At 39.4% G+C, this 288358-nt stretch overlaps 1 protein-coding gene across 4 annotated transcripts; it reads right to left on the reverse strand.

The window, feature by feature from the left end:
• Window positions 1-56926: 56926 nt before the first annotated feature.
• LOC126356322 (serine/threonine-protein kinase 10) lies at window positions 56927-228559 on the reverse strand. 4 transcript variants are annotated; one of them, XM_050007313.1, is made up of 24 exons: window positions 228061-228557; window positions 224619-225040; window positions 185547-185711; window positions 176381-176579; window positions 176082-176212; window positions 169365-169583; window positions 166781-166885; window positions 118735-118819; window positions 118217-118404; window positions 115933-116452; window positions 108774-109289; window positions 107246-107430; window positions 106921-107066; window positions 103394-103532; window positions 98367-98542; window positions 98179-98275; window positions 95607-95762; window positions 95151-95294; window positions 93159-93278; window positions 88510-88623; window positions 83585-83800; window positions 80353-80488; window positions 71938-72041; window positions 56927-58643 (listed from the first exon to the last, which is right to left on the reverse strand). In XM_050007313.1, the coding sequence occupies exons 2-24, from the start codon at window positions 224778-224780 to the stop codon at window positions 58503-58505; spliced, it is 4164 nt and encodes a 1387-aa protein (XP_049863270.1). In that variant the 5' UTR covers window positions 224781-225040; window positions 228061-228557; the 3' UTR covers window positions 56927-58502. The 4 variants fall into 4 exon arrangements, with proteins under 4 accessions (XP_049863270.1, XP_049863253.1, XP_049863262.1 ...); XM_050007296.1 differs by lacking the exon at window positions 56927-58643 and adding an exon at window positions 66309-67733 and having other exon boundaries at window positions 228061-228559; XM_050007305.1 differs by lacking the exons at window positions 56927-58643; window positions 228061-228557 and adding exons at window positions 66309-67733; window positions 227328-227999.
• Between the last annotated feature and the right edge of the window lie 59799 nt (window positions 228560-288358).

The raw sequence follows: 288358 nt of genomic DNA on the forward strand, positions 1-288358 counted from the left end.
TTCTGACAACATGCGCTCTTGCCCATGGATGGCAAAAAAATATTTTTTATACATGTGTAGTGTGATATGTACACTTTTCTTTGCATTTCCCTTGCATTTATATCAAAAACTTTTCACACTGATAGTTGGAAACCATTTCCTCACATTCTGTAAATATTGTTTAGTTAGTTAACAATATTTTTTGCTTATACATACATACCATAATGACCTACTTGCATACTGCTGATGGTGTGATAATAAGAATGCAATTAAAGCTAGGCCAAATCATCATTTTATCAAAGATAATGACTGATAGTCAGACACACACATGGTTCACTTGTGTTGTTTGTGTAGAAGGGGGAAGAAGTGCGATCTATCTGAATTTGACTGAGGGCAGATTGTGATGGCCGGGAGGCTTGGCACGGGCATTTCGGAAATTACACGACTTGTCCAGCATTTGAGGAGTGCTGTGATGAGTACCTTCAGCACATATCGAAACCAATTTGACATCGTGGAGCTAGGGATCCACCTCTCATTGGAGACGTTGGACATTGTAGACTGGGCAGACTGGCGGCAAACTGTAGCGGAACTAACATCAGACTTTAAAACTGGGCAGACTACAAGGGCATCTGAACACACAGAGGATTGAATACTCCTAATGATGTGCCTTCACAGCTGATGACCCATGCTGTGCCAATGTTAACAACATGACATCAGCAACTACGATTGAAATAGGCATGCGACCATTGGCACTTGGTGTTGGCGCAGTGACACTGCATTGCATGGCTTCATGAATGGCAATACCTTCATCATTATGCTGACGGGAGGGTGTGAATTTTTCATCTTCCAAGGGACAGTTCTTCGACACTTGTCAAAATAGTAGTAGCGGCTCCATCACCTGCTGGGAAACTTCCTGGAGCTCGTGCAAAACACCATGATGGCCAAGGAGTACTATACACTGGTTACAGACCACGTACAACCCTTCATGACGGTAATGTTTCCCAATAATGCGCGATGTCACAAGGGCAGGAGAGTGATGGGGTGGTTCGAGGAACACAATGGCGAGTTCCAATTGACGTGCTGACTCCCAACTCAGCAGATCTGAACTCGATGGAACACATCTGGGATCTGATTGCATATGGTGTCAGAACTCATTGCCCCCCTCCCCGGAAATGACGGGAATTAGGTGACTTGTATGTGGAGTTGTGGTGCCAACATCCTCCAGCGACCTACCAAGGCCTCATTGCTTCGATGTCACGATGCGTAACCGTTGTTATCGGTGCCAGAGTTGGGAAAATTGGCTATTAAGTATGTGGTCATAAAGTTCTGGCTGATCAATGTATATCCTTCTGGATCTGCCTACTAAATTCATCTCTTGATCTCCCTCTACAATTTTCCTCCCCACACTTTCCTCCAATACTAACAGGTGTTTCCTTCATGTGTCAGAAAGTGTCCTATCAACCAATCCCTTCTTCAATCAGGTTGTGCCACAACTTTCTTTGCTCCTCAGTTCTATTCAGTACCTTCTCATTACTTACGTGATCTACCCATTTAATCTTCATCATTCTTCTGCAGCACCACATCTCAAAAGCTTCTAATCTCTTCTTGTCTAAACTGTTTATTGTCCATGTTTCATTTCCATACATTGCTACACTCCATAAATATACTTCCAGAAAACACTTCTTGACATTTAAAGCTATATTCCATGTTAACAAATTTCTCTTTTTCAGTAACGCTTTTCTTGCCATTGCTAGTCTACATTTTATATCCTCTCTGCTATGGCCGTTATCATTTATTTTGCTGCCCAAATAGCAAAACTTATCTGCTACTTTAAGTGTCTCGATGCCAAAACTAATTCCCTCAGCATCAGCTGATCTAATTCAGTTAAATTCCATTACCCTTGTTTTGTTTTTGTTGATGTTCATCTTATATCCTCCTTTCAAGACACTGACCATTCCATTCAACTGCTCTTCCAAAACCCTTGGTTGTCTCAGACAGAATTACAACATCAGCAAATCTCAAATTTTTTATTTCTTCTCCATGGACTTGAATTCCTAATCCAAATTTATCTTTTGTTTCCTTTACTGCTTGCTCAATATACAGATTCAATAACATTGGGGATAGGCTACAACACTGTCTCATTCTCTTCTCAATCACTGCTTCCCTTTCATACTCCTCGACTATCTTAACTGCCATATTGTTTCTATACAAGTTCTAAATAGCCTTTCACTCCCTGTATCTTATCTCAAGAATTCCTGTTAACGTAGTCGCAAGCTTTCAAGGTCTACAAATGCTATAAACCGAGATTTGCGTTTCTGTAACCTATCTTCTATGGGAAGTTGTAGAGTCAGTATTGCCACTCGTGTTCCTGCTGTTCTCTGGAATACAAAACGATCTTCACTGAGATTGGCTTCAACCAGTTTTTCCATTATTGTGTAGGGAATTCATGTTAGTATTTTGCAACCATGACTCATTAAACTGAGAGTTCGATAATATTCACACCTGTCAGCATCTGCTTTCTTTGGAATTGGAATTATTACATATTTGAATTCTGAGGTTATATCACCTGTCTCATACATCTTACATACCAGATAGACGTGTTTTGTCGTAACTAGCTCTTCCAAGGCTGTTAGTAGTTCTGGTGGAATGTCATCTATTCCTGGGACCTTGTTTCGACTTAAGTCTTTCAGTGCTCTGTCAAATTTTTCTCTCAGGATTATAGCTCGCTTCTTGTCTCCCATTATTTCCTGTTCCATTTTTATAATATTGCCTTCCAGTACATCTCCCTTGTATGGATCCACTACATGCTCCTTTCACCTTTCTGCTTTCTTTCTTTCGTTATGGCCGGTTTTGCATATGAGCCCTTGATATTTATGAAGCTGCTCCTCTTTTTTCCAAAGATCTCCTTAATTTCCCTGTAGGCAGTATCTATCTTTCCCCAAGTGACACATGCTTCTAAATACTTACATTTGTCCTCTAATCATTTGTGTTAGCCTGAGCTAAAAAGAAAAATGTATTTTCTTTTATATGATATTTAGTTATTTGGTAGGTGGCAGCATTTTATGTGCTATAAGACAGTTATGAGTAAAAGCCTGAAATACTGAGAAATTAGAGACCATAATGTTCAGATGAAAGCATATATTTCCCATACTTAGTGACCCCCAAAATTTATGCTCCTCAAATTTAGAAGATAATTATGAAGACCTCATGGGTCTATGCATGTGCACTGCAGTTATATACATGTAAATGTGAATTAATTTGACTGTAACTTCACTTGAAGCTGTTTGCGAAAACCTGAAACACACAATGAGAGCCGATAAAATAAATGTAAGTGAAAAGACTAATATGAAAAGGGACAGATTACTTCATCTAATTTTATGCTATAGCCAAAAGTGTCCATAATGTTACATCATAAGTCACCAGTCATAAAGAGTCACCTCTTTTTCATGTTAAACTATATTTCTCAATATACTGGATGACTCTCCTAAGAGTTGTCAGGTATATTTCCTCTGATCTTTCGGCAGATATTTGCAATTTAGTTTTCGCATTGTGTAGTTGGTGTCAGCCCACACAGTCACTGGTCACCTCTTCTTTCATGCGGCGCCCAGTGACATCAGAAAGAGCTTGTCTGTTTATCATTAAGAATAAAATTATTTTTTAAATGGAATTTTAAATACCCAGTCGACTGCCTACTCCCAAATTATTATAGTCAGATATTCGTTTTATCCATATGTGTTAACAGGGATAGTAAAACAAGAAGAATAAATAGCAATCCAGCAGTGATTCAGTAGTGCTGGACGCTCGGCAGTAGCAGTCAGTGTGTACCAGGGCAGTGCTGTTACTGCTGGAGTACCTGTTATTCTTCGTGTTTTACTGTCCCTTTTAATAGATATCGACAAAATGAATATCGGGCTAGACTAATCTGGGACCACTATGTCGAATGGTTATCGCATGAGAACGTAAAATTCCACTTTAAGAATAATATTTTTTGGAATGGTAAACAAATCGACGCTTCTGTTGACATTGGGCGTCACAGGATAGACGACATGATCACTATTTGTTTGGGCCAACTCCAGCTACATAATGCAACAAACGAAATTGCAAATATCTGCTGACACACAAGAGAAAATGCGCCTGACGATTCTTAGGAGAGATATCCTATATACAGAGTGTGTTCCAAGAGGAACAGTAAATATTTTAGGACGAGGTGATGTAGACTAATTCAATAAAACATTCCACATAAAAATGTGTCCAAATTTTATTGCTTACAAAATACAGCTATTAGAATGTAACACAAACTAATACTCATAGAAGATGTTGAGCAAAGGCAAATGATAAAGTTCGAAGTTGACTTCCATAAACTGCACTTCTGAGTTCCACATACTATCGAATCCTTGACAACCCTATGTGTAGCTATTCTGAAGCCATCTTGGTGTTTCTTTATGAGAGTAGTGTTGTTCATAATCCTAATGATCAGTTCGTCCCCGGTGTTTAATTTTCCTTTGTGACGTTAACTTTTAACCATCCCCATAGATTCAAATCTAAAGGGGGGAGGAGTCACGGACCTTGGTGGCCAATAATACGACCATTTCTGCTTATCTATCTTCTGGTGAATGTTAGACTTAGATAACATCACTTGACAAATAGAACGTGCAAGATCCCCATTATAGCGGGATAACATGAACATATCGATCCCAGTAGCTAGAGAAACGTCTTCCAGTAATGACGGAAGAATCGTTTTCAAGAAAGTCTTGAATAATGGGGAGCCTGTAAATGAAATGATCGTATTGCACTTATTGGCCAGGATAGCCCCTTCAGGGTTCGGCCGCCGTATTGCAATTCTTTCTAGTTGACGCCACTTAGGCGACTTACGTGTCAATGGTGGTGAAAATGATGATGTAGGTCACAACACGCAGGCCCCTTCCGGGAACCGAACCCGGGCCCCCTTGCGTGGTAAGTGGTAACGTTACCGCTACGCTACAGAGGCGAACGGAGAGCCTCTAAGACGATGAAATAACACAACAGCTCCAATCAACTGATCGTCTATCACATCACGCCACATATTTACAGAGAAACAGTCTTAAAGAAGTGTCTTAACAAAGGAATGTGGGTTTTCGTCAGATTACCGAACTATCAGTTTAATAAGTCACAGCTGCAAAATACTAACGCGAATTATTTACAGACGAATGGAAAAACTGGTAGATTCGGACCTCAGGGAGGATCAGCTTGGATTCCGTAGAAATGTTGGAACACGTGAGGCAATACTGACCTTACGACTTATTTAGAAGAAAGATTAAGAAAAGGGAAACCTACGTTTCCAGCATTTGTAGACTTGGAGAAAGCTTTTGACAATGTTGATTGGAATACTCTCTTTCAAATTCTGAAGGTGGCAGGGGTAAAGTACAGGGAGCGAAAGGCTATTTTCAATTTGTACAGAAACCAGATGGTACTCATAAGAGTCGAGGGGCATGAAAGGGAAGCAGTGGTTGGGAAAGGAGTGAGACAGGGTTGTAGCCTCTCCCCGATGTTATTCAATCTGTATATTGAGCAAGCAGTAAAGGAAACAATAGAAATAATCGGAGTAGGTATTAAAATTCATGGAGAAGAAGTAAAAACTTTGAGGTTCGCCGATGGCATTGTAATTCTGTCAGAGACAGCAAAGGACCTGGAAGAGCAGTTGAACGGATTGGACAGTGTCTTGAAAGGAGGATATAAGATGAACATCAACAAAAGCAAAACGAGGATAATGGGATGTAGTCAAATTAAATTGGGTGATGCTGAGGGAATTAGATTAGGAAATGAGAAACTTAAAGTAGTAAAGGAGTTTTGCTATTTAGGAAGTAAAATAACTGATGATGGTCGAAGTAGAGAGGATATAAAATGTAGACTGGCAATGGCAAGGAAAGCGTTTCTGAAGAAGAGAAATTTGTTTAACATCGAGTATAGATTTATGTATCAGGAAGTCTTTTCTGAAGGTATTTGTATGGAGTGTAGCCATGTATGGAAGTGAAATATGGACGATAACTAGTTTGGACAAGAAGAGAATAGAAGCTTTCGAAATGTGGTGTTACAGAAGAATGCTGAAGATAAGGTTGATAGATCACGTAACTAATGAGGAGGTATTAAATAGGATTCGGGAGAAGAGAAGTTTGTGGCACAATTTGACTAGAAGAAGGGATCAGTTGGTAGGACATGTTTTGAGGCATCAAGGGATCACAAATTTAGCATTGAAGGGCAGCGTGGAGGGTAAAAATCGTAGAGGGAGACCAAGAGATGAATACACTAAGCAGATTCAGAAGAATGTAGGTTGCAGTAGGTACTGGGAGATGAAGTAGCTTGCACAGGACAGAGTAGCATGGAGAGCTGCATCAAACCAGTCTCAGGACTGAAGACCACAACAACAACAATGTACTGAGCTACAATTCTTATTGAAATGTAACAAGGCAAATTGGGTTCTTCAGTGAATAAATTTAATGGGATTACGTGGCAGTTTGAAATTAGCCAGTACTCTATCTGCATTTCCTTCTTGAATAAACTGAATTCGTTGTTGCAAACGTATTGTCTGTCATATTCTTGTACACAGAACACCTATACATATATCTAGAAATTCTGCATTTACTTACTGAAGGACTGCATTCTGTCAATTGAATAATGTCTTCTACTTCATCCACTCTCTGTTCATTTGCCATTCAATTTAGTGAAAACAAAAGTCTGCGGTTAAGAAATCATCTACTATATCCTCTACAGGCAGTAGCAGCGATACCATTATAAAACTAGTGCACAAATACCATATCGTCATTCTAAGCATTTGCAACTACATTGGCACGCTTAATGATACGTTATAATGGACCAACAAATCACAATCATAATCCGAGTTGAAAAATTCAATTATGTAAGCTCAAGAACAACTTCACAACTTGGACTTCAAAACGAAACTGACAATTGATAAATAAACCTGTAGCAATGGGAGTACCAGCAAGCCAAATGATAGCTTGTGTCTGTAACCAATAACAACTGGACACTCATTACACTAAGGTGACCAAAGTCATGCGTTACCGATATGCACATATACAGATGGAGGTAATATCGCGTACACAAGGTTGAAAGGGCAGTGCACTGGCGAATCTGTCATTTGTACTCTGGTGATTCATGTGAAAAGCTTTCCGACGTGATTATGGCCGCACGGCGGTAATTAATAGACTCTGAACGCGGAAAGGTAGTTGGAACTAGACACATAGGACATTCAATTTCGGTAATCTTTAGGGAATTCAGGATTCCGAGATCCACAGTGTCAAGAGCGTGACGAGAATTACAAATTTCAGGCATTTCCTCTCACCACGAACAATGCAGTGGCCGACGGCTTTCGCTTAACGACCGAGAGCAGCGGCATTTGCTTAGAGTTGTCAGTGCTAACAGACAAGCAACACACTGTGATATAACTACAGAAATCAATGTGGGACATACGAGAAATGTATCCGTTAGGACAGTGTGGCGAAATTTGGCATTAACAGGCTACGGTAGCAGACGAAAGGCGCAAATGCCTTTGCTAACAGCAGAACAACTGCAGAGCCTCTCGCGGGCTCGTGACCATATTGTTTGGATCCTAGACGACTGGAAAACCGTGGCCTGGTGATATCAGTGATGATTTCATTTGCTAAGAGCTGATGGTACTGTTCGAGTGTGACGCAGACCCCATGAAGCCATGGACTGAAGCTGTCAACAAGGAACTTTGCAGGCTGCTGGTGGCTCCATATTGGTGAGGGCTTTATTATACATGGAATGGACCGGGTTACTGGTCCAACTGAACCGATCATTGACTGGAAATGGTTATGTTCTGCTACTTGGAGACCAATTGTAACTTCTAATGGACTTCATGCTCCCAAACAACGATGACACGTCACTGGGCCACATTTGTTTGTGACTGGTTTGAAGAACTTTCTGGACAATTGGAACGACACGAATCGCATCGAATATTTATGGGACATAATCGAGAGGTCAGTTCGTGCACAAAACCCTGCACTGGCAACACTTTCGCAATTATGCACGGCTATAGAGGCAGCATGGCTCTATACTTCTGTAGGGGATTTCTAGCGACTTGTTGAGTCCATGCCATGTCGAGCTGCTGCACATAGTGTCCTGGAATGTTTTTCTCTACATCTACATTTATACTCCGCAAGCCACCCAATGGTGTGTGGCGGAGGGCACTTTACGTGCCACTGTCATTACCTCCCTTTTCTGTTCCAGTCGCGTATGGTTCGCGGGAAGAACGACTGCCGGAAAGCCTCCGTGCGCGATCGAATCTCTCTAATTTTACATTCGTGATCTCCTCTGGAGGTATAAGTAGGGGGAAGCAATATATTCGATACCTCATCCAGAAACGCAACCTGGCGAGCAAGCTACACAGCGATGCAGAGCGTCTCTCTTGCAGAGTCTCCCACTTGAGTTTGCTAAACATCTCCGTAACGCTATCACGGTTGCCAAATAACCCTGTGACGAAACGCGCCGGTCTTCTTTGGATCTTCTCTATTTCCTCCGTCAACCCGACCTGGTACAGATGCCACACTGATGTGCAATACTCAAGTATAGGTCGAACGAGTGTTTTGTAAGCCACCTCCTAGTTGATGGACTACATTTTCTAAGGACTCTCCCAATGAATCTCAAACTGGTACCCACCTTACCAACTATTAGTTTTATATGATCACTCCACTTCAAATCGTCGCCCGCATCTCGTGGTCGTGCGGTAGCGTTCTCGCTTCCCGCGCCCGGGTTCCTGGGTTCGATTCCCGGCGGGGTCAGGGATTTTCTCTGCCTCGTGATGGCTGGGTGTTGTGTGTTATCCTTTGGTTAGTTAGGTTTAAGTAGTTCTAAGTTCTAGGGGACTGATGACCATAGATGTTAAGTCCCATAGTGCTCAAAGCCATTTGAACCATTTTTCAAATCGTCCCGCACGCATACTCCCAGATATTTTACAGAAGTAACTGTTACCAGTGTTTGTTCTGCTATCATATAATCATACAATAAAGAATCCTTCTTTCTATGTATTCGCAATAAATTACATTTGTCTATGTTAAGGGTCAGTTGCCACTCCCTGCACCAAGTGCCTATCTTCTGCAGATCTTCCTGCATTTCGCTACAATTTTCTAATGGTGCAACTTCTCTGAATACTACAGCATCATCTACGAAAAGCCGCATGGAACTTCCGACACTATCCACTAGGTCATTTATATATATTGTGAAAAGCAATGGTCCCATAACACTCCCCTGTGGCACGCCAGAGGTTACTTTAACGTCTGTAGACGTCTCTCCATTGATAACAACATGCTGTGTTCTGTTTGCTAAAAACTCTTCAATCCAGCCACACAGCTGGTCTGATATTCCGTAGGCTCTTACTTTATTTATCAGGCGACAGTGCGGAACTGTATCGAACGCCTTCCGGAAGTCAAGGAAAATAGCATCTAGCTGGGAGCCTGTATCTAATATTTTTTGGGTCTCGTGAACAAATAAAGCGAGTTGGGTCTCACACGATCGCTGTTTCCGGAATCCATGTTGATTCCTACAGAGTAGATTCTGGGTTTCCAAAAACGACATGATACTCGAGCAAAAAACATGTTCTAAAATTCTACAACAGATCGACGTCAGAGATATAGGTCTATAGTTTTGCGCATCTGCTCTACGACCCTTCTTGAAGACTGGGACTACCTGTGCTCTTTTCCAATCATTTGGAACCTTCCGTTCCTCTAGAGACTCGCGGTACACGGCTGTTAGAAGGGGGCAAGTTCTTTCGCCTACTCTGAGCAGAATCGAATTGATATCCCGTCAGGTCCAGTGGACTTTCCTCTGTTGAGCGATTCCAGTTGCTTTTCTATTCCTTGGACACTTATTTCGATGTCAGCATTTTTTTCGCTTGTGCGAGGATTTAGAGAAGGAACTGCAGTGCGGTCTTCCTCTGTGAAATAGCTTTGGAAAAAGATGTTTAGTATTTCATCTTTAATGCGTGTCATCATCTGTTTCAATGCCATCATCATTCCGGAGTGTCTGGATACTCTGTTTCGAACCACTTACTGATTTAACGTAAGACCAGAAATTCCTAGGATTTTCTGTCAAGTCGGTACATAGAATTTTGCTTTCGAATTCACTGAACGCTTCACGCATAGCCCTCCTTACGCTAACTTTGACATCGTTTAGCTTCTGTTTGTCTGAGAGGTTTTGACTGCGTTTAAACTTGGAGTGACGCTCTCTTTGCTTTCGCAGTAGTTTCCTAACTTTGTTGTTGAACCACGGTGGGTTTTTCCCGTCCCTCACAGTTTTACTCGGCACGTACCTGTCTAAAACGAATTTTATAGTTGCCTTAAACTTTTTCCATAAACACTCAACATTGTCAGGGTCGGAACAGAAATTTTCGTTTCGATCTGTTCGATAGTCTGAAATCTGCCTTCTATTACTCTTCCTAAACAGATAAACCTTCCTCCCTTTTTTTATATTCCTATTAACTTCCATATTCAGGGATGCTGCAACGGCCTTATGATCACTGATTCCCTGTTCTGCACTTACAGAGTCGAAAAGTTCGGGTCTGTTTGTTATCAGTAGGTCCAAGATGATATCTCCAAGAGTCGGTTCTCTGCTTAATTGCTCGAGGTAATTTTCGGATAGTGCACTCAATATAATGTCACTCGATGCTCTGTCCCTACCACCCATCCTATACTCGAATTAATCTATTCTACCAACTCTCAAGATATTTACCGTTCCTCTTGAAATAGGTCGTACATGTCATGTGTGGTTTAAAATTATGTGTTAAAAGGAGCAGCGATAACTAGTACTCCAGTTGTGACTGATTTCCGCTGGTGCGCGGCAATACAAGGCATACAGCAGACTGACATAAGAAATCTTTATTGGTCTTTGTGGGTCTGTGTGTCTGTTGTGATTATCAACCGTTTTGGAAACTGATCAAGATTAAGCCACATAGCCACACTACAAAGGCACCTTGGTACAGTATCACTTTCAAGACTTTTTCGCAAATTGATCGTTCATTTCATTTTTCGTGTGATACACTAGATGCAAGACCAGTTGCTGCACCATGAACTGCATGAGCCAACATTATTACGGGGGAATTCATAGGTGCCTTTCGGGTTTGAGAAGTTTACTACCCAGATATTACAAGACATACAGAAAATAGACACATAGCAGTGGATACATCGTCTCTCCAAACTTTTATTAGAAATGCTCTATGTAGGTACTGTTTATGACGTGGCGAACGTCAGTAGGGTAGTTAAACTCTCGCAATACATGTCTCACGACGTTATGGATGATACCAGCGACCACAGTAATTGTCTTTCCTTGCAAGAAATGCTCTATGTAGGTACTGTTTACGACGTGGCGAACGTCAGTAGGTTTGTCAAACTGTCACCATACATGTCTCACCACGCTATGGTCGATACCAGGGACCACAGTAATTATCTATCTTTGCAACTCCTCCAAATTAACTGGTAATGGAGGCAAGAATACACGGTCTTTGACGTAATCCTGTTAGAAGAAATCACAGTGAGTTACGTCAGGTGACTGTGAGGACTACTGAAGAAGAGGTGAGTCGTGAGAGGAAGCACGTTCAATCTAACGCTAAGGTAGTTCAGTACTGACCTAATAACGAACGTCTGCCAGACAGTTCGGTGGAGCACCTTTTTTTTGTTACAGAATGACGTTTCCACTGTCGTCCAGTAATTGTAGCATTAGCCGTTTGTATAGCAAGTCCAAGTACAGATTTCTCTGTAAAAAAGTGATCCATAAACTTTTTCAACCGACTGCAGTATCAGCAGTTGTCTGCTTACACATGTCATCGATTTATTGATTTTTTTTAAATTCCAGCACAAGTTCCATCATCGCTGCTGATGATCCTGGTGTACCATCCACGGATTTTTTGTCTGTTGCGGCTTTTATGCGATAACTTGTACGACGTCATCGCTGAACAGTCACAGTCGGCTCGCATTTAGCGAACTCAAGAACACAAAACATTCGTATTGCTCCATTATTCGCTATTTTCTGAAACGCCTGCCCCCTAATGGTGGGCTCTGTAACCATGTCACTGTACGTATTATCAATCAGAACTTGGAGAAATTCTCTTTTCACAGACTTAAGTTGTCCACACAGTCGTCTTCTGAAACCCTGAAAGTACTAATGAACAAAGCTGCATAGTGGTGTAAAGATAGGAAGGTGGGTGTTGGGAAAATGAGCAGCAGTAAGGCGTAATCTACAATTTGATGCTCCAGCCAATAAGTTTATTCCGCCACATTTTTTAGTAGCTTGTGCTTTTTGCTGCATGCAGAACATTCATCGTTGATAGAACAGGATTGGAGCGTTTATTTATCTGAACAAACAATGTGTCTTGAGATCGCTACTCCGTACACGCTGAGCGTTGCAGAGTCCAACATCGTAGTCGAAACTTTGGCCATGTGTATAGTAGGGTACGAACGTTTATTTATAGATTTTTAAACAGCTGTAGGGGATGTCAGCAGACCGCAAAATCCATCAATGTCCAGACGCTAGACCACCGCAATCGTCTGCCGAATGCTTTCACTTGCAGTGACGAGCTACGACCCCTCAGCTGGTGCACGAGAGACATGTAAACGTCAGATACATCTCTTCCATCCAGCGAACGAAATGCGCTCCATAATTACAATCCAGTGCCGTGACTGACATTTCGCGAAACCTGTCGGCGAACTCCAACACAGAAATAATTGTGTGCAGGACAGCAGTGTTTGACATTCGATCTTGAAACAATATGCTACAACAACGTCTAGGACAATAACAGAACTTTAGGTCACCACAATATATTTCTAACACACAGTACCTGTCATGCAAATGGCTCGAGAAACATATACACAGAGCTGTCAGAACCTCTCCAAAACTAGTTTACTTTGTACATAGACAGAAGATTCCTTGTGGTACTTTCATCTGAGTGTAAACGTTGAACCAATTTTGATGGAAGTCGAGGACTGGGTGTTAAATGCCGAGGCTGAATTGAATGGAATTCTTTACTTCTTTAAACAGTTCCAAATAATAAAGAGATCACGTTCTCCGGGGTGACCGGCGACCGACACCAGCTGGATTAGGGGAAGATGGAAGGCGCCCTTGAGATCCTGCTGACGGAATTCTGAACCTCGGACGAACCTTAGGAGGCATCCCGCAGGACCGGCCGAAACTCTACTACGCTGCAGCAAGACCCCTGAAACTACTTCCTCAATTGCTACTTTTGTCCTGCAAGTGATTTAGCACAGAAAAAAATATCTATTGCCAACAGTAACGACGACAATAATAACAAAACTTAAAGTTCCTTTAACATAAAGATAATGTCTTAAAGTTTAGTAAACAGATAAACATTATTCGACCTGCCCTTCTTTAAATACTACGAGTATGCCCCTCAAGGCTTCTGCTGTGCGATGCCAAGGCCAGGAATCCAACAACTTAACACTACTATGTGTTTATGGACCGCAGACCCCAAGGGCAGCAGGCATCTTAAATACCCGAGCTTCATTTTATCAATTTAAATGGTAGGAGAAGCAGAACTAAAGTTATAGCAACAAGACTTTGAAAACTTGCTATACTTCAGAAAAGGCTTAAGGCTGGCCAAGCTCATAACCACTCTGCTAAAATACGGATAGGTTACAACCACACAAAGGCTCCCCAATACGCCTTCAGAATGACAAAATCAGCTACAGATGTGCTTGTTGAGACGTCGATAGAGTACTAGTTGTTCTGCTGGGCAAGACACCAGATGTTGTTGGATTGGGGATGTTGTAATAATCAGAGTGTAATATTCGTCAATGTATATGAAGGTAAAGAAATTTTTTTATTTCAGTCCTAAATAACAATGCCTCTTGGCCACAGGTTCAGTCAACAAAGCATCTGGCTTGTGTTCATGTATTAGAGTGTAATTCTGGTTTCTATGTGCAATCATAGTATTTCTGTTTTTTTTTTTTTAATTACGTAGTGTAAATGGCGTTCAAAGCATCTTGTCGTATTGAGGAAGAACCGTGCCAGATGTGTACGTTGAACCACACTTCCACACACAGAACAGTTACATTTGTGCTTTGTTGTTTCGTAGCTTTTATAGTTGCTGGGGACTTAATGAATTGTGTTAACGGAAATTTCTTGTCATTCTTTGTTGTTATTCTCTGCAGTCTGATTGCGTACTAATATTATTCAGGGCCAACCGGTTAAGAGACAGCGTAATCGAACAGACAGCTACTAAAATTAAAATTATTTGCATTTTATTTAATTAAGCCCCCATACACGTGGCGACCGCTGCTTCGGATCGTCCCTTGGAATTCTTTTGATAGTAAAAAATAGCAGACAGTAGGATTGTTGTAGTAATTTGTGGTTTAGTAATTGTAGTGTATATTGCATGTGTAGATTTGGTAATTGAACATTTATAGTTGTCTTGTCATTCTTTTAATGGTATTTTGGCATAATTTAATTTTTGATGTCTTGTATACGGGTTTGACAATTTTGTGCAACTACGAAGATTTTAAGTAGGCGTGTTTGTCGGGAAGCATTTCGTGTGAATGGTATTGTCGGTGATGAAGTGTCATTTTGTGTGTAATTTTCGTATTGTGACGAGTTTTGTATGTTTTGTATATGATTACGCGATCGATGAAAAAGGCAAAAATGATGGATAGTGAGAATGACGAAATTGTTAACATGGCGAACTCACCAACACAGGAGAACAGTATGATGAATAATGAAGCAGAAAACAATATAACAAGTCGGGAAAATAGTCCTGAACCAGTTCAAAATTTTTCACAATCAAAAAATTTTCAGAATACGAGATTGATAGAAGATTCTGGAATAGTATCGAACACAGATAGCTTTACGGCTATGCCGAGGGAAGTTAGTTATACTTGAAATTTTAGGGGCGAAAAGAATTTTGAACCAGTTAATATGAAGCAGTTGATGGGTGCTATATTAAATTTGGGATCACAGATGGGAACTTTGGCAACACGGTTAGACTCACAAATAGGAACAATTAAAACCGAGATGTGAACAATGTAAACACGGTTAGACTCATTGGGATCACAGTTAGGATCTGAATTAAAAACAGAGATGGGAACATTGGCAACACGGTTAGAAACTGATATGGGATCACTGTAAACACGGTTAGGATCTGAATTACAAACAGTGGGATAACAAATAGGAACAATTAAAACTGATATGGGAACAATGGAAACACGGTTAGACTCACGAATAGTGATATGTTTTAAAAACATGAAAGATTAATTAAAGAAAGAAATTAGAGATGAAGTACAACCGATTTTGAATGCTCACAATAATAGATTAATTTCAATAGAAATCAGACAAAAGGAACAGGATAGAGAACAGGAAGAAAGAGATCGCGTGATAGTATAAAAATTTTCAGAGTTAAATTTACAACGCGCACACGATAAGGAAGAAATGTTTGAAAGAATTGAGGAATCTGTACCAAATGACAGAATAAATAACCTAACACATCAGTATGAACAGTTAACTACTAAATATATCAATACTGAAACCCGAGTGGCGACGCTTACGGAAGACGTAAATAAACAAAAAGAAAAAATAGGTGACTTATCGGAAAGAGTTGAGGAGATTTCAGATAAATTGACAAGTCTTAGTTTGAATGGGGACAGAGATTCAGACGATACAGCTCCATTGCCATTTGCAGAAACCGAAGAGTACCAGTACATAAATAAACGTGTTGAAAATCAGAGAAAAATTAATGAACCCGTTAAAAGGGAATTTGAGGCGTTACGAAAGCACGTCAAACAAATTGAAAGCGAAATCGTAGGAAAAGACAGCAGAAGAAATGTAGAATAACAGATAGCAGAGGGGTTTGAAGAAAATAATTTATTTCATTTACGTGATGCAACAAGAGAGCGCCAGGCGCGCGAACTTGACAATAATCGACATTGCGACGGGGACAGACGCGGTAGGTCTTTGTCGCCACGAGGCGAAAACTTTGACTATAAACACTTCTTAACTGTTCGGAAATTTAAGATCTTTCGCAATTCTAAGAATGACATACATCCATGTTCATGGTTAGATCAATTTATGTACGCACTCCCACCAAATTGGCCACTACGTCACAAACTGGAATTTATGTGCGGCTATTTAAGTCCTCAGGGGATTCACTACACTAAGTGAATATGTGCCGTAGCGTGCACAGGGCCCCGAGCTGTAGTGGTGCTATTTCCCTTTTAGTTTTCTGCACCGCTGCCTACTCTTTTACTATTCTTTGTATCTCTCTAAACAACTCTTGAACTATCAGTCTATCTAGAAAAGAGGTCGGTAAAAAATAACCGGATATGACTATTTTACCCAAAAGTGATTTCGGAAATTACTGTTTGGACTTACTGTATCTTCAGCAGCATTCATTCGCAGCTTAAATGAAATTTTACCTGTTTATCTTCGTGACAATATTACTTCATATGTTGACGATATTCTTATTGCTAAACGTTCTTGGAGTGAGCACAATAAAATTTTGGATTCATTATTACGTATTTTTACAAGAGTTGGCATTACAGTGAACTTGGAAAAATCTGAATTTGGTCTTTCTCAGGTGAAATTTCTTGGTCATATTATTTCTACAGAAGGTATTCTTCCTGATCCAGAGAAACTAGACGCTATTCGTAATTATGCTGTTCCTACTACAAAACGTGATGTTCGTAGTTTCCTTGGTGTCTGTAATTTTCTTAGACGCTTTGTTAGATTGGACGATTTGGCCACACCTCGTTTATGTGAACTATCTGGAAAGAATTCTAATTGGCGTTGGGATGAGGAAGCTCAATCAGGATTTGAACAACTTCGTGATGCTTTAGTTGCTGCTCCACTTCTTTCACATCCTGATTTATCTAAAGATTTTTGTTTGGCGACGGACTCATCATACAAAGGCCTAGTTGCACACTTATTTCAAGATATAGAAGAAAACTGCGTTGTAGTACAGAAAACTATTGCATTTGGAAGTAGTGTTCTCTCTAAATCAGAAAAGAATTATTCGATTACGGAACTTGAAGCCTTGGCTGTTGTTTGGGCTTTCACAAAATTTCGCATCTTTTTGTATGGCAAACAAACTAAGGTTTACACCGATCATCGAGCTGTGGAATTTCTTATGTCAGCAAAGTTAACACATGGAAGATTGTCACGATGGGCGCTGTATCTACAGGTATTTGATTTTAGTATTGTTTACATACAGGGTTCTTCAAATATTATTGCTGATGCTTTATCACGTGCACCTATGGGTTTGAAACAAAGTGGTGAGGAGGACTGCAAAGAAAACAATTATTGTTTGATGTATATTCAAAGTGTTAAACGTTTGAAAATTTTATTTCGTCTTCTCTCCAGGACATCGCTAAGGAGCAAAACAAGGATCCAATCTGGAAGGACATTAAGGAGAAGTGGAGGAGGAAGGAAAGCGTAGCGATTAGACAGTATTATTTAGTTCGCAATGATATTATTTTTAAACGAAAATCGGTCGACAACTCTGTTTGGTTAGTTTGCATTCCTGATGAGTGGGTTAATAAATTGTTTTGGTATACACATTTCAGTTATGCACACTTTGGTCCCAGAAAATGCCTTCATAAATTACGAGAAAATTGCTACTTCAGTAATATGGAAAAACGTATTCGATCTGTTCTTGCCAAATGCAAATTACGTCAAAAGGCTAAGCCGCCAACTATTTCTCACAAAGCACCGTTGTTTCCTACCATTCCAGCGAAATTAAAGGAGATGACTGCAGTCGATTTGTTCGGACCAGTGGTTCGTTCTACTAATGGTTTTGCGTGCATTTTGATAGCAGTGGAATTGACATCAAAGTATGTGTGTTTTACACCTTTACGCAAAGCAACAGCTCGCTCAGTATCTAATGCTTTCATCAAACATTTTCTTAAAGAAGTGGGTCATGTTGATAAAGTTATATCAGATAATGGATCACAGTTTCGCTCTGAAATTTGGCTTCGTACTCTACGGCGTCGTAAGATTTAACCAATTTTCATTTCACTTTTTCACCGCCAATCTAACGCTTCAGAGAGATGGAGGAAGGGAGTCAATAAATTGTGTCGACTTTATTGTCATCAGAATCACAAAACGTGGGATCAGTATCTTCATATTTTTCAAAACATTCAGAATGAACTCCCTAATGATTCAACTTCTTTACCGCCTATATTGATATTAAAAAATAAAGCACCGACAAATCGCATTTCTGAAATCGTTCCTTTTCCGCCTTCACGGAAACTGCGGCATTCTGAAGTTGTCAACCTGGCTCTACAAAATATTGCATCTGCGGCCGCTAGAAGAGAGAAATCAGCTAAACATCCTGGTCGTTTAAAAACCTTGTCAAAAGGTGTTGATTAAGTCTCATCGTTTGTGTCACAAAGGAAAGGGCTTGTGCCGCAAATTTTTTCTACATTATAACGGTTCACAAAATTATTCATGATAACACTGTCGAAGTAGAAACTCTTAAATCACGGCGCTCTAAGGGAATACATCATATATCGAACGTTAAAATTTTTGTGGAATGACATACTTTTGAGAAACTAAAAGTTATACGTGAACACACGGAGAGTACTAGGATACCGTGCCGTGTTCTGGCGGCGGCATATACTCAAAGCAACAGTCAAGTCTGCGCGCCGCACAAGGCAGTCGTTGACCGCAAACAATTACTTCCTACGTCACGCGTACCTACAGCTGATCGAGCGCTCAGTGCGAATGCACTGACAGCAGTAAACAAATACACAGTATAATTTCCCTGATTAAATTCAGTATAAAGCTATAGTGACTTGATAAATTATGTTATTAACGTTCAGTATTTTTCAGGATACAGTTGTATAAAATATGTAAGAACTTCAGGTAAATTCTGTGTGTCCGACGTTAAGAGGACTTGCTATCGAGAAAATTTCAGGAAGAATGTGATTTCGAAGAAGAAAGTAATAAACTAAAAAGGTAACTATTAATTTAGTTTATTTTTTTCAGGTAACATATTTCCGCTTAGGTACGTACTTTACACGTTTTTTCTGCTCGCGATTACGTGATTTATACTTTGTGTTAACTGATTTTGACAATGATTGATTAATGAACAGAGTTGTTACTTATATATATTATGCATCGCTTGGCTGCTATGCTTTTTCACTGATATCATATTTTTTTATTATCTGCCTGCTGTGCTTATTTATTTAAATTATAATTGTCACCTGATTAATTGTGCTTATATGGTTATATATTTAAGTTATACTTTGTGATTTATCTGCTTGCGCCTTCATGTTTACGTACTAAGATTACATATGAACATTTATTTGCTTATGCTGATATGATGTTAATGACCTGTTTATTATGTAAGATATATATTTGCTGCTTTGCGTTTGGATAGCATATTTACACATTTCTGTTTTGTTGACATAACTACTTTTTAATATGGTATATAGAAATACTGATGTACAGTGTACGAACATGGTTTTTAGGCCACAATATGGTATTAATTATAGATTGCTCGCTTGGCAGAGTCTCGCCTTAAGGATTGTGCTACATCCATTTGTGGACATTCTGCTCTCTACTGGTATATTTACTATTGCATGTTTTGCTTACGCTCAGTGCCTTATATTTTAAGATAAGAAAATGAACTGCTATAATTCTACGAACGACATTAGTACAAGAAACTTCATTGAAGTCACATGAGCTGGAGGTTTTATGGAAGCTGTATAAATATATGCTAACAGGAAGGAAGCTACTGACATGACATACCAACACTAGGTTTAGACCATTGACAGTTATTACACTGCATTCTTCGTGAGCAATTGAAATAGCAAGTGACACTTGACACAAGATATACTCCACATGTTTGCTTCTATTTGCCATTATTCTTGAAGTGGTGTACACACTATGTAATATTACGATCATTCACACTCGTGCTTACTTACTGAAAGTTATTCAAACTAAAGGCTGTTAGAGGTCATGTGTGCATTTCTTTTATTTAATGATGGACAAGGTAACCAAAATGTAACTTATAATTCGTAATGAGTAGATGATTTGGGTCAGGTGGATTACACTGAGGTTGTGTGTGGACATCATGTCTTCAGATTGTATGGGATAATGAATTAAAGTTTGCACTAGGATTTTATCTGTACTTGTTCGAGGAGACTGACTAGAGGAAAGAGTTGTTATGGAAGTGAAATGATATTGGTGATAAGGTTTATATGTATCGACGTGTTGAAGAGGTATTATTGAGGTATTGACATTATGTGAAGTTGATGATTATTGGAGTTTTGGTGGACAAGAGGTAAGGTAAATGGTATTGATGATAAGGTTTATATGTATCGATGGAAGAGGTGTTATTGAAGTATTAAGATTATGTGATGCTGAGATGCTGATGATTATTGGATAAGAGGTAAAGTAAGTGAGGAGCATTTTTGTTGTTGTTGTTGTTGTTGATTTATATGGAACAAGAAGGATAAAGATGGCAGACTAGAACACTAGAAGATTGTCTACACACACACACACACACACTTTGTTAAATCAATAAGCAGTACATACTTTTTTGGAGAGAGGAAGTAATTACATATCTTGGCACACTGACAGTTGTTCAGCAACCGTACATTTTGATTTGGCTTGCAAACATTGGGCTTGACATGATGAATATGACGTTGACTAATTATTATTGACTGTTATACACTACCACTAATTGATACACATATTGAGCATTAAATTTTGACAGAATTGCATTTACACCATTAACACTATACAATTACACAATAGTACTTAATGTGGATGAAAGATGAGTGAGTGTGTTTTCCTTTCCTAATCCCAAATAATTGGTACCGACCTACCTCCTAAATATTATTTTACTTGTTTGTTGTGGCTTGCACTGACACCCATAAATTTATAAGTTTACTGACATTTGTGTATTTGTAATAGTTAATATGACAATTTTCTGATATCATGTGTGTGCTTGCTATAATTTGTATGTTTAGTGTAAGAGCATTGATAATGATTTTGTAAAAGCAATTGTGAGTGCATTCAAACTGTTGTTCGTGCTTGCACCAATTATCATTGATAGGTGCAACTTGGAAATGTTTAATTACTGCTGATGAACTGTTTAATTAGTGACAGTGAATAGTATGGACTGTTAGCTGCACGTGTTCAACATGATGAGTGCCACTTGGAAATGTTTAATTTCTGCTGATGAACTCTGATGAACTGTCTAATTAGTGTTAGTGAGTATTATGGACTGTTACCTGCACCTGTTCAACATTACTGGGTGCCACTGATGGAAGTGCTCCTAATGAGATAATGTTAATTGTTGCTGTTTGCACCTGCTCAACATTACTGGGTGCCACTGATGGACTGCTTTTATGGGAATGATGTCACTTGTTGGTGTCTGCACCTGTTCAACATTGCTGGGTGTCACTAATGGAACTGCTTCTACTGAGATAATGCATCTTGTTGGTGTCTGCACCTGCTCAACATTACTGGATGCCACTGATGGACTGCTTCTACTGATGATGTCACTTGTTGGTGTCTGCATCTGCTCGACATTGCTGGGTGCCACTGATGGGACTACTTCTACTGAAATGATGTCACTTGTGCTGTCTGCACCTGTTCAGCATTGCTGGGTGTCATTGATGGAATTACTTCTACTGAAATGATGTCACTTGTTGTCTGAACCTGTTCACCATTATTGGGTGCCACTGATGGACTGCTTCTACTGGAGTGATGTCACTTGTTGGTGTCTGAACCTGTTCAACATTGCTGGGTGCCACTAATGGAACTGCTTCTACTGAGATAATGCAACTTGTTGGTGTCCGCACCTGCTCAACATTACTGGGTGCCACTGATGGACTGCTTCTACTGAAATGATGTTACTTGTTGCTGTCTGCACCTGTTCAACATTGCTGGGTGCCACTGATGGAACTGCTTCTACTGAAATGATGTCACTTGTTGGTGTCTGCACCTGTTCAGCATTGCTGGGTGCCACTGATGGAACTGCTTCTACTGAAATGATGTCACTTGTGCTGTCTGCACCTGTTCAGCATTGCTGGGTGCCACTGATGGAATTACTTGTACTGAAATGATGTCATTTGGTGTCTGCACCTGTTCAACAATGCTGGGTGCCACTAATGGAACTGCTTCTACTGAGATGATGTCACTTGTTGCTGTCTGCACCTGTTCAACATTGCTGGGTGCCACTGATGGAACTGCTTCTACTGAAATGATGTCACTTGTTGGTGTCTGCACCTGTTCAGCATTGGGGTGCCACTGATGGAACTGCTTCTACTGAAATGATGTCACTTGTGCTGTCTGCACCTGTTCAGCATTGCTGGGTGCCACTGATGGAATTACTTGTACTGAAATGATGTCATTTGGTGTCTGCACCTGTTCAACAATGCTGGGTGCCACTAATGGAACTGCTTCTACTGAGATGATGTCACTTGTTGCTGTCTGCACCTGCTCAACATTGGTGGGTGCCACTGATGGACTGCTTCTACTGAAATGATGTCACTTGTTGCTGTCTGCACCTGCTCAACATTGGTGGGTGCCACTGATGGACTGCTTCTACTGAAATGATGTCACTTGTTGGTGTCTGCGCCTGTTCAACATTGCTGGGTGCCACTGATGGACTGCTTCTACTGAGAGGATGTCAATTGTTGCTGTCTGCACCTGCTCAACATTGCTGGGTGCCACTGATGGAACTGCTTCTACTGAGATGATGTCACTTGTTGATGTCTGCACCTGCTCAACATTGCTGGGTGCTACTGACGGACTGGTTCTACTGAGATGATGTCACTTGTTGGTGTCTGCATCTGCTCAACATTACTGGGTGCCACTGATGGACTGCTTCTACTGGAATGATGTCACTTGTTGGTGTCTGCACCTGTTCAACGTTGCTGGGTGCTACTGTTGGAACTGTCAACTACTCTGAGGAGTCCTACTTGTTTTTTGAACTATTGAAAGGATTTTATGTGAATATTTGTATAAACTGATTTTTTTGTGTGTTTACTGTTTATGAAATGTTATGAGACTCTTACCTGCACCTATTCGTCATTGCTGTCGCTATTGATTGAATTGTTTGACCACATGATACTTGTGTGAACTATTATGTAAAATCATATGTATGCAAGCATTTGTATTCCTTACTGTATTTTATATATTAGGTTATTGAAGGGTCAGTGCAAAGCCAAAATTTATTTATTTACGTATTTAATATTATCTTTTATTTTTGTTTATATTTTTTTGGACGAATTTGGCGGTATTTTCACCATCAATGCTGGCAAAAATACCATCAAATTCTAGCCCGTGGAGGAGGGGCATATCAAAGGTGGCTACACTGAGTCACAGTGCCATAGATTGCGCCCAAGAGTGTTATTCAGCTTCCTCCACTGGCAGTAGCCGCTAAGAAGTTGGGAGTGCAGTAGTAGTTCTGAGGTAGGCGTGATCTGTGCTTGTTGAGACGTCGATAGAGTACTAGTTGTTCTGCTGGGCAAGACACCAGATGTTGTTGGATTGGGGATGTTGTAATGATCAGAGTGTAATTTTCGTCAATGTATATGAAGGTAAAGAAATTTGTTTATTTCAGTCATAAATAACAATGCCTCTTGATCACAGGTTCAGTCAACAAAGCATCTTGCTTGTGTTCATGTATTAGAGTGTAATTCTGGTTTCTATGTGCAATCATAGTATTTCTGTTTTTTTTTTTTAATTACTTCAGTGTAAATGGCGTTCAAAGCATCTTGTCGTATTGAGGAAGAACCGTGCCAGATGTGTACGTTGTCTCACATTCCACACACAGAACAGTTACATTTGTGCTTTGTTGTTTCGTAGCTTTTATAATTGCTGCGGACTTAATTAATTGTGTTAACGGAAATATCCTGTCATTCTTTGTTGTTATTCTCTGCAGTCAGATTGCGTACTAATATTATTCAGGGCCAACCGGTTACGAGACAGCGTAATCGAACAGACAGCTACTAAAATTAAAATTATTTGCATTTTATTTAATTAAGCCCCCATGCAACTGATGACCTCAGATCTTAAGTCCTATAGTGCTCAGAGCCATGTGAACCATTTTGATTTTTACCAAGACGGGAGCTCACCAGATCTTTCCTTTTTGATTAATCTGATAACAACAACAAGACAGAGAAAATCGACGCTTACATTCACCCTTGAGAGGTGACCATTGATTCAGTAACTGTCGTTTCCGTCACTTTACGATGGCAGGTACGCATTATAACACTCATTTGCAAATAACAGACTTAAAAAACCAACGTTGCTGTCATAGCCAGTCCTTACAGTAATCTACAATGGCAGCATGCTGTATCAGTGTTTCCTTCTCATAACTTTAAGTAAACGATTTCGAATCACCTGTCACCGCTTTAAGGCACCGTTAACCACCTATCTCACGATGATGAAGCTACATACAACAGAGAGCGATCGACCACTGAACAACCCCCACTCTTGACTACAAATTAAGCGAGACTGTACCCGATTGTGGCCAATGCAATAACCAGAAACAGTGAGCAACAACTTTAGGACTCCGCATACAACGACGTGCTTAGTAACAACAGACCGCAGGGATTATCACCAGACTACAGCCGAGCTATCGAAACCCACAACCCTGGCCACCAACAACTTTGCTTCGTTACCGTAGCGCCCTATTCAACACTGCGCTCGGGAACACGGGCGGTCAGGAACGGAAGGCCGGCCCAAGCGCGTACCACACCGCCACTACCGCAACAGAGTGTGCGCACATAGGACGTCAAACACTCCGTGGAGTACAGAGGAACTACATAAAGTGGCGTGATGGTGCGAATTCCAAAAAGACGGAGCAGAGACCAACCGCCACAACCTGTTGATGATGATTTAACTTCATCCAACAGTCGTTAGGACGATATCTTAAAGTAAAAGCAATAGAGCAGTACTGCTTTGGTCTGCAGGACACGCAAGACCTCTCCTATATACACCGAAGCGCCAAAGAAACTGGTATAGGCATACGTATTCAAATACAGAGATATGTAAACAGGCACAATACGGCTCTGCGATCGGCAACGCCTATATAAGACAGTAACTGTCTGGCGCAATCGTTAGATCAGTTACTGCTCTTACAATGGCAAGTTATCAAGATTTAAGTGAGTTTGAACGTGGCGCACAAGCGATGGGACATAGCATCTCCGAGGTAGTCATGAAGTGGGGATTTTCCTGTACGACCATTTCACGAATGTACTGTATCAGGAATCCAGTAAAACATCAAATCTCCGAAATTGCTGCGGCCGGGGAAAGATCCTGCAAGAATGAGACCAACGATGACTGAAGAGAATCGTTCAACGTGACGGAGGTGCAACCCTTCCGCCAATTTCAAAGCTGGGTCATCAACAAGTGCCAGTGAGGAAACCATTCAACTAAATATCATCGATATGGGCTTTCAGAGCTGAAGACCCACTCGTGTATCCTTCAGGACTGCACGACAAAACCAGCCGGGGTGGCCTAGCGGTTCTAGACCCTACAGTCTGGACCCGCGCGACCGCTACGGTCACAGGTTCGAATCCTGCCTCGGGAATTAGTGTGTGTGCTGTGCTTAGGTTAGTTAGATTTAAGTAGTTCTAAGTTCTAGGGGACTGATGACCTCAGAAGTTAAGTCTCATAGTGCTCAGATTGTATCGAGTAAATGGGGGTCTACGGGTATGCAGACTACCTCTTGAATCCATGGACCCTGCATGTCAGCAGGGGACTGTTTAAGCTGGTGGAGACCCTGTAATGGTGTGGGGCGTATGCAGTTGGAGTGATGTGGGACCCCTGATTCGTCTAGATGGGACTCTGACAGGTGACACGCACGTAAGCATTCTGTCAGATCACCTGCATCCATTCATGTTCATTGAGCATTCCGACAGATTTAGCAATTCTAACAGGACAATGCGACACCCCACACGTCCAGAATTGCTACAGAGTGGCTCCAGGCCCACTCTTCTGATTTAAAACACTTCCGCTGGCCACCAAACTCCCCAGACATGAACATTATTGAGCATATTTGGGATGCCTTGCAACGTGATGTTCAGAAGAGATCTCCACCCCTCGTACTCTTACGTATTTATGGACAGCCCTGTAGTATTCATGATGTCAATTTCCTCCAGCACTACTTCGGACAATAGTCGAGTCCATGCCATGTCATGTTGCGGCGCTTCTTTGTGCTCGCGGGGACTCTAGACTATATTATGCATGTGTACCAGTTTCTTTGGCTCTTCAGCGTAGTACACATGTGGTGTGCAGAAAACAGTTTAACTCCCACACATGTCGCATACAATACCCGGGCTGTATAGCGTGCGGTGAGAGAAGAAAGAAGCAATACCCGAATGCGGGGCAGACCAGTGTGGCACGGGGTACGCACTATACAAGTGTACAACGTGGAATCCGCTCGCGTTACCAGGTGCTTTGCGAAATAGGGTGGCACACACGAGTCGAGCAGCCTCCCTGCCACACACACATACGTAAATTTTTTGAGCAATCGCAATCCATACACGTTGTGCATGGACAACTATTCGCTTAAACTTTAGCTATAGATGTTCTACGTGGTAGATCTGGAAGTGAAAGATTTATGAAAGTGCCCAACTGCACATTTGCTCATTTCTGCTGTTTGTTTCTGCTTCAATAGTCATACATTCAGTTTTTTGTGTAAATCCACAACCTGCCTTATTACTCTGTGGCATCGATGTATTAGCCTATTATCCAAAATATGTTCACATTTTGGGGCGATTCCCGATATTCTAGTTGTGTATGACCCAACACCAGACGTAGATATAGTTCATGTGAGGTCAACAGTGCGTAGTGTCTTAGAGCGGGCACACACAGGAGACTTAACTGCCGCGCAGTCATTTCGTTTGCTTCAGTTTTTGAGAGCTTGCTCACGATGAGCAACTGTTTCCTGACAGCGGAGCCATTTTCAAGGATTTTTGTAGTGCAGTCGACCAGTACACAGAGATGAGTTGTTTTGAGACTGCAGTGGTTTGTGCTCTTATCATTCGACAAAGGACAAAACAATGGAAAAGGAAGTACTGGATTCATCAGCTTATGTCTGCAAGACTAAATAAAGGGAAATTCACTTTCATATTTCAAGAGCTAGAATGTTACCCAGGGAAATTCTTCAGCTGTTTCCCCTTGAGTGTAACGTCATTTGACGAGTTAGTCACAATTCTGGGACCTGCCGTTACCTACTAAAATACAAATATGCGTCTGGCGATTCCAACAGAAGAGAGGCTCGGTGTTATATTAAGGTAAGTTGCATGAAATTGCAATTTTTTCATTTAGTTTGATATTATTCGAGAAAAACAGTTAATAACAGTAATCGTTACATTTTGTATAAAATATGTCCAAAGCAACTCAGTGAAACGGCAGTAAATAAGTGCAGGTAAAAGCTTAAACACTGTTGCATGTAGTGACATCGTACATAGTTTCTGATGCATCTGACGCCACAGAAAAATTAGTCAGGTATGAGTTTACTCTGTTGCAATCATGAGAAGAACTATTTCCAGCGGAAGGTTGATTATGGTTCAAATGGCTCTGAGGCCTATGGGACTTAACATCAGAGGTCTTCAGTCCCCTAGAACTTAGAGCTACTTAAACCTAACTAACATAAGGACATCACACACATCCATTCCCGAGGCAGGATTCGAACCTGCGACAGTGCGGGCAAGCGGTTACAGACTGAAGCGCCTAGAACCGCTAGGCCACTCCGGCCGGCAGGTTATCAGACATAGATATTGCAGTAAATACTCGTGCAGGGTTGGAGAAGCTAGAATACCGAACGCCACCACTGAAACTATCAGTGTATCATTTGGTAGACACGTGTTCTGGAAACGTCTTATTACCTGAAGAATTTCAATTTGTGCATCGATAATTCGGTGTGTGGTTATTGCTTTCACCATAGGTACAAGAGACAACGCAAAATGTGTTGTAGGGTACTCCATTGATGAAGCAGTTTCTTTCTTCATAACTCTTCTTCTTCTTCTTATTTGGATTGGAAGAGGTATGCGAAGAACGAACAATAGGTGGCCTTCGAACGTCCTCTGTTTCCTCAGGTTCCTCATTGCTTTCTAGTGGTTCAGCATTTCCACTTGTTTCACATACTTCTATGGTTGGTAGAAGAAATAAAAGTTGATCGTAAAATTTGTACTTTCGGCGCTTTCCGGCTGGTTGTCCTGACTTGACCGATTTTTGCTCACTTACTTCCCTTGCAAAGCATGTCCTTAGATTTTTCCATCTTCGTTGTACCATCGTTCCTAGGAAACAAAGAAAATCAATTGAAACGTTTGACATTGTTGCAGATTTTAATTTATTTTCCTGAAATAAACATGAAAACTATTACAATTTAATCATTTTAAATCATTTATGGAACTTCGTAAATTATTATAGCTTCTTTTCAGGTATCTAGCAACTGGATCAATTTCAAAGATCTTTCATACAACTACTTTATTGGTGCTAGCACAATCCACAAAATAGTGAAAGCAACATGCAATGAAATATGGAAAGGTTTGCAACCTATGGTTATGCCAGAGAAATTAGTAGAAGAGTGATTGCACATTGCTGGAATGTTCTATAAAAATACCCATTTCCCCAACATAATAGGTGCTATAGACGGAAAACATATTTGAATAATACAATCTCAAAGTTCTGGCTCAGAATTTATTAATTATGAAAAATTCTTTTCTGTGGTGTTGATGGCATTGGTCCATGCAATTCATCTTTATAGATGTTGGTGCAAATGTAATAGCACACGATTCCTCAATTTTTAATAATTCAAATACGGGCAAAAAGCTGCAGTGTAATCCTCTGAACATACCGAACGAACGAACATTGCCTAACGATTCAGAAGGCAAACCAATGTCTTTTTGTTTGGTTGCTGATGAAGCTTTTGGTTTGTCGCAGCACATTTTGCGCTCATTTGCTAAAAAACGATAACTCCTTTAAAGAAAATTCTCAACTGTAGACATACAACTACTCGTCACATGGTTGAATGCACATTCGGCATATTGGTGAACAAATGGCGTATTTTCCATAGACTTCTTGATGTTACCATCGATTTCTGCGACAGAACAATCAAAGCATTTTGCGTGCCCCACGATTTTGTGCACAGAAGAGATGGAATCAACTTTACAGATATGGCTTATGAATGTCCGCTGCAGAGTATAGACATTGAACATTAGGCTAGAAGTATATCTGCTGTCAATAAATGCAATTATTATTCAACCTATTTTACGTCCCCTGCAGGATCTGCCGCCTGGACTCTGATTTCACTACGACTCAACAACATTGAAAAATTAACTTGTTCTATCCACAAAAACTTATTAAGAAGTGTAATATAATAACAAGGTTAAAAATATGTGAATAAAAGCAACTTTGTAAAATAAAAACTTACTTGCTTGTTTCTTTTTTTGTTCTTTAGAGTAGACCCCAAATCGTACTCCACATGTTAGTATTGGGACAACGGGGATTCTGCCCCACAGGGTGCCCCAAAAGTTCCATCTCGAAGACGTCATCCAAGATGGCGGCTATGACGTCACCCCCACCCCAGGGGGACACTATCTCACGGGGGCCCCCAAAAGTGACGTATTCCAAGATGGCGAATTTTGGCGGGAAGTTTGAATTTTGGTGGGAAGATACGGCAATTGGGCTACCTCCAATAATCTAACCCTCTCCCCCAGAAAATGGTGGGAAGTTCAAATTCCATCAGGATAATGCAGTCTCTTCTAACGTAAGAAAAATGGCGGTAACGAAAGGGCAGTTGGGCTACCTCCACTAACCCATGTCATCCGACTGCCACCTCTTCCTAGGGATTGGCGCAAAGTTTGAATTTTGGCAGTAAAGAAAGGTCACTTGGGCTATCTCTAATAAATTAAGAAAATGGCGAGAAAGAAAGGGCACTTGGGCTACCTCCACTAACCTAATTCACCCGACCACCACCTTGTCCTAGGAAATGGCAGGGAGAGGATCCAGCCTGTGCTGGACATAAGTCTTTATTTTACATGCACCAGTCTTCATTTACACAATTTGATGCAGTACAGCCATCCAGTGTGTTCACCATGAGGTCTGGACTCCAACTGACCTAGTACACAGTACTCCCACCAGAGGGTGCTCTCATCCATGACGTAATCCAAGATGGCGGTCATGACATCAGCTGATGATGCAAGTACCATTAACCAAGATGGCGGGAAACAGTGCATTCCCCATGAGGACCAGAGTCCAGATGACCTAGCACACAGTACTGCCACCAGAGGGCGCTGTCATCTGTTCTGTGATGTAATCCAAGATGGGGATGTCGGGTGGGAAAAAATGGTGGGAAACAGTGTGTTCTCCACCAAGTCTGGGCGTAGTACACAGTACTGCCACCAGAAGGCGCTGTCGTCTCTTCCATGACATAATCCAAGATGGCGGTCTGGTGGTCGAGAGGAAGGGCCTCATGACAGGAAATTCGAGGGTATATTGTTTGTTTCTAAAAGATCAGTTTGTGGGGGTTGGATTTCTCGTGCTCATCATTCTCTGCTGTTTGGAAACATGTAGGTATTGTAAGAAATAATTACATGGAGTAAACATGTTGCATAACCTAGTGTTCGGCACTGTACTCTGGGTCTCTTAACCTAAAGTTTGACCCTTTGTCGGCACTTAACCTATTGTTCTAATCTACTATCTATCTCTATGCTGATGGGAGTCGCAGAGTATTCTCTCAGTCTTGGGGTAAAATTAGAGACTGAAAGATCCCCCTCACACTGTCATAGACCAACCCACCCTGCAGCACTGTTACCGATTTAATCTGCAAACGACCAGAAGTAGGACGCTACATTCCACGTCTCGTGAATGACTGGAGCTTGCCGAGTCATCGCCCATCCAAGTGCGCAAGATTTCTTGAGATGCATCCATGTCAAGGAGGTAAGCACTTCTTATCAATGCACAGTGACAGATTTGAGAGTGTTGTGACGTAATAGCAGATGGTTAAGAAGAACAAGAAACAGGTGATTTTTATGCTTGATAAAGCTCCAGACGGATGGAGTTCGAAGCATTTTTACGTAAATCAACTAAGCTACCAATTTTAAAGTATTATTCCAGAGTCTAGGATCAGTACCTGGAAGCTATTGGTAAGAGAGAACATACACACGTGCACTCCTAAGGATACAACGTTCCACACTTAAAACAGGCTATAACGTTAGATCGCTTACGTTTCCGACCTTTTAGTCATGTGGCGCTGTTAATATTCCAATGTAAGAAATATATTTCAAGTGCAAGACATACACCCTTCTTCCTGGGTTCTTTACGATAAACTATGTTATCGAACTGTAAAACGAAAAAACTACTGCTTTAAAACGTCAACACAATATAGCTTTCTGGAGATGTATAGCATCCACATTCACATCCGATCACGGTTCAGAAATTATACTATGTCTGCCTCAGACCTATATAAAATGATAGTTAGTAACGAAGAGTACCTCTTACAAGGAAACAGATAAACACATACCAGCAGCGTCAGACAAATGAAAATTACAAGTCATTCTGCCACTAACTCTGTAAACAGCACATCTGTCAGGTAAAGGTATACAATGAGATTGCAGTGCCTCACAAGCACCTATCGCTAACTTAGGTATGAAGCTGAAGTCTTGATTTTACACCCAAGATGCGACAGGGGGATGGAATACATCCCATAAATCACAGTTTCGTTTAGAGTAATGTGTCACGATTCACCACACATGAGATGGAAGTCATCTGATGACCGACAGGTTTATCATTAACGATCGCAAGTAGACAGTGCATTAAACCACATACAGAACACGTGGCTGTATATGAGTAGAACGCAGGCTTTGTCATGCGACTGGTACCTCGTTACAGCTCCACCTCAATCGAGCACCCCGTCCATTCTCTGTTATCCTTTAATGCAGATGCTTGTAAGTTTAGAGGCGAATGGTTCTCTGCCTTCCTGAAAAGCCTCAAATACAGTAGTCACCACACAGAATGCAGACATTTACATTGGCGTCATTTCCAGGAAAATACAAATAGCCCAACTAGAAAAGACGGCAACTGGAGGCCGGTGATGCAGGCAGAACTCTGCAACAATTTCTGTTGATTTAACAAAGCGACAACTGATAAATTCCTATCACAGTATTTCACTCAACAAACGATTATGTAATATGGACTGTGCCACTGCTGCTGTTCGCTACGAATATGTGATCACCACCATAATTTACCACTGGCTCACCTGCTGGTCATAGTGTTACAACTTTAAATGTTTGATAATTTTGTTCTGCTGCTATTCGAATGAGCTATGCAAATGGATAAATTTGGGTTACGTCTTGCTCTGATTTACAAAACTACGCAGAATAATATGGACATTCTGGGTAATGAAGTGTATGGCACTCGATTTCGAATACATTTCGTAAGCCTTCTGGCAACTTTGACCCAATCCTTCATGGGAGCAGGCATGGTGGTCTGCTTCACTGGTACCAACCAACAAAAAACGAAAAAGCTGCTGGAAAGATTCGAAGGGACCACCAGTGACATGGATTTGGATTCGTTTCGTCATTTAGGGACCAAACAAAAAGGGAACATTACGAAAGCAATGAAAAAGCTATTTAGTATGCATTACATGGAAGCTGAAAAACATATACTAAGGCGCAGAATTTTTTCTGTGTTTATTAACATAATTTTCAGTTTCTTCTTTTCTGAATCATCAAATGAATTGATTACTGTGTGGCACTGAAGTATTAGTTAACTGCGTTTCTTCTTGCTTCCATTCCCACCAACATACTTCTCCGTTTTCTCCCTAGTAGTCATGAAGTTCTGTTTGTGTGTGGTACAAGTCTGCACAGTTGATCGAGGTGTCAAGTGTTTGAGACTAAAATACATGGTAGGGGGCATTGTTATTGTTATTATTATGAAGCTTTTTATTAGTTAAACAATTTTTTCTATGGTAGTGTATGGTCCCTGAAGAACATCAACTTCTTTCACCATCTTGGAGCGCACAGTTTTTTTCTGGGGAAGAAGCCCACACAGACCTGTAGTACGGAAAAACTTCCTACTAGTCATTTTAAACTCTTCTAATTGTATTAACAGGTTTTCTATTCTGGAAAGTTATGTTACAGCTCATTTATTTTTTTTTCAGTTGTTGGTGGCTTTCTTTCTGATGAAAGTCCTCCATTCTTGGTTATGGTAAATGGAATTGCCGTGGAACTGTTGGAATTCTCTTTACGTTTTCGGACGGAATTCCTGAAACTTTCAGCTGGCTTCATTAAAGATTCTCTCGAAATTTTCTGAAGCCAATTCTTTCCTGAAACAGTAACGTGATCAGTTCGTTTTCCATAGAAGTGTGCTAACTAGGATTGTGCGCGTTTAACTCTTTAAGTAAAATATCCTACAATCATGTCTAAGAGTGCAACGTCTTCCTCCATATCTGGAACATTTTCCTCTTCGCATTCAGTTCAATTCTCAAAAAATTATCCCACCTCTGAAACTTCCTTGTTGTCGCATTCACTTTCCTGTAGATAATGTGTCTTGCTTCTCAGAAGTTGACGGTTCTTCAGTTGTATCTCGACTTTCCACCTATTTTTTAGCACTTAAAGTAACAAATTATTTATTCTCTCATGTACTATGCGATGGAATGTCGTTCGCGTTCACAGCAGAGTTTGATTTCATGCTAAACGTTTTGTCTAGCAGTAATTCCTTCATTAGTTGGTAGTATATTTACCTGTAAAATATCTTATATTTCTTTATGGTGGCTTCGTTTTTGGGTCCAAATATTTCTCTCATTATTTGGCTCGTTACCACGCCATAAATCAGAGTCGGAGGTTGGTAGGGAACAGCAAGAGACCTCAGCTTGAATTTCGAGGATTATTCAACGGTTCACTTTTCAAATCCCTTGCATAATACGAATCAGTAAGCCATATTGCGGAGACACGAGCATTTTGAACTGAATACGAATCTGCACATTCACAAGCACTTATCTGTTTTAGTTTCGTCTGAGTTTTTAAGATATGAAACTTAACTTGGCTGCTGTGGTTAGCATACTGGTGATATTGCTGCAAACCATTATTTTTCACTTAAAACTTACTCTTAAAATCTCTCAGTACACTGATAATTATAGCGAAACTCTGTACTCAATTGCCAGTTACTAATGAAAGTTTACACTGCCGTAAACAACGAGCAGCGGCGAGGCTGGCTACTGTGCATGCACCTCGTGGTCCTTACTGGGTACTCTAGCATCCATTGTTTGAAATCTTACTGTTCTGTGACGTCTCAGGGAAGGTTGATTTCCAGTTACCTTTTCCATTGCAAATTATCAAAGAGGGTGTTGTATTCCTTTGTATTCTGAGAAAATTGTAATCATGATGGAAAACGATATACTTCAATATTTCACAAGCCGCATGCTGTATGGGTGGAAACTAATATCACTAGCTTTGCTATCTCTGCGTTGAAACGGTATAACAATTCCGATAACAGACCCCTTCCACACCAGAAAGCTTCAAAAATGAGGAATTGTACATTAAATCTAACTGAATACCTTAAATACAGATAGCTTGAAAGGCTATGCTGGAAAGTATCAGTAGATAACGCTGCATAGAAACCAAACACACTCGCGCCTCACTTCGCAAATGCCGTATAACAGGGCTGGACACGTCGTATCAAACTATGTTGGCCAAGGGTTGGCCAAGGCTCAGCCTGTTGCAGATGTGTTCATTCCTTCTGTGAAGTACTCGGTACAGCGTGATGTTTCAACTAGCATTGCTATACTGTATCGAACACTCTGCACGAAGAATACAAGCGCCAAAACCCATGTGGAAGGAGGCGTAGACAAGCACAAACAACACAACACGCCACATGGGAGAACACAAACACGACCACTACAGATTCCGAAACAGAGGAAGTAACACTAAGTGAATATGACTCAGAAGGAATCAACATGTGAGGGGCCAAACCAACAATGGAAGACACTGCATGCCAGAACAGTAACAAACAACACAACAATCAAAACAAATGAACACCCACACCACATACTGAGGCTGTAGTAATAAGGTAATGTCGCTTGGGAGGAGAAGGCTCGAAGAACTTTTATTCTGTGGCTCCTCCTCCCCAATGACATACTGCATAGTGTTTAAAGTGCACTGCACACAAGCAGGAACGTATTGCTCGACTTATTGTGTGCAGACAGAAGTATATTCTCTTCTCTATTCAAAGCTACAATCAATGAATTTTATATATCAGTAATGTATTAAGTTATTTAAGGAATAATGCATTCAAACAGCAATGAACTATATTCTATTTCTAGTAACAAATTACAAACATAAGTGTATTTCTCATGTACAGTTAAAATACATGTCTTCCTTGTATGAAGTGCTCAATCAGTATTTAATCTGCATAATCTGTGTAAACATACATTAGTACAAACCGTTTCAGATGAGAATAGCTCGAGGTTGTACTGAGACCTTCTCATCTGAAATAGGTAGAAACAGGCCATTGTCAACCCACATACGACATAGACTATATTACACATCCAAATACAGCATATCACTTCCATCTACGTACTGCAAATTATTTTCACCACACTCATTGTATTACATTTTTAAAAAAAATGTTTCTTTGAGATTTGTATTATATAAATTATAATCTCATCAACTAGATTGTAACAAATTATATGGAATCATTTTAACAATTGTTAAGCATTCAATTCTCTGTAATCTTAGAGAAATCATATATATAGTTCTTTATATTATTCAAAAAAACATTAACAATTGTATGCCAATAAGATTGTAACAATGAGAAGTCTTTGCTGTTATATTCAGAAGCATCCGACTCACCTTACATTTCAAGACACTGTACGAAATCAATAAATTGTGGTGCGCCATTTTTCGGCCAGTACGACTCCCTTCGATTCGGCAGAACCGTGATTTCAGCGCTGGGTGCCACTCGCTATTTGTTCGTGGAATGTCGGACATTCACAGGTCCAGTGGCAGTTTGCACAAAACGAGGCAGTCTAGCAGCCTGTCGCCATAAACCTTTACAAATGAACTCGGAAGACAGAAGAGAGGGAAATTCTCAGTATCACTACGCAGTTGCGTAATCGAAGTGTACTGCAAAACTGCTATGAAACGATAATACAGTACCGTGCAGAATAAAATAAAACAAATATTTTTCAACCATACAGCAAACAGTTACAATGACCAACGGACACGTTTCATTGCTCTGTACATCAAGAAGCACTTTCTTGCGAGCATTGAGCAAGCGAAGAAATTGAGCTGAATCTCTGAGTTGCACGAATTATTCCACTGTCTGATGCAACAGTTTCCGATGGAAGCGGACGAAGATTTGGACCAGACGTCCAGTATTTTACGGTATCGTCCCTTATTCAGCTCAAGTGTCCCGTTGCCCTGGCAGAATGACGTATGGGGCGCACATTGTCCCGTTTTTAATTTATCGTCCCGTGTATTTTGAAATAGCGTGCTTTGAAGTAACTTGTGGCACAACCAAATGAAGAGTAAAAGTGGTCATACCCAAAGATAAACGAAAATACATTCTTCGATTAAATCAAATTGACCGAGATCTACGAGGGTAAGTCAAGTATTATCCGCAAAGTAGTTATAATATTTTATTGTAATCAAATAGGAAACTTACAAGAACATCATCTTTCGACATAGTCTCCTTGTGTTTCAACACACATGGTCTATCATTGTACAAGCTTCCTGATGCCCTCATAAAAGAAGGTTCTCGATTGAGCTGCGAGCCAGGAATGCAACCGCTTCTTTCACTGCTTCGTCCGAGGCAAATCGACGGCCACTTCATGCCTGTTTGAGTGGACCAAACAAATGATATTCAGAAGGGGCAAGATCGGTACTATATGGAGGATGATCCAGCACTTCAAATTTGAGATTCTGGAGCGTTTCAGCAGTGTGGGCAGCAGTATGCGGACGGGCATTGTTGTGCAACACAGCTTTTGACAGCAATTCTCGGCGTTTGCTTCGAATTGCAGGCTTTAGCCTGGCAATAAGCATCTCACTGTAACGTACACTGTTTATTGTTGTGCCCCTTTCCCCATAATGTTCCAGTACTGGACCTTGTGCGTCCCAAAAATCCGTAAGCATCAGTTTTCCTGCGGACCGTTGGGTCTTGAACTTTTTTTGCACGGCGAATTTGGATGTTTCCATTTCATACTCTGCCGTTTAATCTCTGGCTCGTAATGATGGATCCATGTTTTGTCACCAGTAATGATCCTGTCTAAGAAGCTTTCCCCTTCGTTTCCATTGCGATCCAAATGTTTTTTTGCAGATGTCCAAGTGTGCTTGTTTATGCAACTGTGTAAGTTGTTTTGGGACCCATCTTGCACAAACTTTATGAAACCCAAGTGTGATGTGGATGATTTCGTAGGCAGAACCGTCACTAATTTGTAAGCGATGTGCCGCTTCGTCAATAGTTAATCATCTGTCTAAGAGAATAATTTCATGAACGCTCAATGATTTCTTCATTTGTAGCGGTAAACGGTCATCCGGCTCCTTCATCGTGTGTAACACTTGTGCGACCATTTCTGAATTTTTCAATCCATTCTTAGACGCTGCGTTGTGGTAAAACACTATTCCCGTACTGTACCTTAAGTCTTCGATAAATTTCGGTCCCTGTTACGCCTTCGGACAACAAAAAACGTATCACGGAACGTTGCTCATCTTTGGTGCAAATAGACTGCGAAGCAGCCATGATTAACTGCATGGCACCGATAACGAAACTAACCTAGCAGCTTGAAAATTGCAAAGATATAACAGCAAATAAATAAAGCATGCGTCATCAACCTAAAACGACAGTACTACCAAAATAAGCACAAATATAACTAAATTGCGGATAATAATTGACTAATCTTCGTATCATCATCAAATTCCTTACATGTCAAGATGTCCACTGCAAGAATCTGCAGCTTGTTACTGACCTTGTGCTAGCTCAACCTTGCACTAAAGCTAATGTAGAAAGTGTGCTCTGGATCACGTATGATTTATGATGGAAAGAAGAGATTTATTGTCATAGCCATTAATAAGATTCATTTTCAGGATACTTCATGTGTTGAGTTTCATAAAACTCCGTTTGAAAATGTCAGTCTCCTAAATAACATATATTCTTCAGCAAAATATAACAAAAAAAGATTTTTCCAGAAACTACCCACGGCGAAACTTCCAGGCCAGCTAAGAACGAAAAATAAGTAACTTATGTAAATAATATCATTTTCCTCACTAGTTAAAGACATCACTATACCCCCGCCGGCGAAACATTGCACTTGACAGTTCGCTTTTTGTCTAGTTAGGTTGGCTATACTGTAATAGCGATGTTGCAACAGCAGCCCCTATACACACAGCAGACGATACAGTTTTCCGTCCCGTCTCGTAAATGCAAGCGATTGAGCAATTACAATGTATATAAAAACTCGTTTTTAATTGTACTACAATGACAGGAAGTAAACAACCCTATAATAATGCATGTAAAAGCATAACAATGCGCACCCTTTCGTTAACGGAGCAAAGAAATACAAAAAACAAGCATCTGACGACTGGTACTTTAAAACCAATAATGTACGTAGTTTACAAAATAAATAATAACCGAGATTGCAATAAATAACCAATATTAGAATTTTTTCACTCACCAATTTACAGCGATAATGGCGCAATTCCATCCAGCTCGCCATCGTCACTGTTGTCCGATTCATCGCTAAAACCGTCTTCATCGTCGTCATCGGCAAGACAAATCATTAATTGTTCATGGCCACTGATAATGCCTTCTATTGTCTGTGCTGCTCGTATAAGCTTCTCGACGTGCTCTACTTTTTTTCTCCATGAGGCTGCATCCACAGTCACAAGAGCTTCACGCAACAGCTTTTCCACCTCTGTTTGTTGTTCCTTACATACATTTTTACGTCACTCCATACTAACTCAATAGGGTTGAAATGGAAGTGATACGGTGGCAGCCTTATTACAGTATGACCCTGCTCCTTGGCAATTTCGTCTACTACGTATGTAGGTTTCGTAGACTTATTTTCTTTAACAAGAGAATATAACAGAACGTTTGTCATACCCATATCCGCTGCAATATTTCGAGCCTGTAACCACTGCACCATAATTTCTTTCCGATCATTTGTAGTTGGGGCTTTGTTCTGTATCACCGAATGATATGGAGCATTGTCCATTACAATTGTTGTAGGGACGGGAAATTGTTTTAAAAGGTTCTTGAAACACTCAACAAATCGTGCGTGATCCATATCTTCATGGTAATCATCAGTCTTTTTGATCTAAAAACTGAAAGTGCGTCAGGGACAAAACCACTGCAGGAGCCTGCATGGACCACAATTAATCTAGCTCCTCTTCCCGTCGGCTGATGGCCGCTACTGCTGGGTGTGTTATCCGTCCAACATTTACTGACAGCTTCCCCGGCATTAACCCACGTTTCGTCTAGCCAAATTATGGAATGAATGTCTCCGCCCACAATTTTGTGCAAGAAAATGCTACGAGCGGTAACAATATGTGCCCTCTCTAACAGTACTTTGCGTCCGTCTAGCGTTTTGTAATGGAAACCCATATTTTTTAGCACAATTTTTAGTGATGTTTTACCACCCCTGAAGAGTTCACTTTCTTTTAAAGAGATTAATAACTTAGCTACAGTCGGATACTCTTTTCTGCTGTAGTAAGCATAAACATGCCTACGAACTGCATCAGTCTGGAAAGAATCTAAATCTGTGATAGGACTACGCCGCTTTTTCTTCTTTCCCGGGGTTGATAAAAATGTATTATTTGATCCAGACAGCTCGGAATCATTACGGCTCACTTCAGTATCTTCCAAGTTTTGTAGTAATACTCCCTTACTTACTACCGTTCTTGCACTAATACCAAGAGTTTTCGACGTACGTTCCACCACTTTGTCGGCAGGAATTGATGGCTGTCCATGAATGCTTACGTAGTTTTTCTCCTGCTCGTAAAACTCACGAGTTCTGCGTAGCAATTCCAGTGCCTGGCTGTTTAGCGGCACCCCTCGATGCAAAGGATTGTCACTAGGTGAACGAAGTCTTTTCGGTGGCATTTTCCAAGTACGTAAACTCACAACGTAACAAAAGTCACAACGATATAGCACACAGTACAACGAAAACACGCGGTAAACAACACACAACTCACGTTGTATACACATTCACTAAACAAAGCCGGCAACGCGGGAACTTTGACGTCACATCACGTGAGTAACAGCAGTGCTCACTGCGCTGTGATTGGCTGACGCCCCACGCTGAACGCCTAGCGCCTATCGTTCTTCACTTGTTACTCTGTTACGCTGCCAACTTCATACGCAAACGTCAAGTGCAATGTTTCAGCAGCCCGGGTATATATCTAAGTGATATCTTGAGTGTGCATATGAAGACAATTAAACAATAAAATACTTACTCGGTTAGTAATGCAAGTTATTTTGATAGTTTTTTCATGTCAATTACAAGATATTGGTATGATGATCTACTGTATGTACTTGTAGCACAAACCAAATAGTTTAGCACAAATCTACAATATAGAAATAGTATTAATAAAAGTTTCCACGAAGTATGAATTTATTTCAACTTCTAATTTGGGTCCCATATTTTGATTTCGCAAATCTGGCCACCTTACTATATGTATTACTGCGAATTACATAGCTTAAGTCAAGAGGGCATGCCTACCACTATTGTGTTTATTTAACGCTCGCTAACGTTGAATTTATCAAGGAAAAAGCGAGCAGGAACGAAAATTAGAACATCCAGAATGGAATGCACACGTGGCATTTTTAGTGGACTTGACTGCACACCACCCACAACAAGATAATGCAAGGTAAGAAACAACTTATTCTTGATTTGATGCGGAAGCATTTAAGAAGAAAATTGCATTGAAGAAGGCATGAATTCTGACAAAAAACACAGTCCATGTCCCTAACCAAATAGGCGTAAAGGGAATGTGAGGTTAGAAGAATCCATTGTAGCCTTGAAAGAATTACAAAGATGGTTTTCTAAACGATTCTGGGGACACTGTCAGTCTTACATATTTTTTCGAACTGTTTTCGAGACCGACTGTTCCGTTGAAAGGGCCCCTGAGCATATACATATGTAACGAATTGATCTGCAATGCAATTTCCCTTTTAAAGACAAACTGTTTTATTTTAAAATTGTCCAAGTTGTATACATTGTTTAGCTCAGGGAAGGCTTCCACAATGAATTTGCAAATCTGATAAAATATTTCGGCCAGAATATGTGTGTGAGAGGCATTTTTTCGATTATGAAACAAAATAAGTCAATATTATGTGGGAACCTGACTGCGAAAGTAAAATTGTCTCCGTTGGTCTGTATGCTGATAATTTGTACCACGTAAAAACTGTATTACATCTTCAGCGTGCCAAAAATAATTAAGTGATGCTGAACGTTTGTGATCTGTGTTGTTGAGAAATATGAAACCAAGACGTATGCAGTACGATTGCATTGCCACTTAAACACGGCGCGTTCGCTTTTAACCCCTCTTCTCTCTCTGACAACACGGCGTGGTGGTGGGGGAAATGTGCATTCTCACTGAGCGCTATGGAACGTGGGTTAAGGTTTGACAATATGGTTAAAAATATTTGGCAACCCTGTAACAGTGTGCTTTCTTTCCATGTGGACCTGAACTGTTCCGCTAAATTCGCTTGGCATTCTCTTTCTACTCTGATGAGTTATGCTATACAGTCCTTTCGTAAGATGAGACACAAGCACCGAAAATTTAATTTTTGGACACATTGAATGCCATATTTCACAAAAGTAAGAACTGTTCTTATCTTTAACGTTGTCTTAAGAGGCTCCCAGCAGTGGATCGTTAGCTCAGTGGTTCCACATATGTATTGTGATGCAAGTTCTCAGTTCTTATCGCAGTGCAGACAGTTGCACTCTTGGGTCTTATTTTCCGTTTAATAGACCTGCAAATTGTTAGAAGAAATTCTTTGACAAAATCTGAAGGAAACCTTTACATATTGAGTCTTCTCACAAGCTCGACGCAGTAAACTGTGTTCTTGGTCACAGGCGTCTGCTTTGTGAACACCAAACTTCTTCACTGCACAAACGTCTGTGAAGAACTTCGACTCGATCGTCAACGACATGAATTTAAGTTTTGTTCATCACATGGGACCCACACGTCAGGGGAATAGTTATGAAGCGAATATAGTTCCTCTGTGCTAAATCTGTGTAACAGCAGTTAAGCACCCCTGCAGACGTTTGCTAACAACGTTACTAATAACTTCCTTCACCCCTGGGCAGCTTCAGAAATTGAGTTTTGCTGATTTAAAACTAATTCAATACTTAAATATCACTACCCATCAGAGTTAAGTTCTGCATGACTCCATACAAGGACCTCAAAGTGTGCCTGCGTTGCTATAGAACATGCACCACAAGGTACTCACAAAGTTTATTGCGTATTTTTACCGCAAGAAATCAAACGACAGTAAAACTCATTACATCACAGTTACGATAAAGTAAGAATTCATGACGAAAAAATTGCACGTTTAATCGCTTCTAAAGGAAAAGGAAACAAGATACAAAGCATTAATCCTTCCGCCGCTAAAGAAGAGCTCTTTGCATTTCGCGCAGAAGCTGCTTTTTGTTGCAGCTACACTACTCGCCAGTTGTTGGGGACCTATACTGAGAGGCAGCGTTCCGGCCGATATGAAATACTTACCCGATTTTCGAAAACTATTAAGCGAAAATATTTGATTTTTGTACATCGTACAGTCTGATATATTCAATCGATAAAGAACTGAATTTCTTTGCTGGTCGTTGTGGTCGAGAGGTTCTAGGGGCTTCAGTCTGGAACTGTGCGACCACTACGGTCGCAGGTTCGAATCTTGCCTCGGGCATGGATGTGTTCAAATGGCGCTGAGCACTATGCGACTTAACATCTGAGGTCATCAGTTCCCTAGACTTAGAACTACTGAAACCTAACTAACCTAAGGACATCACACACATCCATGCCCGAGGCAGGATTCGAACCTGCGACCGTAGCGGTCGCGCAGTTTCAGACTCAAGCGCCTAGAACCGCTCGGCCACAGGGCCGGCCATGGATGTGTGTGAAAGTAATTCTGAGCTATAAGGGACTGATGACCTCGTATGTTAAATCCCATAGTGCTCAGAGCCATTTGAATTTCTTTTCGCTATCCATCATACTGCGTTGCATCAAGTTAAGTAAAACATTCCACGAAAATTTAAACAGTTCACAGAGGTAAAAACGCATTGCATAACCTTTGCTCATGGCTATTTGAACTCATACACAGTAGGGGATTCAGGGGGAAGGGCTCTAAGAGGCTCAAGACCCCCCCAACCCCAAACAAAAAGCATCTGGTTCCACCCGTGACAAATCTCAAATTAAACTTGATGTTATCCTACTGTCTTAGTACTATACTACCTACAGTACAATTTCCATCACTTGTTACGTAATCCATTTCATGGAGGTGTAGCATATTTTCAAAAGTTACATTTCTCTAAGAATGGTCTTATGTGACTAGTTTTTAAATCGCGAGCCACCCATTCGGAACGCTTCTACATGCACACACACACACACACCACTGCCACCCGCCCGCCCAATACGATTTGCGAGTGCGCGCGCCGCGCTGCTCTACACATATGGCATTGTCGTATGGTTTGTCGAATGACACGATAGAATGCCTGTAAAAGTGGTTTTTAATTGTAATCAAATAGTGCTTTTGTTTGTATGTGTCACATTTGAACCAGTATTACTTGGAAACAATGACGGTGACTTATCATTGACGACTCAACGTTCAGCAGGTACACCTATCTGATTATTTTGTAGGTACGTAGAGAAATTCGTACAAACACGATTAGTCGAGATGTGACTTTTTATTGGGTTGAGTTCATTGATATTTCGGTCGATGTGCTGTGGGAGGCTGTGGACTTGACTTTGGATCAGTATTGCGATGCTAATGATTTTTCCCACTAAATTTGGTGGTTTTGAGTAACCTGTTTATGGTGCAGATATTGCAGGTATTGGCTGGTGTGAATTATGGTGGATTTTAAAAAGATTTGGGTGGTTCATGGTAAAATTATTTTTTTAAATCTCTTGATCCATTCTACACACAACAAACAGCCCTATCTAATTTGTTAACGTCCAGTAGCTCTTAAATTTATTTCAGCTAAACATTTATAATACCACAAGGTATTTTGTCTTCGTTTCGGTGTTGTTTTGTGACCCTATTGTTCTGCACCCATTTTGTTATGTGCTCTAATAATAATAGACATGCAATTGCATGCACAGTGCATATCTGTAGCGCCGGTGGTAATGTGGCGTTTCTTAAATCACTTGCTGTTGTTTAAGTGCTAAACATATGTAAAGCAGAGGGACATTATATTCAGAAATTTCCTGCAGAATCGCTACATGACTGTAAATTTGCAGACTGGCTAGAAAGAATGCAAGGCAATGACACGGCGTATTGTACATTTTGCCTTAATATTTTGTTAACAGGTTCTGTTGCAATAAGCCACAGTGACGTAAAATTAAAAAAAAAAGACTCAAGACAGCGGCAGCACCATTGTCAACAAACAAAAGTACCTTTCAAAACTGTGAAAGAGTATTCAGAAGTGAAACAAACTGAGGGTTCCCTTGCATTATTTGTTTCCACCCATTGCCCGATTATGTCATGTCATCCACTTAACTGATTTGTGCAAGAGTAAATTCACAGATAGTAATATTGACAGAAAACTTAAAATACTTATGTAGAACAAAATGTAGTGCGCCTATAAAACATGTAATAAGGCGATATATTGTGGAAAATCTGCGGCAATATTTCAGTGACAGCATGTATGTCATTATAATTAATGAATCTACAGACATTAACACGACCAAATTTTTAGGAAGAACAATAATATATTACAGAGCTGCAACCAATGCGATCATTTCAACGTTTTTAAAAGTGGCCGCTCTTGAACATGATAATGAACAGTTCAAGATACTCACAAAAGTAAAGTGAAAAATACTGTTAGTATATTTCATCAAAATATTGGGGGATTGAAGAATAAAATTGATGAGCTTCTGCTTTGTTTAGAAAATATAGAAACCAAGAATGTAATAGATATACTATGCCTGTCTGAGCATCACATTGTCACTGATATGCAAAAGGTTAGCATCAATGGGTACAAATTAGCTGCACATGTAAGTAGAGATAATATGATGAGAGGAGGAGTTGCCATATATGTCAAAAGCTTCCACAGTGCAAAAAATTTAGAAACTAAAAAATTTTGTGTAGAGCAACATATGGAAGCATGTGCCACTGAACTTAAACTAAATGATGGTACTTTCATAATTGTAACAGTGTATAGGTCCCCCTCAGGGAATTTCCAGCTATTTCTAGAAAACTTGGATGCTTTGTTGTGCTATCTGTCAGACAGGGGGAAGCAAATTATCATTTGTGGGGATTTCAATGTCGATTCCCTGAAAGAGTGTAATAGGAAGAATGACCTTTTAGTATTACTCAGTTCTTTCAATTTGAGCTCCGTCATTGATTTTCCTACTCGGATAACAAAGAACAGCAGTACATTGATAGATAACTTTTTTATAGACCAAGATAAGTTTAAGGACATAAATGCTTATCCTGTTGAGAATGGTCTTTCAGATCATAGTGCACAGCTTGTTACAGTACATGACATAGCTCCATGCAGTATAATAAATCAGACTTTCAAAGCAGTGCATTCAATTAACAATATAAATATTGCAAACTTTAGGGAAAGCCTACAGCAGCTAGACTGGGATGAAGTGTATAAGGAACCCGATGCAAACTTGAAATATAACTTATTTCACAATACATTTTTAAGGGTATTTGAAAATTGTTTTCCCAAGAAAATAGTTAAACATAATTCCAAGAAAACATATAAAAAACCTTGGCTAACTAAAGGAATAAGAATATCTTGCAACCGCAAAAGAGAACTGTATCTAACAGCAAGAGGGAGTACTGACCCCGAAAGTGTTCAATATTATAAAAACTATTGTGCGGTACTAAGAAAAGTTATTAAAAAGTCCAGAAGCATGTGTATCATGGCTGAGATCAGTAACTCTGATAATAAAATTAAAGCAATTTGGAATATTATTGAAAGGGAAACAGGGCAACCAAGAGCACAGGAAGACTTTAGTGCAATAAAACTGAATGACAAGTGCACTAACAAACAATCAGAAATTGAAAATATTTTGAATAATCATTTTTTAAATGTTGTGGAGAAAATAGGATCTAGATCTTCACTAGAAGAGGCAAGGCTATTAATAGAAGAGGCCATACCTGCGCAGTTTGAAACAACTGTAATTCCACCAACCTCTCCCTCTGAAATCAGTAAAATAATAAACTCACTGAAAAGTAAAAGCTCTTACGGAATTGATGGCATTTCCAGCAAAGTACTTAAAGCTTGTTCCCCACTGATAAGTAGGATTCTCAGCCACGTATGTAATAGCTCTTTGGAGCAGGGTGTTTTCCCTGATAGACTGAAATATGCCATTGTAAAACCATTACATAAAAAGGAGGATACGTCGGATGTCAACAACTACCGCCCAATCTCTCTTCTGACAGCTCTATCAAAAATTTTTGAGAAAGTAAGGTATTCAAGAGTAGCCTCCCATATTTGTAAAAATAAAGTACTAACAAAATGTCAGTTTGGTTTTCAGAAAGGCTTTTCAACAGAAAATGCTATATATGCTTTCACTGATCAAATATTAAATGCTCTGAATAACCGGACATCACCCATTGGTATTTTTTGTGATCTCTCAAAGGCCTTTGATTGTGTAAATCATGGAATTCTTTTAGATAAGCTAAATCATTATGGTTTGAGTGGGGCAGTGCACAAATGGTTTAATTCATACTTTACTGGAAGAATGCAGAAAGTTGAAATAAGTGGTTCGTGTAATGTTAAAACAACAGCTGATTCCTCAAACTGGGGTGCTATCAAGCACGGGGTCCCACAGGGTTCGGTCTTAGGTCCTTTACTGTTCTTGATATACATTAATGACTTACCATTCCACATTGATGAAGATGCAAAGTTAGTTCTTTTTGCTGATGATACAAGTATAGTAATAACATCCAAAAACCAAGAACTGAGTGATGTAATTGTAAATGATGTTTTTCACAAAATTATTAAGTGGTTCTCAGCAAACGGACTCTCTTTAAATTTTGATAAAACACAGTATATACAGTTCCGTACAGTAAATGGCACAACTCCAGTAATAAATATAGAATTTGAACAGAAGTCTGTAGCTAAGGTAGAATTTTCCAAATTTTTAGGTGTGTCCATTGATGAGAGGTTAAACTGGAAGCAACACATTGATGGTCTGCTGAAACGTCTGAGTTCAGCTACGTATGCTATTAGGGTTATTGCAAATTTTGGTGATAAGAATCTCAGTAAATTAGCTTACTATGCCTACTTTCATTCACTGCTTTCGTATGGCATCATATTCTGGGGTAATTCATCGTTGAGTAGAAAAGTATTCATTGCACAAAAACGTGTAATCAGAATAATTGCTGGAGCCCACCCACGGTCATCCTGCAGACATCTATTTAAGGATCTAGGGATCCTCACAGTAACCTCACAGTATATATATTCCCTTATGAAATTTGTTGATAATAATCCAACCCAATTCAAAAGTAATAGCAGTGTGCATACCTATAACGCCAGGAGAAAGGATGATCTTCACTATGCAGGGTTAAATCTGACTTTGGCACAGAAAGGGGTAAATTATGCTGCCACAAAAGTCTTTGGGCACCTACCAAACAGCATCAAAAGCCTGACAGATAGCCAACTAACATTTAAAAATAAATTAAAAGAATTTCTAGATGACAACTCCTTCTACTCATTGGCTGAATTTTTAGATATAAACTAAGTAAAAAAAAAAAAAAAAACTTAATCATTAGTGTCATGCAATATTTTGTGTAATGTAATTTCTTGTACAGACATCTTTTATTAACCTGACACGTTCCACATCATTACGAAGTGTCGTATTCATGATCTATGGAACAAGTATTAATCTAATCTAATCTAATCTACTGTAAAAGCAACTAAAGACGCGCCTCAAGAATTGAAATTAGATCTAAACAAGCTGTAGGGTACAGGTACAGACAATAGGAATGTAATTGTGGGTGTTCACAAAGGCGTCAAGCAAATTTTGAAAAATGTAGTTCTTGATTTGATTGTTACAAATGTGTAAGCCATTCAGTTCAACTTGCTACTTATGCTGCAGGTGGGACGCTGGCAAGGGTACCATGTGGCTGGCTTATGTAACATGGCCACTAGTGCTCAGTGGAGTATCTGTTTCAGCACTGTGGGGCATGCACGCAGCCTGCTCACCAGGATTCAGTTTGGTGCCAGAATGTGGCGTCATCTTCACACAGCATGCTGGATCACATCCTAGTATCAACCTGTGGCAGTAAGTGATAAACCATTTGGTTATGTGTTGGAGGGGCAATAGACTTGGAAGTGAGGTGTGACTGTCATCATAATTTGGAGGTAATCTTGTTTAGCCCCTAGGAACCATGTGAATTAACTGAATTTAAAGGAAATTAAATACAGCACTATTTGGCTTTGGTGAGGAGTACACAATGTAAATTACTTGGGCATAACGTGCTGTGCACAGAGTCAATGCTTCTAACCTGTTATGCATGTCACGGATATGATGATGTTGCAAGGTAATGTAGAGAGTGTAGATGGCTCGTTATTTGAGACAAGGACAAGCTTGTGATGATCCCTTGAAGTTGTAATTTTTTTGTATTATTGTGTGTTAATGAAGAGTAAATTAAGCGCAATGGTAGTCAGAGACAGAAGGTGTGCCAGGGCTGGAAGCAGTACGGATATTGTTAGAAAAGATAGCACAGCTGACAGTGGATATTGTGCAGCTACATGGACAGTTGACAGCTAGGGATGAACAACTGGCAATCCTTTAAGTACCTCAGAATGAGGTGGATCTATGAGCCACAGGATTGATTGTCCCCTTTTCTTGATAATCATATGAGGATATGCAGTCATTCTTAAAGAACCTTCAGATGTCAGTGAAGATGGGTGGTTAGACTGACAGTCAATTGTTACACGATGCAAAATTATGACTAGTGGGGAAGGGAAAATGTACGTGAGATGTATGGAAGCATTAAAGAATGAAGCAATGAACAGTTGGAGAAGGGGCTGATGCTAAGATACAACAGAGTAGTGCGAGGTATTTAAGGGAGCAGTTAAGCATTGTTGTGAAGAGGCATTTAGCAATGGAGTGCAAAGAAATTGACAAATCAGTGGGGGTATGAGGTAGATGTGAGATATTTTCTGCAAACATTAAGTGTTGCGGGAGTGGACAGAAAGGGCACTTGCAGAGGCAGTGTCACCAGCCACAGGGAAACAGACGGAATGGAAGATATCAGCAGCAGAATTTTGGTAATCAACATAGAGGTGAATGAGGAGGTGGTAAGCAGCTATTTAACAGAAGGGGTAACACAATGTCCACTTAAAAGCATTCCAGCTAAAATTATATGCAACAAATATGCACACAGAGGTGGACTGTGCGGTAATACAGGGTGTCCCACTCAAATCTCCCTGATTTCAAGGACCCAGGAGTGAAAAACCACAGTAGATACGACAGTGAAAAATGCACCACATTGTAGAGCATCTCAAAGAATTTATATTCCCGCATCAGAAGTGCCAAGTATCATCGCCAGTGTGCAGCATGGTCGCATAAAGTGAATTTGGGACTCCGCGGCACTGTGCGCATGCAGTAGTGTGGTTTGCAGAAACAAAACCGCCGATTACTGTGCAAAGAAAGTATCGTCGTGTGTATGAATGTGATCCATCTGATGTCAAAACAATTAAGGAATGGTATAGGAAGTTTCTGGCAACAAGAAGTATTCTGAAACATGCTGGCAGTGCACGTTATGGAGTTTCAGAAGAGACAGTGGAGGACATCAGACAAATGTTTCACAGAAGCGCACGTATGTCAATTCGTCAAGCATCTACGCAACTTGATGTACCTCGATTAACATTGCATTGTGTAGTTCACCAGCATCTTCGTATGTGTGCTTACAGAGTGCAAATTCTGCAACATCTGACACCAAACAACAAACCACATCAACAACAATTTGCTGCGGATATGCTGCAGTGTATTGATATGGATGCCAAGTTCCTTGTAAGATGTTTATTCTCAGGTGAGATTGTTTTCACATCAGGTGTATCACGTTCACACACACGACAATAATTTCTTTGCACAGTAATTGGCAATTTTGTTTCTGCAAACCACAATATTGCTTGCTCAAGCTGCTGTCGAGTCACCATTTTCACGTCATGCGACCATGCTGCACTCTGGCAACGATAATTGGCAATTCTGACGCGTGAATATAAATTCATTGAGATGCTCTACAATGTGGTTCATTTTTCATTGTCGTATCTACTGTGGCTTTTCTCTCCTGGGTCCTTGAAATCAGGGAGGTTTTAGTGGGACACCCTGTATGTGTTGTAAGAAGTAAAGAGTATAGGGTTTTGCTGGAAACAGGAGCACATGGGTCAGTCACCAGTAAAGACTTAGCAATGGAACCTGCCGTGCTATAGGTTACATAAGGTCGGGAATAATGAGGTAAGGTCTTTGGGGTTGATATATGTAACTTTGCATAGAGGGGCTGTTCCATTTAAGTGGTGTGTAGAGGTAGTACCGTATGTAAGCAAGGGCTATGGCATGACCCTGTGGTTAAACATTTTGAACAACATTGTGCTGATGTGAAGTCCCATAATGATTAGAGCCATTTGAACATTGTGCTAAAACTGATCTTTGGCAATGTACAACAGAACTTAGTGGAGTGACATTCCAGCTAGGGGAAGAACTCTTGCAAGAAGTGTCTAGCACATTGGACAAACCAGTTGAACTCCATACAATAGCAATAAGGCTTGATTTGCATGACTGTGTGCCAGTTGGCAAAGGGAAGTTGGCTTTAGTGAATGTGGAGCCAGAGCTGCCTGAAGGTAAGTTATGTGTTGCAGAACCTCTGGAAGAGAACAATACACTGGATACAGCAAGGATTTTTCTTTTATTTTTTGGAAAAAAAGGGAAGTGTTGTATGGGTAGAAGAGAGAAATGTTAGAAGAGGTGTCAGAAAAATATAGACGATTTCGGCACTGAGGAAGGGAAGTTAAGGAAGGGAATGCTGACAGTGAGTTTGGACATGCCGGATGAAGATGAGTGGTGCACAGGGAGTGTGAACCACAAGCAGCCATCATTAAGACTGCATTACATAGGAAAGTGGAGCATAAAATGGAAAGGGAGGGAGGGAGGGGAGAGAGAGAGAGAGAGAGAGAGAGAGAGAGAGAGAGAGAGAGATTGGATGAATTGTTGTTCAAATTTAAGGATTTATTTGTTTCATTTTGGGTCTTTTGCCAGCAATGCCCATGACTCACAGTGAATACCAACAGGGAATAAAATACCAGTGTGTAGGAAATCATATCATATTCCTAGGTGTTTGCAACTGATTATGGTAGATTTAATAAGACCATTAGTTTGCTGATAGGATAATAGAAAAGTAGTAGTCCAAGGGGTGCAGGAATTGTGGTTGCACCAAAAAAGCCTATGGATCATTCTAGACAATACAGGTTCTGCTGTGATTATCGTCACCTGAACAGCAAGACTATTGATAATTTGGGACGATGTTGGTACTTTTCAGCCATGGATTTAAGGAATAGTTACCATCAATTGGAGGTTGTTCCCTATAATCGGCCAAAGACAGCATTTTTGAAACCGTGGGAACTCTATCAGTTCAAGAGAATGCTCTCTGGACTGAAAAACAAACCTGAAAAGTTTCAGAGGTTATTAGAAAGTGTGTTGAGAGACTGAAACTGTGTCAGGGTCCAGTTTAGATAGATTACATCATCTTATTCTATAAGGACATTGAGCTCCATTGACGCCTGATGGAAGTGATTAAGAGATTGAGAGCTGCAGGTCTGATGTTGAGCACAGAGAAGTGCCAATTTGTATTAGAAGAGGTTGAATTCATAGGCCATGTAATTAGTAAGATGGAGTAAGGACACACCTGAGGCTAGTACAAGCTGTACAGGAATTCCCAGTACCCAAGACAATTAAGGAACTGTAATCTTTTTACGAGGATCTAAAATTACTAGAGAAAATTCATGGAACAGTTTACTGACATAGCATGACTACTCACATAGCTGCTAAGGAAATGTGTCAAATCATATGAACAAAGGATTGTTAGGCTGCACCCGAAGGATTAAAGAGATTTCTGACATCCAGAGTTTCAGAAGGAGTGTGTCCTTTCATGTGCCACACCTAATAATGCTTTGGGATGTTTCAAGCCAGGAGATTAACAGTGAAGAGCATCCTATAGCATACACAAGACAGATGCATGTGACATAGAATAACTATTCAACAACAGTGGAAGAGATGTTGAGTCTCACCTTTGGTGTCACATATTTTGTATGTTATCTTTACAGAAAAAATTTTTAGTTATTGACCAACCTTGCTGCTTAACTGATTATTGAGACCGAAGGACCCGTCTCGCAGGCTGACATAATGGGCCCTGAAATTTAGTGAATTTGAATATGACGTAGTTCATAAGCCAGTGAAGAAGCATGGGAATGCACACACATTAAGCAGGAAGGTAGCAGTGGTGAAAATTCTGAGTCATGGTCTTGTGGAGTGGCAGCCAGTGCAGAGTGCTGACAGTGACTTAAAAAAGAACGGGATGCAACAAGCAGATATAGTTCTTTTTGCAGACAATACTGGTATTGTAGTCAGTTTACACATACATACAGAAATACCAGAAATGGTAAACAATGTTCTTGAAAGTATCGTTGAACGGTTTTCTGTTAATGGTCCCACCTTGAGTTTTAAAAAGACACAACACATTCAGTTCTATATATCTAGGGGTACTACACCATTGATAAGTATAACACATGGTGAGCAAATAATAAATAGAGTGAAACTTGAAATTCTTAGGTGTCCATACAGATGAGAATTTAAACTGGAAAATGCTTGTTTTGGGACTTCTAAAACAACTTAGTTTAGCCACATTTGCACTTAGAATCATTGCAAATCTTGGTGAAGACAAAGCAGTAAGTGAGCGTATTTTGCATAGACATCTATTTACAGAATATACTGCAACTGCCCCCCCCTCCCCCCCCTTCGCCCCATGAACCATGGACCTTGCTTGTGTGCCTCAGCGATACAGATAGCCACACCGTAGGTGCAACCACAATGGAGGGGTGTCTGTTGAGAGGCCAGACAAACGTGTGGTTCCTGAAGAGGGGCAGCATCCTTTTCAGTAGTTGCAGGATGATTGACTGATGTGGCCTTGTAACACTAACCTAAATGGGCTTGCTGTGGTGGTACTGCGAACGGCGGAAAGCAAGGGGAAACTACAGTCGTAATTTTTCCCGAGGGCATGCAGCTTTACTGTATGGTTAAATGATGATGGCATCCTCTTGGGTAAAATATTCCGGAGGTAAAATAGTCCCCCATTTGGATCTCCGGGTGGGGACTACTCAGGAGGACGTTGCTATCAGGAGAAAGAAAACTGGTGTTCTACGGGTCGGAGCGTGGAATGTCAGATCCCTTAATCGGGCAGATAGGTTAGAAAATTGGTCAGGTGAATACAGGGTTATAAATACAAAATCAATGAATACAAAAGTAGGAATGCGGGTAAGCTACTACAAACAGCATAGTGAACACATTATTGTGGCCAAGATAGATACGAAGCCCATGCCTACCACAGTAGTACAAGTTTATATGCCAACTAGCTCCGTAGCTGATGAAGAGAGTTGCTTTAGAAGTTTCAAAATGTGTTTTTCCAATTTAAATTCTCATCAATATGGACACCTAAGAATTTTGAAGTTTCCACTCTCTGTATTATTTGATCAATATGTGTTACACTTATCACTGGTGCAGAACTGAATATGATGTGTCTTTATGAAATTCATGACGAGACCATTTGCAGAAAACCAGTCAACGATACTTTTGAGAACTCTCTTCACCATTTCTGTATGTATACCGGCAGTGATTACAATACAGATGGCATATGCAAAAAGAACTAATTCTGCTTGTAGCACATTAGATGGTAGATCATTTACATATATGAAAAACAGTAGTGGACCTAAGTTTGAGCCTTAGGGGACCCCATACATGATTTCTCCCCAGTCAGAATTATGTCCCTGTATTCTGTTGATTGAATTACTACCAAGTACAGCTTTCTGCATTCTTTTGGTTACATATGACATGATCCACTGCTTGGCTCTACCATCAATCCCATAAAACTTCAATTTATCTAGGAGTATACTGTGATTCATACAATCAAATGCCTTGGATAGGTCACAGAAAATGCCTACCAGCTCTATTTTGTTATTTAATGCTCATAATATCTGGTGTATGAACATGTAAATGGCATTCTCGGTAGAGCAACCCTTCTGAAACCCAAACTGTGATTTGCTTAGGATATTATTGTTGCCAAGGTGAGATACTATTATAGAACACATCACCTTCTTAAAAATTTTGGAAACTGATGTCAGCAGTGAAATAGGTCAGTAGTCACAGACGTCTCTCTTATCACCTTTCTTAAAGAGGGGTTTAACAATGGCATATTTTAGTCTCTCTGGAAAAATGCCTTGAGTTAGTGATGCATTACATATTTTGGACAATACCAGACTTATTATATGGGAACAAATCTTCAATACTCTACTGGAAACACCATCAGAACCAAAAAGCTTGTATTCTTGTGAGAATGTATGACTCACTTAATTTCAGATGTAGAAGTAGCCAGTACATTCACATGATGTAATTTTATGAGAGTTACTTCTTCAACATATTGCTGTGATCTTTCTCTAAAATTGTTGGTCCCTATGCTTTTTACTATGTGTAAGAAATTTTTATTAAACACATTGCTACTTGTGACTTGTCATTTATAACCCTTCCATTCAATTCAATGCTAATGTTATCCTCTTCTGTGGTTGGTTGTCCCATCGCTTACTGCCTTAACTCTGTTGTCAGACGTGCTCAAATTTCACAGAAGGCAGCAACAAAGTAAAATATGACACCAATCTACCTGTAATTTTGAGAATGGGGAGGTTTTTCTGTGACACAGCCAGACAGAAACTATGCAAATGACTGACAAAATCCAAGACTGAAACTATGTATCAGTGGCCATAAACACAGTAGTGAGTGAATGTTATGACTGCAATTAATGTGCTCTCAAATCAGTACCAATGAATAAAGCCAAAATCATCTTAAACAGTAACACAAACACATAGATATCCAATCAAAGGACTTGTTCAAAAAGTGAGGGAACAGTTTTATTCAAGAATTGGTGTATAGGAGCTTCAGTAATACGGTATGAACTGCTGATCCACTTGCAGGGCTGAGGCTTTGTTTCCTGTAGAGCGCCATGGCAATCCCCATGTGACATGTTTGACATTATACTAGGAGTTGTGGCAGTTTAAAGTGAAATTATATGCCATACAAATAATGTCACCACCACTCTTCTCGTTGGCCTCCATGCTGCTGGAATGGGGGGATATTATATCCTTATTCCCTTGAACTGGATGACATTTCTTCTTTTGGTGGATATAGGGGCAGTGGTTTGATGTGTAGAAGCCCCCTCCCCCATTGTCCACGGTTTGTGGTTAAAGCCTAGTAGGCTTATTGGGGCAGGCAGAGGTCACATATCCATGCCTCACTGGGGGAGGGGGAGAGATCAGATGCAAAGGAATGTTAGCATGTAACACATGTAAATCTGGCAGGTGGTAGTTAGTTTGCACCTGGGCCAAGTGGGAGGTACAACTGACAAAAATGGTAGTCTTGGATGGTTACTTGGGCTCTGATGAGGCACTGTCGAGTATATAATATTGTTGAGTGGTCACAGCAGGAGGTGACCTTGTCCGGCAGTTACTCTGATACTTGATGGCCCCCTACTTTCAACCCCAATGTATGACTGTATACGCAAGTGTAGACTATAGCCTGATTCACGAACTACAGTGGTCTGTGCAGGTTGAGACATGGACAGGCTTTGCATTGTCATCGGTTCCAAGTGACAGTAGCGATACGTCCATAAGCTTGCTTTTCGCTTTAAGAAAGTGTGTATTCTGCAAATTATGTTTTCCACTTCTATTAAATTTGTCACTTACCACTATAATCAGGAATGATAACTCACTACAATAGGAATAAAACTTCACTAAGTATAACTCACATTTAATCGCAGCAGAGCACTCACCTTCCAAATGCTCCTTGGCTTTGGAGAATGGGTGATGTAGGTGCGCAGTACAAGCCTAAATTAAACTGCCATTGTTATGACTGAAACTATAGTGTACCTGTACATTAGTATGAGAGAGGTTGTGAGAACTGTGGGCTTTCCAGGTGTAGTAGATAAAGATGGGTGGGGTAAATGTGTATCCTGGTTGGGCAATAGGTGTGTGCAGGAGCTGCTCCGTAAGAGGTGAGAAAGCATGTCAGGGCTTCCTCATCACAATTTCGTTAATTTGAGCCCTGAAATTTTAGGCCAGACCTTCCACTTTATAGTTTGATACAGGATAAAAGGAGCAGTGGTCAGACCCTCTGACAAACGAATGGAATTCACCCAATGTAAAATGTGAACCATTGTTCAACATGTTCGGCACTGCTGTTCTGATTGTAGCCCATAATGCTCTGCAACAAGGAAAACTAGCAGCTTGTGATCATTGACCATAGACACCTTATTCCTCCTGAACACAAATCAGTGCATTAAACCCTGCGCCTAGTTACAGTCACAAAAATGTTGAGTAATATCTTGCAATTTATCTACAAACAAAATAGGCAAAAGAAATTTTTAATTTTCCCCAAGAAAGGAAGTAATTTATTTTCGGCAAAATAGTTCCTGAGTATGTCAAGATATTATCAGGGAAAATTTTTCAATAGGTTTAAGAGAATAAAAAACATTCCAGTAGAATATTTTATTTATGTACTGTGTTACACAATGTGTTCTCTGCATGTAACACAATAACAAATAATTTGTTATTGGCATAATTTGTACACCTAGCTTATTGCGCAGAGGTGAGAGTAAAATATTCCTTTTCAACACAAAATATGCCATTAAAGCTTTTTAATGCCAAAAAATTATAACTAAAACTGGATGTATCTCATTTGCAATACAACATGTTGAATAAACTTTCTTCATAAACGAAATTCTGAAGTTACTTGTTATCAACAGAATAGTGATGTTACTTGAGAGAAAAGATGGGAAGGGAGACTACATTATGCTATATCCAAGTTCCTGCTTTCTTGTAAATAATGAATGGAAAAAAAGTATGATTACTTACAATGCCAAACCGTTTCATACATTCCACTGTAGCTTTCAGTCAACAGAATCAAATTGCACACTAACAATACTGACCTTGTACTTACATATTAGTTTTAACGTACAGTGCAAAAATAGTTCATCTCAATAATAATAAGATACAGAACTATTAAGCATTCCAATTTAACTATTCCAGTTCTGAGCAATGTCTTAAGGAATACTTTTCCAGCTGTATTAACACATTTCCTTTCAGTTCAAACCAACTCCACTTCCTTAAAAATTAATTTAAAACTATAAAATATTTCCATGTCTTTTCTTTTATTTACAAATAATGCATATGCATGCAATAATCTATATTTACAATTTCACTTTGCAACAGTCTCTTCAATATTCATATACACACATTAGACAAGTGAGATACAAGTTATAACAATGAAGTAAATATAGATCTTTGTAACAAAAAACATATACAACAGTTTCAATCAGGAATACATTACACATGTATTAGCACACAATATAAATACCTGTACAACAGCATTTCAGTATATCTTCTTTTAATAATAAAAAAGCTGTTCACTTTATAAACTACACAACTGGCTTTTTGAGGACTGTCAATGAAGTGTATAAAGTACTTCATGATTTAAGTGCAATCACATCTGCGTTGAGAAAAACCAGCTCTTTGCTATTCACATATTAATGCCTACACTAATTAAGAACTCTTCAGTTGCAATGCACTTTCAGTGTCCACAATGAGGTTAACAATTTGATTTCAAAGCTAACAGAATGAAATTAAACACGTCTTTTCACCTGTTAGGCTGTGTAATCAATACAATTTCTACATAGATTTCTTGTAAATGCGTTCACATATACCAGTGTTCAAGCAAACAAGTGTGGAAACACACACACACACACACACACACACACACACACACACACACACACACTATGTACAAAGTAAGTGGTTTGAATTGGCTTCACATTTTTGTACACAAGACACCATGCAGCAAAACTCTTTCATTTTGCTGTCTCCCTGTGGTAAGTTTGTGCTAGAAATAAGACTTCTGAGGAAAGGTGAAAGCCTTTTTCTGTATCAACATGAAGATTAGCATGGACTATTGCTTACCCATTTAGAAAGTTATTAGTTCCACTAATTTCCAAAGTATACATACACGGACATGGAAACTTGTCTTCACTTTCACTGCAGTTCAATTTACATATCAGCCTTCTGAAACAGATGAAAGACTGCTTCGTGTTGAACCAATATTTGAAAGATCTGGAAGATCATTTGGCAGAGAAATGACAGGTCCATACAGCTGGCACTGTTCTTCAAGCTGCTGTGCAAATTGTTCCTCCAGTCGCTGAAAGCAATCAACACACACTGTGAACATGGCTAATATTTTCAGCATAAATAGGATTGAAGGTATCTGTCCCATTTATAAAGCCTGTATAGTCTCAAATAAAGCATAACTTGTATCAATAAATATTCAGCGAATTGGAAACCCGTAAAAATGGTGTACTATTTAAATGATAGAATAACGTTGTCTCAAATGTTACTAAAATTACTTTTATATTTTCTTAACAACTTTCTCACTGGAAGTTTCTACAAGGTCCAACAAAACGCAAATTCATTAGTGATGACATTTTTTGTTGTGCAAGAGGACTAGCGGAACAGTCACATGCATCGTAAGGCCTTTTATTTTTTTTTCATCTCTGCATACATTTATGTTTTCATGATAAAATATATATCACTTGCTTCTATAAACTTTCAGAATGATAACGTTTTTTCAGGCTAAATACGTTGGTGGTTTTTTCCTCACAGGTTGAAGTAAAAATATTATTTTTCTTCAAAATGTTACTTTTTATTTTATTTATTTTTTGTAGCAGCTCACAAGAATTTTCTTTCAAAAAGAACTCCAGCATACCGTAGACTAAAAATAGAGATGTCCTATTTTTTTCCCGAATTTTCACTAACATTTGCAATTACTGCTAAAAGGCAATGCAATGACCTTGTGTTGCCATTATAGTATGTTCTTTGGGTATACTGATACTAAGATGTTGTCTGATGAATTTTTAGAGGAGACAGAACATAAAATGAAAGAATATTTTGAGCTGAAAGTTGATGGTTCATTAAAAAATGTACCAATCAACATTATTTTATATTTAGGGAGCAAGATTTTTATAACTGATGAAGGCTCTTTGGAACATAATGATTTACTAAACACTTTACCTCAATTACCAACAACAGGATTAATAGTTACTGGCATTACAGGAACAACTGGCAAGTCTATTTAAATGGAATTATAAGTACAATGTAACACTGAAGCTTATACTTTTCAATACCCAATAAATTCTGGCGTTGGCTTAAATGTCCTAGTCCTGTTAGGCATGGACAGGTAGTTGTGGTGACACTGCACGTCTCAATGATCTCTGTCGGGAAAACTTTGCATTATGTTGTGTTTTTCAGGAAAATTACTTGAATGGTAAAAAAAACAACCAAAATTAAAATTTTCTGTTCTAAAAAGATGAGTTACTTCGTATGTCACAAACAGATCTCCAAACTCAGTTATCACAGACACAGTTATTTATCAAAGGAACCAATGATTAACCCTGTTTCCAGTCACTGACCTCTGACTCTTCTCTTACATTTTTTGCCTCCTCTACACTGCAGTTTGGAGAGGTTTTTCCCTCCACTTGTCATGTGCAGAGCTTTCTTTTATTTGTATCTATTTCCAATCTTCAGGAATCTTACAATCCAGCATGCTTGAAATTTAATATGTATGTTTTTCACCCACACATCTGGCAGCCCTGTTCAGGCTATTCCTTACTTTGACAATTAATAAATAGTAACTCATCTTCCTACTTTATTTCATGTTTTATTAAGTAAACCTTAGTCATCACAGGTAGTGACATTTCATCCCCAAAGAACTGCAGTATTTTATTTAGTGGTAAGGATAATAGACCAAGAACACAAAACATCTCTCTAAAGAATTGGCAGTAAGACAGGTCTTACAAACAAATTCATTGATGGAACTTCGTCAGAAATTAGTGCACAAACCTGCATAAAATTCACTACAGACTTTAATATTAAACTAGCATCCATGCAGTTTTAAATTATAATGACTTCATTGTTTGTCAATATTCCACTTTCCACCTCTCCTGAAATCCTTGGAGTTACTCATTCACTCACACCTAGTTGAATGGGCCTGCCGCGGTGGTCTCGCGGTTCTACGGTCGCAGGTTTGAATCCTTCCTCGGGCATGGATGTGTGTAATGTCCTTAGGTTAGTTAGGTTTAAGTAGTTCTAAGTTCTAGGGGACTGATGACCACAGCTGTTTAGTCCCATAGTGCTCGGAACCATTTGAACCTAGTTGAATGGCTCCACTCACTCGTACCTTCGGATTTGATATTCTTAGTATCTGCCCTCTTGCTCAAACCCACTGCCACCCAACCTCCTTTTTCATAATTATAATCTCAAAATTTTTAAAGGTTTTTAAGTTCACAACATTGAGAAAAACACAGTGTATCATTATCCACTTTCACCCCAACATGTTTCAGTCCAGAAATGGTATTTTTTAATTAATGCATCTATCATATGCAATTAAATTTGAAAAAAAAAAAAAAAAAAAAAAAGAAAACCACTGATGTTGCTACAATGCAACTGTTTTTTGCTGAAGGTGGTGACCTGGAATTACTTTACTGCTAAGCAGGCCAGGAATTAAGTACTGTCTTACAAAAACCAAGATGATTTTTTAAGCAAAAACAAACAGAGAGAGAGAACCTTTACTAAAGGCTCTTCCCTGATAAATCACATTTCTAACACTTCATCATTGTAGGGCTTCTTTGTTTTAGTTCCATTTGACAAACTGATGTTCCAAGAAGATTCTAAAAGCACTAACGATCATTCTGAATTTGGTGACAAGCTTTAGTCCATAGCACATCCACGAGCTACACATTTCTTCATTACTTGTCAGAGACCGTTCACTATGAACTTTAAACCACTAATATAACATAAAACAATGACAAGTCCAAGTTGAGACATCAGCAATATTATAATAAGGGCAGACTGCTACTCACTGTAAAGATGACACAGCGAGTTGCAAACAGGCACAATGAAAAGATATTAAACATTTAGCTTTCGGCCAAAGCCTTCTTCAGAAACGAAAACATACACACGTTCATACAAACAAGTGGTGTGTGTGTGTGTGTGTGTGTGTGTGTGTGTGTGTGTGTGTGTGTGTGTGTAACAGTCTTTTCATTTTGCCTGTCTGCAACCCTCTGCCATCTTTATGGTGAGCAGCAATCTATCATTTTCATTATATTGTTCATATTATAGTACCACTAACAAAGGTCCTAAGGTAGTGTAATTAGTACCAACACATTATCAATAGTTTCATATACACACTGACAGAAAAAATGGCAACACCAAAAAATTAATGTAGAGTAATGAAATTTTGGGAATTATTTGTCTAGCTAACATATTTAAGTGATTAACATCACAAAACCAAGATTAAGGTAAGCACGGTATAAGCCATTGCAAATATGAAATGCTGATACATTAATAGCCTGTGTAACTTCCAGAATGTTGATGCAAGCACCCAAACATGCATGTTTTGTGTTGCACAGGTGCCAGATGCCATTTTGTGGGAGTGGAGTTCCATGCCTTTTGCACTTTGTCTATCAGGACACTTATGGTTAACGCTGCTTGTGGATGGCACTGGAGTTGTCATCTGCTGATGTTTCCATATCTGCTCAATTGGAGACCGCTCTGGTGACTCAGCAGGCCAAAACAACATGTCGACACACCATAGAGCATGTTGGGTTAAAACAATGGTATGTGGGCGAATGTTAACCTGACAGAAAACCCCCCTTGGAATGCTGTTCATGAATGGCAGCACAACAGGCTGCAATACCAGACTGGCGCACAGTTTTGCAGTCAGGGTACATGGGATAACAAGAGTATTCCTGCTGCTATACAAAATTGCACCCCAGACCATAACCACAGCTGTAGGTCCAGTGTGCCAAGTAGGTTGTAGGCTCTCAAATGCTTCTTCCTTGCCAACACATGCTCACCATTGGCAATGTGACATAATTAGCTTTCATCAGAACACACAACAGACCTCCACCCTGCTCTCCAATGAGCACTTGCCTGACACCACTGAAGTCGCAAACGGCAGTGATTTGGCGTCAGTGAAATGCGCTTTACAAGGAGTCTGTCTCAGAGCTGTCTTTGAAGTAACAGATTTGTAACAGCTTGTTATGTCATATTGGAGCCAACTGCTGCTTGAATTGCTGCTGCAGATGCATTATGATGTGATAGAGCCATACACCAATTTCAATGGTCTTCCATCTCGATAGTGCCATGTGACCGTCCAAAGTCTGGTCATTTAACAACCATACATTCTCGGGCCACCACTGCTAGCAATCATGTACAGTGGCTCAATTCCCACCAAGTTTTTTCTGCAATATCACAGAAGGAACATTCAGCTTCTCATCGCTCTATTACATGACCACATTCAAACTCAGAGCCGTGTTGATAATGGCATCTTTGTCACTTTAAAGGCGCTATTGACTAACACTAATTCACTACATTCAATCTCATAGGTAACTAATACTCATGACCATTTCAGAGTGTATTTAAAGCAAACCTGATTTACATCCTTATAGTGGCACTACTAGTGTCACTCTTGTGTGGCCAGCATGAAATCTGAACAGACATCATCTTTAGTTGTAAAAAACATGCCAACCAACTTTCATTTTGTTGCACAACTCCTTTTTGGTATTGTGATATTTTTCTCATCAGTATATCTCTATTTAATATTATTCTGCAAAACTCATACTTAAATAAACCATCAGAATCATTTCAGATGTTAAACAATAATTACTTAGCTAAAATTTGAACTTTGGTGTTATTCTCTGCATTTCCTACATTAGGACAGGGTGTATACATGGACAAGGAAATAAAATTCCCGGATTTCCTGGTTGAAAATACACTTTCTCCTGGGGGGAAAATACTGTTTTTCCATGATAAGTGACAGTATACTTTTCCTCGGCACTGTAAAACTTATCAATCCTTTGAATGTTTATAGTTTTATACACCGATGTAGAATTTTCGAGCACTTTAGAAAACTAAACTCAGGGGGGGAGGACACGTCTTTGAAAGGTCTTTAATGTGTCGAGATTGTGATGCGATTTGTAAGCCAGTCATAGCTCATGCTAGCTGATGATAGCATAGTACACATGATGCAGTCAGCCAATACCAAGATCATTCTTAAGAAGTGCAAACACACAAATAAAAAAAGTTAATGGTTTAAATTAATATACATAGTGTTGCTACAAGAAAAACAAAGCTTCCACATATAATGTTGATCCTTTTTACGTGTTACACTTTAATATGCATCACACAAATGTGCCAGTAAAATTTTTAATAACAACGTAAATGTCTGATCTTCTGGGCTCGAAATTCTTCTAGATGGTCGTCCTCAAAGAGTTGATTTTTAAATGAATCAAATGCTCTGTGATTTAATAAATTCATCGTACATTCTCGCACTCAGTTCATCTTGTGTAAAAGGAAATTTACTTTGAAAGTATCGGTTTTCAAACCATCATTAGCAATGTTTTCCCGTGACCTGTTAGAAATAGGTTCATTTCAGCAGTTGCCACAGAGCATCAGGTAACAGACATCAATGCACTTATGCGGATGACGCAGAAAGCCCGCGCATGCTCGTACGTGTAGAACATTAAAAGATCTTGCATTATGTCATAAAAGAAACAAGACATCAGAGGATACTTCAAGAACAAATTTCGTGAACCATACTAAAATGCATAATTCGGCTTGAAGTGCACATTTGTATAACCAGAAGTGGATGCACATTTTCTTGAGTACCAGTACGGTATTATCTCATGTTTTCTTCTTTATTATGGCATAATGCCACATGAGCTAGAATATGGAAAACGTACACTTGAAATGCACAGTTGAAACAAACCAACAGTGTGAAATTAAACACTTCGTTTCAAATAAATTGACTGCCTCAGAGCAAAAGATTAATAAAAGCCTAGTCTCTTTAGCAAACCAACAAAAATAACTTCATTGTTCTGCAAGGCGATTAATGCTCGACTGTCAGAAAGGTGGAATTAAATCCTGAAACTAATAACATATTTTAGCCTTCCGTAATTATGCGAACGTATTTTAATTCATTTGATAGCTCCCGACCACAGAAATCCGTTTTGTTTTCATTTAATGTGAGAGCAATAAATGAAGAGGAAACCTCAAAATCACTAAACGTAAACACAGGTCACGTGGAGACCACCCACCTCAACTCAGACTGCTCTGTGTATCAGCCCCGGAGCTACGATATTTCCGAACGGCGGCAATACTAGATAGTGGCACCCAGCCACACATCTGTAGCCAGAAGCGGGAGAAGGTAGTAGTCATACACGACTCAACTGCGGCATGCGCATGAGCCCGCCCGCAACTGCTCAAACGAATCTAATACAAACAGCTGTCACGTCACACTCATCTGAGGCAATTTGTTGTTAGAAAGCATTGTATTCTTCTTAAAGCCTTTGACACACTTTGCTTTTGGCAGACACTTGTATGAGCACTTTATTTTATTGTTGTATATGGCATATTTCCTTTTTTTTCCTGTCGTTCATCTATTGTTGCTGCAGCATTATTCCGCAGTTGTGGGATACAGTAATATCCTTTGTTAGAGTACTGGTTCTTACCAGTCAAAATCACAAAAATTTAACTGAAAACTAAAACAATGAAAAATTCCCGGAATTCAAAAACAATTCCCGGGTTTTTCCCGGCTTTCCCCGGATGACAAAAATTCCCGGATTTTTCCCGGCTTTCTCCCGGGTGACAAAAATTCCCAGGTTTTTCCCGGAACTCCCGGTTGTCCCAGGTCGTATACACCCTGTAGGCGAACTGTGGACTATAATTAATAGTATTGTACAAATGAGAAATTGTTATCTTTCACCCTTGAACATCAGACATTCTGATAAGGTCCTGACATGACTTTTGTTCATCACCGAGTTATTCTGAAAGGTCACAACTCGGATAGTAACATTCTGCCAACCATAATAGCCAGTTATGCTCTACTGACTACAGTGTCAGCCAGTCAAAACTTGTCACCTACTGTTATAAACTTCAACACTAATCATTTCCTGTGTTGGGAGTGGTCATACTAAGCACCACACATTACTACCCACATTGGGGGGGGGGGGGGGGGAGATGCTAGCAATACTAAGGAATTTGTCAGTCATTACATGAGTAACTTTTTTTCAGCCATCCACAGTGACAAGTTTCATCAAAACTGACCAATGCAGTGGCGGAGGACAAACAGTCTGATAATGTCTTGTGTAATGCTGGAAGGGTCAAATGTGGAGCTCTTTGATGCTTCACTAAAAGCAGTATGCAGAAGGAACCACTGAAGATGTGTGAATTGAAATTGGCCATACTTTGAAGGCTAACACCACAAGGCTACACATCAGTTCATGAAGACACATTTCAAGGTTGAAAAAAAGTTGTACACTGATAGTCTGTGACAAATAAATCCTTAGTAACAAGAGGAACATCATTTCTTTTCTTAACAGACCTCATATTGGCAAAGCTTTAATACCTGTTAGTTTCTTTCCAGTATTCTTCCACGTACCTGGTAAGAACAATTTTCTCCATTTAATCTCTTTTTCAGGAGAGTGGACAGCAGGTAGATAAGGGAAAATGAATAGGGATGTATAATGAGAATAAACGGAAGATGAGGTTAATTCAACCAACACCAACAGATTAAAGAAAATACACCCTTCAGCCTTTTATGTGAATGTTTACACACCATTAATTGATTAAAATGCTCAAAATAATGACAACAAAGGCTCAAAGAATACATATGGTTAGGCAGTGAATCTTCCTATGACCACATTAGTTGCAATACAACAATTTTACACAGGTGTTAAAGAATGACAAATATAATTATTCTGATTAGTTAATTACCAAGTGAATCAGTGTGATCAGCAAAATGTCTGAATCTTTTTCTCCATTGCAAAGAGATACTGAAAACCCCAAAATATGTGTTGGATAACACACAGAAATCAGAGTGAGCACAAGGTTTCCTAATCAATAGCCACCTCTTACCTTTTAATCATCAAGGTGTATTCTGATCAGTGTTACACAAATTTTAAAAAATGTTTTGTAAATGCCTACTAAAAAAATTCATAGTGATTCCATTATACCACTGGAGAGCTCAAAAAACTTAAGAAGTGAACAGTATTGGGTAATTGAATCATCAGAAATCTTTAACATTCGTTTCCCCAAAATAAACTTTGTTCATAGTTCAAATCAGAAACAAATAATTCAATGCAGACTAACACAAAACTATGACCAAATAAGCTAGATGATACTAACTTGCTCCAGAATATTTACAGTATCAAATAGATTAAAATCTTTGGCAGCAATGCAATAATGTTTGGCAAGTCTGAATGAGGTAAGTGATGAAATTTAAAAATGTACCAACAGAGCTTACACTTCAGCACCAGCTATGGTGCTAGACAGTTGTAAAAATCCAGAAGTAACATTGATAAAACTTCTTACATCTCTTTATTTTATCACTCAATAAAGCAAAATAAATGTGAGACAAATTATTGAAAGATAAATAGGTTAATAGGAAGAAAGTAACTGGCACAAAAAATGTCTTGGCTAAGGACTTAAAATGTTCTAAAAATATATTTTTCATCACAAATATGGCACCTACAATATTACACGTTCTATGGAAGCTAACTATGCCAACAGCAAAAATATTGCAGAAAGCATATTTCAACAGGTCTTCCTGTCTACAGTAGCAGACTAATTACATGCTCTTGGCTATGACATATATACAGAGGAAGTGAAAATTGATGAATAATTATTTGACATCACTATGTCAAATGAACACTCACAAACTATGAATCCGAAGAGAGAGAGAGGGGGGGGGGAAAAATATAAATTGCAGAATACAATGGGGTGAAAATTGAATTTTAAGCTCAATAAAGCACATAGAAGAACACAACACCCCCCCCCCCCCCAACACACACAAACAACATGCACATACAAGGCAGTTTAAAAAGCAAAGGATAGAAGACACAAACAAGAAGGGAATTACACCTACATATGAGAAGCGTTAACACACATTGCATGATAAAAAGTGTAATTTGGGTACAATTTGAGATATGTTACTGAACTATATTTTGTGAAGCTGTGGGGTGCTAGCACTTAAAGATCGTAGAGATGCTGATGACGATCTACTAAGCATTGGGAACAAACGTGGAAGCAAAAAAGGGGATGATGGTGCAGACACAGGATCTTTTTGGTCAAATGTTGGTAAGGAAATAGGTGATAAGAGGGTGGTTGTGTTGCTGGTTGCACCGTACTTCAGCTCATGCTCGGCCATCGCATTAGCAAATTCTTGCTCCAGTTTCTATAACATGCAAGTACAAACACAAAACTTCAGTTGGTAATCTCACCACTGAGAAGAAAGAAAGTTCATGCAAGTTTATGTCTGGACAGGATGTTGTAAACTATAGAACATATCTACATTTACTACTTACTAACACTCTACAATCATTTTTACGTAAGTTATTTTGTATTTAGACAGAGCAACTGATACATTAAAAAATTAGTACTAGTACAATAGTTGTCTAGCAAGAGATCCCTCTAGTACAGGTCAACAAGGCAGTCAATATATATAAGACAGAATACATAGCTTAATAATATTTATGAATTTTAGTTTATGTGAATAAGTAAAACTTAGAATAAATATACATGTAAACATGCTTTCAGCAACTGATCACCAGGGCATGCTTTGGTCAATTATTAACAATTTATACAAGAAACATTAAAGGAAGGCAATATCTATTTCCAGATTTAGGACTCAGCTGCCATTCGGATATATTATTTCAATACACTTGCTGATAAGACGTAAGAAGACTCTCTTTAATAAGGAAAACGATTCTTTGATATTTGTATTGATACTGTTTTTGGTACATTTTTCTCTCTTTTGTTGCTTGTTTACTGACTATATTTTATCTCATTACGAATCAACCTAGATTCTGAAGTCCAACTGGAGAAACATTGCGACAGATTGTCTAGCAGTTCACTGAACCATTTACAAGTTAACGTATTGAGTAATATGAAATTGTCACTATAGTTAAAAGTTTAAAATTTTATCTTCTCTTTCTAAGTTCTGTCTGTCTATAAAATATTGTCTTCTTAGGGTGGAAACATACACTATGTCAATAAGCTCCTGTAGATCTTACAAATACGGAAGATGAGTGAAAATGTGAATAAATGACTGAAGGAAAAATGTTAAGTTTCTCAAAATTAAAAAAGCTGAATCTACACTTATGTAACAATATTTTTGTTCAGAATATAACATTCTGTTAAGTGTACTGTTATATTGTACAAGCAAATAACACAGAATACAAAGAGCATCATTTAAATAATGATCATGTGTGAATAATGTGTTTTATTACAAAACTCATAAAATTAAACATTTATCTCCAACATTTTCGCCTCCTTTGTCAACAGACTGTTGTATGTGTGTCTTCCACAGTTCGAAGCAATGTTACGGTTCAGTATCTGCCAACCACAGTGACAAAGCTGCCGCTTTTCAGTGCATTAGATGGCATTTAGTTTCCAGGTTGTAGTGAAATACCTATGTTTCATTAACTACATGAGCATCTTGCAGCAACTGCAAGCTTTCAGTTATAATTTGATGATATCAGTGGATATTTTTTTCTTTAGTTGACAATGCGAGGTAGTGATCACTCAGGTTTTTTCATTGTCACCGATTAATGGGGTGCTTTGGGTGTTCAGCAACGTTCTTATTTCCATTTTATGGACAATATGTCAACACCCAATTCAGTAATCATCTTCAGGTGAGTTGTTCTGTTACGTGAACTCGCTGCTTGGACTCACACCAAGCGTTAGTGTATATGAGTATATGATCATATGAGACACATGAAACACTCTACAACTTCAACAAAAATGCAGTACTCTCAATACCAAAGAATGAAGGAATTAACAGACGCCTCAGCGTCACCAAACCATCAGTTACGTAAAGTACGGTTACAAATATTAACACCAATATAGTAACAATGCCTAATCTCAATTTTGGCACCCAGGGGTACCTATGATGTACTGCACTCAGAAATAGGAGGTTAGGGTTTTATACTGCACACAAATCATTAGTGGTTGGGACAAGCTCAGTTAAACAAAATGAAAAATGAAACCAGCAAATATTTTGGACATGCGTTAAATAGAATGTGTGTATCTAGTGCCACATATTAGTCACTCGTATGTGATATTCGGTGTAGGTTATTTTGCAAAATTTGGTGTCGTTTATTTTGTCAAATTTAATGGTTTTTTTGTCAAACTTTGTAGTATTCTGCCAAATTTCATACTTTTTTGGTAATTTTGTTGCTATTTTTGTTGACATACTGAAGTTTGTTATATGGGAAATTAGTTGACAGTTTAAGATTATACACAAACATTAGCCCTGAGAAGATTAGAAGTCAAAAGACATTTTTAACATTCAGTAACTATCAGCTACACACACTAGTAAACTGCTGTCCTCAGATTTATAAAATTTTTATATGGGAAAATTAAAAATTTTACAATCTTATAAAAACTGCCAATTTCATGTTATTTCACCAAAACTACTAATTTTCATAGTTGTTTTAATGAAATTTTATTTGTCCTATGTGTGACGAAGTACAGCTTTGATGCAATTTTGTTTCTTAGTGTGATTTTTTCTTCCCCACGTTAGAGTGTTTCTAAGAACACCTACAATTTTTGAAAGAAAAAAAAAAACTATGGATTGAAACCTGTTTATTATTGCAAGTTTAATAGAGGTACACATTTCAGTGTAAAACAGCATAGTTCTCAAATGGGTAAAATAACACTTTCCTTTCAGAAAATATTGTGTTGGGAAGAAGTTAGCACCCAATCTAAAAGCATTGCAGCATGATTCTAAGTATTGAAATACACTCTGAAGATAACATTTAGTACTGTAAAGGAGAAATTAGTGTGTGCATTAGCTGATGAATCGGATTGTACATAATGTAGTAAAATAGGAGAGCTGGCATTTTGTTTGCATCACGTCAAACAATGGCCAAATATAATTAGGTTTCCAACACGTACAGCAGTTGAGTTTTAGAACAAGCGGGTAATTGCTCATCAGTTTATGCTATTAATAGGCAACAAGTCGTGGGCTGTGCTTAAATGTAACTTCTAGGTTATGAATGTATTTTACTAACAATACTCCATCTCCAATCACAACATTTACATTTTCTAATTACTATGCAATCCATTTCAGAGCTGTAACTTCATTTATAAGGACTGTATAGACATTATGGTTGTTGCATCTGCTTCAGTTTTGCACCTAACAGTAACAAAATAGCTGTGTGATTGCTAGGAGATGGCCTGGTGTGTCAAAACATTTTCATCTTTTATGTTGATGCTTTACTGTGACTGAAATTTAAGATGTGCAAGGCAACAGAAAAGAACCTTACATATTGTTCACTACTGTAGCTCCCAATTAAAATTTGTTAAGAGTAGTGAAAATGATACCACCCACAAAACTAAATTACAAATACTCCTACTCCCCCTCTCCCTTTATAAACACGTGTCTTCTGTGAAATGTATTCACTGTATACTTGTCATAAACATGACTCGGTGGCTCAGTAGTAAAGTGCAAGACTAGGGATCCGAAGGTCTTGGGGTCGATCCCTGGTTGGTCACTTTCTCTGTCACTTACCATTTCCTTCACCTCTGATGGTGCTAGTTAATAAGAAAATGACAGTTGTACCTCGATTCAGAGATCAAGTCCATGTTAAACTATACATCCCCTATAACTACCTAGCCAAGTCAATTTAGAAGTCACTGCCAATAGGACCATGCTTAGTAGAGCACTGAAGTGTTCAAACCAGCTATCTAGTTGATGACAGCTTTACTTGTCAGAAGTATGAAACAAGGTTTTTTATTTTGTTCCAAGTTATTTATACTTATTTCTGAGCAATTTTTGATAATTATGTCACTTCAGTGGTTTGTGCTGCCTGTGGAACTAATCTACCAGAAACAAGAAAATTAATGGCAACTGCTTTCTAACTTCACAGGTTTTGTGCTGGATCAGCCAACCACAGTGCTAACACAATGGTAAATTAAAATACAAATTGGAAAATGTAGCCTGACAACCAATCAGCAGGAGGAGAACAAGTAAACAACAAGCAGAATTATGGATACCATGATCATGAATGTTATACACATATTCCTGTCTGAAATAGAAAGACTTGAGCATGTACACTTGGTGGCTTGTGCACAGGAACTTAACATATGCATCACTCTGCATTGTTATGAGAACTGTATTGCCTCTGTGTGTAATGTGTGTATGCCTGTTGTGTGCATCAGGTGGAAAGCATCAAAAGGAATTCAGTGGCACCTCGTCCTCCTCTACTTTTCCATTATCACAACAATGGAGTCCCTTCTTGCAAGCCAGAAGAGCATATTAAAATAAATCATACCTGTGCAATGATCAGTATCTGCAAAAACCAGCAGAAATAGCTATCTATAAACAAAGATAAGAATAATATACAAGAGATGCCACAGGACAAAATTTTAATTACCCTCTTTCGTGGTTGCAGTTGACCTTTCCATTCTTTCAGTTCACGACTATGACCTTCTTCCTGTTCTTTCAATTTCATTGTCTCATGCTCCATCAACATTTTACCTGTTCACAGAAAAATATTAACATCTAGATTAATATGACACAAAGACAGTCATTCATTTATTTGAATATTGGTTTCACCCACTGATTTCATAAATAACTGACTGAAATAGTAATTAACAACAATATGTGGTACTAACGTTCGAAATAGATGGTGGCTTACACTAAGTTTACATAATTATGTTCTTACAAATAACACATACATACGCACAAAATAAAGTGTGTGTGTGTGTGTGTGTGTGTGTGTGTGTGTGTGTGTGTGTGTGTGTGTACAAAGCAGAAGAACTGACTGATTTCTGACATAGACTTCACCATGGCCATATACAATGAATAATTTCAGCATTTGCTTGGTTGAGAAAGTACTGCTTTTTTAAGTAACCTTCATAATTGGTGTAATCTTCTTAAAGGTGGAGATCCCAGTTGGGTATAGTGGTTCAATTACGTCACAAGGCAATTAACTTAGCAATCAGTACAATGTGACTGGTCACTTTTTGCACTGGTGTCATTATTACCAAACATGAAGTACAAATGAATAATTGCAATTATGTATTAAGTGTATTTTATGTTGAGTTAACAAGTGCACTAGAACACTACACCCAAAACAGTTTAATGAGCAAAATTCATAACCACAGGCCATTGGCTATAATTTCAGGAGTTCAATTTTGTGTTGTGAACACACACATTCAAGCTATTACTCTCCTTGTTTTTGCCATATATGCAAATGACTATCTCTTGAGTTCAGGCAGTGCCTGCTGTAGGCACTGAAGCTGTGGTGTGTCATTCTACCCTTCTGTTCAGCCTCCAGAAGAACCACAGGAGATATAGTCAAATTGCCATATTGTGAATGTGAGTCCAGCAATGAATCACATGCTTTCCTGTAGCCCTGTGACAAGTATTCTAATCACTATAGCCCATGTGGACTCTCCAGGCATACACACTGCTCACATCTGTGCAGAGGAGGCCTTGCAGTCTACCATTAATATCCTCATAACAACTTGAATTGGCATGTGGCTGTGTCAAGATATCTTGGTCTATAGCTATGAGAATATCCTCTATCACTGCCAGTGCTACTATCCAAGTAGTGCAATAATTCTCTGGAGGAATGATCCAGTCTCTCAAAGGCCCAAAATATGACTTCTCCTCTCCTACCCCAAAGTGTCCAGTCGGCTGAAAGAAGTTAATGTACACTGTCTGAACAAGATGCCTGTTCGCATCTTTACTGTCGCAAGGGCAGATCTCTTTGCAGTACGTGTTGACATTTAAAACTCATTTATAGATAGCATACTTCATTTCACTATCACCATACCATTGTGACAGCAGTGTCCTAACACTTTTGACACCATGCTTGTCCTGGTGTTCCCAACAGCACCTATCTCCCATTTAGGCGAATGTCTACTGGACACCTGAATGCAGTCTAAACATCCATCCTTTGTTCAGGCAATGTTACACAACACCAGTCAGCATCTGCAGGTACTTGGTTGTGTACAAGGAGAGTTTGATTATTCTCTAAGAAAGCTGAGTGAAATTTGTCAATGTTAGTTGCTGTCACAACTGCTGCCAATACTCCAATAAAAACCGGGTGTAGCTTTCAGTTTTCAGATGCCAATGAGAGTTCAATTATCTACATCTATACTTCGTAAGCCATCTTATAGTGTGTGATGGAGGGTCCTTTGTGAACCAGTGTCCTTCCACACTTCTCCTGTTCAAGTTGCTGGTAAGCTTCCGTGAGGAGTTGAATCTCTCTAATTTTATGTTGATCATCTTTCTGTGACATGTGTGTAAGAGGAAGCAACAGATTGGTTGACTCTTCTGGGAACGTACACTCTTAGAACTTTTAACAGTAGACCTTACGACAACCCTTTACACCTCTCTTGCAGTGTCTTCCACTGGGGTTGGCTGCGTATCTCTTTGTTATTTTTGTGCTTACTACATGAACCTATAATGAAACATGCTGCTCTCCATTGGATCTTTTTCCATTTCCTCTATAACCCCTATCTGATAAGTATCCCCTACTGTTTTGAGCAATATTCAAACAGTGATCAAACAAGTATTGTAACCCACATCCTTTGCTAATGTACATTTCCTGAGGATTCTTCCTGTGAATCTCAGTATGGCATCTGTCTTACGATTAATTTTATGCGGTCATTCCACTTCAAATAATTCTGTAAGTGTAATACTATATATTTTATGGAAGTAACTCCTTCCAGTGATTGTTCTGCAATTGTGGAATGATGTAATAAAGGATCTTTCTGTCTATGTTACATCTGTTGTGTTGAGGGTCAGGTGCCATTCCCTGCACCAAGTGTCTATTCTCTGCAGGTCTTTCTGCATTTTGCTACAATTTTCTGGTAATGCTGCTACTTCTCTGTATACAACAGCATCATCCACAAAAAGTCTCATAAAACTTCCAGCATTATCTACTACATCAATTATATACTTGTATACTGTGAAAAGTAATGTCGTGTAAAACTTCCCTGGGACACACCTGAAGCCACCTTACACCTGAAGATCTCTCTCCGTTCATAATGATATACTATGTTCTATTTGCTATAAACTCTTCAATCAAATTCACAGATGGTCTGATGTTCCGTATATTTGTACTTTGTTCATTAGGGATCAGTGGGTAACTATCACAGGACTTCCGAAAATCAAGAAACACAGCATCTACCTAGGCACCTGTATCTACTACTTTTTGGGTCTCGTGGATGAACAGAGCAAGCTGGGTTTCACACAGTCATTGTTTTTGGAACCCAGTTGGTTTACGCAGAGGAGTTTTTTTGTCTCCAAAAATGTCCTAATATGCAAGCATAAAACAATTCCAAAATTCTGGAATAAGCTGATGTCAGAAATATAGGCCTGTAGTTTTGTGCTTCTGTCTGATGACCCTTCTTGAAAACAGAAATGACTGTGCTGTTTTCCAATCATTAGGAAAGTGTCGCTCCTCTCGAGACCAATGACACACTGCTGCTAGATGAGAGGTAAGTCCTTTCACATGTTCTATGTAGAATCATCCTGTCAGGCACAGTCGGCTTTCTTCTGTTGAATGATTTCAGTTGTTTTTCTATCCTTTGGTAATTTATTTTGATATCTGTCATTCTGTCCTCTTCTGAAGATTTAAAGGAGGAACTACAGTGCACACTTCCTCTGTGTAACAGTTTTGGGGTGCTTACTATTTTGGCCTTCACTGTTTTTTCTTGGTTTCAGTGCCATTATCATCATTGGGTGTCTGGACAGATGGTTTTGAAACTTCTTAGGATTTTCTGTCAAGTTAGTATTTTATTCATTTCTTTGATGTCTGCATGATCTGACTCACCAAAAGTAAAATGATTCATAAGCTGGTAACACTACTGCAACAAAGAAAATTTGAAAATGAACTCTGTATGGCATAAATAGTTTGTGGTTAAGTTACACGAAAGTTACTGATTTTACAACATTATTTTGCATATGTGCCGCCTCATATTGCTAAAAATCAGTTATTATTAAGCAACACTGTCTTTTTTGCAGAGTCCTTGCGAAGAAATTGCTGGTTCATGATAGATTTTGAGCCATATTATCCAATGACCTATGCATTTCCAGTGCTTCCAGGATTACCATACCAAAACTAATTACATTTGAATTATATAAGATACTCTCAGTCACATGTACAGTGAGACCCCACGTTTTATGTTTTCATGTGGTCCAGACTTAAAAAACGCAAAACTGAGGAAACAGAATCGGGGAAAATGTTAGAACTACCCAAAATACTAGCAAAAATAGATGTAATTGCATACAGGATTAAAAATCGCAATCCTCTACAATACTTTGCATAATATCTCTCTACGTGTATGATATTAAACGTACAATACAATGTTTATACAGTAACTCGTGATAACGAATTTCATCAGTTCTTAAAAAATCACAATGTGTAACAGCAAGTAAAAACTCATGAAAAAATTGAAACTGGTCTCTGAGTACAAGGTAATCGAGCTATTTTGCTACATGCTATAACCACAAATTGTATGTTCAAAACAAGCATTTTTGAGAGATGATCCTTTGTGCTCACCCAGAAAATAGCAAAAATTGATGAACAAGTTGAATTAAACAAAAACATCACAGTGGCTTAAGTGGCCAAACCATAAGCATATCTGCTTAAAGACAAACTTTATCACCATTGCTGTTATTGTTTAATGCTTTTCTTACCAGCCGCACTTCATATGCTCACCACCATGACAGAAACAGAGACATGAAAAAAATGAGTTTATTTCCCCAGTTGGTGTTACAAGCTTATTAGAAGTTACCTCACTGAATTTCTGTACACTGTGTAAAATATAAATTTGAAAGATAGCTCAGCTGCTACTTTCACTTCATGGCCTCTATCACTGCTGCCAATCTTTATGACCTACAGTGTGTAGTGTGTGAGTGGTGCAAAGTATGTAACGGGAGTAGTGTGTGTACTTGTTGCAACTGTATTGTGTCAGATTTGAACACAAAGGTTCTTAAAATGTGCTATCACAAAATCCTTGTTCTATTTCCATGTGACATCTCTGTCATAGCATATCATCTGCATGCAAAGTATATTTTCGGCACTTCACAAAATGCTTTCACCCCCACTTGCACTCCCATCGTTGAAGGGCCACTCCCTGTCTCCACACATCCAGTGTGTGGTGTGGTGTGGTGGCTGCCCGGCTATTGGTTGACTTATTATGACCAAGTATATTCTTTGAGAGTTGTGTTTGACAACTGATATCGGAAATACAAGCACAAAGATGAGACTGTATTACAAGTGGCAGAAGAAAAGCTAGTGGCTGGGGCCCCTTTGTCAAGATTTTGCTCATTCCGGAACACTTCACGTCAACTGTCTTGTTTTCCCATTACTGCTACGATGTACCAGTAGCTGTATCATAATTGTGCGGTGGAGCTAAACGCTGCAAGCTTTGTTGGCAACACTGATCGTGGATTATGTCAGCATTTCCTCTCTCAGGTCTCCCCTATCCACAACAGCCTAAATTATTCCCCCACCACTCGTGATCTGTCTTTTTTGCCACTTATAACTCATTCAGTCACATCAAATTTCAAATAGGAAGGAAACAGGACGATGTCCAAGTACGAACTTCCAATCATGGCAAACCTTACTAGGAAGAAATGTAAAACCGGGGAATTTTTAGCATTGATCTTATGGATTTTTCACAGGGGTTATGAATTTATGGAGTAGAATGCAAGAAACGTAAAATTGGAGAATGTAAAACTTTTTTTCACAATTTTCATGTGTTTCTTATTCTAATTATATTGTCAATATGAATTGGGTATTATAAAATAAACTTATATTCCTATAATGTAAAGTGGAATCTCATTAGTGCCTCTCTCATTACTGCATTTTCCTGCAAAGTGCATCCAGTTTTGGAAGTCTCGGTCCTAATTGTGTAAAGCATATGTTACAATGACTCATTTATTTATACATTCTTGCCCACTGTTTAGCATGTTTAAATTTGGAGGATAGGTGATGTTTGGCTCATGACTTTTGCCACCAAGAGTTCTGGTAGTAGGACGTTTACGTCCATGGAGTGAGGAAATATGCAAGTAAACAGTGCTGTTCAGTGCCAAAACTTTTCGCCTTCTACCATCAAGTACAGATTCGAAGCAGGGAAGAAATTGAGCCAAACAATAAATCGAATATTTATCAGAGTGTAACTCAGTCTCTGATGTTCTGTGTGTTTATCATTTAACTGACTCTCTGTCCATGTTTATTTATTTATTTTGATGTCAAATGGGTTTACTGATACATCTTGGAGAAAAAGACAGTGAGACAGTTAACACATGAAGAAAAGTGGCCAAAAATTCACACATGAAGCCTGTTTAATATTACATGAGAATTGAACATTCCTCCATCAGCATTAAATGCAACAGTGAGCTAATGAAAAAATAATTAAAGCAGCATGTTTGGAAGGAGGAAATGGCAAAAGAAACAGAGCGTGCAACAGTTAGTTTCCACAACTGGAAAACATACTACCGAAGCATATAAAACCAGCTCATGCTTTGAAGATTTCAATTGATGGTACTGTGATTTGTGCTACAGCAACGTATTTAGCACGAAAAATGGGACTCTCGGATTTCAAAAGCAGCCAATGGTTGGAGCAAAAGGTTCAAGAAACATCATCATTTACTGTATAAATATGCTCAAAGTGAGGCCGGAAATATATACATTGACACCATTCAGTCACAGAAAAATACTCTTTCATCAATCATAAAAGATGCAGGCCCAATGATTTTTATTTTTTAATGGACATGAAAGCAGCTTATTTTTTCCACCTTAGGGCTGAAAAACTCTGAGTTTAGAGGAGAAATCCCACAGCAGAAAATTTAACAAAGAGAGGTTAACTGCCTTATTATGTTGTAATGAAAGTGAAACAGAAAAGGTAGTGCCACTAACAACTGGAAAGGCGAAATATTCACAAAATGTGCAGACATATCCTTGTAAAAATATGCCTAATATGAAGACATGGGTAACAACAACTATGTTCAAACAATTCATGTGCATCTGGGATTCAAGGCTAGTTTGTTAGAAACAGGAAAATCATCCTGTTTACCAATCAGTAAGCAGCACCCCACCCCCTCCCTCCCCCACCAAGATAAGTCATATCTATGTAATATAAATGTAATTTTTGTCCCTTGCAAACTGTACAATCCACCTTCAGCAACTTGACCAAGGCATTATAAAAATGGTTTCCTTCAAGTTAATTCAAAGAAGGTTGGCTTTCATTAAATACTTACAGAGAGCACCATTAAATACTTACAGAGAGCATCACACCAGAAAACAAAGGAACTGCAAGTAGGCATTGGCAGCAAATAATGGTGCAAGAAGAAAACACCTTAGTTTCAAAACATATACTGAATGTGACAAAGGCTGTCTGTCAGCCCACAACTATTGCTGAAGCCTTCTGGGAACAGATGGCAGAGAAACAAGAAGAAAATGAAGACGAGGATGACCCAGAACCTTTGCCAGTTCCTACAATATCAAAAGCTATTGAAGCACTGGGCACAGTTAAGCATTATGTTTTGAGTTTTGAAGTCGATGAAGAAATGATAAACATACGAACGAAAATGGACAATATAATATTACAATTAAGCCAAATGAAACAGCCAACTATTTCTATGCTTCTTCAATCTCTGGAGACATGACTACCTACTATATCTTATTGTATTATAGTGTAGTTCAGCTAAGACGTATGATAAACCAGTTAGCTTGCTGAAATGACAACCCCAACCCTATTCAATTACCTATTCACTAACAGAGAAGCGCTGAATGAGTAGAGTTTCATGAATGAATATAAAAACCTATCCGGTTTGTATTTTGGATGCTAGAGGCTGCATTCCTTCTGGCTGATGGAAGAAATGTACTTGCCTGGCATATTGGACTAGCCAGTATCACTGTATTCAAGAAGTATTTGCTTCTTGCATACTAACACACAATTCTGAGAGTTTCTGGGTGTGATATTCCAAATGCTTTCTTGAAATGCGCACTTCAAATTATAATTTATAGCGACAGCATGTGAGAAAGTATGGTGTACAGAGATAACATATTACCCCAAACTGCCAAATATGGTACCCTTAATTCTGCATTTCCAATGATGAAAAAAATCAAATTGTTACCAAAGTATATATACTTTAGTAATACATTTTCCTGCTTTCAATCTTTGTCCCTTCAAAAATGTGCTAACAAGATGCCACTATACTTACTTTTCTCTTTTAAATAGTGCTAGAATCTTTTCCTGCCACATGCACGTGTTTTCCAATGTTATTTGAAACTAACTCAAATTATGCTTGTTCACAACCATATACCAGGTGTGAAGAGGCAAGCGTTGAATGTGCTGGACATTTATTAGCCTGTTTACTCCTTTCAGCCAAACAAATCCTGCAGGCTGATCAAAATTAGTCTTGTCCTTCAAAGTATTGCACTGTAAGCACACTTCACAATATAGAATCTCATTAATATAAAAGCTTTTCTGCTTTAAATGCCTTTTCTGCCCAATTCTGTTCTTTTTCCAAACTGTTACTAAAATATAGTTTCTGAACATATTAGTCATCCAAACAATGGTCCATACTTCATATTAACTGTTATAATACTTTTCAGGTCTGTATATCCAATGCACATTTTTACATTTTACAAAGAACATAACGAAAAACATAGGTGACGTTACTTGGAATTATGTTATTGTTTTGTTATGTGAAAATACTACTAAAGTTTCATTTTGTTCTTGTTACTTCATAAAATAAATAGTTTTCTAGAGGCATCAACTATTATTTTTACATCAAAAAATCATGCAAAACAGATACTAACGTTTTTCATTTTGCAGTTGTTCCAGCTCACGAATTGTTGCTTCAGATGTAGCACGTAGCTCTTCCAACTGTCGCTGATGTTTAATCTCAGCTCTCTGCTGTTCAGCACGATATCTTTTTTTTTCATCTTCTTGGAACTGCAGAAAGATTAGTATAATTGTACGAGAAATAGTTTGTATCGAAGTTAACTTAAAATAGGGGGGGGGAATATCAATTGCAACTGGAGCTTTCATACTCATCATTAGTAGATTATGCTTGTGGATTAACTCTCTATTCTTATTGTGGAGGCACTGATTAAATCAAACATTTACTTATGTTTTATATGAATGCTGGAATTTAATAGGGTGATATATAAATATAAACTTGATCCTGCCCACACATAGATTTTTGCCAAACACTGTTCTGGCCGGTCAAAACAATAGTTTTTACCCCACACAATTTGGAACTGTGAACAGGGGCAGATTAGATTACAGTTTGCATATTCACATTCACATTTAACATATTGAAAACAATTTTTGAAACATAACATAGAGGGTTATTCTAAATGATGGACCCATTTTCAGAAATTCCTATGTATTCAAGCACAAATCCAAAATGAACAGGCTCAATACCAATGAGAAAAAGAAGTTTCAAAGTTTTTGGCAGGTGGTGGTGGGCAGGCGGTGATGGTTTCAGAAGCAGCTGGTGGAGTTCGTGCGGCAATAGGACTGTCATTCCATTTCACAGTCAGCTGTGAGTGAGATGGCGACTGTGGAACATAAGGTTTTCTGCATTCTTGAGTTTGCAAAAAGTGAGTTGCAAATTGCAGTGCAGCGGGCATTTCGTACCAAATTCAGTACTCAAATGCCAACTCGCAAAAGCATTAGCTGTTGGTTTAAGCAATTTAAACAGACTGCGGAGTGTGTCCAAAGGAAAAAGCACAGGCCAACTGTGTGCGTCAGAGCATGATGTCTGACGGATTCAAGAAAGTTTTGTGGGCAGTCCCAGTCAATCTACCAACAGAGCCACTCGAGAACTTTGAACACCCCAACCAACTATATGAAAAGTTCTGAGACGGCGTTTGCTGTACAAGGCCTACCGATTACAACTTGTGCAGGCTCTCACTCCCAATGACAAAGAGAAACGTTAAAATTATAAAGAATGTAGCAACCAGTCGCAAAAACATAATTTATTTATCTTGTTGCAAATCGGTTTCGACTGATATGTCATCATGTACTGTCCTTGGCACATTTCTATCTTGATAGAAATCTGCCTAGGACAGTACTCCTACTTATGCCTTGTATTGGTTATAAAAATGCACTAATGACGACATATCAGTCGAAATCGATTTGCAACTAGATAAATGAATTATGTTTCCGCGACTGGTTGCTACATTCTTTATAATTTTATATTCAATGGTCGCTGCACAGAAAGGGATGCATTTTTATAGCGTGCAATTTTCAGTGGTGAAGTGACATTCCACCTTAGTGGAAAAGTCTACAGACACAATGTTTGCATATGGGGTTTGGAAAATCCACATTCACCATTGCAACATGAAAGAGCCTCCCCAAAGATCAATCTGTGCTGTATACTGTACAAAGGTTTATAGACCAGTTTTCTTCGCGGAAAGAACTGTAACGGGAATCATGTACCCGGACATGATGGAACAATGGCTGATCCCTCAAGTTATGAAAGATTCCCAGGAGTTCATTTTCCAACAGGATGGAGCTCCGCCTCACTGGCACCTTGATGTAAGAAGCTTTTTCAATACTCCCTTCCTGAGCACTCAGTCGCAGGGGACTTGAGGACCTGGCTCTGCACTTTTGGCCACCTTGATCTCCTGATCTCACACCCTGCGACTATTTCTTATGGGGTTATGTGAAGGAAGCTGTTTAGTCCCACCTCTACCAATCTCTCTGAATGATATGCGCTACCAGATCACTGCTGCCATGCACTCAGTAACAGCAGATATGCTTTTGCATGAGCAGGACAAGTTTAGCTACCGCATCAATGTTTGCTGTGCAGCCAATGGTGGCCACATTTAACATTTATCACATTTCTTATTATTAAGTTAACTAATTAACTAGTTAATTACATATTATTTAATTTATTAAATTCATATCACACAGTATGAAAAAAAAAAACTTTGAAACTTCCTCTTTTCACTGGTACAAAGCTTGTTCATTTTGGATTTGTACTTGAATAAATATGAAGTTTTGAAAATGGGCCCATTTTTGAATAACCTTGTATAATGAACAAAATGATTATTGTATTACTTTTAAATCACTTTGGTGGAAATAATTGTATCTTATTTTCCATATTATTTTCCTATAGGCAAAAAGATCCCCTGTGTTGACACTTAAGAGGAAACAAGACCACTGGTCTATTAATGTGAAGCAAACACTTTTAAACAGTATACATGAACAACGGAATTAGTCTGCATACTGCTGGATATTGGACAAACCTTAAATATAATACCCAAGCTTCAGAAACACATGATGACAGCTGACATACATCTCACATTAAAAAATCACTTACAGCCTCAAGCTTTATGGGAAACAGATCATTCCAATAACTGTAACCCAAAACATATGGAGATAATGGGTTAAACGTTTTCTTGAGAATGGCTAAACAATCAAAATGTCTTAGAACACAAAATAAAAATAAAATGGAAATTAATAATGATGCATGAACCTCATTTCTTTCAAGAAGATAAATCTGTTCAAACTTTCATTATTCTTATAATGCACAATTAACTCTTTCTGTGGAGTCTGTTTCTGTAGTGGGGCTGTCAAATTATCTTTGAGTGCTGGAGGAACAGCAATCAATTACTCACTGTTCTCGGTACTCACCTTTCTATTTCCCATGGAATTCCTAAATTAATTTCTCTCCCATATAGTCCACCTTAATGTAACTGGTTTGGGAGAAACCTTACTGTAATTATAGTTACTGATTTTTTTACATGAAAATAAATTACATTTCTCTACATACTTGCATAGCTTCATTACCTTCAGTGTTAAATATGAATACTTTATCTAATACTGAGCAACTGATAGTTTAACCAACATTAAAAATGCAACATGGGAAAATAATCAACCAAACAAACATATTTAGAAACATAACACAAGTCAAATTCTTAAATAAAGCATACCAATGTCACAATATCTGTATAAAACACGTAACCCTCACAACCAGATTTAACAACATTGATTTATATAAACTTTTGAAGTATAACACTGAATGCTCACACTTACCTTCTTAAGCTTCTCTCTCTCATCTTCAGGGCTGGGCTGAATAGTCATACTAATGCGCATTGACTCACGGAACATCATTTCCCTGGCTTTCATCTCTGCTCGAATGCGTTTTGGTAATGCACGTTTCTCAATGGCTTGACGTTTTAACAGTTCCTCTTCTTTCCTCTGATTCATACGCTTTATTTGTTCCAATTCTTTTTCATGTCGAATCAGCATCTACAGAAAAAAATTGGCACACTGTAAATTGTAACCACACAAAAGACCAAATCCAAAAACAGAATGCTAGTATTTACATAAACATTGGATATTGGATATTCCACAAGATACAAAGCCTTACAAACATATTTCAAGAATCTTTCAGAAATGAAAAATGATAAACACTAAGTGACAGGTAATTGCTTGCTGCTGGGTTTGATCTGTTGACCCACAACTCATCAGCCAACAAAGCTAATCACTATGCCGATATCTTGTTTTTTAAAAAACTGCAATTAGTTTTGATCTTATCATAACTATTAGGTGGTAAATGACATCACCATCTGCAAACAATCTGAAACTTGGTTCCACCCATGTGAACCCAGTTTTTGTTTGAGATTTTTGATTATAAATGGAGATGATTTGCCTGAGATCATGTTATCTGCTCTCTCACAAACTACACAACAGAGTTTATCAAGTAGCCGGTGCAACATGTCAAACATCTATTTCACATTTCATTACTTTACTGCACCATACTTGCATGTCACTGCAGATATCAGAAATCATCCGAAACAAAACAATCACTAATATAAATGTCTCCAGTTGTTAATAACCAGCGGGTAGCCTTTCCTTAGGTTATGCAACATTCAGTCGTGCATTATCCTGCTGAATGTAGGGTTTCGCAGGGATTGAATGAAGGGTAGAGATGGGTTGTAACACATCTGAAATGTAACGTCCACTGTTAAAAGTGCCATCAATGCAAACAAGAGGTGACCGAGACGTGTAACCAATGGCACCCCATGCCATCACGCCGGGTGATACGCCAGTATGGCGATAACCAATACACGCTTCCAATGTGCGTTCACCGCTATGCCTCGCCAAACATGCATGCGACCATCATGATGCTGTAAACAGAACCTGGATTGAAAAAAAAAAAAAAGAAGAAGAAGAAGACATTTTGCCATTCATGCACCCAGGTTTGTTGTTGAGTACACCATCGCAGGCACTCCTGTCTGTGATGCAGCGTCAAGGGTAACCACACCCATGGTCTCCGAGCTGATAGTCCATGCTGCTGCAAATGTCGTCGAACTGTTCGTGCTGATGGTTGTTGTCTTACAAATGTCTCCATCTGTTGACTCAGGGATCGAGACATGGCTGCACAATCCGTTACAGCCATGCGGATAATAAGACTGTCATCTGGACTGCTAGTGATACGAGGACGTTGTGATCCAGCATGGCATTCCGTATTATCCTCCTGAACCCACCGATTCCATATTCTGCTAACAGTCATTGGATCTCAACCAACGCGAGAAGCAATGTTGCGATACGATAAACCGCAATTGCGACAGGCTACAATCTGACCTTTATCAAAGACGGAAACGTGATGGTATGCATTTCTCCTCCTTACATGAGGGCATCACAACAACGTTTCACCAGGCAACACTGATCAACTGCTGTTTGTGTACGAGAAATCGGTTGGAAACCTTCCTCATGTCAGCACGTTGTAAGTGTCGCCACCGGCGCCAACCTTGTGTGAATGCTCTGAAAAACTAATCATTTGCACATCACAGCATCACCTTCCTATTGGTTAAATTTCGCATCTGTAACACATCATGTTCTTGGTGTAGCAATTTTAATGGCCAGTAGTGTATGTGGACCATTTGGTGATAATACTAAGGAAAAGTGGAGCTGCAGCTGAATTTCATTTGTACTACCTCCAAGCTTTTCACACTTATGTACAAAATTCAGACATCTACCCACTTCTTTCCCTATGCGATTTTGCTTACTTCATCAGAAACAGTGTGCTTGTATGAAGAAAAATCCTCTCTGAATACTAAAATTGCACTTTGGCCCTAACTATATATTGTTATTTCCTGCGAGTCAAAAAACAATAATACAGCTTTCATAGGCTGTGTTCATTCTCTTTCATTGCTTCTAGTGTAGATGTTTGTTCACAGATGCAAGTGGAAGGTAGTGAACACTGACAAACTCTCTGCAAACGCTCGTTCTCTTGTGCTTGATTCCAGTTGGTCTAGTGTAAACTAGGCTTAAGAGGACTGCTCCAATTGTCTCATAAATTGTTGAATTACAGTAAGTTCCGCAGAGGGTCTATAAACTTCCAAGGAGAACCACAGTTGTCACTGCAGTTTCACCAGATGACTTCCCTTCAATTAATGTGTCTTTTCTGGCAGGAAATCATGTATCCAGTCACACAACTGAAATGATAATTCATATGGATGCAATTTGAGTAGGAGCTGCTTGTGGGGGATGGTACCAAAAGCCTTTTGGAAATATAGGAATATGGAATCAACTTGAAAATCCCTCTCAGCAGTACTCATTTATTTGTGCGAATAAAGAGCCAATTGTGTTTCACAAGAATATTTTCTGAACCCACACTGGTTTGTGTGAGCATATTGTTTCTTCAAGGTATTTCATAAGGATGGAACACAGAATATTTTCCAAAAACCTTCTACGAATTCATGTCAATGATATGGGTATATAATGCAGAAGACTACTACTATTTTCTTTTTTTTGTAATAATGTGACACAATATTAGGTGTTCCAATGATTTGGTTCATATTATGAGAACACACAAATTAGATACCAAAAAAAGATTCTCCATGTCGAAAATTCAATGACTGTCAAGAAATACATTTTTATACACTTTTCATTTGTTATTATAAATAAAAATACCATGAAAACATAGAGCAGCCCTTCCAGGAGACACTGATGCTAGTTCCATCTTTATACATCCAACAGTTTCCAAGTTTGAGTGAGTAAAAATGAAATGTGCTATCATGTCTGTGTTCTGTGCAGGACATGGCAAGTCTGTTTTGCACCACCAAGTGGCTCCTGCCAAAGTGTCAATCCTAAAGCAGTTTTGAAGAGATTTTAGTAATGGGAAGAATGGAGAGATTAACACGGGAGAGAAACGAATTGAGGAGAACACCAAACACTTGCGATACTATTTACAAGTATGACTAAAAGAGCAGGTACTGTTGATGATCTGCAGCTGTACGAGTTGAGATACTAATAATTGATACAAAAAGTATTGATTCTGTATTAATTCCTACTAATTTGCTAACTGAAAGAAAACTACTACAACCCATGTAAATGGATTTTCTGGGCATTATGAAACAGCATAAAGTTGAGAAGGAGAAATGTATAAACATTTTGTGTTTGGAACACGTTATTTTGATGTGGATGTGGTGACTTCCAAAATTGTTCCGTTCTATCAATTTTATAACATGAAATTTAGGATGACAGAAGCCCTTCTTGTCACTAATACAAGACAAAAGCATGAAGCAAACATTTGTACAGAGAGTGCACAATTTGGTCCTTAGCTAAAGTGGCAGATACGTAGTGTATCAAAAAGAAACAGCTGATTTGGCGTATATATTTCTGTAACTAATAAACATATACAATTAATTTTGGTTTTTGATGAATGGAGAATCTCAAAAAAGTTTTTTCATAGCTTTCCACAGGTGTTTAAAATGACCGCCCTTGAGATGTACAGCATATGTCAATGCAGTATTCAAATTGTTCCCACAATCCAGTGAGCTTGTCTTGAGTAACACAGTCCAGTGAGCTAAGCATGAGTAACAGCTTTCACCAAAGCTATTACGCTATGTCTCAGTTCATTCATTGTTGCTGGTAATGGAGTCACATAAACGCAGTCTTCTATACACTTCCACAAGAAATAATCACATACAATCATGTCCGGATACCTTGGAGGCCAGTAATGTAAGGCTGAATCATTTGGTCCGCTTTGCAACTGATCCATTGTCCAGTAATCCTTCGATATAAAAATTCCCGCACTTCCAGATGCCACTGTGGCAGTGCCCTATTTTGTTAGTAAATGAAGTAGTTCGAATCAGTCTCGAACTGTGGGAAAAGAAAACTCTCTAGCGAATCGAGATAGGTGCTTCCTGTAACATTATTCTCAGTAAAGAAAAAGGGACTATACACCTTTCCCCATGAAACTGCACATAACACATTAAATTTTGGAGAGTCCCTCTCATGTTGTACAACTTCATGTGGTTGCTCCGTACCCATATTCTCATATTATGACAGTTTACCTTTCCATTTAAATGGGATTTTGCCTCGCCACTAAATACTAAGTGTGGAAGAAAACTGTCATCCTCCATCTTGCCAAAACTGGAATTACAGAACTCCACATCATGTTTGTCACATTCATGGAGAGCTTGCAGTAGCTGAATTTTGTATGGTTTCATGTGTAAACGTCGATGCAACACACACCTGACAGACATCGGGGGCATATTGAGCTGCAAGGCAAATGGATTTCTGCAGACTCCTTGTGAAACTGTGGTGGATACGTTTGATGCTTGTGTCAGATACTCAAGGACGGCCCAGTGATTTGCCTTTACACAAACAACCTGTTTCCCGGAATTGTTCATGCCATCATCTAATGCTCTGTACTGTATGAGGATCCACACAATACCTAGTATGAAAGTCCAGCTGAACAGTTGTTACTGACCAGTAGTGCATAAAACATAGAACACAAAACACTTTCTGTTGTCCCAGCACCATTTTTACTAGAACTGAAGAGGGTGCACAGCGGGGACCCTGTAAAACTTGAGAGTTTGCTCCTTCAAACAGTATGTTGTTCATGCACATATTTCAAATAACATATTAGTTATGATTTTATTAAATCAGATGATTCTTTTTGATACACCATATTTTTTAAACTCTTGATATATGTGTGGTCATACCTGATGCCTCTGTAAGAAGAAAACATCCTTAAGTTGTCGTTTGGCAAGCTGCTGTTTCTCAAGTATTTGTCGCTCTTCCATGTCCCAAAGTGCTGATTCACGAGCACGCATTAACTGGAAAGAATTTTCACACACTTACAGCATGAGATACACAAGCCATTTTAAATATACTGTGAATTAATACATAACCTAGGATTATAAAACTTGATGCTGAATACAGAAGAAAGAAGATAGGGAGCAAATTTAATAATAGTCACCATTTTCACCCCATTTTTCTTTCTTTACCTCTGTCACGTTATCACAACCTGGAAACAGTTATACTGGGAATTTCATATTTTCAATGTTAATAGGATGCAAGTGAACAATTGTGTGTTAACTTGACTGTTGTGATTTGCAGAGTAACATTTGTCTCTCCTAGCCACACAGCAACTTTTAGTTCAGATCTAACATTCCAAATACCTTTAGCCAGTCACATGCATTTGAATGCTGTCATTTTGTTAATTAGAATGTGAAGACTGTCAGAGTGTGTGAAATATTTATGCAGCCAAACACATTTTAACACTAAGGACACGAAATTATAGTTTACTTTTCTCAGATGTCCATCTTGTATTGCATTAACTAACAGGGATTGACCCACTCTTCTCTCATTTGCAAGCATACTGGTAATTAAGTCGCAAAACGTGTTTGGAGAAGACACCATTCTTCATTGTTCAAACGAGGGCAGGCACCAGCATGAGTCTGCTAGATCTAACACCTCTCATACTTCCTGTATTTTTTCATATACAGGGTGGACCATTTTAATGCATAATGGAGAGTAATTCAGGATAGATATGAACATAGTAAAATGTTTTAGGTGAAAGTTGTATGTGCAAAGAAAGTCATGCATTGCTATAGATGGCCGTGACCTTGAACATGACTCTCATGATAATTTGGATGTTAAAGTGATTTTTAAAAATGTAAATCCTAATACTTGATTTATGATTTGGAAAGCATGGCAAATTTTACCTGCAGAATGATACATTATACATGGCAAGCCCCAACAGAGCTCAAATAAGCAAATCTGTTTTCAGTACTACTAGGGATTAACTCAGAATACAGGAGGCATACAGAAAATACAATGTTAGATACAAATTGGAAGGGGCAACACGAGTCACTTTTGACTGCCAATTACCATAATCTTAAAGTTAATTACAGAGGGTCATTCGAAGGCTGAGTCTTGTTTCACGAGAACCTCTATTTGCGACTTGGTTTTTAAAGGAGCGAAGATAGATTTAATTTTAAGTTTCAGTTAATGTACTTATTAGTAAAAATAATCACATTGCAATGTGTAAACATTATTTTGTCATTTGCAAGAAAAACAACGTAATAAAAATGTAGATCATTGATTTACGAGTCACACAACGAGTCCCCACACCACTCATTTCTTGAAATATCCCTTGCAATTTGTATCTAACATTGCATTTTATGGTATTCCTCCTCTATTCTGAGTTAATCCATACTAGAACTAAAAACATATTTGCTTATTTGACCTTCATTGAACCTTGCCATGACTTTAAATAATGTATCATTTTACAATAAAATTTGCTACTTTTTTTTTCAAACTTTAAATCAAATATTGGGATTCCTATTTTTTAAAATCATATTGATCTCCAAATCACCATGAGAGTCACGTTCAAGGTCATGGCAATGGCAATGGGTGACCCACTTTGCCTCATTCAAGATAAAACATTTTGCTGTATCTCACCTCTATCCCCAATTATTCCCCATTACTGGTTAAAATGGTCCACTTAATTTGGCTTGAAATATGGATTGTGACCAAACCAGATAATAACTTTCACATTTTTTACTGCGGAATTAATATTTTAAAAATTATGCATATTAGTGGGTGCTCACTCACGAACTGTTCTTCAATGACTGACACACACACACACACACACACACACACACACACACACACACACACACACACACGCCTGTTCCTAACAAACCAAAGATGATTGATGTCATAAGTTCTTGATAGTGAAATTAACAATTAATGAAAATCTGGCCCTCTGCTTTTTGACAAGGGAGAGAGCAGGATTCCTTGCAGTATTGAAACAAAAACCGCCATTACTACGTATAAGGATACTTGCTAATTTAATTTCAACAGTGACCTTAATAACACTATCACAATAACCACTAGTGCATGCCAGAATCTCCGTAGGATGACCAGTGTTGAGACAATGTTGTGCAATGGTGGATTTGCTTGTCTGTTGTAAGTACGTGTTCTGCTTATGCTCAGTACACCAGTCTTCCACAGTCCTGATAGTCTGACATGCCACAAGTGCAAGGAATACAATAGACTCCAGCCTTAAGCAAACCAAGATCATCCATTACTGAACCTAAAAGGACCCTATGGTGATTGAGAAACACACTTCACACAATATTTTTGCAAAATATGACCAACCCTGTTGAAAATGCTCCCTGCATATGGCATAAAGGCCAGAGAATTTGGTGCCACCTCGGTATTATCGTCACTCACCCGGTGCACAGTTGGTTGTTAGTGCAACATGCACCTGATCTGTCTTTCACTATAATCATTCTGACAAAAGATGACTTCAAGATGGGCTGGCTCAGCTGATGAACTCCAGGGTCCGAGATGACGTGTGCCCTGTGAATGAAGGTACAAAGTACCTTTTCACTTTGAGTCAGATGATGACAACTATCAGCCTCTATGTACAAGTCACTGGGAGTAGGCTTCCTATGAACGGCATGTCCTTATGTACCATCTGCCTCACCTTCCTCCTGACCATCACACCAGGGAATGGAATACAGACATCCTTTTCCACCTCCTTTGTGAAACAAATATTCAGGTGGATTGAATTTAGGTGTTCTAAAGAGTCTTTCAAATTCTTGCAAAAATAAACAAAAGCCACCATGCAGGTTTCAACGCAGCCAACTCTAAGGTGCTTCCTCAAAATCTCCCATAAACAAATTGGCAATCATAGGTGACAACAGGCTTCCCATCACAACTCCATCTGACTGCTCAGAGTGCTGGCCGTTGTTTATTCAATGTCCAGTACTATGAGCAGACAAATGGAATTGCGATGGGATGCTCACTGTCAACTACTATTATCTATTTATGGACAATTTCGAGGAATGTGCCTTGGACAATTTCGAGGAATGTGCCTTGGACAATTTCGAGGAATGTGCCTCGGAGTCTGTGGCTTTGAAACCTGTGTATCTTTCAGATGTTTAGATGATATGTTTTTTGTTTGGCCTCAAAGCAGTGAGAATTTGAAAGACTTTTAGAACACTTGAATTCAATCCACCCAAATATATATTTGACAATGGAAGTGAAGAAGGATGGCTGTATTACCCTCCTTGATGTGTTGGTCAGGAGGAAGGTGGATGGTACACTGGAGTATGCTGTTTTTATGAACCTTATACCTGAAACCTACTCCCAGTGACTTATAGCTGCAGGCTGTTAGTTGTTACCATCTGGATCAACATTAAGATGTACTTCATACCTTGGTTCACATGGTCCATGTCTTCTCTGACCCTGAGAGTTTGTCAGCTGAGTTATCTTGAAGTCACCTTTTGTCAGAAGGGTTATAGTGAAAGAGATATCAGATGTGCATTGTGCTATCAACCAAATGCACACAGGTTGAGTGCGGACAATATCACACAGATTGAGTGCAGACAATATCAAGGTGGCACCGAAGTCTATGGACTTTTGGCCTTACAAAGGGGAGCATTTTGGACAGGATTGGTTGTATTTTGTGGAAATATGATGTGAAGTGTGTTTTTTTCAATCACTGTCTAAGGTTAGAGTTCTTTTAGGTTCTGCAAAGGCTAATCTTGGCTTGTGTAAGGCAAGTACCTACCGTATTCCTTGCTCTTCTGGTACATTATACATTTATCAGACTATCAGGACTGTGGAGGATTGGTGTACTGGGTGTAAGTGGTACACACACATTTGCAACAGCCAAGCAAATTCACCACTGCAGAACATTGTCTTGGCACTGGTCATCCTATGGAATATAACAACACGAAGATTATGGACTTCCAGTTATTGGGATATTATTACCAAGGAACCTGTTTAAATTAAAACTTATACACAGAGATAGTAGTTTCTGTTTAAATTATGTATGGAATCCTGTTCTATTCTTTGTCAAATAAACAGAGGGCCAGATTTTATGCCACATCACCTGCTGATTATTTATTTCACTGTGACGTCGGTTATCTTTAGTTTGTGATGGTGCTAGTGTTTATAGTGGTGTGTGTGTGTGTGTGTGTGTGTGTGTGTGTGTGTGTGTGTGTGTGTGAGAGAGAGAGAGAGATAGAGTGAGAGTGAGAGTGAGAGAGAGAGAGAGAGATAGATCTATAAACTCCCTTGAACAGCACCTACTTGAAGCCAATGGCCCTTGAAAATGGCAGGGTGTCCTAATGTCGAAATATTGACAGTTATCGACAATGTCACCAAACTGCATTCCAGTATATTATTTGAATACTGCATATGCCACGAGAAACTTGGATATCACATAGCTACACTTAACTATTTGGTCAATATATATGGGGATAGAAAAGATTGTGAACACTGTACCACATTGTTTGCAGAATGTAAGTATTTACTTTTAGGCACAGCATTCAACTAAAACTATAATTACCTGTTGCTTCTGCTGCAGGAACTGTCTTTCCATTAATGCTATCTTTTCCCTATGGGTTTCACTCAGTCTTCTCAATGATGACTCATGATTTTCATTCAGTTTTTCAAGGAACAATTTCTCCTGTGGCACAGAAATTGCTTTCATAAACAAACCTGATATAAAATCTAGATAAAAATATACATAATTGTAATGAATTAGATTAGATTAGATTAATACTAGTTCCATGGATCATTAATACGATATTTCGTAATGATGTGGAACAAGTCAAATTTTCCAATACATGACATAATTTAGTTAATTTAACAACATAATTAAGTTAATATAATAACTTTTTTTTAAATTTTTTAATAATTTGTTTGTTTGTTTTTTCTTTTTTTCTTAATTTATATCCAAAAATTCCTCTATGGAGTAGAAAGAGTTGTCATTCAGAAATTCTTTTAATTTCTTCTCAAATACTTGTTAGTTATCTGTCAGACTTTTGATACTATTTGGTAAGTGACCAAAGACTTTAGTGGCAGTATAATTCACCCATTTCTGTGCCGAAGTTAGATTTAATCTTGACTAGTTAAGATTATTCTTTCTCCTAGTATTGTAGTTATGTACACTGCTATTACTTTTGAATTGGGTTTGGTTGTTGTTAACCAATTTCATAAGAGTGTATATATACTGAGAAGTACTGTGAATATCCCTAGATCCATAAATAAATGTCTGCAGGATAATCTTGGGTGGACTCCAGTTATTATTCTGATTACACGCTTTTGTGCAATAAATACTTTATTCCTCAGTGATGAATTACCCCAAAATATGATGCCATATGCAAGCAATGAGTGAAAATAGGCGTAGTAAGCTAATTTAGTAAGATGTTTATCACCAAAATTTGCAATGACCCTTATTGCATAAGTAGCTGAACTCAAACGTTTCAGCAGATCATCAATGTGTTTCTTCCAATTTAATCTCTCATCAATAGACACACCTAAAATTTTTGAATATTCTACCTTTGCTATATGCTTCTGATTAAGGTCTATATTTATTAATGGTGTCATACTATTTACTAAACGGAACTGTATGTACTGTGTCTTATCAAAATTCAGTGAGGGTCCGTTTACAAGGAACCACTTAGTAATTTTCTGAAATACATTATTGAAAATTTCATCAGTTAATTCTTGTTTGTCAGATGTGATTACTATACTTGTATCATCAGCAAAGAGAACTAACTTTGCCTCTTCATGAATATAGAATGGCAAGTCATTAATATATATTAAGAACAACAGAGGACCCAAGACCAACCCTTGTGGAACCCTATTCTTGATAGTTCCCCAGTTTGAGGAATGCGCTGATCTTTGCATATTATGAGAACTGCTTATTTCAACTTTCTGCACTCTTCCAGTTAGGTACGAATTAAACCATTCGTGCACTGTCCCACTCATGCCACAATACTTGAGCTTGTCTAGCAGAATTTCATGATTTACACAATCAAAAGCCTTTGAGAGATCACAAAAAATCCCAATGGGTGGTGTTCGGTTATTCAGATCATTCAAAATTTGATTGGTGAAAGCATATATGGCATTTTCTGTTGAAAAACCTTTCTGGAAACCAAACTGACATTTTGTTACTACTTCATTTTTACAGATATGTGAAGCTACTCTTGAATACATTACTTTCTCAAAAATTTTGGATAAGACTATGAATGAAAGACTATATTAATCATTTTGAGGACAACACAATAAGTGTATAAAAGTGGGCATTACAATAAAGTGTTTGAAATTTTATTTCTCTTTGTAGCAGAGAACTTGATATATAGAGGTAAATTACCCACACTACATGTGTGTATTATTATCAGATGAAACGTCTGGTGAAAAATCAGTAACTAGACATTTAAATACTTTAAAGTATTCAAAAGTATAGTTATGACAGATAAATATGTTATGAGGGAATGTGGAAAGGATTAACAGTAAAAAAAAGGTAGTATACTAAATGCAATGTATTGCTAACCTTTTCTTCCTGTTCTGCTTCAAGGCGTTCTTTTTTAACACGGAATGCATTCTTACGTTGTTCCTTAGGCATCAAGTCTACTTCTTGTTTCAACAGTCTCAGCTCTTGTTTCAGTCCCTCTCTAAACTGTTTCAGATCCCTTTCCTGAAAGCAACATTTTTAAATAATCATGTTCCTCCATTTCACATACTGATTTAAAAAAAAAAGAATAACATGGAAAGAGACAAAAAGGAGTAGTATGTAAAGTTACTCTTGAAAAGTTCCAGGTTTTTCTTCTAACAATAAACAAAAGCTTGCAAATTAAGTTTTGTATGATCATTCTAAAGACAAATGGAAGAAGATAAACAATTTGGAAATAATACACATACTTCTATTAGATCCTCTTGTTAGTATCTTACAACAACTTTCCCTCAAAGTGGTAGAAGAATATGAGTAATTAAAATTACAGCTATTAACCTGCTCAGCACGAATCTTCTTTGAAGCAATTCGAAGATCTGCCTCCTGCTGTGCTTCTGCTCTTTCTACTTGCTGTTTCTGTGCTCTCACCAATGCTTCATAGTCAGCTTCATAGTTCCGAACAAGTGTCAGCCGTTCTTGTTCAAAGCGTTTATCCTGTAACGGAATGTATAAGTTACAGAGTGATTCTACAGCCACTGCTGTCAAATCTGTCACCTCTTTCTATCAACAGTATGTACAGCTACAATTATTTTAGAGGTTTTCCATCTTCACAACTTTTATATGTGAGGCATTTTTCAGGTCTTGTGTTCAAAAGGTGCCAGTTACTTGTTAAACAAATATGAATATACAGTTCTCATCTCTGCCATTGGAACACACTGTGTAAATCTTGCAATATTTTATTAAAGCAACTGCCTGACATGCTGCTAGTGTCTAGGAACTGACATCATTGACCTAAAGATACTTGGCAGCTGCCTCAATGAAATATCATGGTGCACACACAATCTCACCTGACATCAAACCTGACGTACATATATCCTAAATAACTCCCAGAAAAGCCAGAAGTATCACATAAAGTAAACCCTACTGAGCATAGATTGTGGTAGTTTTGTTTTGGATGTAGAACACTGCCGTCAAATAAAAAGGGAGGATGGATTGTTCTGATGGAGGCGTATCAGAAGACCTGAGAGCGTTATGAGGAATCAAGAATTTTAAGTGTGAGCTCTTTCCCTTCTTCAGCCACTTGGGCCTGTATTTTACTGTCAAAGATATTTGATAAGTCTTATGAAAGCTACCACCACACTCCAACTTTCATAAAAGATGTCATACAACCAATGCAGCACACTGTCAGAGACTTTATATAACATCTTTCATCAAACATCTTTGACAAAGCTATTTCACACTGTAATACGGGCCTTGAGCTGCTCACTGAAATCATAATTTCTATAGCTGCTGGTCACAGGGATGTCTTAATGTTTAAAGTATGTTTCATGTAAAATGTAAGTACATAGTCTTTCCAGTACTCAATCATTTCAGTTTCTCCATTACTGCTTAATCTCTGATGATCATCTTACAGCTGGAATATGCTGGTAGCTCATCTTTACCCATCTAATAAGGTGATTACATGAATGAGCCACTGCTGATTTTTGTTTCTTTGGTTGATTATCGGGAGCAGATGGCAGACAGCTCAACTACTACATTTATGTAGTAGAGATGTTCTAATCTCTCAGGTTGTCTTTTGGATCAATGATGCAGAAGGTATCATGAAAGTTGTAAGTAATGGGATTTGGAAATAAATCTTCATATCAATTCAAACATCAGATAACAGCAACAAAAATGGGGCACAAAGGACATGAACACAATATAGAAGCATCAGTTTCCAGAATTAATTTTCTGTGCTTCCAAAATATTTAATTTCACTGTCTGCTTCATTGCGCCACTCCACTATTAGAGTTGGTACTATCAGACTGCAGCACTGTGTTATTCACTGCCCCAGGTTTTACTTTTCTGTTGGATCTAAAAATCAAACCAGCTACTTACCTAACAGTTATAATAAAAAACATGTGGTAGTTATAATCAAACATTTAATGGCTGTCAGGCTTGGGGATCTAGTGGTAAAGTGCATGTCTGGAAACTGAAAGGTAATGGGATCGAATCCTGGTTCGACCACAGAATATTTCAGTCTGCCTTTAAACACATCTTCACCTTTCAATTATGTGAAGATCCACCAAGAAAAAATGTGGTTCAGATTCCACATTAAACTGTCGGTGTCCTTTCCCAAATATGATTACCAAGGCCATGCAGGTTGCCAAAGTGATGTCCATTTGAATTGCTTGCACCAGGCTACTGAGCCATAAATAATAATAATAATAATAATAATAATAATAATAATAATAATTTAATATCTTTCATTTCTCAATAATATGAGGAGAAGAAACGGGTGGGGGGTGAGGGATGGAGAGGGGGGAAGAGAACAACAACCAGCTGTAATTCTGCAAAAGACTTCTGGTAATTGAAGCACGAGACAAAATTCTGGACGTTTCCACATTTACTGTAACTTTCAAATTATTCTGCTTGTGGGAAGGCACACCAAGTCTTGAGTTTTCTGACTTCAGCATACTGACAACAAATGCATCGCATAATGGGTATATTGTACTACAGAAAACCTAACATAAATACAAATGCCCAGTTATGACAACATTCACAGAGTTCAAATTTCCTTAGAGACCAGACTGAGAAGAAACCAATTGTTGTGAGGATGTCAGGAGAAAATGATCATCAACAATTATCTTAATAACAACAGGCAGATGCCTCTCACAAATTAACATTCTATTTTCTCTTCCTTGCAAAAGTTGAGTCTCTCTCAACTTGACTGCAAGCAGTGGGCCCCTCCTTTCAAACCTATTCCTTTTTTGACCATAATAGCTTCAAAAGCTAGTTACTGTACTGGTACTAGTACGAATTTTGTCTTTTGAAGGTAAGTACTGGTCAGCCATTCCTTATGATTTTAAAGATTTCTGAACTGAATTTTCCTTCTGATACATCAAATAGTAAGACAAAGTCAAATACCAACCTGCTGTTCCCTAGCAAATTGTGCCTTGAAGGATAGATCTTGAAACTGTTTCTGCTCCTGTTTTTGCAACATCTTCAGTTCACGCAATTCTTGCTTCCTTTAGAGTAACAAAACAATAATATTAATACACAAACATTACACAGATTCATATTAGTGTACTACTATCATGCCACTAGTAGAAAACAAACCTGAAAATGTGATCATCATAAACCCTTCCATTTTCTTCATCACCATATATAACTTTACTAGTTGTTGTTGTCACAACAACTCCATCAATCTCAAATTTGCGTGTTCTTTTTCTAGTCTTCTTTCGCAAATTCATTATTTGGATATCTTCTTTTGTTCGATTTGCCCGGTTCATTTCCTGGAATTACATGTACAACGTAATTGAATGCTCTGTATCAAAACACTTGAGCAAATAGTACTAATGTTTTTTTTTACAGGCATAATCAAAATTTAAAGTTTAACGTCTCTGAGATACTGTAGTAGTGCTCACCTGTTAAGTACGAAAATGGTGAAGGGAGTTAAAAACAACCAGGACAACACATCTCATCTTCAGTTCTTTAAAAAACTAAATGTTTAGGTTAAGATAATAAAGGTTGAAATGTGTCAGTATAGGAAAGGGATGAAAGAGGGGGGGGGGGGGGCAGGGAGAGGGAGAGAGGGGGAGAGGGAGAGGCGAGGGGGGGAGGGAGGGCAGGTGGGGGGGGGGGGGAGAGAGAGAGAGAGAGAGAGAGAGAGAGAGAGAGAGAGAGAGAGAGAGAGAGAGAGAGAGAGAGAGAGAGGGGGGGGGTGGCAGGGGGGGGGGGAGGTAGAGCTTCAGCAGCTCCTCCTCCTAACAATTATGCAATTTTTTCCCCACACGAACAAAAGATTTGTAATATTGTACAACGTCACTGATAAATACAACGTTATTAGAGGAAGTCAAAAGAATGATGATAAATTTCACTTCAGCACTCTATATTAGAAATTACAGTATCATCCTTTCCATACTACATAATGATGGCAAACAATTTGAGATAAGTTACGCAGTCAAGATGTAGATGGAACACTAAATTGAAATGAACTTGGGTGGAGAAAAAGTTTGTAAAGGAATCATCACAGCTTAACTGAAATTTCAACATACACATTTGTCATTTTAGGCAGCATGAAGTCATAAATGCACAGAAAAGGCTTATTTCTGATCTCTATATTGCCAATCAGATTAGGAATTTCAGATTAGGAAAGTTCTCACAACACAATGCATGGAAGTTTACTTTTGTCTTATTACAATTCGCCTATTTCTTGGAGCTAACTAGGGTTTTTGTATATGCGTTCATCAATCGTGTTTTAATTCCAGCAAATAAAACAGCAAGAAATGGATTTTTTTTAAAATTCTGGCCACAGCAGAAGAAAGCCATGCACAGCACAGCTTCTCAGTGTGTAGAACGTGTGTTACTTCTTTAATGGTGACAGCAGGTGTAATAGTGATGTTTTAAAAAGTTTGTCTGGAGTAATATGAAAGTTGTAATTTCTTAGACTTTCCCGGCGATTTGATGACATCTCGTGGAAATCGGGTTTTCTGCCGGATATCAGTGTCTTCCAAACATGATATCCGGCAGAAAACCCGATTTCCACGTGATGTCATCAAATCGCCGGGAAAGTCTAAGAAATTACATCACAAGACTCTACGGGGAGGAAATGTGCTGCAATATGAAGAAAATGGACAAGCTGCGACAACGCAAAGAGAGGATGGTGGGCTCACTCAACTTCCTCCTCAGGTGCAGAGATGGAGATGTGGTGCCTGTATTTGCCAAAATCAAACATCATATTACGTCTAGGGCGGCCAACAGGATCAAGCACCGAGCCAGCATCGCTCTGGTGAGAGAAAGAGTCCGTGACATCCGCCATAAACTTGATGTCACGTCCAGGGAGCTGTTACATCTACATCTGTACATGGCTGCCAAACTAGCGCAAGAGGGTTGGGACAGAATTGATGGAGTGTCTTGGTCACTAGCAGCATGCATTAAGAACAATGCTACAGCCCGACAATTGGCAAAATTTGAACGCCTGAACAGCAGAGTGCAACAAAATCATGACACGAGCAAGGTTGTAAATTTGAGTGACAGAACACTGGATGAAGCTACGCTGAAGGTTCTTGGCAGGGGCCTAAATTTTGCTGTCACTCCTAGAGATCTACCGGTAGCCAATTTCATCAGCGCTGTGGAACAAGTCGTCAACACACTACCCTCAAGTACGGCTGAAGAGATTTGGAGAGAGACGTGCAGAGCCCTTACCAGAGCCAGGCCGCCTAAGCCTAACATCTCAAGAGACGAGAGGATGGCCCTCAGGAGATTACGAGAAGATGATGACATAGTGGTGTTACCAGCAGACAAAGGGAACTCCACAGTCACACTGCAGAAAGGTGACTATGACCTGAAGATCCGGCGACTTCTGGAGGACCCGGCTTACAACCACTAAAACAGGATCCAACTGACAGGGTGGACAGAAAAACCAAGTCTCTGCTGAAGGAAACTGGCTGGCCTGAGAAAGTTATCAAACAACTGAAATCCAAGGTACCAGTCCCATCCAGACTCTATGGACTACCTAAAATCCACAAAGAGGGTGTACCACTACGACCCATTGTGAGCAATATTGGGGCAGCCACCTACCCAGCTGCTACATATCTCAAGAAAATGTTGGCACCATATGTGGGGAAGTGTGCACACCACATTCGCAACTCACAAGACTTTGTGGAACGTCTTAAAAACCTATGTTTCTCAGATGCAGATTTAATGGTCAGTTTTGACGTGGTGTCCCTGTTCACCAGAGTGCCCCTTAAGGACACGCTTGACTTAATCAGTGAGAAGTTTGATGGAGCTGTGCTGGATCTGTTTAAGCATATTCTAACATCGACTTACTTCCTTTGTGGAGGTCAATTCTATGAACAGACTGAAGGGGTGGCGATGGGTAGCCCCTTGTCACCGGTAGTGGCCAACCTGTTTATGGAGAAGTTTGAGGACGAGGCTCTTACAACTGCCACTTACCAGCCAACATGCTTCCTGAGATACGTTGATGACACATTTGTCATTTGGCCACACGGTCGCGAAAAACTGGAAGACTCCCTGGACCACCTGAACTCAAGGCATCCGAATATTAAATTCACCATGGAGCTAGAAAAGGATGGTCAGCTTCCGTTTCTGGATGTCCTGGTGAAGAAGAAGGCAGATGGCACCTTCAGCCACAGTGTGTACCGAAAGCCAACACACACAGATCTATACCTACAGGCCGACAGCTGCCACCACCCAGCACAAAAGACCGGGGTGCTTAGAACACTTGTACACCAAGCCCAGACACTGTCTGACACTGACAGCCTGGCAGGGGAACTTTAACATCTTCAAAAAGTGTTTGCTAACAACGAATTCTCATCCAGGGACATCCGCAGAGCTCTACATCCCATCAGACGTCAGGATACACCGGAGAACGAGCAAGAAGAAGAAATCAAGAAACTGGCATTTTTACCGTATGCCGGGCCTGTCTCTGCCAAGATCAGCAGAATACTAATTAAACATAACATCAAGAGTGTCTTCTGCCCACCTAGCAAAATCAGGGCTTTACTTGGAACAGTCAAAGATGACCTGGGCTTAAGGAAGCCTGGCATTTACAATATTCCTTGTGAATGCGGTATGTCCTACATTGGCCAAACGACTAGAACAGTGGAAATCAGATGTAAGGAACACCAGCGACATACCAGGCTAAGGCAGGCCACAAAATCAGCAGTAGCAGAACACTGCCTAGAATTGGAACATTCCATGGATTATGAGAACACCAAGGTCATGGTCCAGACCCCCAGGTTCTGGGATAGTGTCATCACTGAATCTATAGAGATAAAGATGGCACAAAACTTGATTAACCGGGAAGCAGGATACCAGCTAAGCACTGCATGGAACCCGGCATTTGAACTGCTGAAGCAATGCCGGAGAAAATGTGTTTCCAACACCAACAACGAGCCTCAGACATCCGCACACTGCAGGCATGAACCAAGAAGGGAACACCAGGAAGCCTCAGCCGCAGTCGGAGACGGCCAGAGTGGGAGCGGACGGAATAGGGAACGTCCAGAGCGGCATTGGAGCGCCACTCGCGGGTGCGGACTGAGAAGGTACCACCAGGAGGCCACGACCGCAGTTGGAGACAGCCAGAGCGGGTGCGGACGGAATAGAGAACACCTAGAGTGGCAGGATAGCGCGACTAGCGGGCGCCGACTGACTAGGGAATGGCAAACAGAACACCAGGCACTGGGCAGGCATAAATATGCGACCCGGTCCAGCAAGCAGCCAGTCTCAGGGAACACCTGATGAAGACGTCAAGTAATGACGTCGAAATATCGTGTTTGGAAGACGCTGATATCCAGCAGAAAACCCGATTTCCACAAGAATATGAAAGTTGCTGCCCGTTACCAAATTCCACAAATTTATTTTCAAACAACCTTTCACTGGATGCATTAACAAAGGTAACAAAGTCAGTGTAGTTAATCTGTTGTCACTTATTCTATATGATGACCAAAGATTATCAACCAGCTTTTGAACATTGCTACAGAAACCACCTAAAAGAGATTGATCTGCATTGTCACATTCACCGGACTTTCTGAAAATATAGCAAAACCACCATTAAAGGCTAGAAAATTAGAATTAATCATTTGTTCTTTTTACAACACCAGTGAATTTTTATGTTCAGGTAATTTTTAATTCACGATATGTCCACTTTTCACCAAAATATAGTTAAGTACAATTTAAGATTATTGGAGAGTGTCTTGTCTAATGCTGGTACTAAATTTTAAAGGTGCTGCTACGCCATATTACTAATATGTTTCAGTGTTTTCTCCCTCAGAAAGATAAAACTTCATTATACCTAAAAGCATGAACTGGCGAACAATATTACACACAGTTACTCTGGCTTCTCTGCTGCCTTTCTAACCTGAGAGTATCTACCAAGAGTTACTCAGCTCCCAGTGCAGCCCTCACAATCATTTTATCACGTTACAGGTATGTGCTATTTATGGTTGACATTGTGGTAATCAGACACTGAACTACCATTTAGTTACACAAGGATGAGAAAAGCTGTCTACTGTGGCTTTCTTTTATGAATCACCTCGTGTAGTTTACTGGCAGCACACAAATCTAATATTGGGTAGACTGAAAAGATCCCTGATAGAATTTAGATTCTTAAAATTACTAACCCTCATATAATCTGGCTTCCGCCTCAGTACTACTTCCTCCAAGTCATCCAGGTTTGTGGAATCACGGTTTGGCTGGTTTTCCTTGTTACTACCATGGCTGTCCTGGCTTGCAGTAGTTGTTACACTGTCAGCATCCGACCTGGAACACAAATCTTACTGAAAATGATGGCTTTGTCCACCTCCCTCTTCCTTATTTTCAAAAGAAAGAATGTATTATATTATGTACACAGCAGAATATATATATTTTGTCCAGAAGACATGGTCGCATGTCAATGTAACTTCAGTGGACGTGTAAATGATTTAGTCGCAATTTTTTGTGACAAAAATAATGCCCACCATGGTGCATTAGTGTTGTTAGTATTTAGTGTTGTTACCAGGCCTGGTAAGTTACATATGGGGCGTGAACAGCTTCAGAAGTTGAATGACCATTGTGGAGGACACAGAGGCTGAACACTTGTGTGGTACACCATTAACAGCACCCGACAGAATTTGGAATAGGCCCCACTGTGGTCTTCATTTGGCTGGCTGGTCGAATTCTACAACATACAGATTTGTGGGGCATTCGGAAGTGACAGAAATCTAATGTTCGACTGCACAGGAACATGAAGGCAGGTATACTCGCCATCAATGTTCTGGTCGGCCACGTCTAACTTTCACAAGGGAGGATCATCATATTGCACACCATGTACATCATAACCCCTTCACATCTTCATCTGCACCTGCCATCGAGAACAAGTAATGGACTCTCTGAACACTGTGCATCATCCTGCACCATTGGTTGGACACCAACAGCCAGACTAGAGAATTACCATCCCATGCATAGGCTGCCGTAACCATCCCAATACAAACACCTGTGTTTGGAATTGTGCATTGACCAGGAAGAACGAACAGCTGGTGAATGGCATCATGCTGTCTACAGCGATGAATTGCGGTTCTGCTCTGCTCTGGATGACCACTGTCAGTGATTACTGCAGAGACCTGGGGAGAAGTCCCATTCTTATAATGTTTTGGAGAAGGGCAGCAGTGTTACTCCTTTGCACAGGGAGCCATTGGATGTGATTTCAGGTTACAGCTGATAAAGATCGAGGGGTCTCTGGTGGCACAATAGCATGTCACTATCATCCAGTGTCTTCACGTGCTACCTCTCATGCATCAGGATCATGAAGCTGTTTTTCAACAGGACATGGTTTTTTCCACACAAGGTACATGTCTCTGTGAACTGTTTGCATAATGCTGAAGAACTCTTGTGACCAGCAAGATTCCGAGCACTGTCCCTGATAGATCACGGGTATGACCAGCTTGGCCATAAATTCCATCACCGTGAAAGTAGTGTGTGTGTCTGTCATCAATATGCATGTAAACAAGACTGATAATATTACTGAGTTTTAACACTATGTCCTGATTCACAGTTGACTACAGAATTAAAGCACACCGACAAAGACATACAAGGCTACACTGTCACAGCTAGCTATATGGTAGTGACACAACAGCACATACTGTGCGAAGGGTCATGATGGGCAGGGCATGTAAAAAATGAGGTGAGAAGTGAGGGGAGGGGGAGGGGGAAGGAGAGGAGGAGAAGGTGCAGCAAGAGTTTGGCATGGTGCCCAGTGGTGTAGATGAGTGGATTGCGAGAGGAGGAAGTAGAGCGGAAGACAAGGGATACTGCAAATAGGAGGGCATGAGAGCAGCCCAAAGTAATTTGGAGAGAATGGATACAGGAGGTGGGTGTGGGACAGGAGACAGTGGAGATTGAAGCTAGGACGACTGTAAGTTTGAAGGCTGAGCTGTAAGGACAATCCCCATATCCATAGTTCAGAGAAGATAGTATTGGTGGGGGGATCTAGGTGAGTCAGGCTGCGATGCAGGCATTTACGTCTAACATGTTGTGTTCAGTGCATGTTCTGCCAGTTTGTGCTCAACACTGCTCTTACTCACCACAGTCGCAGTAGTCATTCTAACCTTCACAAGGGAGGATCATCATATTGCACACCATGTACATCATAACCCCTTCACATCTTCATCTGCACCTGCCATCGAGAACAAGTAATGGACTCTCTGAACACTGTGCATCATCCTGCACCATTGGTTGGACACCAACAGCCAGACTAGAGAATTACCATCCCATGCATAGGCTGCCGTAACCATCCCCATACAAACACCTGTGTTTGGAATTGTGCATTGACCAGGAAGAACGAACAGCTGGTGAATGGACAAATTGTTGGTGATTGTACCCACACAGAAGGCTGAGCCAAAGTTACAGCAGAATTGGTTTATGATATGGCTGGTTTCACAGGTGGTCCTGCCTTGGATAGCAAAGAATATACTTGTGATGGGACTGGGGTATGATGTGCTGGATGTGTGCACAGGACAATCTTGCATTTCACCTTCCACATTCATTTGCTATCTGACTCCCAAACCCTTGGCACATGGAAGAAAGCATTCTGTGGAGAAATCACTTAGCCCTAGTCAAAGGGACTGTTTCCACTTCACATTCTCCTGCAGAGTGAAAGATTAATTCCAGAAACAGTTCCTATGCTTTGAGGAGCCCAAAAATTTAGGCAAGACAACATCTGTGAACTTTTGGAAGTAGGAGAGAGATTCTAGCAAAAGTGAAGTTGTGCGGGGAGGTTGTGGTTCATGCTAGTTCAGCTCATTCACTAAGATCACTGCCCATGAAAGGCAGTGTTCTGTGGTTGAGTCCTGGTACAGCAGATATTTCAGTTCTTCAGGAAGTTTAAACACAGTGCACAATCCACTGCAGAGTTAAAATTTCATTTTGCAAATTGTCATATTTGGTGACTATTTCTGCTATCCAATAGCTCTCTGTCACTGAAGATCTGTTTCTTGCATTGTTTCTTAGTAGTGGTGTTCATGTTTCACACCATTTGTACGACAATATGTGATATTTTTCGGTCTCTACAGTTTCCCTTCCAGTTGAATGTGTTGTCTCCAGAACATATACTATCTTTACCATGTTTGAAACTGTGTTCCACAAGAATTAACTGTTCATAAATAAAAGTCTTTGGGTGATTTTTGCAGCTTGTTCACACACCTTTTATTATTATTGTTATATGTGCTGTACTACTAAAAGCAGCTCTTTACATTTTAGGAGTTGATAATGTGTCACGTGCTTCCTTGGCAGTCTTTAACATTCACACTTTCTCTTCATTTATCTTTTACTATTGACTTTGCAACATAATTTTTGAGGGTGATCCTCATACAGTCTGCCATATGATTTAAAAAGAATGAAGGACATTTTCTATGATTGCTCATTGCTGGATGCTGAAGCATTAGAATTTCTGTAGTACAGTGCTCTTGTGAATCCCACATTTGTGTGGCTCGGATGCTCATTCATCCCTTTGCTGTAGTAACTCCTATTCTGAAGATCTGTGTTTATTAAATCATTGAGAGATAAATTATCTGTTATAACAGAGTAATAATGCCACCCACTATACAATGCAGGCAATTGTTACAAACCTTACATTTTCAAATTTATTGATAAATTCATTGATGTGTAAACTTACCTGTCAATAAGCTTTCCTGTGCTGGAAAGTGGTGTTACTGGCTCACTGCTTTGGGTTGAGCTGGTATCAGAATGTGATCTAGAAACTGAATGGAAGCTGTCGTCTACATCATTAAGTGAAGCAGGGACTTTCTTTTCCTTTATTACCTAAGGAAAAGAACATTTTGTTACAGTTTTAACTGTAAACCTACGGACAATCACTCTACAAAAATAGTGAAAAGATAATAATGTGCCAGCGAGTAACAAAGTAGGCAACTTAAACCATATTCTTAATATTTCTAATTTCAAAATACAGTTCAGTTAGATAACAAGAAAGAAAATTATACCTTTTGTATGTTGGTTGAATTATTAACAACAATGAGGACTTCTTCACTGGTGCTTCTTTCTTTCAGAACTTCTCCATTAACTTTTGCACTCCTTGAGGCACTGTCTCCAATTTTGTCAACATCTGTTGACTCTACAGTAGTACCTTTGACTAGAATTGATGTGTGGCCTATATCTTTATCTTGACCTGTGAGAATTACAAAGCCATCAACATAGCTTGTGAAATTTGAGGTATGCTTTCAAAGTATATCTTGTTCAATGCTAGCATAATGAAGTGTCTCAATTCAGGCCACATCCAAAATTCAGCTTCATAAATGGTATAGATTATTCATCAGCCCTTTACAAAATTCTATACAATACCTGACAAAAAAACAGCACCTCCATCTCAAAAATTACAGTATGAAAAATGCTGAAGTCAAGCAGCTCACCGTACAACTGAGATGTAGCATCATGTATTGCACTGTGTAATTTACTTAATTTTTCCTTGTTTTTTAATAGAAAAATATCTTACACCATATCAATGTTTAAGCATTTGTTCATATGTTAATTACAATACTATCCAATAAGCGTGACTAAAAACTGTTTTGCCTCTCTTAACTACCACCATTCCCACTGCACTCACTATCAGAAAGAAGTATCACCACACTGTCAGTACCACTTATAACAAAGCCAGTCCACAGTTCATATATTTATTGCCGCAGTGTTTCCTATTTTAAAAGGAGAATGGAAAACAGAAATTTGCTGCCTACTGTTCTGAGTATCACCCTGACATTTGATCAGATATGTAAACATAAGATGTACAGAACAAGACTATTAATTCATTGGCTGATGTGAGATATCCTACTCAGCCTGATGGTCAAAAGACATTGTTAATTAATATCTTCCACAGCACATGAAAAGAAATTGGGAAAATGCAAAACATATTGCAAAGATTTTCTTAAACTGTCTTGAGAGTTTGCCTTCAGTGCTTAACTTCCAAAGAATTCCAGCCTTATCTGAACTATCAATGTGGCCTGAAGAAGACCAATTTTATTTTAAAATTTGCCATCAAACAGCAGTAGAAGAACTTATTAGCGCCATTAAAGCACCTTATATGGTTCTTCTCCACTGCAGGGGTGATACAGTATAACAATTTGGGACTATCCTTACTTGTCATTGTTGTTTGGAGGCAGATTTATTAGTATATAGTTGTTTGTTTCAACATTAACGGTATACTGGATTTTTTGAGCACTTCCATACTTCAATACATTACTCCAACAGTAAATTAACACAAAATAACAAATCATATATAAAAATTAGATACAAGAAATGCAGAGGTTTTATTAAGAGTCAATGCAAAAATTATTCTAATGTCACAATATTAATCAAAGTTGAGAGAAAACAAACTTTTAAGTGGTGCAATTTTCATGAACAAGAACAACCTCAAAAGTTACAGACAGTTCAAACTAAGATCAGAATGATCATTAAAAAACATGCTGTCTCTTAAACGTAAAACTGTAAATGATGAAATGACTGCCTTTCTGTACTCACCTGAAATGTTTCTATTCTCCATTTGCAATGTAGAATCATGAACTTGTTCATCATCCCCCACTGTTACTACTGAAACATGGCTTGTATCACCTAAATTATCTCCTTCATCTACACCACCGACATGACTTGTTGGACTCACTATTAGCACTTCACTTTCATCAAGACGTACTGGTTTCTCTGTGACAATACTAATGGGCAAATTCTCTGAGCCTGTCTCTAAAGAATCTAACGAATGGTAAAGATCTTCATCTGTTGAGGATTCATTTATGAGAGTCTTGTTTGTTTCATTAGACACTATTACAACCTCCCCATCATCTGTTGTCCTGCCTGCATATGGTATGTAAGGGCCTTCCAAAGGAGGTAACAACACAGGGGGATGGGTGGTAACAACAGTGACTTGTGTAACATTTCCTGAGGCTGTACTCATATCTTCACGCATGTCTGTTGTTATAGTCACTGTTGATTTGTTTAGCTTAACTTCTGGTTGGCTGGATGGCTCAACAACAGTGCTGGGTCCTGAAAAAAAAGTACCTAAATATACAAGGTAAGTAGTAAAATAATGTTGTGCTATTCAAAAGAAGAGAGACGGAGTAAAATATCCAAACAACAATTATCAACTACAAATTATCAAATCAGCTAATGGTACTACAGTATATTCATTTCTCACAACAGACTGTTCTTATGTCAGGATATGACCGAACACTGTCACATTTAATGTAATTAACAATCACAATAAGACTGGAGAGCTCGTAGCAAAAGATTAAGTAGTGAGATTACAGAATGATGTAAAATGACAGGTTGCTATTATATCACGTTTTCAGAAAAAAATCTGCACAGAGGATGATGGCAGAGTGGTCTGCCTCTAGGTTACTGATAGCTTGGACCAAGTCTGAGTAAAGTGAGTTTTCTTAACTGTACCCCTTTCCCTAAACCTCTCCAATCCTTTTCCTTCACTCCTCTTCCTTTTCCTTCAACTCTTCTGTCGAAGGAGCCACTAGTTCTGGAAGCTTGTAAAAAAATCTCTCTCTCTGTGTGTGTGTGTTTTTTTTTCCCCCTGCTGCTGCTGCTTGGTGAGTAGATTTGTTATCTATCCATTTACATTATGTTAATACTACTAGCAACACAAAATCCTTGTACCTAACTGCTTACAAATTACCTGACAATGGCAATCCCAGTACCTAAAATATCATTATAAAAAACTCTGAAAATTTTGTGGTGCACTGATCTACTTCTTACTATTACTTTTAACCTTACAGTAAGAACCATATGTAAGTGTTTGACAACAAATTAGAATGATGGAACTGACAACAAATTGTGGGGACCATCACTTTTCGGTGCTCAGCACTGTGACATACAATGCCTGCACCAGCTTGAAAATGACACTCATCAGTTATCACATATGTTGGTATGGGACTAATCCTGTAGCTATCTCCTCTTAATCTGTTGCTGCTGATCCAGAGGTCGTTTTAAATGAGGCAGTAATATGGAAAAAATACACTACTGGCCATTACAATTGCTACACCATGAACATAATGTGCTACAGATGCAAAATTTAACCGATAGGAAGAAGATGCTGTGATGTGCAAATGATTAGCTTTTCAGAGCATTCACACAAGCACGTTTACAACATGTTGACAAGAGGAAAGTTTCCAACTGATTTCTCATATACAAACAGCAGTTGACTGGCGTTGCCTGTTGAAACGTTGATGTGATGCCTTGTGTAAGGAGGAGAAATGCATACCATCACGTTTCCCACTTTGGTAAAGGTTGGATTGTAGCCTATCGCTATTGCGGTTTATTGTATCAAGAAATTGCTGCTCGCGTTGGTCGAGATCCAATGACTGTTAGCAGAATATGGAATCGGTGGGTTCAGAAGGATAATATGGAATGCCGTGCTGGATCCCAACTGCCAGGTATCACTAGCTGTCGAGATGACAGGCATCTTATCCGCATGGCTATAACGGATCGTGCAGCCACGTCTCGATCCCTGAGTCAACAGATGGGGACATTTGCAAAACAAGGATCTGCACGAACAGTTCGACGACGTTTGCAGCAGCATGGACTAGCAGCTCGGAGACCGTGGTCACGGGTACCCTTGATGCTCCATCACAGACAGGAGCGCCTGCGATGGTGTGGGTGCACAAATGGCAAAACATCATTTTTTCGGATGAATCCAGTTTCTGTTAGCAGCATCATGATAGTCGCATCCGTGTCCGGCAACATCGCGGTGAACGCACATTGGAAGCGTGTATTCGTCATCGCCATACTGGCGTATCATGCGGCGTGATGGTATGGGGTGCCATTGGTTACACGTCTCGGTCACCTCTTGTTCGCATTGATGGCACTTTGAACAGTGGATGTTACATTTCAAATGTGTTACTACCCATGGCTCTACCCTTCATTCAATCCCTGAGAAACTCTACATTTCAGCAGGATAATGCACGATTGCATTTTGCAGGTCCTGTACGGGCCTTTCTGGATACAGAAAATGTTTGACTGCTGCCCTGGCCAGTACATTCTCCAGACCTCTCACCAATTGAAAACAGCTGGTCAATGGTGGCCAAGCAAGTGGCTCATCACAATACGCCAGTCACTACTCTTGATGAACTGTGGTGTGTTGAAGATGCATGGGCAGCTGTACCTATACACGCCATCCAAGCTCTCTTTGACTCAATGCCCAGGCGTATCAAGGCCATTAATATGGCCAGAGGTGGTTATTCTGGGTACTTATTTCTCAGGATCTATGCACCCAAATTGTGTGAAAATATAATCACATGTCAGTTCTAGTATAATATATTTGTCCAATGATTATCCGTTTATCATCTGCATTTATCCTTGGTGTAGCAATTTTAATAGCCAGTAATGTACAATTCCATAAACAGCAGGAAAGACAAAACAACTTGTTATAGTCCTACAAAACTTTGCCTGAGAGCTATATAGAATAAATGTTTTAATAACCCAGTGTGTATGGAAATATAATCAACATTTAGTGATAAATGGACTTTACTTCCTTACGGATGTCAGTGGAGACTGAAAAATCTCAAGTGGCATGCTTTCGAAGAATATTTTATATCTTGTGAAAATCCACTTTACAACTTACCTGACTCATCCACGAACAGAATAGAAGAAACTTCAATATGTTTTGCCACACACCTTCTTATGATTTGCTAATGGTAAATTTATTGCAAAGGGAAAATGCACAGAGGATTCCATACTTTTGATAGTCAATAATAACAGAACAAAGTGACATACCATTACAATTCTTGCTCGGGGGAAGGTTTTTTGCGTGTTCAAAATGACCGCCCTCATTAGAAGTCAAACAACGTCAATGCCATTGAACTGTTGACCGACCTATAGCTGTCTACAGTTGCCGGAGGGATAGCCGCACAGGACACCTCAATGGTTTCTCAGTTTGTTCAGGGTAGCTAGCTTTGGTTGATAAACTTCACTTTTCAAGGACCCCCATAGATAGAAGCCAGGAGGTGTAAAGCCTGGAGACTGTGGGGGGTAATCAACAGCTCCTTTTTGACCTATTCATCATCCAGGTAGATTTACATCCAAGTAGGCTCCAACAACTCTGTGGAAGAGAGGTGGAGTACCATCTTGTTGTAGGTAAAATCTTTCATTTACAAACACCTCTCAGATGGCAAGTAAAATCGATATTTGCAGCATATGAAGATACGCCCATTATGGTACCTTCAAAGGAGAAAGGGACAATCAAACCATGCAATGACAGAACACCCCACACATGTAACACCTGGTAGATTAACATGTTTGTTGCCGTGAACGTGAGGATTTTCAGGAGCTCAGTACATGTGGTTGTAGGAGTTTACAGTACCATTCAGTTTGGAATGCGCCTAATCAGACCAGATAACAACACATGCAAACCATTCATCTTCGCGCAAAGCAGGCCTTCAAACCAGTCACGTTACTCCATCCTTCGATCGGTGTCATTCTCATTCACAGCATTCAGCGGTCACAGACTGTACATTTTCCACTTTGCAATCTTCAGAATTTGTCATGTGCTTGATCAGCTGATCCGCTTTCACGTTCAACCTGCTTCACAGATTTTTGAGGTGAACTAGTAAAATGTTGCAACACAGTAGCCCTGGAAGATGGACTTGATGGTTTTGGTTGGCCAGGTCTTTCCTTTTGTACATCTTGAACAGTACTGTCGGCTTCAAATTTATCCCAAATACCTTAAAATTGTTTTGCATTCATGGCTGAGTTGTGTACACATTACGCCATTGTACACCATCATGTATTTGCATTTCTAGTAGCACTTCAATGTGGCTTTGTGCTGCTCAAACAAGAATCCTGCTTCATTCATTGCTGCACTGTCATCTATTGGAAAACGTGTGATGATCTGTTGAGAAATCAATGGATCACAATACTGCGCAAAATTGCAACAATATGTGTCATTTCATTCCACAGATATTAACTATCAACAAGTGCCTACATTTCTCTGGACCCTTCTGTACGCAGGTGCAGGATTTTTTAAACACTATGAACACTATTAAGTTATTGTCAAAACTCAGTCTGCTAACAAAACTTACATAATTATGACTTATATGCATTTCAAGTCAAGTCAAGCCAAGCCAACAAAGAATTTACCATAAAGAGCATGTACTTGTTTTGAGCTCCTAATAGAGTCCTTCAGGACATATCTCTCATCAAATGCATGATTTGAATATGAGTAAACAGAGTTTACATTAAGGAGAACGCAAATAAAACTCCAATATACTATTACAATATACTCTCATAATTTTCTACACTATTACAAAATACTCACATAACTCTCTCTTATCTCTAGTTAAAGCTTCAATGAAATTATTTAAAAATATCCAAAATATACTGGACAGGGCTAATTATTGAAGTGCTACAATGTGTGTCCCATGCTCAAGTGAAAAATTGCTTTATACTGCATATTTCAATGTTCTATACAAATATGAAGGCAATACTGAAAAGAAATTGTACACTGTGAAACATAGTTAATCACAAACCCAACTTTAAGCAATGCTCCAAATTTTTACCAGTAAAAAAACACCACCACAAACTCCTGAGAGTTTCAAACACACAAATCAGGCCTGTAACCACTGACAAGACAGCTAGTTCTTTCTGGTGGTGAAGCACATACATAAAAATCCTCTAATGAATTTTTTTGGACTCTTCAAATCTCGTACTCAATCCTGAAGCACCATGTGACTACTCTACACCAGCCTTTAGCTCGGCTTACAAACCTATTACACAGTACAAAGTGCAAAGATTTGTTTCCATTTCTACTTGTAACTGTTTCATGAACTACCATTTACAAAAATGGCAATGTAATGAAAAAGAGACAAATGAGGAAGCATGAGAAAGATTCTTTACATCCTTCAGTTATCAACCATGCTGTATCAAATACAAACAGGCAGCTAAAGTGTTGAGCACGAGCAATTCAAGATATAGAGCAGTTGCCCACTCCCATAGCTCTAGTAGTATCTTACCTAAGGATGTTCACATACAGGATATGGAGAAGAGGATTTATGCAACCTTTCATAAGCTGACACACTGAATCTTCAGCAATTAATAATATTCAAGTAACCACAAATCTCATTCTAGGCTAGTTTTAGTGATATTACTTGTGCAAAAATTGTCCTATCAACAAAAGCATATATGATGTATAATTAATATTTTGAAAAGATGATTTGTCTTATCCAGCAGATGGTAGGCTAAAGGTAAATGGCAGCAAATACATGAAATATACGAAGGCTGTTTGTAAATTAAGGTTCCCAGTGCTTTTTCACATAGTAAACATCATTTTATTGCAAAACCAATTACAGATTCAAAAAACTTGGACTTTTAGCTATTTTTCAACATACTCCCCATCATGATAAATGCATTTTTGAGATGCTCCATGAGCTTTCACACCCATGTTGTGCCACTCTCCCGCTGACTCATGCAGCTCTTTGTTGCTCGAGTATTTCATCCTCCTCTCCCCCCCCCCCCCCCCCCCCCAAGTTTTGTTTCAAGTTGGGAAAAAAAATAGTAGTCACTGGGAGCCAATCTGGGCTACATGTAGGATTGTCAATGTTTTCCCACATGAATTTGGCAATTAGATCTGTTGTCGTGCTGGTGACGTGACGGTGGCCATTGTCATGGTGCAAACAAACTGCCTTTGTCAACTGACCCCTCCTATTGTTCTATATAGCCCGGTTAGCTTTGTTAGTGTCTTGCAGTCCGTTGCTACGCTGACTGTAGTACTTCCCTATCCCAGAATACCGAAGCCATCACCTTCCCCGCTGATGGCGTTTGCTTGAACTTCTTGACATTTCGAGAACAGGAAGGCTGTCATTTTTTGATTGTTCCTTAGTCTCTGGTGTAAAGTATTGGACTCAAGTCGCGTCCTGGTTACAACTGAATCCAGAAATTCCTCACCCTCTTCCCGATAAAGGCACAGGAACTTTCAAGCAGTTTTGATGCGCTTCTTTTTGTGTTCATCAGTGAGCATCTGTGGCACCTGCCTGGTGAACACCTTTCAATACTTCAAAAGACCATTAAAATCTTGTCCACAGTGGTCTCAGAGATGTCATCAATCAGCTCAGCAATCTCTTGCATAGTCACACACCAATCTGCAAGAAAAACTACTTTGATTTGTGTCACTGTCTCGTCAGAAACTGATGGACGCCTATGACCGGCCTTGTCGCACATTTGTTCGGCTGTCTGCGAACTGCCTACACCGTTTATGCACATTTTTATATCCATAAACTTTTCTTGATACACGTTGGTCAACTGGCGATGATGGATTTCAATAGGGACAGACCCCTTAATCCACAGAAATCTAATCACAGAATACAATTAACATTTGGCAAGAGTGTCTATTTTCCCTTCCATCGTTAATAGCTACTATGCCAAGAATGACTTCACAGAGAGATGGGGACTGGCAAGAATAGTAGTGTGGTAAGCAAGGAAAATGGCGCTGTTGTCAGATTTACACTGTCTCAGTGGGAGCTTGTTGGAGACCTTACTTTATCAACAACCCTCGTACGGAAGTAGTTTGTACCAAAAGCTCTCATGGGGAAAGAAAGTGAGAGCTTGCATTCTGTAGCATGGCTGTTTTAATTTGCAACAAACCAGCATCTTTCACTGGCTGACTGAATTATTACAAATTCAGACTCACCTGAAAGTATAACAATATCTCCTAAAGAACTTCGTGAGGATCTACGTTTTTCTTTTTCCAAGTTGTCATCCTGCACAGCCCTCACTTGGGCTATGTTTTCTTCAACTTTGTCCTTGACACTGACGTCACTAGAATGATCTATAGTTTCTTCCCTAGTGGAATCCCTGTTAACAGTAGGACGGACTGGGGTTGGGGCCAAATCACTTTTGTCATTTGGCACTGGAATATCTGACTGAGGCAGTAACTCCTTATCTAGCTGTTCTGGGACTTCTGGCTCAGATGGGGAGAGAACTTCAGAAGAAACTTTAGCACTAGGTGTTACTGGCAGTACGTCGTCGGCATCCTCTGATTCATCCTGTGTCACACCACTGATGAGAGACATTGGAGGCATTGGTGGAGGAGGTGGCGGCTCATTTTTTGTTTTGGCTTGCTGAGCTGTTGTAACAGGTGGCCTTGGGGCAGGACCTTTATCATGTGATGCCCTCCGTTCACTGCCTTCACTATTTTGTCTCTTGGGCACCTAAAACACACCATTTACACATCAGTGGTAGATTATATGGCTAAACTAGCTTAAATAAATAAAGTTTATGATATATGTACAGATATGAAAAGTCCCTTAATGCAACATAAATGACAGGAGTAAAGGTAACAACTCACTATTCAGATGATGCACCAATAGGAATAGAAGCAAAAGTGACACACTGCTAACCTTTACAAGAAGTCTTCAGAACAATAGAAAACACTCTCATGCATACAAGCACAAGTGCGAACACACACACACACACACACACACACACACACACACACACACACACACAGAGAGAGAGAGAGAGAGAGAGAGAGAGAGAGAGAGAGAGAGAGAGACCAGTGCAACAACCCTCAGATGTGATGTTGCTGTCTCTACAGGAACAGCTCGGCATAGTGCCATCATGCCTCTCTGCTATTGTATTCAGTAAACCCATACAAGATAAGCGTATCAAATAACTCTTGATCAGTAAACCAATCCATGCTACTGTACTAACCTTGAGATAGAACCAAGCAGTACCAAGTTTGCCAAGTTTGAGGGTGGGGAGGAAAGTAGGCATTATTGTTCCCTATAGCAAGCACAATGAATGAATGGAACAAGTTTGTTTCCAAACAAGACACAAAATGTACACTGTCAACATTTGCACTGTTGTGCAATATTTTTGGTGCAATACAGATACAAAGATAAATGGGTGTGACAAATCAAAGGAAATGCAATTACTCTAAAATAGGCCACCAGAGACCATGGCAAGGACCTCGTATATCAATGTATTCAGAAAAGTCCCCTTGAACAACCTTTGAAATTTTGTTGGTGGTGTTCAGATTCAACCTAAAAAGTAAGACTGGAATACTTTTGTTGTGACAGGGCTGCTGCCACTAACTGAATGGCCTCTAATGGGATAGGATGTATCAATTCCAGGACTAGAATAATATTCATATTTTAAACTTAATGTTGGTTATGGTCCTACAATCATTTGATGTTGTCAATGAGTAGCCAATAATAAAGAGCATCTCACCTCATACTGAATTTTTGTGTTTTAAGAGTAACTATAGGTTAATGCTTTCCTGTGTTTGTATGAAACAGGAAGGTGGCATAGACTTTCACTATGTTTTACTGACAAAGCTATCATCTTTCAATTTTAAACTGCCTTCGGAGAGAGATTATTCTCATGGGAAAACAAACACTTGATTCTGCTTGGAGGACACTGTAGTCAAATAGAAATGGGGTCAGAGCCTATTGCAGCACTCCAAAATCAAACATGGCCATGAAGTATCAAAGTGGCTCCCCACTCCCCAGTGACTAGACCAACTGCTGCTATTTTCTTCATGTTACGTTGATAACCACCAGTATGGGGGATTAGCTCCACTTTTGATATCTTCGGGTGTGGTAACATGTTCTTCAAACCCCCTCCAACACAAAAAAAGCACAAACAAGATGGTGTCCACACAGCTCATTACATGGAATTAGAAAATAATAGAATATCTTAGGTCACTGCTACTAGTTCAAATCATAATATTCAATAGACTGCTGCAAAGTAGCAGTATAATGAGTGCAAGAGCATGAATGCAATATACATGCTTCCTGATACACTGTCCATACACTGTCCATCAATGAGCAATCATCATGGAAAGGTTTTCAGCGTGAGTGCCTGTAGGATGACAAATGTGTGTGTTTTTGACAACTGGGTAACAATCTGACCTGTTTCAATATCTTCCACAAACCAATTTGAATATATCTTTTATATCACGTGATGCTTACAGGCTTTTTATCAGGGATGTCTCTTTCCTCTTCCTTTTTAAACTTCTTTCGTTCATTTTCATCATTTTCCTTCTCAAATTCTCTCTTTGGCCCTTCTGTCTCTTTGTTCTCAGATATCACAGCTGTGTCTTTGTCTTCAGGAATTGTTACAGTCTCTCTGTCCTCAGGAGTCACAACGTCAGGCAGCACTGTAACAAGAACACATTTCATCAGATTTTTCTGTTTCTCACAACCACCATCCCATTTTCACACTTACGTTAAGTTTCAATCAAATAACAGCTGGGCTCTAACAGTGCTGGCATATTCTCAAAACAAAAATGTGTGAACAGCAAGTAGAAACAGAGGAAGTAATTATGAATGTTTAGTTCATCAAAAGTTATTAGAATATCAGCCTTTACATTGTAACACCAATATTACACAGCATTAATAATTAACAATAAAGGTTTGTGCTATTGCTTCATACTGATAAATTACCTACTTTTCTTGCTTAACTCATGGGTTTGTAATGCAGTACTTACTTTTTACATCAGTGTCACTCTTGTGGGAGGAAGAATCATCTTCGTTTGTTTCCAGGCCCATTGGCGGCAGGGAGATGGGCCGCTCCTGCAACAATAAATGAAGTTTGTAGTTGCACTATAAGTGAACTTATCTTCATTTGTAAATGGCTAGTAATATTTCTGTCAATATTTTTAAACAATGTCATATCAAATACCTATCAATTAAGAAATAATAAGCTAGTCTATCCATAATACCCAATAAAGACAACATCTTAAAATTAATACAACTTTTACAAAATTAATACTGTTTACTACTTTTTTTAAATTTATAATCAGTGTCAACATATGGCATAGCAAGTCAATACTGGCCAAACTTGTTATCAAACACTAGAATCCATTATTCTTTAAGTGAGGCCAGTGACAAGCATAATTAAGATGCACCTATAAAGAAGGAAACCAAAGCAGCACACACAATTTTTTCTTAACCGACTGCAGCACTGAAAGATTATGAACTCACAGCCTTATTTTAGTTGCATATGGCCAACAATGTGTTTCACATGCCCACAGTATGTTGAGAGCACAATTTCTAAATCTAGGGCTTAACACCACAAGATTATCTGTGTACAGAACACATCACATATTACAATTGATCATGTTTGAAAAAATGTTTTAAAAGTGGAAAAATTTCACAGTTTGGTGGACCACACTTCAAACTGCACCACTACCAAAAACTACTTACTTCTAGTGAGAATGGGCTTTGGGATTCAAATAATGCCTGTACTTCTGAATCAACTGCTACAGTGTAATGAATCAATGTGTGCATTTATGCCCTGTCCTGTTGGAGATTAAACCAGAAGCCAACATTGTGGTCCAAACAACTAACAGCAATTTAAAAGTATGATGAGAAGCATGGTGCAATAACTTGTAAAGAAGCATTACTAAAGGCTGAGGCACAGATCTCTAAGCACAGCAACACTTCCACATGGGTGCCTACATACATATGACCCACATTCTTGTTCAGACATCCTACCTATTTACAAGGAAATGTTAAATTGTGTCACACAATGTATTCATGCTTGTTAAAATTTTATGTACTACTTTCATAATAATTTCAGTTCACAATGAAGTCTATTCATGCGTATTACATGATAAACATTTTCTATGTAACTTTTTACCTGTATGAAGTTTTAATAGGGGAATATATTTGTACTTTCAGGTGCCATGACTTGAAAATGGATGTATTCTGTCACTGTAATGTATTTGAAACTGTGACAGAAAATAATTTATGAGGTCAGTCAATAAATTCTTACAAAATCCAAGAGGTGGCACTCATAGCAGCAAAATGTTTTGCCGGCAGTAAGTGTCATCTATTGCTAGAGGGCAGGTAAAGTTGCCACAGTATCCATCACATGGTTTCATTGTCCCAGTTGATTGAAGCAACAAGCTCATGTTTATTTTGCAACATGGAAAAACGCAAGTTTCAAGAGTGATTAAACTCCTCTGCTTAAAAAAAGAAAAACATTATCTATTTAGAAAGAAAAAAAAATGGCTCCAAGCACTATGGGACTTACAGCTAAGGTCATCAGTCCCCTAGAACTTAGAACTACTTAAACCTATCTAACCTAAGGACATCAAACAACACCCAGCCATCACGAGGCAGAGAAAATCCCTGACCCCGCCGGGAATCGAACCTGGGAACCCGGGCGTGGGAAGCGAGAACGCTACCGCACGACCGCGAGATGCGGGCTTAAAAAGAAAACACTGAAGAGAGACCAAACCTGATTTGAATCAAGTTCAGGGCACATCTACATCTACATCTGCGTCTGCAACTTTTTACAATTGGTTAAAGAGATTAAATATGGCTATACATGCACAAAAGATGAACAGTGTTCAGGACGACCAGTGAAAGTGAGCATCCCCAAGTAATTAACAAAATCCGAGATATGGTCTTAAGTGATCGATGAATCAAATTGAGCAAAATAGCTGAGGACAAGTCATAGTTCAAGATACAGTTTTCAATTTTGCAAGAGAAAGAGGGTGCACAAAAAAAATCTCAGCAATATGGATGCTCTGTTTGCTCCTAGTGGAGAATAAACTCAACTGTGTGGCCAATTCTGATGCTGTTCTGGCACTTTTCCATCAAAACCCTGCTAGGTTTCAGTGTCAGTACATAACTATGGATGAAACATGACTACACTACTACACTGCAGAGACTAAGAAACAATCAAATCAGTGGGTTTCAGAGGCAAACTGGCTCCAAACATCATGAAGATGGTGAAATTGACCAGTCTTTTGGGATGCATGCAGAATCACCAATGTGGTGTGTCTAAAAAGTTCAGTGAATGCTACCAGACAACAAACAAAACAAAAGATACAAACAAATGTTCTTTATGCCCTTTAAAATAGTCGCCACCTGATACAACACACTTTTGAGAACATTCGTACAGACACTGTCATTGCTTTAACACACGGCCTAATTGTGTAACATTTATTTCATTGTTAAGTTGAGGCAATGTTATTGTTCTCACCAACACAGGTTCCTCATCTGAAACTCAGCAGAGGACTCACTGTCTCGTGACCAAAAATTGGGCCCTTATATATCCTCACAATAATAGGTACTGAACTTACAAAATCATTAAATTAACATATAGAGATACGCAAACAATACTTTTGATAAACCTGTTAATTACTTTGGAATTAATTAAGGGCTGACTTTGCTAACATGTTTACGAATAGGGCCAAATAAATACTTAAAGAATGCTCGTGTTTCGTTTTCCAAATGTTTATAATTAGTACAGAATTTATATTTGTTTATACATCAACAATACAATTTAAGTTATGAAAAAATTCCTTATTTCGCCCTATAATGAAAGAAACTAACTAGTAATAGTCGAAATACATTAGAAAATCAATTACATACATGAAACTAAGCACAAAATTAGATCTGGTGTTATATTCTTTAAAAATGAGGGCCAACCTTTCTTTTATAAAAATGCAGATTATACTTATGTATGTTAATGGTAATTAGTTCTAAAATAAAGAAACAAATTTAAGTAGGCAGATGGAAAATCAAGAGGAGAAGAAAAATATCTCAGCTTGCTTTGTCACAAAGCTCTCCAAAACAATTTTTTCTGGTTGCCATAGTCTTTATGAGCAATAATTATCTTCCACTGAATGATTAAACTTCACTATATGAAGAATTCCACAGATAATGACTGTACATCACTCTCAATTATGTCCCTTCATAACAATTATGATTTATACAAATCTCATTGCTTCTACAGCATGTGCACAGCAAACTGGCCCTAACACGGCACAAATATTTACAATGAACATCTTTTGGATTGTATCTTCATTTATTAGAGAACAACTATGTCATGAGGAAATTTGATTCCGTGTTTAATGGCCTCTACTACATTGTGGCTTGTCATGTTTTCATTTTATTGTTAATAATGTACAATGCTGTTTTCAATTTGTTCTGTGTAAGCACAACATATCACTTTTTTGTTCTTAACTGATATGAAAGATCTGTTAATAGGATGGAAATGATTTTTTTTTTAAATTAAATGGTCTGCATAACAGTGTAGTTAACTTACTGCACAGGCAGTACCCATGTATGTGGCGATCTGCGTATGTGGTGAAATGGTACAAGATGCATTTTTGATACAAAGAAACATTCTGTGAGTTTTATCACAACGATTTGAAAGACAATATGTAAACTGTAATGGCACATCAGATCATTAGGACATGAGACATGGACTGCAGTGCCCTATTTATTCTTTGTTTGGAATACAGTTAACGCACTGCTGAACTTCCACAGAGTATTACTCGTGTATACAGAGCAGTTTTTTATCTCACTGCACACAGTGCTCACACTATTTAGTTTCATGCAGTTGGATGTGGGTCATCCTGTGCCAAATTCTGAGTGCTTACTGTGATAATCTTGTCTTCAAATTTTTTTTCTCTCTTTCTTGGTAAGCCAACTTATGTTAGAAGCAAAAGATATATATTTTTAGAAAATCTTTGTATAAAAAATTTGATACTTTTAAATCCCATCAGGACTATAGCTTCATGTTTTTGCATGACAGGACATGGCAAGAATGTTGATACTGGAGTTATTCTGGAGGATTTTCCATCTGACACTGATACACCAAATGATGAAAGAAGTGATTTTGCAATAAAATATGTTCTTGAAGAATTCTAACTCAACAATTTATACACCAGACAAAGAAGAAATAACACCATCAACAGAATACTACTTTACTCCAGAAGATGAAGAAATTATATTTGAAGTAACCAGAGACAACAAGAAATATCTCCCAACTCTTCTCAGAATAAAAGAAGGGATTTTCACTTTCAAAGGAAATTTGAACTCAAAATTTTTACGATCATGGCTATATTTTATTGCTAGTCATGGGACACTTGGAAAGTCTGATTTTTACTATGTAAAGTGTGGTTTACAAGTCATGTCCCATGGAACAAAGTCTGCATTGGAGTAAGAATCTACACTTCCGTGTCCAGTGTCATAGTGACTAAAATTCTACTGGGTATTATGCCGCGTCCTTGCTAAAAAGCTAACGACAATAATAAACTAAAACTGATGTTTCTGCCAAATTGAAATGTCCTTCCTCAGGTCACGACTGGTTTTGCATGGGGATAGGTGCTTCTATTTATTACAGACTATAAGAGCCTGACATCACTGTTGTAAAACTTTTAATTGGCCCTCTAATATGATTGGCTGGTCATGACATAAAGGACGATGGAAGGAAAGAGGCTATTCACTGATGTCCATGTCGTCAACGATTGGTAGCTGTACGCCAATCAGCGTTCGGCTTCTGGTCGGCAAGTTTTCCTCCTGGTGTGTGCGGAAGTGGACTGACAGTTGCTCTACAAGTGTTTGTGCAGATACATCCGCTTTCCGTGAAGCTTCTGCCTCGTGATGGCTCAGGCCATTGGACTGGGATGACCGGCAGCCAGGACGCCGGGACTTTGTAGCCATCTTCTCTGTTGATGTTATAAGGCTGTTAATAATTTCAATCACCTCCCGTATTTTGTGTTCTCGCATCCACAATTCTTTAGCCAGTACTCTGACTTCCTGGAACCTGATAGGTTGTCCACAGTCACGTTGGTGTTCCGCTATTGCCGATTTATTATGTTGTTGTAATCGTACATAGTGTTCATGTTCTGCTACTTGTAAGCTGAAAGGTCTCCCTGTTTCTCCTATGTGGGCAGCTCCAAACGCACACCGTAGTTCGTAAACACCTGCAGTGTTAAGATTGTTGATTACATCCTTGGTGGGACCTATCATTTCGTGGATCCTGGTGGCTGCTTCGAAAAATCGCTTTGAAACCTCGTCGGTGGATGGCGTTACCTAGCCATTCACTTACGCCTTTTACGTCACGAGACGCGTGGATGTACCTGCACAAACACTTGTAGAGCAACTGTCAGTCCACTTCCGCACACACCATGGAGGAAAACTTTCCGACCAGAAGCCAAATGCTGATTAGTGGACAGCTACCAATTGTTGACGACATGGGCATCCATGAATAGCCTCTTTCCTTCAATCTTCCCCCACGTCATGACTAGCCAATCATATTAGAGGGCCAATTATAAGTTTTACAACAGTGATGTCAGGCTCTTATAGTCTGTAATAAATAGAAGCACCTATCCCCATGCAAAACCAGTTGTGACCTGAGGAAGGACATTTCAATTTGGTGGAAATGTTGGTTTTAGTTTATTAATGTTGTTAGTTTTTTAGCAATGACAAGGCATAATACCCAAAACAATTTTAATCACTCTGCATTGGAGATTCAATAGTCTTGGCCCATTGGACAAAGACGTATTCGGGGATATGACAGTAAAAATTGTTGTTGTTGTTGTTGTTGTCTTTAGTCCTGAGACTGGTTTGATGCAGCTCTCCATGCTACTAAATCCTGTGCAAGCTTCTTCATCTCCCAGTACCTACTGCAGCCTACATCCTTCTGAATCTGCTTAGTGTATTCATCTCTTTGTCTCCCTCTATGATCTTTACCCTCCACGCTGCCCTCCAGTACTAAATTGGTGATCCGTTGATGCCTCAGAACATGTACTACCAACCGATTCCTTCTTCTAGTCAAGATGTGCCACAAACTCCTCTTCTCCCCAATTCTATACAGTACCTCCTCATATGTGATCTACCCACCTAATGTTCAGCATTCTTCTGTAGCACCACATTTCGAAAGCTTCTATTCTCTTCTTGTCTAAACTATTTATCGTCCATGTTTCACTTCCACACATGGCTACACTCCATACAAATACTTTCAGAAACGACTTCCTGACACTTAAATCAATACTCGATTTTAACAAATTTCTCTTCTTCAGAAACGGTTTCCTTGCCATTACCAGTGTACATTTTATATCCTCTCTACTTCAACCATCATCAGTTATTTTGCTCCCCAAACAGCAAAACTCTTTTACTACTTTACGTGTCTCATTTGCTAATCTAATTCCCTCAGCATCACCCGACTTAACTCGACTACATTCCATTATCCTCTTTTTGCTTTTGTTGATTTTCATCTTATATCCTCATTTCAAGACACTGTCCATTCCATTCAACTGCTCTTCCAAGTCCTTTGCTGTCTCTGACAGAATTACAATCTCATCGGCGAACTTCAAAGTTTTTATTTCTTCTCCATGGATTTTAATACCTATTCCAAACTTTTCCTTTGTTTCCTTTACTGCTTGCTCAATATACAGATTGAATAACATTGGGGAGAGGCTACAACCCTATCTCACTTCCTTCCCAACCACTGCTTCCTTTTCACGTCCCTCGACTCTTACAACTGCCATCCAGTTTCTGTACAAATTGTAAATAGCCTTTTGCTCTCTGTATTTTACCCCTGCCACCTTCAGAATTTGAAAGAGAGTATTCCAATCAATAACATCAAAAGCTTTGTCTAAGTCTACAAATGCCAGAAACGTAAGTTTGCCTTTCCTTAATATTTCTTCTAAGGTAAGTTGTAGGGTCAGTATTGCCTCACGTGTTCCAACATTTCTACGGGTTCCAAACTGATCTTCCCTGAGGTCGGCTTCTACCAGTTTTTCCTTTTGCCTGTAAAGAATTCGTGTTAGTATTTTTGCAGCTGTGACTTATTAAACTGATAGTTTGGTAATTTTCACATCTGTCAACACCTGCTTTCTTTGGGATTGGAATTACCATATTCTTCTTGAAGTCTGAGGGAATTTCACCTGTCTCATACATCTTGCTCACGAGATGGTAGAGTTTTGTCAGGACTGGCTCTCTCAAGGCTGTTAGTAGTTCTAATGGAGTGTTGTCTACTCCCAGGGCCTTGTTTTGACTTAGGTCTTTCAGTGCTCTGTCAAATTCTTCACACAGTATCATATCTCCCATTTCATCTTCATCTACATCCTCTTCCATTTCCATAATATTGTCCTCAAGTACATCGCCTTTGTATAGACCCTCTATATACTCCTTCCACTTTTCTGCTTTCCCTTCTTTGCTTAGAACTGGGTTTCCATCTGAGCTCTTGATATTCATACAAGTGGTTCTCTTATCTCCAAAGGTCTCTTTAATTTTCCTGTAGGCAGTATCTATCTTACCCCTAGTGAGATAAGCACCTACATCCTTACATTTGTCTTCTAGCCATTCCTGCTTAGCCATTTCGCACTTCCTGTCGATCTCATTTTTGAGACTTTTGTATCCCTTTTTGCCTGCTTCATTTACTGCATTTTTATATTTTCTCCTTTCATCAATTAAATTCAATATTTCTTCTGTTACCCAAGGATTTCTACTAGCCCTAGTCGTTTTACCTACTTGATCCCTCAAAGCTACCCATTCTTCTTCTGCTGTATTTCTTTCTCCCATTCCTGTCAATTGTTCCTTTATGCTCTCCCTGAAAATCTGTACAACCTCTGGTTTAGTCAGTTTAGCCAGGTCCCATCTCCTTAAATTCCCACCTTTTTGCAGTTTCTTCAGTTTTAATCTACAAATCATAACCAATAGATTGTGGTCAGAGTCCACATCTGCCCCTGGAAATGTCTTACAATTTAAAACCTGATTCCTAAATCTCTGGCTTACCATTATATAATCTATCTGATACCTTTTAGTATCTCCAGGGTTCTTCCATGTATACAACCTTCTTTCATGATTCTTAAACCACGTGTTAGCTATGATTAAGTTATGCTCTGTGCAAAATTCTACCAGGCGGGCGGCTTCCTCCTCCATTTCTTAGCCCCAATCCATATGCACCTACTATGTTGCCTTCTCTTCCTTTTCCTACTGTCGAATTCCCGTCACCCATAACTATTAAATTTTCGTCTCCCTTCACTATCTGAATAATTTCTTTTATTTCATCATACGTTTCTTCAATTTCTTCGTCATCTGCTGAGCTAGTAGGCATATAAACTTGTACTACTGTGGTAGGCGTGGGCTTCGTGTCTATCTTGGCCACAATAATGCGTTCACTATGCTGTTTGTAGTAGCTTACCCGCATTCCTATTTTTTTGTTCGTTATTAAACCTACTCCTGCATTACCCCTATTAGATTTTGTGTTTATAGCCCTGTATTCACCTGACCAAAAGTCTTGTTCCTCCTGCCACCAAACTTAACTAATTCCCCCTATATTTAACTGTAATCTATCCATTTCCCTTTTTAAATTTTCTAACCCACCTGCCCGATTAAGGTATCCAACATTCCACGCTCTGATCCATAGAACGCCAGTTTTCTTTCTCCTGGTAACAACATCCTCTTGAGTAGTCCCCGCCTGGAGATCTGAATGGGGGTCTATTTTACCTCTGGAATATTATACCCAAGAGGACGGCATCATCATTTAACCATACATTAAAGCTGCATGCCCTCGGGAAAAATTACGGCTGTAGTTTCCCCTTGCTTTCAGCCATTCGCAGTAACACAACAGCAAGGCCGTTTTGGTTAGTGTTACAGGGCCACATCAGTCAATCACCCAGACTGTTGCCCCTGCAACTACTGAAAAGGCTGCTGCCCCTCTTCAGGAACCACACGTTTGTCTGGCCTCTCATCAGATACCTCTCCATTGTGGCTGCACCTACGGTACAGCTATCTGTATCGTTGAGGCACGCAAGCCACCCCACCAACGGCAAGGTCCTTGGTTCGTGGGGGGGAGGGCAGTAAAAATTAATTGAAGCAAAAAATTCTAGAAAACATGGGCTCTAAAATGCATAACTTCAAGAGCTCTGAGCACTGCTTTCTCTCTTCTACAGCAAACTCCTTGCTTTCTATATTTTGAGAGGTGGTAGTATGGACCAAAACTAGAAAAGGAAGTCCAGTAAACACAAGAGTCTAAAGTGCGCACTTTAAGAGCTATGAGCACATGTTCATTTTCACTTCCATGAAACACGTCTCTTCTACTGCATAAGTACTCATATGCACTTTACAACTCATGTTTACTAGACTGTTTCTTATTATGATCCATATCTTTTCCTCTCTAAAAAAGGAAAGCAAGAGATTTGTTTCACAGTACTGAAGATGAAGTAGTGCTCACAGCTCTAGCACATGTTTACATGACTTTTTGCTTCAATAGATAATTCCTGTCACATCCCTGAATATAATTCTATGGGGCAAGATTACTGAATCATCAACACAGACTTTGCCCTGTAGGACATGTCTTTAGATCCACCCATCAGAATCAAGACCTCGCTGAAAGTGTTCCCAATGTTTTTGTGTGTGAATTAGGGCATTTTTTTTATCTATATCACTTCTTGTGAAGTACCATTGTCAATGACTTTAACATTATAACTTAACGAGACTCTCGAGCCCTTTTCGAAAAAATGAAATAAAGGCCCAAAAACTGTATTTCTCTGGTTTTCTTTCTACTAAATCAATTTCCAACCTACTATGGCAACGTAAAAAGAAATGAGAATTGTTGAAGTCAAAGAATAAAAACTGAGGCCTTAAAGGGTTAATAAGGCATGTATATTTTGTGTATGATTTTTGGGTAACATGTGCCACTGTCTGGTAGCAGGAGACAGAAACAGAACAATGTTTGAAACAAAAAAAGCTCAAAATCCTCCACATTACATTGAGCCTTGAACTAAAATACAGGCCTTCTTTCCCTGCTAACAGACAATGCTGCAAGTTACCCAGCAGTTGCATATAAAATACATATGTACCTTATTAAATGACATAAATCCACCCAATGACGGAGGTTTAACTTTTCAAATTGTACAGTGGGAACAAAAACAAATTGTAACTGGCTACAATAGCTCAGGTTTTGACTAACAAATAATTAATGAGCTATATCTACATTGACGGAAAAAAAATCACAACACCAAGGAGGAGTTGGGCAACTTAAATGAAATTTGGGATCTGACAGATGTATCTATTCAAATTTCAAGCCAGTTGCATAACAGAGGCACTAGTAGTGCCACTATGAGGATGCAGATCAGGTTTGCTATAAATACATGCTGTAACAGTCAAGATCATTAGAGCTTTTGAGACTGGAATTGATCAGCTATGTTACACAAGAATTCCTTTATCAACATCTCACTGAGTTTGAACATGGTCATGTAACAGGACTACAAGAAGCTAGATGTTTCTTCCGCGATACTACAGAAAAGCCTGGCAGGAAAGTAGCCACAGTAACATGACTGTTGGTAGCGGTGGTCACAAGAATGTACAATCATAGGAAGACTAGGCTCTGGACGACCACTTGGCACTACAGAGAGAGAAAACCACCACGTTCGGCATATGGCTCTGGCGCATTGTACTACATTTGCAGCAGCATTTTGAGCACCAGTTAGCACCACAATGACACAACAAACTGTTACAAATCAGTTACTTCAAGGATAGCTCAGGGCCAGATGCCCTGTAGCATGCACTCCACTTACTCCAAACCACTGCCATTTGCGATTTCAGTGGTGTCAAGCGAGAGCTCATTGGAGGGCAAGGTGGAGGTCTGTTGTGTTGTTTAGGAGGCCAGATTGGTAGCTGTACGCCAATCAGCGTTCGGCTTCTGGTCGGCAAGTTTTCCTCCTGGTGTGTGCGGAAGTGGACTGACAGTTGCTCTACAAGTGTTTGTGCAGATACATCCGCTTTCCGTGAAGCTTCTGCCTCGTGATGGCTCAGGCCATTGGACTGGGATGACCGGCAGCCAGGACGCCGGGACTTTGTAGCCATCTTCTCTGTTGATGTTATAAGGCTGTTAATAATTTCAATCACCTCCCGTATTTTGTGTTCTCGCATCCACAATTCTTTAGCCAGTACTCTGACTTCCTGGAACCTGATAGGTTGTCCACAGTCACGTTGGTGTTCCGCTATTGCCGATTTATTATGTTGTTGTAATCGTACATAGTGTTCATGTTCTGCTACTTGTAAGCTGAAAGGTCTCCCTGTTTCTCCTATGTGGGCAGCTCCAAACGCACACCGTAGTTCGTAAACACCTGCAGTGTTAAGATTGTTGATTACATCCTTGGTGGGACCTATCATTTCGTGGATCCTGGTGGCTGCTTCGAAAAATCGCTTTGAAACCTCGTCGGTGGATGGCGTTACCTAGCCATTCACTTACGCCTTTTACGTCACGAGACGCGTGGATGTACCTGCACAAACACTTGTAGAGCAACTGTCAGTCCACTTCCGCACACACCATGGAGGAAAACTTTCCGACCAGAAGCCAAATGCTGATTAGTGGACAGCTACCAATTGTTGACGACATGGGCATCCATGAATAGCCTCTTTCCTTCAATCTTCCCCCACGTCATGACTAGCCAATCATATTAGAGGGCCAATTATAAGTTTTACAACAGTGATGTCAGGCTCTTATAGTCTGTAATAAATAGAAGCACCTATCCCCATGCAAAACCAGTTGTGACCTGAGGAAGGACATTTCAATTTGGTGGAAATGTTGGTTTTAGTTTATTAATGTTGTTAGTTTTTTAGCAATGACAAGGCATAATACCCAAAACAATTTTAATCACTCTGCATTGGAGATTCAATAGTCTTGGCCCATTGGACAAAGACGTATTCGGGGATATGACAGTAAAAATTGTTGTTGTTGTTGTTGTTGTTGTTGTTGTTGTCTTTAGTCCTGAGACTGGTTTGATGCAGCTCTCCATGCTACTAAATCCTGTGCAAGCTTCTTCATCTCCCAGTACCTACTGCAGCCTACATCCTTCTGAATCTGCTTAGTGTATTCATCTCTTTGTCTCCCTCTATGATCTTTACCCTCCACGCTGCCCTCCAGTACTAAATTGGTGATCCGTTGATGCCTCAGAACATGTACTACCAACCGATTCCTTCTTCTAGTCAAGATGTGCCACAAACTCCTCTTCTCCCCAATTCTATACAGTACCTCCTCATATGTGATCTACCCACCTAATGTTCAGCATTCTTCTGTAGCACCACATTTCGAAAGCTTCTATTCTCTTCTTGTCTAAACTATTTATCGTCCATGTTTCACTTCCACACATGGCTACACTCCATACAAATACTTTCAGAAACGACTTCCTGACACTTAAATCAATACTCGATTTTAACAAATTTCTCTTCTTCAGAAACGGTTTCCTTGCCATTACCAGTGTACATTTTATATCCTCTCTACTTCAACCATCATCAGTTATTTTGCTCCCCAAACAGCAAAACTCTTTTACTACTTTACGTGTCTCATTTGCTAATCTAATTCCCTCAGCATCACCCGACTTAACTCGACTACATTCCATTATCCTCTTTTTGCTTTTGTTGATTTTCATCTTATATCCTCATTTCAAGACACTGTCCATTCCATTCAACTGCTCTTCCAAGTCCTTTGCTGTCTCTGACAGAATTACAATCTCATCGGCGAACCTCAAAGTTTTTATTTCTTCTCCATGGATTTTAATACCTATTCCAAACTTTTCCTTTGTTTCCTTTACTGCTTGCTCAATATACAGATTGAATAACATTGGGGAGAGGCTACAACCCTATCTCACTTCCTTCCCAACCACTGCTTCCTTTTCACGTCCCTCGACTCTTACAACTGCCATCCAGTTTCTGTACAAATTGTAAATAGCCTTTTGCTCTCTGTATTTTACCCCTGCCACCTTCAGAATTTGAAAGAGAGTATTCCAATCAATAACATCAAAAGCTTTGTCTAAGTCTACAAATGCCAGAAACGTAAGTTTGCCTTTCCTTAATATTTCTTCTAAGGTAAGTTGTAGGGTCAGTATTGCCTCACGTGTTCCAACATTTCTACGGGTTCCAAACTGATCTTCCCTGAGGTCGGCTTCTACCAGTTTTTCCTTTTGCCTGTAAAGAATTCGTGTTAGTATTTTTGCAGCTGTGACTTATTAAACTGATAGTTTGGTAATTTTCACATCTGTCAACACCTGCTTTCTTTGGGATTGGAATTACCATATTCTTCTTGAAGTCTGAGGGAATTTCACCTGTCTCATACATCTTGCTCACGAGATGGTAGAGTTTTGTCAGGACTGGCTCTCTCAAGGCTGTTAGTAGTTCTAATGGAGTGTTGTCTACTCCCAGGGCCTTGTTTTGACTTAGGTCTTTCAGTGCTCTGTCAAATTCTTCACACAGTATCATATCTCCCATTTTATCTTCATCTACATCCTCTTCCATTTCCATAATATTGTCCTCAAGTACATCGCCTTTGTATAGACCCTCTATATACTCCTTCCACTTTTCTGCTTTCCCTTCTTTGCTTAGAACTGGGTTTCCATCTGAGCTCTTGATATTCATACAAGTGGTTCTCTTATCTCCAAAGGTCTCTTTAATTTTCCTGTAGGCAGTATCTATCTTACCCCTAGTGAGATAAGCACCTACATCCTTACATTTGTCTTCTAGCCATTCCTGCTTAGCCATTTCGCACTTCCTGTCGATCTCATTTTTGAGACTTTTGTATCCCTTTTTGCCTGCTTCATTTACTGCATTTTTATATTTTCTCCTTTCATCAATTAAATTCAATATTTCTTCTGTTACCCAAGGATTTCTACTAGCCCTAGTCGTTTTACCTACTTGATCCCTCAAAGCTACCCATTCTTCTTCTGCTGTATTTCTTTCTCCCATTCCTGTCAATTGTTCCCTTATGCTCTCCCTGAAAATCTGTACAACCTCTGGTTTAGTCAGTTTAGCCAGGTCCCATCTCCTTAAATTCCCACCTTTTTGCAGTTTCTTCAGTTTTAATCTACAAATCATAACCAATAGATTGTGGTCAGAGTCCACATCTGCCCCTGGAAATGTCTTACAATTTAAAACCTGATTCCTAAATCTCTGGCTTACCATTATATAATCTATCTGATACCTTTTAGTATCTCCAGGGTTCTTCCATGTATACAACCTTCTTTCATGATTCTTAAACCACGTGTTAGCTATGATTAAGTTATGCTCTGTGCAAAATTCTACCAGGCGGGCGGCTTCCTCCTCCATTTCTTAGCCCCAATCCATATGCACCTACTATGTTGCCTTCTCTTCCTTTTCCTACTGTCGAATTCCCGTCACCCATAACTATTAAATTTTCGTCTCCCTTCACTATCTGAATAATTTCTTTTATTTCATCATACGTTTCTTCAATTTCTTCGTCATCTGCTGAGCTAGTAGGCATATAAACTTGTACTACTGTGGTAGGCGTGGGCTTCGTGTCTATCTTGGCCACAATAATGCGTTCACTATGCTGTTTGTAGTAGCTTACCCGCATTCCTATTTTTTTGTTCGTTATTAAACCTACTCCTGCATTACCCCTATTAGATTTTGTGTTTATAGCCCTGTATTCACCTGACCAAAAGTCTTGTTCCTCCTGCCACCAAACTTAACTAATTCCCCCTATATTTAACTGTAATCTATCCATTTCCCTTTTTAAATTTTCTAACCCACCTGCCCGATTAAGGTATCCAACATTCCACGCTCTGATCCATAGAACGCCAGTTTTCTTTCTCCTGGTAACAACATCCTCTTGAGTAGTCCCCGCCTGGAGATCTGAATGGGGGTCTATTTTACCTCTGGAATATTATACCCAAGAGGACGGCATCATCATTTAACCATACATTAAAGCTGCATGCCCTCGGGAAAAATTACGGCTGTAGTTTCCCCTTGCTTTCAGCCATTCGCAGTAACACAACAGCAAGGCCGTTTTGGTTAGTGTTACAGGGCCACATCAGTCAATCACCCAGACTGTTGCCCCTGCAACTACTGAAAAGGCTGCTGCCCCTCTTCAGGAACCACACGTTTGTCTGGCCTCTCATCAGATACCTCTCCATTGTGGCTGCACCTACGGTACAGCTATCTGTATCGTTGAGGCACGCAAGCCACCCCACCAACGGCAAGGTCCTTGGTTCGTGGGGGGGAGGGCAGTAAAAATTAATTGAAGCAAAAAATTCTAGAAAACATGGGCTCTAAAATGCATAACTTCAAGAGCTCTGAGCACTGCTTTCTCTCTTCTACAGCAAACTCCTTGCTTTCTATATTTTGAGAGGTGGTAGTATGGACCAAAACTAGAAAAGGAAGTCCAGTAAACACAAGAGTCTAAAGTGCGCACTTTAAGAGCTATGAGCACATGTTCATTTTCACTTCCATGAAACACGTCTCTTCTACTGCATAAGTACTCATATGCACTTTACAACTCATGTTTACTAGACTGTTTCTTATTATGATCCATATCTTTTCCTCTCTAAAAAAGGAAAGCAAGAGATTTGTTTCACAGTACTGAAGATGAAGTAGTGCTCACAGCTCTAGCACATGTTTACATGACTTTTTGCTTCAATAGATAATTCCTGTCACATCCCTGAATATAATTCTATGGGGCAAGATTACTGAATCATCAACACAGACTTTGCCCTGTAGGACATGTCTTTAGATCCACCCATCAGAATCAAGACCTCGCTGAAAGTGTTCCCAATGTTTTTGTGTGTGAATTAGGGCATTTTTTTTTATCTATATCACTTCTTGTGAAGTACCATTGTCAATGACTTTAACATTATAACTTAACGAGACTCTCGAGCCCTTTTCGAAAAAATGAAATAAAGGCCCAAAAACTGTATTTCTCTGGTTTTCTTTCTACTAAATCAATTTCCAACCTACTATGGCAACGTAAAAAGAAATGAGAATTGTTGAAGTCAAAGAATAAAAACTGAGGCCTTAAAGGGTTAATAAGGCATGTATATTTTGTGTATGATTTTTGGGTAACATGTGCCACTGTCTGGTAGCAGGAGACAGAAACAGAACAATGTTTGAAACAAAAAAAGCTCAAAATCCTCCACATTACATTGAGCCTTGAACTAAAATACAGGCCTTCTTTCCCTGCTAACAGACAATGCTGCAAGTTACCCAGCAGTTGCATATAAAATACATATGTACCTTATTAAATGACATAAATCCACCCAATGACGGAGGTTTAACTTTTCAAATTGTACAGTGGGAACAAAAACAAATTGTAACTGGCTACAATAGCTCAGGTTTTGACTAACAAATAATTAATGAGCTATATCTACATTGACGGAAAAAAAATCACAACACCAAGGAGGAGTTGGGCAACTTAAATGAAATTTGGGATCTGACAGATGTATCTATTCAAATTTCAAGCCAGTTGCATAACAGAGGCACTAGTAGTGCCACTATGAGGATGCAGATCAGGTTTGCTATAAATACATGCTGTAACAGTCAAGATCATTAGAGCTTTTGAGACTGGAATTGATCAGCTATGTTACACAAGAATTCCTTTATCAACATCTCACTGAGTTTGAACATGGTCATGTAACAGGACTACAAGAAGCTAGATGTTTCTTCCGCGATACTACAGAAAAGCCTGGCAGGAAAGTAGCCACAGTAACATGACTGTTGGTAGCGGTGGTCACAAGAATGTACAATCATAGGAAGACTAGGCTCTGGACGACCACTTGGCACTACAGAGAGAGAAAACCACCACGTTCGGCATATGGCTCTGGCGCATTGTACTACATTTGCAGCAGCATTTTGAGCACCAGTTAGCACCACAATGACACAACAAACTGTTACAAATCAGTTACTTCAAGGATAGCTCAGGGCCAGATGCCCTGTAGCATGCACTCCACTTACTCCAAACCACTGCCATTTGCGATTTCAGTGGTGTCAAGCGAGAGCTCATTGGAGGGCAAGGTGGAGGTCTGTTGTGTTGTTTAGGAGGCCAGATGCGGTTCTGAAACCAACCTATCTGTGTACTAGACACACTGGACCTACACCTGGAGTTACGGTCTGGGGTGCAAATTTTGTAGGACGGCAGGAGTATTCTTGTGGTAATCCCACTCATCATGACTGCAAATTTGTACGTCACTCTGGTGATTTGACTTGTTGTGCTGACATTAATGAACAGATTTCCAGGGGATGTTTTCCAACAAGGTAATGCTCGCCCACATACTGCTGTTGTAAATCACCATGCTCTACAGAGTGTCTACTTGGTGTCTTGGCCTGTTCAGTCGCCAGATCTGTCTCCAACTGGTCACATATGAGACATCACTGGACAACAACTCCAGTGTCATACACAAACAGCATTCATTGCTCCTATACTGATCGACCAAGTGAAACAGGCACAGCACTCCATTACACAAACTAGCATCCGGCATATGTATGCTTGCATTCAACATTCTGGCAGTTACACTGGTTATTAATGTACCAGCATTTCACATTTGCAATGTCTTGGCTCACACTTACATTAACCTGTGATCTTGCAATGTTAAATCACTGAAATATGTAACCTAGACAAATGTATTCCAGAAATTTTATCATTCTACATTAGTTATTTTACAGTGTTGTTTCTTCCTGTCACTGTACATAAAGCAATGAGTATGGAGGATATCACTGTATATATTAAGATGAGCTACATTTTGTATCTCTATTCTCAGTAAGATATAAATTTAGCAAGAAAATGCAAAACAGTTTAGTTCACAAAATTGTATTTAGTTTTGTTTTGTATTTAATCGAATACAAGCTCGCTAACTGTTAGTCATGTGACAAACTGCCTGCCTGATTATATACCACCATTAATTGACAACTTTGACTGTGTGCAAACAAGTGAATTCACTTATATTGTGGAAAGAAGCCTTGTGAATTGGACTGTAAATAAAGGCATATTCCACACTAACTATCAGTGTCAATTTCCCTTTCTTTTATTACATGCACAATGACAACTGATGCAAAATGAATGATAAAATCTATTCAAAATGTGAACTAAACTGTTGGCACTGAGAACGTTACGCCACCAGTTGTCAAATGTGCAATTTTTTTTACCACAATATGTTTCAGGACTATGTTATCCCTTTCTCAAATGCTATAAAACAAGGAAAACCAATCAATAAATCATAATACTACATGTACTGATGGTCATATAAAAATATTTATTTAATCCTGTAGTACAACCTTCCTTAAAGCTTGTATGCCATTAGCAAAAAGTAAAAATCCGGAAGCAAACATGCACTATCAAATAAAAAACTCTCCTTAGAACATCCCATGCTGGTGTGTTATACTCTCAAGGCAAAGCTCTGACTAAAGGCAACAGCTTCACTTCTTTCACTTACTGAAGCTAGTACCTTCCTGAACGGCGTATGTCACAGCCCCCAAAGATCTATAAACACTGTATGTCAAGTCCTGGTAAATTCTAAAAACCAATACTACGTTTAATGTTGGCAGCCATATAAGATGTCCAACAGAAAACATAAAACCTAATGCCATTAACTTGAATAAATTAATGGCTACTTCTCAAGGACATCACTGAAGTGGGCTCAGGAATGGCCCTTAGACACTTATGTCTTCTCATTTAATGCACTGATAAAGTGCAAAAAAACTCACCGCCTCTGCAAAATCTGACAACCACCACCCTTTATCCTCAAAGTGCAATACTCTTGTGCTGTCTATGGTGTCACTCAATGAATGCTACTCACTCTTGAGGTGCTTCATCAGCACCAATGAGCCATTTTCTATATTATTATGTTCTTTAAATCTTAGTTCAAAGTTTCTTCCTGTTAGCCCTACAGTGCTACAAATACCACACATTTGACAACTGGTGGCATAACATTCTCAGTACTGATTCATGAGACAGTTTTAATACAGTTTCACGACAGATGACATAAACCACTCCAGGACAAGAGACAGTTTACTTGAATCCACACCAACATTCAACGAGTATGTTAGTGGTTGATTCATATTTTATATATTACTACTCAAAAATTCTAATTAACACATGGTTGACATCTCTTATTTGTATTCTGAAGACATTTCGTGATCAACAAACTGCAATGTCTGTAAACACAGTATTAAGCCATACTGAATGCACGAGTTATATTCAAACGAATTTCCAATTCAAATTTTTACTCCCTCTGTAAACACCACCATGTGTTACATTAGTTTAAACATACCCACAAAATTTACGTGAAATGACTTTGAGTCACCACATACAAAGAATCAACAGCACTGAAAATTGTGGACACAAACAATTTGGATAAACCCAGGTTAAAAGACTACAGTGACACAGAAACATTCTTCAGTAATTTTGAAACAACAAACCCTTGCCTGAATCTCAGAGATATACTGGGGACTCAATCAGGATTTTGAAAGAAGAAGATCAGAAGTCGAATACATTAAAAGTATAATTGAAATGATGGATTTAAAAGATAAGGATGAAGGTACAGGTGAAAAAAATTTAGCGTACTTCACAGTGGAAAGAAAATCAATATGAGCTACCAGGAGCATTTATGTTACAGATGTGGCAAACCAGGTCATTTTAAGAGGGACTGATCAGTCAGGAACAAGCAGAGATTCATAGATACACAACGAACATTTTTGAGGAGATGGTCAGGCAGTTGGAAACCCTTAAAACCTTGCAGCATAGCAATAATATCAACTGGTCACATACTTGATGAGAGCAGTACGATTCAAGAAGCAGTCATCATCGAGGGTGCCGAGGATATTAACAGAACGAAAATGGTATTAGGAGTTTCGTAACAGAGGTATAACTCATGATGGCACGTAATAATGTTGACTCAGGTAATAATGTACAGACTGATTGGCTATTGGACAATGATTGCACCGATCATGTTTTTAATAATGAAAACTATTTTTCTGAATGCTTAACTTTAAATGGACCTGTAAATGTAAAAATTGCAGATGGTAAAGTTTTGCAAGTTCAAAAAAATATGAAATATGATTAGTTGTTTTCCAGTTCATGATGGCATGACTCCAAATGAAATGAAAATGTGTTTTATGACAAAGATATGGAAAGAAATTCAATTATCTATGCTAAAAAATCTATTTGTAGGCAATAGCTCAATAACTTTTGAAAATCACAATAACTTACTTGTGATTGGTTTGAAAGAAGATAAGCTGTACAAAATGCAAAGTTGTATTTTATGGAAGTGATTACTGTAAATAGTCTCAGTAGTAAAGATAGTATGTTAGTAAAGAAGAAAAGGCATCACATAGTTGGACTGTAAATTGTAATGATTAAATGTGTTACATAGACATCAGTTTGCAGTTGGATGTACAGAAAATCTGGAATCAGAATTTATGAAGTATAAAATTTGTATTCAAAATAAAATGCACAAACTGTCTTTTGAAAACAACAGAAGCAAAGCAAAAGAAACAGAGATTATTCATACTGATTTGCATCAGGCATGTGCAACTCATGATTTGCATAGGGAAAGTTACTTTTTGCTTTTATTGGTGATTATCGTGATGTTAACCAGAGTCTATGATATCAAATATAAAAATGAAATTTATGATTGTTTTGTAGAAATTGTTAATGAAATTGAAAATTTAACTGATAAAATTATTTAAAAAATTGAGATGTGACAAGGGAATGGAATATTTAAATTCAGCTGTTTATCAACTAGTAAGGCAGATGGAATCATTTTAAATGCACGTCCAACTTTTAGCTAATAGTACTGAGAACAAATCTCCTTATGAGATAGTGTTTACAGAGAAGGCTTATGTTACACATTTCAAGTTGTATGGATCAAAAACATTTGTACCGGTACCAGAACAATGGAGAAAGTAAAAGAAATTGTGGAAGATATTTATTCACCTGTTGCTATGATGCAATCATTCAAATTTCTATTGCCATATTGCTATCAAAAGGGCTAAATTGTAGATGAAATAGATAGATGTACAGACTGCATTTTTAAACGGTAAAGTTTTCTCAGAATATTTATGTGAGGCAACCTCTGGAATATGAGGATCAAACAGTCAGGGTTTGTAAGTTATTTAAGGCATTACATGGCTTGAGAGGAAGTCTTTGACTATTGTATGAGTGTTAAAAAGAGTTTTAAAAAAGTACATGCTTTAAAAGAAATTAATATGATTATGTGATTTATATAATTAAGTTTGGTGATGAATTGACAATTTGTGATAAAAGTAAAGGGAAAATACAACCAAAATCAAGAATCATTTGTCCAAGTAATTTTAAATGAAGGACTGAGTTAGTGCAGGAGCTTGTTAGGTTCTCTGTTATTTATAAGCTCTGATATAAGTTTCAGTTTGAACTATTTGAATTGATTTCAAAATTATTACAATGATACTCACTATGCAATGAGTACTGAAGTATTAGAACTAAATCAAATGTTTGAAGTTAACATGTGGAAGGACTGAAAATATTAGTCCCTTAGATTGTTTTGCAGATGCAGATTGGGCAGGTGATGGTGTTTGGTAGGTTTGGAGATATACATAAAATAAGGGAAAGGCAACCACTCACCTATAGCAGACTGATGGGTTGAGCACAGAAACATGTAACAGAAAATTGCATTGTTCACTCCAGCATTCGAGTGCTAGCTCTTCTTCTAGAAAAAAAGTACACACACACACACACACACACACACACACACACACACGGCCATGCAAAGAAGGATGTAAGGAGGGGTAGAAGGAATGAGGCAGGTCTTTGGACAGATAACTCCGCAGCCGCACAACAAGACAGAAAGAGTACAGAGAATACAGCAAAAACATGTGTAGGAAGAGGGAGATTGGGGAAAACGGAAGGGGGAAAGGAGATAAAGGTGAAGATGAAGAAAGAGAGAGAGAGAGAGAATGCTGTTTTCTGTTACATGTATCTGTGCCCCATGCATTAATCTGCTACAGGTGAGTGGTTGCCTTTCCCTTACTTTATGTATTGCTTCATCCAGAAATTTCCATTTTGTTATTGCTTGGGAGAATGACATTTTGGAAATCTAAGGACTTTTGATGATTATGTGGCATTGTCAGATGCTGTTACCAAGGTTAAGTTAATTCTCGATATTTTGATGCAAAGTCTGAATGTCTGTTAAAGTATATGAAAACAACTGAGGGGCAAGTCAATACTGCTATATAAGGGAACTCTCCTAAAAATAAAAATATAATGGAATACATCACCATTCTGTAAACGATTTTATATCAATGGAATTTGTAATGTAGATTCAGAAAACAATGCAGTAGACATTTTTACCAAATCTTTGAGCAAGAATAAATTTGTAAAATTTCAAGCTATACTGAATGTAATTCAACTGTTATATAAATGTAAGGAAGCATCTTGGAATGTAGAACATTTAAACCCAGAGTATTGAGTGTCGAGATGTCTCTCAACAATGAGCATACATGCTTATTGGTCAGTCAGTTCCGTGCCGTGTGTTCATTGTGTAAAAAAAGATGAACATTGTATTTATCTTGTCATTAATAAATATTCTTTACGGTGTCAATGGCTCTCTAGAACATTTTAATCACTCTTACACAACACTCTTATACATTAAAAAATGTAATACTGTCTCTCTAACTACAAGTATCTTCTAGCCCAAGAGACTAACAATGCAGCTACTAATCCAAAAGGGAAGCAGGAAACAGTACTTCACAGTCCAACAGTACAGTTTGTACACTTGTCAACCAGTGCCAAAAGTAAAAGTTCCACTTGCAGTGCCTTTTGATTAACCTGAGATAAACTGAAAAGGTGCAGATCAGAATTTAAATCAACCAACTGACTAATCTGTTTGGAATGACGATCAAAAATTGCATCCAGTTTTAAGGAACAAAAAGTATGTAACTACCTCATGGGCAACCTCTGTGCATTTTTAACATTTTACAGCCACTACTGGGATTTGAATATCACGCATTGACAAATATTAAAGTAATACCTTCCTCTCCTGAAAGGGCTTTTGAAAAATCCAGATAACAAACTCTCGAAATGGTGTGACATTACCCAGGGATTTAACAAAACATTCCAGCTAATATTAAACTAAAATAGAAATGTTACAATTATCTCAACTTGCAGTCCTTTGGCTTTAATGATTTCCTCTGCAACAGCTTCTAATTTATTAGAAAATTTATGGAACACATGGAGTACAATGGAGGTCAGGATTGGTATTTCTTATATAATTGTCATACGCAGCAATGCACCACATAAAAATGAATAGCATTTGGTGCAAGAGGCCTTACAAATAACAAGGAAGAACTTGGTTATTTTTATAACATCCACCACACATATGCTTTTCTTTATTGTTCTATAATACATTACTGGAAAGTTCTGGGTGGAACACAAATGGTGAGAGGGCTCACTATATAACTGAGGCACTAAGTGACTGGCAGGCAAATAAACAAGACAGAAAATATTGTAAACCTGTAGGGCATCGGCTGAAAGCTTAGCAATGTTTTCAGTCCTGTTAATGTATTTGCTGACTGCTCAGTGCCTCAACTGTATGATGAGTTTATTGGTTCCACTATATACTATTACTTAACATGAATATGACGGCAAGTTCAGAAAAGCAAACATATTTTATACTGTACATCCAAAGTGGTATCTCCATGCATTGTGGCTTATGATCCGTGTAATAAATTTTTTACTAGATCATAGAGGCACACAGACAGACAATTCTCAGCATGCGTTACAGAGAGTAATGCTAATAAGACCAAAAATTAAACAAATACCAATATAAAAAATAAGGCTATATATGCCTTAATGTCATAGTCACAACTGGGCTAACAAAAACACGATATCGCAAATTCATTCACACTTTTTAGAAACCAAGGTAATTCTCTAAAGGTCAAATCATAGTGTCAATAAAAGTTGAAAACCAGCACCAATGACAATTATGCAATTCCAATGAATAGAAGAATTAAGGAACTACTATGTGATAATGATTCTAGTAAGATAATAATTCTAGTAAGAGTAAAAATGGGTCATCTCTGAAAGTGGCTGACTATTATGTATTGTTATCCAAATTCATTTTCTCTTCCCTACCACACGGAATACATATTAAACAAGAATTTTATTTTCATTATTTTCTCTCTCGATTATTTTATGACCTGAATGCAGCTTATCCCTGTGAAAGTTTCAATAATTTTTTACAATCAATCAGTTTGCCAACAGTCGAGTTTCCTTTTAACATAAGAAGTAAAATGTATCCAACAGTGCAGCAATTTCATTACATATTGCGACACTAAGTTCATCAGTAACATAACCTGTTCTGTTCTGCACTATATCCTACATTCTCGAAACACTAGTTAACCTTTGCTAGTCCCTTTCCTTCACTTACTTAACCCCTTCCTGCTCCCACTCCAGCACTTCATGGCCATCTATTCTACCTACAAGCCCACTAGTTTTCTTTCCCCTCCTCCTCTTTCCTACTTTTCTACTTCCTCCCCCCCTCCCCTCCCCACTACATACCTGACTGCACGCAGCGACTGTGCCCTGTCTTGAGGCATGTCCTTGCATGCGCACAGAAGCAGCACTAAACCTTTCCTCACACCTATCCTGCTATTCCTCCACCTGCCTCTCCCCCTCCTCATTACCCCCACCACCTAAAGATTGGTTTCACATCAAGCATTGATGCTATATGCAGTCTGGCCTCAGTGGCCCAAGACAGTCATCGTGTGTGTTAGTTATGCTTGTGTGAATGTGGTGTGTGTGTGTGTGTGTGTGTGTGTGTGCGTGTGTGTGTACACTTTATAAGAAGGTGTTCTGCGAAAAGCTCAAATGTTTAGCTGTCTTTTTGTTGTGTGTGTCTGCAACTCGACGTCCCCATCATAAAAGTGAGGAGCAATGTCTCCATGATCCATGGTTCATGGGGGCCAGTGGGGGGAGATGTTTTCCATAATATTGTTATTATTCATCCCGGATTTTCCATTTTTTTTAAGACTAACAGTTACTTATTGAAATAACAGCCAAAAAGATGAACTGAACATCATGTCATGTATAATACGGTGAGAAAAATGGAAGATGTTCCATGACAGATGTTGTAGAATAGGATTAAATGTTCATACTTACAGGAAAGCTACTTCATCAATGTTATGAACTGATACTTTACTCATATCAAAATTGTTTCAGGATCATTCTTCCTTCAAGTGAAATTGCTTGGGTCCCCCAGAATTCATGTACAAATTCTTGCTCTACCACATGACATGAATTAATTAATGTAGATTTTCTGTACCATCGCTATCAGTTTTCATAGATATTTTTATCATACAAGTGTTTACGTTATTTATGTTAAGTATTGACATCAGAGTGCACTTCATGAACAATTGCTAAACTGTGAACATCTCTGTGCAAATCGAATTATATGATAGTGTTTATTAGTTGGCTGCTTGTTCCCGAATTGTCTTTGCCTAGTGTGCTTAAATTCCCTAAGCAATGTGCAGACCAAGTGAGAACATAATTCATTAGTTATGTTACTACTAACACTGTTAACTTGTGGCAGCAACACAGATTAAGCCAGAAAATTACCTATACCATAAAATGGTTAAAACACCAACCTGTTTGGAATTTCCATGTATGTAATCGCAGAATGACATGGGTATGCAATAAATGGATGGAACAAGTACAGCAAAGTTATCAACTACATAAGGTTTTATATCACTGAAAGTCTTCCTATACAATGGAATCTACAGAAGACTACCCAAATGTGAGTTGATATCCTACACAAAGTGGAAATAACATTAAATGTTTATTTTTTGAAAACTCTGGCTGTAAAGTTATATAAACAAATATAGAGTAATGTCATATGGAATGGTTGAAAAATTCATTATCTCAATGTCTACATGTGAATGGTCTAAGTCAAATTAGCAATAGTGGCCTCTACATTTGTTACCACACTCTTCAAATTTTGTATCGGAAGGGTTCTATTAATTGTTATTGAAATAATATAATATAGATAAATGTGTGTTCATTGGTTTCTCAGCCATGCTCTGATCTACCAGTATACCTGTCTTTTCTAACTTCTTAAATTTACCATCAAAATGTCAGATTTTATTTCATACCAGAACCACTAAATGGAAGATGACATCTGTGTCAGCAAATTCATGACACAATTTATATGTTTAAACACAGACTAAGCATACTGGCTTAGGAAAACATCGGGATTGTCTTGTAATCCTTTTGTTATAAAATGTGTTTGGAAAGTCACTGTGCACTGGACTACAGATGGAGATCATGTTCGAAACAAAGCTGGCAGAGCACAAGATAGCAGAACCGTTTTTCATAGATATGTAATTGTTTTTTAATTCGAGCTACTGTTGCATAACATTTAACTATTTGGTTCAAGTGATCAAAACTATCAAATTCAATGTGTAGTATTTAGATGTTTAATTTATTTTAAATCAGGGTGTTTTCAGTTGAGGAAAGTATGGTTCTTTGTTGAACATGTTTTGACAATGCTATAAATACACAAATTTAGTGCTGAAGACATTTGTCGAAAAATTTCCTGAAACAGCTGTACCTCTCATCACAAAGCAGTTTGTCGACTTAATGAAAAGCAGTTGGATATTTTTTACTCCATGCAGCATATGCCAGCAAAATCACTGAGCAACAACTTGCAACAAGTAAAAAAATATTGGGCCTGTGGCCATGCATAAATCAGTTAGGCAAACACTGAAATTGTTCCCACATAAAGTGACAACACTGAAAGAATCGAAAGATGCAGATTATGAAAGCCGAATTTGTTACTTCAAGCAGTTTACATATTTTATTGGGAGGAATACCACTGATATTCTTGATTTCGCCTTCTGTACAGGCAGGGCCTCGTTCCACCTCTTCGAACATGTTAACACACAAAACAGAGAGTCCTAATGCTGTGCTTTAAATGCCAATGCCTGAGAAGAAAACTGGAGTGTATGGAACAATATCTAGACAACACATTATGGGGCCCTTATTTTTCTGAATCATCCACGAACAGTGAACATTATTGTTTAGTGATCCACCATTCCACTGACCAGTTAAAGAAAGACAAAATCAACGACTCATTGTTTCAATAAGATGGCAATGGCAGTACTTCACACATTGCTAAGAACACTATGCATCTTCTGGGAGAGTTTTTTGGGGAACACATAATATCAAAAACTGTTTGAGCCCCTTGCTCACCGGACATCACCCCATCACTTTTTTCTTTGGGGAGCATCAGAACCTGTAGTGTATTGCAACTGCCCTCCCTCACTTTGTGACTTAAAAACTGAAATAACTGCATATGTTAGAAGCATATCATAATCAAATCTGCAGGAAGTTTATATGAAATATTATACAAGCCTCTTCAAGTGGCATATCAGATTAAGGTCAAACCATTACACTGCTTTATGATCAAATAAATGAGATTTCATACGCACAGTTCTCATTATTCAAACAAGGACAAAGTGAAAACTTCACGTAAAAAAATAATATATATTATTTATTTACCACCTTATTTCATGATGAAACTAGGTTTCATGGTGTTCAGGCAGAAATAGTGTGTCCATTTTTTAATTGTTTTATGTTACTGAACTGCTTTTCTCCTCTGCACTACTCAGACCAAGACACAAAATAAACTGAAGTAAGGAAAAAAAAAAAAATTCTGTGTTTCCGTTCAGTTGCCTTCTTTCCATCAACATGTAGCCATGCATGAATGAGCAATTACACACATGCATACTTGCTATTACACATGCATATATATTATAGACACACATATATAAAAATACAAGACTATGAAATGAGAACACGCTGAGCGTGTCTGTTCTGTAAGGTTCAATGGAGACTGCCAAATTGTGAGAACTGTCAATCATCTTTGCTAAACCTAGCTCTCTTCAGTAACAACAATGTAACATTGGGCAGAGATAAAGATGAGACATTTTTTTCCTCGTCAATGATGATATTTCATTCCCTAATACCCCCTAATTACATACATACAAATCATAATAAAGGATGCAGGTTTATTTTTTAATCATTTAGATACTGAAATACACAAACAATTAGTTAAAAATAGGCTCAAATATGAAGAAAAGAAGATGAATGTTTTTGAGGGAGTGCCTGAATAACCCACGGCAATGTGTATATGTAAATTCATCAAAAACTACCGATATTTTAACAGATAACCCTGTCATTTTTAAGATTCTGCAGAGCATCTACAGGTTAGACTGCAGTTATGTATTGAAACTGATTGTGAGGGCTGCATATCGAAACATCAGTAGTTTCTTATGAAGTAATCCAGTTGCTTTCCCATGAGTTATTCAGACTTTGGTAAGCTAGGAAAAGCTTACATGTACTCTATTGTTAACAACAAATGGGGGTCACAAAATAATAATAAAATGATCACAGAGAACACTAGCAATAAATAGGGATGATTTTACATAAATACAATAAGGCATGCACTTCGTTAAAAATGAATGAGGGAACTGTGAATAGCAGAAATAAAAATGAAATGTCTGTACACAGATCATTATCTAAAGCTACTGATGTCTTACAAAAACCAACAACTGTACAATGTAAACATTTATTAAAAATTTATAATAAGCTGAACTTTTAATATATTTCTGTCAGCAACTACTTTAGTCTTCCACATTGTTCTGGAGCAGTTTCTCAATCTAAGAGAACAGACATTAACCACAGCTGCAAATTTTTAGATGAAATAGCCAAAATATTTCTTCTTCGAGGAGGAATATTAAGTTCTTTGAAAACAAAATTTGGGCAGTCTCTCTGAATAGGGCATTGAATTTTATTCCATAATGATTGAAAGAAGAATGAAGCAATGCAAAGAAGAATGGGGATAGCTTTTATTTGAACAGATATAACATTGCATATGGTTTTTTTTTTTTTTTTTTTTTTTTTTTTTTTTTTTTTTTTGTGAGCACATGTGTATCATTATCTATTGGGATTACTCCTTTCCACTAAATTAAAGTCATAAGTTGTAATTAAGTTCTATGTGTTATATGCACCTTCTAAAACCTTACTACAAAAATGTTTTCTTATACTGAGAGACATATTGTCATCAAGCATCACATAGTAGGCATTTAATAGCTAACCGAGGTAAATGTTTCCAGCACATATTCATCATCATCATCATCATCACCACCACCATCACCATCACCATCACCATCATTTAAGACTGATTATGCCTTTCAGCATTCAGTCTGGAGTATAGCCCCCTTATCAAATTCCTCCATGATCCCCTATTCAGTGCTAACATTGGTGCCTCTTCTGATGTTAAACCTATTACTTCAAAATCATTCTTAACCGAATCCAGGTACCTTCTCCTTGGTCTGCCCCGACTCCTCCTACCCTCTACTGCTGAAACCATTTGTCTCTTGGGTAACCTTTCTTCTCCCATGCGTGTAACATGACCCCACCATCTAAGCCTGTTCGCCCTGACTGCTACATCTATAGAGTTCATTCCCAGTTTTTCTTTGATTTCCTCATTGTGGACACCTTCCTGCCATTGTTCCCATCTACTAGTACCTGCAATCATCCTAGCTACTTTCATATCCGTAACCTCAACCTTGTTGATAAGGTAACCTGAATACACCCAGCTTTCGCTCCCATACAACAAAGTTGGTCGAAAGATTGAACGGTGCACAGATAACTTAGTCTTGGTACTGACTTCCTTCTTGCAGAAGAGAGCAGATCGTAGCTGAGCACTCACTGCATTAGCTTTGCTACACCTCGCTTCCAGTTCTTTCATTATGTTGCCATCCTGTGAGAATATGCTGCCTGACTATCCATGTAAAGGCCTTTAATTGCTTGCAAAAGTTTGCCTCTTATTCCATAATCTCGGAGAACAGACAATAACTTTCTCCTAGGAACCCGGTCATATGCGTTTTCTAGATCTATAAAGCATAGATACAGTTCCCTGTTCCACTCATAACACTTCTCCATTATTTGCCGTAAGCTAAAGATCTGGTCCTGACAACTTCTAAGAGGCCTAAACCACACTGATTTGCATCCAATTGGTCCTCAACTAATACTCGCACTTTCCTTTCAACAATACCTGAGAAGATTTTACCCACTACGCTGATTAAAGAGATACCTCTGTAGTTGTTACAATCTTTTCTATTTCCATGTTTAAAGATTGGTGTGATTACTGCTTTTGTCCACTCTGATGGAACCTGTCCCAACTCCCAACTCCTGTGTAGCCATTTAAGACCTGACATTCCACATATTTATGCTTCTAGAAATTGATTAAACAAGAATACAAGGGAGCTAGTATCAAATGTATTTTTCATTTAATGTACTGGGTGATAAGGAAAGAATATTACAAATTTTCATTAAAAAAAAGACCTGAGAAGTTTTGATTATTTAAATTCAAATTTTTGAAGTCCATAATGAAGCAAGATCTCACATAAAATTGATTTTCAGTTATATCACATCTCTGCCATGGCACAGTACGCTAATGAGATTACACGCATTTAAAAACATAGCATCAAAATATAGTTACATGCTGAAGGAAGAGAAAAATAAATGGGAGGAATGAGACAGATGTGAGAGGGACAGAAGAGAAGGCAAGGAAAATAGGACAGCGATATGCGGAAAAATATAACGCCTAAAGAGAATCTCAAGTTTAGACTCAAGCCACTCCCAGTTTAAGTCAGGATGCGCAACATTAGTGCTACAGTGTCCTGTTTGTGCAATTAGACTTCCTCTATCCTTTATTAATTCTTTACCACTACTTTTTGAAAATGTCTACAAAAGTTACTGTGGTGTATCTATGTTAACTAATTCTTTTTTAATGCAGTTGTGTATGTCCAGCTGCCTTATCCCATATGCATAACACAACATCTTTGATTTTTAGCACTTATGAAAAATAACCTGCCAAACACTGTTGATTTTAACCTCATCACATGCTGCCATACTACTGGTGTTAGCTGTACAGTTTTAATTATACATATCATATCTTCACTCACGAGGTACCATGCAAAAGGTATGATTTATATAAGTCATGTGCAAAATACCATTATGACAATGTTTTTGATCACTGTTTGATGACTTAACAGTCAACAAAAGTACTTAGGTATTTGAAAGTGTCTACAGCTGAAACTATATCTTAGTATAGAAAATGAACCAAAACTGAAAGTTGCAATTGAGAAGGTATCATTAATAAAAATTCTTAGCAACTGTGGAGATAGGTTCAAAGAAAGTCAGAGATAGTAAGGAGCTGCACATCTCTGGTGGTGCAGTCCATGACACGACTGATTCCAATGAACAATATGTTACACAGCTGTGACTGTTACATCACAGTGATGTAGTTTTTTTCCTCTTTCAATCTACTATCTAAATTATAACATTACTTGGGCATGCCTAATGCCAGTGTAGTTCATGGAAGGAAAAATTACATAACTACAGCATTACTGAGCTAAGAAATGTTTACTCAAAATGTCATCCAGTGAAGAATAGTGCAGGTCAGAAGAATTTAATTGTCAATTAGCCTTCAGACATTTAAGGAAAATGATCTGAGTTTTTCACTGCACATGGAAAATCTGACACATAACTAATTGTATCCCAAGTGGGAATATTGTGTCGAATTTCTATAAATGGTTCAGTAGTAACTGTGGCCACAAAGTAGTTATCAAAAAGCAATAGTCTATCGAGTGCAGGTTCTTTCATATTTCGTAGGTCACTGACATGTAGCAACAGTCTAGTAGGTGAGCCTTTACAGAACAAAAACTTTACCCTGAATAAAATCTATGGATACAGATAAAAACAATGTGGAATATTAATTATAAAAACAATTACGGCCATCTCTGTGTCAACAAACTATGGTCTTCAAGACAGCTACCAACCTGACTGACTGGCACTTCATCTTCCTGGTGTGTGAAGCATTCTCAAGCCCATTGCTTTAGAGTATGCCTGTTCCCTAATTTTATCCTTATTATTATAGCCTTGGTTTTTTGTTCTTTGACAGTTAAATCATGACACAAATGTTTCATTACTTTAACTGTTACATATCTACATCATGCTCTTTTTACAAAATGTAACATTTATTGTTGAATTAAGAACATCTAGGGCAACAGGTAATAGTAACACTAAAGATAAAAATTGTGCAGTGTAGGCAGTCACGTGCACTAAAAAACTTAAATCAGCATAACGACATTATACAATAAGTTTTTAAAAACTGAAACTGAAATTTCTTCCTTAACTATGGAAGGGACAATACAAGTAACCCTACAAAAATTTGTGACCGATGCAAATGCAATTGTGATATAAACATTCCTATACATTCTTAGGCATAAAAGGGCATAACTAAATGCCATGCTGAGCATCAGCAGCTACACACTGAACAAAGAAATACCTTCCAGAGAAGAAACTTACCAATTCGCTGGTACTGTTCCCTGTGCTTTTTCTGTTTCCTACCCCGCTAGACATAATGCAAGCATGAAATTAATTTACAACAGTTACACCATTTTTTCTCCACATGTTTTCACAAATATAATGGTAGGAAGGTTAGCTAAGAGGGCACAAGAATGAAGAATTAGTGTGGATTTAAAATGGAAAAGAAAAGGGAAAAGATAATCCAATTTTTCTTGAAGTCCATGAATGGTAATAATCGAAAATCTCAATACAACCTTTAATTTTTGTACTATCTATTGTGTATTAAACAGAACAGAAGAATCTATTAACAGTGTGTTATGCAGGACTTTAGTAAATCAATGAGACAGAACACTAAAAATATCACTTCTGTTCTGAATATGAAAATACACTTGTAAAACATTTCGCAGTCAGAATAAATTTGATCCCTTCCATCAATTTATGATATTTTCTTGGACAGTAAAGAAAATTTAAATCTCTAAAATGAAAGATATATCGAAGGCTATTTATGAATAAAAATAAATAATTAAATAAATAAATAAAAAAGGAAGCAAGAAAGGGCTAAATGAAAGCTCTGCAACATTTAGTCAATCGATTTGGTGATGCAGATTTTGAATTTAGCCTGAGAAATCTGCTTTCTTCTATGTGTCTTTTTTATGCCGATATAAGAGAAAGGGTGATAAGGAAGTAACAATGGGAATAGTAACGGGTTTTACCACAATACCTGGTTCACATAAACTATAGTAACTGGCAGTGCAAAAATCACAATGAGCTATGTACAAGGCTGCAGCATGTATCAAGAATGCAAGAAAACTGACTAATACCTAAAAGCATATTCTAATTTTATTCTGACAGAGTGTTATGTTTACAAAAGTTTTCAATGAAAAAAGAGCTTTTTTGTACTTCCTGACTAAACAGGAAAGAAAAAAAAATCCAACATTCACACATTTAAATTTTTGTGGTTCATATGGAGATACCATTTTGATAGCAATCTGTTAATACAGCCTTATCTTTCTGAAACAAGGCAAATATGTATTATGTTATTGTAAGAAAAAGCAAACATCACTGTAATTAACCATCACATATTCTGAGTGTGTGGTGCAAATACCCTCTGATTAGTTCCTGTATGACTTAGAACTGTTTTATTCTATAAAATTCTACTGGTAGTCTGAACATATATGAATACAAATTTTTCTCCAGCTACATGTAATGCACAAGATTTCCACGAAACCTCTCTTCTAGTGTCAAACACTAAATAAAATGGTTCAAATGGCTCTGAGCACTATGGGACTTAACATCTGTGGTCATCAGTCCCCTAGAAGTTAGAACTACTTAAACCTAACTAACCTAAGGACATCACACACATCCATGCCTGAGGCAGGATTCGAACCTGCGACCGTAGCGGTCATGCGGTACCAGACTGGAACGCCTAGAATCACACGGCCACACCGGCCGGCAAACACTAAATAAACTATTAGTTTAATCTGTATCAATTTCTGTACATTGGTGTATGATTTGAACATTACTTCTACCAAATGTAGAATGAATTAACCAAACATAGCACTTTTGAAAGAAACTCTATGCAACAGCAATCAATAAACTCAGGAAAAGCAGATTTTGTGGTTATTACACACATTCTTCAAAATAATCTCTCAATGGTTTTCATGAGGCTATTTCAAATCCTTTACTCTACAGATTACTTAATTCATTTTTACATACGCTAATCTAAAACAAACATGTAAGACACTCCTACAGATGAACCAAAGACCTAAGAACATCTGACATATAAGGATATGTCTTATGCTGTCTTCGAAATGTTTCCTGTGAGACTGCTTCACATTCAAAAACTGAGTGTTCAGTAGTATCTTCCAGAAACTATATGCCTCTACAGTGTAAAACAATGATAAAATGATATGCATGATTACAGAGAATACTGCAGTTCATTCCAGTCAGTGCTTGTTAGTGTGATGTCAGTTATTTTGATATATGGGCTGCATGAGTGAGCAGTACTGTCACTGAGAAACCATGTTCTAATTGATCATGTAAGAGATGGTTTTCACAGTGTTCTTAAAGATTTGACGCGGTAGAGCACAAAAATCAAATGAAGCAAGCACTGTCATCATGAACAAACCTTCACATTAACCCTTCCCCTCTCTCTCTACACACACACACACACACACACACACACACACACACACACACACACACACACACACACAAACACACACACACAGTAATAATTTTGGAAATGGAGGGGGGAGGGGCAATTACAGTTTTACATTTCATCATTTGTGACAGGACATTAAATTTGATTGGTCACATATGGAGAAATGTCGTGTGGCTAGTGCCTTCCATCGGGTAGACCGTTCGCTGGGTGCAAGTCTTTCGATTTGACGCCACTTTGGCGACTTGGGCTTCGATGAGGAAGAAATGATGATGATTAAGACAACATAAGACCCAGTCCCTGAGCAGAGAAAAATCTCTGGCCCAGCGGGGAATTGAACCTAGCCCCTTAGAATTGACATTCTATCACACTGAAAACTCAGCTACCAGAGGCAGACATGGAGAAATGATAAAGCTGTTGGAGAAATTATTGTGTCACTTATTTGAAGTAGTGGAGCAAATCAGTGAAAAAATTAAAACAAGATGACCAGATGGGGATTTGAACTGCACTTCGCCAAGACTGTAGCCCATATACTGCACCAAGTAACTATTTAGAAATGGAGATAATTTGCAAGAATTTAAAAAGGAAATAGGACAAAAAGAGAAAGTACAAAGTTGGTATAAAGAGGTGAGAAACTGGAAGGTTATTTATTACATGTAACAACAGTGCTGAGTTCTCTCTTCACTAACATTTGCGTCCACAAGATTTATCATTTTGCAGTATCAGTCACCCCTACGTGCAATTCTGTTTTATACTCGTGTATTCAAGGGGAGGGTAAGGGAGGAGGAAGAGAGAGAATCTGTGCGCAATTCTGTTTTATACTCGTGGATTCAAGGGGAGGGTAAGGAAGGAGGAACAGAGAGAATTGGTATTCTGGAAGCTCAAGAGTCACTGATGTCTACTGTGTTGCTGTTGGATGAATCAGAATTCCATCAGTTTCACCAGAGTATTGCTGCTTTTTCATGTTATTGGGCATTGTTATTACTTTTTATCTTTGACCTCACTTATACTAATTAGCACAGACAGCAATGATTGTAAATAGCAATGACCAATATTAACTTTCACTAACACTGAACAAGCATGCATACCACATAATTATGCACGAATCAAGTACACATTAAAATCTGAAATTTAATTTAAATTTTTTTATAAATGTGATATCATGGCTAAAGATAAGATTTCTGAGAAAAACAATGTGGAATTGGTTTGAAGCAATACACATTAAACATTTACTAAGGTAACTGTGTTACGTAAATAGTATGTGTGCCGTGTGTGTGTGTGTGTGTGTGTGTGTGTGTGTGAGAGAGAGAGAGAGAGAGAGAGAGAGAGAGAGAGAGAGAGAGAATCGAACCAAAAATCTAGTCTTTTTGAAGAGACTAGAAAATTATATACATAGCTTTAGGAGTAATCATAACAACAAACTAATGACCAACTGCTTCTTTTCTGAAAGTACTTCTATGGAGCGTAGCCATGTATAGAAGTGAAACATAGACGATAAATAGTTTAGACAAGAAGAGAATAGAAGCTTTCGAAATGTGATGCTACAGAAGAATGCTGAACATTAGATGGGTAGATCACATATCTAATGAGGAGGTATTGAATAGAATTGGGAAGAAGAGGAGTTTGTGGCGCAACTTGACTAGAAGAGGGGATCGGTTGGTAGGACATGTTCTGAGGAATCAAGGGGTCACCAATTTAGTATTGGAGGGCAGCGTGGAGGGTAAAAATCATGGAGGGAGACCAAGAGATGAATACACTAAGCAGATTCAGAAGGATGTACGTTGCAGTAGGTACTGGGAGATGATTAGTTGGTTTGGGGGATTAAAGGGACCAGACTGCTATGGTCATTGGTCCCTTTTTCCAAAAAACCACCCAAAGAGAAGAAAAACGAACAACAGGAAAGACGGCAGACGACACAGGACAAGAGATACTCAGACAAAGAACAGACAAAACAAAGCAAAACCACACAGAGTGTGGGGGTGGTTGGCCGACCATAGGGATAAAAAAGGAAAAGCCAACCACCAAGAACACATTAAAAACTCAGTTTAAAATCATAGGCCAAAGGCCAGAATCAACACAACACCATAAAATGAAATAGAAACACTCAGATTAAACGATAAAAACCCCCTGACCGAATAAAATGTAAAACTAAGTCAGCCATAGCAGAGTCATCTGTTAAAAGCGCAGGGAGCGTATCAGGCAGTGCAAACGACTGCCTGAGCACAGCTAAAAGTGGACAGTCCAATAAAATGTGGACCACTGTCAAAACGAAGCCGCAGCGACATAAAGGTGGGTCCTCACGTCGCAATAGGTGGCCGTGAGTTAGCCATGTGTGCCCAATGCGCAGCCGGCAGAGGACAACAGACTCTTTGCGAGAGACCCGCAAGGAGGAGCGCCACACACTGGTAGCCTCCTTGATGGCCCGAAGTTTGTTTCGTGAAGGCAGGGCGCGCCATTCAGTGTCCCAAAGGTCCAGAATTTTACTGTGTAGGAACGTTCGCAAATCTGTCTCCGGGAGGCCAATGTCCAGAGATGGTGTACTGGTGGCCTCTTTCGCCAGGCGGTCAACATTCTCATTGCCGAGTATCCCAACATGGCCTGGGGTCCACACGAAGACCACAGAGTGGCCGCAACACGCAAGAGTATGCAGGGACTCCTGGGTAGCCATCACCAGATGAGAACGAAGGAAGCACTGGTCGAGAGCTCGTAAACTGCTCAGGGAATCGCTACAGATAACGAAGGACTCACCTGAGCAGGAGCGGATATACTCTAGGGCACGAAAGATGGCGACCAGCTCAGCAGTGTAAACACTGCAGCCAGCCGGCAACGAACGTTGTTCAGAATGGTCCCCTGGAGTTAGTGCATAACCGACACGACCAGCAACCATCGAACCATCGGTTTAGACAACGCCAGAGCCCTGATACGTGGCCAGGATGGAATAAAAGCGGCATCGGAAGGCCTCCGGAGGGACTGAGTCCTTCGGGTCCTGTGCCAAGTCGAGCTGAAGGCAAGGGCGAGCAACACACCATGGGGGTGTATGCAATGTGGCCTGGAAAGGAAGTGGAACAGTGAGAACCCTAAGCCCGGAAAGAAGCTCTTTGACTCGGACCGCAATCGTACAACCTGACCGAGGCCAACATTCTGGCAGATGGACGACCGACTGCGGGAACAGGAGACGATAGTTCGGATGCCCATGCAAGCTAAAAACGTGGGCAGCATAAACGGCCAGCAAACGTTGGCGGCGTAACCGCAGTGGAGGGACACCTGCCTCCACTAGTATGCTGTCCACAGGGCTGGTACGGAAGGCACCAGTGGCAAGTCGTATCCCGGTGTGTAGTATTGGTTCCAGCACCCGCAACGCAGATGGGGATGCTGAGCCATAAGCCCGACTCCCATAGTCCAGACGGGACTGGATTAACGCCTGGTAAAGCCGTAGGAGTCGGCGCCCCACCTGGTGTGGCTCAGGCATCGCATAGCATTTAGATGCCACCAACACGCCTGTTTAAGCTGCCGAATATGAGGCAGCCAAGTCAACCGGGCATCAAAAACCACCCCCAAAAACCTATGTGACTCTACCACTGGAAGAAACTCGCCGTCAAGATAAAGCCGCGGCTCCAGGTGAACAGTGCGTCGCCGGCAGAAATGCATAACACAGGTCTTGGCTGCCGAAAACTGAAAACCATGCGCTACAGCCCAAGAGTGCACCTTGCGGATTGCGCCCTGTAGCTGACGTTCAGCAGCTGCAATGCCAATAGAGTTGTAGTAAAGGCAGAAGTCGTCAGCATACAGGGAAGCGGAGACAGAATTTCCCACGGCCCCAGCGAGCTCGTTAATGGCTATTAAAAACAGACAGACACTTAGAACAGAACCCTGTGGCACACCGTTCTCCTGGACTTGGGAGGAACTATATGAGGCCACGACGTGCACGCGGAAGGTACAATACGACAGAAAATTGCGGATATAAATCGGCAGAGGGCCCCGAAGACCCCATCCATGAAGTGTAGAAAGGATGTGATGACGCCATGTCGTATTATACACCTTCCGCATGTCGAAAAAGACAGCGACTAGATGCTGACAGCGGGCAAAGGCAGTACGGATGGCCATCTCCAGGTTCACTCCAACGTTCTATCCGCTCTTCAATGGAGCGGAAGCCCAAGGGGTAGTTGGCAGAAGCGGAATACTGGGAGATGAAAAACCTTGCACAGGATAAAGTAACATGGAGAGCTGCATCAAACCAGCCTCTGGACTGAAGACCACATCAACAAAATAAGTACCAATTTCTAACTGAGCACAATGAGCCTACGTCCAAATAAGAAAATGCCCAATTATACTTTTTCTCCCTCCATCTACAGTAAAAACTGTTAACTCTTTCTTTATGCTTTGCTTTGATACCTGTAACTGGACATTCAGTTTTTAAAAATAATGATTCGTGAGCTCGTAAAACAATAAATGCGAGCACACCATGGGGTTCTGTCACTGAACAACAAAAATTTGTTTGGAATCATCTTGAAAACTAGATTGTCTTCGTCCTCTGGTAGAAACACCTATTTTATTTATTTGTCCCCTAATGGGGCATTTTCTGTAATTATTTGGTCAAGTTATTTGGCATGTAAGCTCTCTCAATGTAATTAATTTGGCTGATTTTATTACTATTTAGTAATTCCTCAGAAACTCCAACCAGGAACAGGAAAAACTCATTTTATTTTATGGCCAAATTTGGTGTCACTTTTTTGCAAGATTTGGTCTTACTTTTTATGCCAGATTGTGTTATTTTTGTCAAATTCAGTGTCATATTGTCAATTTGCTCTTATTTTTTGGTCAGATTCAATGTTTCTTTTGCCAAATTCGGTGGAATTTTTTGAGAGATTCAGCACTTCTTTTGCCAAATTAGGAGTTCTTTGTCACGCTTTTTCTTTCCTTTTTTTCCTCCCCAATGTCACTTTTTTTTGGCAATTTTGATGCTATTTTTGGTGTCACATAACTCCTCACACAGGACATGAACGCTCATGGATTATATACGCACCAAAGCTGCGGGAGGGGGAAGGTAAAATGTAATTTCAACCATCAGCAAATATTAGTTTCGAATATTGGTAAACTGTTCTCGCAAATTTCACAGTATTTCGTAAAAACTACTGATTTCCTGTTTGTTTAAAAACCAACAATCTTGCATTATCATTTTTATGAAAATTTCCTATCTCTAACTATAAAATTCAATCTATTACTGTCTCTTGGCTACATTTATAAAAATGCTTTAAGAACTTTTGCTGGATGGTGTTCGCTTCCCATAATAAGCACTTTACCTGTGTACTGTTACAATATGATAAATTCTTTCTAGTTTGAAACAAATAGCTCAAAGTTCATACGCCACAAATATTGTATTGTCAACAAAACAGAGAGAAATTAAAGGGTTAAAAAGTGTCATCCACAAGGATATGTTAGAAGAAAACATAAATGGATAGATGAAAATGTGCACTGACAGTGTTATATATGGAGAGGGAAAAGAAAAAGCCAACCAGAATTTAATTCCATAAAGATAATGTAGAATGTGCCAATGCATTAACAAAAAACACATTTTAGCATAAGACGAGTACATGGAGGTGTACTACACATATCAGGATTCTGAGTTTAAAATGTAATCTCAGTTTTATATTCACTTCCTCACTGACAGATTTTGGGTAGGGTAAGGTGGTACAGTATCGATATAGGTAAAATTCAGAAGGTGGTACAGTATCGATATAGGTAAAATTCAGATCAACTTAAGGTTCTGCACCATTTTTCTGTTTCGTAGTGTTGGTAACACTTGCCTTTGTGCGGCGTTGCAGTTAGGAAGATTTCTGGAGCTCCTCCCTGTCTTTTCCCTGAATACACCAGTTCGTGATACAGGGAGATAACTTTTTTCCTTGTTGAGAGGTAACTGAAGTTACTTATGTTTGATGCACTCTTATACACTGACTATACTTCATTCCTCATAAGAATAAACCTGATGTAAACAAACACAACATGATGATTGGTCAGCAGCCATAACTCTTATACATTGGTGTGGTTCCGATCTTAGAAGCAGGTCAAACTTATGTAATACATATTACATGTCTTATTACAATGTCATTGTAAATGAAACTTTGAGACGTTGTGAATTAACAGCCGTCAATGTTTTTCTTAATCATACTTTGGCTACATAATTTTTATTTAGAAAGCCATGTACAGTCACAGTCTCCGTAAATGCTACTTATGCTCCAATTGTCTCGCTGTTAACACATACTGTGAAAATGGATGACACTGCTTTCTGCTTCTTAGTGAAATACGTGCACAGATCACCGTTAATGGCAAGAAACAAGTTGTTGTTACTGTTTTTCACAAGCTTACACAGAAAAGTCAGCTCTGATGTTTTATTGAGAAACACATGTAATAACTAGGAGAACAAATTCAAAATCATATGCGGGGCACAATCAGTAGGTCATAGGATGATAATTATGTATCCTTTGTGGCGGCAGTTTGAATCTCTTTGTGGTCTATAATTTTTTCGGTTTGAATACTTAGACCATTTAAACATGAAATTCATACTTAACAATCATTTCCCAGAAAAATACACATCTTCTAGTTTATAATTACACATTGCACCCAAAATTTTGGTTTTCACTGCAAATATAAATGTTTAAACATTGATATTTTATAAAAGCTGTTAAAGATTGCTGAAGTTAAGGAAACATTACACAATCAATTTGTTTTGGAGGAACATGAAAAATCAAATACTCTTTATATGAATATGTCCGTAGGACAGATATAGCCTCACATGAGCTAGAGTGATAAACCTCGTAGAAATATGTAAACAATAATTTTCACAGGGTCGCGCACAGTGTACAAACACTGCATTTTTACAGTTGTCACCGTACAACTGCTATCTGAACCCACTAGAACCAATCTAGACCCAAGTTAAGGAATTTTTCGTGAGAAGTAACAAGACATTCAAGCTGCCAAACATACTGGAACTAATTTACAAAGCTTTGCGACACGTCACTGCCAAATGATGGCAAAATACAGAACAGCACGTCATAAAAGAGGTGGAGGAAATGTGGACTTTTTTGGTGGCTTGGAATTCTGTTGCTAATCACTTTGTTATCACTGCAGCAGTACTGAAACGTGTTCCTCGGAGTTCAAAATGGAAGGAGTTCAGAGATTACCAGATGACTGACTGCAATACCTCCAGCGACTTCAATATTTAACTACATGGGGAAGCAGCTGTGCGCTTTTACGCCGTTCATAGCTTATGCAGAAAAATTACTATGGTTAAAGTCAGAAATTTTCATCACTCTTGTTTTTAATCGCAATACTATGTTAGCTAAGACCAAGGCCTAAGAAGCATATTGCTTTTGCCATATATAACTCACTTCTGTTTAAAAATTATATAATTTTCAAAGCTACACTGTTCTCTGGTCATCCCTTTTTATGTCTTTGTTGCATGTCTTTATTGCAACTGTTCCCATCACTGCATGTTAGTTTAATCATTTGCCTGGCCAGTGCTGTCAAAGTTAAATGTTCCAGTAAAGCTGTTGTCCCGTATCACCACTGAGTCGATGAACGCATAATGCACAGTGTAAAACATATCCTCATTATCATACTTGATGTACTTGAGATGGATTGGCTTCTGCTCCATGTGAAATGAAATCCAATGATGTTCCAGAAAATGCAGGAGTGTACACAGTGTACTGTTTACATGAGGTTCATTCTTATGATGAACGGAGTATAGCTTCCGTGCACTTGTAAATTCTATATTAGTGAAGTTACAGATTTTTTCCCCCACTCCCACGTGTTCTGAGGAATCAATACAGAAAGACTGTGTGACATGCGCTGACATTTCTTGGTACAGTTCAGTACTATTTACTTGTGATTTCACTCTCACCAACTGTACATTTTTGATCAGAAAAAAGTACAATTTTGATACCCTAGTGCATTTTTGATCAATGCAGTTCTTTAGTTTAGTCCATCAAGACTGGTTACTGTACACATATTATACTCAATTACTACAAATAAGTTCTGTACATTTAAACATATTTTCTGTCTTGAATTTTTAAAGCCTTATTTTTTCTCTTAGATGCCCCCAAAAAGACCAGAAAAGAAAACCTACAATAAATGGAGTCCAACTGCATTATACGAGTCAATAATGAGTATAATGGATGGAGATTTGAGCCTTTGAGCTGCATCAGAATTATACGACACTCCTTTCAGCACTCTGCATGCTAACGTACAAATAAAAAAGAAAATGTAGGCCAGATTTGCTGCGATTATAGAAAGCAGAACTGGTCACCCAACGATACTCAATTCTGAAATGGAGGATGGTATGGTCCAGATAGCTGTATTTCTACAACAGTGAGGATTGAATCTGTTGCTATTCCAGTTAAGAAAAGCTGCATTTTGGTTGGCCAAGAAAAATAATTTGAAACATCCATGGAACTTAGAAAGCAAGTTTGCTGGGATCAATTGGTTTAGAGTATTTATTAAGAGACATGCTAACCTTAGCCTGCGAAAACCCAAGCGCCTTTTTTGAGCCATATGTGAAGGCTTAAATAAAGTGAAAATATGGACATATGTGCAGAATTTAGAAGAAACCTGCAAGGAATATAAACCATAGTGTATTTATAGTATAGATGAGTCCAGTTTTCATCTTAACAACAGACCCCCCGTCCCCCAAAATAGCTAGTTGTAAAGGTACACCTTCACTGTTAACCAAGGCTCGTGCTCTTTCAGCACCTACCGATCAAGCTACTAGTAGCATTCTAGGCAAAGAATGCATATCTTTGAAGGATATAACTGAAGAGCATGGCAAATCCGTAACACCACCATCCTGTACCATTTATCAGTATGATGCTGTCAATGACATTCTGCCAATTCTAGAGAAAAAAATATTGTCTCGGAAAACGAAAACACAGACATCAGTTCGACTCACTTCTGATGAAAACCTGGAAAACCTTTGCAACAAGAGAAATCTAACATAATGTTTGACACCACAAAGTTTGCGTTGGTGCCAAAGGAAAAAACTGCTTTTTATGTGGAACATATATCAATGATCAGAATTGTACCAAGAAGTGATCACACAATTGTACCAAACAGTTTTACTCAATTCTGTAACCTCTTCTTGTGTTTAAACCAACACTTGTAATGGTGTAATATTTGTGTTACACATTCATCAAACATCAAAGAAAGTACCGTCATTTAAATTATTTCTTTCCTCAATATGTTTGCAGTTACAATAGCATTTGTCTGAAATGATCAAAATTGTGCCACCGTACCCTACACAGCACAAAATGAATCAGTTCAATTTTAGGAAGACACTCTTTAAGGAAATTCATACTTAAAGTTTACCATCACATTCTTCATCACTGTAAACTGTGCCAATGCACATTCACTCAGTTTCTCCTTTTGTTCCACACAGGCAATTCTGTTATTAACATATGTAACAGTTTTGTACTATCTGCAGAGAAATACTATGAAAGATTACATCTCAGAAGCAGACTGAGCTGTAGTGTAGCTTGAGGTCTAGGTTAGATAAAGAGGTCACAGTTGGTTGAGGGATGGTGAAGCCAATGAATGTGAATACTGAATATAGGTTGTGGTGAGAATCTAATCTGTAATGTAGCTAAAGGTCTATGTTAGCTTGGAAGCTCACAGTTTCATTATCCATTATTTCAGTTTACTAGTGTCCAAAGCCCTGCAGTATGTTATAAATGACAATTTTTGTCTTGGGTGTTTTACATTTATTTATTTATTTATTTATTTATTTATAACCAAAATTTCAATATAAAATTTCTGAAAAAGCTCTATGTATCAATAACAGACTGTGGCAAAAGCGGAAGGGTAGTGCTCCACAATGCAAGCAATTCATAAGTTTTCTGGGTAGTAACAAAATTCCACAGATTTCAAATATTACTTTATATGAGTAGGTCCTGGCAACCGAAATTCTGTGTGTCAAATAAATTCACTAATAACTATTTAAATTTAAGAAGTGCAAAAATGCTATAAATGTATTAGTAACTGAAATGTCAACTTGAGACAAAAGCAGGAAATGAAAGCTTTAAGTTACTTCATTTATTTGTGTGTATGTTTTTACCCTTGTAAATGAAATGCTTTTTATCCAAAAATTTAGTCTTACCGCATTGTAGGACATGGTATGTTAAGGTGGTTGTTATGTTAAATACTTATGATTTCTCTATTGATCGGTACAAAAGCATATCGTTACATTATTGGCTACACAAATCAGTTATCTTGTTTTTTTAACTTCCCATGATCACTCACGACAGGCACTACCAAAATACATGTCAAGGTTACAGCATGAAAAGCCCCTCAGATTTTTACTGAGAAATTTTCTACTGAAGTTTTATATAGAAAAATTACCCAACACCACCTTCTGATATGTTTATTATAGTATGATGAATAACAACTTTGCCAGATTAGTCAATGATGGATGTGATCCTGTTACGCTGTCAGTTCCAACACCAGATGTAATGCTGACTGACTTACTTCCAGCTTGGTGGACTGAACAACTGCTGACAAATGTACAATGCTGCACACTTTTGTTACAATCACATGTCTTAATGATGTTTCAAAGAAAGTAGTACACAAGTCAATGTTAACTCTGTCACAGTTTTCTTTGATAAGTGATGAATTTTTTCCCTTTCCTTGTTACCTGTTTGTAATGGAGTAAGATGGAACTGTTTCACTTGTTCTTGTTGCACTCTGGATATCAATATATAAGAGGCATTCAAAAAGAAACAAGCTGGAGGCATAATTACAGAAACCAGTACCTGTATGTTAGAAGTATTGACCCTGGCTGTTGAGACACTTGTCGCACTGTGCAATCACTGGGAGAGAGGTCCGGACTGTATGGAGGGTGGCCGAGAAACTCCCATTTGAATTTCTGCAGGAGTGCCGCGACTGTGTTGGCTGTAGAAGGCTTTGCATTGCCATGGAGAAGAATGACCCCACGTGTGAGATTGCCTGGATGTTTTGATTTTATTGGTTGGCGAAGTGTGGTCAAGGTTTGCAAGTAACACTGGGCATTCACTGTTGTCCCTGTGATTACGATATTTTTGGTCCCCTTAAAAAGGCTCTGAGGGTCAAATTATTCACCTCTGACGACGAGTCAGCTGTACATGCGGAATTGGTTACAGGGCAGACCCAGGAATTTTATATTCACTGCCTTGTGTCACAGTGGGACAAGTGTCTCAACAGCCAGGGTCAACACTTCTAACATACAGGCACTGGTTTCTGTAATTATGCCTCCAGCTCGTTTCTTTTTGAATGCCCCTTACAATAGTTTTTTCTTTATTTGATCTAGTTTTATGAATGGACACATATATGACAGTTATACAAATTAGTTACTTTCTTATCCAAGCAGGAATTCTGTGTAGTTTACTAACTACTAATGACAATCTAGTTAGTTTATATGGAAATAATTTAGTAGATAAATATCAATAATTGAAGATTCATAAGGAACATGTGAAATTGAATATTTTTTGTGAAGAAATAGTTGTATATTTATAAATTGATATAACCTCATATGAAAATCATTCTCCTTTTCTCTGTAAACATGTTCTACTTCAAAAATTATTTATACTCAAAGTTCTAGTGTTCCAGAACATTTGAGTCTTAAGAAACGATTGTTTCCAAAAAGAGTAGCATAGTTTTGCAGCTCTGATTTTTCTTATTCCACAAATTGCCTACTTTCACTACGAAATGTTTGTTTGCCAATTATTCAATTTTGAAAGTCTAATTTTTTAGCAATTTTTGGTGGGCTTTGTGAAACTCAGCAGACATAGAAATTATGCTCACAAGATAATTCCTCTAATTTTTTCTATTTTGTTTGAACAAACAGTTTACAGTTAAATGAATGTGTTGTTTGGTGTACTTTGATTTTATGTCCTCTTACTTTGCTCCCTTCTGTGGTACTATTAAAAATATAACAACAAATTCTGATTTTTAGTCTTACAGATGTCAGTAAGGAGTTGTACACGACAATGATCTATACAGTCTACAGTAGTCATTCATATCATCATCATCATTATCATCATCATCATCATCATCATCATGTAGTCAGTTTAGTGTTAACAAGTACAGAGTCTGAAACTTCCTAGGAGATTAAAACTGTTTCAGACTGGGACTCTAACTTGGGATCTTTGCCTCTTGCAGGCAAGTGTCACACTGAATGAGCTATCCAGCACAGCTTACGACCCATCCTCACAGCTTTATTTCCACACCAGTAACCTTTTCCTACCTTCCAATCTTACAGAAGTTCTCCTGCCTACATTTTGAGACTTGTACTCCTGGAAGAAAGGATATTCCAAAGGTCTCCGGTTTGAGTCCCAGTCCAGCACTCAATTTCAATCTGTCAGGGGGTCTCAACTCAGTGCATACTCTGATGCAAGGTGAAAATTCATTCCGTGTAGTGTCCATAGCCAACTTGATACCATCTTTAGGTTACTACCAGACAAACTGTACCATTATGTTGTGAATCACTCTGCAGTTAGCTAGCAAACAGTAAACATCATTTATTGAGTATTTTGTACTAAGATATGCTATGTGCCATGACTAAGTAACTAAAATCAATTTCAATGTCGTTAGTTTATCAGAATTCGACAATGGAAGTGTGCTGTAAGTATGCTGCCACACTGCCAAATCAATTGCAGTGGAGTTTAGGTCCTGGCCTGTGATGTGTGAACTATATAAATCTATAAATACAAGAAGATCATCTTAATATTTATGGTGTCAATAAAGTAAAAAGATTTCCAGCTAACTTCTACATTGCTTTGATCATCCTTTAACAAACTGGTCAATAAAACAAATAATTGCAGGAAGAGTGATGCCAAAAAAGCACCTACCAAGGGCAGAAAATCCAGGTCAGTAACCTAGCAGATTCCAGAGCACTGTTTGGCTATTCACTGTGTAAAATTATGTTTATCTGAAGTATTTTCTCCCTCCTTATGAGAGAACCTTCAAAATTTACTAGAGAATTGTAGTTCACTTCTACTGGAACAAAGTTTATTTTTCCCCTCAGTTACTGCTCACACATTTAAATATTAAATAGAGGATCACTTCTGTATCTTCAGGCTTAATTATTGCTGCTTTTATGTTTACTGTGATACGATGCTTATTAGTATATGGGTCAGGTGCTAAATTCTATGTGCCGAGGACACAAAACAGAAGAACATTCTCAAACTAAAGAAAAGAATCCTTGTATCTCTTTCCTATTGCAGGAGACCATTGCAGATGAGAGAAGGATTAAAAGAAGCTGCTGAGTGAAGGATTAAATGTAGCTCTCCAGCATGGTAGAAACACCAACTGCTACAGCACAAAAGCACGTGTGTCATGTATACAATTTTTTCTACCTAGGTGATACCAGGGAAATATTTTGTGGAATAATTTAGTCTACACTTACCTCTGGTTCTTCATCCATAACTTCTTCTTCAACAACTTCTGCTTTATATTCCAGCAACAGATCACGTATAGGCTTTGAGTCCAGAGTGCAGTTGATGAAGGGATGCTAATGAAAGAAACATCGTCAATTCATAGAGCTGAAATCAAGGTATGTTTACACCGCATAATTAGAGAAAATGGTTGGGTCTGAATGACAGCATGGGATGTAATTTTAAATATATGAATTATTATTCCTTATTTATATAAATGACTTGGCATCTCACAATGTTCACATAGAAACAATTATTTTTGCTTATGATGCAAGTATCACAATTAAGTCCTTCAGCATTGCACAATCATGAGGGCAGTGAAGCAATCAGTAAAATAAATGATGGCTTCTCCATCAATGGATCACCACTTCACTGTTATAAAACCATATTTCATACAGTGTTGCACAAGGCAGAGCATGATTTTGATGTGAAAAGGACAATATGTAAAAATTATGTTAAAAATTTCTGTACTGCGCATGTAAATCCCGCATAATACATCAAAAGTTCAGCTCTTTTGCTCTGCATGTTAGTGTTAATTCTGGTAAGTTAGTTTTATTGGCATATTTAATCAGTAACATCAGACGGAATAAGATTCTGGGGCAAATCTACACTTACACATTCCATATTCATTGAATAGAAATGTTGAGTAAGGATAGTGTGCATCATATATCATGAAGTATTTTGTAGACATATTTACAGCAGTTACGTGTACTACCATCATCTTCAAAATACATTTAATCCCTTGCTATGTTTGTTGTCTACACATATTCAGTATGTGAAAACAACAGTGGGCTTCATACACATAATGATTGCATCAAAGTAATGAAACAAATATATAAGGAAAGAATTAGACATGAGATATACGAGGGTAAGTCAATTTTTATCCGCAAAACAGTTATAAAATTGTATTGTAATCAAAGGGGAAACTTACAAGAACATAATTTTTCGACATAATCTACTTGCGTTTCAACGCACCTGGTCCACTGTCATACAGGCTTCCTGATGCCCTCATAAAGGAAGGTTCTCGGATGAGCTGCGAGCCAGGAATGCACCGCTTTTTTCATTGCTTCGTACGAGGCAAATCGATGGCCCCTTAATGTCTGTCCGAGTGGACCCAACACGTGATAATCAGAAGGGGCAAGATCAGGACTATATGGAGGGCAACCCAGTAATTCAAATTTGAGTTTCTGGAGCGTTTCAGCAGTGTGGGCAACAGTATGCATACGCACATTGTCGTGCAACAACATCCTCGGCGTTTGCTCCGAATTGCAGACTATAGCCCGACAGTAGCATCTTGCTGTAACATACACTGTTTATTGTTGTGCTCCTTTCCCCATAATGTTCCAGTACTGGACCTTGTGCGTCACAAAAAAACCTAAGCTTCACTTTTCCTGTGGACCGTAGGGTCGTTAACTTTTTCTTGCATGGCAAATTTGGATGTTTCCATTCCATACTCTGCTGTTTACTCTCCAGCTCGTAATGATGAACCCGTGTTTTGTCACCAGTAATGATCCTGTCTAAGAAGTTGTCAACTTCATTACCACAGCGATCCAAATGTTTTTCGCAGATGTCCAAGCTCGTTCGTTTGTACAACTGTGTGAGTGTTTTGGGACGCATCTTGCACAAACTTTATGAAACCCAAGTCTGTTGCGGATGATTTCTTAGGCAGAACCATGACTAATTTGCAGATAATGTTCCACTTCGTCAGTAGTTAATCGTCAGTCTAAGAGAATCATTTCATGTGAAGGCTCAATGGTTTTTCCATTTGTGGCGGTAAACGGTCGTCCGGCTCCTTCATGTGCTAACACGTATGTGATCATTTAGGAATTTTTCAATCCATTCGTAGACACTCTTTGTGACAAAATACTGTACCCATACTGTACTGGGAGTCTTTGATGAATTTCGGCCCGATACGCCTTCTGATCACAAAAAACGGATCACTGAACGTTGCTGCTCTTTGGTGCAAATAGACAGCGGAGCAGCCATGATTAACAGCATGGCAGCAATAATGAAACTAACCTAGCAGCTTGAAAATTGCAAATATATAACAACAAATAAAAAAGCATACATCATCAAGGTAAAATGACAGTACTACCAAACTACACAAAAATATAACTAAATTGCGGATAATAATTGACTTACCCCTGTATTACAGATATAGCTACACCGAGCACAAAGACGTAAATGAATAAGTTCTGCGAATGTCAGAAAATGTTCCCAAAGCAAGCCTTATATGAACAACCTTCATGGAGAAGATCAGCAGGGCAGACTGGAGACAAAATAGTGAAACTGGAAAAGGCCAGTCTTGGCCTAAATCATGAGAAGAAGAAAATAATGCACACATGTGCACAGCCTAAACATTGAGAAGAAGAAAATAATGGGCCCAAATGAGCGCACTCGTGAGTGGGGGTTGGGGCGGGGGCATGAGCACATATGACCACTACACGAATTTCACTTGCATATAATGTGATGCAGTCGTCTGAAAAGAGGAGGAGGAGCTGCAATAGAAGGAAGAAGAAAAGATTAAAAGGAAGTAATAAAAAGGATGAGTTGTACCTTTATAAGGTCACCAGCTGTTGGCCTCTGAGTAGGATCCTTAATAAGACACCTTGCAATAAATTCATTAAAGTCCTTTGACCACTTGGAAGGTTGGTCTAACTTTGGAGGGTCGGACTTTTGAATTTTCAGTAACACTCTCATTGGTGACATCTCATGATTTGGTGGCTCCATTTGTGCAAATTCAATTAATGTTATTCCAAGTGACCAAATATCCACCTGCAAAAGAATGAAGCAAGAATATAAAATGAAATACACTGTGGGAATATCATCTGACTGTCCTGACTAATATCATCTGACTGCCAAGACTACATTACAATACCATAAAATTATGAGATAATGAATGACCAGTATACTTACCTTCACCAGGTGAGATAAATTAAAGGTAAAAACAATGTCCTGTCTTTTGGAACTGTCAAAATTCCCTCCCACCACCACACAGAATCCAGAACCGAAACAGACACAAAACAGTGTCATAAACATTTCCTCCAAAAGTCTTAGTCCTACAGAAGTATCAGTCCTTTCCAAAGGCCTCACCTGTTTGACCCACTCTCAAATTCAATCATGCACGGCTTCTTAAAGGCCTTCTCTCCTTCTCCTGGTCCCTATAATGAAAACACTTTTTTGCCACCAACCCTACCAATCAGACTCAATCAAAGACCAATGTTGAATCTTGCCTGACTCAGTTCACACCTACATCCAACTGTGATCCACCCCCACCGCCCCCTAATCACCCCCTCTTAAATTTGCAAAATTTCTTAACCTTGAACCTTGCCTCATCATCATTTCCCAAATCCCTCACCATGGAAGCTAACCTTACATCTGCAGAAAGAATTGCAATCCACCACCTAAAAATTGACCCTGACCTTATAATCCTACCTGCTGACTGTTGTTTTGGAGCGCAAGGATTATCTGACAGAAGGACTCCCTCGACATCTCCACCATTTGGTTCACCTGGACCTACTCAAACCAACAAGTCACATTCCTCAATGTTGATCTCCATCTCAAAGATGGCTACATCAGTACCTCTGTCCATATCAAACCTACCAACTACCAGCAACACCTCCACTGCAACACCTCCACTTCAACAGCTACATAACAAGAAGTTCCTTCCATACAGCATACCAACCTGTGGCCATCACATCTGCAGTGACTAGCAGTCACTCTCAAAACATACCGAGAGACTGTAATTGCCCTTCCAAACTAAAATAAAAAAAAGATTTCCTGTGCCTTATCTTTCCAGTCACTCACCACCTTCCAAAGTCACACTGTCCGGCCAAAGAGGGGAATGCCCCTCGTGACTCAGAACCACCCTGAACTGGAGCAACTGAATTACATTCTCCACCACGATTTCAGCTACCTCTTGTCATGCCCTGAAATGAGAAATGTCCCACCCACTGTCCTACCCACCCCTCCTACAGTGGTATTCCGCCTACACCATGTCCTCGTCCATCCCTACACAACCCCTGCTCCGCCCAACCCTTTACCTCATGGCTCATATCCCAGTAATAGATCTAGATGCAAGACCTGTCCCATACATCCTCCCACCTCCACCTACTCCAGTTCAGTCACAATCATCATCTATCCCATCAAAGGCCGAGCTACCTGTGAAACCAGTTATGGGTTTTACAAGTTAAGCTACAGCCACTGTACTGCATTCTATGTGGGTATGACAACCAACAAGCTGTTTGTCTGTATGAATGGCCACTGACAAACAGTGGCAAGGAAACAGCTGGACACCCAGTTCCCGAGCATGCCGCCCAACATGATGTTCTTCATTTCAGTGACTGCTTCACAGCCTGTGCCATCTGGATCCTTCCCACCAACATTAGCTTTTCCAAATTGCACACTGGGAACTCTCCCTGCAATATATACTACATTCCCATCACCCTCCAGGTCTCAACCTTTATTTGTCATTGTCCTTGCCGATCTAGCCCCTTCCGTAGTCCCATTTCAGCATTACACAGCCCTTTATTTCGCCAAAGTACCCAGTCTTTTTACTTCCCCCCTTTTCTGCTACCCCCTCCCCCTCCCATGCTTTCCGTCTAACCTCCCAACTGCACATAGCTGCCCACCCTCTCTCCACCTCGTCCCTGCTTGCTCTCGCAAGCAGCACTTTACCAGTCCCCATTCCTTCCTTGCTCTCCCTCGCCCTCACCACACCAGCCTCCTCCTGCCCCACCACCTGGTTGCCTCTCTGGGCGCGGTCTGGCTTCAGTTGCCGCAGACTGTGGTGTGTGTGTGTGTGTGTGTGTGTGTGTGTGTGTGTGTGTGTGTGTGTGTGGGGGGGGGGGGGGGGGTCTATTTTCTACACATTAGTCTTATTGTGTGCCTATCTGCAACTCAGCATCTGCACTATGTGGTGAGAAGCAACTAATCTTTTTATAATATTATTCCATTCCGTCCTGGATTTTTCATTGTCTGATTTGTTTGTTCTTTCATTAGAAATACGTCTGGAGGTTGGAATAAAGTGAGTGGTCACTCAGATCCCAGACTGTTACTGCCTCCTGTTACTCACAAAAGAAATTTATCTGACTAAGTCAGATGCATATGGCATGTAGGAACAGCATTACAGTTTTAAAAAGTTTTATAAAAGAGACTGTTTTTATTACAAATAATTTAACAATATATAATGACAAAACTAATGATACAAAGGAATTAAAAGAAGGGAAAACATATCCAATTATTGTTTCAAGTGTTTCCCCAATTCAATATTTGAAGTGGCTACTTTTACTTGCGAGATTTCACACATTTTCTTTTATATGCTATAAAATTTTGTAATGGTAAACGCACTTCAATTATCCATCCAAGATCGAAATTTTGATTTCTCAGCAGTGTTAATGCATCCTTGTGGATGTCTGGTAAAGCAAATGAGTTAATATATAATAGTCTATTTTTTTTTTTTTTTGAAAGTACATAGCACACACATTCTAAATTAGTGAAATGAATTCCACAAAACTTTTGTGTTCTGAAATACTAAACTAACAAGGGGCCTTACAGACTGGTCCTTTTAGATGTGCTTCCTACTAGTATGATTTGAATGCGTGTCCAGAATGAGAAAACTTTTAAGGCCTGTTAACTACAAAATATTTTGAGCATACCAATAGTCACTGGGAGCCAAGAGCATAGCATTTAGGTCTTAATAGCAAAGACAAGTTCTGTTCTCACTAGTAGCAATGTTTTTTTTAATTTTTTTTATTTTTATTTTTTTACATTTACATGAATAATTCATTAATTATAAAATGAAAATGTTAATAACTAGTATGGAATCATAATTTTCAATAAAAATAAAATGTGTCTACCTTTAAATATCCATCTCATGAAATTAAATTAAAATTTGAGGCAAAAATGTGAAGCATCATATTGTTAAATGATATGCTGTTCAATACCTTGAAATAGAAAGGTGTTTTATTTTCTATTCATTTCTTTTTTCTGTATTGCATTTTAATTAATTGTGAATATTTATATTTTCCTGCAATTGTTATTTAAAAGCAAAAAGATTTATGATTCAATATTGCTATGTAAGGACTTGTAGTCCAGCAACAGAACAGACCAGTGAAATGGGTAGCTGGAGTGTGGCCTAGAAGGTGCCTTGGCAAGTCAAAGCAAATAGCTCCAAAAGTCGACAACAAGAACAGTTTGTTGTCATGAGAAATTCTGGCAGCTGCCAATACAACCTGGGGAGGGGTGCCTGCTTCATCAATAGGCGATGTACACTTCATCATTAGGAGGTGCGATTATTGTGGCCCTACTTGCGCCTGCGACATTATGTGGGCACAACTGGGCAAATTAGTTCAAACCATATCATTCCACTACGCCTCTATTTGATGTCACCTGAATGATGCCAGTTAGTTGCAACCAACACACTATCCTGAATGCCTTTGCCAATGAGCCACCAGCAGTCCTCCACGAGCTACATTCTGCAACAGTGGTCTCAGTGGACTCCAACCCCAAATCGATGCCGGAACCTTTATGGCTACAATTAACTTGACCACTTATAGGGAGGGGGACAGATGACCTTAGCTGTTTAGTCCCCCTTAAACATCCCAACCACCACCACCACCACCACCACCACCACCACCACCACCACCACTTATAGGGAGCTAGGCTCACTGACACTACAATCTTTTGTAAATCAACTGAAGAGCTACAGTAATGATAACATTGATATGCTGGGACAGTTTTGCTCTACGTTAAAAAATCAGGAATATTCCCTAATGGATTGCAAATTAGTTGTAGCCATCAAGGGGTCTACTAACATTTTAGGTTTAGAGCTTTTTAATTCACTTTGTTTACAGGTTCATGGTTCTACCAAGCAAATTCAACTACTTCTTCCCAGTGCACATCACAAGGACCTCTTGAGAAAGCATGACCCAATATTTTCCAGAAAATCTACTTGTGTACCACTCATGAGGTACACATCACATTGAAGTCATCAACAGTGCCCAAATTTTGTGAAGTACAAAACGTGCCTTTCTGCCTTATGGGAAAAACTATAAGCAGAACTTCAACAGTTGCACAGTGAGGGAGCTCGACTTTGGTCACAAATAATTATAACACAACCAAATTACTAATTATGGCAGCTTATGCATCAGTTACAGCCTCGAGTTGGTCCTCTCCTGCAAAGTAAATGGAGGAGAGCGCCCTAACGCTTTCACATAAAAAACATTGATGCCTGCACAGTGCAAACTTAGCCACATCAAAAAGAAGGCACTGGCCATTTTATTCACTAGGAAAAAAGTAACTCAATTATGTGCAAGGACTCTAATTTTTTTGTTCTTACAGATCACAAACCACTGCTGCCCTCATTCAATGCAACTGTGGGCATACTTACCAAACAGCTAGACGACTCTAGCACTGGGCCATGTGCTATCAGAATACACTTAACAATTTTTAGTATTGATCCACGACTCAAAATCCATATACGGCCACACTTCTGTGACTTGCAGTGGAGCAAGAGCCAGACTTCGACAACATTCTAGAGATTTGTTTCCATATGGACTGTGAATCAAAACAAACATTCCAAGATTCCCTATCAATGCCAAAACGATCACCAAACAGATGCCAGAAAATATCGCCGTTCAGGACATCATGCTGTATGGGCAACATGGTTGGCCAGCAGATAAAACACTCTTGTGAAACCCAGAAGTGCTTGCCTACTGGCATTGTCGCCATGAAGTGTCATTGCTTAATGGGTTTCTTGTCCTCCACAATGAAAATGTAAAGGCAAGAGTCATCTCCTGAAAGTCTAACAGTACCATATTTTAATCTTGCTATGCCAAGGCCGTTGGGGTACAGTAATTACCAATCAGATGGACCGAGAGGGCATGTTCTGGAGTAGTATCGAAAAAGATACTGAACATATAATCACAACCTGCCAAATTGCCAGCACAATTATACAGCTCCAGCACACAAATACTTCCAATAGCCTCGAGCAGTGAAACCATGGTCCAGGCTCTGTCTTTACTTTTCAGGTCCATTCCTGGCATCTCATTGGATCATACTAGTCAATTCAGTGAGCAAATTCCCTTACGTTTCTCCCATGCATTCAGCAATGATGACCATAACCATTCAAACATAAGCAAGGATCTTTGCTATTAAAGTCCTCCCAAAAACTGTTGTGGCATTCCACCAATTTTATAACTCAATTAACATTTAATTTGTGCAAATGGCTCCTTTTCGTCTAGCATCCAACGGTAGAGCAGAATGCTTTGTTATGACTTTCAAATCTCAAATGGTGAACTTACTTATTACCCACACTGTTGTTGAAGCTCTCACACTCCTTTTGACATAACATTGTTCTGCTCACAGAATCGGGCGAGCACAGAAGAGAGTGTACATGGGTGCCCTCAGCACTTTCATCTTTCTATTATGAAAACTGTGGCCCATGACACTCTCAGAGGACATGCCATTATTCCCATAAGATTCACAATGAAGTGCGGACAATGTTTTCTTTTTGGAGCACAAGCACCTCTGGGCACCAGTGTGCATCATCAACATTCTCAGCAGCACTATGGTGGAAATCAAGCTGCAGCTTCAATCCTGGCCCAAAAATGCATCAATCCACCATACAGCTATCTAAGCAGTTTGACAATTTTCTAACTGACCCAAGTAGTCTAACTGTGTTATTGTGACTTTATAAATTGCAGCCCTTGTGGCTTAATTTGAAGTGTCTTTTATGTTGTTATTAACAAAGTGTTTGTTTTTTCTTTACCTGGGATCTTTTGCTTACATAGTGAGTTCTTATCTGGTCATTTCACATATCCATCAACTAACATTTCCATTTCATAGCAAATACAGAAATCAAATGACAGTAAAACTAAAATGAAGTTGCTACTAACAAGAATTGAACTATCAACTTTGCAATTACAAATATTTGCTTAACAGAGGCGAGGACTCTACAAAGTTTTTTTTTTCTTTTTCTTTTTTTGTGTGCAGTGTATTACTTTAAGACATTGATGTCAAGCCATGGACCTTCACTCTGAAGAAAGCCAAAGAGGGCAGTTCGTAAGACCCCCTGGTGTGTGTGTGTGTGTGTGTGTGTGTGTGTGTGTGTGTGTGTGTGTGAGTGATGGCAGAAATGGTGGAAATCAAGAGTACAATCACCATTCACAGTTCAGAAAATAGGGGCCCAGAGCATAATTCCAGTAATGAGATGTTACTTTTAAATATGATGAACACTGATGTGATTGGTAAGATTACAGACACTGAACTCACCTTAAAATCATAGGGGTTGTCTCTAAACGTTTCGCACAGTACAACTTCAGGGGCCATCCAATATGGGGTTCCAATAAAAGTATCGTGCTTCTGTAATGTATATTTATTTTTTGCAGATACTCCGAAATCCGCTGCAAAAACAATTACTGGCTTACATATAATACTGTAGCAACAACAACAACAAGTAAATATAATGTGAGTCAATGAATCTGGTTCTTAATAAAAGCTTTGACTGGATAGTATACTTTTGATGACATTATCAGTTATGTTACAGAAGGTCGTATACAATGAGCACATACCTAGTTTCACACCACCAGCCATTGTTAGCAGAACATTTCCAGCTTTGAGATCACGATGAATAACCTTTGATTCATGCAGAAAGTCTAGGCCTTTGCACATTTGCTGGCACACATAAGCAATTTGTGGTTCTGTAAGTGGTTTCTCTAATTCCACCATAATTGAATCTAGTGCGCCACCATCACAATATTCAATAAGCATCTGTGATAAAGAAAAGATCCAACAGAATTCAGTTCTTGAGGCTGATTACAAAACAAAGTATAGTTGGATTAATCTTTTCACGCACGCACACACACACACACACACACACACACACACAACACACACTGACGAGGGAGGGAGGTAGTAGATGACATACTGCAAAATTAGCCCCTAACCAGTAAAATTAATAAAAAGTTTGGACTTCTGTAAAACAGATGTTTACAAATTGGAATCATGGCTCAAATTCATATGAAAAATAGAAGAAACCATCATAATGGGACATAGCAGTATGATAGAACTACATGGTGATTACGGCTCATTAAAAAAGCTGAAGAACAACTCTCAAGAATGGATGTCTGACAATAATTCAATGAGCTACAGAACCAAATGAAATTACTATTCCCATTATGGAATATAAGATGAGCTACCAGAACATTCCACACCTACAATAGCTAAGATGATAATGGGATGAGATGAGATACATCATCACATGAAGACAGCTTTCCACTCATTCGTATTTTATGCATAGAAGGATATACATTTGGAGGCAAAATAATATACAGGAATATACTTGCAATATTTGACAAATGACAACACAGGTGACAATAATTTTTGCACCAGAGGAAATGAAAACTGGATCAAGCATCCATAATTGCAGTCCTCTAATATTCTGTGTGCCCATCATTAACAGTCAATGTTGCTTTACATAGTGTGGGATGAATTTGGTAATTACTGGCAGATTTCACAGTAATTTTGTCACTCTTCAGTGAGGAAAATATTCAGATGTGACATGTGATGGTCTACCTTTCAAACTTCTTTCAATCAAATGTGGGATATGTCAAATATGACTCGAGTCAAACAACTCACTAGTCACAGCATTTGAATGATAATGTTATCTTGTGGGATGCTACACACCAGACACACTACATGGACAGCATAGTACTCAACGAAAAAACAGAAGTGTAAATAGCTCCAGCACACTGCCCAACAAAAGGCAAGACAGTATCTCTATACTATCAGGTCACTGAAGAATCATTATGGATTATATGAAAATGAATATATCTGCCAGTATTGAGACTGGTTCACAGCATTTATTAGCCGCCACAATAATAGGGGGTTTGGTAAACAAATATGAGTGGCTCTACATTCCATGCTACAGTCACATTTAATTGCACCGGTTGTTAGGTTTGACAAATAACAACACATCAAATAAGAAAACACAGCTTTATACAGTATTCCATCTTCCACAGTATACCTACACCTAAAGTCTACGTAAATTACAATTTTGTATTATTTGTGGTATACAAGGTCTACTCAAAAAAATTCTGGAACTTTCTCCACAAAAATTTTCTACAGTTATCTTTCACTTGGTCTTCTTCGAAATACTCTCTTCCACAATTTATAGACTGCTCCCAATGCCATTTTCACTTCTGGAAACAGTCTTTATATGCCTTTTGCTGGATCATGCGAAACATAGTCTGCAAATTTTCTTTTATTTTGTTTATCATTGCAAATCTTTGTCCTTTCAATGTTTCAACGTCATAGCCACAGAACCACACCTAAACATCAGTTATGATTTCCTTAAGGAACATCTTGTTCTCATTTGTGCAATCCAAAAGCTCTTCACAGATTGCGAGGCGAAGGACTGTCCGATTTTGACCAGGGCGAACTTTTGCAGCAACACTATGCGTTCCACGATGTTGTGTTAGGATTTCATGACATGATCCAATGGAAATGTTACATTCTTCAGCAATCCCTCAGACAGTCAGTCTTCGTGTAGCACGCACAATTTTGTTGACGTTCCTGACATGAGCATTGTTGGTAGACATCGAAGGGCGTCCTCAATGAGAGTTGTCTTAAACTTCCGACCGGTCATTTTTATACCATATGAACAATTCGTAATACTGAGTACGGCCTAATTACTCATCACCGTAGGCTTCCTGCATCACTTAGTGTGTCATGTATAGGTTTTCTTGAGTTTCATACAAAATCTAATGCAGATGCATTGTTTCTCTAACTGTGCCATCTCGAAATTCGCAAACTGTGCAACACAATGTTCTACTCAATACACCACTGAACAATAACTAACATACATATAACAATGAAACTTCCGGCAGTTACACATTAACACACATGTGTGCATGGATGGCAACAGCATTTCACTCCAACTCACCGTTGGTGCAAAATTACGACTGTTCTGGAATTTTTTGAACAGGCCTCATACACAACATGGACCCTTAGATGCAGAGGTCATCTTCATGAAGAAGACTGTAAGTAGTTTACATTGAATTCTGCTTCCTAATGGTATTTGTAAGGCTTTTTGCAGAAGACTTGCATCCTATCAAAATAAAGAAAGTATGTCACATGTGTCAGGCAAAAAATTGAGTGGAATCAGTTCTGAAATTTATTCATTAAGAGATGAAAGTGCAGATATTTGAAGAATATTTCAATGACACCTCTGAATCTACTTTTTGTCTTTTTACTCCATTATGAATTACATTTTAATGTCTGTAATTAGGGGACAACTATGAAAGTTATGCACTCTGAATGCCAATGATTGCTTCTCTTCCATAGCTTGTCAGCAGAATCTGAAGTGGAAGAAGTTGTTGTTGGTCTTACTATGTTTTAATTATTATAAAAATGTTACATTTTGTTGCTGATGTTGTTTTATTGTTGGTCATTGGATGAGAAGATCTGGTTAAAGCTCTTTCTTTTTGTATATTACAGCCTTTCTGAAAAAATCATTCCAATCGTTTACACAACAACTTATGTCGGAGAGAACAATCAATTATTGATAAAATTATTTAATTGGATAGAGTGGCTCCTCCTTCAGGCAGAAGGGTTGAAGGGGAAGGAAGAATGGTGAAGGAGAAGGACTAGAGAAATCTAGGAAAAGGGGTCGATTTTGGGAAAGTCATCCAGAACGGTAAATCTTTCCTGACCCACTTTCCCAAAATCTATCCCTTTTCCTAGACCTCTCTAGTCCTTTTCCTTCACCCTTCTTCCTTCCCCTTCAGCCCTTCTGCCTGAAGAAGGAGCCACTGGTTCCAAAAGCTTGCCAATCACAACAGTCTTATGTCAGTGTTCTGCCACCACTTGGTGAGTAGATTTTTTTTACTTATATAATAAAATAATTTTATGTTGAAGAGAGAATTATTCTGGCAACAGTTGACCACCAAATGGTAAAGTTTCAGCAGTGGCAGTTCTTTTACATTATATTGTTAGAAACATACACAAAGAAAACTTATTATGAATAAGTGATCACTGATTCTATATGAAAACAACAGTTATCTGTTTGAAAATAGCAAACTTCATTTTTAATTTTTTTATTTCAATGAGACACATGTTCAGATATTAATAAATATTGTGGTGTGCAGAGTAAACTGCTACGTTCTTGCGTCTAACATTTCCCTTCTCCACAATTATTTATTTAAAAATGTGAACGCTTGCAGTTTCTTTACAGTAATCTCTTTTCAAAAGCTGATCTCTCACCACTGCTCCCTCCCCCTCATTAGATAGTAACCTAGGCTCAGTAAGAAGTTTTTTTGAAGGGCTTTGTTTTATGACACAGCTGCCAGGGCAATGCCTCAAATGTCCTAGTCACAGTGTGGTAGGAGTCCAAACACTGACCGACACCTGATGCAGAAAACTAGGGGCTTAGTTGAAATATTATGTATAGAAAATAAACTTGGATTTAATTCACAAATTTGTACTGTGGGTCTAAGAGAAACTGGTGCCATTCCTGAAGTGCACTTTAGTCTGTCTGGAAAACTCTCTCATATATCCGAGTATGACTGCTGCAACAGAAGAACATTATTATTATTATTATTATTATTATAAGCTCCATAAGAAACTTTGTTTTTAAGAGTGTGACTTATTTTCATAATCTTCCTTGTAGAAGTTGGAGTGGACTCTAAATTCACTGTATGCTTTTGATACTGACAGTAGCATATACCAAAATGCTTTTTATAATGAGCTTACTACACAGTTTCTGCTACATGTACAAAGAAATTGTTAAAAAAACTTGCCACACGTCTGCTGTCATAGATCATTTGGTCATCTAATTCCTTGAGAGCCCTCCAGGATATGCAATAGCTGGGACAATAAAGCCATGCATGTGTGTGTGTTTTTTATACTAGTTAGCTCAGAAAAGGGGCACTGTCAGAAAGCACAATAATTAAACTTCCTGACAAATTAAAAATGTGAGCCACACTGACTAATTCAGGACCTTTGCTTCTCATGGGCGACTGCTCGACCGACTGAGCTGCCCAAGCATGATTCTCGAGCCGGCCTCACAGCTTTACCTCCACCAATACCTCATCTCCTACTTTCCGCACTTCACTTCACAGACATTCTGCAAAACTTGCAGGAAAGCAAGTCAAAGGTCCTGAGTTTCAGTCTTGGTCTGGTACTCAGTTTTAATCTGCCAGGAAGTTTCATATCAGTGTACACACTGCTCTAGAGTGAAAAAATCATTCTGGGGGCTCATAATGTTTTCAATCTTTTTTATGTGTCTGTCAATAACTCGTCTAAACTATTAGCAGTGAGTGATTATCTTTAGCTTTTATAATACACAAAAAAAAAAAAAAAAAACAGAGTCCTACCATATTACTCCCCCCCCCCCCCCCCCACCCGTCATATTATCAATGAAAAGCATAGCGTGTGATGTCTCCAAGTGACATTTTTTCCAAATATGCCTAGCGGCAACTGTGCACGAGAGTATGTTTTTCTTGAGTTGCTTACCTAAGCATATTGTAGGTTCTTGTACTTAGTACTTACTTCCAATCCTGATGTTACATTATCTGATGACAATTAATTGAAACGCATTACAAATAATGTTTTTAGCAATCAAGAGATTTCCATGGAATTAATACATGCCAGAGCTATGAAGTTTAATAGTTATGACTGTACTGTTAAGCAGTATGACAGGTGACACACAATGGTTATCAATGTTTTCTAAACAAAATCTGAAAATTTCACAGTGAGGATCTATAATTACGATTGTACTGTTAAATATTTAAAACTTCAAATGCCCATCCTTCTACATGCTTTTCTGTGCAAAAACTACTTGTGTCTGCAGTACTGAATTTGTGATTTGTTTCCCATAGAAGAAACTTCTTCCTCCTCCTCTCCATGTTGCTTGTGGAATAGAAAGCTGCTAATTTATAACCTCCACATTTCTATTTCTGCATTTAAATGGTGCTAAGTCAAGCACAGTACATGGACTAATTTTCCATTTCCTGATTCACTTAACATAACAATTTGATTAACAATTCTGTTTTTCATTCCTGCAATATTATTTCTGTACATGACATCAAATGTACTGTCAAATTCAGAAGGTTAGAGGAACAGAACTTCCAGAAAAAAGTTGTGGAAATCAAACTATAAAGGGAAGCAGAGATAAATTTTTTAAGTAGACAAAATTCTCATATGATAAAACACACTGCATATAAATTAGGGAAATGTATTCATTCAATACATATTTACCAATGTTGGTGGCTTTGCGGAGGGGAAGGGGGTGGTTGGTTGGTTGGCTGATTTGGGGGGGAGAGAACCAAGCAGCGAGGTCATCGATCCCATGAGATTATGGAAGGATGGGGAAGGAAGCTGGCCGTGCCCTTTCAAGAGAACTGGGGAGTGAGAGGGGGGAGTGAGAGGGGGGGAGTGAGTGGGGGGGGGGGGGGGGCAGTCAGAGGGGGGTAGGGTGACTAAACAGTGAGGTCATCAGTCCCTCACTCAAGAGTTACTTCACTTGGAGTTAGTGATGTCGGCCAAAAATTTGATGGAATAATGGCAGTTTGAAAGAGTGGTAAAAATCAAGGAACTGAAAACAATACTGAGATCAAAGTTGAGGAAAAAAAGAAAGAACTGTAAGTAGATGGGCTGGGTTGGAATGAAGGTCAGAGTGGATGAGGGCCCTCCAAGGCTCACCTGTGTCAAGAGAAACCTCACATACATCTGATCCTCCCACTCCCAACAACCCCATGAAGGGCTAAAAAAGTGACAGAATAAATACTGTAATACTGTCTAGCCAGGAAATTCATAACAGCAAAAGTTAGAAGGCTAAAAATGTAATGAATAACAGTTGGACTAATAATAGTAAAAATAATGCAAGAGAAACAATCAGGTCAGTAGATGTATGGGCACAGCTGAGTGTCCATTGGGACTCAGTACGCAACAGGGGACATTCCTCTCACCACCGTCCTATACCCAATTCATTATAGGTCAAGTGATAAAGATGGGAATTAAGCATACACTCTCAGAAGAAGCATAAAAATCTGTTCAACTACTCTTTCATCATCAGGTAATACCAAGGATGTTTTCATCAGAGCGCTACTCCTTAAAAAAGTAAAATGTGGTAAAGAAACTGGAAGACCAAGCTTGGTGTGGAAAAACAGAAGGCAGGAGCTTTACACTAGGACGTGAGCTACTGTCTGTAAGGCTCAACGACCACAACAAGTGTTAAGCTGGTATGACCGATTTGGAGAAAACATAGGACGGTGGATTCTTTTGGGCAGGAAAGGAAGGAGGAGTCTCAAGCTGCCACAGGCTCCTGGATAGTGTGGAGTTTGTTACAGGGGGCGAAGCCCACATAATGCTCCATCTCCAAGTGAGAACAGGTCTTATTGTACTCACAAAACTGCATTACATGCACTCACAAAACTGCACCTGGGATAGTCAAGGCAAATGATAGCAAGGAAGCGTTAATACATTAGCAAGTAGGCAACAAATTCAATAATAACCAGAGTAACAGTAAATTACTATTGTTGTTCTGAGGAGTAGATGCAGGAGAGTAATATTTTTTACATATGTATCTAATTAGCAGGAAATAGTATGCTACTGGACATTGGTTTTATTCAAACGAATATCTACCCAGCACCTTTACATGTGTAAGGAACTTGTACAAGGAACTACGAAAAACTCTGAATATGGTAGAAGCAAACATATCCCACTAGTCTAATAATCTGCTTTAAGTCAAAATTTCTAGAACTTTTAAGAACGGATCCTCTATTGCTTACTGGTTTGGTGGGCAGGTACAGGCAGGGTGGGGAGTGAGTCATTGCCTTTTCCTTTAACACCCACTGACAGGAAACTGCATTTTCTTTATTCAATTCTTTGTGGCAGCTGGTTGAGTGAGAGTCTGTTAGGGCTTGCTGCTGGATTCAGTCTGCGTGAAAATGAACGTAAAAACGGAGCCACGAGTTTGTCTGAAAGTTTGTTTTAAAACCGAGAAATCGGCTTCTGAGACTTGTGAACTATCAAAAACAGGTTTTGGAGATAATTGTATGAGTCAGTCAAATGTTTTTGTCTGGTTCAATAGATTTAAAAACCGTCACGAATCATCTGAAGATGAACCACATTCCGACCGTCCTTCCACCTCAAAAACGAACAAAAATGTTGTGAAAGTTCGTAACTTAGTGCGCTCTGATTATAGGCTTAAAATTAGGGAGATAGCTGATGAAATTAATTTAAGTTTCTATGCAGTTCAGTCAATTTTAACTGAAGATCTGAAAATGCATCGAGTGTCTGCAAAATTCATTCCAAAAGTGTTGTCAAGTGACCAGAGACAATACCGACTTTGAAGTGTGACAAGCACTGATTAATCAGACTAAAAATGACGCCATATTTGTTAAATAGGGTAATAACAGGTGACGAATCGTGGGTATATGAATATGATCCTGAATCCAAAGTGCAGCTTTCGCAGTGGAAGACTCCAGATTCACCAGGACCGAAAAAAGAACGGCAAAGTCAATCGAAGGTGAAGACAATGTTGTTGATTTTTTTCGATTCTACGGGTATTCTGCATCATTAATTTAACCACTGGAGGACAGACAATTAACAAGGAATACTACAAATGTTTCCTTGAGCGTTTGCACGAAAAGGTGTGGAAGAAAAGGCCTGCATTGTGTAAAGACAGGAGTTGATTGCTGCACCATGACAATGCTCCAGCTGATCGTGCCTCCTCCATCATTGAATTTTTGACCAAATTCAAATTCCTGTGCTTCCACAACTGCCATATTCCCTTGATTTGGCCCCTGTGGACTTCTACCTGTTTCCTAAATTGAAATTTTCACTGAAAGGGAAGCAATTTGACTTGAATGAAGGCATCCATGCAAATACAGAGCGCGTCCTTAACACACTTCAGTAAAAAAATACCCAGGAATGTTTCCAAAACTGGAAACACCATTGGAGTCAGTGTGTTCAGTCAGAAGGGGACTATTTCGAAGGAGATGCATCACAGTAGCATGTAAGTACCACCACTGTACAATTACAAGCCCATTCCTAAAACTTTCCAATAGCACTTTGTATATTTCAATTGAGCTTTCTGGAGGTACGCTATGGCAGAAACAACTTTCTGTACCATTCTCCAATGTTGTTTGAATGAATGAAATCCTCACACACAAAGCCTAACAGCAAAGAGAAAGAGAGTACAAAAAGCAACAACTGAGTTGTAAGTGAGTTTCTCAGATACAACAAGATTTTAAGCATAATTCTGATTTTATTTACACTGCAGGTATAAGATAAATGCACCAAAGCAACTTCTGGCAGTTTCTGATAATATTCTAAGTGTACAATCTAAAAGTAATCAATATATGGCTGCCCAATTAGATTTCACACTGGAATTGAAAATTGGTACTGTACATTGTGTGTGTGTGTCTGTGTGTCTGTGTGTGTGTGAGAGAGAGAGAGAGAGAGAGAGAGAGAGAGAGAGAGAGAGAGAGAGAATAAAAAATGTTTTGCGTCAATGGCAAGAATCATATGATATTACTCATTTAGTTTCATAAGTAACACGTAATTTCGGTTAAATAAATACATAAAAGCATACCTAACCAAAACATATTTTTTGTCTCTTAACACAAACTGTTTCCTAATATGAAGAACACTATTCTAAAATACATACATACATACCATAATTACTTACAGGTTGTCACTGAAAAAGAAGTACTTGAAAAGTGAAAAACTCACCCACAGCTTTCCTTCATAGAAAAATGCTTCATGCAGATCAACAATATTAGGGTGTTTGCACTCTGATAGAATGTCTATTTCAATCATAAAATCAGACAGATCATCTTCTCCTTCAAGAGCACACATTTTGGCAGCAGCAAAGATATTTTTTTCTTGTGAGTGAGCCTGGAAACAAAATATTCAAACAATTCATTCATAACTTTACAGTCTGTGCAGGTGTGTGTGTGTGTGTGTGTGTGTGTGTGTGTGTGTGTGTGTGTGTGTGTGTGTGTGTGGGCGTGAGCGCGCACTTATGTCTGTCTATTCTTGGTGAAGGCCTTAACGGCCAAAAACTATAATTGTGCGAGTCGTTTTTGTTGTGCCTATCTGCGACTCATCATCTCCGCTATATGGTGAGTAACAAGTTTCCTTCTCAATATTGTCACCTGAAGCAATTTAGAAAAAACACAGACAAGTTATATAAGGATGATTAGATGGACCAATAACTACAAATATTTTAAACATTACCTTCACAAACCTCTGTATTTTTGTAACATGAATGGGATGAAGCTTTGATGAAATCTAAACCAATTCTAATTTTGGTAATTTTTTTTATAATGTACACAAAAGACCTTGACTGTCACTCCAAAAAAAAAAAAAAAAAAAAAAAAAAAAAAAAAAAAAAAAAAAAAAGAAAAAAAAAAAAACACCACGATGCTGATTCCAACATTCTTCTTTCCTTGAACAAAGTCATTGGCATTTTCCAAGTTCAGGGAAGGAAATAATAATTCACATTACAAGCAAAGAACACTATGTTGAATGATTTTGCACTACTTTAATATTACAAATACTACTTTTCAGAGACAATGAGAAGTTAGACATGTACGGTTTACAAGATTAACAAAAATTTCTGCCACTCTTGTGTATTTACACAATATGCTCAAAAAATAAATTTTGGATGATATTACCTTCTACAAGAAGTGCCAATCTCTTGACATAAGAAATACATGACAAAATCAAGAAGAAATGTGCAATGTGTAAGTGTTTTCTCTATGGTAATGTTTAATCTTTGGTGATAACAGTCAGTCTTCATAAGATAATGCCTTAAAAACTGAAAGCCAGTGAACAAATTCAGGGTTTCTAGAAGTTTCTCCATGTGAAATTCCCTGATTTCCAGACAAGTTTTACCATTTTTCCCTGATAAATTTTGAGGTCTCACAAATATTTAAGGACTTGTGTATTTCTCAAGTGTGAGCAAAAAACTTAAGTATTAACATCAACATATTTTGTAATGAACTGTGTTTAGATGGAGAAAGCAAGCCAAATGGTGCATGTGTTTCATTATGACCACTTTGTTATTTTATTTCAATATGACGAAACAAATTTGTTGACCAAAATAAGCATTTCCTTGGAGTCGCAAGACAGGTCTACAATACCTTCAATGTTTTCAGAAATAACCTCAGAAAAAAGTAGGCCTCTTGAAAGGAGTGTATAAGGCAGGGAAGAGTTGTGTAAACCAACACTATGGGTGACCACCAATAAAATGTTGGTTCTACTCAGTTCGTTATTGCTGGTTATTATCCACAGTGTCATGTCTATTATTCTACAGGTATTGTGTGATTTTTCTTTCGAGAAATACATGGGTGCATAGGGTACAAACTGCCAGTGACTGCCACAATTTTCTTCTTCTTACTGTTCATACTTTCAAAGTGCCAAAATGTACTATAATACGTAAAATCTCTATAAAATACAGTACTGTACAATGTAAGTGTGGTGAGACAGTTGCAATACTTGAAATCCATTGCCCACGGTCTCTGGCTGTCGAAGAGCACCACAGTCCTGGATCTACGGATAAACCACGAAAATCCGCCACATTACACCACACAGCCAGACCCAGTCTGTGGACAGATCAGTGAGACTAAATCAGACTGGCAGGGCTTGCACATTAGTGGGAAATGATGGGCTTCAGATTGTCAGGGCTGCCCCTTTAGAGATACCTGCAGAAATGGCCTGCAGTTTTTGCCCATTAATCCACATGTGTAGATTCATGAGTCACAAACAGCATGTTGATGAAATGAGGCTGCGGTGATCAATCCATGCAACAGATAACTTGTGCAAATACTCTGAGAATCAGTAATAATGAGGATAGGTAGCAACTCACTGTAAAGATGATGCTGAGCTGCTGGTAGGCACGTACAAAAGACATTCACACTCTCTCAACTAAATTTTCGGCCATAGCCTTTGTCATAAAATGAGAGCATGTACACATTCACACAATCCCCGAGACACAACTCATGCACACATAACTGCTGTCTCCGGCCACTGCATCTACAGTATCTGAGTATCAGATCCAAACACACCACTCTTCATGCCTTCCTGCCTCTTGTTGGTACCTGATAGGTTAGCTGCAAGAAGTGGTGGCAGCATTGACTGCAAGCTGAGGGGAGTAGCAGGAAGGGGAGAAGCAGAAGGAATGAGGGAACAGGGAAGCGACGCACATACTAAGCTGTGCCAAGCCAGCAACGATGCGTGACATCTCAGTAAACAAACCACTTCATCTACGAGACAAAACGTAGATTTTTTCAGCATTTTTTTTCCAAATTTCCTGATTTCCCCGACGTGTTTGAAATTCCCTGCTTTAAAGAACTTGGGGCAATCCTGAAATTAATAAATGGCACAGGAATATTCACAATATCATGTTTTTCATCTGGAAATGTGAAATTTTTCTATGAAGCAATGACAGCTAAATTTATTAACATTTTAATTAAAAAATGGGGAGGGTCTAGGAATGTGCATAATCACATTACAAGGATTTTAACTGCCTTCTTCACAAAGAATTTAAGTTAGTTTATTTGGTCATTTCGGAGTAATAACACTGCCTCCAAATTTTCAAGAGAAACGAGCTCAATACCATGCAATTTGGGGAGGGAGGGCGGGATGGGGGAGGGAGATCACAGGGTGGAGGGGAGATGGTTGGTTAAAAAAAAGTATAAATAACATGAATATTTTCAGGACAAAACATGTTTCTTCAGTTGTTGGGGAGTAAAGTGGAGAGCAGCGCAAAGAGGCAGCAGGTGTACAGAAAATGTCATACTTTGATAATATTGCAAAACTATTGTATAAAAAAGTTGAGGGAAAAGTTCTGTTGCTAGAAGATACTTATGGATATTGTGCGACTGAAAGAAACAGGAAAGGTATAAAATCAGTACTATATCATTATAGAGGTGTGCACATAAAGAGGTGTGGGGTGATACACAGTGGCAAGCCAACAGCGACATTCTGTCATGCCCCTCTGTAGCGAGCGCTTACAGTGCAGTGTGCCTGAAGAACATTGTGTTATTTTAAGTATTCTGAGATTATTTAACAACTATAGTGTTCGTAATGGGTGGCACTCTTTTTATTTTGTTTTTATTTATCTTTAATCTTCCAAGGATCATCTCTCAATGACACAAAATTTTTCCAGGTAATACAATACTAATCAACAGGTTAAAATATATGATGTCCTGGGGGAATGAATGATAGTCAGGGATAATATAGGAATGATCGTTGGAAGCAAAATACTTTGTTTGGAGTTATACTCTATTTAAAATGGTTTCCAAAGTAGAACACGTTTACTGTATTATTCAATTCAATGTTAGGTTTACACATGTACAACAGTCAATAGACATTACAAAAATCTCAACCGAAAAATACATATTTTTAACACATTCACCTCTAAGCATTATCTTACAAATCACATTACAGCTGCTGTACAGTTAACAATAAATGTTCGAATAACCACCATCAACTTCAGTGCATTTGTGAACTGCTGGGAAACCATGTTAGGTTGGCTTGTCCGAGTGTCTCTGCTCATTTCCTAAGGAGGGTAGCAGTGTCCATGATGTGACTTGGCAGTTTGCACTTGTATGCCACAGACTTCATCCAACCCAATAAACAAATATCTAATGGTGTAAGGCCTTATGATCTTGGTGGCTTGTTAATTGCACTATCACAACCAATCTAGTGGTTACAGTAAGTGTGGTTCACATGTTCCCTCACATGTCAGGTAAAATGCAGGAAATATTGGCTTGGTGCATAAGTTGTTGCATTTTTGTTTTGTATGTTGGTATTCTGGTTGCTATGGGTTTCTGTGTCGACTAATTTTTTATTGTAGTTCACTGTTGCTACTTGACTTCACATAATGTCATTTGGAGACAGTGACTGGAGCTGTGGATGCTAGAAAAATGGAATGCTGAGAAACTGGAACATTTCCCACATATTCTTCTGTTACAAGTTCAACAGAGGTGTGACAGTATTGGAGGCAGCCTGAAACATTTGTGCCACATAAGGGGATAATGCCACTGCACAGAGCACACCAAGAAAATGGTTTTCTCATTTTTTGGAGAATCGTTACTGTTCATGTTCATGAAGATCTTCAGGGTTTGATAAAGAAGATCATTTAAACGCATTAATTCACAATGATTGTATCAGTGTACTCAAGAACGGGCAAATGTGATGAACTGCGATCATTCCAACACTGTGCAACATTTTCCTGCAATGGGGGAAATTAAAAAATCTGGTGTACGGGTACTGTATGCTCTAAGCCAAAATCACAAAAAATATACATGTAGCAACAAGTTCATCTCTGCCTGTTTGTTATCAACTGGTTGTGAACAAGATTAACCATTCCTACTATGTATCCTTACTGGTGGACAAGGAATGGTGTCTTTATGCTAATGTAAGGAAAGCAAACAAAGGTTGAGCCTAAACAAACCACCAACTTCCCGTTAAAAGACGTAAGCTGATCCACAAAAGATAATGCTATGCATCTAGTGGAACTGATGGTGTGGTGTATTATGAATTGCTCCCCCCAGGGTGTGACCATCACTTCTGATGTTTACTGTGAACAATAGATTGACAAAAAACACTACCAGAGTTGGTTTGGAACGTTATTCTGCATCCACCTTATTCACCTGGCCTACACTCTTAGATTTTCACCTTCTTCACTTTATACTGAACAACCCTCAAGGAACATTCTTTCTTGGTGAAAATGCACTCCGAACATGGCTTGACAAGTTCTTCACCTCAAAACCATGTGATTTCTACAGTCTACATCTACATCTACATGACTACTCTGCAATTCACATTTAAGTGCTTGGCAGAGGGTTCATCGAACCACAATCATACTATCTCTCTACTATTCCACTCCCGAACAGCGAGCGGGAAACACGAACACCTAAACCTTTCTGTTCGAGCTCTGATTTCTCTTATTTTATTTTGATGATCATTCCTACCTATGTAGGTTGGGCTCAACAAAATATTTTCGCATTCGGAAGAGAAAGTTGGTGACTGAAATTTCGTAAAAAGCTCTCGCCGCGACGAAAAACGTCTATGCTGTAATGACTTCCATCCCAACTCATGTATCATATCTACCACACTCTCTCCCCTATAACATGATAATACAAAACGAGCTGCCCTTTTTTTGCACCCTTTCGATGTCCTCCGTCAATCCCACCTGGTAAGGATCCCACACCGCACAGCAATATTCTAACAGAGGACGAACGAGTGTAGTGTAAGCTGTCTCTTTAGTGGACTTGTTGCATCTTCTAAGTGTCCTGCCAATGAAACACAACCTTTGGCTCGCCTTCCCGACAATATTATCTATGTGGTCCTTCCAACTGAAGTTGTTCGTAATTTTAACACCCAGGTACTTAGTTGAATTGACAGCCTTGAGAATTGTACTATTTATCGAGTAATCGAATTCCAACGGATTTCTTTTGGAACTCATGTGGATCATCTCACACTTTTCGTTATTTAGCGTCAACTGCCACCTGACACACCATACAGCAATCTTTTCTAAATCGCTTTGCAACTGATACTGGTCTTCGGTTGACCTTACTAGATGGTAAATTACAGCATCATCTGCGAACAATCTAAGAGAACTGCTCAGATTGTCACCCAGGTCATTTATATAGATCAGGAACAGCAGAGGTCCCAGGACGCTTCCCTGGGGAACACCTGATATCACTTCAGTTTTACTCGACGATTTGCCGTCTATTACTACGAACTGCGACCTTCCTGACAGGAAATCACGAATCCAGTCGCACAACTGAGACAATACCGCATAGCTCCGCAGCTTGATTAGAAGTCGCTTGTGAGGAACGGTGTCAAAAGCTTTCCGGAAATCTAGAAATACGGAATCAACTTGAGATCCCCTGTCGATAGCGGCCATTACTTCGTGCGAATAAAGAGCTAGCTGCGTTGCACAAGAGCGATATTTTCTGAAGCGATGCTGATTACGTGTCAAGAGATCGTTCCCTTCGAGGTGATTCATAATGTTTAAATACAGTATATGCTCCAAAACCCTACTGCAAACCGACGTCAATGATATAGGTCTGTAGTTAAATGGATTACTCCTACTACCCTTCTTGAACACTGGTGCGACCTGCGCAATTTTCCAATCTGTAGGTACAGATCTATTGGTGAGCGAGCGGTTGTATATGAGTGCTAAGTAGGGAGCTATAGTATCAGCTTAATCTGAAAGGAACCTAATCAGTATACAATCTGGACCTGAAGACTTGCCCATATCAAGCGATTTGAGTTGCTTCGCAACCCCTAAGGTATCTACTTCTAAGAAACTCATGCTAGCAGATGTTCGTGTTTCAAATTCTGGAATATTCCATTCGTCTTCCCTGGTGAAGGAATTTCGGAAAACTGCGTTCAATAACTCCGCTTTAGCGGCACAGTCGTCGGTAACAGTACCATCGGCACTGCGCAGCGAAGGTATTGACTGCGTCTTGCCGCTTGTGTACTTTACATACAACCAGAATTTCTTCGGATTTTCTATCAAATTTCGAGACAATGTTTCGTTGTGGAACCTATTAAAGGCATCTCGCATCGAAGTCCGTGCCAAATTTCGCGCGTCTGTAAATTTTAGCCCATCTTCGGGATTTCGCGTTCTTCTGAACTTCACATGCTTTTTCCGTTGCCTCTGCAACAGCGTTCCGACCTTTTTTGTGTACCACGGGGGATCCGTTCCATCTCTTACCAATTTATGAGGTATGAATATCTCAATTGCTGTTGCTACTATATCTTTGAATTTGAGCCACATCTCGTCTACATTCGCATAGTCAGTTCGGAAGGAATGGAAATTGTCTTTTAGGAAGGCTTCTAGTGACACTTTATCCGCTTTTTTAAATAAAATTATTTTGCGTTTGTTTCTGATGGATTTGGAAGAAATGGTATTGAGTCTAGCTACAACGACCTTGTGATCACTAATCCCTGTATCAGTCATGATGCTCTCTATCAGCTCTGGATTGTTTGTGGCTAAGAATGGGAAAGTTACCCCAGAGTTGGCAGACTGTTGCAAATAGTGAATGAGAATACATTATTGATGACTGAAGTCTCTGTTACGCGTATATGCTGTGTCTATTAAACTTATGGAAAAAGGTCTATGAACTTACACACCAACCCAATATGTTGCAGTCCACATGGGCAAAAGAATATCCTCAGGGTGTCCAACTGGTTTCTGTAGACTACTACTCAGTAGATATGGACCCTTCACACAACTATTGATGACGCTTTGTCCGTCTCCTCCTCCTCCTGCCCTCTCTGTCTGTCTCCTCCACCCTCCCTCTCCCTGTCCATTTCCTCCCCCTCCTTGCCTATCTCCTCCTCCCCTCTCTGCTTAGTCATTCCGACCACACCTATAATGATGAGATGAATTCTGATACTACTCACACTACCTCAGTCATGCAGGGAAGCCTAAATGTCATGTGTTACCAACATTTTTCATTTCCATTCACTTCGGAGCCATGTTTAAAATTTCAAGTCTCTACCTCATCGGAAAGCTAGTTTAAAATCAATTGCAAAATCTGTATCAAACAGACACAGACAAAAAGCGACCTAATAGAAACATGGCAAAAATGTGTAAAAGCCAATAAGAAGTAAAAGAACGTCTGTGGTGCATATAAATTCCCAATATTTGAATGTATAAAATAAGGAAATGAAGTCTTGTGTACTTATTAAAAATTATCTTACTTGGTATTGTATGCCCTTGCTGCCTTCATGTAGCATCTATGGAACCAGTTAAGGGGAAGGTGGGGTGGAGGGGACAGTTTTAAGTCAAAACCAAACTATAGTGCAACACATACATTTAACAATCCCCATACAATACTTTTTTTAAAATTCTAGAACTAACCAAAAATTTCATTAAAATATTTTGGGATCTGTTTGACATAAATTAATACCGGAAATAAAATATTAATCATTTTAGTAATGAATATGAGTGGTTGACAAAAAAATAAAAATTATCTAGCTATGCAAGACTGTAAAATTACACAGCATTAATGTTAAATTGATCATCCAATATCATGCACTGCATCTTGCAAGGAGCATGTTATTTTTAGATTAATATGAAAGTATGGAAACTGTCTCCTGTGTCACTGTTCAAACATCTAAAAAGTCCTGCAGACACAAGAAAAGAAATGTACATATTTTAAGGGTTTAAAAGTTCAAATAACCATTAATATATAAAACAATTAACTATCTGTAAAGCTGGATTTTGTGGCTGGAAAAACAAGAAAACAGAAACATACCTTCACTGATATTAGTTTTAATACTTAAATTTCATTGTTCCTCCACTTCAGTTCAGTAGCTCTTCATAAGGTACTCGTTCAACCCATATAATGTTGAACATTCTTCAGTAGAACCAACTTTCAAAAGCTTCTATTCTTCAATTGTCTAACCTGTGTCACCCGTTTTTACTTCTGTCCAAGACTCCACTCCAGATGAGTATCTTCAGAAAAGACTTCATAACACTTTAACTTCTTTAGCATTTTTCTTACTAAGTCAAGAGCGGCCTATAATACTTCTATTGGTGACTAGTTTAGAAAATTTTTGTACATTCTCTAACCATTACCTGCACATGTAATTTTTGACTGTACATAATAAATTTGTTTTTACATCAGATCAAGAACGTTTTTGACTGTTTTACAATTGTCTTGGTAGAGTCAACATGAAATACTTTTCTTGCAACTGAAAGTCTGTGTTGCATATCCTCTCTGTCATTTTGTTCTCCAAAGAACAAAACTCATCTACTACTTTTCGTGTCTCATTTCCTAACCTAATCCCCTAAGCATCACATGATTTAATTTGGCTATATTTCAATTATGTATGTTTACTATTGTTAACGGTCATCTTGTAACCCCTTTTCAAGACGCTATCCTTTCTGTTCAATGCTCTTCAAAGTCTATTGCAATATCTGACAATTACAATGTTATCAGCAAATCTCAAAGTATTTATGTATTTTGTTCCCAAATTTCTCCTTGGTTTCCTTTACAGCTTGCTCAGTGTAGAGATTGAATAACATCAGCAATAGGTTAAAATTATGTAACACCCCCTTCTCAATTACTGGTTCCCTTTCATGCCGCTCGACTCTAACAGCAGTTTTGTATCTGTACAAGCTGTGAATAACGCTGCAAAAAGATTCCTATAACTCTACAAATGCCATAAACGTATGTTTGCTCTTCTTTAACCTATCCTCTAGGTTAAATCTTAAGGTCAGTATTAGCTCGGGTGTTGTTACACTTCTTCAAAACCGAAACTGATCTTGCTAAAGTCAGCCATTACAAATAATGTTACTGAAACATCACGGAATACAGTAAATAAGGAATAGGGAGAAGAGAGGATATGCAAGCTACAGTGATATAGTAATAAGAGAAAATGGAAAGGAAAATTGGTGACCTAGCTGAAGACAGTATGTGAGAGGTTTGCAAGACTTACATAGTTTACACCTCCCCCTCCCCCTCGCACTTCATATATACAGGGTGGAGAAAAACTGTCACAAAATTTTAACCCTGGACAGCTGACACTAGTACGAACCAAAATTACTAATGTTGTGTAGGTCAACAATGCACCATTTTTAAACTATGGAAAATTAGCGCAACATGCTCTGATTGGCCATGGGATTGCCCTGTTGCCATTCATTGGTTGACGGGCAGTGCTACGGCTGTCAGTTCACACATACAAACATCCCTTGCCTCGTCACTGCTCTAACATGATACGTACACGTGTCGAATAGGTCTTGCTGTTTGTCTCCACTACACGTCAGAGGTATTCACATTTAAGCTTCACTTCGGAGCACACAAACGTCAACTGTGATTTAGTCACACAGTAAGCATGGCGGCACAGCATTTGTTGAACGAGATATGGCTTTTGTTTAAGGACTAGCTGTAAAGTAGGAGATGAGTTCTGCTCTTTGGAGAACAAAATGACTGATGATGGCCAAATTAGAGAGGATATACAATGCTTGAAGTTCAACAGTTGTTTAAGGAATGGTACCTAGCACCTTCCACCAGGCTGGCCTTTGCAATACTCTAAACATTCATTACTGGGCAATGGGAAATCCTCAAGTCATGTATGTCCACGGACACCAGCAACAATTTTCGCTCAAAATTTGGGCAGGCATTGTGGGTGACCATCTGATTGGGCCAGTCCATCTACCTCCTCGACTTAACAGGGCAAATTACCTTCACTTTTTGCAAGAAACTCAACCCAGCCTGCTGGAAGATGTTCCCCTAGGCATAGCAGTCATGCTGTGTGCAGATATTTAAATGAACTCTTTGATGGGCGGGTAATTGGCAGCCGTGCTCCTAGGACACAGCCCCCACGATCAACAGACCTCATGCCACCAGACTTTTTCTTGTGGGGATACTTTAAGGTTCTATTTCACCTACCCAGGCACGAGCCACCTAGAAATGAAGAGGAATTAATGGATCACATTCAACACGCCACCAATCACATCAGGGCAATGCCAGGAATCTTTCGAGAGTTTGGCAAAATACCGTTAGACGTTACAAAGCTTGTGAAACATCAGAGGGTCGCCAGTCCGAGCACCTGCTGTAAGTAAACAATGTCTTAGCTACAAAAGAGGCCCTTTTCAGGACCAACACACAATTTGTAAAAGACTTTCTGTATGTGAACTAACAGTTGTTGACAGGTTTGTTCCCAGTACGCCTTATCTTGAAACTACAATGGATGTGTTAGAATCCCAGATTCACCCCCAGGCCCCCAGAGTGGAAGGCTGGTGTGCTACCACCACATGTGGATACATCTCAATCTCCAACAGGCAAAGCATTCGCGGTCATGCATTGTTCAGAGCATGTGGCAACAGGACAATCCCGCAGCCAATCTGAGCGCACAGTGCCAAGTTTCCGTGGTTTAAAAACTGTGTGTTACCGACCTACAAAATATTAGTAATTTTTGTTCCTAATGGCATCAGCTACCCAGGGTTAAAATTTTGTGACAATTTTTCTCCATCCTGTCTAAGTAAAACATAACTCAAGGGCAAAAACAGTCGCAATACATACGTCTATAACATATTTTACGATGCAATTTTGGTTTTTACAGTGAAATGTATGACAAATATTGTGTGACTATACACTGAAGAGCAATCTGTTACCACAATCTTTAATTCACATTGGTTGGCTAGATGAACATGGAGCCTTCCAACAAAATTTAGACCTTCAGCTACATTATAGATTAGTCTATTACCACAACCAAGATTTCAGAGGGAGAATGTAGCACAGTTGAAGGGGAGGGGGAGGGGTGGGAGTTGGGAAGCTAGAATAGGGGGAAAAATTGTGTAGTCACAAATCTTTGTGCAGTGGTAGGAGGGAGTGTTATGAACAACATACTAAAAATCTCCACTGGTCGGTTGTAAATGTGGGGGAGTGTGTGTGTGGGGGGGGGGGGGGGGGGGTGTCATTTATTTATATTTTTCTTGAATAACTCAGAAACTACAGCTTCTAATGAAAATGTTTCCCAGTACGAAATTAAATTACATTAAATTTCCTAATGAAAAGCTTCCTATTCATTTCATATTAAATGTGTGTACCACACCCAACTGCAGTAGAGCCATATTAAGGGATTAACTATTCTCTGTGGTCTTAGCATGGTGGAAGGGGTTGGTTGGTTGGTCACGGGGAGGGAGGAAAAGACCAAATGAGGTCATCAGTCCCCCGCTCCAAGGGTAGTGCATCCAGAAGTAGACACATCCACTGAGAACATTTTCTGGTCTAGTTGGGAGATTCACAACGGTAAATGTGAGAATGCTAAAAATGTATTGGATATCTTTTATAGTGTCAACAATGAAAGCAAGAAGAAGGAAATACGGAAGCAGCAGCTGGGCATCCCCGGGGCTCTACATGTGAAAGGAAACTTCTCACTCACAGCTGTCCCACCTTTGATTCATTACATACAAGAGCACACACTGATCAACAAAGTGCAAGACCCCGAACAGAAAACTGGGTGTGGCAGAAAGGTGGCAAACCAAATCTAGAAGCAATTAAAACAGAGTAAAAGAGGGATGAAAGAGTAGCCTGGTCATGAAAGTAGGGCTGGGCATCCCCCAGACCTAGCATACAGTGAGATGTGCCTCATACCCAACCACCTTGGCCCTGATCTGGAGGTAGATTAAAACTTCATAACTGAGAATAACACTCACTTTCATGGAAAAAACTGAGAAATGGTTCAACCATCTGTGAGTCTTTTGAGGAAGTCCATACTTTGAATGGAGGCCAAAAAGAGGGTGTGTTCCACCATGATATAAGCTATGGTCAGCAAGGTTCCACAACTACAATGTTAGTGTGACTCACTACACAAAAGAAGACCATGGGTTAACCTGGTATGATCGAAGTGGAGATGACACAGGACTGTGGATTCCTTCCGGAGAAAGTGGAAGGAAGAGTGCCATGCAGCAGTGGTCTCCTTTGTTGTGCAGAGTTTATTAAATCAGGCAGTAGCCCACAGGATACTGTTCCATTTCCGTGTGAGCAGATGTGTCTTGTGCACCTACAAATCCGCACCTGAAGTCAGCAAAAGCGAATGGGGAGCTAGTAAGTGCTCCTCTACCCAAACAGTCGGCCAGTTCATTCCCCAGTATACCTGCATGACTTCTGATCCACAGAACGCCAACTGAGCACACAGTGTGACAAATGTCAGTGACAAGGCCATGAACAAAGGAGCCCAAAGGGTGGCAAGAATAGTATCGATCAACAATCTGGAGGCTGCTCATTGAATCAGTACATGTCAAAACATGTCACCAGAGGCCCATGTAATAACATGGAGATCTCTGCCAATGGCTGTCAGCCCTGCCATAAACACACCATATGTCCTGGCAGTAAACGGTTTTGCAACCAGCAGGAGATGCAAAAGCATGTCCCATCCCATATACAGTTTTAGAGCAGTCAGTGTGGAAGATAGTAGCACGCTGGAATTCTTGAAGAACTAGACATAACAAATGCTGAAAGGTCATGGGGGTAGCTGAGGCTTCAGGACTTTGGAAGACAGTGGTTTTAATACGTGACCTGCGCACCATCCAAGGTTGAGTGCACAAGACAATATGGGGAGAAAAATCCAGGGAGGGCAGATGGAGATCTCAGAAGAGGGAAGTGAGGCACATTCCAACTGGCAGTCCCACCCAAAGAAGGGTATCAGGATGACAACACCCCTCCTGTGTAACAGAGAATGGGAGATGATGGATGATCAGGGAATTGTCAAATGGTGATTGCATAGGAGATACAGAGTTATTACCATCGAATCTGAAGGGGGAAGTTCCCATTTTGGCAAGCAGATTGCCAATGGGACTAGTCCAAAAGGTAGGAGGGGTTACAAGTGATGGGTAGAAGCGCAAAGGAAGTAGGTCACCCTATTGTTGTCAATCAAATCCCTTCCTTCACAGATTTGCAAACTAAAGAGTGAGCGGATGATTCCTCACTCTATCTACCCCACTACGTCACAAGAAACACATTGACCCTCCGCAGAGCACCTTAAGAAACACTGACGATCCAGTGTGCAGCCATGCAAAGGGGGGTGCTTATTTCCACAAAGTGCATTAATAATGTGTAGAATATAGCTTTGAGTTACTAACGATACAGTGCAAAAAATGCATTTGTATGGAATATATGTAAATCTCTACTCTACTCTACACTGCTAGAGGGGAAATAGATTCTTAGTCATCCTGTACGGCAGCTACAGCATTCCTCCCAGAAAGGAAACTTCCCTGGCTATGAGAACTGATCACTTTTAATTTTGCAGACAGACTATAGCTCCCAGCATTTTCTACCCAGTTCTCTGATGTGAGTAGATGAGTAGACAAAATAACTTCACCATGTTCGCATTTATACAGTAGAGATATTTTCAGTTCACTAAATAAGTTGTTAAGAGAGTTGTTTTGCAAAAACGCTTATCAGCTGGATATGTCAGCTGTCTACTATACTGAAGAGCCTTTACCAAGTGTAACATGCTGTTAATATGTATTTGGCAAAGTAGCTTTCATTGTCTCCACTATCACTGGATGGAACACTTTTCACAACAAGACAAGTCTTAAATGCATCACCCCAACCTAGCCTCTCCCAACATCTGAAGATGCCCAGAGACAAACTATCTCCCTCTGCAATACAAGTAGGTCACCTAGGTGTTTTGGAACTTCAGACATTTCAAAATAAGTCAAGCAATGCATTACAATACATTGCTGTTCTAGACTTGAACACATTAGACCCGTTCCATCAGATATATTCGCAACAGTCTTGGGTAGCATACTGTGAATGGTGGTAAGTGGTTTCACTCAGTGCAGTCCGCTCTAAAAGTGTCAGCAGTTCCCGAATGGAAGAGATTTATGCAGTCTATCAATAACACTATTAATGGTGACAGAAGTTCAGTAACTCTTTAGTCATTCAGTAATGCAGCAGCAAGTGACTACAGTATGGTTACACACCTTTGCAATACACTGTCAACGACAGACAACAGCAAAGTGCCACATTTACCAATCCAATCACTTTCTCACGATCACACCTACAAGTTACAGATTTCTCAGTCATTGTTTATAGGAATGGATTTCACATAAAAATTCACTTAACAACTGCAAGTACTCATTTAATAAACTGAAAATAACTGCATTATATAAACACACCCTCAGTGAAGTTATTTTGTCTATTCACATAAGAGAACTGAACATGAAATGCTGAGGAGGTATAGTCTATCTGTAAAATGAAATGCAAGCAACACTCAAGGTGAAGGAAGTTGCCTTTCCAGAAAGAATGTTACAGCTGCCGTACATGATGACTACAGATCAATTTCCCCTCAAGCAGTGTAGAAAAATGCACAGAGAGTTATGTAGATTATGTGCAGATACTTTTATTCCATGTGGTGTTAATTCCCTTTGTGGAAAATAAACACTCCCTGTGCACTGCATTTCCAGTGATCCATACGGTGCACTGCAGACTACCAGTATACCTTTGTGAAACATCCTGTATTTGCTTCTTGTGGCATAGTGAAGTAGACAGAATGGGGAATCACCTGCTCACTCTTCAGTTTGCAGACCTTTGAAGGAAAGGATATGCATGAGAAGAATTGGGAAACTAACCTTCCTTCACACTTATACCCCACCACCTGTTAACCCGAAGAGCACAGTTTACCACTTAATACAGCTCCGTTGCCGTTAGGTGTGGTACATCATATAATGTTTATTCTTAACCCATTTCATTTAACAGTAATCATATCATGTTTATTCTTAACCCATTTCATTTAACAGTAAACATTAATTTTGTATCATTAAAATACTATTTTTAATAATATGCAATTTTGCCATCCCACACTTCAAGGAAACTATTATTCCCAGAGAAAATATTAACACGAACTTTCCCGTAGGAAATTTAATGTATTTTATTTTTGTACTGGGTAACATTTTCACTTGAAGCAGCGGTTTTCGAGTTATTCAAGAAAGCATCGATAAAGTGACCTGTAAATGACCACAACACTTCACCAATGGGGTATTTTTAGTATCATGTTCATGACACTCCCTCCAAGCACTGTAAAAAGTTTTGAACTACACGATTTTTCCCCCTAACTGTCCTTCATTGACTGGACTAAGAGACATCATCATACTCAGTCAAGACGTTCAATTCCTCCTATCCTAAAACAAATCTACTGTGGATTAATCTACTCATCTGCAATGTGGGACTCACTTTGGTGTGGGGCACTGCAATAAACATGGGTAACATATTTAGATTTCAGAAGAGTGAAGTTAAAAAACTGCTAGTATAAGTAAACACCGACCTTGTAGAGCTAACACTTGGTTCAAGAATCATGAAAGAAGGTTGTATACATAAAAGAACCCTGGAGATACTAAAAGGTGTCAGATAGATTATATAATGGTAAGATAGAGATTTAGGAAGTAGGTTTTAAATTTAAAGACATTTCCAGGGGCAGATGTGGACTCTGACCACAATCTATTGGTTATGAACTGTAAATTAAAACTGAAGAAACTGCAAAAAGGAGGGAATCTAAGGAGATGGGACCTGGATAAACTGACTAAACCAGAGGTTGTACAGAGTTTCAGGGAGAGCATAAGGGAACAACTGACAGGAATGGGAGAAAGAAATACAGCAGAAGAAGAATGGGTAGCTTTGAGAGATGAAACAGTGAAGGCAGCAGAGGATCAAGTAGGTAAAAAGACAAGATCTAGTAGAAATCCTTGGGTAACAGAAGAAATATTGAATTTAATTGATGAAAGGAGATAATATGAAAATGCAGTAAATGAAGTAGGCAAAAAGGAATACAAACGTCTCAAAAATCATATCGAAAGGAAATGCAAAATGGCTAAGCAGGCATGGCTAGAGAACAAATGTAAGGATGTAGAGGCTTATCTCAGTAGGGGTAAGATAGATACTGCCTACATGAAAATTAAAGAGACCTTTGGAGATAAGAGAACCACTTGTATGAATATCAAGAGCTCAGATGGAAACCCAGTTCTAAGCAAAGAAGGGAAAGCAGAAAAGTGGAAGGAGTATATAGAGGGTCTATGCAAAGGCGATGTACTTGAGGACAATATTATGGAAATGGAAGAGGATGTAGATGAAGATGAAATGGTAGATATGATACTGCGTGAAGAGTTTGACAGAGCACTGAAGGATCTGAGTAGAAACAATGCCCCCGGAGTAGACAACATTCAATTAGAACTACTGACAGCCTTGGGAGAGCCAGTCCTGACAAAACTCTACCATCTGGTGAGCAAGAATTATGAGATAGGCGAAATACCCTCAGACTTCAAGAAGAATATAATAATTCCAATCCCAAAGAAAGCAGGTGTTGACACATGTGAAAATTACCAAACTATCAATTTAATAAGTCACAGCTGCAAAATACTAACATGAATTCTTTACAGACGAATGGAAAAACTGGTAGAATCCGACCTCGGGGAAGATCAGCTTGGATTCTGTAGAAATGTTGGAACACGTGAGGCAATACTGACCCTACAACTTATCTTAGAAAGTAGATTAAAGAAAGGCAAACCTACGTTTCTAGCATTTGTAGACTTAGAGAAAGCATTTGACGTTGTTGATTGGAATACTCTATTTCAAATTCTGAAGGTGGCAGGGTAAAATACAGGGAGTGAAAGACTATTTGCAATTTGTACAGAAACCAGATGGCAGTTGTAAGAGTTAAAGGGCATGAAAGGGAAGCAGTTGTTGGGAAGGGAGTGAGACAGGGTTGTAGCCTCTCCCCGATGTTATTCAATCTGTATATTGAGCAAGCAATAAAGGAAACAAAAGTAAAGTTCGGAGTAGGTATTAAAATCCATGGAGAAGAAATAAAAACTTTGAGGTTCGCCGATGACATTGTAATTCTGTCAGAGACAGCAAAGGACTTGGAAGAGAAGTTGAACAGAATGGACAGTGTCTTGAAAGGAGGGTCTAAGATGAACATCAACAAAAGCAAAACGAGAATCATGGAATGTAGTTGAATTAAGTCGGGTGATGCTGAGGGTATTAGATTAGGAAATGAGACACTTGAAGTAGTAAAGGAGTTTTGCTATTTGGGGAGCAAAATAACTGATGATGGTCGAAGTAGAGAGGATGTAAAATGTAGACTGGCAATGGCAAGGAAAGTGTTTCTGAAGAAGAAGAATTTGTTAACATCAAGTATAGATTTAAATGTCAGGAAGTAGTTTGTGAAAGTATTTGTATGGAGTGTAGCCATGTATGGAAGTGAAATGTGACAATAAATGGTTTAGGCAAAAAGAGAATAGAAGCTTTCGAAATGTGGTGCTACGTAAGACTGCTGAAGATTAGATGGGTAGATCACATAACTAATGAGGAGGTATTGAATAGAATTGGGGAGAAGAGGAGCTTGTGGCACAACTTGACTAGAAGAAGGGATCGGTCGGTAGGACTTGTTCTGAGACATCGAGGGATCACCGATTTAGTATTGGAGGGCAGTGTGGAGGATAAAAATCATAGAGGGAGACCAAGAGATGAATACACTACGCAGATTCAGAAGGATGTAGGCTGCAGTAGGTACCGGGAGATGAAGAAGCTTGCACAGGATAGAGTAGCATGGAGAGCTGCATCAAACCAGTCTCAGGACTGAAGACTACAACAACAAAACAACAACAACATCAACATGATTTACTAACTGTGTGCTCCATGTATGTTCTACAAAGAACTGTTTGTATAGGAAGTAAAAATAAATATAATGAACGGAGGAATTGTGAGTAACATTTGAAGCAGGGATTGGCATTTCACCCTCGCATAAATAGGTGTAAAGAGCTGTTATTGTATCATTATGTGATTGCTGAATGATCAATTGAAGCAGGCATACTATTTAAATATATGGAAGTAAGCGTATGGATTAATTTCAAGTCGAACAGCCACATGTAACGAACTGTAGGAAAGACTAATAATGGTCGTAACTATCCTCAGGAAGTGCACAGTCCCACTCATGGAGTAGGCAGCTTATGCAATCATTGTTTGACTGATACTCAATATACAGTTCATTCATTCACTTACATGACTGTTCTGTAAAACCTGTAAAGAAAGGGAGCCTTTAGTGATGTGGACCAAGTCTTGACTACACATTACCAGGCACAAGCAACCACTGCTGTATACTTCAGGGAGGTATACTATCAAAAATTAATACAAGTACTAATCTATAAAACTGACAAATATGGTAATTACTTCCAGATTATTTTCTATATGTAGGTTGGCACAAAAATAACTATTTTTGGAAAAACCCACTTATTCTACTCCAACACTACTCAGATGCTGTTATTATCTAATACTTCAAACAAAGCATTTATGTAATTTTACACTAATCTCTATGAGCTGTATATAATCTGACAAAATGAGGCTTTATCTAATTCAAATATTAGAGTTTGGCAGAATTTATAATTTTGGGAACAAGTAGCCTGAAAAATTGTAATAGGAGCAGCTAATGAAGAATTCTTTTAAATATCTTTCTTTTACTTTGTTTTAATTTAGTTGGAGATTTTCAATTTCCCGCCTTTTACCAACTGGTAATTTGTTACAGACTTCTGCATCAGAATACAGAACTTCATTCTGAAGTCTAGAACAGAATGCATAGTCTATATGGAAGTTATTTCTACTTCCAGCAATGTGGTTGTGAATTGCTGATTTTACAAGAAATTCGGCTCTTGTTATTAAGAACACATACCATTGCTGAGTACTTGTATAGCCATGTACGTGTAAGAGTCCCAGAGTCCTTGAAGACACTTCTGCAAGATAGTCAGTTGACAACTTCACATAATAGTCTTATTGCACACTTCTGTAGAATAAATACATTTTTCAAATTAGCTGACTTGCACCAAAAGATTGTGCTACAGGATAGAACTGACTGAAAGTATGCAAAGTATACTAGCCATCATGTCTGCAGGTCACAACAGTGAAAGAGATTTCTGAGTGCAAAAGCAGACAGAACTGGGCTTTATGGTGCCACCTCAGTTTATTATCTGTCTGAATGTCAGTGAACATCACAAGGGGCCTCATACTGGGTATGCTCATTGATCTCTACTTATAGTGCCTCTACGTCATTTTTATTTGTTTGGATCTCAATAATACGAACTTTCACAAGATTAAGGATTAAGCTGTTGGCTATAAGGCAGTTGTAAGCATGTTTAATTATTCAGGGATGGCAACTGCATCTTTCACCACAATCAAGCACCTGTTCACAAAGCACGGCCTGTGGCAGAGTGGTTATGCTACAATAACATCTCTGTAATGGACTGGCCTGCACAGAGTCCTAACCTGAATCCTATAGAACACCTTTGGGATGTTTTGGAAAGTCGACTTCGTGCCAGGCCTCACCAACCGACATCGATACCTCTCCTCAATGCAGCACTCCGAGAAGAATGGGCTGACATTCCCCAAGAAACCTTCCAGCACCTGACGTAACGTATGCCTGCAAGAGTGTCCGGATACTTTTGATCACATAGTGTAGTTTTAAGTATGGGACCTTCCAATGTATGCACTTTGGCTTAACATATGTGCAGATTGGGTTTGAAAGCCATCAGCTCAGGACACCGACAACCTATGACAATATGTATGTCTCCAACTGCTACGAAGGCCTGCTAATGCTTTGGCATTGGAGCTTGATGGCACAGAGAACAAGCCGTAGGCACAAATATCGACACCAAAACAAATGAAGAAGACTTGAGAACTGTCATTCTGTCTCTGATGTCAAAGTGCTATATATACATGTTACAATGTATTGTGAGCAACACATTATGAGCAATTTGCATAACCCACAATTGAAAAAGTAATTTTACAAAGGAAATGTTGCTGTTGTAATACAGAAGAATTATCGCAAACCTGATTACATCATTTCAGTACCTTAAATAGAACTGGGCTCTCCTTCAGTACCCACCCCAACTGCAAAGAAGAAGTCACACGGCACAGTTTAGTGGCACTACATCGCGGGCTCATCCATGCAATTAACTTTAAGAACAGTGACTGCAAGTTATTTGTAAGGTAAAGTTGGCACAAACAAGCAATCAGGTCACAGACTGTACATGGTGTGCAATGCGATACCTCATTTGCACTCTAATGGGAACCTTTATAGCCGCCATTTGACCATCATGGTCAGATAAACTGTTTATTATGAGGCAGAGACATGTTTCATGAAAGGCAGATGGATGCAGAAATAAATTATCAATTACTATTGCAATTGTCATTCTGTACCTACTGGGACTGTTATTGTGGGGGTCAGTCCAAAGCAGGACATATTTAACTAGGTGTCCTTGATCAGAATTATCCAAGATGAAATTGATCTTAAAATCTCCACATACAATCACTCCCTAGTTATTTCCACTCTTATTAATACCCCCTCTAACTGCTTAAAGAAGTTCATAACATTTCTTTTTGGGGACCTATAAACTCAGAAAGCTGCTATTTGTGACCCTTACTGATAGAGGAAGTAGAGAAGATCAAAGAACGGCAGCATGCTGCATCACAGTTCATTTAGCAAGTGCAAACATGTCCTGGGGATGCTCATCCAACTAGAAAAAAGGTGATGTTTATTACAGCATTGAAGTTCACTGTTAAAATTCCAAGGATGTACATGCCCACAAAAATCAACCAATATACTGTGTCACCCTACATAAACCTCATGAAACAACAATGAGGAAAAAATAAAGACAACTGAGCTCAGTCTAAGCTTACCAACAAAATTTCTTCCCAGGCACCATTCGCAGCTAGAAAAATGGGAAGTCGCAGTGGACACACAGTACACCACCCCACACACCATCTGATGGTTTGTGGAGTATAAATATACATAGTGTTAACTTTTCAATGGTAGAGTTCTGAGGAGGGGAGCAGGGAGCGGAGGAAGAAAACCTGCCCCCCCCCCTACCCCCATAGACCAATGAAGGGTGAGGAACCACTGGGATGAACAAGGCACATCTTCCTCCTGCAGTGTAGGCTCCACTAACTGCACATCCGCGAAAGCACAGGTCACATATGAAAGTAAAAATTGCTTTAAATGTAATGAATTTATGTAGTTAATGAAGATCCCAACTGCAGCAACTGACTCATCACTCATTTTGGCAACATACTGCACAATAAAGACCTCAGAACAGGGTCATTCCACGTCAAGGGGACCAGGGGTCCCCACTCTACCATCTCCAAATCTAAAGAAATTTGGTGTGGAGGTTGTAGAGGGTCTTTGGTGGCCACATAACAAGTTTCAGTTCAGTATCTTCAGTGGTTGAATTCTTGGGGGATTTTAAAGAGGCTACTCACCTCTGCATCATGTATGATGGTGCAAATGTGCCAACTTTGCTAGGTTTTTTTAGAAGTTCTAACAAACATTTGGTCATTTGCTTGAATATACACACACAACTTTTTATGCCAAATCAGACTGTGAAAAAATTAGGTATTTAGCCTTACCTAAATATAGATACAAGCCTCCAAAGTGGCTAAAAAATTCGTTGTGCTATTCTGAGAGCCATGTTTTGACCGACCACTGCTACTTTTCATACGAACCAATCACACCAAAACTTCAGAGGGTTATTCATATCTGTGATGTGTATATATTAACCAGATTTAATTAACATTGGATGCCCAGATTGAAAGATATGCATCTGCAAAGTTGGCCAAAATTTTCCAATTGCAAATTTTAGGATATTTTTGGGGAGCAATATCTCAACTGTGTCTTCTTCAATCCTCTTTTTCTTGCTTCAGCTGGAAAAGGCATGCTTTACGCTTTCAAAGAAATGTTGTTTAATTTCTGGATATTTCAATTTGACGAGTAAGAATACATTTCAAAAGTTATTATCTTAGCACTTCGAGAAGATTGAAAAGTCAAATATTTTACTCATTAAGTTCCATAATTAATTATTTTTATTCGAGTGTAAGTCAGTTTCAAACATTAATTTGTCACATGACATAATAATAACAAGAGCAGTACAAAACACAGCAAATTTGCAGAACAAAAATACTAAAGGGCCAGTTGCATTTTTGGTTAAGCACTTCTACAATTTTGTCAATGACAGATTATGGATAACTGTATTGTCTTCCTGGTGATGATGTTGATGGGGCTTCTAACGTCATGAAGATATGTTGCTCAGGAATCCAGAAAGTATCTTCGGCAATCAGTCAGTGGAAGGAATGAACATAACCGTGTGGATGCCTAAAGCTGATGAGGATGTCTTGTTGTTCAGGTAAAACTTTACATGTTTCCAATCCACCAAAAATTGCCATACATACAAGTAACATACTGTCCTGGTTGTAAACTTGGAACTGAGACTGCTGGAATTTCTTCATCTGCTTTGAAGGAGTTAACTGTGAATGCTGTAGCACCATTGGAAATTCTGCTTACTTTGAACTGATTACAATTAATTGATTTTCTCTTGTTCCAGGCTCTGTATATCTCATGGCAAATCTTTTTTCTTGATCTGGGTGGATTTTTTTCAATTTTTTCTTTTGGTTAATAAAAAAGCTTTATGCCTGGAATACTACCACCACAGAATTTGAATATATCATATGGAGTCAATATTTGGTTATTTAAGGCCCTCTGCAGACTAGCACAGGCTGCAAGTATTTTTGCTGTTCCCTCAATGCCATCACAAGGCAATATACCCTGCTCATCATCATCATTTAAGACTGATTATGCCTTTCAGCGTTCAGTCTGGAGTATAGCCCCCTTTTCAAATTCCTCCATGATCCCCTATTCAGTGCTAACATTGGTGCCTCTTCTGATGTTAAACCCATTACTTCAAAATCATTCTTAACCGAATCCAGGTACCTTCTCCTTGGTCTGCCCCAACTCCTCCTACCCTCTACTGCTGAACCCATTTGTCTCCTGGGTAACCTTGCTTCTCCCATGCGTGTAGCATGACCCCACCATCTAAGCCTGTTCGCCCTGACTGCTACATCTATAGAGTTCATTCCCAGTTTTTCTTTGATTTCCTCATTGTGGACACCTTCCTGCCATTGTTCCCATCTACTAGTACCTGCAATCATCCTAGCTACTTTCATATCCGTAACCTCAACCTTGTTGATAAGGTAACCTGAATACACCCAGCTTTCGCTCCCATACAACAAAGTTGGTCGAAAGATTGAACGGTGCACAGATAACTTAGTCTTGGTACTGACTTCCTTCTTGCAGAAGAGAGCAGATCGTAGCTGAGCGCTCACTGCATTAGCTTTGCTACACCTCGCTCTTTCATTATGTTGCCATCCTGTGAGAATATGCATCAAAAGTACTTGAAACTGTCCACCTGTTCTAACTTTGTTCCTCCTATTTGGCGCTCAATCCGTTTATATTTCTTTCCCACTGACATTACTTTCGTTTTGGAGATGCTAATCTTCATACCATAGTCCTTACATTTCTGATCTAGCTCTGAAATATTACTTTGCAAACTTTCAATTGAATCTGCCATCACAACTAAGTCATCCGCATATGCAAGACTGCTTATTTTGTGTTCACATATCTTGATCTCACCCAGCCAGTCTACAGTTTTCAACATATGATCCATAAATAATATGAACAACAGTGGAGACAGGTTGCAGCCTTGTCTTACCCCTGAAACTACACTGACCCATGAACTCAATTTACCGTCAACTCTAACTGCTGCCTGACTATCCATGTAAAGGCCTTTAATTGCTTGCAAAAGTTTGCCTCTTATTCCATAATCTCGGAGAACAGACAATAACTTTCTCCTAGGAACCCGGTCATATGCCTTTTCTAGATCTATAAAGCATAGATACAGTTCCCTGTTCCACTCATAACACTTCTCCATTATTTGCCGTAAGCTAAAGATCTGGTCCTGACAACCTCTAAGAGGCCTAAACCCACACTGATTTGCATCCAATTGGTCCTCAACTAATATTCACACTTTCCTTTCAACAATACCTGAGAAGATTTTACCCACTACGCTGATTAAAGAGATACCTCTGTAGTTGTTACAATCCTTTTTGCTTCCATGTTTAAAGATTGGTGTGATTACTGCTTTTGTCCAGTGTGATGGAACCTGTCCCGACTCCCAGGCCATTTCAATTATTCTGTATTTGATGAGTTCTGACTTAATTTCATCCACCCCAGCTGCTTTATTGCACTGCAATCTATTGACCATTTTCTCCACTTCCTCAAATGTGTTCCTATTTCCATCATCATTCCTATCCCATTCTACCTCGAAATCTGAAACATTACTGATGGTATTTTCACCTACATTGAGCAACTCTTCAAAATATTCCCTCCATCTGCCCAAGGCATCCACAGGATTCACCAGCAGTTTTCCTGACCTGTCCAAAATACTTGTCATTTCCTTCTTACCTCCCTTTCGAAGACTGCTAATTACACTCCAGAATGGTTTTCCAGCAGCTTTACCCATAGTCTCCAACCTGTTTCCAAAGTCTTCCCAAGATTTCTTCTTGGATGCTGCAATTATCTGTTTGGCTTTGTTTCTTTCTTCAACATAACTTTCTCTGTCTACCCAAGTTCTAGTATGTAGCCATCTTTGATACGCCTTCTTTTTCCTTTTACAGGCTGCCTTGACTGTGTCATTCCACCAAGCTGTTTGCTTCATCCTACTTTTACACACTACTGTTCCAAGACATTCTTTAGCCACTTCTAGTACTGTGTCCCTGTACCTTGTCCATTCCTTTTCCAATGACTGTAATTGACTACATTCAACTAACAGGTACCTTTCTGAGATCGCTGTTATGTACTTGAGCCTGATTTCCTTATTCTGAAGTTTCTCCACTCTTATCCTCCTACATACGGACCTGACCTCCTGCACTTCTGGCCTCACAATCCCAATTTCACTGCAGATTAAATAATGATCAGTGTCATCAAAGAAGCCCCTGAATACACGTGTGTCCCTCACAGCCTTCCTGAATTCCTGATCTGTTGTTATATAGTCAATGACAGATCTGGTTTCCCTGCCTACCGGTGAATGTTCCTATGTTTAAAAAAGGAATTTGTGATTACTAAGCCCATACTGGCACAGAAATCCAAGAGTTGTTTACCTTTCCTGTTGGCCTCCATATCCCCTCCAAATTTACCCATAACCTTTGCATACCCTTCCGTTCAATTTCCAATCCTGGCATTAAAATCACCCATGAGCGGAACACTGTCCTTGTCCTTTACTCTAACAACTATATCAGTGAGTGCCTCATAAAAACTATCCATCTTATCGTCATCTGTCCCTTCACAATGCGAATATACTGACACAATCCTAATTTTCTTGCTAGACACTGTCAAATCTATCCATATCAGTCGTTCGTTTACATACCTTACTGCAACTACGCTGGGTTCCATTTCTTTCCTGATGTACATCCCTACACCCCATTGTGCTATTCCTGCTTTGACTCCTGACAGGTAGACCTTGTATTCTCCCACTTCCTCTTCTTTCTCACCCCTTACCCGAATGTCAATAACAGCTAAAACATCCAGCCCCATCTTACTTGCAGCCTCTGCCAGCTCTACCTTCTTCCCAGGGTAGCCCCCATTGATATTAATAGCTCCCCATCTCATTACCATTTGTTTGCCAAGTCGTACCTTAGGAGTCCCTGATTTGTCAGTTAGAGGTGGGACTCCGTCACCTCCAAAGGTCTGAGGCATTTTGCTCCGATTGTTGCCAGCATCATATTTAAAGTATCGGGGAAGCAGGTTGCTAGCCTTACTTGCCCCGAGTCCCATTGAGTTTTACCCCTAACGGTTGAGGGACTAACCGGTGGATTTGGTAGTCTTTGCCGTTTGAGCACAAAGGTGACCACGACTCAGAATATGTCCAAGATGCCCAGCCTTATTCCAAAGTAACTGGTATCCCGACTGTCAGGACCACTTACTTGGCCACTCATACGTTGCCCGTGGTTCATGAACTAGGACATCACTACAGGAACCCACACCATGAACCACCACTCTTCCAAAAACATTCCATTTGGCAGTGATGGCAAAATCCTTTTGATGCTGGCATAAATTAATGAAATTCTTATATTGAGCAGCTGAATTATCACTAATGTAGTAAATGTTCTTAATGTTTTCAGTCCTTGTCTTTTGATATGCTATCAACTTTATTTGAAAGGTATGGACAGCAATGGTATTGTAATAGAACAATTGCTGACCATACGAATGCTAATACTCTGACATTCTTTGCCATCGAAATAAGACATCGGACAGATGAATTGTAGCCTGACTATTCTCCCAATGGAATCCTTGCACAGTATTTTGAACAACAAATGAATGATTCTCAGTAAAATCTACCAATATATATAATTCATTTTCCGCAAGATTTCGTTTTAGTTGCTTAAGATATAAACATTGGTGTTCTGACACAAAGTGATGGCTTCTTAAACCGGTAATTTTCAAAATCAATGCCTCCATGAAGTCTTCAACAGTTCTCTGGCAAGTCTCCAATGTGTATCTGCCAGCATGGACCCATTGCTTATATTCCATTGTTTCTTCAGGGTCATACTCTTTAAAAAAAAGAGTTTTCAAGAAAAGCCTCCAGTTGCACTTTTCCTGGACATTCCACACAATATTGGGGCATACAATTTTTTATTCCAAACTGCGTGCAGTTTTTTTTATCAAATCCTTGTAGTCATCTTGAATGGATGTTGCTGAAGCCAACTTTAATTTGACATTTTGATGAATTGCACATACAAATACTGAATGTGATCCAGAAGCACCAGGTGTACTACACCATTTCGGCCTGAGCTCACAAAATTTTGAGAAGCTGGGTTCATTTAAATATTGCTTATAATAAGCAGTGAACATTTCTTTAAGGTTACAAATGAGCAGGAATTTCTCCTTTTGAATCTTTCCCCATTTATTCTTACTGCAAACAAAATCCATTTTGCCTGGGCATAAACAGGAAAACTCATAATCTCCAAAGAAAGTGAGGACATTTTGTTTTATTTCCATCAATGAACTTTTTCCCCTTTTCGGTTTGCAGGTGTTGCCAAAATTCCATCTTCTATCTTTAGTTTCCTAGCCTTCTTCACCATCATAGTTGAAAAAGCAAATTATTTTGCCATTTTTTTCAATGTTGTTGTTGTTGTTGTGGTCTTCAGTCCCGAGACTGGTTTGATGCAGCTCTCCATGCCACTCTATCCTGTGCAAGCTTCTTCATCTCCCAGTACGTACTGCAGCCTACATTCTTCTGAATCTGCTTAGTGTATTCATCTCTTGGTCTCCCTCTATGATTTCTATCCTCCACACTGCCCTCCAATACTAAATTGGTGATCCCTCGATGCCTCAGAACATGTCCTACCAACCGATTCCTTCTTCTAGTCAAGTTGTGCCACAAACTCCTCTCCTCCCCAATTCTATTCAGTACCTCCTCACTAGTTATGTGATCTATCAATCTAATCTTCAGCATTCTTCTATAGCACCACATTTCGAAAGCTTCTATTCTCTTCTTCTTCATCTACTTATCATCCATGTTTCACTTCCATACATATACTAAAATGACTTCCCGACACTTAAATCTATACTTGATGTTAACAAATTTCTCTTCTTCAGAAACGTTTTCCTTGCCATTGCCAGTCTACATTTTATATCTTTTCTACTTCGACCATCATCAGTTATTTTCTCCCCGAATAGCAAAACTCCTTTACTACTTCAAGTGTCTCATTTCCCATTCTAATTCCCTCAGCATCACCCGACTTAACTCGACTACATTCCATTATCCTCGTTTTGCTTTTGTTGATGTTCATCTTATATCCTCCTTTCAAAACACTGTCCATTCCGTTCAACTGCTCTTCCAAGTCCTTTGCTGTCTCTGACAGAATTACAATGTCATCGGTGAACCTCAAAGTTTTTATTTCTTCTCCATGGATTTTAATACCTACTCCGAACTTTACTTTTGTTTCCTTTATTGCTTGCTCAATATACAGATTGAATAATATCGGGGAGAGGCTACAACCCTGACTCACTCCCTTCCCAACAACTGCTTCCCTTTCATGCCCCTTAACTCTTACAACTGCCATCTGGTTTCTGTACAAATTGTAAATAGCCTTTCGCTCCTTGTATTTTACCCCTGCCACCTTCAGAATTTGAAAGAGTATTCCAGTCAACATTGTCGAAAGTTTTCTCTAAGCGTACAAATGCTATAAACGTAGGTTTGCCTTTCCTTAATCACTCTTTTAAGATAAGTTGTAAGGTCAGTATTGCCTCACGTGTTCCAACATTTCTACGGAATCCCAACTAATCTTCCCCAAGGTCGGCTTATACCAGTTTTTCCATTCGTCTGTAAAGAATTCGCGTTAGTATTTTGCAGCTGTGACTTATTAAACTGATAGTTTGGTAATTTTCACATGTGTCAACACCTGCTTTCTTTGGGATTGGAATTATTATACAGGGTGATTCAAAAATAATACCACAACTTTAAAAATGTGTATTTAATGAAAGAAACATAATATTACCTTCTGTTATACATAATTACAAAGAGTATTTAAAAAGGTTTTTTTTTTCACTCAAAAACAAGTTCAGAGATGTTCAATATGGCCCCCTCCAGACACTCGAGCAATATCGACCCGATACTCCAACTCGTTCCACACTCTCTGTAGCATATCAGGCGTAACAGTTTGGATAGCTGCTGTTATTTCTCGTTTCAAATCATCAATGGTGGCTGGGAGAGGTGGCCGAAACACCATAACCTTAACATACCCCCATAAGAAAAAATCGCAGGGGGTAAGATCAGGGCTTCTTGGAGGCCAGTGATGAAGTGCTCTGTCACGGGCTGCCTGGCGGCCGATCCATCGCCTCGGGTAGTTGACGTTCAGGTAGTTACGGACAGATAAGTGCCACTGTGGTGGCGCTCCATCCTGCTGAAATATGAATTGTTGTGCTTCTTGTTCGAGCTGAGGGAACAGCCAATTCTCTAACATCTCCATATACTGTAGTCCAGTTACAGTAGCACCTTCGAAGAAAAAGGGACCAAAAACTTTATTGGTTGAAATGGCACAGAAAACGATCACCTTAGGCGAGTCACGTTCATACTGAGTTGTTTCCCGCGGATTCTCAATGCCCCATATACAGACATTGTGACGGTTGACTTTCCCGTTAGTGTGGAAAGTTGCTTCATCACTAAACCAATCTTTGAAACGAAAGATTCATCTGTTTCCATTTGAGCAAGGATAAAATCACAGAAATCGATTATTTTGATCTTATCAGCTGCAGACAGTGCTTGAACCAATTTCAGACGATAAGGTTTCATAACTAACCTTTTTCATAGGACTCTCCATACAGTTGGATTGTGGAATTTGCAGCTCTCTGCTAGCTCTGCGAGTCGATTTTCCTGGGCTGCGAACAAATGCTTGCTGGATGCGTGCTACATTTTCATCACTCATTCTTGGCCGTCCAGAACTTTTCCCTTTGCACAAACACCCATTCTCTGTAAACTGTTTATACCAAGGTTTAATACACCACCTATAAGGAGGTTTAACACCATACTTCGTTCGAAATGCACGCTGAACAACTGTCGTCGATTCACTTCTGCTGTACTCAATAACACAAAAAGCTTTCTGTTGAGCGGTTGCCATCTTAGCATCAACTGATGCTGATGCCTAGTCAATAGCGCCTCAAGCGAACAAATGTACAACTAAATGAAACTTTATAGCTCCCTTAATTCGCCGACAGATAGTGCTTAGCTCTGCCTTTTGTTGTTGCAGAGTTTTAAATTCCTAAAGTTGTAGTATTCTTTTTGAATCACCCTGTATTCTTCTAGAAGTCTGAGGGTATTTCGCCTGTCTCATACATCGTGCTCGCCAGATGGTAGAGTTTTGTCAGGACTGGCTCTCCCAAGGCCGTCAGTAGTTCCAATGGAATGTTGTCTACTCCCGAGGCCTTGTTTCGACTCAGGTTTTTCAGTGCTCTGTCAAACTCTTCACGCAGTATCGTATCTCCAATTTCATCTTCATCTACACTCTCTTCCATTTCCATAATATTGTCCTCCAGTACAACGCCCTTGTATAGACCCTCTATATACTCCTTACACCTTTCTTCTTTCCCCCCTTTGCTTAGAACTGGGTTTCCATCTGAGCTCTTGATATTCATACAAGTGGTTCTCTTTTCTCCAAAGATCTCTTTAATTTTCCTGCAGGCAGTATCTATCTTATCCCTAGTGAGATAAGCCTCCACATACTTACATTTCTCCTCTAACCATGCCTGCTTAGCCATTTTGCACTTCCTGTCGATCTAATTTTTGAAACATTTGTATTCCTTTTTGCCTGCTTCATTTATTGCATTTTTATATTTTCTCCTTTCTTCAATTAAATTCAATATTTCTTCTGTCACCCAAGGATTTCTTCTGTCACCCAAGGATTTCTACTAGCCCTCAGCTACCCATTCTTCTTCTACTGTATTTCTTTCCCCCATCCTTGTCAATTGTTCCCTTATGCTCTCCCTGAAACTCTGTACAACCTCTGGTTTAGTCAGTTTATCCAGGTCCCATCTCGTTAGATTCCGTCCTTTTTGCAGTTTCTTCAGTTTTAATCTGTAGTTCATAACCAATAGGTTGTGGTCAGAGTTTTCAATAGTGCAGCTATTTGGGGCCTGGGTCAAAATTTGAACTTAACAGTTATTTCTTGAAGTCTGAAGTTTAATTTTAAGTTGTGCAATTAAGATGCCCATACCTTTACATTTATGGTGCTCTTCCATTTGTATGTGAGCAATAACTACTTGGCTCACACCAGCAGCTGTGGCAATTACCTTAGTAATGCTGCATTGGGCTATTAGACATTTGCACTTTATGTTCCCTATTGAATCCCTTTCACTAATCCATTGAAGCTTTAGTAGTGATTCTCCAGGTGATAATAATGAAGTGTTAGCAGTAAAACAAGCATCAACAACACCCATGTCTTCCCAGTGGATGGTGATTCTTTCTTATCCTGGCAGGACAGTTATTTTTTGGGTATTTCATGTCTAGTTTTGGTACAAATTTTAGGACTAGGTTTAAAAACTTCGTTAGTCAATAACTTCAACCTATCCGACATTGCAGTGTTTATTGGTGTTCAAGCCTTCTTGGTTAGACTATAAGTTTTTCTGTACCAAATGGGTTGCAGAAATTCTGCAAGAATTGAAATTTTGTCATCAACGAGGCATTCTGGTATGAAAAAATTTGGGCGTCTTAGGTAAAACCAAGCCTACACCTACAATGAAGAAGCTCCTTGTCAATTGGTGACATTTCCTTAACTGATTGTAGTTCCCTCTTGCCATGATAGAATAGTGATGACTTCAGACAATTTTCAGTGTTGTTTTTATATAAAATACTCAAATTAGGCTATCGAAACATATTTTTTTACTGCTTACCTTCAGCTACAATAATAATTACTGATTACTGTAACACTTAGTACTCAACACTAAGATTGTACAGTGCAACATCAAAGATTACACCACACAAAAGATAAAGTGTGAAAACTGCCAATAATGAAAGCAGCAATTGAAAGTGGTGATTGAGCAATGTATATTACTGCAGTGATGATACAGCCTTAAAAAAACTATTGCGGCTTTAAAATAGCAATGGAAACTGAGTCACAATGCATTGTAGGGTTACAACCTTCTAAAGCAACATAGGATTCCATTATGATCTTCTAGATTTTGTAATCTTCAGGGCACTTTCTGAGGTTTAATTAGACATTTTTTGATTTACAACTTCAAATTGTATTAATTTTTGTATTTATCAGTAATCTATGTTCCGTACTTTTGATAGGTATTTTTACTCATTAATAAGCAAAATCCAGAAATTAAACAATATAGCTCTGAAAGCTTAAAGGTTGCTCTATCCAGCTGTGGCAAGAAAAAACAAAGGATTGAATAAGATACAGTTGAGATATTGCTCCCCAAAAATACTGTAAAATTTGCATGTAGAAAATTTTGGCCAACTTTGTAGATCTTTTCATCTGGGCATCCAGTACTAATTAAATATGATTGATATATAGACATCGTAGGTAGGAACAGCCGTCTGAAGTTTTGGCATGATTGGCTCATACAAAATAGTAGCAGTGGTCGATCAAACAATGGCTCTCAGAATAGTATGACGAATTTTTTAGTCACTTTAGAGGCTTGTATCTATATTTAGGTATGGCTAAATCCCTAATTTTTGCCATGGTGTGATTCAGCATAAAAAATTGTCTATGTATATTGAAACAAATGACCAAATGTTTGCTAGAACTTTAAAAAAAATCTAGCAAAGTTGGCAGATTTGCACCTTTGTGAGAAGCCGCTCTTTTAAAATCCCTTAAGAACTCAACCTTTGAAAATAATGGTCTGAAATTTGGTATATAACCATCAAAGACCATGTAGAACCTTTACACCAAATTTCATTAGATTTGGAGATGGTCGAGTGGGGACACTTTTTAATATTGGTCTCTCTGCTGTGGAATGACCCAAGAGTGAAGTGCAAAACAATAACAAAGCAGATGACAATGGCTACTTCATACGATGTGGCCAGCTACCTTACACTGGCTGCAGCAGCAGCAAAAAAAAAAAAAAAAAAAAAGAATGAATGTGTGCTAGTTGAAGGTCTCCGACGTTTACTAACTTCTATTGACTAAGGAATAGGGAGTGATCTGGCAACTTAAAGTTAACACCCTGGGAGTAGATACAGAATAAAAAAAGAAAAAAACTATCTGATCACAGTTGGCAGACATTTCTTTAACAGGTTTTCAGTTTTTCTAGAGCATCTCTGTGGAAATCTTTTTAAAAACTAATTAGCAATTATTAAATGAAAGACATTTATACTCACTTAAAGATTTCTGAACTCTTATTATCTAATCTGCTTTGTGTGTGTGTGTGTGTGTGTGTGTGTGTGTGTTTTTGTTTGTTTCATTCCAGTGTATTAGTGGCAGTACATATTTAGTTAAAATGTCTCACCAATAATATCTAACAGGCTAAATTAAATCAGGCGATGCCAAGGGCTTTGCTACTAGGAAATTAAGACACTAGCAGTAATAGAGGAGTTTTGTTACTTGGTCAGCAACATAATTGTTGGTGGCAAAACCAAGCTGCGATATAAAACACAGATGTGCAAATAATGACAGCAGGGTGTCTGAAAAAGAGGAATATAAATTACATGTTAGTAAGATTTTTTTCTGAAAATAGTGCCCTTAGTGTTGCTTTGTGGAAGTGAACAACAAATAGTACAGACAACTAAATCAGTAGCTTCTGAAATGTGATACTACAGAAGAATGGACAATTAGACAGGTGGGGCACATAATTAAAATTTTCTAATTTGGCTTAGGCAGTAAACCAAAAAGCTTTAGGGAACTTTACCTAGACATAAATGGGCATAGGAAGGGGTTTAAAGCTAGGACAAATGCACTTGGATGGTATGCCGGGGGAATACTGACAGATCCCAGTGCTATATTAAGTAAATGGAGGGCGTATTTTGAGCATCTATTAAATGTACACCAGAAAGCAGGAAATGAGCAGGCATACGGAATACATACAGCAGAACCTCAGATACCTGAGCCAATGTTAAAGGAAGTAAGAGATGCAATCAACAAACTGAAAAACCATAAAGCACCAGGATCAGATTACAGTACTGCAAAATTAGTTAAAAATGGGGGACAGAAATTGGTGGAAGTAGTTCACAAAGTGATAAATAAAGTACGGAACTCAGAGATGATACCTGAAGAGTGGCAGGAGTCGATTCTGATCCCATATTTTATAAAAGGTGACAAAATGGATTGTAGTAATTATAGAGGGATATCGCTATTACCAGTATGTTCCAAAATTTTCTCAAATATTCTGCTAAGCAGGCTTACACCATATGCAGATGAAATTGTGGGGGGTTACCAAGCTGGCTTTCAGAGAAACAGATGAACTATAGACCAAATATTCACCCTGCGTCAAATTTTGGAAAAGAAATGGGTATACGATAAACCAGTTCATAATCTTTTCATAGGTTTTACAAAAGCATATGATTCAGTATTGCAATCAAAATTGTACAGAATTCTTTTGGAACTTGGAATGCCAAAGAAGTATGTTAGACTTATAGAAGTGAATTTGAAAAACACAAAAGGTAGAGTACACGTGGGGAAATTGGAGTCAGAAGAATTTGTAATAAAGAATGGACTTAAGCACGGAGATGCCCTGTCTCCGCTACTTTTTAATTTAGTCCTAGAATATATTGTATGAATAGCAGCAGATAATTCAGAGGGTATGGAGTTACATGGAAATATTAAGATATTAGGGTATGCAGATGATCTAAACATCATTAGTTATAGGAAAGAATATGTAACAGCAAATGCAAATGAGTTAATCAAGGCTAGTGAAGATGTAGGTCTAAGGATAAATGAAGACAAAACTAAATACCTGGCTACTACTAGAATGCCAACAGCAGTAGATCAGGAAATGTTAAGAGTTGGAGACATGCTGTTTGAAAAAGTGAACACATTTAAGTATCTAGGTGTGGACATCACTTCAAGAAACGAGATTGAATCCAAACTGAAGAAGAGATTACGGGCAGGAAACACATGCTACTTCTTATTGAATAGTTTACTTCCATCACAGATATTGTCCAGGAATTTAAAGATTAGAATATACAAAACTATTATTCTACCAGTTATGCTGTATGGGTGTGAGACTTGGTCTCTCACTGTGCAAAATGAAAAGCAGCTTCGAGTATTTGAAAACAAAATTCTGAGGAAAATTTTCGGAGCAAAAAGGGATGACATTAGCAGAGGGTGGCGAAAACTGCATAATGAAGAGGTTCACAAACTCTATTCAAGCCCTGACATAATCAGTATTATTAAATCATGTAGGCTGCGATTGGGGGGGGGGGGGGGGGGGGGTCACATAGCTCGAATGGATGAGGGCAGGGCAGCTCACAGAGTACTGGTAGGGCACTTAGAGGGAAAACGTCCTGTGGGGAGATCGAGGCGTAGATGGGAGGACAATGTGAAGGCTGATTTGAGGAGCCTAGGTATTAGAGGCGAATGGAAAGAAATAGCCAAAGACAGGGACAGATGGCGAAAATATGTTGCTGCGGTAATGGACTCTCGAGTCTGGTATGACCAGTCGGTGAGTGAGTGAGTGAGTGAGTGAGTGTGAGTGGGCTTAGGCACTAAGCAGTACACAATTTGGCAATGAAGAATGATAGACAGATGAAACTTGTAGAGGGAGACCAACACTTGAATACAGTAAGCAAGTTAAAGTGAATGTAGGTTGCATTAGTTATGCTGAGATGAAGAGGTTCACAAAAGATAGACTACGAAGGAGAGCTGCACCATCAAAACTAGAAACTTTTGGTAGTGTTTGAAGTTTGTTCATTGCTTATAGTTATTTGTTGGAAAAGCAAAACCAGAAGTATTTGTATGTTGAGACATCTGGGTTTAATAATATTTGAAAGGGTGGTATCAAACAATAATGGGTGGTCAGAATACATGCACCACAGTCTTATCTGCAGCGTAAAACATCAGTGTAGTTAAACTTTATATTAATCCTAAGAGCAATTAATTTAATTTCCAAGCAACAAGGTGAGTCAGTTTAATAGACCTAAGAGTGTGGCACGTTGCTGACAGCTCTGCTTACAAATATTTTGCATATCCTGAAGCTTAATCACTTTGGGACTGTACATACTGTAATTAGTACATGAGATATTGTATTCCAAGTATTGGCATAAAGCATTATCTGTCTTATTCTTTCATCTGCTACTAAGAACCATCTCTCAAAACACCCTTTGCTTTCTTATGACACTTCACTGTGTGCAGCACCAACACAGACCTACAAAATATGTAACAGAAATTCTCTTTACTCCTAAATTTTGATATAGGCCTACTTTAATGCTAGTGGCTTACTTATTTTTCCAAAGATCATCTTACAATGGTATAGGGTTTGTGGTGGCAATCAATGGACCAAAATATAACACGCAGCACAAATAAGGGCTTTAAGATGGTAGGACGTGTAGCCTATGTGAACAGGACAGACGGTCGGCTGTAGCATCCAGGAAAACCAAAGACAACCCAAATCAGGATGGCTATACAGAGCAGTTCCATCCTCTGAATATGTCGGTGTCCTCCAGCTGCACTACCTCCTTTGGTAGTTCTTTAATGAATAAGTTTTCTTCATTTACATTTGTTTAAATATTCATTATAATGCCACCCTGCACCCCACTGCAGGATTAAAAGAGTAAATCAAAAGAATATCACTGATATCATGAAGTAATAACTAATTAATATTCATTAGTAACTACTGCACATTTCTGGCCATTAAAACTGCAACACCAGGAAGAATAGCATATAACAAAATTTTATTTATTGTGCATATACCCTAGGACTATAATAGGAAGAATGTAAGAGGTGGCAGATGTTTTTAATGGACAAAAGATGGAGAATATGCTGGCTATTGCAACAAACATCCTTCCACACTAAGGTGGGTCAGGGCAGTATGGACAAAAGCAGTTTTGGTGAAAGAGAACACCAAGAAGATCTTAAAGGCAGGGCACAGCCATCAGCCTTAAAGCACTGAAAATGCAACCCCGGCTGTCTACATTATCAGTCTTGTGAACCACAGGTTTGTTGCGTATCCAATCACACCAGGAACTCAGCTCTTATGACAATAAATGCATTCTGACAATGTTCATTCTCATTAGAGCTTACACACACACACACACACACACACACACACACACACAGACAGAGAGAGAGAGAGAGAGAGAGAGAGAGAGAGAGAGAGAGAGAGAGTGAGGCTATACGCCGAATTGGGACTCATTCGAAAAGATGATGTGGTTGAGCCTAGTGTCATACCTGAGTGCACCACTGTCAGTGTGCCTCTCTGCAGCAGTGCCAATGGAATACATTACAGTGCTTGAAGTGCTGACAATTGTGCTCCAATCATCATTGCACTGTTCATGTGGATCGTCAACTTACTGCAAATATGCTTTATTTCCTAAATCAGGGGGAAAATGACATGACGGTATGATTCTGCATGGCCAAGCAAATGATCTGACCATTCTCTCAGGTGCTGGTACTGGGAGCATTGAGATCCTGTCCAGTGTTGAGTATGACCTCTCGTAAACTCAGCAATTCCATATTCACATAACTCGTTGAATCCCAATCAATAGGAGTGGAAATACTGCTGAAACGTACATCACAATCTCAATCGGCCACAATCATGCCACTGTCTAATAGAGACATGTGCTACAGTTGAGTCGGCAAAAGTTGATCCCTAACAGTCGCAGTGGGCTGGGCGCGGCAGCTTCGTGGACCAACCTGCACCAGTATGTGACAATTCTGAAAATGTCTCTACAGCAACACCTCAGTCTGTAGGCAGCTACTGTTTTCACCTGCAGCCATTAGTGTTTCGCATTTAAAAGCTAGTGATAGCATTGCGAGCCGTCAGGAATCTTCTTATGCTATCTCTACCATGGCAGATGTTTCTCTTTCACACGAGCCATAACACAATCTTCCCACAAACAAACATCAATAAAATGTTGTTTCTTATTAAGAGACCTGTTGTATAATGTTTCCTTATCTACAAAATGTATGTGATGTTACACCTATCTATTGTGTATGGTTGTAATGAAATTCTAATCATTTGCAAATCCAAGCATGTAGTACACCTCATGGAAATTTGAAGTTTGTTACACGTGGACTTCATGTCTTGCAAATTTTAATGGGTAGCTGCGCACTATACAAAATAACTGTACTTCTAATCAGGTGCTAACTCATTCCATTTCCATCAAGCTTTCTTTTATAACGAGTGAGAGTAAATGTGCACAATACAGAAATTAGTGCAGAACCCATATGGAACTGTGAATTTTTACGATACTAGCCCTAAAAGCCTACATTACATATGTACATTAACTTGTTACCATTTAGGAAGGTGATCTAACATCGGGGTTATTCGAAAACACACAAAAAAGTAAATTTCACGACACACGCCCATGTATGGCTACTGGCCTGGCTGCATGCAGAGTGCAGCCATTCTTTGCCTTGGCACGAGGACGGGGAGGGTGGTAGGTCCCTCACCCCAGCTAACTCCTGAAAAAGAACTCTGATATTCATCTGATAGCAGGCTGTGGCCGCTCTACAGAAACTCGAACAAGAACAAATCCAAACCCCTATCTAGAACTGAACCTGGGATCTCCAGAGCTGAAGTCTAGTGCTCTGCTCACTAGACTACCATGGCCACCTCAGGTGTACACAGCATTTCCAAAGGGGAAATACTGTTGGTTAAAGGAATTTTTATGGTGACACACTAACAAAGTAGACACAAATAAAGTGTAGCAATAACTTAGAAGTAACAGTAATAAATTAATTACATCTCACAAACATGGAACAAACTTATTACGTGGTTAATGTGAGTACTGACCTTATATACTTTGCCAAAAGCACCATCTCCCAACTCTCCAACCATTTCCCAAAAGTCTTCTGGATTGCAATCCATTCTTATGTTATTAAATACTTTCTTCTTCTTTGCCTCATTTCCACCTCCCAGGTGGAGAACTTTTTTCAAGTTACTTAGAAACGACATTGTGATAGGGTCTTAGAAGTCACACTATTTTCAGCAGTGCCAAATTACACTAGTCCAAGACACACCACGATCAAATGCCACAGATGTACGCACATAAAAGAAAAAAGATTTAGTAACTATCCACAGACTACAAAAAAATGGAATTTTCTCCATTTGCTTCACTCTACATGAGTTTTTATTGTTTTACAGGAATAAATCAGTTTTGTGTTTGATCACATCACTACCATTCTTGCATTCACATACACGGTGGTTTCATCCTCCTGCAAACAGAAAGGAGAGAGAATGTGAGCGGGCACTTGACAGACTTCAGCAACATTTTCATGGCTTCCCTAGAGGATATAACTCCATTCACGACAAACCCATACAAACTATATAAAAAAATGTGTTCACTTGTTGTATAACATACAAAAGCTCTGTTCACTCTAATATGATGTTATCAGGAAACAGCTAATAACGATCTGTTAACAACTGATGGAGAAAACTCATGTTATTGATCTTACTAGAACACTTCCAGTTTTGCTGGTGCTTCCAATTCTTACAACAACACAATTTAAATCATGAAATGGAAACACAGATGGGAACTAATTTATTATAAAATATTTAAATGCTTATAAAAATACCAAGCTGAACTGATAAATGATAAGTGTGGTAGCTGAGAGATTACAGCTTTTTTTCTTTAAAAAAATCTATAATGATGATTGAATGGCTTACAAAATGATTAGCAATATAAATAAATTGTTTTAACACTGTAGTTTAATTAGTGTCAGGGAAGAGATTACTCCAAAATTCTCACATAGTATACACAGTAAAATTATATTACACATGCAGTAGGGTTGAATCACATATATTTATCTCGTAGACTTGTTTATGAAATGTGGGTTGTTTATATGGAAAAGCCATCTGCTGGTTCCAGGAAATTCAGGCTATTAAAATACCAACTTACTAAAAACTTTGATTGTAAAGCAATATTGTAGTGCAACATAAATTTTCAAATTTGTCAGTCAGTCAATATTTAAGGTCCGCATAAAATAATCCATAAACCAGTGTTTAAAACAAACAAACAAACAAACAAACAAACACACACACACACACACACACACACACACACACACACACACACACACACACACACACACACACACAATACAAAGGGACTGCATGCCACATTTTAATTTGGATGGTAAACACTGCTAAGACTTTTATGTCAATTTACAGCATTTTAAGGTATTTTGAAGTGGAAAAAATCTTTTTCCATCACGACCCTAATTTTTTATGTTGTTTTATGACCCTTACAGCAAGTATAATGTAGATAAGGCAGAATTCTTTCAAACCTTAAAAAAAAAAATAATAAAAGAACCTCATGCTGCTGCAGTTCTTTTAGGATAAAAGTTACTGCATTGTTTTCACTGCCGCCCATGAATCACTACTTTGTTGTTTTATGATACTATTATGCTGAATGGATTCACAGATAACTGTATATGTCCCTTCTCCTGCCAGCAATGTTTTTGATGAAAACCCATACCAAACCACTACTGTACCCTCGATCCCTATTTACATATTTCTGGGATAGGCCTACTTGTATAAATGAAAATTTAGGTGTCTTTACCAGTGAACTACTGATCTCTACATCCAATTTACCCAGGTTCCAGATCTCTAACTGCATTTGAGACTAAATGTAAGATAGAATGTTGTGTGTTCCCTAGTTCCTCAAATCTTATGACACTGTTTTATAAACAGTAATAAACAATATGCGACGAGGTCCAATACTTCTTTACAAATTCTATAGGTAGCCGCTAAATACTGCTGGTGGGTTTATGGGGCACTGGCATCAATGAAGGTCAGGAGTCTACAGTAATGGATCACAGACACAATGTCACAAAACTTAATTTCCAGAAAGGATGTTTGCCAGGGTCAACTGAAGTTTGGAGTAGGCTACCACTTGCTGGTTTTGGCCCTGATGAAGATAAGTTGTGGTATATGATGTCATGTTTCCACAGAAGGTGACAACCTGATTGCAAGTCAGCAAAAACAACAAGTTTGAATTTAACAGTTATGGTCACTTGATGTTTATATTCATATTGTATAAATCTCATGTGAGTTTTTTGTTTCATATTATGTGCACATATTGTACTATGAACAATGAAAGGGGGCACCACTATGTAGCTCTAAGTACGTCCTTCGTATATTTATTTATTTATTCATAAGTTGACCATGACTTTGTAGGCAATGAAAAGTCTCGCACTTCTCACTTAAGTAGGAAAACTAACTGATTATTCATTGATTCATCCTGTGCTTTACTGTCATCTTCCAGAGTTTCTATTATTTTTTTTCCTTTCTATAATTGGTTACACAATTCTTATTAGATCTTCAATATGCTATCGTTATCAGAAGACTGCCAAATTCTTTTAAATCTGCACCAGTAATGTATTAGGGCGGCCTATTGAGAAAAACTCTTATACAATTAATTCAATAATCTATTTCAGCATTACAATGCACATTATCATATACAACTTAAGAATAATATATAGGTAACTTGCATAACATTACTTGAAAGATTTTTCGAACGATGAAACTTCATTGCTGACATTGCAAAATTGAAATCTTATAGTAGCTTTGTACATATTTCATATACTGTACTAAATGCATTCAGTTTTCAAATGAGCTTTTCTTTTTCGACACGCTGACTAGCCTGCAGATGTAGGGACTGCAAACCACTTGCTAAACGAATATAAACATTGACCTGGTCCCTAATATGAAATGCCCTTGAAAAATAATGAGTACCCACAGCCCTAATACTGCGTGGGCGTGTGCAGTACTTACAGTACTTGTTACGTGACTGCACTATTTATCGCGTTCATAACAAAAATAAATTTAGAAGCCCATGGGAAAAAAAGTGCAAACACCTTCTGTACTGCAACATAAACGTAATGGTGAGCATGTCTTGTTTGGCATAGCGCACTGTCAATCTAATTTTCATCTCACTTTACTGCTAGAGGTGTGCCAGGCCCAATGAACTAAAGATGATTTTTATATTCCTTGAGACATGGGATCTCTCTTGACTTTAAACGCTGATGGTGGAATCTGCATTGAATAGATAATGAAGTAAGCACTAAATGGCCTCCGACATAGCGTAATTTAACAAAATACTTTTAGACTACTGCAAAACCTGTAAAGCAGGTAGATTATGTTTTTTTACGTGGGAGCATAAACTGACACACTGCTTTCAAATGTTTATTCATACGTCGCTCCTTCACCTTAATTATGTTTTCATGTTACTCACTTTCATGTAAAGTTGTGTTGTGAAGCGTCACATAGAAAAACATATTGACAGGCATAGGTACACAGATTTTATCAGCCATATCAACTAAATAAACCTACGATAGCACCATATCTCGACAAATATATTTAATCTCTCACGAAAAGTCAAAGAGGAAATAGCACAGCCATCTTCACCACGCCTGGAAATGACGTCACCAAAGAAAGCGGCGGTACTACCAAATGGCGAAACTACGAGAGATGATCATGGATTTAAACTGTGATGGTAGATTATGGATGTACGGTGACTGATTTTAAGGAGATACACCGCAGCTCATCCTTCGTTTAATTATAGTTGTCTTAATTTTTTATGTGTGAATCAAAAGAATTTTAGTATTTTGGTATTATTTCCTTTGTGTTATCAGTGAGCTAGTTGCGCGATAGTGTTTTGCGAATAGAACTAGCTCACACTGTCAATTCTAATTGTACCTATGTATGAAACCCCTGATACCGAAAAAAATAATCAGAAATTGGTGATGTGCAATACGACTGATTTTTTTCGTATTTGTTTTAGCAATAGAGTTTAAGAAACTGTCCTAAGCTGTGTTGTCACGAAAAAATATTTTATTACATGCAAACTGACATTCCTGCGCTTCAGTAAAGCTCTAATCGGAGTTTAGATCACTTGCTGTCGTTTCCTGTAATTTATTTGCGCGGAGATATGTTTTGAGATAATGTATTGCCGGAAATAGTTGAAAACATGTACAATTTCTTCGCGGTGGGGCGTTGAAACTGTAGTCTCAGTACTGCTATCATATGTATATATACTGCAATCGTGACTAGAAGTTTACGTCGCATAGCGTCGAAGGATTTTAAGTTTTGAAACGATGACACACATTGGAATAAACGTAACTTTTGTATTCAATTTGAAATCAGTCTATTGTTTGATGATTTTAAGCGTCGTCTAACTTAACAAAAAAAAACTAGGAAACCAAGATGTCTTGGTAGATTGTATCATTCAAATCTGTTAAGTCGAATACACACTAACAAATAAGTGTTAAGGATGGCACGTAGATTTTAATTTGACACATATTGTGTAAGACTTAATATGTATTATGTAGTATAGTTTTTGTGAGTTCTCAGGAACATAAATCAAAGGCATGATGCATCTATTCATCACTCATATTGGCAAAAGACGTGTAATTTTTAGTCATGAAATTGCATTACCTGACTTGAGTGCCTTTCAGGCAGCCAACAGATTGCTTGAAGACTGAGAACAGGATCTAAATAGCTACATCTCGAAAAAATTCACAGTGTTACACAACTGATATCTTCAACACTTCATTGGTACGTACACTCAAGAGACAGTTCAAAGTGTACCTGTAGGTATCACTTAAGCAGTAGTAATAATCAAACTTACTGAAACTACATCATCATTAAATGAATTGCAACAAATGCCATATATTATAAAATATAACAGAAAATCACAGTAGTATCACAACATTACCATATGCAGTTACTTGGGTAGCTATCCCGTGCTGTGTTAAAGGGTATGAAACTGAATCAAAGTACACTGCTGTAACTTGGAGCTGATAATCAACACGTCTCTACACGACAATTACCAGAAGAAGTATTTGATATGATGCTTCAAAGACAAGGTTTGCAGTTACTTCAGTTATATCAGCTGACAGCATGGTTTTCAAAATTTTTGGGCCAACAGCTGCTTTTACCTAAGTAGAACAACCTGTAGCTCCTTTCACACATGACAACCGCTGGAAACATGAGTTAAATAAACTTATGTTTCGAAGAAAATTAATAGTGATAGTAATTTCTTCTGCAAGTGAGGCATAACACATTTTAATGGACCTTTTATGTTATTACTTATTATTCTTGCAGTGAAATCAATGGGAGGGATGAACTTGCTTCTTCATCATCATTATCGTTTCAAATCTTGGCACAAGACTGGACATTGCGACTTCAGTCTCTTTCTCCACATTCATTTAAGATCTATATTTCATGTTGATGACTGCCAATGCTGAAAAACCTATCTCATATAAGTTGGTGGTTTTAAAATGTATCAAAACTTCTAAAGCTTTGCTACCTACCTGAGGAGCTCCTACTTCTTTAAGTTCTGAAACTCAAGCAGTAATGATGAAATGAACTTTGATTTCAGTGTAGAGTCCAAAGAAATATCAATGAATTGCTGTTGTTCTTCAGTGGTAAGTGTGGATGTAAGTTAGGTACTGAAAGGATCTATGATCCATTTGTGCTGAACATCATCTCCTGGAAAACACATCAGAAAGTAATCATTGAGTTCATTTAAACAGTCTACAAACACACATTTTAATTCTTCACTGAACTAAGTCATTGTCTTCTACACAGAAGAGCCAAAGAAATTGGTACACCTGCCTAATAAAGTATACGGCCTCCGCGAGCATGCGGAAGTGCCACAGCATGACATGGCATGGACTCGACTAATATCTGAAATAGTGCTGGAGAGAACTGACACCATGAAACCTGTAGGGTTGTCTGTAAATCCCTAAGGGTATGAGTTGGTGGTAATCTCTTACAAACAGCACGATGCAAGGCATCCCACATATGCTCCATAAAGTTCCTGAGGAGTTTGGTGGCCAGCATAATTGTTTAAACTCAGAAGTGTGTTCCTGGAGTAATTCTGGACATGTGATCTGTCACATTTTCCTGCTGGAATTTCCCAAGTCTGTCAGAATGCACAACAAATATGAATGGATGCTGGTGATCAGGTAAGATGCTTACGCACATGTCAGAGTCATATCTAGACATATCAGGAGTCCCATATTGTTCCAACTGCGTCCAGCACACAGCACTACAGAGCCTCCACCAGCTTGAACAGTCACTTGCTCACACAGGGTCCATGTATTCATGAAGATGTCTCCATACGCATACACACCCATCCGCTTCATACAGTTTGAAATGAGACTCGTCTGACCAGGCAACATGTTCCAGTCATCAACAGTCCAATGTCGGTTTTTACGCGCCCAGGTGAGGCATAAAGCTTTGTGTCGTGCTGTCATCCGAATGGGCCTTCGGCTCCAAAAGCCAATGTCGATGATCTTTTGTTGAATGGTTCACACACTGACACTTGTTGATAGCCCAGCATTGAAATCTATTTGTGGAAGGGTTGCACTTCAGTCACATTGAATGATTCTCTCCAGTTGTCATTTGTCTCATTCTTGCAGGATCTTTTTCCAGCCACAGCTATGTTGGAGATTTGATGTATAACAAGATTACTGGTATTTACGGTACACTCGTGAAATGGTCATAGAGGAAAATCCCCACTTCATCGCTGCCTTGGAGATACTATGTGCCATCTCGTGTGCTGACTATAACACCTAGTTCAAACTCACTTAAATCTTGATAACCTGGTACTGTAGCAGCAGTAACTGATCTAACAATTGTGCCAAACACTTTTCGTCTTATATAGGCGTTGCCGACCACAGCCCTGTATTCTGCCGTTTTCATATATCTGTATTTGAATACGCACACCTATACCAGTTTCTTTGGCGCTTCAGTGAAAAACCATGTGAAGAGAAAGAAAAGTGTAATGTAAGTCTTTATTATTGAACTTTTCATTCCATAATGCTAGACGGCAACTTACATCGTTGCCATAACAATAACACGATGCCCCTATGAGAGACAATGCAGTTTGAAAACCTTTGAGATAACTTAAAAATGTCTAAAGTTGCTTGCATACTGGGCTAGCATTCAGCAAGTGTGTGTGTTTCAAATAGTTGTGCAGTCATCTAGATTTAATGTTTCAATTGTTTCGTGAAATTTGTCAAAGCAAATGCCAGGATTGGTTCTTTGAGATGGTCACAGAAAAATTCCTTCCCTGCTCTTGTTCAATTTGAATTCCACCACTAATGACACTTACCTTGTCAAGGTTCTATTTACCATCATTACTTTCATGATTTAAAACAGTCCAATTATAAGCCCCTAAAACAGGTCAAGTATATCCACAACAAAATTAAATACAAAATAAAGTGTATGTCATACACTCTGTATGTTTTTCAAATTTTAATGTCATTGTATGGCATACTTAAGAGCTTTTGTAACACAAGAACAGCTATACTTATTCAAAGATTACTGAACTACTTCATATAAGCACTTCAACACAGCTCTCAAACATAATAAAGTAAAAATGACAATAGGTACAACGCTGGAGCAAAAACTGTCAAAACACTACATAAAATCACTAAAAGTCCAATACAAAAGAAACTACATGAATTATAATGACAACATATTACCAGACAAGAAACTCATTCTAAAGTGCATTATGGACGTCATTCCTCCTAGATGTAAGTACAATATAGTGAATATTGTGTAGAAAATACATAGACATAAGAATATTATTACATCTCAACAGGAACACAAGAATGGCAATTCCTCTTAAACAAGTTCATTGTGAGTCAAAGTAATCATCACAAATTAAATAAAGCAATTTACATTTAACCTTGTACCAGTTTAAAGACAAAGTCATGTTTTATACAGTTCTGTCACACCACTCGTCATTGTAAGGAAGTCCTTGAAAGATCCCAATAGGCACATGCAGGATATGTTGATACATGAGCAAATGTGTGTCATTCAACACTCAGTCACAAGATTGTGTTGAAGATTTGCCCCACTTGAGAGTACTTGCACATCTTCCACTGCCTGTTTGGATGCGATTCGGAGTAGTTCAAATTCCCCGAGACTGGTCAAACCTAGGGGGCTTCTCCTACATGCAGGGCAGTTTCAGGCATTACGGAGAATATTTTTGCTGTTAACAGTGTTTCCAGTTATCAATGACATTGAATTCATTTTCAGTAAGAATCCTGACTGTTTCATTTTCAATAAGAATCTTGACTGTGATTGGAAGATTGGGGTTGTCAGCAATCTTCTGGTATTCACATAGTAGCGTACTCTTCCATCTGATATCAGGAGGTGGAATGTGACTCAAGTAAACCTGTGTGTGGGAATAAATCATATTGACTTATTAACACTGCATGTGGCTGTTGAGTGTACCAATCCAAGTGCCAGCACTCGAAGAGTGCTTGGTGTTGTTCCCAAGTGCCCTGGGGAATATGAATGATGTAATTTCTGCTTTAGAGATTTGCAGATGTTTGTGTCCATTACTCCTTAAAAGAAATATCCTGTCTAACATGATTCCAATGTATTTTGGATGCATGTTACAGTGAAGTTTGTCTACCTCAAAATGAACATCAAGGACTCTGTGTGCCAATCTATCGGAGTGTTGAACATGTGCAACTTCTGTTATGTTTGAGTTAGGTTGTAACCTCCATAACGATTTTGGGTCTGTAGATCATTAGTTAGATTTTTTCAATTGTTTTGGAGGTTTTGTGTTGTGTAGCTGTTGACCAGTCATCTGCGTAGCCAAACTTTCTAGACTCTGTTGCAGTAAGTCATTATTCAATACAGTTTGACAGTTAGAGTCTTTTTCTGTAGTTACAGGAAATGTCTGTCCAGCTAACATGTTGTCAATTAGAATGAAATTTTCACTCTGCCGTGGAGCGTGCGCTGATACAAAACTTCCTGGCATATTAAAACTTTGTGCCGGACCGAGACTCAAACTCAGGACCTTTACCTCTCATGGGCAAGTGCTCTACTGACTGAGCTACCCAAGCACCACTCATGGTCCGACCTCACAGCTTTAATTTTCCAAGTAGCTCATCTCCTACGTTCCAAACTTCACAGAAGCTCTCCTGCGAACCTTGCAGAACTAGCACTCCTGGAAGAAAGGATATTGCGGATACGTGGCTTAGCCACAGCCCGGGGGATATTTCCAGAATGAAATTTTCTCTCTGCAGCACAGTGTGCGCTGATACAAAACTTCCTGGAAGATTAAAACTGTGTGCCACACCGAGTCTCGAACTCGGGACCTTTGCCTTTTGCGGGCAAGTGCTCTAGAGCATTTACCCATGAAAGGCAACTGATCCTGAGTTTGAGTCTTGTCTGGCATACAGTTTTAATTTGCCAGGAAGTTTCATGTTGTTAGTTTCGTTGCCTGTCTGCATTGAAGAAGTTGTAATAATTTATAAAGCAACTCCTGCCTCCAAACCGTATCGTATGCTGCACATAGATCAATGAAAGTAACTGATGTTTTCTGCTTCATTTGGTATCCTGCCTCATTAAGTATTAATGACAAAAGAAAGTCTAGGGAGAAATATCAGCAATGTCGGTAAAGGTAGATTACTACTTACTGTAAAGAAGATATTAAGTTGCAGACAGGTACAATTAAAAGGACTTACATAAAGCTGCCAGCGAAGGAGAAGCACATTCCATTTGTAAATGCAAGCAGGCAATCCTCATGCACACATGACTGTTAAGCGTGGCAGCTCGGGCTGGCGGAGTTAGCAGTCGTGTGTGAATGAAGTGTGCTTGCTTGTGTGTCTTTCTCTTTTGCTGAGGAAAGCTGTGGCCGAAAGCTCTATATGAGTGTCTTTTACTTATGCCTGTCTGCAACCTGCCAAGTCTTCTTTACGGTAAGTAGCAATCTCTCTTTCCCTATATTGCTGTTATTAAAGATAAGATTTGAACACTGCAGCTCTGTCCGAGTATGAATCCAGCTTGATCAAAAGGAAGGTTCTGAAAGATCACTCAACTTGTCTGACTGTATAGAATTCTTTCACGAAATTTGAAAATGGAGTGTCTGGGCAATAGTTCTTTGGCTAGTCTGATGAATTGCTAATTTTGAGTTAATTTCTATGATTTTTGATTGTTTCATCTTTTGTAGGATTGAACCAGACATCATAATGTCAGAGAAGAAAACCACTGCCCATTTTCTTTTGCATAGTTCACAGCAGGCAGAAGAAATTCGAGATGGAGTCCATCCTTGCCAGTACATTTCTAGGGTTTAAAGTTTTCAACAGAAATTTCAGATATGGAGAAAGTTCTGGAGAACTGCAGTTTGCTCAGCAGAATTCTTTTTGAGCAATAAAAGTTTACATCTGATGTGTCTTGTATGAGCTTTATCCCTTGGTATTCTGGATGTAGACAGTACATGTGACACAGGCCTATTAGTTGATATACGAGTGTCATCCTTACTTTTATTTTTTTCCACCAAACTTCCTAAATAATGACCATGCATGTTTGGAAATTGGATGGCTCAACAGTGTCTATCCACCTAAAAAGTCTGACTGTATATCAGTGTTATAAAGTAGGTTATCTGCTATTTATGGGTCACCACTTATTAGAAATTCGTCATACTGTTTCTCATTAGTTCCATTCCAGCTTGGAATATATTGCTTGTGATAGCCCCTATAGTCAAGTTGGTGTAAGAAGATACCTGACAATTGCAGAGGGCTGGATGTGGTTGCTTGTGCACTTACTTCAACCAATCACATAACACAGTTTTGTAACTGTGTCTATGGCAATGTCTCAGTGTTGCTGGAGCTCTATAAATGGCTGTTGCTTTCATCTTATACAAAAGTTCCTTTATCCTTTTCACCAAACACCACATATAAGTTGTTGTCTTCTGTTCAATTTATAACAACTTCGCCATTTTCATCATACTTCTATTGAGTATGGTAACGGTTAAAATCTCCAAGATATATGGTGGGACATTGTGATAATGGAATGACATGCAGGCACCAAGAGATAGCTAGAGGTTTGTATGTATTAATTGATTTTAGTTCCGTGACATTATTATGAAAAGGATAGATTGCTACTCACCATTAGAGGGAACATCAAGTCACAGACATGCACAACGAAAAGACTGCTATGCATTAAGCTTTTCAGTAACTGGTGGTCTAGTTGTCTCCTGATCACAGTTTTTCATTGCCCATTCGTGTGAACAGACAACTTGTTAGTCCCACACAGAAAGCAGGACAGTGGTTGCATTTTAGTCTGTAGATCACACAACTGCTTTTCACACGTAGCCCTGCCTTTGATGACACAGGAGATGCCTGTGACCGGACTGGAGTCAGTGGTGGTGGGAGGATGAATGTTGCAAGTCTTGCCTCTAGGTCTACTGAAGGGTTATGAGTCATGAGACAAGGAGATGGGAGCAAGGATGGAGTAGGGATGACCAAGAATATTACCTAGGTTCAGTGGGTGGCATAATAGCACAGTGGGAGGAGTGGGAAGGTTAGTGGGGAGGACTTTCTTTATTTCAGGGCACAACAAAAGGTAGTCAAAACACTGCCAGAGAATATGATTCAGTTACTCCAATCCTGGATGGTACTGAGTCGCAAAGACGGTGCACCTTTGTGGCAGTATGGTAGATATGTAGGAGATGGTAGATGACTGGAGAGAGAAGGCATGGGAGATCTGTACCTCTACAAGGTTAAGAGCGTAATTACATTCTGTGAAAGCCTCAGTGAGGCCCTTGATATATTTTGGGAGGGACTGTTCATCATTATAAATGTGCCAACTATGAATGTCTAGGCTGGAAGGGACTTCTTGGTACGGAATTGATGGGACTGAGGTGGAGGTCAACATCGAGGAGGATCAGTTAAAGAGAATAGGGGAGAATGTGTTGAGATCCTGGAGGAATGTGGATTGTGTGCCCTGACCCTTGGTTCAGACCACAAAGGTGTCATCAGTGAATCTGTACCAGGTGAGGGGTTTGGGTTTCTGGGTTGTTAGGAAGGATTCCTCTAGATGGCCCATGAATAGGTTGGTGTAAGATGGGGCCATGTGGGTGCCCATTGCTGTACCACGGATTTGTTTGTAGGTGATGCCTTCAAAGGAGAAATCATTGTTGGAGAGGATGTAGTTAGTAATTGCAACCAGGAAGGAGGTTGTAGGTTTGGAGTCAGGCATTGCGAAAGAATGGGCACTGGGGATATTAGTGTAGAGGAAGGTGGCACCAGTAGCGACAAGCAGGGTGCTGTGTAGTAAAGGAACAATAATTGTGGAGAGTCAGTGATTGAAATAGTTGGTGTCTTTTATATAGAAGAGTAGGCTATGGGTAACATGCTGAAGGTGTTGGTCCACAAAAACAGAGATTCTCTCAGGCTCACATCTCTTTCTGAGTATGTCCTTGTCCTGCCCTTGGAGCACTACTTCCCTTTCCATGCTGCAAGTCCATCATTCTACTATTCTTTCTTTCTCTCTGCCTTTAAATTGGATGACCATCTTGGTGCCCAATGTGCTTTGATCTGGTTTGTGATTTTGGACATTCATTTTCTTCCCTCCCAGCATTCTACAACTTTTTATTCTTAATTATATGGTTACCTTGTTGGGTTTGACTTGCTACTCCTTTTCCAAATTTAACACAAGTGTGGATTGTGCAGGGAAAGTCACCAGTGCATCATATATTCCACTTTTTGGGCCATTACCTCTTTGTATACTTTCTTTCTTCTGAAAGTACTATTCAAAAATAAGCACAGTGGCTATTCCATTGTAGGGAGGTTGTCAAGTACCTGCACGATGGTAGCACCCTGACCATTCACGAATCACAATGTTGATGCTTGAGCTGGAAACCCCACACAAGCCAGGGAATATGCGCTCATCACGACTGGGGATTATGGGATTGAAGGAACCAGACTACAAGGGCCATCGGTATGACTGGGGTGCAGGGTCTCCAGGTAACAGTTTACTGGCCAGATAACCATTGCTGTGGCTGGGTGGCATCTGTGGAGAGAGCCACAATTCAGTGTGGATGATACCATGGCGGAAGATTTGGACATGAAGTGAATTAAACTTTCTCCTGCTGGTGGCCGCAAGACTACAGCAATCTCTTGAACTGGGAGAGATTATTATAATGCAGGTAGATACAATCCCATGACAATTCCTTCCCTGGCTACACTGTGGGAAGAGGGACAAGCCAGATGTGTGGGTGTAAAAGACTTCACTCAATACTTGATTTATCACCAGACTGATGGAGATACTTTTTGTTGCAGAAAATAATTATTTTTTGTCGAACATGTTGGAGACAAATTTGGGGAAGTGAAGTATCTGCGAAAAATGCCAATTGGTTTGTTAGTAATTAAAACTTCCTCTGCTGCTCAATGTACAGTTCTCCAGGCATGTGATTGTCTAGATAACATCCATGTGACCATTGCCCCACACAAAACCTAGAACATGGTCCAAGGAATCATCTTCCACAGAGATTTTGCACTTGAAACATTCACATTCACTGGAATTGTAATGGGTACTTCTGTCACCTGCTGGAACAACAACACTTTATTTCCTCTTCTTCTGCAGTTTGCATTTCCCTCCAATGAACACACTTCACTGATGACCATCTTCCAATGCTCTGTGGTTATAATGCATTCATTCAGAACTAAGCTGGTTTGGAGAACGCATCTGGAGGGGTCTGTGTGTTGGTTTCCACAGATTTTGTCAGTGAATGGTTTCCGCTTCATACCAGATTTGAAACAATAGTGGTGCAGGTACAAATGACCTCAACAATCACCATTTGCTATTTCTATATACATCCAGGCAGATCAGTTACATATTTTAAATTGACCACCTTACTCTAACAACTCCCCCCCCCCCCTCCCCCCTTTTCTCCGACTTCAGGACATCAACACACACCACCCCCTGTTAGGGAGTAACACTTTGTCTTGTAGGGTGCTTCTAATTGATCAGTTTCTCACAGACCCTAAACTGTGCCTCCTCAATGATGGTACTCTTATCCAATTCAGTGCCACCTTTTCAGCTATCAATCTAATGGTCTCTCTCCCTAATCTTGTGGCTTTGCAACATTGGTTACTGCATGACAAATTTTGTGACAGTGACCACTTTCCAGTGATACTGTCATTTCCTTGTCACTGCCAAACAGGCAGACTGCCACATTGGGTGCTTCAGAGAGCCAACTGGCCTTTGTATGCATCTGCTGTTACATTTGCCACCTTTCTGTCAGATTGTATTGATGAGGTTATGCAAGTTGTCTCAGACATGATCATCCACACTGCTGGAACTCTTATCCTCTTTTCTAAAGGCCCCCTGCCCCACCCCCACATCCCATCATCGGCTGGTGCCGTGGTGGTCCAAAGACAATTACAGTAGCTATTCAGGATAATTGACGAGCCCTGCAATGATTCAAACAGCATCCTAGCAGAGGCTGACTATTTAATCAATCACAGTAAGAAGGAATGTTGGGAGTACTGTCTCCTCCATAGGGACATACCTGGTATGCCTCTTCATCTCAGGTGTACATCAAGGTCCATCACCTTATGGGCCACCAACTATCACCTTGTTATGTACTTTGTGACAGCATAAGCATGTTCTTCCTACCCATTCTACCATTTCTGCTGCAGAAGCAACAGATTGAAGACATGTCCTTATGTATCCCTCACCATCAATCTGAATGCTACAATGAATGCTTTACTGACTGGGAACTGCTTTAGGCTTGTGTCTCATTCCACAACACAGCCTCAGGCCCTGATTCAATTCACAATCAAATGATCCAAAACCTGAATGTTCCCCAAAGGCAGTACCTCGTCAGTGTCTCCAACTGTATTTGGCTCCAAGGTGCCTTCCCCTTGCAACAGTGAAATAGCATAGTTATCTCAATCCTTAAACCAGGCAAGAACAGAAATACTATCGGCAGTTAACAGCTGAATGGTTTGACCAACATACTCTGTAAGCTGCTTGAAAGGATGATTGCCCACAGATTATTCTGGGTTTTACAATCTCCATGCCTTTTGTCCCCATCCCAGTGTGGTTTACAGGAGAGATGGTCCACAGCCAACCATCTGCTTCAGTTGGAAGCACCAATCTGACAGGTAATGCCAACACCTTATGACATTCCATTTTGACCTGCATAAGGCATACAACACTGTTTGGAATCATCTCATTTTACTTAGTCCCCATGACTGGGTCTTTTGAGGCTGCCTATGGCTTTTTTTGTTAGTTTTTATCCCACTGGTTGTTATGAGTTAGACTGGCACTTCACTCAGCTGCCTATGGGCCTGAGAGAACTCCATCCCGCAGGGACATGTGTTGAGTGTCACTCTCTTCATCATCACTATCAATGTGCTAGTTACCTCTGTTTGGCTACTGATCACCGCTATGTTGTATGCTGTTGATTTTTGCATTTGGTACAGCTGCCCATTTTGTAGCGTCTGTTGAACGCCAGCTCCAAAGTGCTGTCCAGCGGGTCTCTACATGGGCTCTTTCCCATGGTTTCCAATGTCTCCTAGAAAAAAGCAGGTAATGCATTTCTGTCATCATGCCATGGTCCATCCTGACCCAGAACTCTACTCAGCACCTGGAAGTTGTAGCACAGTCCCATTTCTTGGGCCTCCTTTCTGATAAAAAGCTGACTGGCCACACCATTTTCGTCATCTGAAGACTAGCTGCATACGAAAGCTCAACACTCTCTGCTTCCTTACCCACACATCTTGTGGTGTGGGTCATGCTACTCTCATCAGTATTTATAAGACTCTGGTTTTGTCGTGACTGGACTGTGGTTGCCAGGTTTTAGGTTCGGTGGCACCCTCAGGGACCCAGTCCACTGTTGTGGCGTGCATCTGGCCCCTGGTGCCTTTCAGACTAAAGTGCGCATCATTTATGGCGGCGGCCGAGTTTAGGTTCGTTCTGCACATCTGACGTTACAAAACACAGTCAGCCAATGAACAGAGAACGATGTTGCCAGAGCTCAACTGCAGTACAGAGCATGGATGAGTGTCTTCAGTTTTAGAAACGTTCAGTCATAAATAAAGTAACTGAACGAAAGCAATGTCTTGTAGCAGAATTTCTTTTATAGGAAGTTTGGAAAAAGCATTCTTTATACCAATTGCTTCATATTCTATTAACTAATTAAACCAAACAAGCCATAAGCCTCCTAATTGAGGCAATAGCAAGTAAAGGTGTTTGTATCATTCTCACTAACCGCTTTTTCGCAATAAAAAACAGCAGTAAGTGTTTATTTCCTATTGTACTTCAATGAAACGTGAGTAATTTATTGTCATACCAACAGTGTTTGTTGGTATTTTGCGTCCTAGTTTAAAGTACTCCAGGAAGTCCATTGAATGACGAGCCATGTGAGCGTAATGGTAAAAGTGTTTGGCTGTTAAGTGAAAGGTTCTGAGTTGAAACCTTGTTCGGTGCTTAATATTTTCTTTCTTTAAAAACACTATCCAAGTGTCTTACTTCATGAATTTTATTCGTTTGAATGTAATTTTTTGAAATTTCTAGTGGCAACTGAAATCAACCATACAGAAAGTATAGCTATGGACTTTTACCTCTGCAAACTCTTCAAAATTTCATGCAGTGGTTTACTACATTTAATGCTGCACAATAACTGTGTTGAACATCGAAACAAAATTAAGTCATTTTGGGGGGAAGGTATCAGTCAAGAAGATGTGTAAAAATCAAATTTTTGGGCCAAATAGTTTTTGTGAAATTGAATGATAAGTGTGTCAAAGCAGTTGGAACACCATGTGTCTGCACAGGCGAGCAGTGCAGTGATGACAAAATTGCGCACAGCGTGGAATGCGGGGAGCACGTCTCTGTAGCATCGAAAGGGTTGATGCGGCCGTAGTGGCTTTACTTCATAAACTGCATGCTCCCCCCTAAATGTAAGTTTGCTTGGCATGTGCAACTGACAACGCAGCAATCTCCCACGTCAGGGAGGGCATGTGTGAACCGCCAAGATAAGAGAATTGAATTATAGTGTCGTAGAAAGTCTTCTTGCAAAGTGGGGATCTTCCCCCTTCAGATTTGATAGTAGAGCTGTTGGTCTCCTGTGCAATGTCATTTGCCAGTTCCCTGATTGTCGTATATGTCCCATTCTCTTTGCCTTCACGTGAGATTACCAGTTGGAATGCATCTCACATCCCTCTGCCAAGGTCGCCATCCCCCCCTCCCTGTACTGTGTTCCTTGTGTTTTCTCGTACACTTCCTGTACGGTGGTGCCCAGGCCATGGTTTAGGACCAATGTCTTCTAAAATCTCAGTCACCTGCATGACTTTTGGTGTCTATTATATCCAGTACTTCAAGAGTTTCAGGGTGCTACCATCTTTTACACTGATGGCTCTAAAACTGTGGATCAATTGGAATACACTTTTAATCTCCTGCCAGTACATAATGTCATTCGCTGTTGGGAATATGTAGTGTTTCTAACAGAGCTGACAGCCATTTGCAGAGCCCTCTACTTTATTAAATGGGTGTCCCTTGACTACATTTTAATATGTAGGACTCGATGAGTAATTTCCAGTCTATTGACTGATGCTATTCATAAGCTTCTCAATGACCTCTGTCATGCTGTGGATCCCAAATCATGTGGGTGTCCTGAGGAATGAACTGACGAGACGTTTGACTGGAGCAGCACCTACTCACTCCCCGTTCACTTTGCTGCTCTCAGGGTCAGATTTGGATTCTGTTTGCTCAGAAATGGAACGACATCTGGTGGGCTACTGCCCCACCTAATAAACTCCACAATGTTTGGGAGACTACTGCAGCATGACACTCTTCCTTCCACTTCTGCCGCAAGGAATCCACAATCCTATATTATCTCCACATTGTTTGTACCAAGTTACCCCATGGTTTCATTTTATACACTCCTGGAAATGGAAAAAAGAACACATTGACACCGGTGTGTCAGACCCACCATACTTGCTCCGGACACTGTGAGAGGGCTGTACAAGCAATGATCACACGCACGGCACAGCGTACACACCAGGAACCGTGGTGTTGGCTGTCGAATGGCGCTAGCTGCGCAGCATTTGTGCACTGCCGCCGTCAGTGTCAGCCAGTTTGCCGTGGCATACGGAGCTCCATTGCAGTCTTTAACACTGGTAGCATGCCGCGACAGCGTGGACGTGAACCGTATGTGCAGTTGACGGACTTTGAGCGAGGGCGTATAGTGGGTATGCGGGAGGCCGGGTGGACGTACTGCCGAATTGCTCAACACGTGGGGCGTGAGGTCTCCACAGTACATCGATTTTGTTGCCGCCAGTGGTCGGCGGAAGGTGCACGTGCCCGTCGACCTGGGACCGGACCGCAGCGACGCAAGGATGCATGCCAAGACCGTAGGATCCTACGCAGTGCCGTAGGGGACCGCACCGCCACTTCCCAGCAAATTAGGGACACTGTTGCTCCTGGGGTATCGGCGAGGACCATTCGCAACCGTCTCCATGAAGCTGGGCTACGGTCCCGCACACCGTTAGGCCGTCTTCCACTCACGCCCCAACATCGTGCAGCCTGCCTCCAGTGGTGTAGCGACAGGCGTTAATGGAGGGACGAATGGAGACGTGTCGTCTTCAGCGATGAGAGTCGCTTCTGCCGTGGTGCCAATGATGGTCGTATGCGTGTTTGGCGCCGTGCAGGTGAGCGCCACAATCAGGACTGCATACGACCGAGGCACACAGGGCCAACACCCGGCATCATGGTGTGGGGAGCGATCTCCTACACTGGCCGTACACCTCTGGTGATCGTCGAGGGGACACTGAATAGTGCACGGTACATCCAAACCGCCATCGAACCCATCGTTCTACCATTCCTAGACTGGCAAGGGAACTTGCTGTTCCAACAGGACAATGCACGTCCACATGTATCCCGTGCCACCCAACGTGCTCTAGAAGGTGTAAGTCAACTACCCTGGCCAGCAAGATCTCCGGATCTGTCTCCCATTGAGCATGTTTGGGACTGGATGAAGCGTCGTCTCACGTGGTCTGCACGTCCAGCACGAACGCTGGTCCAACTGAGGCGCCAGGTGGAAATGGCATGGCAAGCCGTTCCACAGGACTACATCCAGCATCTCTACGATCGTCTCCATGGGAGAACAGCAGCCTGCATTGCTGCGAAAGGTGGATATACACAGTACTAGTGCCGACATTGTGCATGCTCTGTTGCCTGTGTCTATGTGCCTGTGGTTCTGTCAGTGTGATCATGTGATGTATCTGACCCCAGGAATGTGTCAATAAAGTTTCCCCTTCCTGGGACAATGAATTCACGGTGTTCTTTTTTCAATTTCCAGGAGTGTATAATGAATCACCCCCTCACATTGTGGTTTGTGGAGCCTTACAGACAGCAGCTCATATTTTGGTGGAATGCTCCTCCTTTTACCCTCCATGCTATGTATGGGCTTCCACACTCTTTGCATCTAATCTTGGTGGATGATTCAAGGATGGTTGACCCGGTTCTCAGTTTCTTCTGTGAAAGTTGTTTTTATTCTCAGTTACAAGGTTTTAATCTCCCTCTGTAGCACGGGCATGGTATTTGGGCGTGGGGCATTTCCTGCTGTGTGCTAGGTCTGGTGATTCCTTGACCCTACCTCCTTGACCGGGCTACTATTTCATCCCACTTTTACTCTATTTGTATTGCTTTTAGATTCTGTTTGCCTCTCTTCTGCCACACTTGATTTTCTGTTCTAGGTTATGAAGATGAATAGTGGATCTGTTGATTGTAATGGATCGGGAGGACGACGGTTCAATCCCGTCTCCAGCCATCCTGATTTAGGTTTTCCTTGATTTCCCTAAATCATTTCAGGCAAATGCCGGGATGGTTCCTTTAAAAGGGCACGGCCGATTTCCTTCCTCATCCTTCCCTAACCCGAGCTTGTGCTCCATCTCTAATGACCTAGTTGTCGACGGGACGTTAAACAACACTAACCTAACCTAACATGTAATGGATCAGGAGTGAGACAGCTATGAGTGAGGTGTTTCCTGTTTGCATGCAGAGCCACCCCATTGATGCTCACTTGCTGACTTCCCTATTTTCTTCCTCTTGCTTTTATTAGTGATGGTACAAAATATGTCGATTACATTTTTAGCTTTCTCATTCTTAATTTTATGAATCACCAAACTAGACAGTGACAAAGCAGGCTGGGATATTTTTAATTCCCATCTTGTTTTGCCATCTGCCTACTTAAATTTGTTTTTTCATTTTTGAACTAATTATCATTAACATATGAGAGTATAATCCATATTTTCATAAAAGAGAAAAGTTGGCCCTCAGTTTTAAAGAATATAACACCAGATCTAGTTTTGTGCTTAGTTTTAGGTATGTAATTGATTTTCTAATTTATTTTGACTATTCCTAGTTAGTATCTTTTGTTATAGGGCAAAATCAGTAATTGTTTCATAAATTGAATTCTGTTGTTGACATATAAACAAATACAAGTTCTATACTAATTATAAACATTTGGTTTTGAAGTATCTATTTGGCTCTATTTGAAAACATGTTAGCAAAGCCAGCCTTTAATTAATTCCAAAGTACAGTAGAGCGTCGATTATTCGAACGTCGGTCATCCAAACGACCGCTTAACCGAACTGTGTACTTGCTCACACCTGTTACTCTCCCAACCTACCGTCCATCATCCCCCTCACTCCCAAACCAAGCAATAGATTGCCATGAATGTGATGAAGAAGACGTTCATGAATGGATGAATATCGATGATGCAGATCCAGGACACCAAATCGTGCAGGACAGCTAGACTGTAAACGTCGTCACTGATAAAGATGACACCCCCAGCATCTCATCAATCAGTGCTCCAGAAAGTTAAGATGAAAATATACCAACAGCTTCTGAGGCGTTCACTGGTTTAGATACTGCCTTGCAATGGTTTGAAGCCCAAGATGAAAGTGACCAGTTTCAGATATCTGTAATGAAAAAAGTACGTGACTTAGCTGCTTGTAAGCATGTAGGCTAGCTTAGACAGCCCAAAATAAAGGATTTTTTTAAATGTTAATTTTGTATACTGTGTGTATTGTTCATGCAATATGCGTATGTAATATGTATATATTTTTGTTTAATAAACTGTGCCACATACTATATATTCCTACTGAAGTTGTCTTTGTATGTTACTTTGTAATACTAAAAGAGATGCCTGTTTTTATGAATAAATTTACTGTACAGTACTTCTTTTTGGCAAATAAACATGTACAGTTCGATTATCGGAACAAACCAATTTTCCGAACACCCATGTCCCCCAGTTACTTCGGATAATCGATGTTCTACTGTAATTAACAGTTTTGTCCAAAGTATTGTTTGCATAACTATATTTGTTAATTTCATGATTTAAACAAATAATTTGGCTTAACCCTTATAGTAGAAGAAACTGTTAAAAGAATCAATCCTTAGATGTATTCAGTTAATTGAATGAGTTAAGTTTTAATTGTAATTTCTGTAAATTTAACTTTAAACAATGTGTAGTTTCAGTACCTATTATGGTAATGATATATAAGAGCCCAATTTTTGGTCAAAAGACAGTCAGGCCATGGCTGAGTTTCAGATGAGGAACATGTGTTTGTTATAACGACAACAATGCTTCGAATTAACTGCGGAATAAGTGTTAAACAATTAGGCCATGTGTTAAAACACTGGCAGTGTTTGCTCCATATGTACATGATTATTCTTCAAGAACTGTGAACTTCGTGATTAGGTTTTTACTGCTCGTAGACATTCAACAGTAAACTATTGTAGCAGTTTGTGGAGGTTCGCCTGCTAACTATTAATGAGGCTTATCAAAAGTTATAACAGTAGTGTACTGGGCATATAACTGTGTTTTATTTGGGGGGGGGGGGGGGGGGGGGAGGTTGTGAAAAGTGAAATTAAAGTGTTGTGAAACATAACTGTGCACCTGTCGGTTACATTATTTACCATAGTCAGTGTCCAAATTACCAACCCCAATTTTCAGCCAGTGTAGCAACGCAGTACATCGACACCGAGGACAACAAATGAAGAAATAAAAAGCAGGTGGAACCACTACAAGGTCAGAAAATGTTCTCAGTGTACCATCCAGCCAACAGTAACTGGCCTCAATGGGGCATCTTGGGTGTTTGATTTTCGGACTTTAGCAAGCATGTAGAAGGTAGGAGTGAGGGGAGCTGTATGGGTGAGAAGAGAGAGACACTCAGAGGAGAGGTTCTGGGGTGGGCCAAAGGATTTGAAGAGGGACTGTAGATCCTGTTGGCTTCCTGGAATGGGATCAATATGGCAGGGTTTGTAGATGGATGAATTTTACAGGCAGCAGAGTCCCTCTGCTAGGAAATCCAAGGAGCCTTTGTCAGCAGGTAGGATTTTGAGGTTATGATCAGTTTTTAGGAGGTGGATTGTGGTTCTTTCTGCAGTTGCAAAGTTGGTTTCCATGTTGAGGGATTTGTGGAATGATGGTGTGGCAAGGTTTGAGGTTAAGAAATTCTGGAATGTTAACAAGAGGTGATTTGAAGGTAGTGGGAGTGCATCATGGTTGGATGGAGGAGTGAACTGAGCCAAGCAGGTTTCAACATGGGTCTTTATTTGAGTCTGATTGGTAGGATTGGTGGCAAAAAAGTGTTTCCACTGTAGAGTCTAGGAGACACAGGGAAGGTCTTTAACAAGTCCAGCATGATTGAATTTTGGAGTGCAGCAAATGGTAAGGCCTTTGGAAAGGATTGATATTTCTGTAGCACTAAGGGTTTTGGACGAAAGGTTCATGATTGTGTTTCACATCTGATTAGGTATGGGTTCTGTATGGTGGAGGAGAGGGAGTTTCTGAGGTTGTGCTAAATGTAGAAGGTCTGATAGGCAGGATTTGTCAGGTTTGAGTGGATACATGGAAGCTTGAAGGACCTAGTAGAGGTGGTGAATAGTGGTAGTCCAAGGTGGTGGTAGGAGGTGAACAGGTTGGAGAATTTTTAGAGATGGCATTGCGCATACTGATCTAGTTTCTGGAGGTCGTAGGTTTCAGTATGAGAGATGGGATGCAGGAATTTGGGATTTCAGAGCAGGATAATTTTATAGATGGAGAGGCTGTATTGCTAGTATATTTGGTCCTGATTTACATGGTTTTGCAGGACTGGGTTGGGGAGGGCTGTGGACTGGAGGAATTTGAACAGATAGGTGTCATTTTGGAAGGAGAGGTTGCAGCCAGAGATAGGTAATTTGTTGACCAGGCCAGTTGGGGGTGGGGAAATTCTATGACCTAGCCAACAACACAGAAGCAGATGTGGGACTGGTATTGTGCTACAGATAGGGAAATGTTTTTGTATTGTTGCAGATTGAAGGAGTAAGGATCCATAGTGGAGGATAAAAATACTTAAAATGTGTACAATACTTTCAAAATATGCAGGAAAATACTTGAAAAATATGTGGGAAAAATTACAAAAAGGACAGAATGTATACAGTATAGGAAAAAAAGGTGAAACCTGAGGGAGTTGGGCTGACAGTGGAAGGTGAAGGTTTGACCCCCTTCAGGGCTTTCTCTTCCCTTATTGCACCACAGGAGGAAATTGGATTCAAAGGAAACAGAGTGAAATACTACCCTCAGTATCTAATTTGTATCTGAACTGATGGTGAGTCTCTGCCGGCCGCGGTGGTCTCGCGGTTCTAGGCGCGCAGTCCGGAACCGTGTGACTGCTACGGTCGCAGGTTCGAATCCTGCCTCGGGCATGGATGTGTGTGATGTCCTTAGGTTAGTTAGGTTTAAGTAGTTCTAAGTTCTAGGGGACTAATGACCACAGCAGTTGAGTCCCATAGTGCTCAGAGCCATTTGTACCATTTGATGGTGAGTCTGTTTTGATAGCAAAAATTTTTTTTGTTATGTTGAGGAAAAATTTAACGAAGTAACATAAATCAGAAAATGTAAAGTAGTGCTGTCCTGATTAAAACAATGAACCCTACTGAGTCATATGCATTGCTCTTCTGTGACAAGCTTAATGACATTCCCATCACCACTACTCTGCACAAGGTCCTTAACATGGTCCAGGGTGTAATTTTCCATCAAATTCTGACATTGCAGTCTAAGAACTACAACTAAACCTGGAGCAGTGGGGTGTCCCCTTTATCCACCATTGCCAATGGCAATGGAAGCAAAAAGATAACAGACTGGATATTGTTACTTTTGTTTTGGCTTTGAAAGGGTGAAAGGGGACTTCTGGTTGAAAAGGTAGGAGTAATATTATACCACTGCAACATGTAGTTGTTCTCTCTGTCCCCCCCCCCCCCCCTCCCCCTTACCAATCATCTCCCCCATTTGGAGTTTTAAATGCTTGCATTTTGTGAATGATTTCTTTCTGCACAGAGGACCCAATTTGTGGTGACTGCAGAGACTGCATGAAAATGCTCCTTGTGACCAAGCCAATATATGTCAACTGTATAGAGCAATGTTCCTCACAAATTTTGAATTGCCCATTTTAATGACGAAAACCTTTGATTGTCTCTCATATTTTGAAGCAAAAAAGAATGTAAATGTCTACATCCAGTTCAAATGACTACAAACTTATGAACATGGTGACTAAACCCTCCATCTATAGCAAGATGCCCATGTCTCCCTTAATTTTGGGCCTTGTTGGCCATCTGAAAGTACAAGGGAGAGTCAAATGAAAACCTTAACTATTTTTTAAGTATTATTTATTATGCAGAAGTGGTACAAAGCTGTTTCACTTTTCAACATAACCTCCCCCACACTCAATGCAAGTCCTCCAGCGCTTACAAAGTGCATAAATTCCTTTAGAAAAAAATTCTTTTGGTAGTCCATGCAACCACTCATGCACTGTGTGGCGTACCTCTTCATCAGAATGGAACTTCTTTCCTCCCATTGTGTCTTTGAATGGTCCAAACATATGGAAATCACATGGACCATGATCTGGTGAGTATGGTGGATGAAGAAGACACTCAAAATACAGGTCTGTGATTGTTGCAACTGTTGTACGGGCAGTGTGGGGCCTTGCATTGTCATGTTGCAAAAGGACACATGCTGAGAGCAGTCCATCTCTCTTTGATTTGATTGCAGGCCGCAGATGATTTTTTAGGTGACCTGTGTATGATGCACTGATGACAGTGGTCCCTCTAGGCATTTAATGCTCCAAAATGATGCCTTTTTTGTACCAAAAGAGAGTCAGCATAACCTTTCCTGCTGATGGTTCTGTTCGAAACTTATTTGGTTTTGGTGTTGAGGAATGGCACCATTCCTTGCTCGCTCTCTTCGTTATTGGTTGGTGGAAGTGAACCCAGGTTTCGTCCCCAATAACAATTCATGCAAGGAAGCCATCACCTTCTCGTCCAAAGAGCCGAAGAAGTTCTTCACAAGCATCAACATGTTGTTCTCTCATTTCAGGAGTCAGCTGCTGTGGCACTCATCTTGCAGACACTTTGTGAAACTGGAGCACATCATGCACAATGTGGTGTGCTAACCCATGTCTAATCAGTTAACATGCTGCAATGTCATTCAGTGTCACTCAGTGGTTTTCCTTCACTATGGCTTCAACTGCTGCTATGTTCTATGGAATCACAACTCGTTGTGCCTGACCTGGACAAGGAGCATCTTCCACTGAAGTCACACCATTTGGGAACTACCTACTCCATTTGTAGATTCGCCATTCTGCACACTGTTTTTAGCTTGCTTACCAACTTACAGGATAATGGCATGAAATTTCGATTTGTTATTACAAATTTGAGGTTTTCATTTGACTCACCCTATCTTTTCTTGCAGATACACCCTTTGATACCCCCCTAACCAGAGGTGATACTCTATAATCAAAATAAGGATAGAAATAAGACAATAAAAGTGGATCCAACAATTCTCGATCCACACACAACTGGTGGTGAAAGTATGCATGTTACCAGTCAGTAGGTGGTGCGACAGAGGTTGAGACATAACTCATCATCTCAATTCCTTCTCACCACCTCTGGGTACACTTACAGCAATCATCCAGTAAAACTGTGATGGTTATTTTCATCATCTAGTGGAACTCAGACACATGCTATTGTTTTATCCAGAGGTATGTACAGGTCTTCAGGAAATTTGGTCCAACAAAACATATACCCCTACCCTAAATAACTACTATCCACATGTAAAAAATGGAATTAGATTTGTACAAGTATCAGACGGTATCTGTGCATTGGTTGTTGCAAACAATTTTAGTGATCAGGTAACACTTGATACAAAATTAGAGTTTGCAGCTGTTCTCATGTGGACAGCTAAGCATTTTACTTTCTGTAATGTCCATTTACATCCAGAGAGAAGAGAGATGGAGAGAGCAAGCTGAAACATGGAGATGTATTGTACCTGATCCATCCACTACTTTTAACTGTTCTGCTAAGGGGTAATTTTATTGCCCGGCCATAAGTCATTGTAGAATGGTGTTAGAACATTTAACTGAGATAATCCAATTGAACAGAGAATCACAGATCTTCACCTTTGTTTATTGAACAATGGAACCCACACTCATTTTAGTGTTGTGCAAGATATCTATTTGGCCACAGAACTCTTGATATGTATTTCCAGCTTCCTGCCCTCAATCTGATGAAGAGTACGCAACAGTTTCTATGGGAGTGATAATTTCTCAATTGTCATGTCCCTTCCACACTGTTACCCAACCAAGTGCTTACTAGGGTGGGCCGTCCACAAAGCTGACTGGCCTGCTTTCAACATTGCTCTGATATCTGATGCTATCCAATAAGGAAGTGCCATTGACATACCACAGTATACAACTACTAAAATACTAAAAATACCAGAATAAATAGTTTCCATTTCCTTGGGAACTCCTCATGGAAACCAGTCCTATGATGGACATGGGAAACTGCCATCAAAGATTGTAGACAGATACAGCAATGACATATACATCATCCACCAGTGGAAAATCTTTTCACCATCAAAAGGTCCTGTGCCTGATAATTCTACCCCATAAAACACTAGAAAATGCATGAAGGGAAAAAATGTTGCTACCATAGGGACTCTAGCCTCTTCTTCACAGATTTGGACCAAGTTGTGTTTTATCCAAACCCACCAGCTAGCAACCAATTTTCCTGGTATCTTATTAGAAGGCATTGTTTGTACTGATTCTACTGTTACTACACAACATTCTGCTGCAGATTTTGCTCAAGCATCTATCTCCAACTACCCCTCTGCTTCTGTTTTCACAAAAGAAAGATGAAGGATAACAACCTGTCTTCCACATCATCTGGAACCATACACTGCCCCTTTCACTGAATAAGAAAACCTTAAGATTTTCGCCCTTCCTCATGACAGAATAGAGAATTTATAGAATCTGCTATCAAATGGTACAACATCCATCCATGGATTAATGACATCAAGTATGTGGAGCCTTTAATTGTATCTGGTGTGAAGGTGAGCTGTCAACCCTGTGGAGGGAAAGTTCAACTGTCCCAGTCATGGAACTGGTTTCAGACTTAGATGATATGTGTCAGTTCTAATGTGGAGCAACTGGTTAGAACTACAGAATGTATGCAATTTAGGGAAAGAAGGTGAAACCTGAGGGAGCTGACAGGGAAAGGTGAAGGTATGACCGCCTCCTGGGCTTTCTCTACCCTAGTCATTGCCCTTGATGACACCCAAGAAGTTCTGGCAATCTTCATTGCAACATATTGGCCCCTCTCCCCACAGTCATGGCCCTGTCGAGCTGCAATACAAATGCAAGCATCATACTCCCCTCAGTTACCTGTGCCTGAGTCAGTGAGCATTCCATGGCACCTGTGTTATCAAATGGCTTGCATGTTGGGGACTTTATACACACATGATTCTGTCTTTGGTCAATGGAGAGCATCAGACATATTAGGTAGCTGTTGATTAGAATTAGCTGATAAATCATTGTAATCACCTGTGACTGTGGCAAGAGCATGATTCCTCACTGTACTGCTGATACAGACCTCAAGTGAGCCACCAGCCAAAGCCTCTGCCTCGACTGTTGCGCAGCAACAACCTCCACCCTTGCAGCCACCATATGCAAATGCAACAGTTTAGAGACAGTGAGCCTATGTATGTTGACCCTGGCCATGCCATGTGATTCCCTGTCGTGTTACCCACCATCACTGCAGCAACAGTTGGGGGTGACTCGGGGTAAGACAGACTTAAACATGTTGTAGTACCACCCATGTATAAAACTGGAGGTAAGCAAACCATCCGCAGTTACAGATCCATCTCACTTCTTAAAGCTTTTTAAACATTTTTGTAGAAAGTGACACAATAGGATACTGATTAATTTTTTTGAAAGATTTTGTCTGGAGAAATCCACACTAAAACCTTTGATTGTGTGGACCACAAAATTCTACTACAGTGTTGTGCCATTAATGAAACTCCTCTTTCATAGATGGAGCATTTCCTCCATAATAGAAGTCACAATTCCACATTGACAGACTGTAATAGAAATGAAAATAACTGTAGAATATGAGAACATAGCACATTATGTTTGATAAAGATCAGTACTGGGTCCACTCTTGCTGGTATCCAATGTAAATGACATTCCAGGGTCTTTAATGGGTGGTTAAAGAATCATGATATTTGATTATGATGTAAGCTAGACAATCAACGGCCCAAGTTCTAACTTAGCATACATAACTTCTATGGTAGCTGAAAAGGTCTACAAACAGTTGACAGATGAAAGTTTGTCTTGATCTCACAAAATCTCATACGTAATTGTAAACAAGCAAAGGAGGCCTTCTTAAATTATAAACGCAGATTATCGTGTACTATATGAACAATGCATTAAAAATTTCTTGGGGTCTAGCTGGCTAATGAATTGAACATGCAAACTTTGAAAGGTGACTTCTAGTTTGTCCCCAGAGCTTCCATAGCATCACACCATATCCCACAACAGCTGTGGCCAGAAGACAAGAACTTTTAGCAGCCTGGGACATATGAAAAAAATTAAATGGTATACTGCTCCACAGATTTAACTGACAACATTTATATACACACTCAGATAAATTCTCTGCCTACTGCATTGTAAACACAGTCATATACAAGGGTTGCAAGCCTTGCTTTGACCCACAAGACAGTGTTAAACTTCTCCCCCCATCAAATCAATAATTAAAAGTCTTGTAGCAATCCAATACTTTCATAGAAATTCTAGCATGTGAGCACTGGGCTGGAATACATATAAGGGGCAGACAAATGAAAACAAGGCAGATGGTAAAAAAGTAATTAAACTGCTTATTATTTCAAAAGTACTTGCCATAACTGTTAATACATTTATCCTACTGGAAGGAAGATGGTCAAAATCTTCATGAAAAATGTTTGCAGTTACCTATGAAACCATGATTGTACCCAGGCGTGCACCTCTTCATCTGAAACAATTGGACTGCCATGAATGCCTTTCTTCAGGGTTCCAGAAATATGGAAACCACATTGGACAATATTGGAAGGAAGAAAGATTGGGTTAAGGTACCACTGACATTGAGGTCATTAGAGACAGCACAAGCATGGATTGGGTCAAGTATGGGGAAGAAAATTAACCATGCCCTTTAAAGGAACCATCCCAGCATTTGCTGGAGTATTTTAGGAAAACCATGGAAAGCCTAAATCTGGATGGCCAGACATGGGTTTGAACCATTGTCCTTCTGAATGTGAATCCAGTGCACTAACCACTCTGCCGCCTCACTCAGTGGAAGGGATCGGGACTCTATGTAGAATGTGAAAGTTCTTCACTTAGCCAAAACAACCTGGCTACATGTGGAAGGGCATTATCCTGCAACAGAATGATGCCATCCATCAGTTTTCCTGGGTGTTTGGACCTGGTAGTGTGCTTCACTTTTTGCAGTGTCCACATACTGCTGTGTGTTAACTGTGGTGCCACGTTCCAAAAAGTCAATGAGCAGTGGGCCATTACAGTCAAAGAAAATGGTTGCCAAGGTTGTTTCAAGTAAACTGCAAAACTTTTTCTGGGAAACCCTTGCACATCCTCCAGTCAGTCCCAATCTCTTCCCAAGTGATTTCCATATTTTTCAAGTCTTCAAGAAAGATATTTGTGGGTGTTGATTTGCTTTGGATGAAGAGGTGCACACTTGGATACAATAATTGTTCCATGGGCAACCACTAACATATATCCAAGAAGGCACTGCCCACCTTATGTCACAGTGGGATAAATGTATTGACAATTAATTTTGAAATAACAAGCAGTGTACTTACCTTTTCCCATGTCTTTTGTTGTCATTTGACAGTCCCTTATACACTGCCAACACTTCAGACAACCTACAAGTGGTTCCTAGTAACTTTTATTGATTGCCACAATAGCAAAAATATGAATACAGTTCAAAGTCAAAAGGGGAAGAGTGACACAAAAACATCACATTCAAATTTCCACGGAAATGGGTATAATTTATAGGCTTCTCTGAAAACTTTTTCATGTACAAAAATACCAATTGCCCAACTAGCCACTTGGCTTCACAATGTAGTTTGAGGAGTCTGGCTACTGAGCATGTGCTCAGTTGCTAAAAGGCAACATTCTCCTAACAAAACTGTAAAAATAGTGAGAACTTCACACAAATGCAGGGGAACATCCATTGCCAATTTTTTCTAAATTCCTCACAGGATGATCATAGATTCCAAATTTCTGAACACTGAAATCAATAATACTCTTGAATCAACATCTTTGCTCCAGAGAAACACTGACTCGAACACCTCAGATAGCTCGACCACTCAATTTTAAGTTTCTGTTCCTTTAGCCAACCCAAATCTGGGGCAAAATATAGGCATTTTCTTTGGTCATTTCCTTCTCCAGCTAATAGAGCTGCAAAGTGCCGTTTCCTGTCAGGAACTTTCAGAATGCTTGCTACAAGTGATGGAAAACACCAGACATAATGAGGAACATAATCGTCCTCAAAATCAGCCTAGTCAGCTCAGACTGTCAACCATTTAGAAGGATTAGGGGAACACTGGCCCATCATTTCAGGCTGCACATCATTTCAGGCTGCCACTTTCCCCTGAAGCTAGAAACTGGCTGAAGTGACAATGGTAACATACAGGTCTAGCATAAATGGGCAACCATGAAACAATATATTACAACTAATCAAGACACTCAGTTTGGCATGTTTTGCTTGTAGAAGTAGTTTTAATTGTGCAGGCCTAAAGCAGCAGTCCTGGCCCATTTTGCATTTTTTCACTCAATGGAATTATCTTCTAGAACAGTGCAGCTAAAGTAAATAAATTATTTTTCAGGAGAAGTAGCAATAATGATATCGTGTAAAGTGGATAACTGCATATCTTTCAGAAGTCTTTTTAAGGATGTTGAAATACTTAGGGTCAGATGGCTCTGAGCACTATGGGACTTATCTTATGATCACTCATCAGTTTATTTACGTGTTAATAGTTTTTGTTGCTGATAACAGAAATTTGTTTCTAAGTTATATGCTTTGATAAAGAGGTATTCAAAAAGGTAAAGTTCCATCTAACACAAAGAAAGAAATTGAAACTTCTTACTAATTCCAAAGGAAATGAGAACCATGCTTCATTAGTCACTCCTACAAATTATCTGGTTAAGAAGGTTCAAGGACTGAAAATTCATGACAACTGCATGGTAAGAAGCAGTGGCCATTGTAAAGCTTGACAATAGTTTGTGGTCTACCAATGAAAGATAAACAACAATTGTTTAATATAACAAGGGAAGCAGAAATTTTTTACTAAGTTAAATTTAGCATGCATAAGCACAAACAGCATTCAGAAATATAGTGGCAGTGTAGTGTTAAGATGTTGTACAGATTAAGTTTCTACAAGTTGCTTGACTTGCATAATGTGTACCTTGACTTATTCCACACCCCTGAGTATTCTGCTTGTTAGTGTTACAGTATCGACAGCATCCTCTCAACTGCACCTGGTGTGCTGCTCACAGTTACATGAGAGATGGTGCTTTTTAAAGCTCCCATTAGGGCACAACCACTTATGCCACCCTTCTGTCACTCACTGTTTCCAATGAGAGGCACCACACTTACACACCACCAGTGGACATAATCCACATGACCTCACTGCTTGAGAATCTGATTGGCCAGTACATCCTTTTAAGCAGCCATAATTCAGAACTCATCCCTAAACAGTGTGCATCTGTATATTTATGAACATCAGTGTGGAAGACTGCAATGAAGAACATTACATTAAAATAACATGATGCTACTAAGTATTGTTGATATTCAGAGGCTTATATATGTGAATCAGCATTCAAGAATATTTTGTTGCTATCAAGATCATTACTTTGCTGGTATATATCTCAGCATCACAGGAGAACCTACAGCATTCAGAGTTATGTATAACTCAATTATTAAGTGTTACTAGTGTAAATAAACGTATTAATGTGTAACATTTTTGTAGTTGTCTGCTTGTATTTACTGGCGACCACTCTACTGATACAGCAAGTATGATCTGTAGAACATGATGAATGGATGAGTGCAGTGAACCAGTGCAAGTCACATTAGTCCTGCTACTTGTGAGCAGTCATGGACAATTGTCATCAAAGGCAAGGCATAGCACACTACCACACCAAGAGCTTCCCAAAACTGCCCACGCTGCCTCACAAAAATATGTCTGATATCTCTGTTAGTGTATTATATCCCACGATGCCTGAGCCCAGACAGGGATGATGTCATCTGTGGTATGTTCTGTGTCACTGGTCCAAGCGACATCCTGAGTATTACCAACCTGTAGGGCCTGTAAAGGGTAGAAGTAATTGGTATCCTCAGTGGTTGGTGACCGGGAAATGGAACCATTCACACCCCTATTAGACAGTGAATATTATAACAATGTCTGCCCCCAGTAGCTGCGTGGTCAGCGCGACAGAATGTCAATCCTAAGGACCTGAGTTCGATTCCTGGCTGGGTCCGAGATTTTCTCCGCTTAGGGACTGGGTGTTGTGTTGTCCTAATCATCATCATTTCATCCTCATTGACGCGCAAGTCACCGAAGTGGCATCAAATTGAAAGACTTGCACCTGGTGAACGGTCTACCAATGGGAGGCCCTAGTCACACGACATTTACATTATAAGTATGATTATTATATGACCTTTATAGATTGTATTGGTGAAGAGAGGCAATCAAGCTGGTGTGTACCTGTTCTATAGGCTCCCACTTTTAGATGACTTTAGTCTGCAGTTTACATGGTATGCTACACACACAAAAACATGGGCATCTCAGCAGACCTCCATCAGTTCACTCTTTATGGACCCTTTAGTCATGGAGCATAATATAGTCTTACTGCATCAACCATGCTGTTTACCTAAATTTCTGTTGGTTTAGATGATATTGTTTTTCTCAGGCTTATGATGAATGTGGATTTTGTTTCTGGTAGTGTGTAGGCTCATGAATTGTTTGGAAATTTTACTTGCTCTAGATGACATAGCCCTAAATGGACTTAGGATTGATCATAGCACAGTCACTCTGTTCCATCACTCACATAGCTGACTCATTAGATAAGTATCCTGTGAGGTACTAAAAGGCTTCTATGTATTGAGAAATAATGTAGAAGTTTATGGATCTTTGAAGAGGTTTCTTTTTTGCATTAAGGTAACCTCTCACTTTCCAGAATAGCTACATTTTTAATGTGTAAGACAACAGATGAGAAAAACAGAGGTGGAAGCAGCAGTATCATTTAGATAATGCAAGCTGGTGTCTTCCTCTGCTATATGTAATTCATTTTTATTTGTTTGAGTGTGCATAATATATCAGCTTTGTAAGGTTTAAGGCTTGAATTGTCTGCCATGATACAGCTGTAATCTGCTTGAATTTGTCTTGACTATGGCCTTTATAGTTGAGCATGGGCTCTTTGTTAAGGTACTTCCATCATAAAGAAACATTACAGTTCTAGTCTGGAAGTGTTCTTGGGATGTTATTGATGTGGATCAAGAATCAAAGCAAACAAGTTTCAAAGCAACACTATTTTTATGTTCCATCCACTATAAGTTCGCACTGTAGGTACTCAAAGCCATCCATTATTATTATTATTATTATTATTATTTACTGTTGTTGTTGTTGTTATTTATTTGTTATTGGCCATAGGCAGTTACACAAAACAGCCATATTCTGTAACAATTATTGTTTCATAAACATGAATTATAACAGTGGATGAAAGTGTTGCATTGTAGTATGAATACTTTATTAACAACGTTTATACCATACATACAAGAATAGAACATATATAAAAGTCATTGAAGAAAACTAAAATCAAAGAATAAACAGTATTCAGTGTTACATGTTCCTGCTCAAAATAACATAGCATCATTATCACTATTTCGCATTCCCTCCCACGCTCTAACAGTACTTTCTATTAAAACGGACATGGTAAGCACATATTGTGTGACAAATGGCAGAGGGTTAGGTGATTCTGGCCATAGCTCCATCAGACATTTTGTGCATGTGACTTATCGAGTTTGCAGGTACCAGTATAAGAGGCACGGAAAGCAGCTTTAAGGTGATTGATGGCAATAGTTGAGGTACCATTAGCATGAACTGTGAATGTCTTCTGATCTTGACTAAAATCTGTAAATGGTGACTGCAGAGGCTTGCACACAGTCTCATACTTTAAAAAACCCTAATTGCAAGTATAAAACCTGGCATACATGTTAGCAAAAATGAAATGGCAACAAGTATGCACTCTCTGGATACAAATGGACATAATTGGCGAATGTGCAAACATAACTATTGAACAAAGTCTGACACCACAGTGAGGTCATTAGGCATATCGCTGAAGAATTCACTGTGTATTTGAACTAGTTCACCATAGACCAGTTCTACAGCTGTGGTGTTAACACCTTTCTTGATGGTAGCACAGAGGCCCAGTAGCACAATTAGCAGAGTTTCTGTCCGATGTGGCAATTGGTGGTATCTCAGAAACAATCTTAATTGGTGGTGCAAATGTCCAACTAAGCTGTTTGCTGCTGGGTGATAAGCCAGTTCAAATATGCTTCATGCCTAAAAAAACAGTGAATGATTTGAACAGGCTCAAGTTGCCTGCCTTTGACGGTGGTGACACACAGAGGCACACCAAAGCAAGCAGTCCACCCATGAAAAACCATGTTTGCAACCATCTGAGTGGTGACATCAATCACAGGAAAAACTCCAGACCAATGGGGGAAGTGGTCGATGGCAGTTAAATAGTAGATGTGTCTTCATATGGTGCTAAAAGGGCAGCTTTGTCTATATGAACATGTTCAAATTGTTGGGGAGATGGAATAAATATGTCAGAGGTGCACTGACTTAGCAGATAACTTATTAAGTTGATAGGCCATACAAAAGCTTGTTTATTTATTTATTAATCCACGCCTAGACAATGCAAACTGTATGGATGCTGTCAGCATATAAATACATAAAATACAGACACAGAGATACATAAAAGTACACAATTATGCACATTAATAAAGTTATTAAATAGAAATGAGCATGGTTTCCAGCCAAGTAAAAATACATAACAGCAAAAATGTGCTACACTGAACAAATAATCAAAAATCTAGAAAAAGACTATTGCATAGTAGGAATAAATTTAGACCCCTCCAAAGCATTTGACGCTGTCAATTATGGCATTCTTTTAGAAAAAACTGGAAGCATTAGGTATTCATGGGACAGGGAAAAACTGGTTTGAATCATACCTACATAACAGAACACAGATTGTACGATTGATGTCAGATCATTACAACCACAAAATAAATTTAGTATCAGGTGCAAAAAAAGTGGAAATAGGAGTGGTGCAAGGCAGTATTCTATGTCCCTTATTGTTCCTTGTCTACATAAATGACTTTCACACCTCAGATTTAGCAACAAAGGCCACACTATTTGCAGATGACACTAGTGTGATAATAGGTGCACCAAAGAAAATGCTGCAAACAACTACTGATCAAGTTATAAATAATGTCCACACTTGGTTCAATGCAAACCTGTTGACATTAAATGCAAATAAAACAAATTATATGCAGTTTGCAAAAATATGTCAAAACGTAAATCTTGATCTGTTGTTGAGTGACAAGGCCATAGAGTGGCATCAACAAAATTGCTGGGGATTCATGTAGATGAAAATCTTAATTTTAATGACCGTGTAATGAAACTTGTCCAGAAACTTAACCAAGCCTGTTTTGCTCTTAGAATTATTGCAAATGTGTGTACTGCAGAGAGTGCCAGGATGGCATATTTTGGCTATTTTTCAGTCTCTTTCAACATATGGAATAATATTTTGGGGTTCCACCTCTTGCTGTCTAACACAAATCTTTCTGTTACAGAAGAGGGCTATCCAAATAATAACACACAGTCATCCACAAACACAATGCAAACCCTTATTCAGCAAGCTTAAAGTTCTAACAATATCTTCCTAACATATATACACAAATGTGTGTATATATGTTAGGACTCACCTCGTAGATTTTCAGACAAATGCTGGCTTACATAATTACAATACCTGAAATAGTGCAGTACTCCATACTCAGCGAACAAAAAGAACACACACACAAAGGCATGTGAGCCATATTAGCACAAAACTATGCAACATACTGCCAGCCAACATTAGAAAGTTAGAACAGATTTAAAGTAGAATTTAAAGAATTTCTACTTGAACAATGTTTTTAGTTGGTAAATGACTATTTAGACCAATAAATAATTCTGATAATGTTTATTTAAGGCAAAACTGAAAACTCTGCCTTTCATCCCCTAAAGTTATGTTAATTCTGTATACCTTACGGACAGCTGTTAAGTGTGGTAAAATTTTTAGTGAATATAGGGGCTTCCTGGGAACGAAGTTTTTCTCATCGGCACTTATATGTAAAACATTCTCAGTATTCTTGCCGTGTCAGTTCTGGATAACATCTCCAGCTTTCGATGATTACCTCCATCGTCATCGTCAGCTCCTGATAAGACCAAGACATTTTCTTGTACAAGTTTGTATGTATTACTCTTTGCACTATTTAATGTGAAATTTTGTCTGTTCCTTTTCCATAAATTGTTTCCCATAAATTTACATGTACTTTTGGACAACATCCATACAATATTTATTATCTATGGATGGATAAATAAATAAAAGATAAAATACATACATTACCTGCTTTACTGAGTTACCCATTTGGACATTGTATTTCACTGTTCTATTGAACATATTGTAGAATGCCTCTTAATTGCTGTGATTAATTATTAGCATAATTGTAAACATCATTTTAGGTAGCCCTTTACAGTATAAGAAAATGTTTCTAAGCATATTACTCAATTGAAGAACATCCTGGAAGTAATTTGAAAGGAATGTATAAACAATGAAATAATGCAACTATCATTAACTAAATGTGTAAAACTGTATGATTAATTCTTGAATGTAAACTGTATAATTAGTATTGCTGAAATTGTCTGATTAGTAAGAAGTTTATGCGTTTATATGTATTTATGTATATGTAAAATGATTATGTGAGTAAAATGTACAAATTACTAACTACTAAAAAGATGTATGTACATGTTTGCATAATGTATAATGTAAAAATTAGTAACAACTTTACTTATATGAAATATGTAAGATGTATTTAACGAAGTCATTTGCTTGGTAAACATGCTGAACAGCTAATAAATAAACATATGAAACATATGGTAATTTTTTTAGGGTATTTGTGAGGGCATGTCTTTCACTGTTGTCTTTGATCTCTTGCGGTAGTTTATTGTATAGTTTAATTCCATTATATAGCACACTGTTTCGGATTTTTGTTTTATTTGTTCCATTGAGATGTGTGTGTGGGAGCTGGATCTGGCTCCATGTTCATGTAGAGACATGTTCATTGAGTATTGATCAGTGTCTTCTTTAATGTGGATCACTGTTTGCAATATGTACTCACATGGAGCAGTCAAGATTCCCATAAATTTAAACAACTCAGTGCAGTGGGTTCTCTTGTTACTCTTTGTCATAATTCATACAGTCCTTTTTTGTACCTTAAAGATTGTTTGTCTGTTCTGCTCATTTGTCTCTCCCATAACATTATCCCATAACACCTTACAGAAAGAATGTAGACAAAATATGTTGTTCTGGTGCATGAGCCACTATGCACAGAATTTATTATTCTAACCGCAAAATATGCTGAAGCTATTCATTTCCCAAGGGCAGTAACATGCTCAGTCCATTTTAGTCCTGTGTCAATATACATCCCTAGAAATTTTGTTTGTGATACACATTCTATGAGTTCATCTTTCACTTTTAACAAATTATTTTCAGGTTATCTGCATATGTGGAAACTAAAACTGTTGGTCTTTTTTACATTTAAAGTTAATTTGTTGTTGCCTACTCATCTGGATACATGCATGATTGTTTCTTCAGCTTTGTTCTCTAGTACCCTTTGTGATGCTTCACTGATTATAATGTTTGTCATCAGCAAACAATATTGTTTCACTGTGGTGACACACTGGGGAAAATCATTGATATATATCAAGAAGAAGCATGCTTCCTTGGGGCTGCAATATTACTGTATTCTTTCAGGAAGGTGTTTTATAGTATGGTTGGAGTTTATCTGAGAGATTTCTACCCGTTGCACTCTATTCTTTATGTATGATTGAAACCACTTATTTGCTAATCCTATTTATTACACCTAGAGCTTCCAGTTTACTTAACAGAACTGTGTGGTCTGCGGCACTGAAGGATTTGCTGAAGTCAAGAAAGTTACCTATTATGTGATCTCCTTTATCTAGTGCTTACAGAACAACATTTGTAAAATGAGCTATACCTGATTATATGCTTTTATCAGTCTGAACTCAAACTGTTCTTTACACAGAAGATTTTACTTTGTTAGGTACCCCATAAGTTTCATTTTCATTACATTTGAGGATGATGACAATAAAGAGATTGTCCTGCAATTTTCTGTAGTTTTGGGATCTCCTTCCTTATTTTGGGGCCGGATCTTTGCATTCCTTAGTGCCTCTGGGAAACAACCTGTGGTGGATGATTCGTTTATGATGTGTGCTAAAGGATCCTTGGTACTGTTTATACAGTCCTTCAGCATTTGTACCAGCTGTATTTTGCCAAGTTTGAGTTGTAGCTTGGTAGCTATGTTGCTGAAATATTTATTTAGCTACATTTGCAATTTGCAAGAGGCGTTGAAATTAGGTTGGCTGATAATTTAATCAACAGGGAGAATGGGCTTCCTCTTAGCAAGACGTGGAATCCTGTATTGTCTCGCATCAAAACTGAATGTTCTTCGGTGCAGCCTTGACTGCGATATATCATTGCGAGCAGTGTTTCACTAAGGGCGGCACCACCTCCCTGTCTAGGAAGCTGAAACCGTGATGGGCAGCGCATGTGCCGTGTACTGAACGGTGGCCTATATAGGACGTCGATTTGCAACCTGGTGGCAGTTCTCTGTGGGACTCATCAGCAGAAGCAGCATTTCCTGAAGAAGGCGACCAGTTGGATCACCGAAATATCGAGTCAAGTTTATTTAGAATCTGGCAGCAAACATGAAGAGACTTTCAGGACTTATTACACTGGGAAAGCCTACGTAATTGCATTTGCAATTTTCTGGCGATCGTATATTGTGGTACCATTGCCCTGTGATTGTGTTTACCTGTTTTGTCTTTTTTTTTATTGTCTCTTGTTTGGCGATGTTCCAGGCTGCTTTTATTTTGTTTTCTGCCTCTTCTATAATTTTGTCATTTTGAGACCTTTTTGCTGTTACTAAATCTTTTGTATATATGTTTAGTAATATTTTTGAAATGCTGGATAATTTTGGTTGTTTTTTTATGCTGCTAAGGTGTTAATTGTTATAGAGGATTTCTCTATCCCACTGGTCACCCAGTTACTTTTGTTTGTGTTTCAGTGGCTCATAGTACTTTTATGAACACTTCTGAATTTTATTTTCAATAGAAACTTTGAAAGTAGTCTCCATGTATACTTCTTCTGGTGTTCATTTGCATGGTAAATTCAGCCCTTTTTGCTTAGAGAAGGCCCTTCTATATGTGACTTTTCTTTTCTTTTTTTCCCCAGATGTCTTTAATTTTGGAACTGTATGAAAGGCCCAAGTTATCTACAACAACATCACTCTTTTCTTTTTCCAAGTCAGTTTGTATAAGGTCAACAATTGATGCTGAACACTTAGTTAACCTTGTGACTGTGTGAAGCAATGGTGACATTGTACAGGGTGTCCGAAAAGTCTTTGCCTGATTTCATAAATTGATAACTCAGGCTACAAGCAAGATACAAATATGAAACCGGTGTCTAATTGTTTACAAACTATTAAAGCTTTTTCCACACATCAGTAAACTTCCACATGAGCACCCTTGCCAGCACGTAGCACATCTAGGCGATATTCAATTTCCGTCCACACATTAGCCAAAATCACTGGAGGAATCGATTCAACAACTGTGGTTATCCGTTGCCGCAGGATTTCAAGATCTGGTACACGTGTTTGGTAGGCCTTGTCCTTGAAATAACCCCATAAAAAGAAGTCTAATGGGGTTATGTCAGGAGCATGTGGAGGCCAAATTGTTGGCCCATCACGACCCACCGAGCGAGGTGGCGCAGTGGTTAGCACACTGGACTCGCATTCAGGAAGCGATGGTTCAGTCCCGTCTCCGGCCATCCTAATTTAGGTTTTCCATGATTTCCCTAAATCATTTCAGGCAAATGCCGGGATGGTTCCTTTGAAAGGGCACGGCTGATTTCCTTCCCAATCCTTCCCTAAACCAAGCTTGCGCTCCGTCTCTAATGACCTCGTTGTCGACAGGACGTTAAACACTAACCACCACCACCACCATCACGACCAATCCATCACCCACGAAAGGTCATATCGAGATAGGCATGGATGTCCAAACCCCAATGAGGCGGTGCACCGTCTTGCTGAAACAAGACATCAGGGTGATTCTGAAACAGCTGAGGAACAGCATACAGTAGCAACATGTCCAGATACACTGCAGATGTGATGGTAGCCTCAGCGAAGAAGAACGGCCCGATAATTCGACCGTGCAATAGCGTGCACCAAACATTCACCTTTGGCTGCCTCTGGTGCACTCCACGACCTTGCCAGGGGGTTGTGAACCGCAAATGCACACATTATGGTGATTCACTACTCCACTGACAAAAAAGGTCAGTTCATCAGAAAAGGCAATTCGTCTGAGATAACCATCATCGTCCTCAATACATGATAGCATTTCGACTGCAAACTCATATCGATATGTACTGTCATCAGGCAACAAGGCCTGAATGATTTGCACTTCGTATGCATGAAACAATAAACATTTGTGTAAAATGTCATGGAGAGAGCTTTTTGGCATCTGTAATTCACGTGAGGCCCTGCGCTCCGATTTGTTCGGACTTCGCAGAAAAGACTGCCTTACAACTTCCACCCTGTCTGCTGAGGTTCTTGGTCGACCAGACCTCGGAAGGTCAGTAACCGATCATGTGTTCTTGAACCTCTCATACCAGGCTTTAATTCTCTTGACATCACGTGGATTCCTTCCAAATGTTGTCTGGAAGTGTCTCTGTACCGTGGTTGGTGATCGTGTCTCACGGTACCACAGGACACACTGTGCCTTCTCCTCATTGGTTAACATGGCTTCTTGGGCACTGCACCTAATCCACTACTTATGTACTGTGAACCTAAAACAGAAAAAAAACTTTGATAGTTGTAAACAATTCGTCACAAGTTTCATATTAGTATCTTACTTCTAGTCTGAGTTATCAATTTATGTAATCAGGGAAAGACTTTTCGGACACCCTGTACAACTGTACATAATGTTCAAATATGAACCTGTCTGGGTTCATGTATTGATGTTTAAGTCTCCATAAATTAGAATTTTGTCCTTAGAATTAGTAACCATGTCCAATACTTGGATTAGTTTTTGTATGATTGTATCTAAGTCGCCACTGGGAGAATGTTAACTACATAGTTAATTAGTCTTTGGGATCTAGGTGGCTTTCTTATCTCTATAGCTGATATTTCTACGTGTTTTTCTTTACTTAAAGAGATAGTGTCATTTCTAACTTTATACATAATCCCTTCCTGTACATATATAAATGATCCAACACCTCTCATAGTGGTTCTACTACAATGGCACGCTAGATTATATGAGCTTAGAGCAACAATGTAATTTCAGGTCCCATACACCAATGTTCTGTTATGCAAACAAGTGAGCTATCAATAGTCTGCAGTTACACTTCTAGCTGTTACACTTTATTTTTTATGGATTGGGTATTGTGGTGGAGGACTGAGAAACACAGCATTTCTTACCTTGGAGACTTCTCATTTTTCTTGTCTTCATCGAAAAAATCATTTGGATGATCAGGAGCTATAGTTTTCTTGTCATTCACTTCACTATCTACTGTTTCTTTCGCTGACTCCTCTTATTTTTTTGTATCTTTTGCTGCTACTTCTTTCTCTTCTACATTTTTTGGATGTTTTTGTTGTTCCTGTTGAGTTTGGTGATGTTGGATTTGAAAGAGGTACCTGGATACAATGAAGCTGTAAATCAGATGGGTGTACAAGGAGCTTTGCAGCTTGATATCATGTTGATGTGCCAAGGTGAGTGCTTCATATTCAACTCCACCTGTCACTTAGGTATATACGGAAAAGGGTGTCTGTTGGTGCAGTCAGCTTCAAATTGATAAGGAAAATACGAACTATGAATTGTGCTATACAGGGTGATTCAATATTGCCACCTTGAATAACTCTAAAAGTATGATAGTTGCTGAAAAGTTTGTGGGACAAATGTTGAATGGGACAATGGGGGCCAGAATGTGACATTGGGTTTTTTTTTTTTTTTTTTTTTTTTTTTTTTTTTTTTTTTTTTTTTTTTTTTACGGGCTGCGATACTTAGGTATTTATTTTCTGATAGTGGCTGTTGAGACGAATCCAATGATGTGTAACAGTAATGTCTTTGAAGAGGTCAATGAAGGTCAAAAAGGTGGCATGAACATCCATTTACAGAACGTGTTTGAAGTGAAGACCATTGGTGTACATGCAATGCAGCAATCTTCTTATCACGGATTGAGTGGTATTCCTTATCACTTCAGCACTTAACCAAGTACATGCTATGAAAATTCTCTCTTGCATATCTTCAGGTGTAGTTGGAATGTCTTTATAAACAATGTCTTTTACAAATTGCTGGCCACGACACATCTCGTCCATGTCCTTGGGAATTGTCTCTACAACTCATTTCTAGCCATCTGTGAAAACTGCGCTGGACACCCATTGTGTTGATACCACATTCTGTTTCTTGTCCCTAAAGGTATTTCTTCCAATAACAGACCTAATGTTTCTTGTAGGAATGTTGTGTACTTCCTACCATTAAGATTTCCTTCAATTAAATAGGGGTCTATAATTCTGTCCTTGAGAATCCCACACCATACACTCACTGACCACGGTTTTTGGTGCACAACTTGCCACACCCAACAATGATTTTCAGTTCCCCAGTAATGCATGTTATGCAAATCAACATTTCGATGGTTTGTGAATGTAGCCTTGCCGTAAATAAAATAAAATTCATAAATGTGTCATCCCTCTGAATCTGAAGTTGAGCCCATTGGCAGAATTGAATGTGACGTGTACAATCTGTACCAGTTAATTTTTGGTGGAGATTGATATGGTAAGAATGTTTTTATGGTGATGCAGAACACGAACAATACTACTCTTGCTCATGCCAGATTCCCTCACGATTTCACATGAACTAGCACAAGGATCTCAAACCACAGTGGCAAGAGTACCAATTTCCATTTTCTTGTTAGTAACTTTCCTTTGCTGGATAAGTTTCCAATGAGTTAAAGATCCAGTTGTTCTCAGTTTATCATACACATATTTAAATACATGATGTGTAGGGTGAGTCTGTTGAGGATATCTTTTCAGTGTATAAGTCTCTAGCTCTCACATAATTTTGTTGACATTCTCCATAAATGAGAAGCAGATTCAGAGGGATGACACATTTATGAATTTTATTTTATTTACTGACAAGGCCACATTCACAAACCATCGAAATTTTGCTTTGCATAACATGCATTACTGGGCAACTGAAAATCAATGTTGGCTGCCACAAGTTGTGCACCAAAAACCGTGGTCGGTTAATGTATGTTGTGGGATTCTGGAGGACAGAATTATAGGCTCCTATTTCATTGAAGGAAATCTTAATGGTAGGAAGTATACCACATTCCTGCAAGAAACATGAGGTCTGTTATTAGAAAAAGTACCTTTAGGAACAAGGAACAGAATGTGGTATCAACATGATGAGGGTCAGGTGCAGATTTCACTGATGGCTAGAAATGAGTTGTAGAGGCAATTCCCAAACTGTTGGATTGGACATGGAGGAAACTTGTTGTGGCTGGCTCATTCACTAGACTTGGCGCCTCTGGATTTTTTCTTATGGCGATCCATAAAAGACCCTGTTTATAAAGACATTCCAACTACACCTGAAGATATGCGAGACAGAATTGTCGTAGCATGTGCTTCAATAAGTGCCGATGTGATGAGGAATACCTCTCAATCCATGATAAGAAGATTGCAGCATTGCATTTATACCAATGGTCATCGCTTCGAACACCTTCTGTAAATGGACGTTCATGCCTTCATTGACCTTCAAAGAACTTACTGTTACATATCATGGGATTCATTTTGCTATCCAATATCAGCAAATAGAACCAAACTATAGCATCACATAAAAAAATAAAAAAATAACAAAAAGAAGTTGACCTTCATATCTCTGAAGTGACCCTTCCTAGCAACAAAAAACCAGCGTCATATTCTGGCCCCCGTCGGCCCTTGCAACTTTCATCCCACAGACTTTTCAATTTCTATCATACTTTCAGAGTTATTCTTGGTAGCAATAGTTAATGACTCACCTTGTATGACCCAAGAGTTGCAGTTGATGTGGCAATGCTTTCTCTGGTTTGAGATGATTAAAATCTTGTGTTGCCTTGATAACACAAACTTGGAACTGCCTTCGTAATCAGTCAGTGATTCAAAGTATATTTCCCATTGCACTTTGTTCTGGAGTAGGCACAAGTGCCAGAATGAAGAGGAAGAATGCAAGACCAGAGAAGGCGGTGAGATGATGCCGGCCAATAGCGCTCTGACCAGCATGTCACCATGATACGAGCGGCATCCAGTCAAAGTGAATATAAGCACTGCTCCTGCCAGCCTCGGCCAGACATTAGTGTACAGTATTTGCTGAGTATGGTATTAGCATGGCTTAGCAGAGAGTGCTCCAATGGCAGTTATTAGTGCTCCACAAACTGTGTGTCAAACTTGCATGGCCATTATACATGGCAAAGGACTCAGAGTTGTGTTGCATGTCGCCCATCGCTTGTGACACCATTGTTATTTCAAAGTTAAGTATTGTCATTTTGCTTTATTGAAATAAAACTACTAATGTTATTTGCTTGAACTGTTGTACAGTACTGTGAAAATGCAGCATCCCTTAGGCACCCTATACATGACCCCAAAACTGAAAGATCTCTTAGTAACATCAGTCTATAAAACACATGTAATCAGATCAGCTATAATTTGACTCATTCCAATACCTTCAAAAAATTATAATACAGAACCCCACAACAGAATACTTATTGATTTTTCTGAGCAGAACTTGTCAGCTGCCTCTCAGTTTGCAATACGATACAAAATATTTTCCATTAAAATGTAGTGCATGTTCACCCATGCCTCAAAGGGTACACCAAATTTTGGAGATGTATTAAGAGCACCTGTTCTTACCTCATTGGCTGGAAAGAATACACCATGGTGGTATTATAGATTTTATCAACTGCTGCTTGTTGACCATCACATCAAACCATTCTTCATCCCTTTGGCATATGACACTGGGACTGGGGAATTTACACTGTGCTACACTAAATACAAGGCACACCTCCACAACAGCAGCTTCTGCCTGTTTGCTACTCTGCTGCTTTGCAAAAAGCTGCTATTATCTTAGTTACAAAATTCCACAAAAAAGGCAATGCATTACCTGCATATGTGCAATTGTATGTCAGATTTTGTTTAAAAGGGAGCACGGAATAAAGGAATGCATTTTTGGAAACTGTAAAACAGCAACTTTTGTATAATATTAAAAGAAAACAATAATGAAAACAAAGGCAATGTCTTTATGCATTTCTAGAATCAAAATCTGTCACTGGACTGCATCCATACCACATTTCTCTATCTCATGCATTGTAACAAGCTCGGGTCCTTCTTGGCATGCTGTTTACATTGAGGTCATAAGACCGCTATTTTAGGCCTGTCCCACTCTTCAACAGCAGCCCTTCTGAGGTCATTCAGTGTGTGAAGTGGTTTCGTGTGAAGATAAATTGTAATAGAACTGATGTAATTTTTAATGTATTTATCTTAATTGTATTTATAAGACTGTATTTTTATGAAATGTAGACTTTCTTTGTAATAGATGTCCAAGGATAATCACATGGATACACATGCCTTCATCTTAGCCTTTGAAGGAAATGTCCTACAGGAGAAAATTAAGGTAATGGTGTACAGGTGTGATGTGAAACCATATGTCCCATTGCCTACAAAGTGCTTCAGATGTTTAACCTTTGAGCATATGGCACCCTGCTGCAGAGCAGACCCAAAATGCGGCAACTGGAGGGTCTGAATCAGAGGCTGAGATAGTTTTGAGACCGTGTGGGCTGTAGATTCCTCGACTTGCACCATAAGGTGGTGGGGTTTCGGGTTCCGCTGGATAGGTCAGGAGTCCACTACACCCAGCAGTCAGCTCCATGGGTAGCAGGGGCTGTGTGGCATGGACTGGGTGGTTTTTTAGGTTAGATAACCTCGGGCAAGTACAGAAAGGGCAACAGCCTCAAAGTGTGTGGGGCAAAGTCAGGACATGCGGGGACCAAGCAGCAATCAGTATTGTAATTGTAAACTGTCAAAGCTGTGTTGGCAAAGTACCAGAACTTCAAGTGCTGATAGAAAGCACCGAAGCTGAAATTGTTATAGGTACAGAAAGCTGGCCGAAGCCAGAGATAAATTCTGCCGAAATTTTTACAAAGGCACAGATGGTGTTTAGAAAGGATAGATTGCATGCAACTGGTGGTGGCATGTTTGTCGCTGTAGTAGTTTATCCTGTAGTGAAATAGAAGTGGATACTTCCTGTGAATTATTATGGGTGCAGGTTTTACTCAACAACCGAGCTAGTTAATAATTGGCTCCTTTTACCGACCTCCCAACTTAGCAGCTTTAGTGGCAGAACAACTGAGAGAAAATCTGGAATACGTTTCACATAAATATCCTCAGCATGTTATAGTCTTAGGTGGAGATTACAATTTACCAGATGTAGACTGAGACACTCAGATGTTTAGGATGGGTGGGAGGGACATAGTATCAAGTGACATTATACTGAGTGCACTATCCGAAAATTACCTCGAGCAATTAAACAGAGAACCAACTCATGGAGATAACATCTTGGACCTACTGATAACAAACAGACCCGAACTTTTTGACTCTGTATGCACAGAACAGGGAATCAGTGATCATAAGGCTGTTGCAGCATGCCTGAATATGGAAGTAAATAGGAATATAAAAAGGGAGGAAGGTTTATCTGATTAGCAAGAGTAATAGAAGGCAGATTTCAGACTACCTAACAAATCAAAATGAAAATTTCTGTTCCAACACTGACAATGTTGAGTGTTTATGGAAAAAGTTCAAGGAAATCATAAAATGCGTTTAAGACAGGTACGTGCTGAGTAAAACTGTGAGGGATGGGAAAAACCCACTGTGGTTCAACAACAAAGTTAGGAAACTACTGCAAAAGCAAAGGGAGCTTCACTGCAAGTTTAAATGCAGCCAAAACCTCCGAGACAAACAGAAGCTAAATGATGTCAAAGTTAGTGTAAGGAGGTCTATGTGTGAAGCATTCAGTGAATTCGAAAGTAAAATTCTATGTACCAACTTGACAGAAAATCCTAGGAAGTTCTGGTCTTATGTTAAATCAGTAAGTGGATCGAAACAGCATATTCAGACACTCTGGGATGCTGATGGCATTGAAACAGAGGATGACACGTGTGAAGCTGAAATACTAAACACCTTTTTCAAAGCTGTTTCACAGAGGAAGACCACACTGCAGTTCCTTCTCTAAATCCTTGCATGAATGAAAAAATGTCTGACATCAAAATAAGTGTCCAAGGAATAGAGAAGCAATTGAAATCACTCAACAGAGGGAAGTCCACTGGACCTGATGGGGTACCAATTCGATTCTACACAGAGTACATGAAAGAACTTGCCCCCCTTCTAGTAGCCGTGTACTGCAAGTCTCTAGAGGTACGGAAGGTTCCAAATGATTGGAAAAGACCACATGTAGTCCCAGTTTCCAAGAAAGGTCGTCGAGCAAAACTCTGACATCGATCTGTCGTAGAATTTTAGACATGTTTCTTGCTCGCGTATCATGTCATTTCTGGAAACCCAGAATCTACTCTGTAGGAATCAACATGGATTCCGAAAACAGTGATCGTGCTTCATTTGTTCATGAGACCCAGAAAATATCAGATACAGGCTCCCAGGTAGATGCTATTTTCCTTGACTTCTGGAAGGTGTTCGATACAGTTCCACACTGTCGCCTGATAAACAAAGTAAGAGCCTACGGAATATCAGACCGGCTGTGTGGCTGGATTGAAGAGATTTTAGCAAACAGAACACAGCATATTGTTCTTAATGGAGAGATGTCTACAGACGTTAAAGTAACCTCTGGTGTACCACAGGGGAGTGTTATGGGACCATTGCTTTTCACAATATATATAAATGACCTAGTAGATAGTGTCGGAAGTTCCATGTGGCTTTTTGCGGATGATGCTGTAGTATACAGAGAAGTTGCAACATTAGAAAATTGCAGCGAAATGCAGGAAGATCTGCAGCGGATAGGCACTTGGTGCAGGGAGTGGCAATTGACCCTTAACATAGACAAATGTGGTGTATTGCGAATACATAGAAAGAAGGATCCTTTATTGTATGATTATATGATAGCGGAACAAACACTGGTAGCAGTTACTTCGGTAAAATATCTGGGAGTATGTGTGCGGAACGATTTAAAGTGGAGTGATTATATAAAATTAATTGTTGGTAAGGCGGGTGCCAGGTTGAGATTCACTGGGAGAGTCTTTAGAAAATGTAGTCCATCAACAAAGGAGGTGGCTTACAAAACACTCATTTGGCCTATACTTGAGTATTGCTCATTCAGTGTGGGATCCGTACCAGGTTGGGTTGGCAGAGGAGGTAGAGAAGATCCATGGAAGAGGCACGCGTTTCGTCGCAGGGTTATTTGGTAAGCGTGATAGCGTTATGGAGATGTTTAGCAAACTCAAGTGGCAGACTCTTCAAGAGAGGCGCTCTGCATCATGGTGTAGCTTGCTGTCCAGGTTTCGAGACAGTGCGTTTCTGGATGGGGTATTGAATATATTGCTTCCTTCTACTTATACCTCCTGAGGAGATCACGAATGTAAAATTAGAGAGGCTTTCCGGCAGTCGTTCTTCCTGCGAACCATAAGCAAGTGGAACAGGAAAGGGAGGTAATGACAGTGGCATGTAAAGTGCCCTCTGCTACACACTGTTGGGTGGCTTGCGGAATATAAATGTAGATGTAGATGTAGAACTGTGGCCAATCAGCCCATGAAGATAGTCATTGTGAACATTCACCTTTGTCTGTGAGCTGCATGGATCATCATCCTCTGCATTCACGTTTGGCCAGTTTTCAAGAAAGAAAAGAAGGTCCTGGAAACCAAATCTCTTGATCACATGTCGTGTCTAGAGGCATGTAAGAAATATGAGCACCTACATCCTGTGAATATAACATTCAATCACACAAAAATTATGACAATCACACCTCCTCTGCCCAATCCAGCCTACCCAAACCAAGTCTCCCAACACCGTCCTCTTCTGTGTTATCACTTCCCACAACCAGCTAGAGAAGCATTCTTCTTTATCATATACCTGTAACAGGGCTCCCTCTTGTGACCCTTCTCCCTTGCAACCCCAGGTCAGAGGCCCAATGCCAAACAGTGACTGAAGGAGCCACAGCCTGTGGGTCTACGAAAGATTATCAAGGAGAAGGGGAAGAAGAAGAAGTAGAAGAATCAAAACCAGGAGAAGGTTGCTATGGTGCTCCCGGAGCCATCAGATTCCCCACGCAGTCGAATTCAGAGCCAATGTTTGTGGATGTGGTTCCATCCCCACTGATGACAAGCAGTGATTCTGGTCCTTTCATATCTAACCTGGCCACCAATGACATGATAATCCAATGGAATTGTAATGGGTATTATTGTCACTGCTGGAACTGCACCACATTATTCCCTCTTCTGTGATTTGCTATGCTCTCCAAGAAATAGACTTCACTGATATCATTCTCCAACACTGCTTTCTTCTTGATCTGAGAGGGCTTCTGGAGAGGCTGTACCCTGGTTTTCACGGATGTCATCAGAAAATGAATTCCCCTACACACCACATTGGAAGCAATAGCAGTGCAGGTGCAAATGAACTCAGCAATTACCATTTGCAATGTTTACTTCCATTCAGGTAGTCTACTTACTTATTTTGAACTGACCACCTTAATCCAATGACTCTGACCTGCTTTTTCCTACTTGAGGACATTAACAGACAACACCGCTGTGGGGGAGTACCACTTCATCTGGTAGGATCCTTCTAATTGACTAGTTTCTGACAGATCATAATCTGCGCTTCCTCAATGATGGTTCTCCTACAGATTTCAGTGCCACACATGCCATCTTTTCAGCTATTGATCTACCTCTCCCTAATTTTGTGGCTTTGTAATGATGGTCATTACATGATGACCTTTGTGACAAGGAATACTTTCTTATGATTCTGTAATTTCCTTACCACCGCCAGACAGACTGACTACCACGCTGGACACTTCAAAGAGCCAACTAGCCTTTGTACAAGGATAAGTCAATTATTATCCACAAAGTAGTTATAAAATTTTATTGTAATCAAATAGGAAACTTACAAGAACATCATTTTTCAACATAGTCTCCTTGCATTTCAATGCACTTGATCCATCATTGTACAAGCTTCCTGATGCCCTCATAAAAGAAGTTAATCGGCTGAGTTTGCGAGCCAGGAATGCACCACTTCTTTCACTGCTTCGTCCAAGGCAAATTGACAGCCCCTTAATGCCTGTTTGAGTGAACCAAATAAGTGAGAGTCAGAACTACATGGAGGATGATGCAGCTCTTCAAATTTGAGTTCCTGGAGCATTTCAGCAGTGTGGACAGCAGTATGCAGATGGGCATTGTCGTGCAACAACACAATACCTTTTGACAGCAATCCTCGGCTTTTGCTTCGAATTGCATGCTTTAGCCTGGCAGTAAGCATGTCACTGTAATGTACACTGTTTATTGTTGTGCCCCTTTCCCCATAATGTTCCAGTACTGGACCTTGTGCATCCCAAGAAACCGTAAGCATCAGTTTTCCTGCAGACGGTTGCACAGTGAAATTGGATGTTTCCATTCCATACTCTGCTGTTTACTCTCCAGCTCGTAATGATGGATTCATGCTTCATCACCAGTAATGATCCTGTCTAAGAAGTTGTCCCCTTCATTACCATAATGATCCAAATGTTTTTTGCAGATGTCCAAGTGTGTTTGTTTATGCAACTGTGTGAGTCATTTTGCGACCCATCTTGCACTAACTTGATGAAACCAAAGTATGTTGTGGATGATTTCATAGGCAGAACCGTGACTAATTTGCAGACAATGTGCCACTTCGTCAATAGTTGATCATCTGTCTAAGAGAATACTTTCATGTGAATGCTCAATGGTTAATTTATTTGAGGTGGTAAACAGTTGTCCAGCTCCTTCATCATGTGTAGCACTTGTGCGGCCATTTTGGAACTTTTCAATCCATTTGTAGACACTATGTTGTGGCAAAACACTTTTCCCGTACTGTACCAAAAGTCCTTGATGAATTTTGGCCCCCGATATGCCTTCTGAGCACAAAGAAATGGATCACTGAATGTTGCTCTTCTTGGTGCAAATAGACAGTGGAGCAGCCATCTGTTATGTAGACCAATTCTCTGTCCAACTGTATTGGTGAGGTTGTGAATGTTATCTCAAATGTGATCATCCATGCTGGTGGAACTGATATCCCCCCAACTGCTGCTGTTGTGAACCAAAGACATTGGAATAGCTATTCAGGATCAGCGATGAGATGTGCTCCCATTCAGATGACATCCTCCGTGGACCTGCCTTATCACATTTAAGAGACTTTATTCTAAGGCTAGCGCTATCTAATCAAATGCAGTATGAAGGAATTCTGGGAGCACTGTGTCTCCTCCATGAGGATGTATACCTCTACCTCTCCAGTGTGGGCCAAGTTTCATAGTCCTCTAGGCCATCAATGATCAACAGCTGTTCCTGTTCTTGTCCCACAGGATGGTTTTTGTATGAGTTCATCAGTTCTTGCACAACACCTTTCAACCCAATTTGTGACAGACTCGGCATCCTCCTTCTATCCAGCTGCCTTTCTGTTGCAGAAATGGTAAGTTGAGGGCTTCCTGTTTGTTTCACTCCCCACCAAGTTGAATCCTTTAATGAACCATTTCCTGACTGGGAAATACTACTCTTGTTAGATGACATAGCTCCAGGTGCTGGCTCAGTTCACAGTCAGATGATCCAACAGCTGAACATTCCCCAAAGACAATATCTACTCATGAACTTTGACCATATTTGGCTCCAAGGTGTCTTCCCCTTGCAATGACGAGATAGCATAGCTGCCCCAGTCCTTAAGCCAAATCCTCTCTACAGCTAGCACCTGATTAGCCTGACCGACATACACTGTACTATGCTGAGTTCTCGAACCTTGGGGCCTTTTGTCCCCTGTCATTGTGTTTGCCAGAGCTATGATCCACATCTGACCTTCTGCTTATGTTGGAAGCAGCAGTCTGACAGGAATTTTCTAAATGCCAACACCTTGTTGCATTATTTTTCGACCTACATAAGGCATATGACACTGCTTGGCTTCATCACATTTTACTTACTCTCCAAGACTGGGGCTTGTGGGACTCTTACCAATTTTTATTTGTTAATTTTTATCCAACCAGATGGTCTGGGTTAGAGATAGCACTTCACTCAGCTCCCAAGAGTCCAAGAAACTGGTGTCCCACAGGGCTCTGTGTTGAGTGTCTCTTCCTCATCACCTGACCTGGTGACCTCTGTTGGGCCGCTGGCAACCTCTGTGTTGCATGCTGACCATTTTTTCCTTCGGTATAGCTTCCACTTTGTAGCCTCCGAAGAAACCCAGCCCCAAGGCCATCTGGTGGGCCTCTACATGGGCTCTTTCCCATGGTTCCCACTTCTCTCCTGCAAAAACACAGATCAAACGTTTCTGTCATTATCCGACAGTCGATCCTGACCCTAGCTCTACTTAAGTATACATCACCTGGATGTTGTAGCACAGTGTGTTTCATGGGCCCCCTATTTGATAAAAAGCAGTTCTGACCCATATTCATCAACAGAAGACTAGCTGCATATGGAAGCTTAATGCTCTCTGCGTCCTTGCCCACAGACCTTGGAGGTGTGGATCATGCTACTCTTAACCACATTTACTGGGACCTGGTTTCATTTCAACTGGACTATGATTGCCGGGATTGTGGCTTGGCGGCTCCTTTAGCTTTGAAACTGTTAGACCTAGTCCTTCATCATGGCATGTGCCTGGCCACTGGTTCCTTCTGGTCTAGTCCCATAGACAATCTCCTTGTTAAAGTGGGGATCTTCCCTCTTCAGATTTGACAGTACCAGCTCTTGGTCCCTTATGCAACCGACGTTCAACAATTCTGTGATCATTTCATGTATCCCATTCCCTTTGCATATGAAGGGTGTTATATTCCTGATTCCTGCCCTCTGGTGGGATTACCAATTGGAAATCACTTTGCTTCCCTCTGCCAAGATCTCCATCTCCCCTCCCTGGAATGTTATCCCTGTGTTTCTTTGCACATTCGCCCTTGGATGGTGCCCATGCTACAGATTAGGACCTATTTCTTCCGAGGTCTTAAAGTCTCAGTCAACCACATGACATTTCAGTGTGTGTTATGCCCAGTTCTTCAAGTGTTCCATGATGCTACCATCTGTTACAATGACAGCTCTAGAACCACACACTAGATGGGATATAGCTTTACATCTACTGCCAGTATGGAACACCATTTGCTGTTGGGAATATGTAGTATGTTTATAGTAGAGCTGACAGCTGTTAGCACCATTTTATCACATGGGCCTCCCATATCATCTTTAATATGTACTGACTCAATGAGCAGTCTCCAGGCTACTGGCCGATCCTCTTTTTGTCACCCTTTTGTATCTGCTATTAATGACCTCACAGACCTTCATCATGTGGTCTCCTCAGTTGTCTTTCTCTGGGTACCAAGTCATGTGAGTATACTGGGGAATGAACTAGTTAGTGGAGCACTTACTCACTCTCCTCTCAGTTTGACAGTCCCAGGTGTGGATATGCAGAAGCACATAAGATCTCTGCTCACTCAGAAATGGAATGACATCTGGTAGGCTACTGCCCCATCTAATTAACTCCACACAATCAGGGCAATTACTGCAGCACATCACTCTTGCTTCCATTTCTCCCGGAGGGAATTCACAGTCCTATGTCATCTCCACATAACCAGGTTAACCTACAGTTTTCTTTTGTATGACAAACTATCCCCAGATTGTAGTTGTGGAGCCTTACAGACAGTAACTCATATCTTTGTGGAACACGCAATCCTTTTCACCCTCAGTGCTAACTAAGGGTTAGCTGCAGCTCTTAGTCTTCCTTCATCAATTAGATGCATTGAGGAAATGGTGGTGTGTCCTGGTTGGAAACATAATCGTTTCAGCACATCACATTTGATAATGTTTCCTTCATTGTATGTTGCCACTGCATCATACACTCTGAAATGCAATGTTTTTATCTGTACAAACACTCTTTTGGGAATCCTAATCCAAATTAAATTATTTACACTTTCATTTGGATTTTGTGTTTTCCCATGTGAACACTTTTCCAATAAAGTAGGCTGTGATTAATCTCTGAATATGGGCTTAATTACATCAATTACAGCATTTGGCAAACTGTTTTTGTGGGCATATTCCTCTCTTGATTGGTACTTACATCATGTGTAATCACCTGTGGGGCACAGTGCATGTTGTGGATGCTCATTTGTTGATGCAGTATGAAAAAATAATGCCCATACTGCTCTCCTCATATGCTTGACACTTCTTGTATTTTTCCTAATTGCACCCCCATAACTGCAATCTATCAATTGCTTCATCTGTCAGTCTTCCTCTTCCTCCAAGGGTCTTACCATCACTAAGCTTCTGGGATCCTGATGTCTGCTTTAGTTTGCGCAAGCGAGCCCCCATGCACTTCTGCACATGTCCAATGCACTCCTGTTTTTTTAATGTGAATTTCACTGCCCTAAGATTTGAGTTCCTCTACAGCTTTATATCCTTTAGAATCACCATCTCCTACATAGTGAATCATGACTTATACCACTCCTGTGATCTGGAAAAAATTGCTTTCACTCCCTCTAGTTCCCATCACTCCACTCATGCGGTGAAAATTTGCTTCACAACTTTCATTATGTTCGTCCTTGGTATTGCCCTTACATCTACAATGTTTTCAGAGAATAGCAACATCAATTACTTTGCAACTGTCTCCACTGGTAGCTGTCACAACTCCGTTTAGAGATTTATGACCTTTACTTTGCCGTGATCCATCTAAAGCAACAGTTAAATCTCTACAATTCCCATTATCTGTCACAGCTTCTTCAACTGCTTTCTTCATTGTTGCTTGAGCAATATCTTCAGCAGAAGATCCCACCAATTTATTTTAAAAACCAAACTTGACTGGTGGGTTTGACAAGTTCATAATACCACATAACATTGTCCCTGCAGCACTGTCCTTGCCAATGCAACACTAGCCATACATTAGCCTAAGATTTGTATCATACACCTTCTTTCCACTATTACCACTACGAGGAATACTGTTAGAATTAGAAAACGAAACTTCTGCAGCACACTTGTTACACTTCAACAACATTTTACATGTCAAACCAATGTGTGATGTTATTTTCAATTCCAGTCCTCTATCTTTGCAAACTTGCTATAATACATTATGTTTGAAAATCTTAAAGAGCAAAGAATGTTAATTATTTCATTCACATCATTACTGTTACTTTCATAGTTTTCAAATTTTTCTTTGCTATCACAAAGTTTCTTGCTGGAAGAAGTTCTGTCACATTCATTTGGAGTAATCGGTGAAGCAGTCTGAGCAACATCTCCCTTTGAAACAACAAAGGATTTCTTCTTCCACTCATTGTGCCTTTTCTTAAACATTCGATTGCTGAAACAGGGCATATTGATATCCACAAAACAAATACGTAAAACAGGTGCGAGCAAAATTCGTCAAATACGTAAAATGGAACAGCTGAACAATACAAAGCAAACTTCATAAGTCAACACATACGGTATAGCGTTTATGTTTACTGATATGAACAGCCACTTGTCACAGAGATAAAGCCATACAACGTTGGGAAAAAAAAAAAAAAAAAAAAAAAAAAAAAAAAAAAAAAAAAAAAAAAAAAAAAAAACACTGTCTAATTCCTGAAAGATACGCTGCTTGCAGCCAGCATTGTTCATTTAAACAATTTGATTTGAGTTGTGATATGCAGTAGCTCTATCCATTGTGTTCAATATGAGGTCTGGAGTCCAACTGACCTAGTTCACAACATCGCCACCAGATAGTGCTGTCCACCCTCTCCCTCTCCCCTCCCCTGACATAATCCAAGATGTCAGTCTGGGGAAAGAAGGGCAGGAAAAGGACTCAGTTTGTGTCTAGCTGCTGGACTGGGAGGATGGGGAGAATGTTTACTGTGTTCAATGGATGAAATGCCTGTGCTGGGTAAGAAGGAGTTTATCAGGTATATTAGCTGGAATCATGAATCTAGAATACCAATTATGTTTGTTGAAGATGAATATGCTTCATGAAATAATGAAGATTCAGCAGGATGGGACTAAGTTACACTTTGCAGCTCATAATGATGAATATATGTGCTGTAACTGTAGATCATTCGATAAGAGTCCAGTCAGTCTTCCAATGCAAGACATTCACTCTGGTTTACACGCTCTGCTGGAAGAGAGGCCACAGGCTGACCTACGGAACGGCCACACGGTAGCTGCAGGAATGGTCGCATACTTGCTTACTCATTGAGAAGACCCCTGCCTTCCTCGTTCCCATTCCCGGTGCATGGATATTGTTTGTCATTGAATAAAAGTTGCTTCGGGAGCTATTACAGCTGTTGTTTAAGCAATGTGTGGAATATTGTCATATGCATACCTTGAAAATGTCACAGGAATTAAATGTACGACTGCACAAAGAGAGAGAGAGAGAGAGAGAGAGAGAGAGAGAGAGAGAGAGTGTGAGCTTTGCAGATGATGTGATAATATTTAAACAGTTACACATTTTATTCTGAGGAGTACCACCACCACACTTGAACACAGACTCCAGAAAAAGATCATGACATGCTTGTGAAACCACTCCTGAGCCACTTTGCATGCTTTTGTGGGACATACTCCTTTGTTGACCATGGGATGCTTCAGGAGATACTAAATCCAATTGAATATGTTTCTAAATACACTGTGAAAAATATTGCTTCACCATAATTTGCTTCAATTTTACAGTGTATATGACCACACTCAAACACAGACCCTAAAATAAGATCATGACACACTTCTGTGTCTGTGTCTGTCTGTCTGTTGTGTGTGTGTGTGTGTGTGTGTGTGTGTGTGTGTGTGTGTGTGTGTGGAAAGGGGGGGGGTGTAAATACTATGTTCACTATGTGCATGAGTACACACACACACACACACACACACACACACACACACATAGACCATGTGTGGAAAAAAATGATTAAAAATATGTATATACACTCCTGGAAATGGAAAAAAGAACACATTGACACCGGTGTGTCAGACCCACCATACTTGCTCCGGACACTGCGAGAGGGCTGTACAAGCAATGATCACACGCACGGCACAGCGGACACACCAGGAACCGCGGTGTTGGCCGTCGAATGGCGCTAGCTGCGCAGCATTTGTGCACCGCCGCCGTCAGTGTCAGCCAGTTTGCCGTGGCGTACGGAGCTCCATCGCAGTCTTTAACACTGGTAGCATGCCGTGACAGCATGGACGTGAACCGTATGTGCAGTTGTCGGACTTTGAGCGAGGGCGTATAGTGGGCATGCGGGAGGCCGGGTGGACGTACCGCCGAATTGCTCAACACGTGGGGCGTGAGGTCTCCACAGTACATCGATGTTGTCGCCAGTGGTCGGCGGAAGGTGCACGTGCCCGTCGACCTGGGACCGGACCGCAGCAACGCACGGATGCACGCCAAGACCGTAGGATCCTACGCAGTGCCGTAGGGGACCGCACCGCCACTTCCCAGCAAATTAGGGACACTGTTGCTCCTGGGGTAGCGGCGAGGACCATTCGCAACCGTCTCCATGAAGCTGGGCTACGGTCCCGCACACCGTTAGGCCGTCTTCCGCTCACGCCCCAACATCGTGCAGCCCGCCTCCAGTGATGTTGCGACAGGTGTGAATGGAGGGACGAATGGAGACGTGTCGTCTTCAGTGATGAGAGTCGCTTCTGCCTTGGTGCCAATGATGGTCGTATGCATGTTTGGCAGCGTGCAGGTGAGCGCCACAATCAGGACTGCATACGACCGAGGCACACAGGGCCAACACCCGGCATCATGGTGTGGGGAGCGATCTCCTACACTGGCCGTACACCTCTGGTGATCGTCGAGGGGACACTGAATAGTGCACGGTACATCCAAACCGTCATCGAACCCATCGTTCTACCATTCCTAGACCGGCAAGGGAACTTGCTGTTCCAACAGGACAATGCACGTCCGCATGTATCCCGTGCCACCCAACGTGCTCTAGAAGGTGTAAGTCAATTACCCTGGCCAGTAAGATCTCCGGATCTGTCCCCCATTGAGCATGTTTGGGACTGGATGAAGCGTCGTCTCACGCGGTCTGCACGTCAAGCACGAACGCTGGTCCAACTGAGGCGCCAGGTGGAAATGGCATGGAGAGCCGTTTCACAGGACTACATCCAGCATCTCTACGATCGTCTCCATGGGAGAATAGCAGCCTGCATTGCTGCGAAAGGTGGATATACACTGTACTAGTGCCGACATTGTGCATGCTCTGTTGCCTGTGTCTATGTGCCTGTGGTTCTGTCAGTGTGATCATGTGATGTATCTGACCCCAGGAATGTGTCAATAAAGTTTCCCCTTCCTGGGACAATGAATTCACGGTGTTCTTATTTCAATTTCCAGGAGTGTATATTCATATCACATGTGTGAAAGGAAATTTTTTTTAAAAAGGTAAATAGCATGAACAACAAATATATTTATATTTATTAAAAAAACATAAACAGAATAAGGTATTTGTATGTTTCTTTATTCATATGTAATGTATGGTGCCCTTGTAAATATATATCTACACACCATGTGAGTCTTGTAAATAGAACAAATTTACATTCTTCACGTGCTGCTAGGCATCCACGTCAGATAAGTTTTTAAGTGTATATATAAAATAGGACTTGGAAGAGCAGTTGAACGGAATGGACAGTGTCTTGAAAGGAGGATATAAGATGAACATCAACAAAAGTAAAACGAGGATAATGGAATGTAGTCAAATTAAATCGGGTGATGCTGAGGGAATTAGATTAGGAAATGAGACACTGAAAGTAGTAAAGGAGTTTTGCTATTTAGGAAGTAAAATAACTGATGATGGTCGAAGTAGAGAGGATATAAAATGTAGACTGGCAATGGCAAGGAAAGCGTTTCTGAAGAAGAGAAATTTGTTAACATCGAATATAGATTTATGTATCAGGAAGTCGTTTCTGAAAGTATTTGTTTGGAGTGTAGCCATGTATGGAAGTGAAACATGGACGATTACTAGTTTGGACAAGAAGAGAATAGAAGCTTTCGAAATGTGGTGCTACAGAAGAATACTGAAGATAAGGTGGATAGATCACGTAACTAATGAGGAGGTATTGAATAGGATTGGGGAGAAGAGAAGTTTGTGGCACAACTTGACTAGAAGAAGGGATCGGTTGGTAGGACATGTTTTGAGGCATCAAGGGATCACAAACTTAGCGTTGGAGGGCAGCGTGGAGGGTAAAAATCGTAGAGGGAGACCGAGAGATGAGTACACTAAGCAGATTCAAAAGGATGTAGGTTGCAGTAGGTACTGGGAGATGAAGCAGCTTGCACAGGATAGAGTAGCATGGAGAGCTGCATCAAACCAGTCCCAGGACTGAAGACAACAACAACAACATAAAATAGAAAGAAACTTACACATGGGAAAAATATATTAAAAACAGAGATTCCAAGACTTACCAAGCGGGAAAGCGCCGGTAGACAGGCACAATAAAATAACACACACACACAAAATTTGAGCGGCTGCTTCATCAGGAAAGAGGGAAGGAAAAGGAAAGATGAAAGGATGTGGATTTTAAGGGAGAGGGTAAGGAGTCATTCCAATCCCGGGAGCAGAAAGACTTACCTTAGGGGGAAAAAAGGATAGGTATATACTCGCGCACACACACACACACACACACACACACACACACACACACACACACACACACACATATATCCATCCATACATACACAGACACAAGCAGACATATTTAAAGGCAAAGAGTTTGGGCAAAGCAGCCTCCGGTTCCAAAAGCTCGAAATTTTGTGTCTGTGTGTTTGTGTGTTATTTTATTGTGCCTGTCTACCGGCGCTTTCCAGATTGGTAAGTCTTGGAATCTTTGTTTTTAATATAAGTGTATATATGTATCTATATAGCTCACAGTCCATCAGAATTATTTTTATTGTAATAATCTTTGCTGATGGGGCTGTTGAAATGAGATTCAAAGAGTGCACAGTCCATCAGAATTATTGTACAAGCCATGCTACTGGGACTGTGGATTTTAGTTGTAGTAGTAAAAATAACAATTATCTGTGCATTAGTTTTTGCCTAGATTTATATATCTGGAAAAACTGTAAACATTCTCATCGAGTGCTACTGAGGAAAAAATGTAAAAAAGTTTCAACCAGTGTAACTGTTGTAGTAAGTAAGTTAAAAATATCTCTGCATTGGAATAACAGGCAAATTGTACCTCGAAAACTATATAGTAATCTCAAGAACTGAACTGTTAAATCTCAAGAACTGAACTGTATTTGTTTGAACTAAATAAACCTAAAAAAGTTCATTACCATACATCTTTGTTGGATGATGTGTGTATATATACACTATCTGATCAAAAGTATCCGGACACCTGGCTAAAATAACTTACAAGTTCGTGGCACCCTCTATTGGTAATGCTGGAATTCAATATGGTGTTGGCCCACCCTTACCCTTGATGACAGCTTCCACTCTTGCAGGCATACGTTCAGTCAGATGCTTAAAGGTTTCTTGGGGAATGGCAGCCCATTCTTCACGGAGTGCTGCGCTGAGGAGAGATATTGACATCGGTCAGTGAGACCTGGCACGAAGTTGGCGTTCCAAAACATCCCAAAGGTGTTCTATAGGATTCAGCTCAGGATTCTCTGCAAGCTTCCATTAGAGGGATGTTATTGTCGTGTAACCACTCGGCCACAGGCCGTACATTATGAACAGGAGCTCGATCGTATTGGAAGATGCAGTCACCATCACCGAGTTGCTTAAAACACTAATGTAGGCCTGTGCTGTGAAAGTGCCATGCAAAACAACAAGAGGTGCAAACCCCTTCCATGGAAAACACTACCACGCAATAACACCACCGTCTCCGAATTTTACTGTTGGTACTACACACGCTGGCAGATGACGGTCACTGGGCATTTGCCATACCCACAGCCTGCCATCAGATCGCTGCATTGTGTACCGTGATTCATCACTCCAACCAATGTTTTCCACTGTTAAGCAAGGCATCATTTGGCATTTACCAGAGTGATGCATGGCCTATGAGCAACCGCTCGACCATAACATTCAAGTTTTCTCACCTCCCGCCTAACTGTCGTAGTACTTGCAGTCTATCCTGATGCACTTTGGAATTCCTGTGTGATGGTTTGGATAGATGTCTCCCTATCACACATTACGACCCTCTTCAACTATCGGCAGTCTCTGTCAGTCAGCAGACGAGGTTGGCCTGTATGCTTTAGTGCTGTATGTTCGTTTCCACTTCACTATCACATTGGAAACAGTGGACCTAGGGATGTTTAAGAGTGTGGAAGTCTCGCATACAGGCCTATGACCAAAGTGACACCCCATCACCTGACCACATTCAAAGTCCGTGAGTTACGTCGAAGGCCCCATTCTGCTCTCTCATGATGTCTAATGACTACTGAGTTTGCTAATATGGAGTACCTAGCAGTCGGTGACAGGACAATGCACTTAACAAGAAAAACGTATGTTTTTGGGGGTGTCCGGATACTTCTGATCACTTAGTGTATGTAAAGGGTGTAGGGGTCACAAAAGACCTTAGTTTTTCTAAAGATGAGTGCTATTACGAAGATGAAGTTTAAGATTGAGAAAAACAATATATGTATGGAATGATTGCATGGAATTATGCCTACTGTGCAGTACGAATTAGATTATGGGAGCAGGAGGCAAGTGACTAGATCCGCTTCCAAAGACATACAGCAAACATATCTAAAATTATATCTCCTGTAACAATATTGTGAAAAGGAAAGTTGCTAGTTATCATACAGAGGAGATGCTGAGTTGCAGATAAGCAATCATGCACTGGTGCTTGCAGTGTGGCATCAGATGCCTGAGACTACAGTCAAGTGTGTGTGAGTTGTGTTTGCGTGAGTGTGTATGTGTGTGTCTGTCGTCTAATTTTGATAAAGGCCTTACTGGCCGAAAGCTATATTTGTGATAATCATTTTGTTGTGCCCATCTGTGACTCAGCATCTCTGCTGTATTGTGAGTAGCAACTTTCCTTTTCACAATACTGTTACATTCCATCCTGGATTTTCCATTGTTTGGTTATATCTCCTGTGCTTGAAGTTAACTACAGACATAGTATCTAGGTAAAACAGTACACTGTAAAAGCAAGAACAGGGTGAAGAGAAATCATACACATATTATGAGGTAAAAATTCATTTATTTCTCATTCAATCAGAAGTAATTCTACATTTTCATAAGCAGACACAGCAGCACTATTTTCACACTTCTTCTTGAGTCAATGAATCGAAGGACACCAGTAGAATTCCAGGCCTTGAATAGCATCAAACTTGAAGATTCTACATATGCTTCATATCTTCTCCACCCCTTCACATAGATGATGGTATCAATGTGGTCGAGTAAACAAAGTGACACCACCATATCTTGAGGGCATGTCACGATCATCTCAGTGAATTTCATGGTAGAAACCTGTTAACCACTTTGCACTCTTCTATGTTTCAGTGCACTTCACATCCTTGAAAGACCTTGGTGATGCAATGTTTGCTGAGAATATCTCTATTACTCCAGTGTCTTCTGTGTAAGCTACAAATGTGTCTTTAAATATGCTCTGTCTACACTCATCATCATAGAAACCTTGAGTGTCTGCAATGATGTTCACACCCAGAGATGCCATTGTGGAATGTTCTCAGTACGGTGCAGCACCTGTTCATTTAAACAGCTCATTGCACAATGCTGGTGGGAGGGAAGTAGTTAATCACACAGTCATTTAGAACTAAAGCATATGCTGTGGTGTGTTCTGGGAAATTTGCTGAAGATT

The sequence above is a fragment of the Schistocerca gregaria genome, chromosome 1, assembly GCF_023897955.1.
Source record: "Schistocerca gregaria isolate iqSchGreg1 chromosome 1, iqSchGreg1.2, whole genome shotgun sequence".
NCBI lineage: Eukaryota > Metazoa > Arthropoda > Insecta > Orthoptera > Acrididae > Schistocerca > Schistocerca gregaria.

Coding starts and splice junctions, on each gene's coding strand:
- LOC126356322 (XM_050007296.1), bottom strand. CDS start 224,780: ATGTCGTTTCTAAGTAACTTGAAAAAAGTTCTCCACCTGGGAGGTGGA. Junction 118,405..118,734: donor GAGTGACACTGATGTAAAAA/GTAAGTACTGCA, acceptor TTCTTGTTACAG/TGCTGCCTGACGTTGTGACT. Junction 103,533..106,920: donor ACAGGAAAGCTTATTGACAG/GTAAGTTTACAC, acceptor TTTGTGTTCCAG/GTCGGATGCTGACAGTGTAA.